This window comes from Neofelis nebulosa, chromosome 2 (assembly GCF_028018385.1).
Source record: "Neofelis nebulosa isolate mNeoNeb1 chromosome 2, mNeoNeb1.pri, whole genome shotgun sequence".
Taxonomy (NCBI): Eukaryota; Metazoa; Chordata; class Mammalia; order Carnivora; family Felidae; genus Neofelis; species Neofelis nebulosa.
This window is the reverse complement of record NC_080783.1, coordinates 126,420,829-126,706,415: the sequence shown is the minus strand read 5'-3', so window position 1 is coordinate 126,706,415 and position 285,587 is coordinate 126,420,829. Positions and strand designations below refer to the sequence as shown.

The following is a 285,587-nucleotide window of genomic DNA, read 5'->3' as shown; positions in this document are numbered from 1 at the left end:
GCAGCCCTTGGGTCAGCCCTGCGCTGATCTGCCACCTGCCCGCAGGTGGCATATCTAAGCTTGCTTCCTCATCGGGAAAAGGGGGCTAAACTGACTTACTTGCTTACTCAAAAGGAGATAACGGATATGGGATATGAAAAGGCTTTCAAACTTTAAAGTGCTATACAGATATCTTTCCTGTGCTTTTGAAAAGATATAGGGCTCCCTGGAGTACTCCTTATACATACACTCCTTATTAGGCCCATTTCCCACGATCCAGGTATGGGCTGAAATCTTGAAGGCCAACAGGGAGAGGTGGGAGTGGGAAGTTTCCTCTCTGCTGATCCCTATCCCAGGAGGGCTGGGGTTCATGCCTGTGCCTGGAGCAGTGCTTTGCCAAGGATGCCAGCGGTTATAAGGTTGGGGACACAGGAGCCAAGGTCTTTACTGGGGGCCTTTCTAGGGGAACATGAGGCTCCAGTGCCCTAATCCATACAGAATGTTTAGTTGGGGCAGTGAAGGAATGTAAGAATTTCCTGGTCTCCTGCCCCATGCCCCTCATCACCTGCAGCCCCAAGGTGAGCACCACTCTCTCAATCTCTCTTTCAGTCCGGGAACCCTCACCTCCCCACCAGCCAGCCCCCACCACAGCCTCTACCAACCACATGCCTGTTAGTCCTACTCCAGACACTCCCGCTTCTTTTCCCTCCTTCCTGGGAAAAAGGAACCCAGAGTTAGGCTTTTGAAAGCCATAGCACCCGCCCCCCTCCCCCCATCCTTCCCAGGGCCCAGCACTGGGGACCTGGACCTTTTGGGTTCAGTCAACGTTCTGTCTCTAGGATTCAGACCCAAACAGCTGTGTTAATATCAAAGCCAGAGGGCGAGGGTTCCAGGGCCTTGGGGCAGCTTGCGGAAGGACTTTCCCCCCTTCTGGGCTCGGCAGTGCTTGGGAAGGGGAAGTGTCCAGAGCCCTTGGAATGGCTCCGCTTCTTGACCTTGTGTGAGCGGGCGGCTCTGGGCTCCGAGGCCGTGGGTGTCACCCAGCCCGGTTTCTCCTTCAGCAGCCTGTCTCGGTCAGGCCGCACGCTGCGCAGGAACTTCCTAAAGATGTTTGCTGTGAGGGCAAACCTGCGGCCGAGCTCCCGGGGCTGGCCCTTCTCCCCCTTGGGCTCCCCCGCCTCCCCCTTCTCCCCACCCTTCTCCAGTTCCGGCAAATCCAGCCAGTTGCCCACCAGGTCCGCAAAAACATTGTCACCTAGGACCAGAGGCTGTCGATTCCGGCCCCGGGACATCAATGTGGAGGTCCAGTCTTCCGGTTCTGCCAGCTCTGGCCCCTGCTGGGCACAGCTTTGGTGCTCTGGGAGCTGTGCTCTGGTCAGGGGGACCAGATCCCTCCCACAGACACTCCTACAGGATGGAAACTTCGTGCCAAAAGGTTGGTTGGAGGAGGAGCAGGCCGTGGGCCTGGCAGGGGCCTGGGGCTGTGTCCGGGGGCTTTCAGGGCAGCCTGGGGCAGGACTCCCTCCAGAGATCTCCAGCTGTTCCAGTGCTGCCTGCACCTGAAGAAGCTTTAGTTCTTGCAGCGCACCCATCATGCAGTTCATCTGATCCTGCAAGCCATCACCCACTTCCTTCATAGACATCTGCAGGGGACAGAAATGCACAGGCCCATGAGCCATGGGGGGCTGGGGAAGCGCTGCCCCTTACTGGCCCTGAACCTAGACGCCCGCCCAAACATACACCTCTGGGGTCATTCCAGCCCTCCACTGACCCCACCTCCACGGGGCCCAGTGCAGTGCAGATGGGAGCTGGGAGAGGAGGAATCTTAACGTCCATATGGCTAGTTAAAGGAAATCATATTAATGGCAGCTAACGTGCTAAGGCAGGTGCTGTCCTCAGCGACATATATGTAAATACAGACACATATATAAATGGATCTGTGGTTAATCTCCCCAACTAGTCTATGAGGTAGTGACTAGTACTAGATGAAGGAACGGAGGCGTGTGAGTAGCTTGCTCGAGACGATGCAGATACAAGAGGGTGTGCGAAATGGTGGTGGCCGTCTTTGTCTTTCTACGAGGTGCCGCGCCCTCTTTGCGAGCCTCCCTGAGACAACAATGACGATGACGATGATGATGGCCACGCTAAGAGCAGTCTGTGCATGTTCGCTATGTAATAGGAACTGAGCTACCTGCTCTAGGCACATCACTTCTTAAGATCTTTATATAAACCCTGTGAGGTTGCCATTAGTGCTCTCATTTTAGTGAGTTAACCATGGCGGAGGTGAAGTAACTTGCCTAAGGTCATCTAGGTCAAATCGCTGGGCCTTGGACACAGGACACCTTGCTCCAAATGCTATATACTAAGCACTGCCTGCCTCAAGATGGCTGGACAGAAGAGCTGGGCCTTAAGGCTACTCTGCCCTCCCCAGGGCGCTGGAGGAGGCTGGAGGACATGAGGGCAAGGCAAGGAGCTCAGATTCCCGAAGGAAAAGGCTAGGCCGGGGGCTTCCTTTCACTGCTGTGCACATCTGGCCGCACAGGAGAGAGACAAGGAGGCCAGGATGCTCTTGTGTGCAGAAGCCCTTCCCGGCCCTTCTCTGCCTTCCTCCTCTCAGCTGCACTTACACTTGGCTCCGGTGCTCTTCCTGTCTTCTCAGCCCAAGTGGCTCCCCCGCTCTGGCCAAGAGTGGGGACCCTGGGGGCCAGCCCTCCAGCCCCTTTGCGGGTGTCAAAGGCACGAGTCCCAGGTGCCAGCTGGAAGGGGCCAAGAGGCTGACTAGGGTGAGGGCCGAGTTTGGAGGCGGGCAGGGGATGCGTGGTCTGATAACATTCACGGCCCAAGCTGCCCAAGCTGCCCTCGTCCCGCCGGCTCCCTCCCTGGATCTGCTCGTGTTACCAACAGCAAAAGCCCTCGCGTGAGGGGACCATCTGTTTCTTAAGCCCCCCAGAGACCCGTGGGGATCATCTTACCGCCCAGCCTGGTCGTAATGCACAGAACTAAGGTGCAGGGGTGGAGGGATTGGGAGGGCGGGCACAGAGGCACTGCACTGGCAGCTGACACTCTCAGGCTTTGCAGTCAAACCCTCACCTGGCAACCCCGACCCTGGCAGGGGCAGGGCAGGGGACCAGGCCAGGCTCTCCTGAGCCAGCAGCACTAAGCAGCTGGAGGACTGAGTGTCCCTGAAGGCAGGGAGGCCTCAGCTGAGTGTGGTGGGTGGGAGCCCTGGAGACCCTGGGATTTGCCAGACCCTTCCCGCCCCCCCCCCCCCCCACCGGGAAGCGGGCTCCGTTGGAGTGGCAGCTATGACAGCCTGTGAGGTGCCTGCGCTTGCCAATGGCCCCTTGCTCTGACCTCTTTGGCTTCCGGCCTCCTGAGACCTTCCTTTTGGAGGCATTTCAGCGCGGCTGGGAAGACCCAGGGCAGAGTCAGAGGAGACCCTAAGCCTCAAACCAACCTCCTTGAGGTCCCTTCCTGCAAACTGCTTCTCTGACTTCCCTTTTTCTGCCCCTTCTCTCGTACCCCTTTCCTCATCACCCCAACCTGGACCTCAGAGTCCCGTTTGGCTTTTGTTTCCACCTTCTGCCCCTCTTCCTGTCCCCAGAGGTCTCACATCTGCTTTTCCATCTCCTGGAATGCAGAACCCTCCTCGAAGGCCTTCCGGCCACCAGCTCAGTCTTCCCACACTCCTGTGATCCTGTCACTTGCCACTCAGAAGCATGTCACTGTTCCCATATGCATACCCCCTGCTGCTGTCAGAACGTCATTAGTGACACCCCAAGTGCCTTTGTCTATCGTGCTACTTCTGTACGTGGCCCAGAGCCTCCCCCCCCCTCCACGTTTCAATGCTCAGTTGCTCATGAAACATTCACTGAGCATTTACCATCAAGGGCAGGGTCTGAGATCTTCACGTTGTTATGCCTCCCCAGAACCCAGCTAGCACCTTGCCCCTGTGAAACACCCATAAAACATCTATTGAGTACCACTGAATACCCCAAGTCCTGTGTCTCCAGACCTGCTGCCCTCAGGCAGTAATGCACTCCTCAGAGAGGAAGAGTCAGGGACACCGCTCAAGGCTTCATTTCACCAACAGGCAAGAAGCCTGAACTTGCAGGCATCCTTCCAGAAGGCTGAACACAGTCCAGGTCAGAGGCAGTGAGAGGAATGAAATGACCCCATTCAGTCTCTTCCAGTATGGAAAAATCCTGAAGACATAATGCTGACATTTTGTACCATTTTCCAGTGAGAATGAATGTGTGGGTATGTATGAATTTGGGACTGCTCATAACACAGAGGCCCCAGTCAAGTCAACAGGAGGTGAAATTAGACCCCTATGGAAAATGGTATTCTGTATTGGTTAAGGTCTTGGTTTCTAGAGACATATGGAACAGGGTTCAAATCCCAGCTCTGCCACATAGCAGCAGCTGTGTGGCCAGGACAGTTATTTAAATCGTTTTTCAACTTCTCCATTCTTCAAAACGGGAATACGAGTGTCTGCCTCACGCAGCTCTGGACAGATTAGGTGACGTAATGAGTGTTTATACGTGGCTTGGAGGTGAGTTTTGGTGGTTATCTTAAGACTTCCTGAGAACTTCCAGAACACGTCTTCCTCAGTGGACCTTAACACACAGTCGTGACAGGACTCCATTCATCTACCTGGTGGGATCAAGGAGAAACACAGCTCTTGTCCTGTCCCTTCTGTCCTCCCCCCGGCCCCCTCCAAAGGAAGAGCAAGGAAGGAAAGGAAAGCTCCGCATCCTCTTGCCCACCAGCGAGGGTGCTGACACTGAGGGCATAAGGCAGCTGTGAGAAGGAGGACGAGAGAAGGAGGAAGTGTGGGAAGCGGGGAGGGCCGGGGGAAGTGGGGAGGCAGGAGCATCAGCTGGGTCTTGACTGAGAGGAGCTGCCTTTCCTGGCCCCAAGGGGGAATGATGTCACCCAGGGAGAAAGAGCCAGAGGGCAAGCTGCTGTCTTCGGGGCGTGGGACCTTCTCAGATCCCAGGGTTTCTCCTGCCTCGGGAACCCAAGATGGAGCAGCGTGGGGTGGGAGCAGAGGAGAGGAGCCAGAGAAAATCCCAACTAGAAATGGTCATCACTAATCCCAATCTCTAGGCTGTAGGGGACTGAGTTCCTCTCTGGCCTCCCAGTGCCAGGGCTTCCGGTGCTCCCTCAGGACAGGGACCCAGTCATACCCAGCTTGCCCTCAGGGGTCGGTTGGACAGGTCCTAAGAGGATCTAATTGGTTTGATTAGTCCGAGTGGCAGTGGGTCTAGCAGCCACCCCCCGTGCCCACCCCCAATCACATTCACTGCCGCGCACGCGCAGGAGCTGGCCTGTTCCACCATCGAACATACTGCCCCTGACAGCATATCCCAGAGACGGGTGTGGGGCTCCTTGCTGAGAAAGACCATGGAAGTTCTTTCCTCCTCGCAGGCCTCCTCACAAGCACAACCGCCACCACCCACCTCCTAGCCCCCCAGCACCTCCTGGGCCTCGAAATGTTTCATTCTAAATATGGTCTTCACGTCAAACTTTAGTCTCTCCTGCTGCAGTTGAATCCAGCTGGATGGGCACTGGGCACCTTCCTGGCGTTTGTGAGGAGCCCCAGGGGAGTCCCAGCTGCCTAACTGGGCCGCATGACCTCGGGCAGAGGACTGTGGCTGTGAAATGCTGATCCCCTGTGTGTATGCGGTGTGCATCCTTCCTTCGTGCTTTGCCGGACCCCACGGTGACTCTGGCAAGCTGGTGACCCTGCTTTATGGATGAAGAAACGGGATCCGAGATGCTTGTTTTCTTCCTCGACATTCTTCCCTGGACTTCCTGCGTGGTTTTCACCATATCTCCTCATCACCTAGTCTCCCATTTAATGCTTTACATAAATCTGTTTGTATACATAAATGCATTTCTGTAGGAACTTATAGGAAACGCATAGCACTTGCCATAAACAGAGAGTAAGGATCTAAAACGAAAAGGTTTTCATCTGAGTATCAGATCTTAATGTCATCCTGAGCGCCCCTGGTGGAAATGTGGATCTATTGCCTGGGGTTCCAAAACTGGGAAGGATTCCTGGGAGGACTGGGACCCCAAGCCTGGCCCTCTTGCTTCAGCCCAGTGGGCTTTCCGAGTCATCACGATCTGACTTCTCAGCCTCGTGGGGTTGTTGCGAGAAGAAACCAGGATAGCCAATCTGACATGCAAAGTGCAATTACCATCATATGGGGAGGAAGAGCACGAAGTCTTGGAGGGACTCCAAGACCTAATTCAGTTCCTTTCCACTGACAGCGCCTCTTCATTGAATCATCTGAAGAAGGAAAAAGCACTGTCTGTCTGGAGCTGAGGGGGAAGATGCCGCCAGGAAGCAGACCCCGCCATCCTGGCCCTGCAGCACTGAGCCTTCGAGGGGTAGGGGTAGTGTGGGGTCAGCTGCCCATGGACAGCACCATCCCCCTTGGCACTCGCTGGGCCTTTGTGGTATGGGAGGCATGGGGATGGGAAAGTGACACCAGCATCCTCGGCAACCTTCCCAAGCCCTCTCCTAGGCCCCTGACTGATCCCACAGCTGCGCCCTCCATCCGTCCATCTCACGCCCTCTCCCCGCTCAGCCAGAATCCTTTGACGCGGGCTCCAGCTTTGCCCGCGGACCTGGCAGTGGGCCCTGCCTCGCTGCCCCCACCCCCATTACTCACAAGATCCCCACACAGTTCCTTTCAGCCCCTCTGGAAGCTACAAGGAGGTTCAGGGCCGGAAACGGGAAAAGGCCCCGCTTTTGCCAAGTGGCCCATTCTGCAGTCCAGTGAATAGGGACCTTCACAGTCCCTTGCTCTTGGCGGGAACGCACGACAGGAAGGTAAAATAGAAACTGTGCCAAAGAGCTGGAGGAGGGAGGAGGGTAAAGAAAGAAGGAAGTGTGAAATGGTGAGCCCGCTCTCGACGGAACCATCTACAGGGACCCGTGTGCTTGGGCAAGAGGCAGACACGTGGAGAGAGGGGCCCAATCTCGCCCTGCGGGGAGCTTGCCTCTCAGCCTCACCACGCCCTTCGCCCTTGACAGCTTTAGCTCCTCTCCAAAGCAGTCAGTCCCAGTTCCTTGGGCATCCAGGGGGCCTCCAGAAGTAACCTTCTTCTTCGTTCTTGTTCAGGCCTTCATACTCTCCTTCATGGGCTCTTGTGATAACCACCTAACTCAGCCTCTGCCTCCATTTCCTCCCCCACCCACCACCCTCCGCCCCAGACCACCCACCTCCTGGATCCCAGGGCACTGTTCTCGGCCTGCTTCTTGCAGTGCATAGAGAGAAGAGCGGACTTTTTAGCATGGCATTCAAGGTGCTCCATAGACTGCTCTCAGCAACTCTTTCAGCCCCGTTGCTCACTCTTTCTCTGCCCATACCCTATGTTCTACCAGACGGAAGTAGTCTTCGAACATCCCCGCCGGAAGGCATCCGGACGTCCTTGCTACTTCCATCTCGGTGCCTTTCACTCCTGTTGTTTCATGATCTGCCTGGAATGCGGTTTTCCTCCCCTTCGCATCCCAGCTTATCCCTCAAGGTCAAGCTCAAATGCTACTTCTTCCACAAAGCTTTTCCCGATCCCCTGGCTGGAGGTCATTTCTCCCTTCTCAGAGCACTGAACTCGTGCTTCTCACGTAGCAAGCACCCTCTGTCTCTCTGCTGGACACATGCATGCATACCAGCTCGATGACCTTGGCCAAGTCACTTGACCTCCCCATGTCTCATTTATAAAATGAGAACAATGGAAGTACAACGTCTCCAGGTTGCTTTGGCAATTAAGTGACATGATACATTATATGTCTAGCATATCAATAAATGTTAACATCAACACTTATTATTATTATTATTATTATTATTATCACCATCATCTCCCCTATTGAACTGCGAGTTCCCTGAAAGCGGAATCTGTGTCTGTTTATACTTGTAACTACAGTACCAGTGTCTGGTAAAGTGCTTTAAACATAGGGCAAGTTCCATTAATGTGTTCTGTGAATGAATGACTCATGCACACCAGCCCGATCAATCCATCCAGAGTTTGCTGAGTGCCTACAACACAATGTGCGTGGTATTATGTGCTAAGGACAGACATCAATCATTTAATCTTCACAGCAGCTGTAGCAGGTAGGTATTTAAAAAAAAAAAACAACCCATTTTACAGATGAGAAAAACAAGGCACAGAGGGGTTAAGTTATCTGCCTGGGTCACATCCTGAGCCAGGATGTGAATTCAAGTTGGCTTGCCCCCGAATCCCATGCTCCACACTCCTCGCTTACGGACCCGACCCCAGCTCTAAACATCAAAGGAGGCCGAGAACTGAAAGCTATTCCTCCCATATCTCTTCATCACTTTCTTTGCTCCTTTTCTTGCCTTTAGGTCCTGGTCCTCCTCCACATGTCAGAACCTCCTGACCTTGTGGCCAGGTAACTGCCTTCTAGGAATACCAAGTTGTTCTAGAAGGACCTTCTCCAGCCCAAGAGAAGCCCCTCTGCTGCTTCATCATGCCTCAGCTAGGATGGATATTGCAGGAGGTGGCCTCCATCAACCTCCTCCTCCTCCAGGAAGACTTCCTGGCATGGCTGGACTTCATGAGCCCCTATCACTCAACCTTTACACACTCTATTCGCTTTCCACTGATACTGACTCATGAGGCAAACCCCGTGAGCATCTTATGTCTGCTTCTTCTGTGTTTCTGTGTCTACCCCATTTGTTGGAAGCCCTCAAGGGAGGAGTGTGTAGGAACAGCTGGTCCCAAGACCTTGTGTTCGTGCAGGGCCCCTCTGTGGTGGCTGGAGGGGAGAGAGATATGTTCCCTGCTGGGTTGTTGCAGCCCTGACCCCCTCATCCTAATGAAGAAGTGTGTCAGCTGCTGCTACTCTCCTGCCACATTTCATCCCTGAAACCTGATCTCTGTCCTCTTCGAGGCAGGGGGAAAAGGCCAGTTCTCTAGACATCAAGCTAATCAAGCCAGGATCCCCAAACCCTTAGCCTCCCGCCCCCCACAGTGCTCACTTGTTAGAGTGCAATTTTTTTTAAACTCTTTTAAATGTTTTATTTATTTTTGAGAGACAGAGAGAGACAGAGACAGAGTGTGAGCAGGGAAGGGGTAGAGAGAGGGAGACACAGAATCCGAAGCAGACTCCAGGCTTCGAGCTGTCAGCACAGAGCCCGACACTGTGAGATCATGACCTGAGCCCAAGTCAGACGCCCCTACAGTGTGAATTTTCTGCTCCACGAAATTAAGGAATTCTGTTTACTTTGGTCTTCAGGAACACACTTTTCTCATCTAGATTTTCTGAGCCAAGGACAGGGCCACAGAACACCCTTAACAAAAATTATTTTACAACCTGTTAATGTTTCCTTTTCCAGCAGGTTAACCCAGTGTCTGTAGGACGCAGGCTTCTTGAAGGGATTTAGTGGCACAAATGAATGTAGAACTCGACAAGTATTACATGAGTGCCCTTCCTGGGCATCTACTAACCTAAGGACAAAGCCAGGCAACACACAGTCCTCCTCTGCAGCGGTGGGGAAGATTCTGCCTAGAATAAACACACAAGCCCTACTGCCTGCCCCCACCCTCACCAGCTCATGACATAAAACGACTGTATGCCTGTTACAGACCTGGGGTATAAAAAGCAAGAACCTTCCATCCCAGTCACAACCAAGGTGCACTGAATTCAATCCCCACAGTCCTTAGAGGAGCCAAAGGACCCAGATGGGCTAACTCAGCTCTACTTTCTTCTTTACTCCCATTGGCAAACCTGAGGCACTGAGATGTGGTTCAGCTACCTAAGCACTGGGCTGAGGTGTCAGGGAGTGAGTGAGACTCTAATACCTCTGCCTGTCACTCTGCTCTGTCTCATTTCTGGGCAGACTGGCACCGGGGAGGAGGCGGGGCACCAAGGGGGGGGGGGAGGGTGCAGAACTCTCCCATCTGAGTGTCATTCTGGGCCCCAGGCCAGGCATTTGGCTTCCTCGCCAAGGGAGTCAAAGGCTGAAGCTGCTCAGACAAAGGGCCAAATGAAAGCTAATGGGGAGCTCAGTGACTTCAGCCTCTCCCCTTCCTCCTCCCAGGGACTGGGGGCTCAAGTCCTTGGCAGGAGAGGGTGCAAATCAAGACCTGGAGCTCAGTTCAGTGCAGATTCCTATTTGCCTTTTTTATTCTCCTGGCATCCACAGACTGTCTTCCTCCCCTCACCCCCCCTCCCACCTAGGGTGCTATAAAAAATGCAAATCAGTAGGATTTTAAAATTCAAGCCTATGCCAGGAACACCCACAAACCCTCTATTAAGGCATATCCTGAGGTGGGTGGTGTGGTCCCAGATTCCAAGCATAAAAAGAGGACTCTATTCGATTCTCTTTTTTTCAGCATGGGCCTTGGACTTCAGACATTATCTGTGATGACCTTGACCTTTCTTTCTGGTATTGGACAAATGAATGGGAAGAGTCAGAATTGTGTATGTGTGGACTGGGGCTGACCATCCGAAACTGACATGGGAAGCATGTGAAAATGAGGGTGGGAAGGAACATGGTGGAGACTCTTCTGTCCCTTCCAGAAGCAGCATTTCTCTGGGTAACTTTACCATCTGTGTGTCACCACAAAAAGGGCTTGAGGAGGAAGTCCCAGAGAAGTGACCATTGACCTGAGAAGGCAGACCCTGGAGTGGGACAGACAGGAAGAGTGCCTGGGAGCCTTGACCAGGAAGCATCAGTGAGAACACCTGCTCTGCAAGCTGCCCTCTCCCCCGCCCCCCCCAAAAAAACTGGCCCCAGATACAGCTGCCAAGTTTCCGGGGCAGGGTAGGGGGGGGGGGGGTAGCTGCTGGAAGGGAGTGTAGAGTTTACAGGCCTTAGTGGGAGAGTCTGTCAAGGAATCTGGAGAGTCATGGGTCCAGGTCTGCTGTTGAGAGCCTGGGCGTCCCTGGCTTTGGAAAGTGGGAAGAAAGAGGACGGGAGAAAAGTGAGGAGTGGAGAGGTCCACTCCAAGAGACACTAAAGGGGACAAAAAGAGGCAGGGGCAAAGACACAGGAAGGAGCTGGGTGGACAGAGAGGTGGGCCCAGGGGCCGGGGTGGGGGGTGTGCATATCTGTGTGAATTCGGGTGGTTGCAGGAACAGGAAAGGTGGCAGGTGTGTGTGTGTGGCGGGGAGGGGGGGGTTGGTGGTATATGAAATCGGCGAGAATCAGCCTCACAGAGCTTTGGAAGCACCCCGCCCCCGATTTGGGTGATGCCCGGGTCCCAGACTGAGATCCGTCTCCCGACCTCTGCACCCCTGGCCTCCGCACGCTCCCTCCGCACACCCCACGCCCAGCCCCGACATCTGGCCGGGCCCCCGCAGCTCCGCTCGCTATCTGCCAGGCGGCGCCCCTCCTCCGGCGCGGGGCCCTCCCCCGCCCTTCCAGCTGCCAGCCCCCTCCCTGCTGGCAGACAAGCCCGGGCAGACAGCCGGCCCAGCCTGCCCCCGCAGCCGCGCCAGCTCTGCCAAGCCCGGCGGGGCTGGGGGCCCCAGGCGGTGCCAGCTCCCCGCGAGCCAGCGGTCCCCGGCTGCCCTCCGGCCCGCGCGCCCGGCCCCTGCTCCCCGCCTGCCCCGCGCGCTCCGCGGCGCCCCGAGCGGCCCCAGAAGCCGGCCCGGGCGTCCCGCTCCCGCGCGTCTGTCCGTCTGGGAGTGTGCCCCCGTTTCTCCAGCGACTTTCCTGGGCGCATTTCAGTCTGGGTTTGGGGTCGCTAGGTCTCCGTCACTTGCTCGCGTCTGCCTCACTCACAAATCTTCGCTCCAAGTTTCCTCGCGGCCCTTTCCCTCGGGACAGGCCCTGCCCTCTGCCTGTCCGTCCCCTCCTCTCTGGCTTTCCCCCGCCCGAATACTCCCAGCTCCCCGGCCGGCCCGGGGCGGGGGCCAGGTGCCGTCGGGGCGGAGCAGTCCCCCCGGCCCCCGGCGCCTGCTGCGCTCTTACCAGCTCCTGCTTGAGGCGGCGCAAATAGCAGTCCATTTCCCTGCTCTCTTCCTCCTGCGCCCATTTGCCGGGCTCGGCTCCACAAGAGCGTCCCCGGGTGGGAACACCGGCCCCCGGCCCCCGCGCTCCGCGCCTCTCGCAGGGCCGAGCCGAGCCTCTGCTCCAAGGCCCGGACTTAGAGCAGCTTCCCTGGCTGGCGCGGCGCGCGGTCCGTGCGGGGGGCGGAGGAAAAGTGCGACAGCCTATGAGAATTCAGGGGGGATGCCTTCAGCCAATGAGAAGGGAGCACGGGGGGGCGCGGGCTGGGCTGCAGCGAGTGGATCCAGCAGCGGGTGGTCGCACAGGGCTAGGGCAGCCGCTGCTGGGGGCTGGCCGCGGGACACCTAGTCCTGGCCCACGCGGCTGGGGGTATCGTGCCGCCAGATTGTACCGACATCCCCCAACAAAGCACGTGACCCCCGTTTGGTGATAAAGAGAGAGCACCGTCTTATGAGTGGGCATTGGGAAGCGGCCTTAGTAAGAGTGCCTTAGTTTCAACCCTGTTTCCCATACTCCGATCAGAAAAGGAACATCCTCCACCAAAGCAGCCAATCAGCAGTTCTTTTGAACTCTGGAAGTGTGCTGGAAGTCTGGAAGTGTGGGTCCGTCTCACCTCCAAGTGTAGGCTCCTCCCAGCCCAGTCTTCATCCTGGAGCTGAGGAGCCGCTGCTCGGTCCACAGACTTATTTAACACAAGGCTGTTAGAGGCTCTGCTGACTCCCCGCCACGTGTAAGTCTGGGGTATGATACCGAATTAAGACAGGCAAGATCTCTGCTCTCAAGAACGTGCGTGGGGTAGGGGAAGGGGAGGGATGAGACAGGTTAAAATAAATAAACACGGTACTCTCCAGTAGTGATTCTTTGTGAAAACATGAAACAGGGTAGTAGAATGGGGGAGGGGGGGGGCTGCTTTCAGTAGGGTGGGCAGGGAGTGGAGAAATAGGCCTTTCTCTTCCCCAGTATTCCATATGCGTCAGTTATCCTTACTCTTGCTCAAGGGACGGGGAGGGGGGACGACTCCAAGCTGCTCGGGTTCTATTCAATGGACACAGTAGTTGCGGCAGGAGGACCCAAGAGGGGCCGCAGGCCGGCCTGGGTTCTCCTTCCAGCGGAGCTCTGGACCAGCCTCCGCGTGCGGCCAGGATTACTGGTCCCTCCCCGCGCCCAGGCGCCACGCCACCCTCCCTGGCCCGCGGGGGACGGTGTTGCAGGGCCGGAGAGTAATTAGGGTAATTAGCGACGTGTTATCTCAAGACAATTAACGGGAGAAAGTTTGCCCCAGGCAGAATTTGGGGTCTCCGAGACAGAACCTTGCAGACGCGTGAGAAGGTGCAGAGTGAATGCAGGCGCTGGGGTCATTCATTCCAATCCTGGTCAGGAAAGGGTGCCACTCCTGCTTACTATTGAAAGACAAGGGGCGGGTTGGGGGGGGGGGGTGCGTAAAAACGAACATCTTTAGAAATGAAGACTCTACAGAGTCCCTTCGGATGTCTCCACTTAACCCCAGCTCCTCAATTACAGGGGATCTCGCCCATGTCTTTTGTCCTAGACCTTAGTGCCCCTCTTTGGACAAAGCGGAGGCAGCGGTAGCGGATGGATGGAGAAAAGAAAGAAGAGGCGTAGATGGGTGAGAACTCCCTCGGAAGTCTGAGTCTTGGTGGCCGTTTGCTAAGCCCTAAGCCCGGGTGCCTGGGATCCCTTCGGGGTCCCTGCTCAGGATCCGGCGTGGATCAGAAAACCCGACTGTTGCAGGAAGGAGCTGAGAATCAATCTACGGAGGTGTTTCCAAGCTGCCGAGCTTGAATTACCATTTACTTCTGCTCTCCGGGTCTTTCCGTTACCTGAGTGAGTCTGGCCTCTCCAGTCCACGTGGCCCTGCGACCCACTCACAGGCTTCCTTGCAGTTGGGAGACAGAGATTCCCAAGGGGACCCTCCCATGGTACCCGAAGCATGTTCACAGTGGGAGCCACCCCCAAGGACGGAGCTGCGGTCCCCAGACCTGCTGAACCATTCTGGAGTTGAGTCTTTTTGGATGGGGATAGAAAGGGGGACCTGGCCGCTAACATAATCCACACATAGACTTACGTGGGAGAACTACCACACAAGAGTTCCCCAGCCCTGCGAGCCTTGCTCACTCTGAGATCTCCAGCACCCAGCACAGTGACTGCTGCAGGAGGCAATGAGTAAATGTTTGTGAGTCTGTGGTTCCCATAGTCTTTAGAGGCAAGTTTAAGCCTGGGTTTTGCCATCCCTGAGAGCACTTGGACCGGGGTCCTCTTGGAAGGTAAGAGGGTGGCTGTAGTTCAAACTCCAAGAGGTGCAGGCTGATCTGGTAACAAGTTTAGACTGGGTGGTTGGGTGTCCTAGGCCTCTGACAGCACAGTTGTCCTCACACAGATGCTTCCCTGTTCCTGGCCTCAGTTTCTCTTGCTTCTAGTTAAACCATTGTGAGTCTAATTAACACTTTTACACTCCTTACAAAACTCCATTTTGACAACAATCTGTGAAATAGTCAGGACAAGAGGAATCCATCTCAGAGATGAAGAATATATGGTTAGCAAAGCCAGCTGGCATTCCATCCACTTTTTAAAAAAAAAAATTTTTTAATTGAAAGATAGTTGACATGTTAGTTTCAGGTGGTTGACGTAGTGACACGACAGTTATATACATTACGAAATCCATCCCCTTTTAAGGTCAAGGAGATGGCAAGAAAAAGAAAATCGATGCCCCTAATCTCAGCGTGGTGCTCAAAAGAGAGGTCCCAGACAAGTCAGAGGTGCTATTACTGTGTGGTTCCCATAGGATTTTGGTAGAAAGTGACTGTTAAACTCGTAAGGCCTTTCATGAGGTTGGGCCACTGCAAACTTACCCTCGGAGAAGGCTGACATTATACCAGGACATGTGGGGCTCTGTCTCTTACCTTGCTTCTGCAGGAATAGCTCTGTCATCTGGGTAGACCAGGAGGCAGGAACAGGGAAATGGATTGCTTTCCATTTTTCTTTTCTTTCTTTCTTTCTTTCTTTTTTTTTTTTTTAAGGGTTTAAATGGCAGAGAATAAAGCCTGTTGCCATAGTTATATAAACATGGGTAAATATCCCTAGGCTGAGAATGGGGGATGTGGGACATGATTCATTTTTGCTGAAGAAGAATCAAATAGTTCGACCTCCTCTCTCCTGCCCCTCAAAACTCAGCCTGGAGGGAAGATGAAATTATCTCACTTGAAAATAAGGAACATATCAAAGGTCTGAGATTGGTTATGAACATACTTTCTCAAAGCCACCCAGAGGTGGGCGGGGGTGGGGACGGGGATGGGGGGAGGACCCCTAAATGGTAGCTCAGCATTTGCCCCCTGCTGGTGGGGTAAGTGTGGTGGGTACTTTTCCTGAGGGAGGGGGCGCAACTCCTGGAAATGGTGTCTAAGGGTGTCAGACTCATGGGGTTTGCCCACCTACTCAGGGAGGGTGGCCCCGTCTGTCCCACTGCCAAAGCCTGGAGGTCCTGGCACCAATGACTGAGCTCAAAGGGAGAGGCAGAACCAGTTGCGTCCCAACAGAGCTCGCATCCTACAGTAAACAATGGAAACACGGCCGTTCTCCTGGCTCCATATCCCATGGCCCCCACCTGGAGGTCCCCACCCAGTGCATCTTAGCCCGCCCTCTGGAAGATGCATCCCTGGGTGAGGCTGTGCCCGTCTCCACTGACAGCAGAAGAGCTGAAAAGTTCATACTCATGTGAGGAAAGACATGCATGGCCACACACAGTCTGGAAACCTCATCATAACATCACCCTCCTAAGAGGGGCGTCCATATCCCTACTGCCCCCAGGCCTCCACCCCCTGTGCTTGCCAGCAGCTCCCCCACACCTCCTGAGCATCAACAGGAAAGGCTGACCCTAGAGATAAACATGTGCTGTTGGAATGTGTTCAGATATCACTGCTGAACTGTCCCTCACCAGGCAGAGGACCTCGCCTGGCAGGCAGGCCTGGAGGTGCTGGGCAGAGACTGTGTGTCTGAGTGTGAACATATTGGGACTGCAAGGAGGGGACTGGAGTGAGGCCTAGTTATTCTTTTTTTAATTACTTAATTAATTCTTAAAATTTACACCCAAGTTAGTTAGCATATAGTGCACCAATGATTTCAGGAGTAGACTCCTTAATGCCCTTTGCCCATTTATCCCATCCCACCTACCACAACCCCTCCAGCAACACTGTTTGTTCTCTATATTTGAGTCTTTTATGTTTTGTCCCCCTCCTGTTTTTATATTATTTTTGTTTCCCTTCCCTTATGTTCATCTGTTTGGTATCTTGAATTCCTTGTATGAGTGAAGTTTGTCTCTCAAATATTTGTCTTTCTCTAACTTCTAGTTCCATCCACATAGCTGCAAATCACAAGATTTCATTCTTTTTGATTGCTGAGTAATACTCCATTGTATATATATATACCACATCTTCTTTATCCATTTATCCATCGATGGACATTTGGGCTCTTTCCATACTTTGGCTATTGTTGATAGCGCTGCTATAAACATGGGGGTGCACGTGCCCCTTCGAAATAGCACACCTGTATCCCGTGGATAAATGCCTAGTAGTGCAATTGCTGGGTCATAAGGTAGTTCTATTTTTAATTTTTTGAGGGACTTCCATACTATTTTCCAGAGTGGCTGAACCAGTTTGCATTCCCACCAGCAGTGAAAAGAGATCCTCTTTTTCCACATCCTCACCAACATCTGTTATCGCCTGAGTTGTTTATGTTAGCCATTCTGACATGCGTGAGGTGATATCTCATTGTGGTTTTGATTTGTATTTCCCTGATGATGAGTGATGTTGAGCATTTTTTCATGTGTCTGTCAGCCATCTGGATGTCTTCTTTTGAGAAGTGTCTATTCATGTTTTTTGCCCATTTCTTCACCGGATTATTTGTTTTTTTGGGTGTTGAGTTTGAGAAGTTCTTTATAGATTTTGGATACTAACTTTTTATCTGATATGTCGTTTGCAAATATCTTCTCTTATTCTGAAGGTTGCCTTTCAGTTTTGCTGATTATTTCCTTCGCTGTGCAGAAGCTTTTTATTTTGATTTATTTTGAAGCTAGGATTTTGATGGCTTCCTGTCTTAAGTTTAGGTCTTTCATTCATTTTGAGTTTATTTTTGTGTACGGTGTAAGAAAGTGGTCCGGGATTGTGATGCCTCCTGCTTTGGTTTTCTTTTTCAAGATTGCTTTGGCTATTCGGGGTCTTTTCTGGTTCTATACAAATTTTAGGATTGTTTGTTCTAGCTCTGTGAAGAATGCTGGTGTTATTTTGATAGGGATTGCAAGGCCTAGTTATTCTTAAAACAATCTAACTTCTAGCTTTATTCCTCTGTCCACCTTAGATGGGACTGGGCTCCTGTGCCTCATACAATCCTGGTATTAGGAGAGACAGCAGAGGGACCAAGTGGCCTATATGCTAGAGGTCCCTTGGTTCCAAAGGAAAGATTCACTTTGGATTTTATTTGAAAAATCTTTTGACTGGCTAGAGAAATCAAAGACTCTAGGCATGGGGGGAAAAAGCTCCTTAGCTTTCATGTCTTCAAACATGGAGCGTCATTCTCCCCACTTATAGAGCAACTGAGGCCAAAAGAGACTGGTCTTTATGTTGAAGGAACAAAGTTCTCCTGTTCCCTCTTTCTACTACCTACTCTGCAGAAAGCATGCAGGGTGTGACCTGAGGTGGGTTACCAAGATGACTAGAACCACTGAGGGTTCTAGTCCCCCATCCACAAACCCCGTGGTTGAATTTACACCTAGTGCCAAACTAGGCACCACTCTCAGCCTTAACTTTTGTACAAAGTCACCTGCCTTGCAAGGCCAGGCCATCAGTCATGCAGTGGCTACAACTTTTTCTACAACACAGAAGGAAGGTGTTGGGGGAGGGGGCAGGGGAAAGAAACAGCAGTATAGTATTTTGGAAAACTCCATGTATGAATGGGCTATCTCGCCTGAACAATTCAGAGGGAACTGACTAGTGCAAAATTAGACGAGTCCAAACAATGAACAGTTAGTTATTCAGATTAGTCCAAATATGGGCTGCTACTGAGCCTTATTTGGAATTATTTGCAGCTATGGGTCTTGTGCTTGTGGTGCCTAAGCAATGGTCTCATTGCTACTTGGGAAGCAAATATTTCCATTTTGCAAACATTACTGGAAAAGCAAATATTTTTCAACTGCAAAGAGCACCTGAAGAATGTCAGGGCACACACAGCACAGGGAAATACTTAATGCGATTTGTGCAAACCAATGCTGGTAGATGGGAACTGCATGGAAAGGGAGAGGGAGTCGTTCTCAGCACGCTCCCAGGGACATTCTGCCACAGCTGGCTCCCTGGCAGCCCTGTGCCCACTTCCCTGTAACCTCACCTACATGGCCTCCCACTCAGAGGGAAAGCTCATTTTGATACACACTACTTACCAGCCCCCCCCCCCCCCGCCCCCAGCTTCTGGTTGCTGTGAGCAAAAACCAGGAGTTGGCAGCCTGCCAGGGAGAGACTTGTCGGCGAGACAGAAAGAAGGCTACCTGCTTCTTTTCCTGAGGCCATGGGGTGAGGAGAAAAAGAGGTCACATCTCAGGTTTGGCTTACTGCATACCTGCTGCCACCAGGCTGGTTCCCAAGGGTCTCCCAGTCTTCTGCGGGGACTGCAGAACTGTCCAAGCCTGGAATAGATGCCAGCCCTGGGGTGTGGCCAGAGACCCCTAGGGCAGCCAGTGCCAGGGTGACAGCTGCTGCTGTGAAGGCTTCTGCTTGACCAGAGAGGCAGGACCCTCTCCCCAGGTCTGGGTGGGTGGGGGGGTGGGTGGAGGCAGGGTGGGCAGTGGCTCCCAATGGGAGCCATCTATACCAAGAGAAAGCCTCAAGTTCCAGAGTGGAATGGCAATGAGGCCAAGAGACACTGTCATCACTTCACAAATGAAGATACCTTTTAAAGAATAGGCACTCCACATGCAAAGGAGTTTTGGTTTCTACTGCCCTCCCTCTCCCTGCCTTTGGACAGGTTTTCTTTGCTGTGATTATTCCCCATGAATCATCATCCATAGAAAGTGACTGAGGCAATGGAGAGTGAATAATGAATCCCCTAAATGGTCTTTTGTGTCTCTGCCTGGAGGGTTTTGGAAGTAACTTGCATTTTAATCTATCTGACTTGGAATCATAGAATTTGGGAGCTGAGGAGGACCTTATAGATAATCAGGGGATTGTGACCTCATGGAGAGACCAGAAGTCAAGACATGTGGGTCTGAACCTCTGGTCTGTCACTAAAAATAGTGCTTGCTAACATTTATTGAAGGTTTTCCCTGTATCAGGCGCTCATCTATTCGTCCCAAACCCTCAGAGGCAGGGTCTCCTATCGCCTCCATTCTGCAGATGAGGAAGAAGGGAGCTAGGGAGCCAGAACTCCCGTCTGGTCACACAAAGCTCTGGCTTTCGCTCCAGGACCCACACCCTCTCAGTCACTCGGCTGCCTCACCGTGGAGCCTCAGACAAGTAATTCAACCTCTTTGGGTCTCAGTTTTCTCCTTGGTGATCTTTAAAATTTTAAAACTCTAACAAAAGTCTGCATTTCCTACCCAAGCATATGATTTACAGGTCAGGAAAGTGCAGCCCAGAAATGTGAAATGATTTGCCGTACATCACCCAGGTGGCCAGAGGCAGAGCCGGCATGGGAACCCAGGCCCGGTGGTCTTTCCTCCCCTCCTGCCAGGCAAGACGGCCTTTCCCTCCGCCTCACTTTGTCAGGTGTATCTAGAGGAGTCCAACTCCTTGCCTAAGAGGAGTTCAGGTAGATTGGAGATGTCGGGTTTGGGTGTGGCCAATGACAACACCAAAGAGGAATTTAAGAGGCTGGTGATATTTGTCTAAGTATCTTCGACCTATCTGCCTGTCTGCTGTTTCCTATCTTTCTCGGGTCAAGAGTGGTGATCAAAATCATGCGGTAACCACAGAGAAAGAGCACGGTGATACGATATCTGCTGCGGCACATACATACTCCCCCCTGGTGGGTGATGCTTACAGTGGTTTTGTCCCTCTCAAGCAAATGTTACCACCTTGTACGGGCTCTCATGGAGCCTGAATCCTTCATCGTGGTTCAAAGTCTGCCCCTCTCCCCGTTCTCCTGTCCCCGTCCCTCCCCCCCCGCCCCCCGTTGCGGGATTTGATCAGACACTGGGGTGTGATGAGCGTGCCTCTGGAGGAGGCAGGTCTGACAGTGCGCTCTGGCGATCAGTGTGCACCACCTTTAGTAGTATCCCCATCCTAGTGTCCTCGCTATGGAGACAGAGACTGGGGAGGGCTGGAGGTGTCAATGAACAAATCATTGGAGCGTGTCCGAAGTGAGAACAAGGGCATCCTGGGGGAGGCAGTACTCTGTTCACAATGGCACCGTGAACCCGTGTATGTATGTGAGGGTGCGTGTGGCTCAGCCGCTCCGAAATGAGCTCCCACCCACTGGTGAGTGGAAAATTAGCTTTGGCAGGTGAGGAACTGGGTGACAGGTGAGGAAGCCAGCAGGGGTATCGGTGTTATCCTTCTACTATTGCTGTTGCTGTTGTGGCTAACAATCTCTCTCTCGTACCCCCTCTCCCCTGACTTGTAATTAGGTGCAGTGGAAATGGCTCACAAGGCCTTGGGCACGGGGGCGCGTGACATGAGTGCGACAGAATGGCCTCATGGCCTTTGGAAGCTAGCTGTGTGCTCTGCAGGTGGGCTGCCCTAAGCCAGTCGGGAGTTGGCATTTTCCTGACAGCCCACAAAGCAAGCTGTGTGGCTTACGTTTCTTTGGTGGGTGGGAGAAGAGATGGCAGCCCAGGGACTAAGCCCTGGGAAATTCTGCCATATGGCAGGACGTCGGAGGCGATGTGGGCCAGAAGCGGCGGGCAGAAGACCTGGGGTCTTGGACTGGCTCTGCCGGCCTGTCTCTGCATGGCTCTGGTTGGCCCTGGAATCCCTCTGTGCCTTGGTTGCTCTAACTGTAAAGTGGGGCAAACAACTCCTCTGCTCCCTGCCTGCTGTAAAGGCAAGATATTTAGAGGCCCTTTGAAATGTCAAGAGCACGGCTGCAAATGTGAGGCCCGAATGCCAAGGGAATTTGCAGAGCCCACGGGGAGGCAGCCGTCTGCCTCGGCGTCGGTTTCACAGCCTGTGCTCAGACAGGTACTTAAGCATCTCACATCCATAAATCTCAGCTCGTATCTGTAGTCAGCAAATAAGGGAAAGGGCAGGCTGCCGCTCTGCTACCATCTGATCTTCTTACCAACCTCGGCTCTGGGCCTCCTCTGCCCCCACCCGAGGCGATGATCCCTCTGCCCTCCCGCGTCTGCTCTCGGCCTGTCAGTTTAATTTAACAAGGTTGTGGGAGAGGCTTGATTTAATCAAACCAGTTGCTGTATCCATTCTGCTCAGAGGTCCCTCAGTGTCACCACCGAGGCTCAGATTAGACAGTGACAATTACTTCTTCTTCCCTGGCTGTAGCTTCCCCCTCCCTTTCTCTCCCTGAAGGGAACAAGGAGGCAGACCGGTCTCCTGGGACCTAAGAATAGATGCATGAGGATCAAAGGAGGGAAGCAGACTGGCCTGAGAAAGCCCCTCTCATGCCTTACATGGCCTGGTTGAAGGCTGAGCAACAGCCCGAGGGATGGAGGGATAGAAAATTCGAGCAGAGCTGCCTTGGAAAGGCTCAGGACTGCCTGAGGACAGAGCTGTGCTAGTGCCAGCGCCATTATCGATGGCCCTCGGAGATACACCGGGTCTCGGAAACAGGGTGGAGGGGTGCGCCAATGCTCTGTACGCGCCAGCCCGCAAGCATTTATTTCCAGGTTCTCAGCCTGGATTCTGGGGTCTCCAGAGCTGGGAAACAGCAACAACAAACAAAGGTGAGACTCCATCAGAGTTTCTGTGGCTCTGTTCTTGGCACGAAAGCGGCTGTGACAGGAGGAGCTGCCCCCTGAACCAGGGGTTCGAGGGAGGCTGTGTGGAAACTGCCGTATGGGGGGCAGGTGGGTAATGAACTGTGGCTCTCGGCAGTGTGTGTGTTGTGTGTGTGAGCGTCTGGAGCTGGACAGCAAGGCAGGGGGTCTCTGGTGCAGAAGCCTCAGGGCTTAGGGAGATTCCGGAACAGATCTCTCATCTTGCCATTTAACTCTTTCATTTCCGTCCTTTTCCAGGAAGTGGGTGCTCGGGTGCCTCTTGCTCTCTCGAGCGGCTCACAGGAGAGAGACGAAGGCCTCTTGAAGAGTCCTCACTCAGGGTGATGGGAATCCTGTTTCCTTTTGCTCATTTGTGTCACATTCTTCCATCGGGCTGGGCAACTGACAGGTGCATCCCTCCCCGGGCCCCTCTCCGAGTCCCCTCCCTGCCATTTGTCTCTCACCCAGATATCCGGCAGACGCCACCATCCACGGAAGCTGAATATGATTAGCAGAAACCCTTCCTGACAGCTCCAAAGAGAATCCCTCAAATGCATATTCTATTGAGTGCATCTCATTGCTGCTGACAGTTGCTTTATCAATTAAATTCCACATTCCCAGTCTTTGGAGACGCCCTGAACCTCCCTACCTAATAAATCACAGGCCCCCAGTTATTGTTAAATGTCCCATCAGTCTCTAATAAACTCCCTGCCAACGGGGGCAGGTTATTTATTATGCTGCCTGGACAAGAATGAATTGGGCCCCGTTCTTACAAGGGGAAGAGCAAATGTGACGCCTTCCTCCCTAAAGACTGAGGCCGTGCTATTAAAAGGGGCAATTAATCAATGTGGGCCTTGGGCAGAGGAGAGCCTGGTCTGGAGACAGGGAGGAAGACCTGGGGTTCTTTTCTGAAAGCCTGCCAGGCCAATGCCCATGGCGGGAGGTGGCTGTGCAGAGTGCGTGGGCTGGGCCTTTGCGGCGGCTTCCCCACCTCCTAATTCCTGTCTGAAAAGGTACTGAAGATATAAGGTCACCCCGTGGGCCAAGGGGCGCATGTAAAAATAGTTATCCTCTGTGTTGGGAGGTAGCCACTTAGGAATGAGAAGGTCATGAAACAAATTCTGTCCAGGCAGCCACATATTGTTACTTGATAAACTTTATATAACCTAAGCGTATCGATGGCGCTAGTCCACTGAGCAGATGAACTGAAGAATGCCGGAGGGAAGGTCCCCCTTGTCTGGGAGCAAGAACTAGGAAACACTTGCTTCATCAGTTTGCGGGGTAAACACCACACAGGTAAGCCCTGGTACTCGGGAAGCAGTGTACCAACACCGAAAACACCCGGGAGCTAGCAGGTGTAAGACACAAGCGTGTGAAGGGCGTCCTGCAGTTCCCCGCCTCAGGTTAGATCCCAGATCTAGATGATGCTCCATGGTCTGCCAGTTAAAACCCAGACTCCTCGGCTTTGCCATTAATCGAGCCCCATCCACATTTCCAATTGTATCTCTCTTTATTTTATGTAACAGTACCCCGCATTGGGAGAGCACAGCACAGTCATTTTCTATTCCTTATGGTAGCAGACAAGGTCCTTCATAACATGGGACCAATATATCTCTGCAGCCTCATTTCCTGGTAATTGCTGCCATACTTGCCTCCGTTCACACTGAAGCTCGTGGCTTCCCTAAACTATTATGGTTTCTCATGCTTCCACGCCTTTGCACAAACTGTTCGCTTTGCCCAGAATATCTCTCTAACTTGCCTGCTTGGTGAGCTCTCTCCTTCCACCCCCACTGCCTGATGAAACTCCTTATCTATCCTTCAGGATCAGCTCAGAAAATGAGCCCCCAGTGCTTCACAGGACTTGGGCTTGGCCTCCTGGCGCTGCTGTTTTGGCAGATGTACTAGACTCCAGGGTAGGTAAGGAATGATCTGCACGTGGTGTTTTTCTCATTGTTCAAGGCATGCTTTAAACCATTTTGATTTTGGGTGGAGATGAGAAGGGCATAGAGAAGAAAGCTACTGCTCTCTGAATACCAAAAGCTGTTTTCCTTAATTTCTAAGTAGTTCCCACTCTCTCCCACATGACAGCCACATTTTAACTAAGGCCCTGAAAATGTCAGTATTGCATATGATTTTATACCAACTTGTGCTACTTGCGTATTTCCTCCTTGATTGGGGCCACCTGTTTGCAGGTATCCTTCTCCTTGAGGGCAACGGCTGTGTCCATATTGGGTTGTTCAGAAGATATCTGTTGAAAGAATAAAGAGAAGCTTCAGATTGAATGCAAATAACTTTGCCTACCCTTTGTTGCTTTGAGATCAAATGAGAAAAAGTAGCTGTAAAAATGGTAGTTCTGTTCCTTCTTTCCACATTCTCCTTATACCCACCATGGGCCACCTTAATGTCCATGCTTTTATTTACATTGTTTTCCTCTACACCGGTGCAAAAGCCTCCACTGTGGAATGATTGTATGGGACCACTTGAACCTCCACGTCCATCCTGAGTCTAAGTTTTGCTTGCTTTTCAGTGCACAGGAATCCTTTCCTTCTCTAGCTCCCAGGTACATTAGGTGAAGTAAGGCTTTCCAGGTAGACAGAATAGAATAAAAAAAGGCTGAGGTCCCATTGAGATTTTTCCTGAGGGGAGGCCGGGAAGCACACACAGTCTGACTCATTGCTGTGTATGTTACTCTCATACCTTACCTAGTTATTAAATGGTGCCTTACCTCTGGTTTTTTTTTTTTTTTTTATCTTTACAGCACTAAAAGTTACAGCCAACAACTTTATCTAACTTTTCCATTACTGAGGAAAATATTTTATATATTGATTTGTTTTTAGCTGTAGCAATACAATTTATTCCTAGTAACCTTACTGCAATATTTGTGTCCGTAAAACATCATAAACAAGAAACACGATCACAGAATGTCTATAAAACTGGACGTGTTCTTTTCTGGAAAAGCAGTCTTTTTGTTTCTTTTGGGATGAGAGCTGGCTTCTTCATCGATTGGTGTGAGTTCTATAGAATTACTGCTATGTGCAATGGAGATCCAGCAAAGACTTTTGAGCAAGATTCAGTGTTTATTAGGCCCACCAAGGGCCTGGTGCTGGGCTGGAGAGCCTGGAGTGAAAAAATTCCCATCCTTGAGAAGCTTATAGTTTTTTGTTTTTTGTTTTTTGTTTTTTTTTTTAGTGTAAGGGACAGACACCTAAACAAGTAAATAGAACCGGGTAAGAGGTAGACTGGAGTTATTATAGTGTGAAGTGGGAGTCTGGCATGGGAAATAAAAAAGTTTGTTAAAAGGATCTAGGGGCACCTGGGTGGCTCAGTCGGTTAAGCATCCGACTACGGCTCAGGTCATGATCTCAAGGTTCACAAGTTTGAGCCCCCAGTCAAGCTCTGTGCTGACAGCTCAGAGCCTGGAGACTGCCTCAGATTCTGTCTCCCTCGCTCTCTGCCCCTCCCCTGCTCATGTTCAAACGCTCTCTCTCTCTCTCTAAAAAAAAAAGTAAATAAAAATAATAATAATAATAACAATAAAAAAGGAACAGGATCTGAAGCTGGACCCAAACAACCTATGGTACACACTTAAGAATGATTACTCAGTACCTGTGGAGTGAGTGGCTGGGAGAGAGAAGAAAAGGGACAGGGGACTATTCAGAAGGTTGTTTCAATAGCTAGGCTGACAAAGGGGCTTAAAGTAGGACAGATGCTATGGAGACTGGACAGAGGAATAAATGAGGTACATAGAGGCAAAATTACCTGCCCTCAGGTAAATTGTAAGAAAAGGGAGAGTGATGGTAGATGGTAGAGTGCCCCAGTGGGGCACCTGGCTGGCTCAGTCGTTTAAGCGTCCGACTTCGGCTCAGGTCGTGATCTCGCGGTCCGTGAGTTTGAGCCCCGCGTTGGGCTCTGTGCTGACAGCTCAGAACCTGGAGCCTGCTTCTGATTCTGTGTCTCCCTCTCTCTCTGACCATTCATGCTCTGTCTCCCTCTGTCTCAAAAATAAATAAACGTTAAAAAAATTTTTTTTTTTAAAAAGAATAACTCCCAGGTTTGGGATTTGGGGCTAGATGGATGAAAAAGGTGGGGTTACTAAGAGGAAGCCTAGAAACTTCAGTGCCCACTCCCAACAGAACCCCTTCTTTCACATGGACAGTTGACATTTCTCAATGTTTTTTAAATTTCTAACCAAAACGCATCCTTGAGACCTCTTACAGATGGGATTACAGTGCCAAAGCCCCTCCTACATCATTTGGAATCTGGATCATCATTCTGTGTACACCTGCCTGTGTGTGAGCATGGGGTGAGAGATAATGATCAGAATGATGATATAAGGACAAAAGAAAAAGTTGGAGTTGGACGCAGAATATCTTTAGTTTTGGAATTATAAATAAGATTAGGTTCCAGAAATATTTAAACTTGGAGTTATGGCTAAGACTCGCAGGAACTCATTTACTCAATAAACCCTGAGCACTTACTATGGGTCAGATCTGTTTTTTTTTTTTTTTTTTCTCATTAGGAATACAGAAGAGAACTAGACAGAACAGGTCCCTGTCCTCATAGAGTGGGGGAGACAGACAATAAACACAATCTCAGGTAGTGGTGTCATGAAGAAAAATAGAGCAGAACAAGGGAACAGAGAGTGGTGGGAAAGTTGGGGGAACCCAGAGGATGATGGAAGTATCTTAGATAATAATAATAATAATAGATCAGGGTGAAAGAGGTGATGGGTATTAAAGAGTACACTTACCATGATGAGCACTGAGTAATGTATAGGATGGTAGAACGGCTTTATTGTACACCTGAAAACAATACAACACTGTATGTTAACTACACTGGAATTAAAATTAAAAAAAAAAAAAGTCAGGAACGGCCCCTTTGGAAAGGCGATATTTGAGCAGAGACCTAAAAGAAGGGAAGGTGGCAAAGTCGGTCCCTTGACCCCCCCGCGAGATGGTGGTGCATAAAGCCGGGGACAGGAGCAACACCCAGGTGACATGAAAGATGTGAGATGTCTACCGGACTTCTCAATGGAGATGCTGAGAAGGCCGATGGATGTACAAATCTAAGTTCAGAGAGCGGTCTGAGGCGGGGCTGTGGCTTTGAGAGGTGTCAGTCCAGGGCCTGGCGGCAACTCAACGGATGGGTACGGGAGCTGAGTGTGCCAGGGGCCGTGCTCGGGCTGGCGACAGAGAAGAGCGACGCGGTGCCGAGACAGACACGGACCGGACCACGAGGAAGCCGAGTCTGGTTGTGCCTCAGCCGCCTCGAGCTGGCGGGGATAGGCTCCGCTGGAGGCACCGGCCGCCAGTGACCGAGAGGCTGGGAGAGTGACGCCGCACGCGCCTCACAAAGCCGGCGTTCTGAGGGTGGCGCGGGGCGGAGCGCGGGACTGGGCGGACCGCCCACGGAGGGCCGGGAGGCGGGGCGGCGCCCCCACTGTGTGCGCGCGGCGCCCTCTGCAGGCTGCCCGCGGCCGCACACCGGTAGCCCCCGCCTCTCTCTCCTCCTTCTTTCAGCCTTCCTCGGGCCACATTGTTTTGTCGTTATCGCTGCTTGCGAGACTTCCTAAGCCTCCGACTTCCGTCCCTTCGCCCCTCGCCGAAGCGTGTCTTCCTGGGAGGACTGCCAATAAAGTTTTTCGTCTTCTCGCTCTTAGGCTCCCTCCCTCTCCTCAAGTACCGCGAGATCCGGCGGCGCGGCTACGATGGCGGCGGCGTTTGAAGCCTCAGCGGCCTTAGCGACGGTGGAGGCCGCTATGCCGGCGGAGCGTGTGGCCGCACAGCTCGCGGCCTCGGAGCCACCCCCCGGGCCGGTGCGGAGCCTGCGGACGGCTCACGACGTCAGCGGCCCACGGACCCGCACGGGGGACGTGCTGCTGGCCGAGCCGGCCGACTTCGAGTCGCTGCTGCTGTCGCGGCCGGTGCTGGAGGGGCTGCGGGCTGCCGGCTTCGAGCGACCCTCGCCGGTGCAGCTCAAGGCCATCCCGCTGGGGCGCTGCGGGCTCGGTGAGGGCGGGGGCCGTGCGCGGGCCGGGAGGGTCCCGGAGGAGTCCCGGAGCGGGTGCGGGGTCCGGCCTGCGTCCGGGCGCTGCACGCTTTCGAGCCTCAGTTTCCCCTGTAAGAGACGCGGCGTTGATGGTTACGGTCCTTTTCACGGTGACAGTTGACTCTCCGTTCGAGAAGATAAACGGTAGAGGTTCAGGGACGAGCCCTGTTTCTGGATATGGCCCGATGCTTTTTTGAGAGTTCACTAAAAACGAAGGTGCCAACCAGTGATCTTCTGGAGACCCTTGTAATCATGTGGTTTCGTGTCGGTATCTAAGCTTCTTTAGTCGGTACTGGTTAGCGATATACAGTATATATTTTTTCTCCTCAGATTTAATTGTTCAAGCTAAATCTGGCACCGGGAAAACGTGTGTGTTCTCTACCATTGCTTTGGACTCTCTGGTTCTTGAAAACCTAAGTACCCAGGTGAGTCTAACTCAGAAGACCCAAAGGAGGGTATGTTACGCGGATTTTATTATCGCGGGTTGGATGCAATACCATAGCTCCTGAGAGAAGAGGTGAATTTAACGAATGATTGAGATGAGCCATATGAAAAGCATAGAAGTAGACATTAAAGCCTTTGAGTGCTGGTGGTGTGGATGGTGACCAAGGATATGTTATTAGTGTTAGAACTTTGGAAATTTTTTGTCACCGCATCTTAAATAGAATAATGGCATGTGTGTCAGTTTTTTCATTACTTGGGAATACAGATAGGTTTTCTTTGTTCTTCTACTTGTTGATCCGGTTGTGATAAGATTTAGTATTTGGCCTGATTGATGATAATGTAGTGCTCTGGCTATTGCTGGTAACTGCAGGTGGTTCTTACAGCCTTGTGAGTATATCCTGTTGATCTCCCATCTTCTAGGTTCTCTTGGAGTAGGTCTAAGAGAACCCAAACTAATAAGAGATTTAGGTTTGGAAATAATTTCTTCAACAAAGATTTTTCAAGCCCATGTTATGTATAAACAGTATGCCAGGATATCCATATTCAAAGCTTCTTGACTCATATCTACCAAATCCTGGGTTATGTACGTAAATCCTTCAGCTTCCCAAAGACCTAGGCTATTCTACTTGTGAATTGAGATGTATTTGCGATTTTGGTTTCTGACAATTTGGGAGTAGACGAAATGCCAAAACCCTGAAAAGTGCCATAAACCAAATTTGTATATTTAAACTTAAGACCTTTGTGTTCTCAAATTTATTTTTGAAAATTGGGAAACTTCAGAAAAGTCAAGAAGTACCAGATAACTGCATCTGATAATCTCACCTACCCAGAGTGAAACTGCTGTTAACTGTTTTGGCATATTTTCTTCTCCTAGTTTTTTTTTTTTTTTTTTTAAAGCAGTTTTTTCCTTCTCCTAGCTCAGAACCTGTAGTTTCACCTTGTCCTCCAGTAGTTAGTTATTTTGCAAAGTTCTCACCTTGACTCCCTAAAGCTCCTTTTCATGGAGCTAGAAGTCTCACCCTGACTAGGTCCGGTTACAAGGGCCTCCCTGCTATTCCTCAGGTACACCAAGAATGTTACTGCCTTGAGGCCTTTACATTTGCCATTTCTCTTCCCAAATTCATTTCCCCAGGTGTCACATAGCTAAGCTCTACTCTGCCGCGTACATTTAGGTCTCTGCTCAAATGTTATTTCCTTAGTGGCCTTCCTTGATTGCTCCATTTAAAATAACTCCTTCCCTTCTTTTTTCACTTCTCTCCCCACCTCCCCCCCAACTCTTATTGTATGCCATTATTGATGTCCCTTTGTTTATTGTATGTCTTCTTACACAGAATGAAAGTGCCCTGAGGGCAAGAACTGTGTATTGTTAACTCTTGACTCCACAGCAACTTACATGTTGCCTAGTAGGTAGGCAATTCATTCAACTCAGTGTGTGTTGAATGAATATATATGTGAATGAATGGAATAGTTTCCCTTGTCAGTAAAAACTCATCATTTAAAATGATTGGCTAAATGAAAAATAGCTCATTATAATGCAAAATGTGCCAACCACATGTATCTGTTCCACTGACTCATTAAAAGTGTATATATTTTATGCTTTTTTAGATTTTGATCTTGGCTCCTACAAGAGAAATTGCTGTACAGATACATTCTGTTATTACAGCTATTGGCATAAAAATGGAAGGCTTAGAGTGTCATGTCTTTATTGGAGGGACTCCATTATCACAAGACAAAACCAGACTTAAAAAGTGTCATATTGCTGTTGGCTCTCCTGGTAAGATATCAATGACTGTTCATAACTGGGGCTTTTAAGGAACTGAACACTTTTAATATAGGTAATATAAAATAATTGATGTAAGAATATGGGAATCTTTGATAACTGATAATTATTTTGAGGATTATAAGCGAGGCTTTAGACATGTGACTGGAATTACCAGCAGAATGTAGGAAATCTCCATCCCTGAGGCTGTTTAAGTGCACCTATGGAATTGGCTTATGAAAAGAGGAGAAAGGAGATGATTTTCAAGAAGCCTTTCTAAGCCATGGATTGGGATTTATTCTTTGCTTCTCTATTAATCATTCAGTCAAAAATCACTCAGATCAGAATTTAGTATTCAGGGCCTTAGCATTCAAGTCTTTTGATGGGAATAGTGTTTATGATCTGTGCTTATTGGTGGTGAAATATGAGGAAGAAATAATGGATTTAGGCAAGATAGAATTCAACATTTCTAATTTGTGGTTCGGTGCGTAAATGTATAATAACGAAGGTCGGGTCAAGAAAATCAGCAGTATAACCTGTGAGTGAGTAGAGTAACAACACTGGCTGAGATTTGCACAAATTCAATGCATCTTAAATATTTCAATATGCTTTTTTTCTGGACTTTAGGCAGAATTAAACAACTAATAGAACTTGACTACTTGAACCCAGGCAGTATACGTCTCTTTATTCTTGATGAAGCAGATAAGCTTTTAGAAGAAGGCAGCTTCCAGGAGCAAATAAAGTAAGAAAAATAACTTGCTGGACTATTAAAATGGTGTCCTAAAGTGTCTAGCTTTAACAGGTGGTAGTTACTGTTTGATTAGTTTCCACAGTGTGTGTTTTTCTTGTATTTTGCAGCTGGATTTATTCTTCCTTGCCTGCAAGTAAACAGATGTTGGCCGTATCAGCCACCTACCCTGAATATTTGGCTAATGCTTTGACAAGGTACATGAGAGATCCCACTTTTGTAAGACTAAATTCCAGTGATCCGAGTCTCCTAGGTGAGTACAGATATTGGATACTTACATTACTGGTTTGTTTGTGATACTCTGGAGCTTTCCCTTTCCTAGTTGGCTGTTGCTTTCATATTTGCTATTAGGATATAGCAAATATGTTTTGTTTTAACAGAGGACTCTTCTTTGCAGGTTTGAAGCAGTATTACAGAGTTGTCAATTCATACCCTTTGGCCCATAAGATTTTTGAGGAAAAGGCTCAACATTTACAGGAACTGTTCAGCAGAATTCCGTTTAATCAAGCCTTAGTCTTTTCTAATTTGCACAGCAGGTAATGTACCTTAAAAGGTCATTTGGGGAACTTGTGAAATAAAAGGATAGGCATGGGGCCATATTTATAAAATTATAACCTCTGTGTTATTTTTCATAGAGCACAGCATTTGGCTGATATTCTTTCTTCTAAAGGCTTTCCTGCTGAGTGTATTTCGGGTAAGTTTATATCTTACTTTAATCTTTGTTTAGTATCTTGACTTGAAGCCTCTCCAAAGTCAGGAGGAAGAAATGCTACTTCCTGAGTTGTCTTATGAGTGTGAGGTTACACTGAGTCTTTAGAGTAAAGGAAATTTCAGGCTAATTTTTCATTGGAATTTGATATATCAATATTCTTATTTTTATTTATTTTTTTTAGTTTATTTTTTGAGAGAGAGAGAGGGAGAGCGAGCGAGCAGGGGAGGGGTGGAGAGAGGAGCAGAGAAAGAATCCCAAGCAGCCTCTGCACTGTCACCGCAGAACCTGATGTGGGACTGGAACTCAGGAACCACGAGTTTGTGCCCTGAGCTGAAGTCAAGAGTTAGATGCTTAAGACCAAGCCACCCAGTTGCCCCTCAATATTCTTATTTTTTAAGTTGTAACTTGGTACATCATATGAAATTAGAAAATTGGAATGAATTGTCCATGAAGAGCTCAATAATTTTATAAAGTTTGCCTTTGTTATCTTCAGTGCAACATATTTTGCTTCTTTACATAATCATTGTAAAAATGCTGTGAGCTGCTACTGAATTAACTGCTTTATGGTCTTGAGGAAGGTGAACATGATTTTTTTTTTTTTTTAAGATTTTATATTTTAGTAATATCTATACCCAGTGTGGGGCTCGAACTCACAACCTTGAGATTAAGAGTCACATGCTCTACCAACTGAGCCAGCCAGGTGCCCCAGGATGATTCATTTTTGACAGAAAACTAAATTATTACTGCTGGCCTAATAGAAATGAAAGATTTAAAGGAATTTTTGATCAGTAAGATCCTTTTTAGAGTTTTCATTGATAGCTTAGTTTGTAACCTGTTAGCATAAGCTTGTCTCATCATTGTATATTATGAGATACTGGGAGACTGTTTTCTAATGGACAATATTTTGACTGTAGATCACACTTCAAAACCAAATTTATAAACCGCTGATTAAAGCAATTTTTCTAAGAATTGTTCTACTTCATATGTAACCTTGCGGATATAATGGTATATCTGCAGGCATAACCTAGTCACCATTTAAAATTGATTTTTGGGGGGCTTAATCGGTTGGGTGTCTGGCTCTTGATTTTGGCTCAGGTCATGATCTCATGGTTCATGGGATCGAGACCCATGTTGGACTTTGCGCTGACAGAATGGAACTTGCTTGGGATTCTCTCTCTCCCTCTCTTTCTGTCCCTCCCCTGCTCGCTCACTCTCTCTCTCTCTCTCAAAATGGGTAGATAGACTTTTAAAAATCGAAATAAAATAAAATATATTTTTGAATTTCAAGTTGACTGCCTAACCGTATTTTTAAAAGATTCTGACTTTAGGTCTTAACCTATATTTGTATATAAGGATAGAGTTAACTTTGGTATATTTGTAAAGCGTTAAGACTGGTAGTTAGGAATTCTGCTTTTTGTGTATTTGATAAATATGTTAGCTTGTTTTTATATGACTTTCTTTTTGGGTCTTTTTAGGTAACATGAATCAGAATCAGCGTCTTGATGCTATGGCCAAGCTGAAACAGTTTCATTGCAGAGTCCTCATTTCCACAGATTTGGTATATTTCTCGTTCGGGTTGGGTGACTAATCCATCTTGACTTGGGCTCTCTTGTCAGATGCACAGGTTTCAACTATTACTTTACATGGGTGTGTCTGATAAGAATACCAGAAGGGAATTGTCTTTCCAGTGCTGGGGAACATGCTTTCTTAAAAGTCTTATATTTTCATCTTTATTCTTGAAGCTAGTCATTAGAAATGAATTTCCTTTTCCTTTGCTCCTGAATTCCTTCCTGTTCTTCACTTGGATTTTGGTCGTACTATAGTAGAATAATCTAGTGTGCGTTGGAGCCTGTGTGGCAGTTAATGCAAACACTTGTTCTCTTCAATTCAAGACTTCCCGTGGGATTGATGCTGAGAAGGTGAACCTGGTTGTAAATCTGGATGTACCATTGGATTGGGAGACATACATGCATCGGATTGGCAGAGCTGGCCGTTTTGGTAAAAAAAAAAAAAAAAAAAGAAAAGTTTGGCTGCTTTCTTTAGGAGGAAGATATGACAGGTAGAATGTCATTTATGTGGAAATGATTTACTAATTAAGAGTCCCTCTGCTTTAGGTACCTTGGGGTTGACAGTGACCTACTGTTGTCGGGGAGAAGAAGAAAATGTGATGATGAAAATTGCCCAGAAATGTAACATCAACCTTCTGCCTTTACCAGGTATATTTTGTCTGTGTCATTTTGCTGTCAAAAGAATAGTGATATTGATGATAGGCCTCATAAAATTAACAGCTGACACGGAACACTTAGGATGTGTTGGGTCCTATTCCATATGTTAGCTTGGTTAATTATCACCATGGTTCTATGAAGTGTGTGCCCTTATTGTCGATTTCTTGTGAATGAGGATATCGAGACATTGAAAAGTGAAGTAATTTGCCTAAGTTCTTACAGCTAATAAGCAGCAAGGAGAAGATTGCAAGCTAACTCCTGGCACATGAGAAATGAGAATTATTTTACTACTGTATTAGCTCTGTATTTTAGCTTTTAGCCTTGCAATTTGATTTCACTGTTTTATGTAAGGGGGCATATATTTCACTTCTTTTGTCTCTGTGGAGGTAATTCTTGCTGTATTCTCCTTTGTCACCATGGGGAAGGAAGGAATAATATCTTTAATTTAAATGCTATTTTGAAAAATTTTAAGTGTTTCCTTTTTAATATTTATTTATTTATTTATCATCTCTATACCCAGTGTGGGGCTTGAACCCACAACCCTGAGGTCAAGAGTCCTGTGCTCTTGTGACTGAGCCAGCCAGGTGCCCCTGAAGTGTTTTCTTTTGATTTAATGGGTCATTTGTCAAGCTGATTTTTTTTAGTGCCACCTTGGAAACTGCATGTCTGAAACTATTAATGATCTCTTGAAAACTTTAAAAACTGTTGTGTAGAAATGTGGCTCCTTTATTATATATGTTAATATATGCATGTTAGTGTGTATGTGTGTATATACATGTGTATAGGTACATATATGTGTGCATATATATGTATATACCAATATATATGTGTATATATACATAATTGTACACTTACATATACATGACCTTCTAGAATATGGGATAAGTAGTTATTGAATAAATATAGCAGTGAATATTTCAGTGATTTATATTTAACTCCGTTAGTGATTTTTATAAAGTTAGATTAAGCATAGGTCTGGGAATTTTGTGGATTCTAGTAGTTCTGGCTGTCATAGCTCATTTTGTGATCTTTTCACAAATTTCTTTAATTGCTCTAAGCTTGTGTCCTGATTTACAAAATACTTGTTTTTTGAAACAGTCTTTAGGTTCTCTGTCACTTTTAATAATATTTTTTTAATGTTTATTTTATTTTTGAGAGAGAGCAAGCGAGCGAGCATGGGTGGGGGGTGGGTAGAGAGAGAGGGAGATACAGAATCTGAAGCAGGCTCCAGGCTCTGAGCTGTCAGCACAGAGCCTGATGCAGGGCTCAAACCCACAAACTGTGAGATCATGACCTGAGCTGAAGTCAGATGCTTAACCAACTGAGCCACCCAGGTGCCCCATGTCACTTTTAAGACTCTGTAGTATGTTAACTCTATGTATGAGTCTATTGATAATCTGTCAGATGATTATAATGTGAAAATAGTAAATTGAAAATTGGTAAAAGAGGGTTAAGACCTTCAGTAGGATTCAGTATCATAGCATGTAGTGATAAATAAAATTTGCCTTTGGATACTGGAAAATGACATATTTCGATCTTCACATAATGTTCTCGGAGCCTTGAAATCAGAAAATTATATTTGTGGTGTTGGATTTATATTGGACCAGGAGCTTGTATGATAGCAGACTGCTCAGGTGAAGCACCTGGCACAGGAGTAGGAGGGCAGTCGGCCTATTTGAGAAGGGTGGTAGGCAAACAAGGGATACCACCTCAGTAGGAATCGAGTTTTTGTCAGAGGATCTGTTCAGCAAAAGATCAAGAGCCCCAGCTGAAGAGTCCAGAATGAGGGATTCAATAGTGGATACGTCTATGTGGAGCCCCAGTAGCACGAACAGACAGGCAGACCTGTGTCAATCAGGGGCTTTGTGTATTTTGTCTGTCTAAGGTGAAAACTGATCACACTTTGGGAAGGTCTGAGTGTGCAGGTGGGAGCAAACTATCCCTCCTGGATGGAATAGGAAATTTAGAGAGCTGGAGCCAGCAAATTTTTAAAAATTTGCAAGTGCTGTTGAGGCCACAGATCTTTTTACAGTCCTCTTAACTTGTTCCCAGATAGAGGTTTTTCTCCACTGTTGGGGGCATTGATTCCTCCCTGTTGGGAGTATAGGGTGGCAGATTTACTTGGGTGCAGAGTTGCAGTCGTAATATTCCCCAGCTGATAAGCTCTGGGGAGCACAATCCATTTTCTAATAATCTTGTTTTGCTGTCAGCAGTAGTGAGATAAAGGGGAAGAGTTGGGGAGAGTGGGAGGGGAAGAGATGGGGGAATTTCTGCAGACTTGTATGTCCTAGCAGAAGTTCTTTCTGAGTGGGAGGTATGGGGAGATCCTGCTTGTGAGTATGGGATGGATCTTGCATATTTTGGGGTGTATTTCTTTACTGCGAGGATTGCTTGGGTATTTTAAAATACTAAGTGCAATTCTTAAGCTTCTTAGTGTATTATTAGTATATATTATTTCTTACTTTACCATGGAAAGCTTTATGAAGTCATCAAAAATTACTGGTCTTGAGCAGCTGAAGAATTTTAATGTTCTTTTGTTCCTTTTATGTAGATCCCATTCCTCCTGGTCTGATGGAAGAATGTTCGGATTGGGATGTGGAGGTTCAAGCTGCTATGCATACATATGGCTTAGCAAGTGTACCTACCCAGCCCTTAAAAAAGCAGATTCAAAAAATAGAGAGAACCTTTCCAACTCCGAAAGCTCATGGTAACCATGTGGCTTCATCCAGAAATACTTCTGTATCTGCACTCTTAGTCAAATCAAAAAATAATACCAAACAAAAGCTTCCTGTGAAAAGCCACTCAGAGTGTGGAATCATCGAAAAAGCAGTGTCACCGAAAGAAGTGGGCTGTGGCATACAATTGGAAGAGCCGATGAAGAATTCTGTTCAGATCTCTGTTGAAAACTCGACTGGTCAGCACCAGGTCAAAGAAGCTATACCTGTGTCACTCCCTAAAATTCCTTGTCTGTCGTCCTTTAAAATCCATCTGCCATACTCTTTGACTTTTTCGGAATTGGTAGAGGATTATGAACACTATATTAAAGAGGGGCTAGAGAAACCTGTGGAAATCATCAGGCATTACACGGGTCCTGGGGATCAGACTGTCAATCCTCAAAATGGTTTTGTAAGAAACAGAATTCCTGAAGAGAGAGTGCAGGTATTGGCAAGTAGCAGTCAATCTGGAGACTCTGAGAGTGACAGTGATTCTCACAGCTCAAGGACTTCTACCCAGAGCAAAGGAAATAAGTCCTACTTGGAAGGCTCTTCTGATACTCAGCCGAAAGACGCAGAGTCTACTCGTGTGGATGGCCATATCTCTTTGGAGCAGCCTCTGAATGGAAACAACATCCCTAATCCAGTAGAGTATCAGGAATCACCTGAAATCCAGACAAAGGCAAGGCATAAAGAGGGGGCTACCCAGAGAGCTAAGCAGAGCCGGAGAAACCCTCCCAGGCGGTCTTCCTATCGAATGCAGACAGAACCCCAGGAGGACGGTTGGTACGACTGCCACAGGGAAACCCATCTGAATTTTTCCGAGACCTACCAGGACTATGAGGAGTACTGGAGAGCTTACTACAGGGCATGGCAGGAATACTACGCTGCTGCTTCTCAGTCATATTATTGGAATGCTCAGAGGCACCCAAGTTGGGTGGCAGCTTATCACATGAATACCATTTATCTACAAGAAATGATGCGTGGCAACCAGTGATGACAGGCAGTACCTCATACCATCCAGAAATATCAACGAGTGATACCTTCGGATAGCCATCCTCTGGGGCCTTTAGCACAGTGCCATTTTTGAGGAATTTGAAAAGTCTTGAGGCTTTCTGCTGGGACACATCTATTTTTCAGACTGTTTTGACCTGTCTTATTAGGTGAGGTATATTATCTTTTTTTTTTTTTTTCTTTTTTTGAGAAACTTCATGGATCAGATCCTTGAAAGAAAATTTTGGAGACATAGAGCTAAAGGTCCCAGGATGCCATTTTCTGTAAGCCATTCAAGAAAGAAACATTTAGAAAGACTTAATACCACTGCTTACTTGAAAAAAAAATAAAAACAGTTGAGGTTTGAAAAATAATGTTAGTTTATGCTGTGGAGTTCTTGACAAAAGGCTTGGGCTGTATTTCTATAGAGGTGTGTTCTTGTAGAAATTTGTAACACGATAGATCAGAAAATCCCCTCGCCTTTTATGTTTAGGTAGGAAGGAATAAATATTGCTTCACACTTTCCCAGAGGTAGCTTTGATGCCATTTGCTTCCAGGAAAAATATTTGTTACCAGTAAAAATGCGAACTCAGCCAAATGTTTATTGTCATGTTTATTGTTCATCTTTTTTTCGAATGTCTTGTTTTTAAGATTGTGAAAGCTGTGTGTGTGTTTACGCGCATTAAATAGCTCAGGATCATCAGTGGCTGTCTTATTTCCATTTCTCAAGAAAAGGAGTAACTCAATCTTTGTTGGTTCTTGGATCCTTTTATGAATCTGATGAAAGCTATAGATTTGTGCCAGAAAAATTTCCATTCTGTAAACAAGATTTGTATATAATTCCAAGAGGTTCATAGACCTTCTGAAGCCCAGGTAGAAGCCAGATTAAGAACTGCCCTACTCTGCTGGGAGGCTAAAGGAAAGTTCTAGCCCTTCATTTTAACTGTTTTTTTTGGAAGCTGGAACTCATTCTGTTTAAACTCTTCTCATAGTATGTCCTAATCTTATGCCTTCTAGAAATTTTCCCCCAGTTTTTACCTTTAGTGCTAGGATCTAAGGGGAGGGTCTCATTTTTCTGAGATGGTACATCTATAAATCATGACTCAGAAAAAAATTAATTGGAATCCCCTTTATCTGAGATTTTTCTTTTTTTTTTTTTTTCTTTTTTTTTTTAGTTTATTATTTTGAGAGAGAAAGCATGTGCAAGCAGGGGAGGAGCAGAGAGGAGGGAGAGAGTGAATCCCAAGCAGGCTCTGCGCTGTCAGTGGGGTTCGATCTCATGAATCGTGAGATCATGACCTTAGCTGGGATCAAGAGTCAGATACTTAACTGACTGAGCCACCCTGGTACCCCCTGATATTTTACTTTCTGCGCTTTGAATTACCCAAAGTCAACCATTGATTGGGTCCAGAAGCAGATGATCCTTTTGACATACTGTCCGGCCAGTCAGTAGTAACCTAATGCTGTGTCATAATACCTATAGTATTCACCATCAGGTAGGCATTTTATCATCTTACATCATCACCAGAAGGGTGAGTACAGTACAATAAGATACTTTGAGAGACCACATTCATGTAACTTTTATTATAGTATGTTGTGATTGTTCTATTATTGTTAATCTCTTACTGTGCCTAATTTATAAATTAAACTTTATTATGGGTATGTACGTATAGGAACAAACAGTACATCTAGGATTCGGAACTGCCCGCGGTTGGAGGCATCCACTGGGAATCTTGGAGCGTATCCTCTGTGGATAAGGGTGGTGTAAAGATACGTATTCTTTCATTTCTTCTCCTTGGCAATTTTTTTATGATTACGCGTTTGGTTCCCAAACCTTGTGAATTGGAATTGTGGTGAGAGAACCCCTCATGTCTAGAGAGATTTGTATTTAACTTTTTAAAAGGAAAGCTCTTCTTTTCTGTGTACATATTTCCCTAGGCACTACCAACACTTTCCTCCAGGCTTTCAGCAAACACCCACAGCCACTGTCATTTACTGTCCACAACCCTCAACATACCACTACCCTAAACTCCTGTTTAATTCGGATTCCTGTCATCTGGGTTGGGCAGTGGTAGGCTTTACTTACACGGATCTGTACTGTACATGTATTGCCAAGTTAGAATGAATTAATTAACACTGTAAATAGCAAATCCATAATTAGGTCCAGCATGTCATTAAGAGGTAGAGACTTTAATTACACACATTTCAGTAAGATCCCGTCATTGCTTTATAATTGAACTTACCTCTTTTTCTCTACCCTTTCCCCCCACAATACAGCCAAGTTCACAGTCTGTCATTGCTAGGGGATTTTAATTAGGATACTGCTGCATCTTAATTAGAGATGAGGTTACCCATTAGTCTTGAAATTAATTGGATTCTCTCAAGGTTTATCTTATTTTGTGTTTGCCTTTTTTTTTTTTTTTTTTTTTAGTAGGAAAATAAGCTGGAGGGGAGCATACACATAACATCTGAAAATACTGATGGTTTCATTTTCCATAAGCATTTGGGAAATTTCAGCAGTTACCTTCCCAAATAAGGGGACGTAGTATTGGTGGTGGCTGTGGAAGGAACCGGCTGCTATTTGTGCATGGTTAGACTTTTTTGTCTACAGTTGCAGTCAAGGTGGGGTGCCTGGGTGGCTTAGTCGGTTAAGCGTCCGACTTCAGCTCAGGTCATGATCTTGCGGTTTGTGAGTTCGAGCCTCGTGTCGGGCTCTGTGCTGACAGCTTGGAGCCTGGAGCCTGGAGCCTGCTTCGGATTCTGTGTCTCCCTCTCTGGCCTTTCCTCTCTCTCTCTCTCTCTCTCTCTCAAGAGTAAATAAACATTAAAAAAAAAAAAGAATTGCAGTCAAGGTGACTGTCTCCATAATCTGTTAGGAGCCATAGGTAGTTTTCAGGTGAATTCACGTGAGAGTGCTATTGTGTAGTGGAAAGAGCATTTGTCGGGGCAGAGATGGTTGCTCCCTCCTTTTTCACCTTGTACCTGTTAGATGACCTCTTAGGGTCCAGTTTTCTCATCAGTTAAAAGGGGGTTAGACTAGAAGATTTTTAGGTTCCCTTCCAGTTCCAAGATTTAATTAAAATATGACTAATAAGAGAAAATACTTTTTAGTTCTGGAAGAGAAAAATCAGTTTATGAATATAGAGAGCCTTGATAAATTCAGGTGATTTGGATGAAGGCTAGTGTGAATTGGCTTAATGTCTGAATTCTAGAATACTAAACAATATACTAAATACCACTATTCTAGTTAAGCTTTAATTTAAATTAGGTTAGTAGTATTAACATGTAGAGAAATCTCTAGGAAACCTGCAGCTGTAGATAATTCTGACTTAGAAGACAAACTATTTGGGTAATAAAAATAACATTTTCTAAAGTAGATTAAGTATTGTAGCATCACTTACCTTTTAATAATGTGATTTAGGGGTGCCTGGGTGGCTCAGTCGGTTGAGTATCCAACTCTGGCTCAGGTCATGATCTCGTGGTCTGTGAATTCGAGCCCCGCGTTGGGCTCTGTGCTGACAACTCAGAGCCTGGAGCCTGCTTCGGATTCTGTGTCTCCCTCCCTCTCTGCCCCTCCCCCGCTCAAGCTCTGTCTCTTTCATTCTCAAAAATAAATGTTAAAAAAATATTAAAAAAAAAATGTGGTTTAAAGGTAAACTTTAGCCCCTGAGTCTAAAAATAATTGGATAGGAATTATAGTACTTGCAGATCAAATCATATGAGACAAGGAGTAGTTTTGAAGTTTTCGGTTTTTTCCCCTTCCCCTAAATGTAAATGAACCTGTTAATCTTTAAGAAAACATAATTTTGATAGTCCTAGCTGACCTTGGAACTGGATCCTTCACAAGGGTATTCTATTGTTTTGGCAGAATATTGTTTTGTGCCTCTGTCAACAAACACCTATGTCCCAGTTAACACTGAGTGTTTTTTTAGCAAAAAGGAGCATGTATTGCTCCGTGCACATCTGGTTTCCAGTTTCTGGTCTCTGGATTATGTGAGCTGTGGATCCGTGGTGACACCTAGTGGGTGATAAGGATATGAGCATCTGAATTTCATGGCCAACTTCAAAGGCCTTTGGGCATCATGCATTTTTGCCTTGACGTTGTTCCATTTGTATCATGGTTTTCATTGATTGGGATGTAGTCATGGGGAAATTAAAAGGATTTCCATTGTTGCTAGGAATGTGTGTAACTGTTCACATTACGGTGGAATATGAAAATGCCCCTTCTCGTTAACCTAAATCAGAATTACTAAGGTGAGAGCAAATCTTCAAGATACCTAATCCAGTACCCCCACTTTTAAGATGAGGAAACACAGTGCCTGATGGGAAATCGTGCAAGTAAGCAATAGAACCTAAATGTAAGCCTCCATCACCTAATTCCCAAGCTTCCTGCCATACCCTACACATCATTTAATTTTGGGTTTTCCCTTTAGTTTTAAGACCCTGGTTTAGATGAAGGAGTAAATATATTCTCAGCAGAACCAGTACTGCTATGTAAAGGCAGATTTTCTTTTAGTAATACGGGGCTGGTCTCAAAATAGGGCTGTTGACAAATGCAATCCAGTGCTTGTGGACATCCATGACTAAAGCATGGGAGCAGGCAAGATCTGTGATCCAGGTTGTCAAGAGGTTGCTTGCGTTGAGGGAGGGTGGAGGAGGGAAGATGAGACGAGACCCTTACACACACTTCTGAGATTCTGTGGCTTTTCTTTGACAAGATAGAACGCCCCTCTGTTCAAATTACCCGTATTTTCTAGTGTATAGCAGGAAAATTGGTATTAAAACAAACATTCCTAATCACATTAGGGTTTGTGGCACATAGTCTGTTTAATCCAGATTGGATACATCAGGTACAGCAGTGGCACATGACTCAATACTGTAAATGATAATACGTTTTAACATATGCACTACAGTTTCAAAAGAAGACGACAGGAAACTCAAGAGTTGTTTTTTTTTTTTTCATACAAAGTTTTCACATGTTTTATCTTCCTGCAGTTTTGTACAGTATTCCTTTGCTATTGTCATGTTGGTAAGCAAAGCCCATTTATTATATGAAAATAGAAAAGAACACACTTGATGTTTTTCACGATAACATTAATGGGGAGGTGACCTCTAAGGAAAACATTACATTGGAATGTCTGATTATCAAAAATATACCATCCCTCCCACCTCCCAGGTTTGTAAAATAGTCTATTGGTCCAAGGAGCCCCCCAGGATTTGGGTCAGTGCCCTACACTGGTTTAGAGTGACATCATCCAGTGTAGTTAAGTAACCTGCTAAGATAAATGTCATTCCCACACTTGATGAGAAAAACATAGAACATTCTGAATAGAAAACAAGACTCAAAAGGAACCCCTTTAAAGCTATTTCTTTTTCCGATAGCCACTTTCTCTTCATGATCCTGTTTGGGCTCCAAGGGTCATGGATCATAACAATGGTTTTCCTTCATCCAATCAGTTTAAAGCTTTGCAAATGAGACTTCATAAGGAAATCAGAAAGGGAAAACAAAAGTCTTCCAGGTTCTTGTTATGGTTACCATGCCAACTAGTTTAGAAGGGAAACTACTATTGCCTTAGGTTAACAGCATTGGGATCTTTCTGCCTTGTAGCTACCTGATAATTGAAGTGAGGGAGCCTGGACCACTGGACTTCGTTGATAATCTTAGAATCTAGATTTAGCTCAATTACAACCACTACCTCTGCAAAGTTAAAAAGTCAAGGAAAAAAATCTACATACGCGTTTCAATGTACACTTCTGCCTATATTCTGGCCAATAAGTGACACGATCCTGAACTGCAGGAATGGTAATTTGAAAACTAGGTAAAAGTCCTTAGCACATTCACAAGGTGACTCTTGTTAACCATGGATCAGCATTAACTGTCCACTTTAATTTCTGTTCAAATTCTTTGTTCCCCTTAGTTTTACTTTTCTACTTGCTGGCCTTAAACTCCCATGTGATTGTAGACTATGTCCAACTGTCACTGAGAATATCTGGTCTTTCAGTCGGAAGTTAGTCCTGAATTTGACATGTTCTAAGAATGGGGGATGAAGGCGAAATCGTACAGAGTTTGCTTCTGGAGGTCCCGGTTCCCGGTGCTCCTGAATGGAATGCTTCCTCCCCCTAACCACCACCCTTAAAATCCAAGTATTAAAAATATAAGCAAGCCCCAGAGTAATGCAACATGATGTGGAAGAAAAATCTCAGGGCGAGAAGTCTAAGCCCTGGATCACAATCACGGTTCTGCCACTCACTTGCCATGCTGTGTCACTCAGTTTCTTTCCACCTGTTTTCCCTCTCTGTGAATCAAGGACTTAGTCACTTGACCCACTACCATCAGAGATAGTAGTAAGGATCAAAAGGACCCCGGAAGGGATGCTTTGAAATGTTTTAGCCCTCTCTTCATTGAGAAGAAGTAGCATTCGACGGAAGGAAAACTGTTCACTTGTTCACCTTTTGTTTGTTTGTTTGTGTTTGTTTTGGACAGAATTGATAGTCCATAGCTGGTTCCACCCAGAGAATGGTGGCTTCAAAAGATGGTTGGTATTAGCACAGTCAAATGGTTTCCAAGGGCTGTGTCCAAGTGGTATTGACACTTACATAAGACTATGTCTCTAATTACAGCATGTATTCTTTGATGGGTCTTCTCCAAAGCATCACTGCTCCTAGAGGCAGCGAATGTAGTGGAAAAAGCATTAGACTAATAGCCAAGGGCCTTGTGTTCTGGTCCCAGCTAGGACATTAAATGATTGCATGACCTTGAGCAAGTGACTTAATTTCTCTGGGCCTCAGCTTTCTATGCTGGAAAATCAATTAGATATTCTTAATGCCTTTTAGTTCTAATACATTCTTAATACGATGTTTTCTAAGTTTCCATTCATTTGAACATAGCCTATTACTATCATTATTTTTAACCCTCTCTGATGCTTAGTGGGACTGAATGGGGCAAGGTGTTTCGGGAATCTTCTATTATGCTGAACTGGTTCAAGAAACTCAGCAATCATTGCCCCAGAAAGCCATTGCCTCCAGAAAACCCTGATATCCCGGTTCTTCGGTCACTGGCCAATGAGTTAGTCATTGAACCGATCCAGCACACTTAGGCCTTTTTGTTTACTCACAAAAGTCTTCTAGCAGTGTAGTCTTGCTGTTCTCTCTTGTGTAGAGGAGTCCTTTTCCTGGGTTGACATCTCTTGGACCATTGGTGAGCTGGGTCTCTTATCCCTGGCTGCAGCTACGTTGGGGGATGGAGATGAAGGGGACAGTCTGAAGTCTCTTAGGAACTGGCTTAATGTGAGATTTATAAATGAAATTGAAGGAATACAAAATAGTTAATTAGGGTCAAAAAATGAGAAATGATGTGGGACATGATTTTAAAAATTTGTTCATTAACTTTTGTGGGAAGCACTAACACGCTCAGTCATAACGATCAGTCATTATTCTAACCCTGTGATGACCGGTTCTTAAACACAGGCAGTTTGTATGTGTATGCAACCATGTTCCTATTTACCTCTTTATTCCCTACTCCGCACTCAGTTTTTATTCTTTTTTAGTAGGCTCCACGCCCATCGTGGGGCTTGAACTCATGACCCTGAGATCAAAAGTCATGTGCTCTACTGACTGAGGCAGCCAGGCACCCTGTCACTCGGTTTTTATGATGTAAACTTAGATACTTAGATATGCTTAATTTTGTTCCATTACCATTCTTTCAAAGGAAATAATCCGTTTCTAGTCCTTTGCCTGCCCTCTGCATGGAGTCCAGCCCAGTCTTTCCCCTTCCCTGATGGGATATGTGTATGAAGTGAACGGATTTAAGTACTGATTCTCAGGTGTGTTTAGGTTGTTGTTATTGTGTGTGTGTGTGTGTGTGTGTATTCCTGTGTATATATTCCTGTGTATATATTCATCTGTAGTTGCAAAGCTTTTCTGTCTACTTAGACCACAGGCTCAGAAGGCCAAAACCACCCCATTCTCATGTTAGGGGGAAATCCTGGAGGCTGGACCGAGAGAAAGGACTCAGTCAGTGGTCAGTGAGGATAGTATAATGAGATAAAGGTCGAAGGCTCCCTCTCCTCTGCCCTTTTGCACACCTTCTGGTTAGGAGCCATCTCAGAACCCACTGGCCTTCCCCTTCCACAGGCTCAACAGAGCTGGGGACATAGGGAAGCCCACTGAAGGTGTTCTTAGGTTCCTGACTAGTGCAACTTGTCTAGATGGCTGTGGCGGGCAGAGAGGCTCTTGGCCTACAATTGAACTGCTAACCACTAAACTGTAGAATGGATGAGGAGCTCCTGAATCTCAGAGGCCAAGCCAGAGAGACTGCAACTGGGGAGGGCGGGAAGGGGCCTGTCTCTCATCCTGAGGCCCGCCCACCTGCTCTGCTCTAAGCAGTGAAAATGGTGGGAGGCTTCCAGAAATGCTTTTCCCAGTCCCACCAGGGTGCAAACCACTTGAACAGGTTCTCCAGAACTTAACAGTCACTCCCTCACTTGCACGGAGGTGATCAGGCTTCGCCCCCATTTCAGTTACCTTCAGGGACATCAGGCCTGAAGACTCTTCAGACCTCAAGTCATTTTTCAGACGATGTAAGACTCATCTAGAATCTCTCACTTGCTTTTGCACTTTGGAGCATCCTTCACTGAAACACACAGGCTCGATCTTCCGCAGCCTCCGGATGGGAGTTGCCTTAATTGTAAGGTAAGCCAGAACCTTTCCCTTTCTGCATGAAACTGCTAATGGGGCCTCTTGGCAGAGTTCCGATGGGCTTTATGGTGGGTCCTGTAAGAAGGGTACATAACAAGGTGCCCCCGGGGCCGACTACAGCTGTGAGCCCTGGGCTCTTCTCTCTTCACTGGCACACACCAGACTCGACCACGCCTCTCAGGTATTGGCTATTTCCTGTGTCAAGATCCCAGCGTGAAATTTCTGGTCAGTCCCTTTTTCCCCCAAACACCAGTGGTTCCAACCACAAGGGAAGCACTTTGTTCTATAAAGTGGACTTCCCTCATCCCTAAACTCTCCCTTTTTGGCTTTATTCTTTTTTCTTCCACAGCTGCATTCACACAGATATAACTTGCAGGCACGAGTCTGCAGGTGCTTGGCAGTAGGAGAAGGCTTTACTAACACGTCTCAGGATCACCGGGGTCCATGTAGAGACAGATGGCTGGACACAGAGAAGAACAGCCAGGGGGTGAAGCAGAGAGGGACAGAGACAGAGGACATACAGAGGGTAAGTGTTGCTGTGTGGTCAGTTGGCAGCTCTGTGCAGGTCAGCTGGGCAGTGGGGGCCCAGGCTCAGTTGACCTCACCCACCTGGGGGAATGGAGAGAGAACTCAGCAATAACGGACTTCTTAGCCTAAAAGCTTCTGCTATAAAAGAAGGAAAAAAAAACCCTCACAAAATGCATTGTTTTGGTTCAAAGGTATTGGGTCCATGGAGAAAAATATGTCACAAAAATCCGTTGGTGTTTTGTTTTCCACCTTTTCCCATGAATAAATATTATCCATTAAGAGCCTTGAAAAAGGTGCTTAAATACACAGTGTTATATTTTCTTCCTGTTTTGCATGTGACAACTCGGCCTCTGTGCTGCTCTTGGTCTTGTATTTTCCTCACTGGGGGCTCCAGAAACAACTGTTATTTGGTCTGAGGCTCCCCCCCTTCCAGGCCCCATCCTGGCACACAGCCTCTATACCACCCTCCCACCCCCGTCACCCCATCCCCCATCTCCCCCCACCCCACTTCCTCTGGCCCCAGATGCAGGGCCACAGGGCCACAGCCACGGCCACGTCCGTCCGTGCTAGCAGCAGTGAACCTCGGGTGCCCCTTTGCTGCCTCCTTTTCCTTCCAGGCACAAGTTTCAGTGCTAGGGGTGCAACAGGGCAGGCAGAGATAGCGAGGACGGGGAGGGAGTGGTCCCACTGGCCACTCACCAGCATGCCAGCCCCTTCCACTCCCACTCCCCGCGCCGGCCCTCTGTCCAGTGGGTTTACAAGGCGGAGACCTTGACGACATTGCTGGCTATGGAAGGAATGTTCGTGTTGGGGCCGGGGCTGGCAGGGGGCGGCCGGCTCTCCCCCTCTGGGGTTAGCGCTGGTGGGGTGGGGATGCTGATGATGGCTGTGGTGATCTGGGATGTTTTGCAGTTCGGTCTCAGTCCGTCGTCTGCTTTCAAGTTAAGGCTGGAGCGACTGGGGTAAAAAAAAAAAAAAAAAAAAAAAAAAAAAGAAGAAGAAGAAGAAAATAAAGAGTGATTTGGTGATGGTTCTTCTTGCTGGTGTCCCAAAGCGTCCTTGACTCCGACATGTCTAGCTCATGGTAACTAGGAGGAAGCTCCAGTGTCCCTCTGTCTCCGTTTTTGGTAGTTAGCCTGTCCCTACCCATTCTAATGATCATTTCTAACAATTGCAAAGTCACGTATGCTGGGCTTTGGAATTCAGGGGATATGTTAGACTGTACCCCCTCCCACGACTGTTTACCTATCATTTGTGGCATTTTTTGCTTTCCCTGAATTCCTTGCCACTCACTGGAGATAGTGGGAAGTGGCCTAAAGTGTAAGCAGAGAAAGGAGGAAAAAGGTCAGTCTGTGGTTCAACAGCAGCCTGAGATGAGCCATGTCTAACACAAGTGCGACACTTGTTTCCTTGAGAAAACAGTCCATTCTTTGCACTGGGGTACATCCCCCCCCCCCTCCCGCCCTCACCACCACCATGGCCAGTTACTGTTTCTGGTATCTTCCGGTATCTAACCCCACATTGGGCCTAAACCTGCTATGGTGTCCTCCCAAGCATCTGAAAAGCCTTTGGGTTAACCTGCAAGGATGATGCATTAGATAAGGGGGAGGGAGGGCTGGGGGTCTCCTAACGCGGAGACTGTTTCCTTCTGTGACTGGCGCGACTCAAGCCTTGGGGACTGGCAGGGATGGAAGCCACCTACCTGGTAGTGAGCGAGGGCTGCTCGCTGCCCTGGATGTGGATAGTGCTGAGCTCTTGCATGCTGCGCAGGCGAGTGGCCGGCAGGTTGGAATTGGGCAGGTGTGTGGTTTTCTTACTGCGGCGGGAGCAGCAGGTGGTGGTGAGGCCCGGGTGGCTGGACAGCGAGGGACTTCTTGTGGACGGGTAGTTCTGCATCGAGCTCTCCATGCAGTTCTGCTCAAACATCTGCTCATCTATAAACTCGTGGTTCTGCGGGAAGCAGGAGGAGAAGTAGGAAGAGGAGACGGGAAGGAGGGGGATGAGCCCCCCATGCCCCGTGGGGCCGCCTGTCTCTGTCTGGGCCTTGAGAGGAAGGCTCCCAGCTGCGCGGAGCACCGATAAGCATCCCAGAGGGGCGATGTCCCATAAGCACCAAATGAAGAAAGAAAAAGATTCCTATTGGGAGCCCTGGCCATGAAACCGAAGGGCGGGGCCTGCATGTTAAATCCTGCTGTGACAATAACTTCACCTGCAGCTCTGAGCTGAAGGGATACAGAGGGCCTGAAGGGGTGTAGTGGTGTCCTTAGAGCTAGAAGCAGACTTTCCTTGCTTGGCAAGGCTTGCACACGACCTCCTGGAAGTGGCAGACAAGGAGTCACTGGCCTTGGGTAGCCAGTATGCTAGGCAGTCTTTAACACTAGGTTGGATCTAATGGGTGACATCTGTACGGATCTTGGGTTAGTGTGAGACATCAGCTTTTAAAGGCCCTGGATTATTCACGGAATTGAGAGGGCTTTATTTACTCTTGGAGGCCCGTGGGGTCAAAATGTCAGGGTTATGATTTCTTTTAACTACGGTGCTTCCCCCTCCCCCCCACCATCTGATTACAGGATACGGACCCCTAATATATCCGGAGGCACAGGATTCCCTAAGTCGTTAATGTAAGCATGGGAAGGGATGCTAACAACAGCCTTCCGGTGCTGAACCCAGGATAACTTAAAAAACGGCTGTTTCGCCAAGGTGACTAAAACTCTATGGCATGAACGGTCTGGCCGAGGCCGCCAGTGTGAGGAGAAAGTCTGGGGAGAGGGAGCATGAGAACAGCGTACAGAGAGAGACCAGCCCCGGCAGCCAGTACCAGGAGTCCCTGCAGGGCCGGAAAGTGGCACACGGATGCCCAGGGGATAGCAACATGGGTGCCACGTTCCGCCACCCCCTCCGCACCCTCAGGGAGGTCAAAAGAGGGAATCAGAAAGGCAGTCGGGTTGTCGGGCACAAAAAAAGCCTGAGCTGGTACTGGGTATGGCAGTAGAGGTAGGAATAAGCCCCAGAAGAACCAACGGCACATGCAGAGAACCAGACCGGGGGGCGAAGGGAGGAAAATCCACAGACTCAGAAGAATCAGAGAGAAAAACACATCAATTGAATTTTTAAAAAGTTATACCTTGATGGTGGAGGTTCGTACAGATAACAGGGGATCATCCACAAGATAGGACAACCCCTACAGGACAACATGCCAACAGAAGATAAAAACACCATTGATTGTACATTCCAGCATTCCCAAGCTCAGTACCGACATTCAGTCCCTCCATCCCAACATTCCCCGCCCCCCCACCCCGAAATCCAGCATTCCGTCTCTTTCACCCCAGCCCCCAACCCCCACAGTCCGACATTCATTCCCTCAAATCCAGCATTCCACCCCTTCAATGCCAGCATTCCGTCCCTCTGGCCCCAAAGCCTCATTTCTTCAATGCCAACATTCCAGCCCTTCAAACCCAAATCTTTTTACCCACATCCTTTCAGTTGACACATTCCACCCAGCACATGCAACTCGGAAAGGGCAGTTGGATCCGGGCCTATCCCGTTGGCAAGCTCCGAGTCTTTGAGAGAAATTCTAGATGCACCTGTACAGTTCTTGGCTGTCAGACATAGTTGATAAATCCGGGAAACTAGGGTTTTCAGAGTACTTTCCCATTTTGGAAGCCCTCTTTGGGTTCAACTGCCATCCATAGTGTCCACATTTGGCTCATACTTAGAGGTATCTAACATCTATTCCCCCTGCATCTAGAGGCCAGGATATGGAGCATTCGGAAGTAGAAAGTTCCTTCCTTAGGGTGCTGAGCCCTGACCATGGGCTCTCTAGGGAGGGAGGGCCTAGAAAGGAACAGGGAAGGGTTTCACCGTGTCTCTCTTTGGTTGTCCACCCTGACTTCTCCTCTTCCTTGCTATTCCTAACACTTGTTGCCAAGGGTCCAGGCTTGGCCCCACTGCCCTTCCTTTCAGTCTGTGAGGCACAAACATCATGCCACATTCCAGCTACGGCATCCTAAACCATGGCTCTATTTTAACAATAAGCCCTGTAGAGTCTGAACTCCCTGGGAGCCACAGGGTGATGAAGAAGCGGTGGTACTGATAACATCCTTGGCCAGAGAAATGTAGGCACCGCCTCCTTCATTCACTGTCTTCTGTCCTAAGAGCTATGTAGGGAGCAAAGGAAGGACTCACAAATTGCAGCAACCTAGCCCGAGGGATAGGACAAAAACTGACGCCCTTCTCCACACTTCTGTAACAATCTAGGATAAATTCAGCCTTAGTTTTGAAGAGTGATGGCCTTCGGAACTGAGAAACGGAGAGGCGGAGCCCTTAGCTCTCAGTGATCACAAAGTGGGCTATGGGGACTATGTAGGGGTCTGCAGAAAGGCTGGGGGAGGGAGGACCGACCTCCTGCGCTGCTGCAGGACAGAGCTGGCCTCCTACCCGGGTGACTGTGCCCCACTCACTGGGGTTTTCCCCCTGAGGGTTAACAGAGAACCCATTGCTACTTTTTGGATCTAAAGGCGACTCCGACTTCTGAAGCCTGGGCCCAGAGCGAGGCCATGCGCACAGAGTTCTCTGTGAGTTCTGGCCCTCAGAAAAGAGTCGGGGGTCAGGGGTGAGAGGAAGCGCACTGGGCTGGGACTCACAGTGGTTTTCTCCAGGCAGTGCAGCAGGTGGTGGTGCTGGCTCTCGATGAGTGAAGTGGCCTTGCCCGTGTGCTCCTCCTCTGGGGTGCCCTAGGAAGAAAAACAAAAGGCTAAGGATGAAGCTGGTGACTCTTCCCGTCTCCATCTCTTCACTTCTCCACAGGAGGTGGGAGAGCACCAGAAAAATCGGGATGAACCAAATTTCAGGGTCACCATAGAACATGCTAGCTTTCGGGCTGGTGGCCCTTGGTCTACAGCTGGGTTAGGGGTAGTGGTGATAATCCTATGGGAGAGGTCTGTGGATGGGGCCGCTCCCTGGAGGGTCTGGAAACGTCTTCCTTAGGGTTCGTGTTGGGGCTTTGGGGTGGCGGTGCCCCTGGGAAAAGAAAGCAAGCCCACCTCCCCAGCCCGGGTCCCGCCGGCACCTACCATCAGCTCCAGTGCCTCATTGAGGAGTCCGTTGCGCTTGCTGTGCAGGTAGGCATTGGAGCTGCCCGTTTTGGCCACGCGGATCCTGGCCAGGCGAGCCTTCTGCAATCGGCAGAGAAAAAAGAGTGAGCGAGACTGAGAAATGAGACAACAAGCCTGGGAGGAAAAGCCAGAGGCGGCGGGCTGCCCCTGCACGGCTGCGATCCCAGATGAGGTCTGATGAAGGGGAGGAAGCGGCTTCTTCCCAGCCGCACGGATCTCTGTTTATAGATCCTGGGACCGGGTCTGAGACTCTGTGTACCCACTTAGTGCAGCTTGGTTCTGGTCAGAGTTCCTGGGGGTTTCCACTCGTCTCTCTGGTGGAGAGCCCTGATGGAATCTCGGCAGGAGAAATACCACTCATCAAAGTCCTCCCTCCTTCCAAAAGCTTTATGACCTTTATCTACTCAGTATCACATTAGAGTATGTCTCATCTCTAACTAGACTGCCAGCGGTATAAAGGAGCATACGTTACAGCTCTCCCGATTGTCCCCTAGGGTCCAGTGTGGTTCCCCGCATCCAGCAGGTGCCCAAGGATCAGTTAATTATGAGGAAAGCAAGGAGTGTGCATATGTGCCCTTCACCACTTCTTAACATCTTCCCTTCTTTCTATTTTTTGCCTTAGCACTTATTACTAAGGTAGTAATTGGTTTCTATGTTTATTTTGCAACTGTCCCCCAGAATGTAAACTCCTTGAGGACAGGAGTTTTTGTTTTGTTCACTGATATGTACCCAATGCCTAGGAATTTTTAAATTAATAAGCGTACTTAAAGTTGCATTTCGGTTTTGGGGAGTGGATTCATGCATGGATGTGCCAATACATGTATATTTTTGTCACGCGTGTCTGTGTGAATGAGAGCAGGTGCATGTGACATGGGGGCCGGTGTGTGTATGACGGGGGGGGGGGGGGTGGAGCACATTTTCATATGCCACTCTGGCTTTAACTAGGACAACTGAAAACCTCCCCAGCTCCAGCCTGGTGCCTTCAGCAGATGCCTTCAGGGCCGGTATCTCAATGCAAGTGCATCTGTCTTGCTTGCAGAGGCCCGGGAGGCTGGACACACTGAACATGCTGCTGCTCTTTTCCTTCTTAATGACCATAATCAGTGTCACCATGACTGCAGCACAACCACAGAGGGAGGCTGAAAGGGAAGAGTCTTTGGGAGAAGAGGGAGAAAGGAAGGGTAGAGGGCTTCCTGCTGGTTTAAGAAAATGCAGCGAGAGTCCGGGTTCCTGGAGATCCAGAGCCGGCTCCAGGTCCTTGCCGCTGGGAGCAGAGCCCACGGACTCACAGACCCATCCTGGGGCAGAGGGGTCCCTCCTCCTGCCTCTGCGGAAGTCCCCTGTAACTTCGGCATGGACACTGGGCAGGACCAGAGTCCTTGGAAAATCGTGGCAATTTCCATTTCTCGTCACTCTCTCCCCAGCACGGGGGAGTGTCCCGTCCAAGTGTCCTGCTTGGCTGGTTCACGTGCTCAAAAGATGCTAGGGAGTCAGATCCAGGCTGTCAATAGGAGCACAAAGGACACACTGTATCTCTTGTTTCCTGTGGCCTACGTGTCCCTGTGGGGACAGCTCAACTCCCTTTCCTGGCTTCTAAATATGGGCACGAGACCAGGACCTGGGCCTGGAAGATCTACCTGGGAATCTGAGGAAGAGGGCTTCTCTGGATGGAGAGAATGGAAAGGGGAGTCCAGCCAAGAAAGGATGGTGAGTAAGCCCTGTCAGTCCTCTTCTTCTGAGCAAAGAACTTTCATCCCAGCTCCAGGTCTCCTCCCTGGGGAGCCCGCGCCAGCCCTCCCCTCGGCTAAGATGTCTACGTTCAAGCATGTTGCCCACCATTTGAGGATGCGGCTGTTATTGCCTTGGGTGAGGACTGGGTATTGAGAGCTGCATATGGAAATCCGCTTGTGTCAAGCTCATTATTGCCTTCTATAATTTGATTGCACCACTTAGAGCCAGACCTTTCCCGTATCCGGGGTCTGTCTTCATTACTTTCTAGAGATGAAAGATTCTCCTGTTCTCCTTTGTGGCACTTCTTTTAATCTTATCTTACCCTGGGCTCTATTAGAGCAACAGATTGTCATATCAAATGCACAACGCTGTTTAATCATTTCCCACACAGGATAAAGAGGTTTGCAATGTATTTGCAGAACCATACCCAGCACATGAAATTTGGTGAGGATTTCTCATTTGACTTTGAGCTCCTGAGAGCCCGAGTCTGGCCTTTGGGTATTTTTATCTTCAGCGTCTAACACAGAGCTGTGAGCTGAGCAGGAGCTCAAGCAAGGCCGGTGAAGACCCAGGAAGGAAGAAGATCCCTCACAGCTGGTCAGAAATCCATCAGTAAGGCCCTTGTGGTGGGCTCATCCTTGTGCGGACTGGTCAGCTTCTCTCTCCTCCCCTGGTCATGAGCACAACGTGAGCGGTTAAAAGAGAATGTGGGCATCACCTAGGCTACGTTAAAGACAAGAAAATTGAGGGTACGAGGGGAAGTAACTTCTCCAGGGCCAGGCAGTGGGGCTGGAGGGTCTTCCAACCTTCAGGTCAAATGCTGCCTCCATAACATCCCCCTCCTCCTTCCCTCAATTTCAACTCCTGCCAGCAAGTTTCTAAACCAGATTAGCAAAGCCCAGGAAGTTGCAATTTCAACAGGGATGGAGATTCCAGGGTTGAAGGAGAGGTCTGGAAGGAAGATGCTGTCCCTCTGGGTATGGTTCCAGATGCATCTGTGCCCAAGGATCTGTCAGGCCCCAGGAAGCACTTCCTAGCTGGCTGGCAGATGCTACTGGGCCATGAGTATGGACATCTCTTGCCCTGGGAGAGGCAGAAGAAGGAAAAAGAGGGAGGCACGGAAAAGCCACGAAAACACGGCCAACTGTACTCCCAAGCACTCATCCCAGAGAAATTAAAGCTTACGTCCACACAAAAACCTGTTCATGAATGTTCGCAGTACTTTATAATAGCCAAAAACGTGGTTCTTATAATCCCGTGTCGTGGGATACATCCATGCCACGGGATACTGCCCAACAAGAAAAAGGAATGGACTATTGACACACACAACTTGGATGAGTCTCCAGGAATTACGTGAGGTGAAAAGAAAGCCGATCTCCCAACGGTTACCAATCTCCCAAATGGTTACCTCCATTTATGTAACGTTTTTGAAAGGAAAACATGTAGATGGAGGACAGATAAATGGTTGCCAGGGGTTAGGGACAGGGTAGAGGTAGGCTGGGAGGAGTCCTTATAGGTCGGAGCCATTCAGCACCTTGACCGAGGTGACGGGTGCATGAACCTGCATGGGTGATGAAACTGTATCAAACTTCACACACACACACACACACACACACACACATACACACATACACACACTTACATACTCACAATGAGTACAAGTAAAACTGGGGAAGTCTGAATAGGATTGGTGGATTGTATCAACATCCATACCCTGATTGTGATAATCTTATAACTACATGTGAATCTATAATTATCTCAATACAAATCTCCACTGAAAAAACCCTCCCACTCCACATGCTCCCCTCTCTCCGCTGCTAGACCTCCTTACTTGGTCTCCAATTCACGTGGCTTCGAGAACCTAGTCTCTGAAGCAAATGGTCACGGAGCCATTTTAGTAACAATCTCAAGCAAACCAATTGTGACAGGAAAAGATGATAACTTTTTAAGCATTTCCTTTACACCTGAGGCAGGTGGACTGGAGCTAACCCTCAGGGCTGTCTAGCTCCTGAGTATGTGGTCTGGGCTGAGAATTCTCAGCTTCCATGACCTCCTGCCTGTCCTATCTCTCCACTGTCACTACATCCTCTGTACCTGCCTTCCTTGTCTCATGGTGACAGACTTAGTGCTGGAAGCAGGCGGTATTCTTGTATTCTTTTTTTTTTTTTTTTTTGCCTCTCAGAAGAAGCCCAAGGTGAAAGAGACAGTTGAGCAACCTTGAGGAGAGACAGTATCCGGGCAAGGTGAAAACACTGTAAATATTTACTCTGATTTCAGAGGGAGAGAGAAGAGGGTGGGGAAGGAGGCAGAAGGGAGGGAGTATCATCTTTAGCAGCCAGAGGGAGGGATAGGCCAAGGCTGATTCCTTCTGTATGGGGTGGGCTTTTTAAAGTTCCACGGGAAAGGACCACTGTTCTGTTCTTGGCAGGGGCAAAATGGCAGGGGATGTGATGCTCTGAGGGACAGAGGGCACAGAGGGCACAGAGGGCAAGGGAGCCACAGGAGCGGCCTAAAGCCCAGTCTGAGTGGACACAGCAGGAGGCTAGTGTGTGAGCTGGGGATTTCTTGGACCCTCACCCACTAGACCAAACACCTCTTTCAGCCTAGCTCCTGGGTGGGTGGGGGGTTTGCTATAGGACCCCCGGCTCTTCAAGGCCTCAGGCTCCTTGGTTTGGAAGGCAGATCCTAGTTTTCCTGTAGCCCTTTCTTTAGGACAGCATAATGAATTTAGATATTGTTCACATTTGCCAGCTGACTTGAACAGGGAACAAGATAAGACTTCTATTTCTGGGACGGCTTGCAGGGGGTGAGGGTGGGAAAGCTTGGACCCTGGGCAAAAAGGTAGGAAATGGGTGTTGGAGAGGATGGAGGGGACAGCACGGAGCCAGAAGGTGAACCTAAGGCAGGCTGGCAACATTACAGACCCAGGTCAAGATAAGTCAAAAGGCACCTCAGCACAGGCGGAGGGAGTGACCACAAGGGCACACACAAGGGGATCTGTTAGAAGTGGGAGCCAACTGGATTCACGATATAGTTGCATAATATATATTATTAAGTATTTTTATACGTAAATTACCATACATTTCAGAACTTTCATGAACTCTGTGACTTCGTTTCAGTCAGCATACACAGATATGTTCTGAAATTCTGGATTTTTCTGATATGTCAAGGAAGCCCTGCTTGGTGGGAGGCCAGTAGCAGGGATCAGGGGGTGAGAAAACTACCCAGCTGCATGCAGCATAGGGCCTGACACACAGTAGGTGTGAAAATGTTTGTGGAAAGAGAGAAAGGAAGAAGGAAGGAAGGAAGGAAGGAAGGAAGGAAGGGAGGAAGGAAGGAGGAAGGGAGGGAGGGAGGGAGGAAGGAGCAAGAAGGGGGAAGGAAGGAAGGAAGGGAGGAAGGAAAAGGAAGGAAGGGAGGGAGGGAGGAAGGAAGGGGGAAGGAAGGAAGGAGAAAGGAGAAGGAAGAGTAAAATAAGGACACGAAATCTCAGGCCTCAGTAAATGACTCTTTCAACAAGGTCTCCCCTGTCCACTGTACCCAGAAAGGCTCTGACCGTACGCCCTGGAGGTTAAGGGGTACCCTATTTCAGCCCAGGACAGAAGACACCTGAACAACCCTCCCCTTGGTCCTCCCCTTTCCTGATAGGAATCTGGCAATTCACTAGCCGGATGCCCTAAAAGTGCACTAAAGCTGTCAGACCTTTCCCTTCGTCTGTGAGTGAAGGAGGGCACACACCTGCCCTGCCTTCTCACACGGTGTTCTGGACACTGCCAACACTTTTCTCAGGGCAGTGGTCCTCCCGGTCTTCAGCTGCACCTCTGCGCCTTGACCCTAAACACCCTGAGGTGACCCACGTCCATCATGCCGTTTGTTCTGGAGCTCAGTGGCTTCAGGATGTTCCCCTTCCTGAGTTCTCTTCAGCACATTCTCTTCTCAGCACATTTATGTTTTGTCCGGATGTTTTGTATAGGTTGTCATAGGGTATTGGAAAACAATGATGTTCCCCAGTAAGCTCCTGGCAGGGAGAGGGAGGGGCCCAGGCACTGCTGAGTGTTGGTGGCTGAGGTCTTGAGGGGAAACCCGGGCTCAAGGAAACTGCGTGGAGCATCCAGGAGGGAGATCATCAGCTTATGGATAAATGAGGGTCTGTTGCACTTGGCAGCTGGAACGCAGGACACTGGTAGGTAGGGAGGGACACAAAGCTGCCTTACCTTCCAAAGCCAGGGGCCGTCTGTGCTGGGATCTGCCTGGGCATTCCAGGCCTGGCGACCTGACTGTGATAGCGGCACAAAGCAGAGGGCCAGGCCCCTGTCTGGTGCTGTCTCCCAGCCTCCCAGGGCCGAGGCTTACCTTTTGTGCCCTGCGTTTATCGGCTCTCTGATTCTGGTGGTAAATCCGGCTGAAGTTGGAAACAATCACAGGAACCGGCAGGGCAATGACCAGAACACCACTCAGGGAGCAGATGGAGCCAAAAATCTTCCCTGCAATTGTCTTGGGCACCATATCTCCATATCTGAGAGAGAGACAGAGTCAGAGACAGAGAGAAACAGGTGTGAGGAAGAGGGATCACTTGGGAAATAAGCCAGACGTCCCTGCCCATCACTCACCTATCCATCCATCCATCCATCCACCCACCCACCCATCCATTCATTCAACAATTGTTTAAAGTGCCTACTATGTGCCTGCTATGACCTGGCACCGAACAAAAACAGACAAGATCCCTGTGTTCCCAGAGCCAACAACCTACAAGCAAAAGACCATGAACAAGTGAGTGAACACATAAAAACACTGACTTGTCTTTATTTCTAGGAGGAGAATAGAGACAGGTACTGTTCCAGGTGCGGGGAGCGTGGTCAGGAAAGGCCTCTCTGAGGAGCTGACATTTCAGCTGAGATCTGGAGGTAAAGGATCCCGGTCAGGGGACACACTTGGGGAAGAGTGTGCCAGGCAGAGGGAACAGAAAGTCAGAGGCCCTGAGGCAAGAGGGAGCGTGGCCTGCTGCGGGAATGATTACAGACCCGCGGGTGGTGGGGCGGACGCGGAGGGTGGTTGTACAAAAGGAGGTGGAGGCCACCACACGGAGTATGGATTTTGTCCCAAATGCAGCCAGCAGCCATGGGTGAGTATTAGGAAGGAAAGCAGCACCGTCTCACGTATGTCCATCAAAATAACACGTAAGAAAACCGCCCTCTCCTCGTGGAGATTCACCACGCACAAAGCACTCCTGCACACTTACCCCACATGAGCTCCGCGAACCCTGTGAGCTTGGAGTCCTTGGCCCCATTGTGCAGATACAGGAAGTCGGGCTCACCGGCAGATGGACTGCCCACGTTTGGGGACGGCTGGGATTAAAACCCACTCCTATGGCTTTCGTCTCTTTCCCACCAACCACACTGTCTTGGAGGGCAACCGTGAGCTCCAAAACCCAGCCCCGGAAGCCACGGAGCCACTTTGGGACAGTGCTGGTGCCTCTCAGAGCTCAGAGGAGCTCTCATAAGTACTTCACACCCTGGTGGCTGCCCCCGGGGACCGGCTTGGCCTGGCTCCCGCGCATCCCCGGGCAGGCAGGCCAGAGCCTCTCTCCTCCAATCAATAAGGTACTCTCCACAGTGGTAAGTGTGTAGCCTCTTCTTTATTGAGATAAATTAAAGGCCTTATTAAGCGAAGAGCTCTGATGTCTCCTTTGGCCAAAGCCAACGACACCATCTCCCCGCTCCCCTGCCCTCTCCGTGTTTGGAAGGTGACCAGGAATTGATGCCATCAAAATTGTGGGGCTCAAAGTCACCTGTCCTGAGGGGACCCAGGTGTCCGGAGGATGCAGAGAGGATGTGGAAGGGGATAGGGTGAACAGTTTCAGAAGTGTGAGGTCCTCATCTCCTAAGCACGCAGGGGCTTTTGGGAGGCGATGCCAGCCATTGACACACATTTGGTGAGTGAATACGTGACCTCACGGAAGCCCCTCAACCCTCTGAATTAGGTTCCTCTTTGGAGAAGGCACTTCCTTCTCCTTCCTTCCTTCTCCTTCAGTGTCTCGCCCTTTGCCCTGCCTCAAGCTGCCTCTATGGTCTCTGTTGCTGGGAAACTCTAAAAGCACAGCTGATTGTCCCACGTTCAAATAATGCCAACGATGAAGAAAAGGGGGTTGCCCGTAGAGGCCAATCATGTTACTGGGGCTTTCCGGCCTGTGACGGAGAGGTGCACATCGAGCTTATGACCGTGGGTGGAAATGAAGCATGGCAGGAGTATGGAAGCACAGCGTCAGAAAGGCTACATTTTCGGGTGACTGAGGTGGTGAAAAATGCTCAGGACACAGAAAGGTGGTTTTATCCACTGGAAGAGAGAACAAGGAGCAGAGCTTTCTGCCTGCTGCTGGTGCAGATGGTCCACTGGTAACAGATGACAGAACCAAGCTCCCATGCGCTCTCTGCCTTTCCCACCCAGGAGACCAGGCTTCCTCTTAGAAAGGCCGGGACAAATGTGGGGAAGAAGGATGAGGAGCTTGAGGCAGGGGAGGGGAGAGCAGGCGAGGGCCCAGCTGTCTTCAGTGGAGGCACATCACAGGCGCACCTGGATCGCACCCCAGGAGACAGGAGGGATGTTTAGATGGAGTTGCAGAACACGGCCCATGACGGTTGAGAAACCATGGCGCTGCACAGAAATACCAAGAGACTGGAGGCCAAAAACAGCTGTGTTGATATTTCTGAAGAGGAGGCAAAGAAGTCTGAGAAACCACAGACCAACAGGCTTGGCATCCATCAATTCTGCTGCGAAACTGCTGGCAGAATTTGAGAGCAGATATTAAGTGGACAGCTTGCAGACGCTTGGAAAATTAGCTGTATTGCTCACTAAGCACGTAACTTGCCAAATTAACCTTATTTCTTGTTTTGAGAGGGTTAACTGGCTGGCGAATCAGGAGGCCGCCAGGTCGTGATTTTAGCAACGTGTGCTCTCGTCCCAGTTCTTCGTACCCTTGACAAGCTGGAGGAACGGGTGTGGATAGCAGTGTGGTCGGGAGGGGTTGAACAAACACCTCCAGTCTTCTGACCCTTCCCAAAGATTGTCCTATGCCAGCAAGGGAAGTTCATGGCTTTCGTGTTACAAGGGTCTCCTTTAGTGAAAGGGTAAATAAGTCAATGAAATAAAGAATGAATCTAAAGCTAGGTCTCCAGTGGTGTGTTCCAGAATGTTTCAACAACTTATATAAAGCCAGAGGGAGGCAGCATGGCCTAATGATTGAGAGAGGAGACTGGAGACAGGTCCCAGGTTGATCCCCAGCCCCACATTACTTACTGGTTAAGTGACCTTGGGAAAGTTATTTAAGCGGAGCCTCTACCAATATAAAAGAGGTTTTATATATCTAACTTACAGGCTTGTTGTAATAATTAATCAGATGATTCAGAAGAAGCACTTAATGTTGTCTCTGGGTAAATGTAAATTCTCTATAAATAGCCAGTGCGGTGGGCACCTATTGTTTTGTCTGTTAATAGCCTACCCATTTAGGAACTGTGCCCCCCCCCGCCCCACCCCCCCCCCCCGCATTGTTATGACAGAACCTCCGTCCAGAGGAGCTGCCGTATTCTTACAAACCTTCCCCTACACTCCTGCTGCCACTAGGCGCAGTTAACAAGTTTGGAAGGAGGCATCTGACTCAAGCTGGGCCAATGAGCTCCTTTCCTGGATTCATTTTTTTTAATAGCCTTATTAACATATAACTTATATATCATATGATTCATCCATTTAAATCATACAATTCAGGGGCGCCTGGGTGGCTCAGTTGGTTGAGCGTCTGACTTCAGCCCAGGTCTTGATCTCATGGTTCATGGGTTTGAGCCCTGTGTCAGGGTCTGTGCTGACAGCTCAGAGCCTGGAGCCTGCTTCGGATTCTGTGTCTCCCTCTCTCTCTGCCCCTCCCCTGCTCATGCTCTCTCTCTCTCAAAGATAAATAAACATTAAAAAAAATTTTTTAAATCATATGATTCAATATGTTTTAGTGTATGTATGGAGTTGTGCTGTCATCCCAGAGTCTAATTTTAGAACATATTCATCACCCCCGCCCCAAACCTCACACCCATAGTAGTAGGTGACCATTCCACACCTCTCCCCCCTCAGCTCTAGGCAACCCCTAAACTACTTTAGACACTGTGTCTATGGGTTTCCTTATTTTGGACATTTCATAGAGATGGAATCATACAATACATGGCCTTTCTCTTCTGCCTTCCTTCACTTAGCGTGATGTGCTAAGGTTTCGCAGTTTATCCTTGCTGTAGCAGGTGTCACTTCTTTATCCCTTTTCATTGTAGAGAAACATCCTCTTGTACGGATGTCCCACATTTTGCTTTTTCGTTCATCAGTGGGTAGACCTTCGGATTGTTTCCACTTCTAGGCTACGATGAATAAATGAATAAATTCTGTTCTGCAGGTCCGCGCACAAGTTTTGAGGAGTCACGTGGTAACTCCACGTTTAACAGTGAGGGGGCCTGCCAACCTGTTTTCTGGAGTGGCCGCACCCTTGTATTCCCAGCAGCACTAAACTGGGGCTCCCCTTTCTCCACATGTTCACCACCACTTGTAACTATCTTTTGCGGCTCGCCGTCCCGGTGGGTGTGAAGTGCATTCTCCCGGCTGGCTAATGATACCGGCGACTTTCTCCCTTCCCCGGATATTTGCCTTTGAGATGAGGCCAATCTCTTCAAGGCTGACGCTGCAACAAGTGAAAGCCTGGAGCCGCTTTCTGCCACGGGAAGAAGCCAGGCTGTAGTCAGAGAGGGAGCAGGCTGACGCATAGGTAGAGGCGAGAGGAGGAAAGGGGAGTGTGATGGAGACTGAGTTCCTGCCCTAATTCTGGGGACTGGCTTCACTTTCACCATTCCTATGGCTTCACTGTTCAATCCTTTGGACTTTGCACCCCAACAAATCAGAGTTTTTGTTTTAACCTTCTTCCACTTGGATCCCATGATAATGATGATGATGATGGTGTTGATAAGGGTACTGCTGGTTATTCTTATTAAAAAAAAATTTTTTTTTTTACATTTATTTATTTTTGAGAAACAGAGTGAGACAAAGCGTGAGCAGGGGAGGGGCAGAGAGAGAAGGAGACACAGAATCTGAAGCAGGCTCCAGGCTCTGAGCGAGCGGTCAGCACAGAACCCGATGCGGGGCTCGAACCCACAAACTGTGAGATCATCACCTGAGCCGAAGTTGGACGCTCAACCAACTGAGCCACCCAGGTGCCCCTGGTTATTATTATTTTTAAATTAATTTTCTTTATTGAAGTAGGGCTGACGTACAATATCCTATTCGCTTCAGGCATGCATCATAGAGATTCGATATTTTTATACATCACGCAACGATGCCCATGATAAGTGTAGTTACCATCTGTCACCGTACAAAGTTATTACAACCTTATTGACTATTCTCTATGCTGTGCATTACATCCCGTGACTTATTTATTTCATAGATGGAAGTTTGTGCTTCTTTTTTTTTTTTTTAAGTTTATTTATTTTGAGAGAGAGAGAGAGGGAGCACAAATGGGATAAGAGCAGAGAGAGAGGGAAAGAGAATTCCAAGCAGGCTCCGTGCTGTCAGCACAGAGCCCCACACGGGGCTCGAACTCATGAACCGTGAGATCATGACCTCAGCTGAGATCAAGAGTCAGATGCTTAACTGACAGAGCCACCCACGCGCCCCAGAAGTTCGTACTTCTTAATCCCCTTCATCTACCCCTGTATTTCACCCATTAGATACTCTGGTAATCAACACTTTGTTTCCTTTATCTATGAGGCTGTTTCTATTGTGTTTTGGTTGTTCGTTTGTTTTCTTTTTTAGAATCGACACTTAAGCGAAATCACAGAGTATCTGCCTTTCTCTGTCTAGCGCTGGTTATTTTAAAGCAAGCTCTTCACATTTCTAAATGACAGCGCTACTATGAATTGAGGTCTTTTGGAGTCAAAAGGATTTTAACAGGTTGTAATCATGGGTGAAACCAGCCAGATTAATTCTAACAAAGATGAATGACAACACTGGCATTTTGATTCAAATAATCAATGACTTGTATAGCTGATGGGAAAAACCAGCTTGAAAGCCACCGGTGTTAAAAATCACCAGGGAAATTTAACTTTGACACAGCCACCAGCATAATGCAGCTGCTAAACAGCTATTGTCCAGAAAGAGGGAGTAGGTGTTCAGACTTGCCCCTTGGGGCCAACCACTTCTAGGCCGCTGTGTGGAGTTCTGGGCACTATGTATTCTACAGGACATTGATTAACTAGATCACATCCAGAGTTAGGATGGTCAATTGTCTGGAACTCTTCTCATAGGGAAAACGATCAAGGGGCCAGGAGCGTTTGGCCTGAAGAAGAAGGGATGGAGAACGGAAGGATGGATGGGAATCATGTACTGGAGCCTACCCTGGGAACTTTGCTTGCACCCGTGGGTCTCTCAGTAACCCCATCAGGTAGGGGTAACCCTCCAGAGGAATGTGGAGCCCATGTCCAGGGAGGACAGTGACGTGTGTAAGGTCCTCAAGTGGCTGAACCGTCTGGGTTTAACCCCAGGTGGGTCTGTTTCCATTGCCCTGCTCTGTTCTCCACTTCCTGCTCCTCCGGGGAGTAGGCAGGTGGACGAGGACGGTGGTGGGGAGGGTTCTGGGGAGTCAGCTGGAGCTCATCCCTTCCTTTGTCTCTACTGCCTCAGTGGTCCTGTGCAGCGGTTAAACGTGTGGACTCTGAGGCAAATCCTGGCTCTGCCACTTGCCAGCTGGGTGACTTTGAGCAAACCCCTTAGTGTCTTTGACCACAGCTCCTGGGACTGCTAACACAGTGGTACCTACACTTCACGGGGTTGTTGCGGGGGATTAGCGAGGTCCTATGTGGAAAATGCTCAATGGCACATAGTAAGAACTTTATTGATGTTTATTAAACAAATCCAGGGCCTAGACCGCCGCTGCTTCTAGACTGGACGTCAGCAAAAGCCTCCTAACCAGCCTTCTCACTTGCACTTTTGTTCCCTTTTAAATTCACAAAGAGCCACATTTTTAAAATGCAGATCCCAGCATGCTCCTTCCCCAGCTCACACTTTAATAAATGTTGGTGGAATGTGTGAGTTAATGAATAAAACATACCTGGCAATGTTGTTGCAACGACTACATGCTTGCTACACAGTAAACACTCGTTAAATAGCAGCTAATCATGACTGCAAGGATCGTCCTGGGCAGCGGCCTTTGTCCCGGCCTCCCGGGAGCCCACCTGGGCAGGAGCACTGAGGTGCAGGAGCGGACAGTGATTCTCTAAGTGCTACTGGCATCTATGGCCTATTTTCTTTGTGGAATTTTGAGGAAAGAAAGGGGTGAGGAAAGAAAAAGAGAAAATGTCATGGCCTAGAAAAAAAAATTTAAGGCCTTAGCCTTATTTCCTTTTGTCTTCCTTCTTCATGCAAATAAGGACTCCCTTCCCCCACTCCCCAGCCTGGCTCTGAGAGTGGAGGAGAGGAAGGGAAGAGAAAGTCCCTCCTGGAGTGACTCCCAGGTACGATGAACTATGGTGCTCACCCAGGACCTCACCTGTGGCACGTGAGGTGGCCGTCCGCCCCGGAGCAGGCGGGGCTCAGGTACTCAGCGCCTGTCTGTCCACCTCTCTTTCCTGTCACATCCTCGGTAATCCGCAGTGATGTCTGGGCTGTGGCAAGAGCAGGGACGCTTACCCTCCTAATATGGAAGGCTAATTAATTTGTATTAGGGTTTAGGGATAATTAAACTTTTTATCTGAACTTAAGCTGCACAAACCACCCGCCTTGTGCAATTAATTGCTGTCTTCACTTCCTCCTCCAGGTGCTGAGAGATAAGTGTGAGCTGAGCTCCCTGGTCTGATTCTGCCTGCGTCTCGGGCAGGGGCAAGGCTGTGCATCTGGCTGGGCGTCCGTTCTTTACTGGAGGCCAGACAGTGCCCATTCAGGACCCAGCTGCTGGGAGCTCCGTCAGGGAGACACGTCCTTGAGTTTCTGCAAGGGGGCTGTCTCCCCCTCACTGCCACACTTACTTCTGCACCCACCTTCTTCACCGGGAGTCCCCTGAACTTGGTTTCCTCCTCTGCTCCTGGACCCCTGGTATTGGGGATGCAGATGGGGGTTGGAGGTTGTCCCGGTGGGTGGGGTCAGGGTGGGGAGAGGCCTTCTCTGGGCAGGCTGGGCACCATGGCAAGTTCTAGGGACTCAGACCCCTGTGGTCACCTCCTTGTCCAGGGCAAAGGACAATCGTAGTCTATCCTGGAGGGTCCTAAAACACCAGCCTGGCTGATAAGTTCATTCCCTTGACAAACATCCGGTCAGCCTCTTTTCAGGGTCAAATCCCCTCCCATGAAGTAGGACTGCTGTAACTTTTTTTTTTTTAATTTTTTTTTAACGTTTATTTATTTTTGAGACAGAGAGAGAGCATGAACAGGGGAGGGTCAGAGAAAGAGGGAGACACACAATCTGAAACAGGCTCCAGGCTCTGAGCTGTCAGCCCAGAGCCCAACGCGGGGCTTGAACTCATGGACCACGAGATCATGACCTGAGCTGAAGTTGGACGCTTAACCGACTGAGCCACCCAGGCGCCCCATTTTTTCTAGCTCTTATATCATGTGAGGTACTACAAACACATGATCTCATTTGCTCCTTCCAGCAACCCTAAGAAATAGATGCAATTATTGTCCTCGTTTCACTGATAAGGAAACTGAAGCACAGATCAGGCATTACATATTACTGAAGTAATATGTCCAAGGTCACTTGGCTAGCCAGTGGCAGAACCAGCTCTCTGAAATTCCTAAGTCCCTATAGCCTAAAGCCATGGTCCCTGAGGAGCCAACATGGTGAGCAGAAGTCTGGTTAGAGAGCAAGAGGGAGCTTCAGAGGTGACTGCCTCCAGGGCAACAGCCTAGCCATACCCTTGCAAAGGACTTTAGCCCTGTGCTGTTGATTCTCAAGGAGTGGGACTTGGGAAATCAAATGAAAGCCTTATATCACTTTTCCTTCCTACAGCATGCCTCTCCCCCCACCCGCGATCCCCCCTAAACAACCAATCCACTTTAGTCGTGTCCCTGCAGGGAAGTACTCTCCTGGGTTCACCTGCAAAATGGCCCCCATGGTGAGCCAGGAGCCAGAAGGATGGGTTGGCATTTTGGAACCTTGAGGTTCCTCTGAAGACGCCATCTGAGGGGAGAGCTGAGGCTCAGGGCAGGAGGACCTAATAACAATCACTGTAAAATTCAGTAACGATCTATTTTTATTTAGCATCAATATGCACCATTTGATCTTCCTAACAGCCATATGAGGTATTATTAGCTCCGTTTTTGAGGAAACTAAAGCTGAGGGAGGCTGAGTACCACGTGCAGGGTCATCTGCATGGCCAAGCCAGTGTTCCAAGCCAGCCTCCCATGGCTTCAGAGCACCCCTCTTTCTCTGTGTCCTACTGCAGGAAAGGAGAGAAGTGCGAAGGGAGATGTTTCTGGGTTCGGCCAGCACAGAGTCCTGGGGAAAGGGGATGCCTGATCCTTCCAGGCCACTGGTGTGGTTGGCCTGCGGTGCAGGGTCGCAGCCAGTCACAGCAGCGGGTTCTTGGCCACTGGGAGTCTGTGGCAATAGTCTCCATGCTTCCCCCCCCCCCCCCCCCCATCCACGGCCATTGTGCCGGGTGACGGGAGCTGTTCTAAACCACTGTTTCTCAAACTTTCATGTGCATTAGAATGACCTGCAAGGCTTGTTAAAACAGATTGCCGGGCTCCGACCTCACTCAGATTTCTGATTCTGTAGGTCTGGAGTGTGCCCTGAGAATATGCACTCTAACCACGTTCCTAAGTGACACTGCTGTTGGTCATCTGGGGAACAGGCTTTGAGAACCACTGCTCCAAAGCATCCTCTCTCCACAGGTCACACATCTGCAGGCTCACAGAATGTCAGAGAGGCAGAGAGCTGCCGGCAACCAGCCTCAGGCCGGCCATAGCACCTATGAGGAAACCAAGACCCCACGATCAGAAATCAGGTGGCAAAGCCTTTCTGATAGCCCAGAGAAATGCCGTGCCTGTTTTGTTTACTCCACACACACCCAAAGCTGCATGAGCCCACACGTTTCCACCCCTGACCCTCCGGGTGGATCGATTCATCAAACACCTGCTGGGTGTTTACCCTCTGTCCCTCACTTTGCTAGGTGCCCAGGGGTGCAAAGCTAAATAGACAGCCTCTGCCCACATGTCCCCTGAGATTACGATCTCAGGGAGGGCAGACAAACAATCACGATGATGATTCAATGGCATGATGTTACAAGAAGAATGTGCACAGGGTCCTGTGTGAGCATGAAGGAGGGGGCTCTGAATCAGGCTGGGGGTGGGGGTGGTCAGAGGACCTCCCGGAGGTGGCGGCACGGGCTGGTTTCTTGAGCTGCGAAGCAGTAGGGCTGGCCCAAGGGATATAAGAAATTACTGGCTGGAGGAAGGGGCAGATGGGAGACGAGGCTGGAGAACTGGCCACATGAAGGCCCTTCTGGGTTAATCCAAGAACTCTGAACTTTCTCTGGCTCCAGCCGGCTAAGGATTGCATGTGTGTGTGTTTGTGGGGGTAATGTGACCAAATATTCCTCTTTGAAAGAAGACCCTGAAAGCAGAGTGGAAGACAGACTGGAAGGGGATGAAGGCAGAGGCAGGGCAACCAGTTAAGAGGCTGCTGTACCGGTCCAGGCAGGAAATGGCGAAGGCCTGAACGAAAGCAGTGGGCGGAGATGGGAAGGAGCGGGTAGAGACTTGCAAAGTCCAAGCAGAAGCTGCTGGACTTGGTCACTGACCCGGTGTGAGGCTGGAAGGAAGGGAACCCAGGGTGGCACCCGGGCTTGGGAGCCGGGCAAACTCTGTGCACATCTCCAGCCAAGCTCTCACATGTGTCAGGCTCCTCCATGACTGCAAGGCTTTAACCAGACCCTTCCCTCTGCTAGAAATGATCTTCTCTCTGTCTCTGTCTCTGTCTCTTTCTCTTTCTCCTTCCCAGGCAACAACTACTCATCTTTCCGGATGCTGTTCAAATGTCACCTCCTTCAGCAAATCTCCCCCCCACCCCCCGCCCTGCCAACCCCCAAGCAGAGTGTCACTCATTCGTCTGTCTTTCCATCTCCATCAGAACACATACTCCTCTATGTGGTGATATAACCCCCTGAAATGGCTCTTTTCCCTTTTTCCCCGTCCGAGTTTTGGTAAGTGCCGTCCGAGCACAGGGCTGTCTATCTCTGCACCGCGGGTGCCTGGCCTGTTGCATGATGCCCAGTAGGGACGAAATAGTTCAGAGTGAATGGGAGATAAAGTGGCTGCTCTGGTGTGTGTTCCATGGACTGGAGTGGACCCCTGAGGCTGGCTCCTTCTGGAATCAGACCGCAAGCTCCAGGAGGGGAGAGGCTGTATCCTTGGTACCTAGAACCATGCCTGGCACATGGTGTGTACTTGGGATATTTGTTGAGTGAACTATCAACTATTTGTTGATATTTGTGAGTGAACTATAAACAGATTAGCAATGGAACTGCTGACTCTAGCAGACCAGATTGTCAGGGAGCCCTTCTGCTGCAACACGTCTAAATCCTGAATCAAATACACTTTTGGATGCATTGTTGGGTTCACTTGAAGTAGGGGAAATCCACTTTACCCCCAGTAAAAAGAAACCAACCACAGCGGGGAAGCCCAGCTGGGAGGAGGGAGTAGTAAGCAGAGGGAGGAACACCATTACTCCGAGGGCATGGGCCAACATGACCTGTGACCTGTGACCTGTCACTGGAAACTGAACTTTGGGCCAACAGTAAAAAAGAACTCTCTCAGTCTTCAAGTAAAGCCAGGCCCCATAGGTGAGCAAAAGTGCTCCCAAGAATGGTCACATTACCTGGCTTCTGGGAAAATCAGATTTAAATCCTATCCAGTGGAAAAATCCTTAACCCAGGCCTTCAGGATTCCTACAGATTAAGATCATGTAAATATGGGTTTGCTTAAAAAAACCCCAAATCGTAAAGAAGCAAGCAACCATGAATGACGGTCAACAGAAGGAAACCAACAATAGATTTACGGGTCCCGCCCCCATGCACTTCAGATTCTGAAATCAATAGACACAAAGAGTTACGTATGGAATGTTTTTCCAAAATAAAGGATGGAATTGCAAAGATGAGCTAGCAACAGAACACCATCAGAAATCATGAGGCACATCTGAAAAAGAACCAAATGGAATTTCCAGACATGAAAAAATTAAATGTTAAAATTAATTAGGACTTAAATCAACAGGTTAACCTTCATGGGTTCAGCCTCCGGAGCAGACCTCTACTTCCCAGTCTAATCCTTGAGGACCCTCATGTGGTCACTTGGTCCCAAAGCCCTTGTACCTGAGTGTATTTGGGTCATGACAGGTAGGAAGGCAGTGAAGGCCATGTTGCTGTCTGCAAACAGCCATGTCACCAAAAGAGGCCATCACGTCACAGTGCTGAACGAAGCTGGCTTCCTACCCAGACACAATCTTTTTGCTCTCACAGCTCCCAGGAAAGACACACTGGCATGTGAGAGTATATAGAAGACAAGAAGACAGCAAAATCAAGACAGTGAACCGATGTTATAACTAGACAGGAACAGTGCCGCCTGGCTGGCCAGCCACCTTCATGTAAAAACCAGGAGAGGAGATGTAACCATATTCACTATTGGTCTCCCGTCAATGGCAAAATATTCACATGATTATTGGGATTTGGTTATTTCTGGTGACACTTCCCAAACACCCACTCAGTTGTTCTGAATGTGCTCTGAATGGGCCTTGCTCCAAGGGTGGTCTGCAAGGACATGTGGCCTTCAGAAGGCAGACGCCGAAGGGCTGGCGCCCCAGAGACTGCAAGACCATCGAGTCCTGACTAGACCCAGCCCTGGACCCGGAGACGGCAGTTGTGCCCTTGTCTGGGGCATCCACGGGCCGGGAGTCACACTGGCATGTCCCAAGTCCCCGCCCCAGTCTCCACAGGCACGCCCTTCTGGAAACTGGGCCTCGCTCAGTCGTTCTCCCCGACCTCAGCCCCCGGGAGACCTGTCCCCATTTGTCCCCTCCACACTCTCGGGAGTAGAGATTGACAAGAAAGAGCCATGAGGAACAGCACACGCGTCTGGTCAGACCCCGGTGGTCCCTCAGAGGCCTTGTCCCGCAGGCCTGCACCATCTGTTTCTCTTCCTCCATATGTTCATCACAACAGCCCTTCTCCCCAGGGCGGTCCTCGGCCTTCTGCCGCCCTGGGCTGGCACGCATTTCTCAGACAGGGATGAGCTGCCTCGACTATGAAGTGGAGCAAGACAAGCCATGACAAGCCTTTGGCCTGTGCCAGAGCGAGCACCTGTTGCAGAAGGCGTGGGCTGGATTTGGGGAGAAAGAGGGAAGGGCCCACAAAGCCTGTAGAGCAGAAGTAGGGGTGTGGCCAGAGTCAGACAGCAGACGGCACAACTAAAGGGGACAGAGCAGTGAGGGGACCATCCACGGAGGGACAGGCAGCTGGTGCAGAGGCTGGAGTGAGTAGGTGGAAAAGCACACAAATACTTGTGGACCAAGTACTTGTGGATGTGGACTTTCTCTGAAGGTCTGGTCTTGCCTCTGTTAACACATCACTTTCTTGCGTGGCTCCAGAGAGACGGTGGTGGAGGTGACAGGCAGGAGGGGAGTGGGCAGGACGCAAGGGTGCGGGGCTGAGAGGAGTCTTACTGTATTTCATTTATTTTTTAAAAGGTTTTTTTTAAGTTTATTTATTTTGACAGGGAGAGAGAGAGAGAGAGAGAGAGAGAGAGGAAGCACAAATGGGGGGGGCAGAGAAAGAGGAAGAGAGAGAATCCCAAGCAGGCTCCACACTGCCAGCTCAGAGACTGACACCGGGCTCGAACCCACGAGCTTAACTAACTGAGCCACCCAGGTGTCCCTATTTTATTTTATTTTATTTATTTTATTTTATTTTTTTGAGAGACAGCATGCGAACAGGGGAGGGGCGGGGGGGGGGGGCGGGGGGGACAGAGGATCAGAGAAGCAGGCTCTGTGCTGACAGCAGAGAGCCTGATATGGGGCTAGAACTGAACAACTGCAAGATCACGACCTGAGCCGAAGTTGGACGCTCAACCGACTGAGCCACCCAGGCGCCCCAAGACTGAGAAGAGTCTTAGCCCCAGGCCACAACAGCTAAAGGGGCTAAGCGATGTGGCCACTGGACCCTATATATGGCCACCAGTTGTCCCCACTCATTATATAACCCGGCTCTGCTGACCAGACAGAGGCCCCTTCCCTTCTACTCTGCACTAATACCTCCCTCCCTCATCGTGGGCGTTCTCCCTCCTCTTCCTCCCACCCCACACCCTAGGAACCAGGAGCTATTCTCCCTCTTCCTTTAGGCCTTATCAGAACTGCTCTTCGTCCCCATTGTCTCAGCGTCTCAAGGTGGCATGGGATCCTCTCCGGTGGCCTATCAACCTTTTTCCCACCCTCCAGGGACCTCTCTTGCACTGGCTTGGGAGTCAGACAGACCTTTGCTTAAGTCCTTGCTCTTCCTACTCAGCTAAGACCTCCGGCAATCAGGAGCTTCCTCAGTTTGCTCATCTGAAAAATGGCATCGCAGTGAGCTACCTCTCAGGGTTGTTATGAACCTCACGTCTGTAAAAGCTCTTTATAAACTGTGAGGTGACCTTAGTTATAACTAGTTCTATATATAGTTTATAGTTACCATCTATATGTAAACTCTAGTTATCCATATATATAACTAGTTACAATTATGTAACTATTATAACGAGTCATAACTCAGCTCTAACTGAGAGCTTAGTCATTCTTCTGCACGAAACAATCTGGGTCATGGATGGGAGCCTCACATTGTCAGTTTACCTGCAACTTACACCTGTAAGTCCTAGTCCTGCCGTGGGAGTCACAGAGTGTGTCTGTCCCTCTGCCAGCTGGACAGCCCTCCTCGGAGCTGCTCAGTCATGCCGTGGCTGCCCATTGCATTTGGCCTATGCCGGAGGCCACTGTTTCACACCTACCTGTGCTCCCTTCCCTGGCAGGCCCCAGGCGTGGGAGAACGCAGTGGCACGCCAAGAACATGGGCTTTGCGTTGGAAACTTGCTTCTCTCTCTGTGCAACTCTGGGCTGGTGACTTAGCCCTGTGAGCGATCCCTTGGTTGTAAAACCAGGAACAACATCTCCTTGCAGGGGATGGTCCCTACGCACTCACAGCGCTCGCAGCACGGCATTTACATGACTGTGGATTAATGCCATGCTCCCCGCTAGGTGAACAGTGGCATGAGAGCAGGCCTGGTGCAGCGCGAGGCACATAGTAGGTGCCTCATGACCCTGACGTCATGGTAGCAAAGACAGGGGCTCTCACTTGTGTGTTACTCCAGCACAGGCACTGTTGCGGTGCTAGATGAAATTCAGCCTTGAGCCCGTAGTGGAATTAAATTCCTGGGTCCCCCAAGACACTTAACTATTACCTCTAACCTCATCTCAGGCACTTAAAATCCTGCTCTGGGGCTTGTGGCCAAGTTAAGGTTTCTGCCGAGCTGTGGGAAAACCCAGAAGTATCCTTCGGCATCTTGCACGTGGCCAGCCCTGGGCTCAGCGCTTCCGGGTCTGGTCTGATTTAGCTCCCTATATTCGCTGAGCCTTTATCACTCCCCTGAAGTGTTTCTCTGGCTCTGGAAGGTGGACATGAGCTGTGGGCTGGACTCTGTCTTGCCTGACCCCACTGGAGGCGGCTGGAGGAGGAAAGGGTGAGGGGGCTGCTCCCAGGGCTCTCAGTAGATGTCCGGGCCCTCCCACACCTGCCTGGAAGGGCCAGCAGCCTGGTCTCTTCCCTCTATCATTAGTCTCTGGGTCCCAAAGCCACTGTCTCTCTCTCTCTCTCTCTCTCTCCCTCTCTCTCTCTCTCTCTCTGTCTTACCCTCTGCTTGTGGTGAGCTGCTTCTTGATGTGACACCCCAGACACTCCCTGTGCGTACCAGGCTGTCTGCTCTCTGCCCTCACCCCCTTCCCTGTCTCCCCATGTCACCGATGACAGCAGGGGCCCTCCCTGCCTGCTCCCTCTGCTCCCTCAGTGCCAACCACAATGCCTGTTAGGTAGTGGGGTCATCACATAGTTGCTGGAGAAATGGATGTTTAGCCACTTCTTTTAGACTTTCTTTTGGACCCTTATGTCCAAGCTGTTCCAGCCAGAATTCTCTGGGCTGAGGTCTGCTAGGAACAGTAAAGATGATCTTGGGCTGGTTAGAAGTGGTTCCTGGGGCTGTTGGTTGAATGTGCGTGTGTGCGTACCCATGTGTGCATAAAATAGCGTTCCCCACGTCCATCAAATCCCAGATGGACACGTCACTTCCTCCTCACCCCTCCAGAGAAACACTCTGCCATTCACCCCCGCACCTGCACTCACACCAGATCAGAGCTGGAAGAAACCTAAAATATCCTATGCTCCACGCATACTGGAGAATTATGGGGCAAATGATACATCTCTGGAATTTGCTTTAAAATACTCCAAGAACGAAAGGCACACGAGGAGAAACAAGATGCAGTCAGGTAGGTAGGTATGTGGGGCTTCACTGACCACTCTCCCTACTTTGTTATATGCTTGAGATCTTCCGTAATAAGAGGCTAAAAAATTAAACTTAGTTCAAAGAAGAACCACCTACTCCAACCCCCTCATTATCAGAGATGGCTGAAGCCACTGCTCATTTTTCATGTTTGACACACAGTCCTGCAAAATCCCTTGTTGCTTATTTAATGTTGGGGGAGAGGGGCTTGTGTTGCCAACCAGATTCTTGCTTCTTGAGGGCAGGGCTGTGTCCTTTGCTATTTTGTATTCTCCTATACAGCGAAAACACGGGGCTGGGCGAATTGGAAAGCACTCAATCAACAACCGAGGGCGGGAGCTGCCCAATTTTTGCCCCTTGGACCAAGACCTCCTTCATATCCCTCTGTCTTCGGCGTGTTACTCCTCCACATTCACCTCTTCCCAGCTCCTCTCTGGCTCTTGCCAAGGTGACCGGGGATGCTTCGGTCAAGGGCTCCCCTGTTTCCGTGCCTTCCATCATCCCTGGCAGTATGTTCTCCATGTTGTCAATATTTCATTTAATTAGATCTGAATGGAGGGAGGCTCATGGGCTTGGGCCCTGCATCTCTCAGACTCTCCAAACCTCAATGCGACTGCACACACACACACTGCATTGTCATGGAGCCTCTGCACTCTGGACCCTTCCTTTATAATATTTTGCCCCGCACCCTTCAAGTCACCTTCAGAGATGTGGGTTTCATGGGGCTGCAGCTGCAGGGAAGGGAACATGCTGGCCAGTCCCATGGCTCTGCATGGCTCTACATGGCGCCTCTGGTTGGTAACCTCTGTGGGAAACAGCCAGCCCCAAGTGAAGGCCAGGAGCACGTGAGCAAAGTACCAGGCCCTGGCCCAAGGACTCCATGCGCATTCACTTACTGAATCCCCCAACGCCCCAGGACACGGTCTGTGCCGATCCCCACTTTGCACATTAGGAAACTGAGGCTCAGCAAGGAGAAGTAACAGTCCCCAAATCCCACAGGTAATAGACAGCAGAACTTGAATTGGTGCCCATGCTCTTGACCACTGCCTTGCCGTGAGGGAAGGATGCTGGACCCAGAACACACGGCTCGGACAAGGCTGCACAGCTCCCCCCCCCCGCCTGCGTGGCACTTCTCCTGCGGCCCCTGGAGGGCCTGTGCACACAACTGTTGGGACGGGCGAGCTGCTGCAGGGTGATGGTATATCGAATAAAGGGCAGAGGGCTTCTGGGCTGCAAAGCAGAACCAGGTGGCATGAGGAAAGGGCGGCCTAAGTGACGGGCAGGGTTTATTAATGTGCTTCCTCTTCATCAAAGGGCCCCTTTACAAATGACTCAATCGACTATTAATCTTGATGAAACAGCAACCCCGATGGGGAAAAAGCGCGTTAGAAAATCTGCAAGAGGAAAACGCATGCATCTCAGCCTCAGTCCACTGGGGAGGGGACACGTGGGGACAGTGCAGGGAGGAAATCTTCCACGGCCTGGCAAAGAGCCATGGCCACAACTTGGGCACGTACCCAGAACCCCCTGGCCCCCTACCCCGCCTGGCTTCCCAGTCCACACCCCCTGTCTCCTGGCTGATAGGGCCCCCACTGAGCCCCACACAGTCAGACTGAGACACACACCCTCTGTGTGTTAATGAGCTCCTGTGTGGACGGGGTGAAAATTAATCTTAGAAATATTACCAAGTGCAAAAGGAAAGTCCTCTAGGGCCATAAATCCACTGCCTTTAAAGAGCTTGGCTCAGCAGAGGCCTTCAACTTTAGGGAGAAAGCAAACTTTTACTTGAGAGCAAGATTACTGCTGGGAGGGGAGGGACGCAGAGGGTCCAGTCTGCTGTTGGCTGTGGGCTTAGAGCAAGCGCTGAAGCGAATTCCCACTGCTGCTGCAGGACAAAAACGCAGCCTCTGGCTTGTGGCAAAGGGGAGAAGTAATTACTGAATGTGTTAACAGTTTCATAAACTCAGAGGCCTGGGACCGAAGTGTTCTGGAGGGGCTGTTGGGTGACTTCCAGGAAGCAGGGGGACGAGGAGGCAGGAAGAGGAGAGAGGAAGGTGGGGAGCAGGCTCTGTGTGGTTCCCATTAGGCCTCATTGGAACCCCGCTCTGGCCTCCCTCCCAGGCCCTGCTGCCATGTGAGCCCAGCGCCCCGCCCCCCATGGGGCACTCTCTCAGGGGGAGCACATCTGTCCTGACCTGGATGTTCACCTGCTTCCTGTACACTCAGCTCTGCAAGGAGCAGCTGTTTCCCCAGGAACAGGGTCACTCGAGGCGGCACTGGGATCCCCGCCCCAGTGGAGAGCACCTGCTCAGCTGGCCTGCCATTTCCACTCGGGGATTTTTCTTTTGACGAGGAAGCTCTGTTCTGTGGACGCAGCTGTGCATGGTGCTCCCTGCCCAGCTCCCCCAGCTCCCTCTGAGCCCTTCATGGACACTTTAAATACCTTTCCTGCTCCTCTTTTCTATTCCCAAGCATGGAAGAGTGGGAAAACTGCGGGCTTCGGGCTCAGAACAGTCTTGATTCAACTCTTGTATCCTCCACCGGGGGGACCGCTTGACTCGGTCAGTTTCTGCCCCTCATTTTCTCATCTGTAAAATGGGAATATTCTTATATGCGCACCTCACCCGATCACTGTAAGGGAAAATGAGAGACATGACATCTGCTTCCAGGAATGGAAAGTTAAGTGATTTGAATAAACCCTTCCTGCTGAGGACAAATAAAAAGCTGGATGAAATGCAACAAACATCTTAGATCATCAGTGGGGAATCATCGGATCATCTCTGAGGAGGTGAGAGCTCAGAGAGGTGAGCCCAGTACTTGACCCCACCCTTGCCTTTGAAAAATAAATTCAGAAGTCACAGTGACAAAAATGAGCTGTGGATTTTGCAGTATCTCCTCTCCCCTCCAGGTGGGAAGTCTGAATAAATAGTCTCCACTTCTTTCAAATTTAGGGTCCTGAAGGGCTTCACTTTCAGGGTAAAGATGAACTGAAAGAAAATACTCCCTTCCATGGACACAGCCTTGAATTTGGGTACAGATATTCAGATTTAAGGTAGTCCTGGACTGGTAGAATTCCCAAGTGCCTTACAGAAGCAAACTAGAATCCTCTCTGAAGAAAGGATACTCTCATCCTAAGCTACAGATTATTCCTCTAAGCAATGTTGAGGGGCACCTGAGTAGCTCAGTCAGATAAGTGTCCAACTTTGGCAAAGGTCATGATCTCACGGCTCATGGGTTGGAGCCCCTCGTTGGGCTCTGTGCTGACAGCTCAGAGCCTGGGGCCTGCTTCAGATTCTGGGTTTCTGTCTCTCTCTGCCCCTTCCCTGCTCATGCTCTCTCTCTCAAAAATAAGTAAATCTTAAAAAAAAAAAAAAAAAGAAATGTATTGTCCAGCACAGAGTCAAAAAACACAGGGAGAGAAGACACTATGAGAGAGAACCAGAAGAAATAACAGATAACAAAGAGAGGCACATACATTTGAAATGTTGGAATTATCACCCAGAGACAGCTATGTTTACAATTCAAAGGAATAAACAGCAAGCTTGAAAATTTTGTCAGGGCAGGGAAACTAAAAAGCAGATCTAGCGATTTTGAAGAAATCCAAACAGAGATTCTAGAACTAAAAGACCAACACAACCCAAACTAAGCACTTGACGGATGGAGTTGGGTGTAGATTAGGCACAGCTGAAGACAAAATCATTGCACTCAAAGTTGGAAGGAACTATCCAGAACATAGCACACAGGAACAAATGAGAAAGTACTTGTGCCTTGTTCAAAGCCAGACATGCAGATGTAGAAACTCAATACGCGTTAGTTTCATTCTGTTCCCTCTTTCGAGTACTAAAAAGTGTTTCTTATTTCAGGAAATCTTTCCTGATTCATCTGGCTTGACATCCATCACTCCATTATTCTGAATTTTCTCAGCATCTTTGTGCTTGTTTATTCATATTGCCAAGAACTCATTTACTTCTTGAGATCAATGAATTCAAGAACTAAAGTCACATCCAAAATTATGCCCCTGGGTCAAAAGTTTCCTGGTCCACAAGCTCATTCCTCCTCTTTGCCACGATGACATACGAATGCAAGGGCTTTCTTATTGGAGGCATTGCTCTGAGGAAAAGAGTCTGTTGAATTCCAGAATATGGTCTGCTTCTGGATCCTGTGCCCCTGTCGATGACTGGCAGTGGAAGCAACCAGTGACCAAGAGCTGTTGTAAATGCTTCTGGGTTCAGGGTCAATAGGGAACATACATGGGTTCTCCTAGGCCCTGCTGTCCTCTTCCTGCACAGCTTCTGGTCTAAGGTCATTCTGGAAATTCTGATGAGCCAAGCTGGTGAGTGGGAGTGGCTACAGATGGCCATTAGTGAGACCAATGAAATCACCAGCAGCAATGAGGACGCCGTCAACTCAGCAGGCAGTACTTCTGTTCCACAGCCCCCTTCCCACCGCAGTGCCCCGCCCTCCCCCCTGCATCTGGCTGTCCAGGGCCTTTGAAATTCACAAGTGGGCCCTGCCAGAGATGAGAGATCCAGAGATGCACTTGACTTCCTGTGTGCCCTTCGTTTCCAAGTGCTGGAGCAAGAGAGATAGGGATGCCCTGAACCCTACCCCTGATCTGGGTCATCTCAGACTCCTGGCCTCAAGGACACAACCAGAGAGAACTGAGGCAGAACCAGGGCCAATGGCTGTGTCCCCTGCCATAAGCCTGATGTAAGATCCCATAGGGCTGGGATTGGCTCTGGGAGAGAAAGAGAAGGATGCTGGGCTGAGCTGAGTTTGAGGAAGGCAGGGGTGGGGTGGTGGGGAGTTGTGAGGGGCTTTGGGGTGGGTGCTGGGCTGCCCCAGCAGGTCAGGGTGGGAGTCTAGGGAGGTGCTTTGTGTAGGCAACAGAGAAATGTTGCCTTTTGATGAGTAAGAGCCTGAGGGAACTATAGAATCCAATGCCCTGGCCTCATCTGTTCTGTTTTAATAGTTGAAAATTATTTTTCTGGCCTTAGAAAAAATTGCGTCCCATTTCCTCTGTGTGGTGTGTGCACACACGCATGTGCATTCACCGACTCATTTGATCAAGGGTTCTCCAAGAACAAGGGCAGGTGTCTCAGTTTAAACAATGCTGGTTAATGGCCTTTGTGTGTCAGGCACTAGGACGAGAGCTGGGGACTCCCAGACAATCAGGACAGGGCCCCCGCACTCACTGGAGATGCGGCAGTCCTGATGGCACCTTGTTGTGCCTGGCCTGCTCTAGGGCCCTCTTCATTCACTGACTGATATCTAGTCTGGCCAAAATGGTTTTTCACAGCCTCTCCTGGGCTCCAAAGGCAGCACCGGAAATTTCAAGTAAGAAGCCGCTTCCTGGTCCAGCATTGCCAGTGTGGACAGGAAATTACTGAGACCAAGGATGGATGAGCTGCCTGGACTCCTGTCTGCCCCTTCTGCCCCTGATCATGGAGCAGATAACCAAGGGGTCAGTGTGGGAGAGGCTTCCGAATCGATTTGTGGCTCTATCTCAAATAAACTGGGGGGGGGGGTGCTGTGTCTCTTGCTAAGCCCCCCTTTCCCCCAGCTTTTATTTCCTTCTTCTGATTTGGGACTGGATTAGTTCCTGGACCCAGTGACTATTTAATCTCTCCTTATAGAACGGGCCTTTACCTTGCTGGAGGAGGGCAGGTGCTTCATGCTGAGACTGACTACCTTGAGGAGTGGTTCCTGGTTGCCCTGGGACCCATGGCAGAGGAAGGAGCCTCGCTCTGGGCTCCATTCACCCACTTTTGCCCAAAGGCTATATAGCCAATGGTCCACGCTAGGCACAGGCTGTCAGGCCTTGAATTTCTCCCCAAGCATCCATCTCAGCTGGAGAGACAGCAGGTCTCTGAGAACCATCCCTCCTCTTCTCGGTGATGATCTACAGCCAATTAGCTGAGCCCAGGAAGGTGGCAAATGCCTTTCTCCAGCCCCGGAGCTAACAGCAAATGCAGTGTTTCTTACAGACATCTCTGCAAAGGGGGAGGACAGAGTAGCCTCCCAGGACCTCAGGAGTTGGTTTGCGGCTGTCAGCCCAAGGCTTTAATAACAGAAAAGGCAAAGGCACATTCCACTGAGTAGCTTAAAATAAGAGTAAAAGTTGGCTATATCTTTTCTAGACTGTGCCTGGGGTTTTGTGTGTGTGTGTGTGTGTGTGTGTGTGTCCGCACACACACACACAGAAAGCAGGGACTCTCCCTGGGGTCTAACAAATTGGGGTCTTCGCTGTGAAGGGTTGTGGCAGCTGTGAGAGGAGGCGAGCTAATAACTGGGGGCTGAAATAATTGGTCTCATATGTATGCTCCCTCCAGCCCTTGCCTATCACCCCCTCCAGCTGCTTAGGCCTCCGGCAGGCTGACTCACCCGCCCGGCTGGGCTGGGACGCCTTCCTCACACCACAATCAATAGTCAATTTAAGCAGATTTTATCTGTGTAAAACAGTTGGGTGAGGGAGCGGAGATCGAAGGAGTGCCGTTCGAGGGAGGCCCTGGTTCTGCCGCTATCCCGCGATGGCAATTCCTGCTTTACTTCCCTCATCGGCTCCAGAGGTGGGGTGACCCCTGTGTCACTTGTACACAGGAAGAAAAGAGGATTCATGCTTACCGAGTGGGGCAACAATATACCAGATCGAGGCCGGGTGTTTATCATATACATTGTTCCACTGACCGTATAATGGGACAAAAGACGTCAAGGAATGTGGACAAAACCAGAAAACGCTATATAAACCCAGAAGCTGGTACCTTTTCTATTTGCTGCTCAAACCCAGGCAACCCCGACAGTGGCTGGCTTATAGTAAGTGCTCAAGAAACACGCTGGATGAATGAACCCTGCGTTATCTGTGCCGGGTCACCCTCCCCTTACCTGGGTATTGGGCTCAGTGAGGGGTGGAGAATGAAAGGGTGACGGTGGGCCAGTCCACGGGGTTAGAGTATGTGTTTCCGGGTCCTGGGTGAATGCCGTCATGGAACCCCTGAGCCAAATGTGCTCTTCACCATCCTGCTGGGGATGGACAGTCTGTGCCTCTGCCCTCTCTGTCAGCGCCCAGCAGTCTCGGCTGCAGAGGACCAGGGCTTGGTTGTTTTTAGAAATCAATCAGCTTCATTAAGGTATGACTAAAGTTCTATTTTAAACTTCCCCTGGAGAGGTATTACTCACGGGGAATAGGTGAGCAACACTGGCATTTCTCTTGGAGAGTTTGGGGCCGAGAGAATTCAGACTCGAACATCTCCTTTCCTTCTCCCCACCCCTGTCTCCTGGCCCGGCACAGAGTGATTCCAGCAGACTGGGAGGCAGTGGGATGTGATGTGGGGCTTAAGAACCGGCAGGAGCGAGTCTGGCTACACTACCTGTAGTGAACCGTGGGACCAGTCTCTCGGAGTTTCTTTCCAGAAAACTGATGCTAATTCCTGGGCGGGGTGATGCTCCTATGGGGCTGGTGCCTAGTAAATCCCAGGGGAGCAGTGGTTGTGCTGGGCCAGGAAGGGCCTGCCCGCTGGCTTTCGGCAACAGCAGGGGTAAGGAGGCAAGGGGATGTCAGGACCGTCTCCCTGGATCCGCTGGGCACACTGGAGTAGCTGGCATTCACACCCCTAAGGTCAGCCACTCAGTTGGTTCTGCCCCTACGCTAAGTGGTCCCGTGTGTCACCCCTCACTAGCAAGGACCGTGGAGTCCCTGTGCACCCACCACCGCCCAAGATGGAGCTGTCGAAGGGCTTTGGTGCTGAGGGTCAGTGTTAAGGAGCAATCAGACTGCAATGTGGCTTTCCTCCAGGGCCGGCCAGGGCAGGATCCCTGCCCAACGTAGGCAATCAGTAAAAATAAGGGCACTGCACATGTACTGAGCGCTTGCTGTAAGCCATGCACTGTGCTAGCACTTTTCTTCATCTGGACCTTTTACATCTTAATCTCTACAAGGGCTCAACCAAGTAGGTTCTCTTACCACCCTCATTTCGTAGATGGTAACCATAGGGCTCATTTGTTTAATAACTTCACTGAGGTCACCGGCTTGTGAGCAGTAGAACCAGGCCTCAAACCCAGTCCTGCATCACCCAGCACCAAAGCCCCACCGCAACCGGCTGCTGGGCATAGGCTGACACACATAGGCTCGGATTTCTCTTGCTCGGCCCCCGGGAACACTCAGAAAGGTGTTCTTCCGGCATCCTGGGAGAACCTCACCCCCGCCAGGCCAGGGCCAGCCGCCTAGAACGTGGTGGCAGGCACAGCTAGTTCAGGGTCCTGGGTGAAGGAGCAGATGCCCGCCACAGGGCTGAAGTAACCCCAGGCTCTGGGAAGCCAGCTGGAGAAGAGCAGGGGGAGCTCAGCTGAAGGCCCCGCCGGGTGGGAACGGCCTGTGTGGGGTGGGGGTGGGGAAGAGTTCACCCAGGGGCTGCAGGAGGCCCCCAGATCACCCTCTGACCTCTAGCGAGGATTAGAAGCCAGCAGTTCTGGTGCCAGCCCTATCAGACCATCGTCCCTCAAATGAATGCACAATCCAATTTAATTTCCCTTTAGGAAATTACATATTTTTAAAAAATACATGAAGAGTCAGAAAGGAGCCATGGCAACGAGGAGGCTGAGCATCCGAGCCCAGGCCAAGCCTTCTCTCCCTCAGCTGGGGCATCTGGTTTTCCGGGTCAGACCTCCCGACCGTCTTCACATCGTCGCGCATGTGCAAAATGTCATCTGCGTCCAGGACACCGGGGTCAGCAGGGGCAGCCGTCTGTAGCTAGGGGCCAGCAGCCCGAGGCTCTAGTTGGCCTAGGCCTGCTCAGCCACAGAGGCCCATGCCTCTCACACCTGCTCCAGGTGAGGGGGCTCTGCTCTGGGTGCCCCCCGCCCTGCCCTGCCCCCAGCTCTCTCCTTGGGTCAAAGGCTGCTGGATGGGTTCAGCTGACACTAACTGGGCTGTGTCAGGAGCCAGGCAGGCTTCACCCCCAAGAATCCCGTGGCAGCTGGGATTCCTCTCCCATTTTATAGACGAGGAAACTGAGGCTCTGAGGCATTCAGTGGCTTGCTCAAGGTAACAATAATAGTACTCAGTGAGTGCTTATCCTTTGTCAGGCCGAATGCTTTGCACACAGTACCTCCCTCTGCTGCGGGGTCCTACCCCTCCCCCCCACGCTGGTGCTGTTTCTGAGCTTTCACAGATCTGCTGAATGCCCCAGTCACTCATCAGATGGACAGCGCTTATGATGCGCTGGGCCCTAGGGTAGGTCTCCAGTACAGGGATAAACAAAGGAAAGGGGCCTGCCCTCAGGGAGCCCACCATCGGAGCCAGATACGCAGGTGTCCACTCCCCTGCGCCGTGTGCCAGGAGTTGTCTGGACACGGGGCACGGGAAGGTGGGACAGGCCTAGGAAGGTGCGGACCAGTGGAGGAGCCCAACATATAAACAGATGAATACAGCCCAGGAAGCAACACACACAGCAGAGGCAGCAACACGCTCGAGTGGGGTCTCCAGGGGGCACCCCCAGGAGGCCTGGGAAAGCGCTGCAGATCCCGCACCGTGATGAGAGAAAACATTTGCCAGACGGACACCTCTGGGGATAAGGCCTGGGTGGGTGTCGAGAACCCGAGCCGTGTCTGACTTTCTCCGGCGGGAGTCCTTCATACAGTGGGTGCCGCGTGAGCGACTGGCTGAGTGACGAGTAACTGAGGTACCTCGGTCATCTTCTTATTCTCTTTTTTTTTTTATGTTTATTTATTTTTGAGACAGAGAGAGACAGAGCATGAACAGGGGAGGGGCAGAGAGAGAGGGAGACACAGAATCTGAAACAGGCTCCAGGCTCTGAGAGGTCAGCACAGAGCCCGATGCGGGGCTTGAACTCACAGACCGCGAGATCATGACCTGAGCCGAAGTCGGACGCTTAACCGACCGAGCCACCCAGGCACCCCTTCTTATTCTCTTATGTCTCAGATGAATCTGTCTCTAACAAGTACTTCAAGCAGAGGACTGATTACTTCAGAAACGCCTCCTGCTGGGCTAAAGAGCTGCTTTGGGGGCCTGGAGGTTATTGCCAGAGAACCCACGCTCACACACAGCCCCTACATAGGTCCTGCAGGCGTCCTGTGGTGTAGGGCATACGGGCCCAGGTGCCAAGATGGCGGCCGGCTTTCTCCTCAGGGTTATCTGTCTCTCCAGCCTGCAGCTTTGCTGGCTGAGGCACGTGCTGCTTTATCTTCTCCGCCTGCGTCCCTAGGATGTGTCTGCTCAGCTATATTAGGAAGGCCCAGTGCCCTAATATTTTTATCAAATAGTAGAATACCTGGCTATATTTACCCTGACTCATGTGGTGCCTTTAGACCAAAGAACACAACGCAGCGGGCAGGCTTTTGGTCAGCGTAGCTTCCTCCTGCCTCGGAGAGGAACACTTAATTGTCTGTCTTTGGCAGAAGGGATGGCTGAGGCCCAAGGATGTGTCTGAACCTCCTGCTCAGAGGGGTGGGCTAGGATGTGAACCAAGCAGCCTTGCCCCAGACTCCCCACGCCAGCAACCATGCTGCCTCCCTGGGAAGGGCATGAGCCCCGGCATCCCAGCCTCTATCCCTGAGGATGCCTGGTGGCAGCTCCCCACGCACCCTTCCATTGCCACTCAGCCTCCTCCTTCTTTCCTCTCAGGCCTTTGAGTCTTATTCATGAAAGGAGCTGAACATGTCAGGTCGAAAAAGGTCACCCCCAGACTGGCATGCCCTCAAGTACCCGAGGAAGAGAGAATGGTTGGAGTAGAATTAACTCAGACCTCTCGTTTCTTCTAGTAAAGCCCACATGCATCATACAGAGGTCCACTCATTCCACGGACATTTGCAGAACCCAAGACTGAGCCAGGCTCTCTACTGGTGACTGGAGGGCAGAGAAGGGGTTGGCATGGCTCCCAGGAGGTCACCACCTATGGATCTTCATCAGCGCCCAAACATGCCCACTGGTACACCCCAAACTGGGGGAAGCCAAGGGGAGACTCTTCTGGAGGGGGCTTCTGCTGCGTCTTTGTTGGTTCATGTAATGTTCTCCACAATTCTATGTCACAGATATTATCCCCATTTCACAGATGAGGAAACCAGGATTAAACAAGTCATACCATAACCTGACTCTGAGCCTGAAAGTTTCCAAAGCTTACTTTCTTCCTTCTTCACCTCCCTGTCTCCCACAAGAACGTGAAAATAACCACACGTCACCACCACACACACCCACACCTATAAAAGTACAAAATGGAAGCATTTGATCTCTTGTACAGGCTGCAAAGGCTCTCCTCTCTCTCTCTCAAAAATACATAAACTTAAAAAAAGGATAAAGAAAAAGAAGTAAACTTGATGAAAAAGGGAGGGCGCAGATCACTACATGAGTGATAGAAAGCCGAGTGTGTGGACACAGGGTTTTGTGTTGTCGTCAAGCGACACCTACGACAGAAATGATCTATCACGTCACCGACAAGCAAAAGAGCCACTGTGCACATGTGATTGGACATAAATAGTAAAGCGCGCTCACAAAGAGCTGTGATTAGTCTGGCTCTTACACCACAAAGCCAGTGTTTAGTTTTTGTCTTTGTAGTTCTTTCTTTAGCGCCTGTTAACTGCACGGGGGCTGGCCGTTTAGCGTAATACCAGGTGTGAGCTGTTCCTACAGGCGGTGCATATGTGTGTGTGTGTGTGTGTGTGTGTGTGCATGTGCACATGTGCACACACAGTATTATCAACTCTCTTGCCAGCCAGTGCCCAGGGCTGGGCTTTGTGAGCCTTTCTCCCAGGCTGGTGAGTCCCAGGCAGCGGAAGCTGCGGAAGAAGCAATTGAGGTGTGGAGATTTGGTGGAAGGCGGTCTCTGGATGGAGGCGGGAGAGGACCAGGGCTGGGAGGACCCGCCTGTGCCTAGACCTGAGGCCCTGGTCCTTCCTCTCCAGCAGGAGGAGAACAAATCCCCACTGGCTTCGGCCACACATACCCTGAAGTGCGACATGACTAATGTCAGATCCCAGGCTAAAAGCAGATGGGAGTCAGGCGGGGAGAGCTGGAGAGTCCACAGTAGTGGAAAGGCTGAGGGAAGGCCAGGGAAAAGCAACATGACATTTTACCGGGGTGGGATTTTCACCTTTCTGAGAGCCTCCTCTGCTTTTTCCTATCAATCTATCAATTATGCAATCACCAGGCCTTGTCATATCACTCAGAGATGGCCTGAGACACCAGAGGAACTGGTGTGAGTGAGGGACCACAATGTTGTCTGAGCTCCCTGGGTGCAGGTGAGAATGTATACTGCCCCCCACATTTGCCTTCCTGCTCCCCACCGTGGGCTGGCTGTTCCACGTTCCTCTCACCTTCTCTTCCAGGTCGGCAGGGCAGGTCTGGGCTCTGCTCTCTGCACAGCCTTCCCAGGCTCCCAAGGGCAGGGACGCAAGCCTCAGGCCCTGTCCCATTGTCAGGAGATCCTGAAGACGCCCTTGAGACCCAAGGCCCAAGGGGGCCCAGTCCCACCCCACAGTCCTGCCTTACTTTCTCTTTCATCCCTGAGAGGCCCAACTCAAGACAAGAAACAACTTCCAGTTCGCCTTGAACCCGGACAGGCCTTCTTTGCTTTCAGGACAGCTCACACATGTGTGCACACACAGCCTCTCACCCGCATGTGCTCACACGTGTGCACACGCAAGTACACACATGCCCCTCTCTACCTTTGTCTGTTTCCGTGCTGCCTCGCGGCTGCCGGTGTGAATAACATGTGTGAACAGGGTACAGAGGGTCTTCTCACCTCTGAGGAAGTAGGAGGGAAAAAGGTACAGCGTGCCTGGAATTCAGATCACAGACAGGAAACAAACAAAAAATCCCCAAGCTCAACGGGGGAAGAAAAGCTCATTAATGTCTCTGTTCCCCTCTTCATTAAGCAAGAGTTCGCTCATAAATATTCACAGGGTTTTAAAGTAAGGTCAGGTGACAGTTCAGTTAATGCACAACAATTAAGACAGCTATAGCTCTTGAGCAGCCCCTGGCCTTGCCTCCCAGAGGGGCAGCAGAGGGGAGCAGGGGTGAGGCAAAGCTGCAGGTAGAGACTCACCCGTCCACAACCCCAGGGGCCCTTGAGAAAGCAGCTCATAGGCCCTGCTGCTGTCTTGTGACACCGAGAATACCCTCCTCATGGGAAGGGCTTGAAGTTCCCCCACTGCCCATTACTGGCCCCTAGCTTTTAAAAAAATTTTTTTAATTTCAGCTTTATCGAGGTGTATGTGTGTGTGTGTGTGTGTGTGTGTGTACATACACACACATATACATATATATATACATACATATATACATATATAATATATATGTTATATATATATAATATATATATATATATAATGTTTATTTGTTCTTTTGAGAGAGAGAGAGAGAGAGAGAGGGTGATCAGGGAGGTGCAGAGAGAGGGAGTCACAATCCCAAGCAGGCTCCATGCTGCCAGTGCAGAGCCTGATGTGGGGCTCAAACTCACAGACTGTGAGATCATGACCTGAACGGAAATCAAGAGTCAGATGCTTAACCGACGGAACCACCCAGGCGCCCCTATCTAGGTAAACTGACAAATAAAATTGTTGATATATTTAAAGTGTATACCGTGGTGATTTGGTGTATGTGTCCATCCTTGTGAAAGGATTCCCTCATCTAGTTTATTAACACATCCATCATCTCATTCATTCATTCATTCATTCATTCATTTGTGAGAACACTTAAGTTCTCTCTTAGCAAATTTCAATCGTGCAATGCAGCGTTATTAACTACTTAAGGTCCCCGATTTATGATGGTTCAACTTTGTGATATTTTGACTTTGGGATAGTGCGAAAGCAATAACGATTCAGTAGAAACCATACTTCCAGCTTCGAATGTGGATCTTTTCCCCACCTAGTGATATGGGGTATGATCCTCTCTCTGGTGCTGGGCTTTGGCAGCTCCTAGGCAGTCTTACCATCACGAGGGTGAACAGCCGATAGACTGACAACCATTCTGTACCCGCACAGCCACTGTGTTTGTCACTTCCAGTACAGCATTCAACTAACTACGTGAGGTACGCACCCCTTCACGGTAAAAGAGGCTGTGTTAGATGCTTTTGCCCAAGTGGAGGCTAATGCAAGTGTTCAAACACGTTTAAGACGGGCCAGGCTAAGCTGTAACCTCCTGTAGCTTAGATGTATTAAGTGCATTTTCGACTTCTAATATTTTCAACTTAATAATGGGTTTATTGGGATGTAACCCCATCATAAGGCAAAGAAGATCTGTAATCATATTTGACATTAGATCCTCAGACCTTATTCACCTCATAACTGAAAGTTTATATCCTTTTGCCAACCACTCTCTATTACCTTCACCCACCCCAGCCCCTGGCAACCACTTTCCTATTGCCTGTTTCTAGAAGTTTGACTTAAAAAAAATAGATTCCATGTGTAAGTGATACCATGCAGTATTTGCCTTTCTCTCTCTGCCTCATTTCACTTGAGGTAACTGTAATGTAAAGGGGCATGATTTGTCCCCCATGGACACCCCAAGCCATGACTGGGGCTAGGGCACTTTCCATAACCCACCTCCAGCCGTTAGTAGGAACCAGGGAAGCTCTCACCTCCCACGGGGATCTCTGCTGGTTCCTCCCTGCTCCAGAGCTCTCTGATCCTGCACACTGCAGCCAGATTAATTTTCTTAAATGCCGGTTTAATGGCATCACTCCTTCCAAAAAACATTCATTGGCTCCCCATTGACTATGAATTAAGTGCAAACTCCTCATGTTCTGTGGTCCAAACGCTCCTTAACAACCTTAATGACCATTACTCTTTATTCACTTCCCAATGTTGCAGCCAAATGGAACTTGGAGCTCTTCTCCAAAATGCTTTATACTTTCCTGCCTCCACGGCTTATGTAGCTCACACTTTCTGGAATTCCCTCCCCTGCAGGTTCTGTCAAGATCCTATCCATCTTGCCCAGGCCCATTTCAAATGTCATCGCTTCCACGAAACTGACCCCATTTCCCACAATCTGATGTAATCTCCCTCCAGAGTATTTTGCTCGAACCTCTCCTATGCTACAGTTACCTACATCTGTGCAGCTCATCTAATGATAGTATAATAATAATACTAGTTTTAACAATATTAGTTGCTACTTCTGAGTGCCTACTATGTGTTAGTTGCCTTGCATATATCATTCCTTGCAAGTTAGATATTATCATCCCATTTTACAGTTGAGTAAATCGGGTCCTGAGAGGCCAAGACCAACTTGAACCGGTTCTAAAATTTTGCTACATCGTCTCACTCTCGCATTTGAAAGCTCCCTGGGTTGAATCGTATCCCCCCAAAGTCCCCCAAACCTGTGGATGTGACTTTATTTGGAATAGGGTCTTTGTGGATGTAATTAAGTTAAGACGGTGACACACTGCATTAGGGTGGCTTCTAATCCAAGACTGGCATCTTTATAAGAAGGGGGAAACGTGGACACAGACACACGGAGGAAAAGTGGTGGAGATTGGAATAACGTGTCTACGAGTCCAGGACTGATGGCAACCACCAGAAGCTGGGGGAGAGCCAGGGAATGGGTTCTCCCTCAGAACCTCTGAAAAAGGAACCCGTCTTGCAACACCTTGATTTCTAACTTCCAGCCTCCAGAACGGTGACAGGATGAATTCCTGTGGTTCTAAGCCACCCAGTTGGTGGTGCTTTATTCCAGCAGGCTTAGGAAACGAATACAGTCCTCAAGGGCAGCATCCGTTTTTATCCTTCTCGTTACGCTTCTCAGACTGGAGCAGTCTTCACCTGGCGGGTACCCAGGAAAGGCCTGCGGATGGAGTGGAGATCTTTGCTCCCTGCCTGTGGAGGTCCCAGGAGCCGGGAATGGATTTAGCATCTTACTGATGGGTGTTAGAGGCCCAGAGAGGTCGGTTACCTTACGGCTATAGCTGGCAGTGGAGTCGGTTCCGGGCCTGGGCAGCCAGGCAATGTGGCGCCTGGTGGAACCTGCCTCCGTGTGTGAGGTCAGCCCAACCCAGGTCCTTGAAAGTACACATGGGCTGCTTGGGTGCCCTCCACAAATGTCCTGGGGCTGTAGTGCTGGAGGGAGGACTCCGGAGATTTGCCTGGTTACCTCCCCGCTCAGGAAGCCCGGGGTGTGGCCAGCTCTGGTCCTGGGCCTCAGGGTTGCTCTGGGTTTCGGGTTTTCCAGAAGGCAGCTGGAAGGATGCGGGGCTCAGGGCACTTTCTGGAAGCACCCAGTGGTGGGTCTTCCCTGTCCCACTGATGAGTGGAGGTCAGGCCAGCATCCTCCACTGCAGCACCAGCAGCTGGGTACCCGCTCACACTGGGCTCCTGCTCTGTCTGCAGGCAGTGGGTTCCTGCTGCTCCTAGAGGAGGGGCTGGGGAGAGGTCCCTGGGGCCTGGGCTACCCTGAGCACCGCTGCTGTCTGGAAGGAGGATGGTGAGCCCGGCTAGCTCTCAGGGGCGGGTGTGTGTGCTGATGTTAGACAAGTCAGGAAGCGGGGCTCACTTCCTGTGCTGTTTATCCCGCCCCCCACCCCCCAGAACTGAGAGGTGGGACTTCTTTTCAGGAACTATAAGCAACCCTCTGTCTGAGACTTCCCCCTAAAGCCTGCTGGATCTCTCTCTGCCCTCGACATTGAGCTGTGATGGATTATATATAGACATATTTTGTTACGTAAGCAATTTTTCTTATTGTGGTAAAATATACGTAACATAGAAACGCACCAGTTCCGTCATTTTCAGGTATACAGTTCAATGGCACGAAGCACATTCACAATGTTGGGCAACCATCCACCTCCAGGACTGCTTCCTCTTCCCCGACTCAGACTCTACCTATAAAACAGCAGCTCCCCATTTCCCGCTCACCTGTGCTTAGCAACCACGATTGCACTTTGTGCCTCCAGGGCGACGACGCTAGGTGCCTCGTGTAAGTGGGATCATACATCATCTGTCCTTTGGTGTCTGACGAATTTCACTTCACACAATGTCTTCCCGATCCATCCAGGTTGGGCCATGTGCCAGAATTCCCTTCCCTTCTACGGTTGAGTAACATCCCACGGATATGAATAATATCCCAATATTGCATGTTACACCGTATTTTACCTGCATGTTCGTCTGTTGACGGACAGATGACGGACAGTGGGCTGCTTTCACCTTTTGGCTGCTGGACATAATGCCGCTATGAATGTTGGTATACGAGCATCTGTTTGAGTCCCTGCTTTCCATTCTTTTGAGTATCCACCCAGAGATGGTACTGTTGGACACGGGAATCTCTAATTTTCGTGGAAGCAATCCTCTTTTTAGAATCAGAAATAGGCACAGGGGAAGTGAAGAAGGAGATGCACTAGCGTCACTTGAACACACACTTTGTGCTCAGAATTGTATGTCATCTGATCTAAAGGGTACAGCAAGCCTGTGGGGGAACTATCATTTCCGTCGCAGAGCTGGGAAAACCAAGACCCAGCCTTGAACATGGTTTGTCAGCTGGGGCCGCACCTTGAACCCAGACAGACAGCGGTGGGGTCCAGGCAGGTGGCTGAGCTTCGGATGGAACCATAGAAGTGCGGGGAGGCGGGGTGCTCGCGGCTGCATTGTCCCTCCACTGGGGAGATGGTGAACTCCCCTCAAAGATCCCGAGGAGTGGGGCGCCTGGGTGGCTCAGTCGGTTAAGCGGCCAACTTCGGCTCCGGTCATGATCTCGCAGTCCGTGGGTTCGAGCCCCGCGTTGGGCTCTGTGCTGACAGCTCAGAGCCTGGAGCCTGTTTCAGATTCTGTGTCTCCCTCTCTCTGACCCTCCCCCATTCATGCTCTGTCTCTTTCTGTCTCAAAAATAAATAAACGTTAAAAAAATAAATAAATAAAAAATCCCTAGGAGTATCTTGCGGCAGCTGGGCAGGGTGGGGAGTGGGGTGGAGAGATGTGCTCTGCAGGCTGTGAGGCTTGGTGGGCAGGGGTCTGTATGCCATCTTCAAGGTCTTTTCCTATCTAAAGTTCCCAGGTTCCTTCAACAGTTTCTCAAGCGTGACAGCGGCCAGAGCCCCGCTGTGCCTCCTGCTCTCCCTCTGCCGGACCTGCTCTGGCCCCTAACACAGCAGAGCCTGACACATCGCATCACAGCCTGCGAATCAGGCCTGACGATTCCAAGGCACCAGGGGACTGAGCTCATCTAAAGAGAGTGAACTCCTCTCTCTCTTCTCCCCTATTTTGAGCTTCGGTTCCCTTTTTAATAGTGCCGGTTTTACGCTTTCCAATCTGAAGAACATTTGCCTTGATGGGAAAAGCAAAGGAAAAATAGGAGCCGAATAATGCATTTCATTGCGGGGCGTATTACTCCCTGCAAAGCCCTTTGTGACTACCAGCTCATTTGGTCCTCGTTGTGACCCGGGGGCTAAGTAGGGCAGTGTCATTACCCGTTGAGCAGGGTTGAACGACTTGCATAGGGTCCCTCAGCTAGTTAGCAGCCCCGGCAAGACTGTTAGAGGAAATTCTGACTACACAAGCACAAATCATCCCAATCAGGAGGCATCCACAGACACTAATGTGGCCACGCCGGGGACTCTCAGATAAACGCTCATTTGAAAACCAAAACTAAAGACAAAAGAAAAAGGCTGCTTTAGCTGTAAACAGGCAAAGCCCAGCGCCGGAGAGCAGCGTGGCCCCCAGAGAAGGATGGGGAAGAGGCCGGCTTTTTAGGAAAAGTGCGGACACCAACTAAAAACATTTTTAGGTGTGCCGATAGCACGATCCCATGCCCTCCCCAATGCAGCGAACAAGCAAGCAAGCAAATAAAAAAGTCCAACAACAAACACAACAAAACCATATGAAAAACAACACTCACAGCAAAGAACAAGACAGGGTAAGTCTGCTGCTTAGAGAAAAGTGGAAAAACACTGATGTAGAGGAGGCAGCTCCTCGGGTGGCAGGAGGGCATGGGGGACGGAGCCCAGGCGGATGGGGGGAGAGGCCAGGCTCGGACAGCCGGGTTCCTCATTGTGAGACACTCCCCGTCCTGCCCCTCTCATGTTCCAGATGCCCAGGGTCCTGGGCTCCGTGTTTATCACACTTTGTCAGAAAGGGAGATCAGCACGGCTCACCCCAGCGTTACAGAGACTCTAAGAGCCAAACTAAGACTTCCTCCTTAGTATAATTGGAAAGATCGAATAAACTGAAAAATAAGGAACTAAAAAAAGTTCTGGTTCCATACACTACCTCAGCTGCCTCAGGCTTCACTCAGCATTATTCTGAGGGTCACCAGTGATCCAGAGACCACAGTTGGGGGACCAGTGGGCCACACTGTGGGGCACTGATGTCTCAACCCTGTGGTCTGAGGTTTCTCCTCACTTTGCAGTGTACAATGTGGCCCACCGCACACAGGGGTTCCTGTCCACTCTGTGCATGCTTCTCAGGCAGCACACCTGTCCTGTGGATGTGAACACGAACCCCTGAACCTCCTGTTGAGCACAGCACTGCCCACAGCCAGACCCCCAGGAAGCTTTAAGGGTCCCTGACGTTGGGCCACATGATCGTACTTGTCTGTCAGATTTGTCTTCAATTATGGAAGCTTTCTTCCAGGTCTTTTCCTATCTCCAGTATTTTCACATCACATTTATTTTTTCCATAATAAAAGTAATGCCTGCTCATTGCAGAAAATCTGATCACTAAGCAGAAAAGCAGAAAGAAGTATAATTGTCCATCGTTCCATTACCCAAAGATACCACCATTTGTATTTTGTACTCTACCAGTTTTTATTATTAGTTTTAAAAAACATAGCTTTTGGGGGCGCCTGGGTGGCTCAGTTGGTTAAGCGTCTGACTTCGGCTCAGGTCATGATCTCACGGCTCCTGAGTTCGAGCCCCGCATCAGGCTCTGTGCTGACAGCTCGGAGCCTGGAGCCTGCTTCGGATTCTGTGTCTGCGTCTCTGTCTGTCCCTACCTGCACCCTCTCTTAAAAAAAATAAACATTAAAAATATTTTTTAAAAAAATCATAGTTGTTAACATCCTATCCATGTGATTTTTATCTCTTGTTTCTTCCTAAACTGTGATGAATTCATCACAAACATCATGCTGCATGTTGATTATTTCTTTTGCTTGTACAACGAACATTATTAATAACAGCTCTGTCTCCTGAGGATAGATCTAAGAAGTGCCTCTCCTGGGTACCATGTCCTACTTGCAAGGTTTGAATGGGACTATATGTTGCACCCTTACCAGATTTATTCAGATTCATTAAAAATCAAAATGGAAAGTAATTTTTATGAATTTGCTAATTGACAAGGCAAGAGTAGCTCTTTAGTTGTTTGAATTTTTGTTTTGATCACTAATAAAACTGAAAAATTTTCATCTTTTGGAAAACTGACTTTATTTTTTTTTTTAGTGAATTGTTTATCATCTCTTTGGCTCCCTTTCCCATTATGCCTCAGGGGCTTTATTATTGATTTATACCAGCTCTTTATATGTTAAAGATATTAACCATTTATCCAATATTTGCTGCAAATATATTTTTCCCAGTGTGACTTTTAAAATCTGGGTTCATTATACATTTCCCATATAGCCACATTGATTTCTTTAGCTGCTCCATTTTCTTCCTCATTGGAATTATATGTGATTTTTATTGCTATAATTTCATTTTTAAAGTCACCCACACCTTGTGAGCTATGTTTTCCTCTGGAGTTTGCAGCCATGGGGCCATAATAACTTCACTTCTAACTTTAAAGTCTAGGATATATATCTGCTGTCATGCATCATGGGTCTCCGTTGAGTGAACCTGAGTGCACTGCCCCCCTACCCCACCCCGTCCCTTATCATGAACACATAGAGATGTTCAGGCCTTACGCCCTCAGGTGTGGTTCAGGGCTTTTTACTCTCTCTCGTGAATGCTTATTCAGGGCAGAAGGTCACTCACAGGTGGTTTATTATGTTAATGAATTCATAATACCTGAAAGATTCCTAAGGATGAAGAATTCATTCAGGGTTTCAGAGGACAGTGGCACCCTAGAGCAAATCCCTACTCATAGGAGACATGGACCTTCTGTCACAATAACACCTAACACCAAAAAATCACTTAAAATATGCCAGTCATTGTTCTAAGTGCTGCACATGAATCACCTGGCTTAATCTCCAACAACCCTGTGAGGCTGGCGTGGTTATTACTGCCAGTTTTCGGATGAAAAAAATGAAGGCACAGGGTGGATAAGTAATTTGCCCAAGTGTGTCGCAGAGCTGGGAGACATAGGCTGTGCTACTAAGAGAACAGATGTGCATGCAGGTGAGCAGGAGTTTCCTGGAGTGAGGCCAGGAGGCGGCAAACAGGAAATGCCCAGGCGAGAGGGGGAGGCAACAGGTGCTGGCTGGAGGGGGAGACTGAGTGAGCGCCCACTGCATCCCGTGACCCCGCTTGGCTCCGTGACCCGCAGTGCGTTCGTACAACAGGAACCCATCTTGCACAGGAATCAGGGCTTTCCCCAGCGACCTCCCCCCGTCCCCCGCCCCAGACACTGAGCAGACGGCAGTTTGATATCTGCCTACATTGTAAGTTAGGTATAGGGATTCCCGGGCCTAAGGAGGGCAGGGACAGATAATCACAGTGGCAATAGCTAACCTGTGGCGAGCACTGAGTATATGCCGAGCACCAGGCTAAGAATTTCGTGTGCATTACCTTATGCACTCGTTGTAACGTTCCTATGAAGCCAGTACATTATCATACCCGTTTTGTCTATGAGGAAACTGAGGCTCAGAGAGATTTATAACTTTAATGAGCAGAGCCTACTTGACTCCCAAGTCTATATACATTGTCTCCACTTCCCTCTGCTGCCCCCTCCCTCAGGTGCGTGGTGTTGGTAATTATCTAGCTCCTCTCTCCCTTCTGCTCTGGGACATGGTGATGATGAGCCAGGGCTGAGCAGAGGAAGAAGAAATGGGGCTCCAAGGGACCCAGGAGGGGACCCGGCCGTTCTTTCTCTAGAGCCTTGGGACAGAGAAGAGTAAGAAGAAAGATGGACAGTTTCCGGGTTGTTCTATTCCATTTCCTTTTCACTATTGAGCACTGGTGTCTGGAGGTGGTGGGGAGCACCTGCCTTCTGCACAGGGGCTACTGGGAGCGACTCCTCCAAAGGAGCGATGTGGGGTCCCAAGCTCGCCCCTCCGCAGCGAGCAGCGTGTGCCAACCAGGCACATTTGGGCATGGGAAGCAACGCCCCCAGTGATCCCGGTTCCCGCCACGTTCGCTGGGCTCAGGGCTGTGTCTGGTGCATGCAGGAAGATCCGACAAAGGCTTTTTCCTTCCCTCACAGAGCTTGGCATTCATACAATGTCCTTGGGGCTTTGTGAACAAAGATGGGACCCAGCTTTCGCTTCCATCTACCTGTGGCTGTCTCATAGTAATTGTCTCGCTTTATGGGTTTCTGTCTCGGCTTTTAGCTTGTTACAGTTCTTGTTTGAATAGAAAAAGAGTGCATTTATACTACGGATCTTCATCTCCCGTTAGTGACAGCGCGAACCTGCTGCCCTGGCTGGGCCAGCTCCCTCACCGTCACCCCAAGCAGTGACGCCACAGATGCCATCTGTGTGCTTCAGATGCTGTAGGTGCTGCCTGGGCCACACTTCCGGTTGGAGGGCTCTGAGGTATCTGTTCTACGTCACCCAAGAAGATTTGGCAATCCCCAGTCGCTAGGTCCACCCTGAGAGGACAGGTCTTCACTGTGGCCTGAGGGGACCTCTGTGAGCCATCACATGCCACAGCCCGGTATGCTAGGGGATGGAGTGAGCCCTGAAGCTCTGCTCAGCTTTCTGTCCCCTCGTCTGGACACTTGACTTTCCTCATTGCTGTGGACACCCCCTTTTGCCACCCAGCTTAAGCTGTGGACTTTTTTTTTTTTTTTTTTTACTTTTTTCATGTTTATTTATTTATTTTGAGAGAGAGGGAGAGAGCACGTGTGAGAGCAGAGGGGAGGGGCAGAGAGAGAGAGAGAGGGGGAGAGAGAATCCCAAGCAGGCTCTACGCTGTTAGCACAGAGCCTGATTTGGGGCTCAGTCTCATGACTGTGAGATCATGACCTGAGCCAAAATCAAGAGTCAGATGCTCAAGTTAAGCAGGCCACCCAGACGCGGCAGCTAGGGACTGTCTTTGCACAAATGGGGCGCTTGGAACCAAGGCACTGCCTCCCCCTGTCTTTGAATTCTGCGATGCTTACAGCCTTGCTCACACCCCATCCTGGATCCCCTCTGGCCTTGAGGCAGCTAGAGCCACTTGAAGACAAATGAACATACCCCTTGCTGTTGCACGGCAAAGCCCCACAGCACCACGGGCGTTAGAATGCCGTCCTGGCGAGGCAGAACGGGAAGTGAGGGGGAAGATGACCAAATACGTCTGACGGCATGTAGTTGTGTGTGGCTGGAGGTGGAGGGGTGAAGACCTAAAATGAAAGGGGGCACTCGGGCAGGTCTTGAAGAATGAGTAGGGATTATCTAGGTAGACGAGCTTCTGGTGAGAATGTCAGGGGTAATGCAAGTGGGCTTTCTGGAACAGAATGCAAGAGTGCAGAACAGTCTAAGGCTACAGAGGGCAAGGCAGGGAGAGCTGGGTGGATCATGGAGCCATGCTGGTTGAGCCCTAGGAGAGCATCTCTAGGGGGTGGGGGCGGGGGGACGGTGACATGGTTATTGGCTTTGTTAGCTAAGAGGAAGGACAGTCTTCAGGGGTAGGTGGCGACAACACGGCTGACTTTAGACATGTTGCACTCAAGGCAGGTAGCAGGAACAGGTGGATAGGTAGCCGTGTCCCTTGGGGGTGCTCTCTCCTCACTTTGAGCACTGTTCTTCAGTGACGTTATCCGCTCAGCACCCGAATAAGTGATAACTCTTACATATCAGTCCTCAGCCCAGCCCTCCGCCCTGGGAGTTGGACCCACACAATCCAACAACTTACTGGACGTCTCCACCTGAATGGCCCCACTCTCCAGGCACCTCAAGCCCAACAGGTTGCTGACTCAGCGGACTGTCCTTCTCTGCCAAATGCTTCTCCCTGTGGGGGCACTGTATCAGAGGACAGGGCACCCAACTGCCTGTCTGAGGTGGCAAGCTGGGCACCAACCCAGACTCCCACATGGCAACATGGCTCACGGCACCTTTAACGCTGCTTCTGCCCTTCTCATGTGCCCTCCCAGGTAACTCCCCTGCCCCTCGCCTGGTCACCATCATCCCTTGGACATCGTTATGACAGTCTGCACCCTTCTTCCCTCAGTCTAAATCTCTGCCAGCCCATCCCCTACTGCCAGCAGGGTGGATCTATATGTCTATATATTTTTTAATTTTCTGATTCCCACTAAAATTGATGCTCCATGTGGGCTCCATTTCTACAAAGGCAGAAATCTCTGTTCATTATCATCACCAGTGCCTGGGACGCAGCAAGAGCTCAATAAATATCAGTTGAGCAAAGAATGAATCTAAAGATATAAATCTGGTCCCATCTCACCCTTGCTTAAGACTCTTGCACAGCTTCCTGTAGCTTTCCAGATCCAGGCCAGTTTCTTAGCGTAGCATATAAGGTCTGATCCCAGCTCAGTTCTCAAGCCTCCTGTATCTACTCATCACTTTCTGTGCCTCTGTCTCCGTTCCAGCCACGGGAACTTCCTTGCAGTTCCTAGAGCATCTCTTAACCCAGCAATTGTCCAAGTGATGGTCTGTGCAGTCCCAAGAGTCTTGAGACCCTTTCAAAGTGGTCAGTGAATATGCAAGAATGACTAATAGATTTTAAGGTCGACAGGACACAAAAAGTACATCGGTATGGTTCCACAATGCAACTACGTGCGCAATCCTTGCTGAGTTTTGGTGTGGCGTCAAAGAAGAATGCCCACCCTTACCTGACAAGGCCATTTCGGTACTAGTATCTGTGTGCCAGGCTCCCGGAGCACACAAGCTGAGAAGTCCCTCCATCACTCTCAGGGCCGACCCTGCATTGGGCCGACTCTCAGAGAGGTGCCTCCTTTGACTGTGTTTCCTAGGTGCTCTGCTGATCCCACCTTGGTCCTGGCCTTGCTGTGTGGGTCTGGGGTTTCTTCATCTGCCTCAGCTAAAACCACACATAACCACAGACTGAATGCAGATGTAGGTATGAGACTCCACCTGCCTCCTGTTAAGTCAGACCTCCCTCCCCCCCGCCCCCCCGAAGAGACTTGCAACAATGTAAAACAATGCCACTCTCCCCCCTGGTTCTATTTTGGAGAATATAGCTATTTTTCATAAAATTTATGTTAACACCCAATGGATTTATTATTTTCAAATGAATTAATGGACACACGCTATTAAATACTTTAAAAATTCCAGTTTTTTTTTAACATTTATTTATTTTTGAGAGAGACACAGAGCGCGAGTGGGGGAGGGGCAGAGAGAGGAGACACAGAATCCGAAGCAGGCTCCAGGCCCTGAGCTGTCAGTACAGAGCCGCATGTGGGGCTCAAACCCACGAACTATGAGATCATGACCTGAGCCGAAGTTGGATGCTTAACCGACTGAGCCCCCCAGGCGCCCCTAAAAATTCCAGTTTTGATTTCTAGTACTGCATATACCCCACATAAATAAAAGCTCTTTGGGGTCCTTGATGATTTTTCTGAGACCAGAAAGGTTGAAAACCACTCTGTTAAACTAGAAGATGTGGGAAAATGTTCTTTTTTATATTAAAATAAGCATGGTTTGCATGAATTTTATAATCAAATAGGACATCGGAGAAATTTGTGGTGGATGGATTCAGGCAGCATCCCTGCTGGCCTCAAAGGTTTGTGATACTCACTCTGCTTTAATGATGGCTGTGCTAACTCCCTCTTTCCTTCTCAGAGAAGAAGGAAAGTAACTGATGGACGGATGGATGTCGGTTTCTCTCTTTGGGCAGTCTCAAATCTCTTGCCCTGAGGCCCCACCTCACTCTTACTTCCTCCTTCTTGCTCCTCCTGAACTTTGCCGGCCCGCCCATTATATTTTTCTCTTCAAGGTACCACTTAGTCTCACCTCCTCCAGGAAGGCGCCAACTGTCCCAGTCCCCGTGCTCCCAAATGTAGATCCACGGATCTGTGCTGGGCAGGCTCTGTGAGCATTACCTGGGGGAACATTTAAAACACACAAGCTCTCTGGGTCCAGCCCACAGTCAGATTCTGATTCACAGGCTCCAGGCATATGCATTAAAAAAAAACCTCTCTCTAGGAGACCCCTTGCAGCCAGGGGTGGGAAGTGCTGGGTGTGTAAGTGGCACTACCTTGAAGTTTTTTCTTCAGCAAGGCTGTAATCTCCTGGAGCACAGGGGTTAGAATCTCTCTCCTTTATATTCCAGAACCAAGAGCATAGAGCTGTGCGCAGGGCTGGTGGTTCACTTCTAGAACCCCACTGAACCGGGCGACCGAAGTCACAGACTCAGGAAGCACCACCTTCATTTGCACTGGCCCTGGACCTCCCTGGCTGATGATCAGGAAGCCAACAACAGGCGTCTTTCAAAGGCGGGTGTACGCAGTCCCAAGCATGTGTATGTGCAAAGCACAGAGACATAAAGGGGCTTTTAACTCTGCCACTAGCTTGGGATGTTGAGTGACAACGTGGATCAGATCTGCTGATTCTTTTTTTTTTTTTTTTTTTGTTCTCTTTCTGGAGGCTTTCTAACTTCCAGAAGAATTTCCAGGATGATTTTGTCAATCCAAGTTAACTTTAATAAACACTAATGCAATTCTCCCATCATCTCTTCTATAATTTTATATTTCTGCAGTGTCCGAATCCTTCAACTCTTTTCTGAAGATGTGCCTAACCTTACCACCTTCCCCAAGTGTGGGACAGCTAAAACTACTTCTAGGACCGGCACAGAGAAAGGTGGCTACGGAGGGCGTCCCAGGTCCTGCTTTTTACTTAGACCTGTAACTGCTCCATCTAAAAACTCAAGCTTCAATTCAGATAGAGCCCCCACCCCCACCCCACCCGAATCCCCCTGGAATGCAGTGGCAGAATGACAAATGTGGTACTGGAGATAACTAGGCCGAAGGGAGGTGTACTTCTAATGGTATAAATACATCTTTGGTAAATCTCCCCACCAAGATGTCTTTATAACTAAAAACAGCCACTCTGTTCCCCATGGCTGCTGTGAAGGCTGACGGGCTTTTGTATGTCAAGGGGAGCCATCTCTCCTCCCTCTTCCAGCTCACCACCAGCAAGCAGACATCACACTGGGTCCAGGAGGTAATTAAAGTTTCAGGGGCAGGTGGGAGGCAAGAGGGGAGAGAGCCAGGAAAACAGTAGGACCACACATCGGCAGTGTTGCCAAACTGGCCTTGGTCCCTGGTTCTTGGTGACAGCCAAGCATCTACATTCACTCGTTTTTATGGAGATTGAGAAGAAATGGAGGCTTTGCTTTTTGCCAGTTTCGACACCTCTCTGCTTTGCACATTAACAGGCTCGCCGTTTGACACCACTTCTAATCCATCCACTACTCTGTGGAGGTGTCAGGAAAACTTGCTAGAGATACTAGGGCCCAATTATGGCGCCTAGTTTACACTTGAATCTTGACAGATGCTGGAAGCCTTTTAGACTCTGGGATGATTAGTGTAGACCTTTCCCTTTCTTGTGAGCAGCTCGAAGTCCTGCAACTGTTTTGTCGCCATCCAATGTATCCTTAATGAGTGGCCCTTCCTAATGTGGCCCACAGGGGCATCAATGGCTCAACGGCAAAGAGCCTGAGGCCAAGAAGGAGAGGCGTCTTGCCTGAAATTATGCTTCAAGCCTGTAACAAGTCCTCAGTTCCTTAGAAATCATGCTCAAAATAAGAAATTCAGACAGGTCAAGGTAAGAGCAGAAAGCCAGCCAGAATTTTTTTGGACGAAGAAAAGAGAACAAATTAAGGGGAACACTGTCCAAATGGTGGCGGTGCTGATTTCTGGCACAAGCACTGTGCCTTCTGCTGTCCATACACGAAGGCCAGGGAGTCTAAAATAGAGCCTCTCGATACCATTTTCTTTATCAATTTCTTTAAAAAATTTTTTTTTACGTTTTTATTTATTTTTGAGACAGAGAGAGACAGAGCATGAGCAGGGGAGGTACAGAGAGAGAGGAAGACACAGAATCGGAAGCAGGCTCCAGGCTCTGAACTGTCAGCACAGAGCCTGATGCGGGGCTCGAACTCCTGGACTGTGAGATCATGACCTGAGCTGAAGTCGGACACTTAACCGACTGAGCCACCCAGGAGCCCCTCTTTATCAATTTCTTAATTCAGAGGGGCATCTCTCTGGATGTACAGCTGATAATTGGTGTGTAGGTAGGCCTTCAGGGAAGACGGTGGTGGGCAGCGGTGACTGAAAACATTTACAAACGAACAAACTAATCTGATTTAAAAAGCTGAAAAAGACTGAAGAAAACCCAAGAAGACGTAGCCCTGAACAGAGCTTATTACAGGAGGGAAATGAACTGTCCAGGTTATGGGTCGAGGGCCCAGGGCTCACAGGCTAAGAGTAGGAGGAAGATTGGTTACCCACAGGCAAGGATGCCTCTTTGATAAAGGGGGAAGTAGGGCTCTAAGTCATTTGAGATGGCCCCTTGGATGGGCCTAATTCCATTTATCTATTCTGCCATTTCACACGGGGCAAGATCAAGGCTTTGACCCATGGAAGGGGTTAGGTATATTCATCCAGCTCTCTCCCTGTTCCTGTGACCACCTTAAAGTTGGATGCGAGGATAAGGCCCAGGGAATGAAAGTAGTCACTGATGTCCACTGGAATTTGGAGAGAGCTTTCCTATAAAGAGCAGGTGTCTTTAAACATTCAAATAGGAGCCAAATCTGGTCCTGTGGCTCAGACTCAGATTTACTGCTCCTTCTGTTAAAAAGAGCTTGGAAAACAAAACAAGAGCTTAAAACCAAAACTCAAGACTTACTAAACTTGAGGAATTTATCTCAGTTCTACATACTAATCTCAGTTCTTTCCAGCTAAACCATGATCCTCAGTTTCTGCTCTACTTACTGAGAACACACAAACACATCGTCTGAAGCTTGGAAAGGAATTTAGAGATCTTCTCAACCGATCTTTCATCCAAAGTGGAACCCCGCAACAGCAACCTTGACAGGTGATAATCTAGTCTTTGAACCCTTGCCATAACGAAGAATGAATTACTTCTCCATGTAATCAGATTATCAGAGGCACCAATGGGGAGAAAGTCTTCATCAGGATCCAGCCAAAATCTGCCTCTCCTCAGCTTGGGTTCTAACTCTGCCTTCTGAGGATACACAGAGGAAGTTTATCCCATCTTTTATATGACAACTGTGCAGGTATTTGAGACAAGGAGCAGGCTGCTTCCCCAGCAGGACATGATCCAGGTGCCCAACCTCAGACCTGCTTCGGTCTGTCAATATCCTTCCTGAAATGTGGGGCCCTGTTCTGGGTACAGATAAGCCAACTCATTTGCAACCAGTGGGGTCGCGTTGACCCAGAGGGACAGGCAGCAGCTTGGACCCTGGTGGCTGGGAGGGTGTTTGGTCCATCTAAGGGGGAAGCTAAGAGCTGTTTCTCAGATTCTAGGCTCATCCAAAGCAGCCTGCCGAGATGGAAACAGTGCTGGGCGGGGGCTGTGGGAGGGAGTCAGCCAAACCCAATGAGACTTTAACTCCTGAGCTTTGTGAACCAGGCACTCACAGAGCGCTGGCTCTCCTGTTTGGCAGCGGTTGGGTGGTGGTGGGGGTGATCCATTCTAGCTGTTGTTGATTTTAGCAAAAATATTCAGAAAATCAGCGTCTGTGTCATTTTATGTAAATCCAGATCCATCTGTCACCGTCTATTGTACCTCCAGGCTCTGTAAAAAATTGTTAATACAATTGTTGTTGTTTTTCTCCAAAGGCATGTGGTAACATCTTTAGAAATCTCTGGCGTAAGATGTGGGCAGAATGCGTGGCTTCATGCCCTGAATGATGCTGACATTTACATGGGCGGATGCTGGACGGGAGACTTTCGGGCGTCTGAGATAGGAGACAAGTGACCGTGAATCCCGAAGGACAAAGTCACGGTACTCCCTCTGCTGTGTCCCCGTCACAGCGCTGCCTCCGGGACTGGGCGCTGCCAGTTCGGGCCGCTTGCCTTCTCCCCGTGGTTCCTTCCATGCCACAATCACCACCGGGGCGTTTTGCAATGACCCCCTCACCTTTCTCACCAACCCAATTCCCCTCCTTCCCAGTAATCTGGTTCCCTCTGGGCTCTGATTTTTACTCAGAACCTCATTGACTGTTAACAGCTCCATAAAAGGTGGTTTTGAAATATCCAGGATGGATTCTTCTTCTTAATCTGCACCCCGTTGACACAGATCCTGTACCTTGTCCTCTGCGATGTTTCTCTGGGCCTTGTGGTTGGTCTCCGCGGGAGTGGGCTCTCCCGTACTGACCCCGGAGCCCCAGGGATGGCGACCCCTCCACCTGACAGGCCAGAGTGATGGGGGTCTCGGGACCCCACCAATGCCACAGACCTGCCGTGACGCCAAATTACAACAGCAACCACGACCTACTACGCGCCGACGGTGGGCTGGCCCACGCATGCGCGCCACCGCGCAGCAGCCACGTGACGTTGACACCATCCTCTCCGTCCCCCAGGGGAGGACACTGAGTTTCCCAGAAGTTGGATCAGCTCCCAAAGCCTATGCATTGTCTCCAGTGCAGCCCTCACTTCTGCGAGAGCTCGCAACGCGAGACTCCGTCCCTGAAGAGAAGCCTGTGTTCTTGACATGCCCCTGATGGCTTTGCAGTTAGGAAAGTAAGCGTTTCAAAAAGCATAGTCTTGGCCTCTTGCCCAACCTCTGTGAGCCGGCACCACAAGAAATATACATTTAAGGTAGTTTTCATAAAACATATACTTACTAACAACAGTTGCTTCTCATTCAGTGCTCTTCCATATTTATTAACGCATTTTATCCTCTCAGTTACCCTGCAAAATTGACCAAAATGTGTCCTTATCTGTACATGGAGGATAAAGAAGCACAGATCCAGAAAGGCTTAGGGAGGTACTTAGGGTTTCAGTAAATTAATCACGAAGACTGTCACTTCCCTTTGCTGGCTCTCACTTTGCATTGAAGCAATAGCTCCTCTGGTCTGGTGTTTCTCCAAGGTCAATATCACAAGTTCCCCATCACTCCCCTCATCTAATGCTATTCTCTGAGATACAGAACACCCTTCTGAAATAAGGTTTACCCTCAAAAAATAAGGCAGAGATCCTGCCCTGCCCCAGTCAGACCTCTGTTGCCCACAGAATTGCACCTCCTGAGCAGTTGGCATGGGCCAGGGACTTTGCTCCGCCAATGGCTCTATGAAGCATTCATCATTGTTTGCCTGCTTTGCAGATGAGGAAACCGAGTATCCGAGAGATTAAGTGAGTTGGCCAGGTTCCTACAGCTAGAATGGGGTAGAGCCTGGGCTTGAACCCAGGAAGTTTGGGCTGCAGAGTTGAGAGTCCTCCTGTGGTCTGAGTAGTAGAGAGCCGCCAAGCTGTCTGGAGGTAGTGCTGGAGGAGCACTGGGCTTCGCGGCCTCTTACAGCCGTGCTGCCCAGCGCCAGACACTGAGATGTGGTCGACAGAAAGCCTGGGATGCCTTTCTCATAAGCTGTATTTAATCTGGATGTCCCCCAAGATACACTTACATTATAAGTCATTTTTTATGTTAAAAGCAGGAGTTTACACTTACATCCATTGCATTTTTAAAATAAGCATTTTTGATTTCAGAATAGTTTTAGATTTACAGAAAAACTGTGAAGATAGTACAGAGAGTTCCACACCCCGTCTCCTCTGTTACTAACATCTTACATGTTAATGTGCTACATTTCCCCACAATGATTATTACGCACAGACCATACTGTATTCAGGTTTCCTGAGTTTTTACCTAAGGTTCCATCTAGGACGCTACTTTATACTTAGTTGTCATATCTCCTTAGGCTCCTCTAGAGGGTGAAAGTGTCCTAGCATTTCTTTTTGATGATCTTGACAGTTTTGAAGAGCGCTGGCCAGGCATTTTGTAGAACGTCCTCAATTAGAAATTGCCTAATATTTTTCTCTAATAAGATGGGGGTTATAGGTTTTGGGGAGGGGGACCACAGAGATAAAGCATCACTGTTATCACATCATACCGAGGTATGGAATCATGCCCTCAACATGACTTGTCCCTATTGGCGTCCACCTTGAGCACCTGGCTGAGGTGGTGTTTGTCAGGTTTCTCTGCCGTGAGGTTACAGTGATCGTCCCTGCCCCTCGCGACACTGTCCTTTTTGGAAGGAAGTCACAAGGTACAGTCTGCACTTTGGGAGTGGGGAGTTACGCTCTGTCTCCTCGAGGGTGGGTTATCTACAGAAATCACTTGCATGTCTGCCTTATATTTTGTTCAGAGTAAGCCCATCACTTCAGGTGCTGGGGACCTGTTTGCATCCTGACACTGTGACCATCTGGTAATTGAACTTTCCTGGCTGGGTGGTGTCTATGCATCTATGAGCATGAGTTCTGTGTCACTTACACAGCCATTGGACAGACCACCTTTAAAGAGATTCTCCTGAAATCTTGGGGGGCACTTGGGGGGCACAACTGGCATTCTAGGGGACATTTCTGAGGTCACATCATTGTACCAGTGCCCAGACCACAGTTCTCCATCTTATCCACAATGTGAGAAGGAATGACCTCATTAAATGTTTTACTGAAATCAATCATATGCCAATCATATTCCTCTAATATCCTCGAAAAATATACCTAGTAAAAAACCATGTTAATTTTGGATGATTTCTTTTTAGTGACCCTCTGCTAGCTCCTGGGTATCTATATATTTTCTAAGTGCACACAAACGAGCAATCTACCCCTCTATCTGTTTAGAGTTTCATCAGTTTGATCCTAGACTGCTCAATCCAGAGCTTCTGGATTCTTGGTTTTGGAAAAGCAAGCTCTTTCCAATCTTTGCCCATCTCCTCTGTTTTGTGTTGTTTCTCAACAATCACAAGCAATGCTTCCGCCATCGTATCTGCAAATTCCTTAAATCCTGGGACATCAAGCATCTGGGTTGAGAGTCCTGACCGCACTTAAGGATGATAGATATATTCTTCCTGACACGTCAGATAGAAAATTGTTCCCAAAACAAGAGGCGGGTGGCCCTACCTTTCTCTGTCTCCTCCAGGGGCACAGTTTTCCACACAGGCTCATGTGCTGTATTTCTCGCCTGCCCTTCAGTGCTACCCGGACTCCCTTTTGTTAGCTATTTCTTTTGAACAAAGTTAATATTACATCATCTTCCCCAAGGAGCAGTCCTTTATCATGTTCATTTTCCTGCTTCAGGCATTACTTAAAAATAACAAAAACCACTAAAAGCTAACCTTTATTGAAGGGTTTGATAGAACAGGAGACAAGGGCATTACAAGCAGAGAATAATGGTAATAATAATGATGATGAATATGTATTAGACCAAATGTGCCAAGCACTAAGCCAAACACTTGACAGGCATTATCAAGCATATTATTTACAATAACCCTTCCAGATTAGATATCACTCCCGTTTTACAGGTAAGGAAACCGAGGCTTGGTGAGGTTAAAGAGCTTGTCTGCTATCACAAAGCTGAGATTCAAACCAGGTGGGTCTGATTCCTGAATCCTTGCTTTTAGCAGCAATAACTACAGAAATACCCCAAGTGCCTTTTTGCTGTCTGGATTTTTAAAAACATGTTTATTCCGGGCTTAGACTTTCAGACATAGTTCTTGCAGGGTGTGGTGACCCCTGGAACCCCTCCTTGTTATAATGCCTTCCGTCCTCTGATGTGTCCCCGATCCCTTCCGAGCAGGAAGCCCTCAGAAGCATTCTCTGGACCTTCATTGGTCCCTTTATGTTAGGTCTCCGTAACATGAAGTCTCCAACCCCTCCCCAAATTATGCACAAAATTTTGTATTGACGTGCATTTTTTTTTTTCTGGGAGAAATGGGCTATAGTTTCATCACGTCCTCAAAGTGATTTGTTATCCACCCTTCATTCAAACCCGTATGAGTCATTGTTTGTGATGCCTCCCTTTTTCTCTCAGAGATGGTTTGTGACTGTAACACAGACATTTCATCTTTATAATTCCCCGACCCTCTAAGTTGTGTTTCCCTTTGGCCCTGGAACAAAACTTACTGTTCCACTGAGGTTTTTAGATTCTCTGTTTATAAAACCTCAAATTTCTGTCTGCAAATGCCAGCGTTCCCTTCCCTGGCTATGAGTCGCGCTAAGATGATGTGGCTCTCTCTTCCAGGTTCCCATCCCTGTTCTTTTTGATTCACCGAATAAATATTTGCACGATTCCAATGTGCAAGGCACTGTCCTAGGCAGAGGGGGAACCACAGTGAACAAAATGCAGTCTTTGCCCCTGGGGGAAGCAACATTCGCCAGATAACAAATAATTCTTTTCTGTGGATCACGGTTCAATCTAGACTCCGTTCCCCTATTTTCCCATTCTATCTTTTTAAATTTTTTAAATTTTTTATTAATTTCTGAAAGAGAGAGAGAGACAGCACGAATGGGGGAGGGGCAGAGAGAAGGGGAGACACAGAATCCAAAGCAGGCTCCGGGCTCCGAGCTGTCAGCACAGAGCCCCATGTGGGGCTCAAACTCACAAACTGTGAAGTCACGAACTGTGAGATCGTGACCTGAGCCGAAGTTGGACGCCTAACTGACTGAGCCACCCAGGTATCCCACCCATTCTACCTTTTAAGGAATAAAATATTAGCGGGTCAAAAAAAAAAAAAAAAGACGTCAGCTCTCCTGCTTTTAGCAGAGCGATACTGCAGGTGTTTAATTAGGGAGCGATCCTATCACAATTTCCTTCTGTCCTGTGCTGCTGGGGCAATACTCCTGGGCTCGTCTGGCAGGCAGCTCGTCGTGGCACATCCCCACTCAGATCTCTCACCTGGGCTACCCCCTCTGGCTCACAGATCTCAGACACGCAGGCACCTCCCTGGCATGTGGCATTCCCCTCTCCCTATGCAGCTAGAACCTTCCTTGCTGTACCCTCTGGGCATGAGCGCCATCAGGCAGGCAGGAGGGCCCAGGAGATGACAAGTGATACTGTCTATCGTCTACTCTCTGTGCTAGTGGGGAGACAGCGGAGAACCTAACTGCTCCTCTGGAACTGCTGCTTCTCAGCTTTCTCTAGAATCAGTGTGCTTAACCGACTCTCCACGTGACTGTGCGCAAGTTAAGTTCCCTGAGGTTGCTTCCTTTCTCTAACAAGGATAATGATACTCAATTTGTGGGGCCGATGGGAGGAGTAAATGAGACAATGGTGTGTCGCTAAAGTGCCACTTGCCAAATAAGGCCCCCCAAAAAGGGCAGAACCCAGGTCGGCTCACTTGCCTTTCCCGCGCTGTCACATGGGTCTTCCTCCAGCCTCCCTGGCCTTTCCACTTGAGTGTCTTATTTTAGTCTCTGCCTATTTGGGGCTGTTGAGGAGAGAAGAAAGAACGGAGAAGTATGTCCTCACATGCTGAGGGTTGCAGGGGGCTAGGCCCAATGTGCCCTGGGGCCGGGGGGATAACTCTTCACCCAGATAATGCCATTTCCAACAATTCCTGATTCTCTGTGGATTCTCTGTGCCGGAGCACACCGGGGCTTTGCCGCACAGAAATACACTCTGGAGAGAAGAAGGGCATCTGGGAAGCAGAGCGCCTGAAGAGGCCATCCAGGCATCAATCTGGGTCCCAAATGCCAGCCAGCAAGGGGCCCAGGTGTCCTGGATTCAGGACTGCTCTTGCTAAGCTGGGCATTCACAGGGGATGTGGGGCTCAACGGAACTCCTGGCAGAAGTGCCATGGTGATGGGGAGTCAGTGTGGACCTCCAAGTCGGCATCAGCGGTCCAGACTCTCCACCCACCCTAAGTGGCTCCCCTGGCCAGACCACTGTCCTTTAGTTCAATTGCTCCATTTGAATGTCCCTCTGAGGATCAGCCTTGGGGGCAGCAAGAACCTCCTACAGGTACCAGAGCCCAAGAGTGAGAAAGGGGATACCACTATCCATGGGGAGACCTACCAAGGCTCTGACTGGGGAGCAAATGCCATTGAGAGATATCTGGGCTGCCAAAGACCCAGCTGGGTCTGGAAGGACTTGGAAAAATATTTCAGCCTAGGCACGGGTAACTGGAGATCAGGGCAGAGAATGATTCCAAGGAGGGTCCTCACCCTGGTGGACAGAGACCATCAGGGGCTCCATGGAGCAGCCGGTTAATGCCAAGAAACTCTGCCAAGGTGAGTGACACCCACCGTCAGCCATCTGTACGACTGTCTGTATGACAGGTGCTCTCCCAGTTCCGCTGTGCATACGGGCCGAGAACGCGTGGCAGAGAGGATGAACCAAGGGGGCATTGCCAGAGAATAGAAGTAGGAAGTAGAAACACCAGCTCTCGCAGCTCCCCCCCCCCCCCCCCCGCTCTGCTCCTTGGATCCCAGGAGTCCTGGTTGGGGGACAGAGAACAACAGCAGTGCATCTTGAGGGCAAAGATTATGTTTTAAGTTCATTTCTGGCATCTTTAGCATGTTTCTAGGCCTGAGTTCCACCCTTTGCTGAATGAATGAATAAATGATGCTGTTTATTACCTTGTCTGGGATGAGCTCAATTGGGATCCTCTTTGATTACTTTCACTGTCCTTTGCTCTCTGAGTCATTGATTTGTTTCCAGTCCTACGGGAAGCTCCAGCTAAACTCAGAAAAATGGTAGTTGGGGTTTGGGGAGGAGACTGCATAGTCAGAACAGTCGCTGGAGCTTGGGGTTCCCATAGCAAGGCCCTTGAAGGTCCTGCCAGAGGCAGAGCCCCAGGCATGGGACTGATCCTGTGGTTCCAGTAGACTCCAGTCCCACTGGAGGCTCCAATACGTAGATTTCCTGGGCTGGACAATGTGGACGTGGAGAGGGCTGCGTTCCCCTGGTGTTTCACTGTGAGCAGCAGGAGAAGATAAGGTTCGCCCAGTCTCTCCATTATGGCCAGATGGTGAGGGCCCCAAGCTCTCTGTTCCCAGAAATTGGGGCAGGGCTCAGGGGCTCACAGGGGAGCTAAAAATAAAGCCAGTCTGTTTCCGCTCTCTTGGTGGGAGTCTGGGTGGTCTCTGGGGATAGGAGGGCTGTGGTCTTCCCTGCCTGGGTGGACATCTTGCTTCACTTTGCCCCATTGGGAGCCAGCGAGGCGCCTTCTTCCCTGTAGCTCAGGGTTCTCTGATCAAGGCATCAGTGCCAGGCTAGGGAGTAAGGTAGAAGGTAGTGACAGGAACAAAATAAATCCAGTTGAGAAACTAGATCTACGGTTGCAAAAAGCCTACACCCCTCCAATTGACCCTGTGTTTCCCCTTATGCTACATTACCTCTGCTCCTTTGGCTATGCACTGAAATGTTACTCAGAGTTACTAAACACCCAAGTGCTGGTGGACCGTGGTGTGGTCATTCTATGTTGGCGTTAAAATGGGGTATAGGAGTGGAGCTGGGTGGGCGGGCAGGTCTCCCGATCCCTGGGACTTTGGTCCTCTCCAAGAGTGACAGCAAACACCCCTTCTGCCCCTTTCTTCCAGCTCCCCATATGGCCCCAGAGAAGAGAGGCGGCCCCCATGCTGAGGCTCAGCTGGCATTTCTCAGGGACAGGAAAGAGGCAAGGTCCACAGCAAGAAACACGGGTACAGGTGGAAGTGTCTCTCTGAATGGGAGCAAGGCATTCATTCGTTCGCTGGTTCGCTCGCTCACTCACTCTCAACCAGCCGACATTTTAAAACAGCTTATCAAATATGCCAGATGGGCAGGAAAACGAGGCAAAGGCAAACTGGGCCCAGATTCCACCTTCGAGTTCACCGTGTCCCTGCAGACCTCTCTGGGAGGAAAAGCTCATTTTTCTAGGAGGCAGGGAGGCCCCTCCTTGATAACCAATGCCGCTTCAAAATGATTCCTCTGTTGTCAAATTTTACAAAAGCCTCCTGCTTCTCTGATGCTTAGATATACACTTCTTCTATCCTTTGTTGGTCCGTCATTTATCAACTTTCTGCTCACTGAGAACCATGGCATTTCATCTCATGCCAACCCCAGCAAGGCTGTCATCCGAGGTGACCGCAGGGTCCATGTGGACCACCCTGGCAACAGCAATCCTCCCGGCCCCCCAGGAAACACTGTTTTCATTCCCCACATGGGTCTTTCCCAGATGCACCCTTCCCTCAAGCCCCCTTACCCCCCAGCCCTTCCCTTCGTTGGAAGTCTTGCCTCCAAGGTTCCGGGAAAAAGGGTGCCAGCTGCGTGCTCGGCACGCCCCCCCCCCACAAAGTTACCTGCATCCCCGCTTGTCCTTATCTCTCCCCCTCCATCTCACTACAGAAGGCTGCCTTCCTCCCGTCAGCTAATCCTGCCAGCACGCCAGCACCTCATCAGCTCCTGCCTCCTCCAGGACTGTGTGCCATCAATTATGCCTTTATCTGGCATCTTCAACCTCTCCGGCTCCACTCCTCTCTCCCCAGCTCAAGGCTCTGCTCGTTAAAGACGAACACACCTCTCCTGACCCTGCACGCTATTGTGGCCACTGTCCCTTTCCTTTCTAGCTGAGCTTCTGAAAAGGGGTCCATGCTCATTCCCTCTCCTTCCTTGTCTTCCATTCCTACTGTAATCCCTGCCATCTACAGTGCAACGTGCCCACCAAGGCCATGATGGTCTCCATGGATTAACCGGAAGGTGGCTCTTCGTCTCTGAACTGGCTGGCCTTGCTGCGGGATATGCCTCTGTTGAAAACGCCCTCCTTGCTGAAATTCAACCCTCCCTTGGCTTCTGGGAAATAATTCTCTCCTGGTTTCTCTCCTGCCTTTCTGATCATGCCTCAGATCCCTTGGTGGGCACCTCCCTTCCATAGGCAACTTAAAGTCTAGTGCTCCCAGGGGTTTCCAGGTACTTCTCCCCTACTCCATCAAGTAGGGGATGGGGCCAAGGTCAGAGTCTTCAGCCTGGACTTTCCCTGCATGCCAGACTCGGCACATCCAGCTACCCATCTGGTATTTCCTCTTACCTCTGACACCTCAAATCCAGCATATCCTGAAAGGATCTTCCCATCCCCATGTCCTTCCTCCTCATGTCTCCTCTTGTTCTTAAGGACTGCTTCCATTCCAGTGACCTAAGCCAGAGACCGGGACATCCCTGACCCGTCACTGCTTACAACTGCCTTATAGGTTAACTCAGTCACGCGGTGAGCTGCTGCTATTATTATACCTTATTCAGAGACAAAGAAAGTGAGATACAGAGACATGAAATAATTTACCCAACGCAAGGTCATCTAGCTAACAAGTGGCCACCTGGGATCTGACCCCAGAGAGCCTGGCACCAGAGTCCATGCCCTTAGCCATGAACCCCATGATCTCTCTGTAGCCAAAGCCTGTGGATTGTGCTTCCTTAATAATTCATCATCACTCTCCCCCTGGACCACTGCCTCCTAAAGGTCTGGTTGGCCTTAGCCTTGCTCCCTATAATTCATCCCTCGGTGGGTCTCCATGTCCTTCAGAGTAAAATCAGAGTCTCTGGGTGGGTTAGCAAAGCTCTGTTTCTACGTCTCCAGCCCAACACACTGGAAGTATGGCAACCATACAATTTATTGTCCTAACCGGGATTGTCTGAGAGTGAACACGATACTATTTATAATTAAGCTGGGCCAATAGTATAAACCAGGACAGTCCCAGGCAAACTGGGATATATGGTCACCCTAACTCTCATCCACTTAGATTGAAATATTTGCTGTTCTCCGAATACACTGTGTTCTTTTACCTCTGGGCCTCTGAACACACAGTTCCCTCTACCGGAAAAAGGCCATTTATCCTCTTTCCGGAACTCTTCCCTGATGTCATCCCCCCCTCCCCCCGACAGGTTATGTAAGGCACCCTTCCTCTGTGCACCCATGACACTCTGCTGCTGATAAAAGAATGGGAGCCAGTGTTACCTGGGGGTGAGGGCCGGGGGATGGGGGTATAGTAGCAGAGCAAGAAAGCACGCAAGAGAGCCAGAACGCCTGGAGTGGAATCTCAGCTTACTGTGGGACCCGGATTATGTTCTTTAGCCTTCCCACACCTCCATCTCCTCCTAAATGTCTCATGAGGATTATTATACGGGGTAGTCCCCAGGAAATGTGCCTGTGGTATAGTAGACATTCATTAAGCATAGCTACTATTATTTACTGAGCATGTGCCACAGGCCGAGTGGCTGAGTATACCCCATGCACCACCTCGGGTGCCGTCTGTCACCACAGCTCTGTGAAGTGGGTCTTATTTTCATCTTAGTTTTACAACTGGGGAAACTGAGTCTTAACGAAGTTCCTTGCCCCGGGTAATGAAGCAGCTCTGGTAAGTGCTGGACCCACAGCATGTGAGGAACCTGTGATTTTTTTCTATCTGGTCTCCCTCCCTAGACTGTGAGCCACCTGAGAGCAGAGATGCACCCCCTGCCTCTGTACCCTCGGCCTGAGCCCCATGTCTGGCCCAGTCTGGTAAATGTTTACCAAAGGAAGAAAGGTGCTCATGACCCAGCAACAGCGAGGAGGTGTGTTTGCACTTGGGCCAAATAAGACACCAAAAGTGAGTGAGCAGTGTTACCTGGGAGGCAGGGCAGGGGGGCCAGAGGAAGTGAGGAGGTAATATGTCTTCCCCCATGTGACAAAGGGGGCACAGAGCTATCTCTTCACAGGATTTGGGTTCTAATATTGCAGAGAGAGAGAGAGAGAGAGAGAGAGAGAAGAGACACCTCTGTATCTCCTTTCCTTCTAGAATATAGGATTTAAAAATACGTGCATTGGGGAGGAGGGAGGAAAATAGTGCATGAGTGTGTTTGTGTGTGTGTGTGTGTGTGTGTGTGTGTGTGTGTTTTGCTGCAATTTGGGCTCCTCGATGCCTCTCACCCAAGACAAAAATAGCCAAAAGAAAATAAACCTCCTTCCACCATTTCCACGTTCTTTTCTGGAATAAAAGCTTCAGGAAGGACAGCTCGGAATGCCGTGGAACTTGGATGAGCATTTACAGCAACTCAGCAACAATGAAGACATGCGTGTGCGTGCGTGTGTGTATGTGTATGCGCATGCACGTATGTATGTGTGTGTGGATGTGTGTGCGTGGGTGTCTGCGTGTGGATGTGCATGCGTGTGCGTGTGTGTAGGGGAGATCTAGGTGGGGGCATATCAGTCTCTATTCCTGAGGCTAAGCAGCAGCAAATTAACAAAAAATATTCCTACCAGGCCTCAAAGTGCTGAAGAGTAAATATAATTATCCTTAATCAATACAGGCCCTTCAGTGCTAGCTAATGGCTGTCCTGGGCTTAATTGTTCTCAGCAGTGGGGAAGGGAGGACAGAGGAACAGAGTCCTCCAGCTCCTAACCAGGCAGGATCCCCGGGACGAGGGGAGGGGAAAGTTGGAGGTGAAGATAGTCAAGGAGAAGCTCGCAGGATGTGCCCAGGCTGACTGAGCCGCTGCCCTGGCATGGCCTCCACAAGCCCTCACTGTGTCTCTGAGAAAGCCCTTGTGGGGCCCTCCTCCCACCACGAACCCCTCCCCGGGCCCGTGGAGTGGAGGCCACAGCTCCCTCTGCTGTCTGACACCCTTCAAACGCAGCATGTGATCCCCTACTGGCTCTCAGAGGACGGAACAAGGCACACCTGGCTTCAAGCAGCTGGTATGTGGCTCACTCCTCTGTGACTCGATCTCCTGGCCAGGGGGACACTGCCAGGTGCATGGCAGGGCGCCGTGCCCTGCACGTCCTGAGCAGACAGAGACTGAGTCTCAGACAGAGCTCTGTAGATTTCTGTGGTTCCTGACCCAAGGTCCCTAGGTGTCCTTGGAGGGGTATAGCTGTGGGTGGGAGTGGTGGTGGCGGTGGTGGTGACACCTTCTATATTCCAGGAAGTTCAGTGGAAACTTCCCATAGTAAGAGCTGGGAGCCTTGTTTCTTGCCACCTGCCTGAATCCCTTCCTTCCCCCCTCTCCCTGGACGTGGCTTTGCCCTGAGGTGACTCTCAGGTGTCTCTTGGTACAGCTGCAGAAGATAGGCTCTCATACATGCTCTTACCAAACCCAGAGGCCTCAGAAACCCTGGATTCCACACCCTGGAGCTTGGCATGAGCCCAGGAGGGCTGCACCCAAACTGCTGTACGAGCCAGGCCAGCAGGTGTGGCCTCTGGGGCCGGCCTGCCCCCCACAAATTCTGGCTCCTTTTAGTGCTGAGCACTTGGGATAATCCCCGTGCCTCTCCGTGCCTCAGTTCCTGGCTATAAGCCATGGCTAAGGAGAGTCCCTCCTAGTGGAGATGGGTGAGGAGGGGTGGGGATGGGTGAGGTGAGCACAGGTAAGTGCGGAAGGATGCCGGTAACACCAGAAGGACTTCCCACAGGAAGTGCTGGCTACTCCCAACTGCAGAGGCTGCCAGCGGGTTTTCTGTTCTCCTGTTCCTTTCCTCTGGGTCTCAGCCTCCAGTTCCGGTCTCCACCCCACCCTGCCCTCCTCTCCACCTCCTCCCTCCTCCCCACTTCCGCTCCTTTCTCTAAGCCTCTCCTCAAGACAGGGGCCATCAGAAGGATGGCAGGCACACCTGTGGTGGACCACGTGTCTATTCCTGGCCAGGTGCAGGCGACCCTCGGAGCCCAGTGTCCTGTCGATTGGGCCTCAACACTGTCTAGACGGGGCTAACCTCCTGAAGTGGGCGCTTGCTGTAGAATCACCAAAAACACCTTCGATGACTCTCAGCACTTATTTCCCCTCCCCCTGGCAGGCTGAGCCTCCCGACCTCCTTCTGAGGCTGCGATCTGGCAAGTCGCCAGCTGTGCTGCTGTCCCCAGAAACAGTGCCCAGCCTCCAGCAACGGGTGGGGAAGAGCTGGCCCCCAGGACCTGGCTCTCCTCCTCCCCTCCCATCGGACGTGGGTCTCCTGCCCCCTGAGGACTCATGGAGCCCCACTCATGGCAGCAGCACGTGTGGCTTCAGTCCTGGCCCAGTGCCCCGAGAGCCTCTCCTCCTGTGGGTGGTGGCATTAGGAGTGGCCTGGGGCCAGGCTCTGGGAGTGACCCTGTTTCTAGGCAGGGGGCGTGGGGGAGTACAAGGTCAACCATGTACGAGTTCGGCCTCAAGACCGTACACTCCACTTGCAGTCCTGGCTGAGGGGCTGTAATCTGTGTGCTGCGTCTGTGGGGAGGGGTGCCTTCTCTGATGCACATGAAGATGCCATTTAGCCTGACTGGGCCCTGCTCACCTACAGTCTCTCTCTGGGCTCTCCTTAGAACGTGGTGGCCCGGTTCCCTCCTTGGACTCATTTCCTCTGTGACTAGGCTCTTCCCTTGGTCCCTCTGGGCTTTCTTTCAGGGGCCAGATTTCCTATCTGCTGCTCCAGGATCCCTAATTCGAGCCCCAGTCTCCTTACCCTGAACCCTCCATGCCTTCCATCAGACCTGCCTCTCAGTAGCCACGGGACCATGCAGCCCGACTCACCTCTTGCCTTTCTGAAGGCAAAGGAGAGTCCACCTTCTCTTCTAGGGAACCATCCAGGGAACTCATTGACCATGTTGCCATGTTCTTCCCTGCTCAACCTTAGCAACTTTTCCTCTTGTTCCTTCGTCTGTGGGGCTGGAAAATATCTGATTCTCCTCCAACTAACCCTGCCCGAGAATGTCATCTTTCCTGGTCCAGTCCTAACAGGCTCTGCATAGAATTTCAAATCTCCTGGCACCCTCAGTTGGCCTGTTCCCTGCTCCCTGATTAGAGGAGCCCAAATTGCCTGAGTGCTAAGAATAGTATCTTCATCAGTGCCTAAACAACCTGACAAACAGCAACCCCCACTCCCCTTGCCCAGTGTGCCTGGAGACATGTCTCCCGGGCCTCTGCTTCCTCAGGAATCCCTGGAGGCTGAAGCACTATCTGGGGACCCCTTACAGCCAACCCACAGGCCTCACTTCCCCTTGGAACATACCCCTCTTTGTGAAAGGAAGAATAACCAAGGGAGGGACACATGATCAATGGGCCTTATCATAATCCCTCTGGGGAACTTAGAGTGCACAGACCCTGGCCAATAGCCTGAGCACACTAAGTGGGAATGTCCAGGAGAACAGCAAGGAACCGTGTGCTATCAAGGCCCTCAGGGGACTCTGGGGTGACTGGTTCAGTCCCTGACCCCTGGGTGCTACTATACCAGGTGACTTTCCCATGTTTGCCTTCAACTAATAGGAAGCCCAGGGACTGGGAAAGTGACCAGGGTTCAAATGCCAGCTCCGTGTTCAAATGCCCCCATGATATATCCCCAGAGGGCTTGAGCCACGTCACTAAGACTGAACCAAGTACGTTTCTCACATGCAGAGAAACCTGAATAGGTTTGCTTTCGGTGATAGTCATTTGGCACTTAGGAGGTTAGTCCAGTGTTGGAATGCATTACATATTTCTCATTTGTATTCCTGATGAGCTCCCATATTAGCTGTTTATGTCCTTATAATCATCTGCGCTGACCTTATAGCCAGCCACTTTTGACCTGGAAACTCCTTTTTAAAGAAATTTCTTTAATGTTTATTTATTTTTGAGACAGAGCACACGAGCTGGGGAGGGACAGAGAGAAAGGGAGACAGAATCCGAAGCAGGCTCCAGGCTCTGAGCTGTTGGTACAGAGCCTGACAAGGGGCTTGAACTCACAAACCATGAGATCATGACCTGAGCCAAAGTCGCACTCTTAACCGACTGAGTCACCCAGGTGCCCCTGACCTGGAAACTCCTAATCATCCTTCAAAACCCAACATGGACATAATTGTCCCTAGGAAGTCTTCCCTGAGCTGCTATTGTCTCTGGTCAAATAACTGTTTCTTCTCCTCATATCCTAAAAGGGCTCTTCTTGTGATGGATATATTCCCTTGACTTGTAATGTATTTTGTTCATCTCTCTGTCTCCCCTCTAGATCAGGGCAGTGATCCTGTCTAATCATCTTTGTATCTCCTGAGTCTAGCACAGCCTCTGGTATATAGTAGGTGCTCAGAAAATGCTTGTTGAATAAATGAGTGCAGTATGAGTCTTCCCGCCTAGAGAGCAGACTCCTTGAGTCTAGAAACCATACATCTTCTACAAGCCAGCAGAATGCTTAGCACAGAAATGTGTCCATACCTCTGTGGAATAAAGGAAATGTTGCTGCTCTAGTTCTGCCCCCAAATTCATCTGTACTCAGTGAAAATCTCAACAATCTCACTACCAACTCGTGGCAAATTTAGTCACTCTCTTCTCTGTGTTCGAACCTCTGTAAACATGCCTGTATTACAGTATTTATCCCACTGGATTGCAACCATTTGTTTACATATCTGTCTTTCCCACTCATTGTGAGTTCCTTGGGGACTGAGTGTGTTTCTCATCTTCTTTGTATTCCCCATCCCAGCACCTAGCAGGGTGTCTGTATGATGTGTGTGCTCAGACCGTGCATATGGAGTGAATCACCACCATGAGGGAGGCTGTGGCTATGGGACAAAGAGTGGCTTACAGCTCAATGGAAACCCTGGCATGAGACTGATATAGCTCTGGATCCTCATAGAACAGCCTTGCTAGGAGCCACTGGCCACTTGCAGAGGGCAGTAAAGTGCTAGGGCAGTTTAGACAGATGGCCAGTCCTTGATTTGGCTCCCCATAGCTTCCTCCTGTCCCTGTCCCTAAGCTCCCAAGAGTACCTGACCTATCAATCTTTATAGCGGCCACCACCTGGACAGGTGACCATTTGTGGAAGTCATGGAACATGTGGGTCACAGGCTCAGGTTTCTATCCCAGACGAGTAATGGAGCATCCCTTTGTCCTCCTTCCATCTGAACCATGTCTTGCTCAGTGTTAATCAGGTGCCCACTATGTCTAAGTCCCTGTCCCAGGTGCTGAAAGCACTTTTCTGGAAAGAGAGCTAGTGTGGTCCATGGCTATTATAGTTGCAGGAAACTTGGCAGGGAGAAGACAGGGTCAGGGCTGGACCTGCACAGCAAGTCCAGGAACAAGAAACTGTAGAGGCCAGGAAAACAGCTTCAGCACCTCAAGGCAGCCCAAAGCTCTTTGTGGACCTGCTCCCCAACACGTGGGTGCGCAAGGAGCCCTTTCTGGGAGCTGGCAAGGATGGAGCCCCATGCTCTGTACTGGACATCGCCAGCGTGAGCTGGCCCAGACGGCTTCTGGCCTGGCACTGGGCTCTGTCCTCGGCACCTTGCTTTAGGGTAATCATTTGAATAAATATGAATTGCGGGACTGTTGCCTGCGAATGAAACCGAAGCTGAATCCCTAATCCAGCCAGAGGGAGTGCAGCTGAACTGGGTTAATTACGCGCACGCCAAGCATATGGCGGCGCACCTCCAGACCAGCAGGCGGAGAGCGCTCTCTGGGACGCAATTAGCTCCTGTGCATGCATAAAAAATGAGCCAGTGCCTCCAAAAGAAAAACAAAATAGCTGAAGTCATAACCTCAAACCAGCGTAATTACAATCACAGAGATGCGCCACTTAGGTTCACACAACGTTTACTCATCTGCTCACATGCAGGTGGGCTTGCCTGTGGTGGTCCCCTTCCCATCTTTGCCCCGATAGCGTTTGCTCCAGTTCCATCTTTTCCTCCCCCAAGGACTGGGCAGCACACTGCTTAACCCACGTCGTCCAGCGGGGCTCGACGGGTAGAACGCTATTCTTAGAATAATAGTAATGGTGTGAATGTGCTGAGTCTGGGACTTGACATGTATTATTGGCTCATCTGGCAGGAATGCTATGAGGTGAGTAATAACATTAATCCTGCCTTCCAGGTGGGGAAATTGAGGCTTAAGAAGTGAAATAGGTTGTGCCAGACCAGCCAGCTAGGCTGACCCGAGTGCTTCCCATTATGTGTGGTGAACTTGGAAATGGAAGAACCAGGGCTTGAAGCCCAGGATTGGCATCTTACACTCAACATGTCATCTTTTTGAGTCATTTTATCTTTCTTCTCTGGAAAAGTGCAATAATAAAACTTACCTTTAGCATTGTTCTGATGTGGAGATTAAAAGAAATCTTATGTGTGTGAAAGGGTCAGGCAGGGAGCAGATCCTCAATCAAACGTCTGGTGGGCAGAAATGCAGAGGGATCAGGAATCTGACTGCTAAAATCGGAACCATTCAAAGTCGAAGCTCCTTTCCACTTCTCGCCATCCTACCCTTGCTTCCTCCACATCTTTGCTCAAATGTCACCTTGTCAGGGGCTCTCCCTGGACCACCCTCTTTTGAATTACACCTTCTGCCACTGGCACTCCACAGCCTGATTCTCTGTCCTCTTTTTCTCAGAATAACACTTATCTCCTTTTCATACACTATACCTTATACTTTGTCTATGCCCGCCCCCCCCCAACCCTTGCTCCCCATTAGAGTGGAAGCTCCATGAGGGCAGGGATGCTTATCTGTCTTGTTCACTGTTGCATTCCCAGCATCAAGAACAGTGCCTGGCACCTATCAGGTGCTCAATAAACACTTGGTAAATGAATGAACAAATGGTTAGCCTCAGTAAACCTCAGTGTCCTCATCTGTAAACTACCACCCTCTTGGGGTTTTGTATGGATCACATGACACAGCTTCCAGGATGCTTACCACTGACATTTGACACTTGTTCCAAACATGATGGTTATGAGAGATGAGCCTTGGCCTCTTTGCCTTTACCATGTAACTCCACTTCTCGGGAGAGTGACTGGCAAAAGGTAGATGTTTGCTAAATATTCTCTGAGTGGATTAGCGTTTGAAGGTTCTTTGAATCTGAAAAGGTATAGGAGGAGGTCTGGAGACATGAGGCCTTCAGATGTTCTCTACAGTAAAGGACAGCTTATCGCTCTCAGTGGGTCATAGCTGAGCATTTGGTATCGCTCAGAGCATGGCACTTGCCAGAGCAGGCACCAGGCAGCTGACTCTATTTAAGAACCTTCTTGTCGGGGAGCAGGCTTGCCAGATAACATACAGGATGCCCAGTTAAATTTCAATTTTAGATAAACATGATTAATTTTTTAGTATAGGTATGTCCCATGCAACTTTGGGACACACTTATGCTGAAAAAAAAAAACCCCATTATCCATCGTCCTGTATTTTTATTTGCCAAATCTGGCATGTCCTAGCTAGAGGATGTTTTTTCAAGGCACTCTGAGATGATGGAGACATCAAGAAGATGTCTTTGGTTGTAAGCATATCTCCTCCTTGGCTGTGGTGCTTAGGTCGGGGCTTTGGTGAGCTCAGAGGCAGGGAGGCTGGAGGAGGGAGCAGAGAGGTATGGAAAGGATGAGACTCCTGCTACTGGCAGAGGCTGGCTCTCTGGGGAGTGGGTATAACAGGGTGTGAATATGGGTATCCCCCTTGTGATACAGCCATCTCTGCTCTTAGTTGCCAATGGCTGCTAAAATGACTTCTCCATTTGCAATTGACTTCATCCAGTAATGTCACAGTGGGTGTTACCCTCACTGCAGAGATTCAGGAACTAAGGCCTAGAGTCACGGAAAGCACAGCCTGTGTTACCTGGCTTGTTAGCTGCTAAGCTGGGACCGGGACCCTGGCTCGGTGTTGGGCTCCTGTTTGGAAAGTCATGAAGGTAGGGCCATGGTGCTGAATCTGTGCATGAATGAACTCTGAAGAGCCTGAAGATTCCCACTAACGTTTCCTGGGGGCCTATTACATTCCCAGTACCGTGTCATAGGCAGAGTTGGGTACTTGCAGCTCTGGGACACAGTCAGCCCTGCAGCCTTGGTTCCCACCCCCCGTGCCCAGTCTCCATGCTGGCCTAGTGGGCTGCTCTCATCACAACTGGGGGCCACTGTGTGAAGCTGAGGTCCTTAGGCCCATGGGAGACGTCAAGCTGAGGTCAAACCCAGACCAAGACCTCCGAAGCAGAGATGTGGCCCACCCCCAAGTGAAGGAGTGAGACCAGCGAACCCCCGCCATGTCCCCTGCCACTGGATTCTGGGCCTCCAAGGCTTGGACTGCTCCTTCATGTTGCAGTGCCCCGGGACGTCCAGGAGGGCAGCCTCTGGGCCTCTCCAGTCAATTCCATCCATCTCCTCGGGACTAGCCCGTCTGTCTCTCTCCTGAGTAGGAGAGTCCTTGGTGCCCATTTTCCAAGCCACTTCATCTCATCCACCCTCTGAGGGTCAGAGAGGCGTGTCCCAGCAAGTGAGACCCAGGGGGGACTCTAATCACCAGCTCATAATTACTTTTCACACCTCAGCTGCATCTCGATGGTCCTCTCTGAGCAAAAAGTCTGTGTCTCATGCTAATGACCACATGCCAGGCAGGCGTGGGAGGGCCAGAGAGGGATCACACAACAGCAAGGAGGCTTCTGGGACCTCCTTCCAGACTGCTGGAACTTGAGGAAGCTCCAAGGTACGCATCCTTGTGCAATGAGTCCAGGTCAGCATCCTTCTTCCCACCTGGGTCTGAGAGGGCCATGCAGCTTACTTCAGACCTTTTCCATAACCTCCTTGCACACCCCCTACTGTTGACAGATGGCATGCTCAAACGAAGGTAACTGAGAAGGTTGATAAAGAGTCTCTACAGAGGCACCTGGGCAGGGTCCACCTAAACCATGAGGGACAGCACAGTATACCAGGGCTGGGCACAGCTGGGCTGTCACATCCTAGGATAGAGGGATGAGGGGAGGGCATGGCACCAAATCCAGGGAAAGAGGATCATATAGAAAGGACTCCCTTGAGAGAAGCCTGGGCCTTCAGGTGTGGGACAGAGCCAGCCCGAGGTGACTCACAGGGAGTAGCCAAGGGGACACTTCCGCTTTACTGTCCTTCCTCTCTGTGAGCTCTTGCCAAGCTTCCTCATCAGCAAACCTGGCCAGAAGCAGAGGAGAGCGGGTGGGGAGGGGACGGTCAGGGGAGCCCTCCCTCAGGGCCGGGACGTGGGGGTGGGGGTGGGGAGGTGTTTCTGTCCTCCACATTGTTTTCTGTGAGAACACTGATGTGGTGTGTGTCGATATTTTCAGAAGTTTCAGAAAAAAGAACACACAATTTGGTCCCAGAAGTCTTGGGACCTTGAAATGTGTGTGTGACCTTGATAAAGTCCCTTATCTCTTGGAGATGGTGTTCTTAACTATGAAGGGTAGTGCTGATCACCCGGGCCCACTGTGAGGATTACCTAGGATAATGTGAGTGCAAGCACTCAGCACGGTGCGGGCACACAGTAGGTGTGCAGTAAGCATGCCCTGGATCTAAATGTCAGAAGAAGGTTGCCTGGTGACCTGTGCTTCCTTCCAATCCCAGGCTTCCTGCCTGCTGTCTGTCTTTTCCCAGCTTCCCTCCAGCCAGGCCTCCCTCGCATGTGCGGATCAAGGCTCTGCCCAGCTTGGGGTCAGCTCCAGGAAGCCGGCCGCCAGCCCTGCCGCCAATTTCCATAACTACTGGCCAGCACCAAGCGCATCCCAGCTCCCGCCCTGGTTTGCTTCTGAGTATTGGCTCTGTGCCCCAAGTGGCCGCACTGTTCTGCTGGGCACCAAGGTGAGGGAAGTGGCTGGGGCCTGACTGGCTGGGGCAGAGGAGGGAGGGGCGACCCATCTGCAGGGACCTGTCCCCAGCACCCTGGGCAAGCAGCTAAGCAGGGCAGGAAGCCGGGGAGGGCCTTCCTGCCCTAAGAGAAACCAGCAGCTGCCTGTCTACCTCGTTAACTGGAGCACAATTAAGACACTTAGGAGTCGGAGGATGGCTCATGTTTATTCATGACCTTTCACACACTGTCTTCCTGTGTGGGTCACAGTCCCCCGGGCACTCTGTGGCCACTCCCTGTTCGTTAACTTGCTCTGCCTTCCCCCAGTTCCTGGGCACGCACCATGCGCCCTCTCCCATCGAGCTCATTTACAAATCGCAAATGAACATCTGTATAATGTCTTACAGTTTACAAAGCGCTCTGCACACCCATTCCTCCGTGTAAGTCTCACAGCAGCCCTGCACAGCTTCTATTATTACCGTCCTCCCATTTTACAGATGCTGCAATCAGTGGGGGGCGAAGCGTGCAGCACCCCAAATGCGGGGTGGCAGAGGGGGCAGGCTGCTGCCTTTCACTGGGTGCATGGGGCAGGTTCTGCTGACCCAGGCAGCGGGGACAGAGACGAAGTGTCCCTGTGAATTCGTGAGCTGTTGTCCTCCTCCTCTCCTGGCTGAGCTCCTTCTGCCAGCAGTACAGTAGGGAGAAGTAAGTTCCCATCATTTACGGGGGGTGGGGGGACGGTTGCTGGCAACCCTGGGATGGAGGAATAGTGCGGTAATTGTCGCTGCCTCAGCAAACCTATGCCTCTGACAACTGCGATGCTTGGGATGCTAGGGCTGGGGCTCGGCCGCATTCCAGCTGCCTTCTCTGCTCTGCCCCATTGCCGGTGCCCACAGCACTCCCAGGCATGCCCCTGTTCTCAGTGGAAGGGCCCCCCAACTATAACTATAGGGGAGCTCACCTGTCCATACCTGCCTCTCTGGGAGGCTTTCTGTGGCCACCTGTCCAAAAACCCCCTCTGCGACTATCTTCTTACACGATTTTCTTTCTTTCTTTCTTCTCTCTCCTTCCTTCCTTCCTTCCTTCCTTCCTTCCTTCCTTCCTTCCTTCCTTCCTTCCTTCCTAATATTTATTTGTTTTTGAGTTCCTGATGCAGGGCTCAAACTCACAAACTGTGAGATCATGACCTGAGCCAAAGTTGGTCACTCTACTACTCAATGGACTGAGCCACCCAGGCACCCCACACGATTTTTCTTAATAGCACATATTCATCCCCACAATGTATGATTTTCATTTCGTTGCTGTCTGTGTCTCCCATTAGAAGACAAGTATCACAAAGGAAGGGTACTAAACTGTTTGCTCACTGGATGTATAATGAGTGAATGAAGCATACAGGAACTTTGGAAGGTTCAATTCATATTTATGAGCACCTACTATGCACCACACACTTTTGTTTGGGTTATTAAAAAAATCTTTTGCTTCTTACAATAATGGTAGCTTTTGGTACCCCCTTTTGGAGATAAGAAACTGATGGATGCTCAGAAGTTACATGACTTGCTCAAGGTCACACACTGGCTGCCATATTCCTCATGTGAGCCCTTCTTCCTCCATGAAAAATAATACTTTACAACTGCATTGGTATAAGGACAAATGTAATCCAGGCTGAATTTATTATTGTAGATTCGTTATTGTCATATTCATTTCTTTATTCTGATAAAAAAAAAAGTTAGAATTAGAACACATTCCTAAGCTCTGAAAAGTATTGTAGGTCCTAGGCACTGTGTTTACTGTGCCTGATGGATGGGATGGTTGTGTTGGTTTTAGCACCTAGAGTCCCACATTCGAGGATACCCCTCAGTCCTCTGCAGATGGTGATGGTTGGTCACTCTATTACAAGGCCCCCTTTAATCCTGTTCCCCATTGCCTCTCTAACCTCAATGTCTGCTCCCTTCTCTTGGCTAGTTTCTGCTCCAGACACACAGACTCCCTGGCTGGTCTTTCATCAAACTGGGCACACTCCTGCCTCAGGGACTTTGCACTCCCACCCCTCCCTCTGCATGGCCCAAACACTTAGCTAACTTCATTCAGATCTTTGCCCAAATGTGACCACCAACACAACAGCCCTCTCACTGGCCTCCCTTCCTCCTTCCTGCCCAGGTCTAGTGCCTTCTCCACAGCAGCCAGAGTGACCTTCCAAAAAAACAAACCGATCAGGTCTGCCCCCTGTTTAAAAATGCTTCTTGGCTTTAGGCTTCTGCTGAGAGATATTAGGGTGGCAGCTGCAGTGCTCATCTTTTGAAGCCCCTCTCCCCCCAAGGCCCTCCCGTGCACGGCCTGCCCCCACCACCTTGTGAGAAGCTCTCTGGGGGCTCCCGAGCCTCAGCGTCACCTCATCTAAGATGAGCAAAGACCTCGGGGTGCCAGGGGAAGACTTGGGACTGGTGCTGACAGGAAAGAAGTGGACAGATGGGAGGACCCCATGAGGCCCTGCAAGTTTGGAGTTTATTCTCTCCCTGAGCCTAGCTGGAACCTCTGTGGAGACCCAGAAGGACGTTGGGTCCCACCCGGCAAGGGAAGCTGTGCCAGGATTTTGCTTGGAAATATTTGCCTTCCTTTACCTCCGGGTATTGTTTGAGGCTAGACGGTGCTTTCCAGAAGCCAGAGAATAGAGAATTCACAGGGTCCAGTTGGGAAGTTCTTTACACCGACCCCACCTGCATGCTATGGCGTTACTCCTGAGTGGAAATGGAGAGCCACGGGGTTCCCCCACCTCAGAGCCCTTTGTTTCTAAAGCTGGACCCTCCTGAAACAGTAAAAATGAATAGGCATCCAGTCTTTATCATGTGCCAACCGTCCTTAGCACTTTACATGCATAAAGGCATTTATTCCTCACGACAGCAGGTACCGTTTAATGAAATGAGAGTTTGGAGCTCCCAACTCCCTCGCCCTATGACACCAGGGTGGCAGGAAGTGTGGGAGAGCCTTTCCCCACCCCCAGCCCCTGCTTTGGGGAGGAAATCTCTGCTCCTCCCCACCAGGACAATCAGGACAGTCCTGAGGAGGCGTCACTGGTGCTGTCCTGCTGTAGCTGCGGCAGGAGTTGACCCTGGTTTCACATCTTGGGTACTACCAACAGTAGTTATCTGGACGGTGCCAGGAATATGGTGAGCACTGAAAAATATTTTGTGAATAAATACATGTATTGAGCGGGTCCTTAGTGTCCATGCTCTGAAAGATAATTTGCAAACATTGCCTCATTTAAGCCACACAAAGCCTTCAGAAGTAGCTATTGTGAATTCTATGTAATAGATGAAGAAATGGCAGCTCTGAGGAAAGAAGCAGCTTAAGCAAGGCCACACAACTAATAAATGTTGGAGCTGGGATTTGTCTCCCAGTCCGTTTGACTTGCTTCTAAAGGCTTAGGTGCTTGATTAACACTGGTTAGTGCCTAATGAAGATGATGGACAGCTCTAGCTGGGATATAAACAGCAACATGGTGCACCCAGCCCCTTGCGGGAGAGGCATTCGGGGAGTGGGGGGAGGAATCTGGAACCTAGCTATGGCTTTTTGGCCTTCCCGCCCCCACCTCCCTGCTCAGGATTTAGCCCTATCCGCGCTGCTAATGGATGACCCACGCTCCCAAGCTCCCTCCAGCCATACCCATCCTTGAGTGCAGCTGTGAAATCGTAGTGACAGATCCAGTTTAGTTCCCAGGATGAGCCTGTGATTACGTCTGCCTCAGCAGGGAGGTGACCCCTTCTCTGTCCTTGCCCTACAACAAACGAGCTGTCCTTCCTCATTCAGGTAGCTCTAAAACACTACTTCCTCCATCAGGCCTTCCTGGATTGACTGGATGTCGGCTGCCAGCTGACACAGGCCCTTCCATCCATCCGGAGAAAGCTTTGGGCCCAGATCTCAGCCAGTGTCTGTCCCCGTCTTGATTATTTAAAAAAAAATTTTTTTAATGTTTATTTTTTTTTTTTGAGAGAGACAGAGACAGAATGCGGATGGGTTAGGGGCAGAGAGAGAGGAAGACACAGAATCCGAAGCAGGCTCCAGGCTCTGAGCTGTCAACACAGAGCCCGACACGGAGCTCGAACTCACAAGCTGTGAGGTCATGACCTGAGCCGAAGTCGGACGCTTAACCGACTGAGCCACCCAGGGGCCCCCCGTCTTGATTATTGATAGGTCATCTCTGTGACAGTTTAGGTCCCAGTAAGGGAATTTCTCTTTTGTTCCCAAAGGGAATCCTCTCTCAAGCGGGAGCCGTCCGGCAAAGCCTGTCTCACCATGTCCCATTTCCAAAGGGCTGCACATGATAAACCCACCAGCTCTTAGATGGTGGCTAGTTGAGGGTGTCTTTTGGAAAGCTGAGGGGCAAAAGTGGGGGAAGAAGGGGAGAGAGAGAATGAGAGGGGGCAGGGGAGAAAGATAGATGACACAGAGGCACAGATAATAATTTTGGGGGGAAAACTTTCTTTATTTTTTTAAAGTTTATTTTTGAGAGAGACAGAGAAAGAGTGACAGAGAGCATGTACATGAATGGGAGAGGGGCAGAGAGACAGGGAGAGAGAGAATTCTAAGCAGTCTTTGCACTGTCAACACAGAGTCCAACGCAGGGCTAGAACCCATGAACCACAAGATCATGACCTGAGCTGAAACCAAGAGTCAGACACTTAACTGACTGAGCCACCCAGGCACCCCAGAAAAACTTCCTTTAAAAAGAGAAAGCAGCATTTCCTAGGGGAGGCTCTGCTGAGAGGCTTTGGACAAACCCCAACCAACCTGAGTCTACACCAGAGTTCCAATGAAGATGTGATCTAAATCTAGGCTCAGAGATTTCCGTACATGGAGGCCCTTGATGATCAGATTTGGGGATCCTTCCAGACTCTGGTTTTCCCTCCCTCAGCAGTCTCAGGAACGTGGGATAAAAAAGGTCCTGAGATCACTTTGAAAGCTTTCTCATTTTACAGATAAGAAAACTAAGGCCCTAAGGCTTGCAGCAGGCCCAGAGCAGGACAGCTCTTGTAGGCAGCAGGCGGCTCACTGCTCCCCAGGGCTACTGGGGATGGGACAAAACATGTCGTTCCTCCTGTTCCTCCCCTGTCCTCTCCTTCCCCACCTCCTGAGGCAGCATTTCCAGGCTGGCAGAGGAAGGGTGGGGTGCAGGGAGGCCTCTGCAGGGAAGAGGGACCTGCAGGGCTGGGGCAGACACCAGTGACAAGAGCAATTTATTTCCCGGGCACAGATTAGATGGCAACTGAGAATTTCTCCCTCTGCCATCCATCAGCTGCCTGCCTCCGGCAGCCTCCACAGGGTCAGGAGATTTGTCTTGACTGCACTGTGCCGCCACTTTATTCGGGCTCCTGTGGCTCAAGTCATGCCAGCGACCCCCAAGCCAGCAAAGGAAGCAAACCCGAAGATCATCCACGGAGCTAGCACCTTAGGAACCGCACCGCCTGTCCCACCCTGGGCTGCACAGAATCCCCAAAGGAGATGATGCATTTCCTTGTCGCCTGCACAGAGCCCTGCACTGGCTGGGAAAGGGAGCAGTCCCTGGAGGCTTTGCCCAGGTGTCTGGCACCCGTGGGATTGTCCCAGCCTGCTTTGACAAGTGGGTGGTGGTTGAAAGTACTATTAACAAACTTTTTCTATAAAGGGCCAGATAGTAAATATTTTGGTCTTGCAGGCAATGAGGCCTCTGTCACAACCACTCAGCTCTGCCACTGTGGTGCAGAGGTAGCCACATACAATGCATACATGAATGAGAGTAGACACGTTCCAATAAAACTTTATTTAGAAAAAACAGGTGACTGGCCCATGAACTGAATGCTGAAGGCTAGCGCCCCTAACCTTTGAGAATTTGGAGAGCCTCCATGTTCTTAACAAGATTTACCAATTAATAACGATAAATGACAATTTCTACAATAAGAAACTGTAAACACAGAAATGGGGCCATTGGAGCTTACCCTAAATTCTCATATGGTGAACCTGCAAGTTGTATCCAAGTCTCAGAAACCAAGGGAGCTGCTCTTTCATGGATCTGGGGCTATTATCTCTCAGAACATCCTTAATCAGTGTTGGACAGGACTGTGCTGGAGTTCAGAAAACACTCTCTGAAGTCCAAATACTTGGGTTCAGTCCTTGCTTTACTATAGTTTACTAGCTGGATGACCTCCATCTCACTGTCTCACCTTCTTCATCTATAAAATGGGGACAATAACAGTGCATCCTCACAGAGCCACTGTGAAGCTGAATGAGTCATTACAGGTAAAGCACTTGGAAGAATGCCTGAGTCACGGTAAGTCCTCACATGTAACAGTTGCCAGACCTTAGTTAACCCTCACTAAACACTGACCAGCATCTACCTGGGCTTGTGAAGTGAAGGTATGAGGACACTGTTCCTGTCAGATGGGGCAGGAGATGATTATCCCCATCCAAGCACATCGGCATTGGGCCTTTGAGATTTCTCTTTTGCTTTTACCTTTTTTTTTTTAAGAAAGAGAGAGAGAGCACAAGTGGGGTAGAGGGGCAGAGGGAGAGGGAGAGAATCTTAAGCAGGCTCTACACTTAGCACAGAGCCTGACATGAGGCTGGATCCCACGACCCTGGGATCATGACCTAAGCTGAAACCAAGAGTCGGATGCTCAACTACCCGAGCCACCCAGGTGTCCTGACTTTGACTATTTTGGTTAGAATTATAGCAAAGGGAAAAAGAAGAGAAAGGATATGGAAATTACATTTATTGAGGTGCTATAATGGGCTGGGAAGGGCTAGGTGTCTTGCATATTTTATTCCATAAAATGCACAAAACTTTGTAGGGTAGGCATCACTATCCTCATTTTATAGACAAAATTAAGTCCCAGAAAGGTTATGTGACATGTTCAAGGTCTGCTTAATTACAAGTTCATTCTTTCATCAAATCTCTCTCTCTCTCTCTCTCTCTCTCTCTCTCTCTCTCTCTCTCTTTTACCAATTATGGGTCGGACACTGACTATCTTGTATTTGGAAAACAGAGATAGATAAAACCAGCTCCTGGTCTAGAGGGAGGAGGTGAGAATTTAAATCAGTCATTAAGGTGGGACTACAAAGGCAAATTTGGGGAAGCAGGAAGTCTTCACCAAGGAAGAGGCACTCAAGCTGAGTCTTGAAGGATGAACAGGAGCATGCTGGGAAGAAAAGGGGGAAGGGCATTCCAAGGAGAAGTAACATCATATGCAAACTGATGGAGGCATTAAATGCCATTGTGCTTTGAGAACAGCCATTCATTTGTTCTGGAGGGCTGTGAGGGCAAGTAGTGGGCAGTGAGGTTGGAGAGGCAGGTCACAGGGGGCTCAGGGAGGCCTTAGTGGGGCATGACGAAGAGCTTGAACTTGATTCTACATGCAATGGGGAAACATTTAAAGGGTTTTAAGCAGGGCAGCAACAGAATCAAACTGTGTATTAGAAATAAAAAAATGGAAATTGGACTGGAAGGTGAATGAGGTAGGAAGCAGAAAGACAGCCATCTGAAAGACAACTGAAATAATCCAGGAGAGAAATGATGAGGAGTTTAACTAAAAAGTGACAGTGGGGATGGGGAGGAGGACACTTATTTGAGAACTATTGGGGAGGTAGGCTTGATTGGACTTGATGACTGGAATTAGGGGTGGGAGGGGAGAAAAGAGAGGAGTCTAGGGTGACTTGGGGCCTTGGGTGATGAGATGAAACCTTGACTGATGGGGATGGAAGAGGAGGAGCAGGATTTTCTGGAACAAGTTCCAGTTTGGATATGCTGAGAATGGCTGGTGTGGGGTCAGATATGGTGGGGCATATGGGTATCTGGATGGTGAGGACTGGAGAGAAGAGGAGGATACATATCCTCTTGTCAATCCCACATGGCACTCAGTGATCAGAGCTGAGAAACAGTACACCCATCAGACCTAGATAACCAACTTTGGGGGAAGAGTGCAGTGTACCCCTAAGGCTTCTGTCTTGGGGTAGCTCTGCCTTCTGCCCTGGGGAAGGATCTTGGAGTAAGGGAAACCACGGGTAGGAATCCTCCTTTCTTAAGAACACAAGTTGGGAGTGAACCACCTTCCTTCCTTCCTTTTTTTTTTTCATTTCTTTTTCACTTATTTCGTGTTTCAGTAAAGTCTAAATTCTGATGGTCACTCTAGGACACAGTTATCTGGCCTTTTAAGGGCTAAATAAAGATGAACAATGGAGGGTTTCCTTATACACAGTCTTCCTTTCAAGTTGCCTGAAAATAATTGTCTAACTCTCCCTGTTCCCTTCAGACCCCAATCATCCCCTGGTGGCTGCTGCATTTGCCTCCACACCACGGGGTGGAGATAGCCCGAGGGTGCCACCGAGGGTGTCTCAGATGGAACTCCTGACTCAGCAAGGTCCCCAGACTGTGCCCTCCAAATGACTCACTGCAGTCCTCAGCTCTGGCCTCAAAGAAGGGAGGAAGGGCAAGGATTTTCCAAGGAGTAATAGGATAGTGTGCACATTTGCCTGTGTGTTTGTCGGTGTATATGGGGAGGAAGCGGGAAAGGGAAGGGAAGGAAAGGCAGAGAAAGACATAGGAGACAAATATGGTCAGCGAGAATGCTCACATACAAAAGAAGCGCAATGTGAAATTGCAGACAGATAAGGGGTGGTGGAAACAGAAGATAGGAGACAAGAAATAGGAGAAATAGAAGACAGATACAGGGTGCTGGTTGTGGCATATCAGGGACAGCCTAAATGCAACAATTCCTCCTCGGCTTAAAGTGTCCCTGGCCATGGTGCTGAACTGCGAGGCCCTATGGAGTGAAACTTGCTATGCCTTTAAGTTGTTCTAGTCACCAGGTTCCTTATCACAGTTGCTGAGTTCCCACTGTATGTCAGATCCTCTGTCACTTGCTTTCACACATATTATCTCATTTAAGCATATAATAAATTCCTAACACAATAATTAAAAGAACTACCAATGTCTTGCCTTCAGTTACTCAAACCAAACCAGCGGATACTGACTGGAACTATCTTACTTTGTTACAAGAACCTTTAAAAAAAAAAAGCACAAGAAAGGAGGGGAGAGAACTTGTCTCTGGTTACATTTAAATGATGACCAAAGGAGTCAGGGCTACACAGAGAGTGAGCCAGCATGGATTTCGTTAGGGATGTGTCTACTAGGATACTGCATGTCTGTGCTAACAGGGACAGGGTCCGGAGGAATTTAGGTGTTTCTGTAAATTAGTATCTTTAAAATATCATAGAAAAGAGATCTAAAAAAGAATCTTTCATAAGAGAGATTCTAGCAGTTTCTAAGCCAATCCAGTTATGTTGCTGTTATGTTGCTTATTCAAAGCAGTTTTGGACTCTTTTTTTTTTAAGTGTCTTTAAAACACTTATTTATATGTTTTTGATTGCAAAAATTCTTCCTTTTGAGGGTACAAGCTATTTTTGAAGTAAGATATTTTTAACCATTTTATTTTTATTTTTAAAACTCTAATAGACATTTTTAAGAGCAGTTCTAACTTCACAGCAAAATTGAGACAATACCATTTTATTCTTCTGTGCTGTTTCTCTGATTTTGTTTGTTTCCTAACACACACACACACACACACACACACACACAGTGTAGCTGGGAAGCTGAGCAGTGCTATTTTGGGTCAAAATCAAGGTGTGACTCTAATATATTAAGGCTGACTTTCCTATTTAATTCTTAAATCGGCTCTAATGGTCATTTCCAGAAAGGCATTCTGCAACCAATCAACAACGCCAGCACCATTGAATTAAGTATGCAGCCTCCCAAGGAAGCCCTTTGAAGGGCACTGTGATCTTTCAAATGCACGTCATGGAAAGATTCCTATGTGTACTTATTTTAAAAAATAAAATTTTATTGCTTTAAAGTCCTAGCTTTGCCACTTACTCACCTGTATGGCCTTGGGTAAGTTACCTAACTTCTCTGTGCTCTGGGCCCCTGTTCCTTCCTCTGGAGAAAGGGGATAGTCACAGTTGCTAATGTTGATACAAGTAAATGTGCCCAGTACAATGCTGAGCCCAGCTGATGGCTACTTTCAGCCATCCCATCATGCAACCTCTTGCCCTTCATCCTCTAGGCACACCTCCAACTAGAAAATCTAGTGAGTTAAGGCATGTTAGATAGCTTGGTCCAGAGTCTGGCATCAGGTAGGTGTTCAGTACGTCTGTTGCTCCGACTAGAACTAAATATAGCCCTTTTAGGAGCTAGAGGGCTTACATTAGGATTTACTAAAAACGGAAAACTCTCTTGGATAGATTTCGAAGATCAACATGGTTTGGATATTATCTGAATATGCAGAACATCCCGATCCTGCGCCATAACTGGGCGAGACTGCAAAATTGGAAGGGAAGTCTGCCTCGGGGTCCTCTGTGAACACTGCTTTTCCCCCATGGGAACACGTTTCCCACCGTTTCCATGCAGTGGTACAGGAGGGATGGGGTCCGTGCTCTCAAAAGCATTGTATTAGAAAGTGGATCTTGCTAGTGTGTTAGTGTTTTGAGATTAATTCCCCCTCTCCTGGGGTAACATACAGTTCTGTGAGTGAAAAGCTTTAAAAACTCAAAGAATAAAAGCACATCGGAGAACTTTGGATATTTTGTAGGGAACTCTGAAGAAAACCCTTCTGAACACAGTGAAAATCCTAGCATCGTGTACGACACTGTTTTGGTGGGGAAGAGCACAGGCCGTGGTGTCGGACCTTGGTTCCAATTCCAGCACCCACATACACAAGCTGTGTGACCTTGAGGAAGCTGCTCATTGCTGTAAGCCAGGGCATCTCATCAGTCAAAACAGGGATAATTCTAGCATCTAGCTCACTGGGCTGTTACAAGATATCAATGAAATAAGGCCTGCAAAGCACTTAGCAGAGTGCCTGCCACATGAAACTCTCTCTAAGTGGTCACTATTATTATTCTAAGTGGCTGACTATAACAATAGCTACCATTTACTGAGTACTCACTATATGCCAGTCTGCTAAAGTACATTATGTACGTTATTTTATTCAAACTCTGCAATACCCCTTTGAGGTATCATTTCCATTTTATAGTTGAGAAGACTGAGGCCAGGGAATTTAGATGGTTTTATCCTAGAGTCATACAAATATTAAGTAGGGAGTCAGGATTTGAACCTGAGATGCCTTGCCTCCAAAGCTCCAGGCTGGCCCCCTTCCATAAGGTACCCATTCTATCCATGGGCCCTCTCACAGCAGACATCAGCAGTGCCAGGCTAATATCAGAACATATCTTTCCCTCTTTTCTTTTCCTTGTTATAATATTTCCTCTTGAAAAGCCTGCTTAACATTCATAGACTGCAGACTCTTTAAAGTGAGCTCCTCAGACACAGAAATACAAGCTGTTAGAATTATCCAACAGAAACACAGCTCTTAGAGCCCCCAGCCCGTCCTCCAGGCCCCTAGGAGTTCTAGGTGAGGGCTTCCTCCCTAGAGGGAGAGCCTGGGCTCTCTCCTTTTGTCGTTGTATCACCTCACCCAGTTCTACTCCCAGTGTCACTACAGGATGAGTGGGTTGTGGCTGTGGCCACATTACACACACCAGCCCACGTATTCCTTCAGGGATATTGTAGTCCCTGTTTACAGACTGAAAACAGAAATAGAAGCTAATGCTGAAAATGAACAAAGATCACTGAGTGGTCAAAAGGCACAGATGGGACCGGAGCTTAAATCTTGTCCTGGACTGCTCCTAGATCTCTCTCACCCCTGTCCACAATGTGCACCATGATCCCGGGAGTGCCCATTTGCATGTGGCATTGGGTGACATGGACAGCAAGTAGGGAGCTTGGAGCTCAAGGCTCCAAGCCAAGCATGGTCCAATGTACTCGGTCAGGGAGGGAGGAATGAAACCAAGCCGGTGAGCACCCACTGGGTCCCAGACGGTGTGGCAGGCAGTTTCATGTGAATCATCTCATTTAATGATACTGCAAGGAGGCAGTGCTAGCTTGTTTTTTGCAGATGAGGACATTGGAACTCACAGGGATTAACATGTAGCCAGGAAGTGGTAGCTCTAGGTTTGGAATTCCCATCTGATAAAGTCTAGATTTTGTGTATGTGGGTGAAACTGCATCCCCAAAGAATGAGACACACACACACGTGCGCGCACACACATACACACACACACGTGCGCGCACACACACACACACACACACACAGAGTCAGGCACCGAAATAAAGTGCATATATAAAATCAATATCGAGGAAAGCTGCATTATACATATCACTGGATGGAAAGCAAAGAAATTAACTGAGACACATGTAGGCAGAATCATAATAGGTAAAATTTGTCGAGCGCTTGCTATGTCCCAAGCACTGCTCTAAGAGTTTTCTGAGTGTTAGCTCAGTTAAATGTCACAAAGACCTTATGAAGCAGGTATGATGGTTACCACCATTTTAAAGATGAGAGGACTAAAGCACAGAGAAGACAAGCCACTTGCCCAAGGTTACAGAGCTTGCCAATAGTTGTGCCAGTGACTTATCCGCCACAGTTGCACCATCCATTTCCTGTTCTCTACTCTAAGCTGGATCCATGGCTTCCCTTTGATAATTGGCTCTCTTCAGGCTTTGCTGATAACAGGCATTAAAAGGAGACTGGAAAGCAGGAGGAAGGGAGGAGGAAGCTTCTTTCCCCAACTTTCCTATTTCTGCCAGTACCTCTAACAGTGGTTCTTGGCTCCAGCTACTAACTCCTCTGGGCATCTCAGAACTAGCCTCTCTGTACCCTGGAGGACCAGGGGCAGGCAGGTGGCCCCCTCTCCTCAGAGGTCTAGTACCAGCTCCTTGGAGCTCCAGGTTCTGGAACTCTTCCTTCCAAGTCCCAGGGGCTATAGCTATCCTGCATTTATGATCTCTGGGTTACTCCAATGTTTCTCTTGCTCCTCTGGCTCTTGAACAGGTGTGCAACCAACCCCCTCTATTGAATGTCCTCTGGGTGGCCTCTTTTTTCCTGATGGGACCCTGCACACTATCATACGTGGGTCCTGCAGCTTGCTTCCAGAAAATGTTCTCTTAACTACTAGTGTCTTGTTATCTTTTACGAGGATTTCAAACTCCAACAGGCAAGATCACAGAAGTCACTTTTATTATTTAATTTTTGCCTCCAGACACTAAATTCACATCTCACAAATAAACACAATTTTCTAGCAGACCGTGGGCACAGGCTTCACTGTGAAGATTTTCAGCTACGGGAATCCTGGTTGAGGGGCCCTGGGCATGGTGGACACTGAGAGCCACCAGTCTGATTTTGACTCCCCTTGTTCCGATGCTGGGCCCGAAGTCACTCTGCCGCAGAGTCAGGCTGAACCCAAATTAAGAGGACAGATGGTCACTTTGACACTAAAGGAAATTACTAGGGATAATAAAGGCTCATGGCTTTAATTAGAGGGCTGGCTGGTGTCAGTACCATTTTGAAGACAAGAGCATCAGGCATTTGAGGGCGTCAGGTGGGGGGGCACAGCTTGGAGAGTTTTCAGCTGGTTGCCTTGTTAAGAGAGCTTTGATCAGGGGAGAAGGAGCTCCAACTCCAAGATCAGGGATGACAGCCGCGTAAGCCAATGAGTATGGTGCTACAGGGTCTCTTGTCTAAGATGGCCCCCCGGGATTGCACTTAGTAAAAGGAAAAAAAAACACAAAAAGAGGAAAGAAGGGGCCTCCACCCAACCACTTATCCATTCATCCATGCAATCATCCGTCCATCAAGTTATGCATTCATTTAACAAATATCTATTGAGCTACTATCCTGTGCAAACTATGGGGGATGGGACACAGAGATGAATCAGGCATGGATCCTGTCCTGAAGAAATACAACCTCCAGTAGGGGGAGAGCAGAAGAGAACAAAGTAACCTGTAGCAAGAGCCACTGTGACTTCATGAAGGAAGTAGAAACTGCGATGCGGGGAGGGGGAAGTGAAGGGGCATATGTGAGGCACATTGAGAAGTTCAGTGGGATGCAGTGGAGGCTTTGTGAAGAGCAATCATGGTGGTAAGATCAGAAAGACAGCCGAAACGATATTGTAAATGGACTTGAGTCTCAACTTTGCTCTGTAGGTAGCAGCAATCAGCATGAAAGAAAGAGCAAAGTGAAAGGGGTCCGGCTGTGAGTTCGGCTCTGGACACACCGAGTTGGAGCGGCTGGCAGGAATTAAGGCTGGAAAGAAGGACAACATGGGGCTCAGGAGAGAAGCTGGGGTTGGGCAACCCATTTGGGTACCATCTGCCTTCACCAAGGTTAACAGATGAAGCTCTGAAATGGGATGGGATTTCCTAAAGAGTATAGAGGAACAGCAAGGAAAAGCCAAAGAGCGATTCTTGAGTAAAACCTCAGTTTATAAAGTGGAGGAAAGGAGGAAGCAAAGGACCAATGGCCTTTGGGAGCGACAAGAGCTGGAGGACAAGAGCAGGGAGGAGTTGGAGAAACCCAGGAAGGGAGGGTGAAGTGTGAGGGACTAGGAGACTGGGTATCAAATGCTGCCCCCAGAGGCCAAGGGGAGAGAAGCAAGAGAAGGCGGCCAGATCTGGGGGCTGGGAAGTGGCCCGTGACTGTCAAGAGGGCATGGTCGGGGGAGTGATGAAGGCAGAGCCGGAAAAAAGAGCCAGAAATAATAATAACAAAGATAACCATAAAAATAATAAAACCGTGTCTTTGATGCTTACTATTAGGCCAGGCACTTTCCAGACACTTTCCGTGTACTAGTTCAGTCAATCTCCACAATGACTCCATGAGGAGGGTACCAGTATTATTGCCATCTTACAGATAAGGGACGCAGGGCAATGAGGAGAATAAGAAGAAAGGGAAAGTCTGGATTTCCAAAGCGTGTTCAGCAGAACCCTAGTCCCGCGAGAAGGGCACAGAAAAGGGCTCTGAGGTTAAGTAAATTTGGCATTTCCCCTTTTAGGAATGCAGATGAGTATATTAAGGACTCAGGAGCCCTGCACTGAAGAAACTTGTTTAATTTTGTTAAATCAATGTTTTCTAAATTTATTGGACCTGCAAACCTTCCTACCATTACCGTCCTATGGAACAGCGTTCTACAAGGCACAGTCTGGGAAATGCTGGTGTGCAGACTCTTTCATAAAGTCACGGATAGAAAGACGGGGCTGTGGGAGTGCTGTTCTTTTCTTTCTTTTCTTTCTTTCTTTCTTTCTTTCTTTCTTTCTTTCTTTCTTTCTTTCTTTCTTCTTTTCCTTCCTTCCTTCCTTCCTTCCTTCCTTCCTTCCTTCCTTCCCTTGAAATGTCTGTGCCCTCTTCTGGGATGTGTGTGTGTGTCGGGGCAGGGGGTGGTGGGAGTGCAAAGGATGAGGGCACATCGGCAAGAATAGACGCTGCCTCAAGGAGACACATCTGGCCGGGGCAGAGGTGACACACGCTCTCCTTAGGGCCGCGTGCCTAGCCGCATATAAAGCGGGCATATAACAGTGTGGCATGCGGCACAAGACGCGTGTGGTGTGACAGGTGGCAGGAATTACTGTGTGAAGACTTCCAAAGGAAAGAGTCTTAAACGAGTAGCCCCACTTGGGGGCAGGGGACTGTGGGCAGAATTAAGTCTGGCTTGGAAATTTTACTTTATGAATAGGAGCCTGCTTGTTTGGGTCAGATCCATTCCACTGGGAAAGAAATGCTGCTCGCTCCACCTGGGAAGACAGACTAAGTGTATTTCAATGTGCAGATGTAGCCCCAGCCTGGAGCCCCGATCAGGCTCAGGGCATCTGGCTGGAGAGGGTCTCTTTTAAGCAGATGCTTATTATAGACTTGTTTTGAGCACTTAACATGCCTCCTCTTTCCCAGCTGCTAAATGCCCATTTCCACGTTATTGAAATTCACTGGGAAGTATGGTTAATATGCGAATATAGATTAGCCCCCTTGCCCACGGAGGCAAAGCTGCCTGCTTGGCAGCCTCTGGTCCTCAAGATTCGTGAACTATCCGGCACAGGCAGGGAAGAATGGAGGACTGGACGGGGGTGGGGATGAGGGGGTAGGTTTAATTCTTGGGCTGCTAATGAATCTGATTGCAGCCAGCACTCGATTATACCCAGGTGGATTACACACTGGGTGAGCTGTCTGTAGAAAACGTTAAATCCTGTGAGAGTTCCCTCATTGCTCTACATACCTACAAACCTTCCAAGCAGCCTGACCCAGCCATTAATTGGTGTGCACTCGTAGCCGGCCAGCTCATTTCCATACTGGTTGAAGCAAAACATAATTAGGAAGGCAAGCATGCTATAAGATATGTATAATATATACGTTTCCTACCGTACATTTGCAGTCAAACAACAGTGAGCTTTTTGGTCACCCACCGCTTTGAATTAATCACCCCACTGCTCGCCCTGTCAGAGTGAAGGAGCTTTCAGCCAGGAGGGTGTTTTAACAAACACCTGAGAACACGCACATATTCAAGGGTGTTGTTCTTTCAAAATATTCACCTTGGGCCTAAGCTGCTGCTGCTTTGCTTAAAGACATTTCTGGAAGTTCTTTTTGTGGGGGGCGGGTGGGGGGATTGCCTTTGGAGCTTCTCGGTCTTTTTTCCAAGTACCTGTCTTCTGGCACGGGGGCAGATATCCACCTTGGGAAGGCAGGATTGATTTTAAGTGAGAGCAGAAAGCATTTCAGAGCCAAGTGTAGAGAGTCAAGTGAGACCTTGTAGTTCTTACTCATAAAGAATTGTTTTCCCACTTCTTTCTTTTCATTTTTTTCCAGGAAAGTAGTTTAAGATGAACTTTGCATTTATGGGCATTTGCCTAAGCAAAGGGTGAGCTCATCCGTGCTCCCCCGAACGAAATGAGCAAGAGAAAACCAATCCCTCCCCCCCCCCCCGACAATGACACATGTACCTTTTCTTCTTCTGAGCACACAGCTCTCTGCCTGGCATCCACTGACAGCCACATGGGCAGGATGACATCTAACTAGCCCCCAGGGCCTCTCCTTTGTGAGCTGCTGAAACATTGCTTCAAACACCTTGCTCCAAGCCAGCTTCCCTTGCCACCCAAACAACTCCCACCTCCCAGGGCCACTCATCAGCCTGTGCCAGGAAGGGCAACTCCATGTGAATGTGAACATCCAAGAGAATCAGGAGGATGGTACCATGACAACAGCCTTCGGAGAAGGAATCAAGGGTCCTGAGAAGATGGGCCGGTTCTGGTGGGGGTTGGGGGTGGGGGTGGGGGCAATGAGGGCTGCCGTGACCTGGGACAGGCTTCCAAAGGAAGGGCCTGGAAGCGGGTTCTAGGAGACGGTAATGGCTACCATGTGTGGATTCCCCAAGAGGACTTCTCAGGGGAGCTCAATCCAAATCCTAAATCCTCATTGGATTTGGGAGTTCTGATGTACTGGTTAAAAAAGAAATCAAATGTTTTGTCTGTAGTCTGAGGGAGCTCTGTGCCAGGCAAGAGGAGGCAGGCGGTGTTGGGTGGCTGTGTGCTTGGGAAGTCTGGTATTCATTTATCAAGTGAGAGCTACCTTAGGCCCATTACCAGGTCTCCAGGAAGGCAGGTAAGCTGTTGCTAGGATCCTGCTCGATTTCCCTAAATCAATCTCTACACTGTAGGTGCCACTTTGGGGGCTGGCCGTTGTGCACAAATAAGAGTGATATTTCCAAGCAGGAAAATTCAGAAAGCCAGAGTCCAGGAGGAGGGGATATGCAGCTCAGGGAGAATTCTCCATGGAAGCTACAGCCCCTCCTGTATTCCTTTCAGGGATCCACAACCTCTGTGAGCACAGGTCCCCGGAGATCTTCCCTGGTGCTCAGGAGAAGCGAGTCCTGGGCCTGTCCCTAGAGTCCCCTCCCCCAGGGATACTCTACAACCAGCTCCAACAATTTCCATGTCTGCATTTCCCTGGACATGGAGCCTCCAGATTCACAGAAACTAGAATCCCATTCTTCCCTCTAAGGAAAACCATTAGACCTGCACTTAGCAACCACCAGGAGGGTATTTTTAGCTCTCTGGCAGAAGTGTAATGTACAAAATGTAATAATCTCAGCCTTGAAGTTCCTCGCAGCCCCATTCAACATGAAACTGTGGCTGATGGATGTTCGTGGAGAGAGCGGAAAAACAGGGCCAGTGAGCTTGCCTGCCGTTTGCCTTCTCTGTTCAAAGGTAGGCATCAGACACGGCAGTAAAGATCGAAAACACACACACACACCAAGGAAGTTCACTACTTAGCTGGTGGGGAAACGGGCCCCCAAATGTATGTCTTCCTTAGGCCAAGTCGCTAGCCCACGGGATAGACCACGAAGCTGACGTTTCTGAGTGACTCATTGCCTGGACCCCAACTACTGACTTGTGCTATGCCCTGGGACAAGTCCTTTCATCTGTCTGGGCCTCAGTTTCCACACCTGTGAAGTGATCCTTTTCAGTTGGGACATTCTATAATCCCAGGGGCCACTACCTGGAATTGATTCAGGACAAACCCCATGAGTGGGCAGAGGCCCGGAGCAATCAAACTGTGTATTTCATACAGTGCTTGTGAGTTTTCCTGTGCTGCTAGGTGGCTGCTATGGACTTGGCCCAGTGCATAGCTAATCCACCTCCTAAGCCCTCTCTAGGCCATTTTAATTGCTATGATGCAACCCCACGCTATCTGTCACCTCTACGTTCAGGCCGCCTGGCTTCAGTTGGGGGTTACCCCAGGAGCTGTGAGTGGATCTTAACTCCAGCCCACGTTAAACAAAACCAGGCAGGTTCACTCTGCTCTCAAACACTCACGGGACTTACTCTGAGGCCAAGGAAAAGTGATTTGGGGATTAGTTACTATTTTCAGACAACTTCAGAGTCGGGAAAGAGACAGATTTTTGTTCTTCCTCTTTTGACCATGCTCTTCCCAAAGCAGACAGGGCAAGAAAGGGGGAGGAAGAAGAGCGGAGGGAAATTTATAGAAAGAGGAAGGAAGGTGTGGACCTGAGTTTCTTGCCCAGAATCGAGGGAAGAGATAAAGTTGGTGAAACTCACTCCCTGGTCCTGACCCAGCACGTGGAGCCAGGTCCCTCGGGGATCCTTGCCATCTTATGTCTCTGGTAAGAAGGCCCCACGTCTACATGAACTGATGGGGATCCTGTCTCAGAGAGCCATCATTCGTTCATTCCCTCACCCATTCGAATGCATTAAAAAACTGCTGGGCACTGTGCCAGGCTTACAAGTTGTCTTTGTTTAATAAAGTTTAACTTACGAGTGAGGCATAGTAAGAGATTAACAACAATAACTGGAAATAGAACAATTATAACAATATACTATAAATTATAAGAATGTGGTCTCTCTCCCAAAGTATCTTTTTGTCCCGTACTCCCCCTTCTTCTTGTGATGACGTGAGATGGTAAAATGCCTACGTGAGGAGAGGTGAGGGAATCATGTAGGCCTTGTGATGCAGGATTAGGCTACTGTCGACCTTCTGATGATATGTCAGAAGGAGGCTCATGTGCTTCTGGACCGCTGTTGACCGCAGGTAACAGAAACTGTGGATGTCTTAAATTTGCCTGTATTCCCAAATACTTGAAGCTCCATCAAACCAGTGTCCCCAACACCTTTGTTTCTTGTGTGCCCCTCTGTGCACACACACCTGAGACCTGGGGTTGGGGAGGGAGGGAGAACACACTTTGAGTTGCCTGCAGGAAAGGAGTAGATCCTTCACTTTTGAGGTGATCAGAGGGAGTGAGGAAGGCCCAAGGAAGACTGTGCAGTGGAGGGAGTGGGGGATAAGGGGCTAACAGATATGGTTCTATCCTATATCGAGGATCCACAGCCATTGGTCAATTGCCCATGCCAGAGCGGTGTAATAATGGAGGATGTTACCTATTCTTCCCAGGCCCACCAAGCCCTTCGGCTGTTGACCTTCGGCCTCATGACACATAGTGAGGGCAGAGGGGAAGAGTCATTGACCTTCCTCTTGAGTAAGTTATTTCCCCAGAGCACATATCATTCAGCTGGGGGTGGGGCCACCTAGGACTTTAAATTTGCTGTGTATATTCCACTAGCAGAAAACCCAATTTCCAAACCCGAGGAAGCAAAAGGAGGCCGATAGATATTAATAACTGCTAACATTTTGGGGAGGACTTACTACATGCTGGGCATTTTTTCATGTGTGTTAGGCATTTTTAACAGCCATTTAAATGTATACAAATTCCTCTCTCTCTCTCTCTCTCTCTCTCTCTGCCCCTCCCCCACTCACGCTCTCATTCTCTTTCAAAATAAATATATAAACCTTAAAAAAAGGGGGGGGGGTCCCTGGGTAACATTGTTGGTTAAGTGTCTGACTCTTAGTTTTGGCTCAGGTCATGGTCCCACAGTTCGTGGGATTGAGCCCCATGTCGGGCTCTGTGTCAGCAGTGCAGAGCCTACTTGGGATTCTCTCTCTCCCTCTCTTTCTCTCTCAGTCTCTCTCTGCCCCTCCTCCTCCCCCACTCTTGCTCTTGCTCTCTCTCAAAATAAATAAATAAAACTAAAAACTAAAAGTATACAAATTCATCTAGTCCTCACAAAAACAATGCTATGGAGTAAGTGGTATTGTTATTCTCATTTTTTTTTCCCCGAATGAGGAAACAAAGGCACAGCAAGGTTAAACGACTTGCCCAAGGTCACACAGCTGGTAGATGCAGGAGGAGGCGTGCCTGCAACAGAAGCACCCAGATGAACCTCACTGCTATCCACTGGTTACTGGAAAGAGAAGTTTGTCCTTATCTGCTCTGGCTTGTTGCCACCGCCAACTTTCAGACTAGCAGGCAGAGAAGCATGTACGTGAAACCTCTTTCTGTCTCTTTGCTGAGTCCCGTTTCCCAGAGTGTGAAATGAGCTTCCCTCCTGCCAGCCACAATATGTCCTTATTATGCCTAATAAGACACGGGGCTTCTAGTCAGCACAAGCTCAGATGTTGAACGAAGGGGAGACTTGGGGACTCTGCTTCCACTCCAGCATCCTCCTGTCCGGGGTGTGCAAGGCTGAGGCCCAAGGCTCTGACAAGGCAGGACCCACGTGTGTACCCTTCTCCCCATCCTTGGTGACTTTGCCCCATTGTTCCTAGTAGTGTGGGGTCTGGGGAGAAAAAGGAGGGGATAAGAAGCAGAGAGAGGCACTCCCACAGTCATAGGCTTGTGTTTTAAGCTGCACAGCTGGCTGCCGAAGACAACAGAGGTAGGAAGCCAGCAGAAAGGACAGCCTCGTTAGAGGAGCCAATGGGATGCCCACATTCCTGCCTCCCAGAGCATCAGTTGGAGGGCAAGGCGTGGAGAATGAGGGCCTGGCTGCAACCGGGCAGGGTCACTGTGATGGCTAATTCTACACGTCAACTTGACTGGGACATGAGGTGACCAGACATTTGGTCCAACAGTATTCTGGGTATTATTTTGGGATGAGAGTAACATCTGAGTGGTAGACTGAGTAAAGCAGTTTGCCCCCGCCTCACCCACCAATGTGACTGGCTCTTATCCAATCAGTTGAAGACCTGAATAGAAAAAAAAAGGGCTGACCCTCCTACAAATTATAGGAAAACTTCTTCTGCCTGATGGTTTGAACTGGGACCAGGGTCTTTTCGGGCCTTCAGACTTGAGCTGAATCATCGGCTTTTCTGGACTCACACGGTCAACTCACCTGGTCCTCAGGCCTTCAGACTCATACTGGAACTACACATCAGATCTTCTGGCCTCCAGCGTGATGACTGCAGATCTTGGGACTTCTCAGCCTCTATAACTGTATGAGCCAACTCTTTATAAGAGAACCCTCTTATACTGGTTCTGTTTCTTCTGGAGTAATCCAAGAACCATAAATATTCATTGATGGGGACCTGGCTTGGAGCTTGGTGGGTTGGGTTTCTGAGTGCAGGGGAAGGTTCCGAGTCAATGCATTTACATTCTTGCCTCTCGGCTTCCAGGGATTATTCCAGCAGCCCCTGAAATGAAGCCCGGAGCAGAAAACTCAGCATGAAGGCACTTTTCTGGCCAAATATTCCTAGATATGGCCTGGTTTTCAAAGCTTGAAATTAAAGCCCATGCTCAGAGGTCTTCCTTCTTTTCCAGCTCTGTATGTGCTGCAAGGGCTGAAAAGAACCATATGGTGTGAAAGTCTGAACATGCTTCAGCCTTGCAGGGAGAAGCTTGCTTGCATGTCCAGAAGCAATGTCTGGAGAAGACAATGGCTGCATTCAAGGGGGCTGTCTTTTCCAGTTTCGTGCCTCCAAGAGGAGGGGACTTCATCCAGATACGTGGTCTCTGTAGCCCCTCAGAGTCTCAGAGGAAGGTATCACAAGACTGCCCACTCATTTCTTCCAGAGTTGGCTCATCCAGAAGATTTCAAACACTTTCATTCTAAGGCAAGTCAATGTTTCTGCCATGCACACTGGAGTAGGTGAATCCAGGGGTGGGCTGGAGAGGCAGTGTGGCAGTGCGGGTCAGCACTGTGCCAGAGCTCAACTGTCTGGGTCAATCCCAGGGCAGAGTCTGACCGCCTAGGAGAACTTGGGCAAGTTACTTAAGCTCCTTGTACCTCAGCTTCCTCATCTGAAAAATGGGATGATTATAGTGGTAACCACTCTTAAGGTTGTCATGAGGATTAAATGAAGTAATAAATATGTAAATAAAGTTATATACACATATATATGCTCTCTTATATATATGTATATATATACTCTCTTATATATATGTGTATATATATATATATATATATATATGCTCATATATATATATGTGTATATATATATAAAACTTAGCAAAATGGCTGTCCTATAGTAGCACAACACAAATTTCGCCATTGTTACGTATTTATAGGTTGGTGGAACAGTTTGCCCTTCTTCGTATCCCCCCTCTAAGCCTAGAACTTGCCTGGTATTCAAGGAATTTACATATGTCGAAAATACAGGGTGATGGCAAACATTCTGATTTCAGGCGTCACCCATCGCTAGGATCTCAGCCCAACGCACACTCAGCAGCGGGATACTTGAGACATGGCCTTGATCATCAAGAACTTATAAATTGAGTTATGGAAGGTTCTTTACTCTCACTGGGTTATATACTGGCAACTTCTACAACGGGAGGTACAACTGAGAACGGGAGCTCTGAGCAGAGTTCAGCCAGCCCGGGCGGAATCTACCTAGGGCATCTCGGGGCTCTAAGGTGACACCCCATGCCTTCAGGCTCATCCAGCTGATGTCTCTACTGGACGGAAGGTGCCCATCTCCTCTGGATTAAGAGCATGGATTAGGAGAGAGGCACTCAGGATGGTAACTTAACGTGTTGAAGTTTCCTGCTGGGATGTCTTTGTTAGTGCCATATAAATACGGAGTAGGAGCACAATGTCTTAAGTAATAAAGGAGGAGAAGGAAAAAAATAATCCAGAGAGAAATCAACTTATGGCTCATTTAAACCTTATTGAAATTTCTACTGTGGAAACATTTAAATATCATAGTTACTGCCGTGTGTCTTCGCTCCTGCTATCCTCGGGTGGATGTTCCGTTGCACATTTATTGGGGAGCAGAACAATAAAGCTGCTCAGAAATTGCTTTCCCACTGCTAGGTAATTACAACGGGTTTTTATTCCAAATGTAAAGAATGAACCATTACTTTTTTTTAATAAAGGGAGCTCTTGGTTGGCCCCGGCCCTCTGCGCCCCCAGCCTCCAGCTGCACTTGCCGTTTGCTCCTGGGTCCTCGGCTGCATTTCCCAATGGGGCCCTTCTTCCCTGCCTTTCCCCTAAGAGGCAGCTCGAAGCAGCTGTGTCTCCCAGCCCAGGAGCCTTGTGTGTCACTGTTTAGAGAGAGGGATGGCCCCCTCCAGGTCTCTGTCAAGAACATTAAATATTTAGCCCGACTCCATCCAGGCCATCAAACATGCTCCTGTCTCCCTTTCCTACCCAAAGTGACACATTTCCCCACCCCATCTCTCCAATCTTTTTTTTTTTTTAATCCCAAGCAAGCGATCTGGGATTAACTCGGCATTTGTCAGCTCTGTCTGAGCACAGGCATGAGCTCCTCAGCTCTCTCTCACCAGACGGAGCAGAGAATGCGCCTTTTATGCTCTCAGATGCCCAGTTCAGCCTGGCATTCAAGTGAGCACCTGCCCAAGGCTGGGCCGGCTCAAGTCCCCACCAGCTGCCCCCATGCAGCTTCTCCTGTCCCATTTCTCAGGTTGAACTCTGGGAGGGCTTCCCCCATCACCTGACATGTTGCTTTCTTTCCTAACTCCCTCTGACTCTGGCTACGGTGTGCTGGCCATGGGGGCAGAGGGAGGGGGTGGGCGACAAATTCTCTTTATGCTACGTCACCTCCAAGGTCACCAGGAGGGAGAAACCGAGGCGGCAGCATCTACATGGCACATGACATAGGGGCAGTCCAGGGCAGCCTCTGAGGCACGCAGGGCAGAGAGCCCATCATCCCGCAGCTGTGTGGCTCTGAGTGCCCCTTCCCTGCTCTGGGCCTCAGTTTCCCTCTTTGTCAAAAGCAGAAGGTACACTGCATATCTTTGCAATCTTCTGAACTATAATACCCCATGACTTCATATGTCAGTAACATCCATTTTGACCCACTCTTGGTTGTTTTGCCCTATGCATGTGCACATGTCCTTCCCTGGACCTAAACATACATGGCTGGAGCCAGACAAAAGCATCATGTTAGTCTGAGTCACATGGCTCTGAAGGGGCTAGTCTGCTAATTTTCAGACGATACACACTTTACTCCAGGGAGAGGAGGAGAGTAAGGGAGGTGCCTGGTGCCCTGGTGTACTGAAGAAATATGAATGGAGACCCAGAAGCTTTGAACAGAGGCAGGTGGGTGGCGCCTCCAGGGTAGAGAGCTCCTGCTGCTTTGGGGGGCTGTCCCCTACGCTCTGTTCCTGGCTCTTACCTTTGGGGAAGCCATGTACCCTCTCTGAGCTTTGATTTTCCTCCTTGGTTTAATGGGATGACATTATCCAGGCCCTCCACTTACGAGCACCAGTGAAGAAATGAAAAAATGTCCTTTGGGAAGGAAAAAAGTCAGAGGACCAACAGGGAAACTGAGGCCTGGGGGCCCCCCCCCTTACGTGTGGGAGAACTGACTAGCACTCCATATTGGAGTGAAGCAGGGCCTACTGCACACAGTTCGTATGCTCAGTAGGCGCTGTCCCTGTGCTTCTGGAGGTCAGCGTTAACAAGGAGAGATCATCTCCTGTCAGGATCTCCCTGCCCCGGGGCCCAGAACCCTCGCAGAACAGACCACTATGTGTCCAGGGCCAAGAAGGGGCCTGGAAGTGAAGGTCTGGTGTCTGCTCGGGGTCTGGAGAGTGTTTGGGGTGGCGGGGAAGAGCCTCAGTGTGTGAGCCAGGTCTGGCCCCCAAGTCCCAGCTGCCCTGAGGTGTGGCCAACGAGGGGGTAGGGGGATGGGGGGAGAGCAGCGGCTGTGCTGGGGGCGGACAAAGGGAGAAGACAAAGATTATTTTAAACCTGTATTAATCACTGCTCCAAACAGGGACTGGGGGTGGGAGCCACAGCTGTCATAGGGAGCTGGTGAGGGTGGTGGAAGAGAGTCCACAGGGAGGGGCCGGAACTCCTAACTCCCCACCAGGACCTCGGCCCAGCCCAGCTGTGAGCCTGGGGTCTTGCTGAGTCTCTGCAGCTTGCCCCAGACTCCAGAGTAAAGAAATCAACTGCATTCCAGTTTTCCAGGCCAACTGGTCTCACGCCTCACCAGCCTCCCCTCCACACTCACCACGAGTTAACCTAAAACAGTTTGGATCATGTCACTTTTCTCAAAGGCTAGTAATGGCTTCCTGTGCCCAAACGGGGGCCTCCTCCTTGGTCTGAGGACAGCTAGCCCACCTGGACCTTCCAGTGCCAAGAGCAAGCCCCCAGCCACAGGTTTGACAGTGATGACGAGTGAGCACTTCCCATAGGCCTGGCACCGAGCTAAGGGCTCTCGTAAATTTCTTCACTGAATACTCAACATCGTCCATTTGCAGACAAAGAAACTGAGGCTTGGAGGCACCACATGACCAACATGTGTGAGATACCCAAAGCTTATGTTCCTAAATCGTGTAGAGCTCCACAGACATTCATGATTCCCTGCTTCGCTCAGCTCTCATTCTGAGAGGTTTTCTTGGTCCCTTTTTGCCCTTGAAGACATCCTCCCCGCTCCTCAGGGCTTCGCTCAAAGGCCACCTACTTCAAGAAGTCTCCCTGGCTGAAGCTCAACCAGGGACTCAAAATAACTGCGAACTTATTTACTATTTACTGCTATGTAGGTGGGACCATCTATCTCGGTTTCATAGGCAGAAAAACAGCAGCTTAGAGAAACGAAACAAAGTTATCCCTTGTCTCTCAGCTACTGAGTGATGGAGGAGGGTTTGATCCAAAGCCAGGTCTCCCAACAATTCCAAGTTCAATGTTCTTCACACTTTGACTGCTTCAGTGACTCTTCCTTTATGCGTCCGTGGTCCTTTGTGTGTGCCTTTATTTAGAGCTTATCAGATTCTGTGTCAAAAATCTGCACTAGGATATTAGAGTGCTGGATAATAACTACAATATTGATGGCTCGCTCTGTGCACGAGGCATTTCGCAGGCCTGTTCGCATTTCATTCTCCCAACCATGATCTAGCTATTGCTATATCTCCGTTCTTACAGGGGAGAGACTGATATTTCGGGCATTGGGTCCTGTATCCAGTGAACAACACGGTCTCACTATCTTTGTGGCGTTAGGATGAAGATCTGTCCCAAGTTCATGCCTTCCCACTATACAGGCTGCTTCTTTTCAAGCTCCTCAAGAGCTGGGTCCGCACTTCATCTATCCCTGAATGAATAGGACCCTAACACCATTTTGGACACAATGGGACTGAGCGAATAGAGAGATGGACCATTCCGAGCTGGGAGCACTGGTCACTACGATCTTCTTGGGGAACCGGGGCTCTGGGCTCTGCTGACACCAATAGTCCCTTCTTTAAAGCTTCAACTCCATTCTCTTTAGACAGACTTCTAAAGAGGTACGGGGAGTGCCCCCCCCCCACATTTGTCAAGGCTTTGAAGAGGTTTGTCTGAGGACACTGATGCCTCCCAAAGTGAGGGAAAGAGAACTATTCTCCCGTGCTTTTCCCCTTGTTACTGACATTTCTGTACAACTTCCTGACTTCCCAGAGGTTCTGTGCCATTCCTGCCTGGGGCAGGGGGCACCGGAGGCTGAGAAGCCAGAGCCAAAGTCATCACCAGGAATGTGAGCAGTCCCGGAAGGAGGAGAGAAAACTCTGGAGAGAAAATTCCCATGTTGTGGTATCTCCATGGAGCAGGGCATCCCTGGAGGAGATTAGTCCCCAAATCTGGGGACTGACTATACGAGACTAGAGAGTCTAGGTGAGTCAATCAGAGGATTCTCTCTTGCCAAAAATGAATTGCATGTTCATGTGACTTTTGAAAAATGGTGGTGGTTAAGAACCAACCAGATTAATTAAGACCAGGTAGCACCAAATTCATGTTTAAAAATGTTTGTATTTTGGTAAGGTTCTAGATCAAGGTTTCTCAACCTTGGTACTATTGACATTTAGACTCATTGATTCTTTGTGCAGGTGGGGGCTGGAGGGGTGCTTTCCTAGGCATTCTGGGCTGTTTAGGTACACACCCTGCCCCCTCTACCCACAATGCCAGTAGCAGCAGCCCCACCCCCAACACACACACTTGGTTGTGACAACCAAGGATGTCCCCAGACATTGCCAAATGTCCCCTAGAGGAAAATCTTCCCTGGCTCAGAACCACTGTTGCACCTGCTTCTCTGGTGAGGTATTTGATACCCTTGCACACTGTCCCTGAGAAGAAAAGGAAAAGGGGCTGGGAATCAGCCCGGTTAGTTGTACAGAAACTGGTAGAACACTGTGCACAGCGGTGTTGATCGCTGAATGGGCATCAGCCCGGGGCATGTCCATAGTGACAGGCCTCCAGGCTCTATACGTGTCTATCGGCCACAGCGATAAGGACATTGATGACATACTTACGTTGTGTACAAATGTCACCAGCCCGGTGGATATGGAGCTCTGTCAGATAAAAGACAGAAGATTCAAAAGGGTCTCTAACATCGTTAGGTGAAAAAGGCAAAGCTTCGGGGCACTGTGTCCCCGGATGCTGTCTGTGTAAGAAGCAGGTGAAACACGGGGACCAATATTGGTACTGGCTTGTACCTGTGTAAAAAAACCCCAGGAGGGTACCTGGGAAGCCAGGCACATGGTCACTACAGATCTTGGCGGAGAGGGGGTTGGGCGGATGGGGTGGCAGGGGGACTCTTCACAGTTTACTTTGTTATATTATTTGATTTCTAAACATGGATGTGATAATGAAATTATATGAGACAGAGTTTCAACCTACACTAGGGGCCAAAATAAATACAATGCAGTTGAACAGACACAACATCCATCCTGCATTAGTTCAAAAAATTCACTCGGCAAGTATGATGAGAATAGACTTGAGAGGTTCGTGTAAAAGTCAGGAGTTTTTAGTTGGCCCCAGGTCGCCAAGTCAACCAATCAACAGACACCCGACATCCACTACTAATGAAGGCTTTGACTGTTTATGGCATCCAGGTCAAGGGCAAAACAGTCCCCTTCGTACCCTGGGCAGCTCAGACCAAATTCGTAGCCCTACCTTTACTTTCGTAGGCTGTGTTTTTTGGAAGCGCATTGACAAGTGTGTACAAGGGACGGTGACCTAGATGGCGAGGGGCCTGGAGATTGTGAAAAGTATGAGGTGTAGGTGATGGAATCAGGGAGACTTAAATGAGAGAAGAGCTGATTTAGAAGGGACACGAAAGCTGTCCTCAAACATTTGAAGGGTTGTCCTATGTGGGAGAGATCAGGGACCCTTTGCATATATAGCTCCGGCAGAGGCAAGCCCTCTTCAGTTTATCGGGAGGCCCATTTCCTCTCAGAACCATGCCAAGGCTGCCTTGTGAGAGAATAATAAAAGAGCTAACACTCACCGAGCACTTACAAAGCATCAGGCACTATGATAGACACTTTCCCTGCATTATCTCCCCGGCTTTTCATAACATCCCGAGAAGGTTTTTTTTTTTTCATTGTCTTTTTAAGAAAAGGGAGAATGGAGACTGTGAGAGGTTATGTAAATGTGTCTGAGGTGACGCAGCCCAGCCTGTATACTTGACCAGTGTGCCTGCTGCCAAGAGGTAGTGAGCTGTCCGTCGCAGCCAGCATTCAAGAGAGATGTAAGCTCTACCTGCCCACAATGTTCTGAGGAAGCTCATGCCTAACACACCGCAGTCCTCTAAGAAGAGAAGCCCTGGGCCTGTGAGAAGGCCAGGGGATGGAGTAAGGCATATGGAGAGAGAGGCAGGCAGGTTCCTACTAGTATTTATCAAGGCTAAAAATTGGAGGTTTTGGGTGGGGGTGGTGCCAGTTAGGAGTCAGAGAGGGGTGAGCCAGTAAGAAACACTGCTTGGCAGTGGAGAGCCGCCCCATCTGTCCACGTAGGCTGTGAGGGTACTTACAAACCCTGAGATATTTCACCTACCAACGCACGAAGCTCCTTCATGGGCATGATCCCACTCTAGTATGCGACCACTTTTCAGCAAATGCCCTTCTGGAAGGTGGGGGTGAGGAGGGACGGAAAAGATGTCTCCAGAGATAGAGGGGAGAATGACAAAAATAGACAATCATTTAGCAGTGGTCAGACTAGAGAAGAAAGAGGAGGGGGAGGGGAGAGAGGAAAGAAGAAACAAAAACCCCCAAAACCTCCTAATTCTTCTCAGCCTCATTTGGGAGCCAGGACAGACGTGTTTCGCTGCCTTCAAGTCCTTAACGATATTCCTAAGCGAAACAGACCTCCAAAAGGAAAGGACCCCTCAAGTGCCCCACGACTCCTCTGTCATGGAGTAGCAGGGGTGAACATTCCCTGGTGGGGAAAAAGGAAGAGACAGCAAGTACGCCAGATTTAAAACTGGCTGAATCGAAGCACATAAAGCACAGGCTGGTGCTCACTTTTAAAAAGTTACCTTGGGGCGCCTGGGTGGCGCAGTCGGTTAAGCGTCGCGGTCCGTGAGTTCGAGCCCCGCGTCAGGCTCTGGGCTGATGGCTCGGAGGCTGGAGCCTGTTTCCGATTCTGTGTCTCCCTCTCTCTCTGCCCCTCCCCCGTTCATGCTCTGTCTCTCTCTGTCCCAAAAATAAATAAAAAACGTTGAAAAAAAAATTAAAAAAAAAAAAAAAGTTACCTGACACGCTGACTGGAAAAGAGAAAGGTAGGCTGGGCTTAACATGAGAAGGACTCACTTTGGAGCATCCAGGAATGGGAAGTCCTGGCCCGGTGGGAAGGAGCCACAGAGAAGGATTTACCATTCAGAGAACTTTCCCAGGGAGCCTGTTTACACACGAGCCTCAGAAAATTAGCACAGGGTGGGCCCTGGGGAAAGTGGAAAAGTCCCAGGTCCTGGCCGAGGCCGTGGGGCATCAGACAGGCCAACACTGTGGGGCTGGGACAAGGTCACCCCGGGTGGGTGGACCGGAGTGTCAGTAGAGTGAGCTGTAGAGAGGACAGAGGCACTAAGAGGGTTGGGACTGACCGCTGGCTATGCTCAACCAGAACCGTCGTGGATGGAAACCTTTGCCGGGGGATGAGAAGGAAGAGATACAGGAGTTTCCGCTGGACAGAGCCTTGCCACCCCCCCACCCCCCCACCCCCCCCCCCCCCCCCCCGCAAAGGCCAGAGGCCAGGAGGAGAAGCCAGAGTGGGAGGAAGGTGCTAATTACAGGAAAGGAAGGGGAGGACTCGGAGGGAGAGGTGGAATGGAGGAGAAAACGCAGACTGGGACACGGAGACCCAGATAGAGAGAAACCCAAAGACAGAGAGAGACAGAAGCCTCTGCTGGGGTGGGGGGTGGGGGGGAGACAGGACCAGGGAGAAGGGACAACAGAGAAGTAGCAGCAGAAAGAGACAAACATACATTTGGAGAAAAAAGAGAAGGAAGTGGCAGCAGGCAGACAGCCCTGGGGTCGGGGAGGGGGGACAGCAGGTCACAGGGTGGAAGGCTGCCTCATGGCCCAGCGCAATGCATCTGACTCTCACTCACTGCTGACGCACAGGTGTTCTCTGGCCGTGTCTCCCAAGGAAGCAGAGGCACACAGAAGGTGGTGTATCACTCTTCAGAGCAGGGCAGCGTGTCTACCTCAAAGTAAGGAGTCCGTCCCGGGGTTCGCTCAGCACCCTGCCACTCATCCTGGGCGAGGCCGCCAATGTCACCCCATACGTGAACAGAGGTGCGCCCAAAGTGTGTGTGTGTGGGGTAGATGCCACAGCCTTGCCAGTAGGTCTGCTCCATGGACAGAATGATGGACCTGACCCTGCTCAGGCAGGCAGGGAGGACACGGTCAACCCAAGCATCCACTGGTCCCCCTGCCTGGAATGTCTTCACTCAGATAGGCACTCAGAGGCGTTTGCAGAGCACTGGTCTGTTGGGGTGTCTCTCAGATGCTTAGAATATCATTGCACACAACAAAGACTGTTGTTCCCAGCGGGGTTCACATGCTATGAGGGGAAGTTGACTCAACTAAGTCAACCACACCATATGTTAGGAGGTGGAAAGTACTACGGAGGACAAAACAGAAGAGTGAGGGGGAGCAGGAAGCCTGGAAGCTCAGGGCAGCCTCTCTCCCAAAGGTGACATCCGGGAAGTTGGCCATGAGGCATCTGGGGTGAGCATTTCAGGCCATGGGAACAGTCAAGGGCAAAGTCCTGAGATGGGAGCTTTCCTGGAATGTTGAAGCACCAAGAGGGAGAGGTCCACGAATTCAAAGGGGCTCTGGGGGCCGGAATGGAGGGCACCATAAAGACTTTGCCTTTGGATGAAAGGACAGCCATCAGCGGGGTTCTCAGGGGAGGAAACCATGCTGTGATTCAAGTTGCAACAGGGGTGCGTTGGCTGCCCTGATGAGAGTCGATAAGGGGTCAAGGATGCAAGTAGGGGCCCCACCAGGAGGACGTTGCAGGAACGCAGGAGGGAGGGTGGCTCACACCAACGGTAGGAGTAGAGACGGTGAGGGTGATCAGGTGCCGTGTGCTCTGGAGGAAGAGTCAGCAGGAGTCTCTGACAGATGGAATGTGGGGCAGGAGACAAGCAGGGGGGTTCAACATAACTCTAAGGCTTTGGGCTTGAGTACCTGAAAAGCAGGTGCTTTCACTCAACAAGGAATATGGGCAGACCGGGTTTGGGCCATGCAAGATGGGGCAGGGAAACCAGTTCCATTTGGACACGTTAGCTCTGAGATGTCTGTGAGATATCGCAGCGGCAAAGGGAAGAGCTCAGATGGACGGAGGAGTCTGCGGTCGGGGAGAGCTCGGTGCGGTAATTATAAACACAGGAGTAGGCATGCAGGGCACTGAGAGCCAGGAGAACAGACAGAAGGAGCAGGGAGTGGATGCAGGTGGAGAAAACGATGAAGGACCCAGCTCCAGGTTCTACCCCATCCCAGGGTCGGGGGAGAGAAGCCAGCAAAGGATCAAGACAGGGAGTGAAAGTGAGGGGGCAAGATCAGGCAGGTGTGGTGGCTCAGAAGCCGGGGGAAGAAAGCAAGTAGAGGAAGAGGGAGTGACCAAACGTGGTAAGTGCTGCCCTGAGGGCAGGGAGAGGATGAGTGAGAGGCCATCTTGGGATCTGGCAACACAGAGCCACAGGTGATCTCGATCCGATCCGAGTTTCAGGAGAGTGGTGGCGTTAGAGGGTGTGGCACCAAGTGGCCACGTAGCACAGTGACTGAGAGCACAGGTCTGGGCCCCAACCGGCCAGGGTTCAAGTCCTGCTCTGCCTCTTACCAGCTATGTGACTTCAGGCAAGTTCTTTAACCTCTCAACGCTTCTGTTTCTGAATCTGAGGCCACCGTTAGGAGGATTATATCAGTGAGCACTCGTAAGGTGCCGGGCACATGGGCCACACAGTAAATGGCCATCAAGTTAGAAAGAAAAGAGGACAAGAAGGAAGAGAATGGGAGGAGGAGAAGCAGAACATTCCTTCACGGAGTTTTACTGCAAAGAGAAGCACAGAGGGAAGTGGTGGGGGAAGGAAAGGGAGAAAGTGTTTCAAGAATGAAGAAATAACAGGATGTCTGGTCCCCTCGCCTCCCCCAGGGTATCACCAAGCCCTTCTCGGGGACCACCCGTGACCACCCTCGTAAGCATGGCACTCCTGACGCTGCCTGGCTGCCTCTCGGCTTTGTTGCTCCCCATCACATTGGTCACCATCTAACGTGGCACTCTAACTTACTTCTCTTGCTGTCCCCCGACTAGTATGTCAGCCTCTGGAATGTAGGGAGTGCTGTCTGTCTGGTTGACAGTTGTAACTCCAGAGCCTAGAACAGGGCCTGGCACAGGGCAAGCGCTCCATGAATATGTGCTGGATACACAAACATGTTGGTACCTGTACTTAGGGAGGTCCCTGCCCACCAGGGAAGGGAAGAAACCCCCTTCTTCATGTATTGTTCTAGGAACAGTGTCAGGTTCCGGGGAACTGAAGACGAATCACATGCCACCTTTGTCCCCATTTACCTTTGTCCCCATTTAGCCAACTTTCTGGGTGTGTGTGTGTGTGTGTGTGTGTGTGAAGACATGCAAGGCCATTCCCAAGCTGTGACATGGAAGTCCAGGGTCTTCCGGGCAGGGGAACAACACAGGCAGAAGCCTGGCAGTGAGAGCGAGTGTCCAGACCTTGCCCCTGTCCTCATGCCCTCCATCAAGACTGCCCTGTTGCCCTGGTGCCCAGACTCTCCTCCACTTTGATGCTAACAGCACCTGGGTATCATTTATTGGGCATTGCCCCAATCCATCAGCCAGTTAGCCAAGCCAGTGAGCCTTGAGACCTCAGGCAGATGGCATGCTTTCCGAGGGAAAGGGCCATGGTGCCTGTAGCAACACTTTATATATAGGGAGAGCTCAAGAATCGTTTGTTCACAGAATGTTCCTGAGGGCTGAACACCTGGCAGGAACTGTTCTGGACACTCGGGAGGCAGCCATGAGTGAGACAGACCAGGCCCTGCTTCCTAGAACGTGCATCATATTGGAGGAGATTATACAATAAATAAATCAACAAGCATGTAAGTCAAAGCTACCATAGTACCACGCAGAGAATGACAATGGGGAGGTGGCCGGGGCTCTCCGGACTGGCATTCAGGGACGGAGTCTCTGACATTTCAGCTGAGTCTGAACAATAACTATCTACTGAATCCATTAATGAACAGAAGGGAAGCAGGCAGGGAGACCTCCTGGAAGCCACATTCTAGGGAGGCATGGAACTGAAGCAGGGAGCCCAAGCTCTGGGAGGATACAGCAAAGCATCCTTCCAAATCAAAGACTTCCTGGAAGGGGTGGGTTTTGCTCAGGGTTGATCCCACATGGTGAGCAGCCTTAGATTTGCAAATGTGATCAGACAGCTTGGCTTTTAGCTGAAATGGTGACCAAGAGGGAAGGTTCTGGGTCCACAGAGGCTTGTTGAGTAGCTGTTCCAGGCCGAGCACAGGAAGATGGTGGAAGACGGTCCCTGGTCTCTGGGGGCTCACAGTTCCGCAAGGGAGACAGGCAGGCAGATCAATCATCACCACGTATTGAGATGAGGCTGTGGCATCTACATGAGTACAGGGTAGCTCTGAGCAGGAAGCTCTGGACTCCCCTTAGGCAGGAGGCTGGGGCAGGGGAGGTGGCGCCTGGGGACACTTCGCAGAGAAGGTGACACATTGGTGCCTGGAGGAGGACTAGGAGTTTGCCAGGGACTGTGGGGAGAAGGCCGTCAGGAGGTGTTCAGAGAGATGGGGGACATGTAGGAAGGCTTGCGGGTGTGACAAAGCCTCCCACCCACCGGTTTATAAGGCGGTGAGGCTGGAGAATAAGGTGTATGTGTGGGGCGGGGGATGGGGGGATAGTTTTAAAATCCCTAAGTCCTTACGGAGTTCCCATGCACACGAAATCCTTCCTGGGATACCGGCTGAACACTCAGCAAGTGCTCCTCTGACCTACTCTGTGCCCCACCCTGGGTTAGCCTCTTCACAGGGTCTGTCCCTTGTGCTGGGAAGACTAGACTAGAGCTGGCAAAGAGCCAAGCCAGCCCTCGTGCCTCCCCCATCCCCCGCCTGGGAGATCAACACAAGTCCCGGGGGCCGTGGTGAGAAGTGGTCAGAGTCGGGTGCATTGGGAGGTGCAGCCAGCTCTGGAGCTGAGAAGCAGACAGCAGTCTCCAGTGATGCCTCAATCTTTGGTCTGGACAGCGGGATGTACGGTGGGGCCGCTGACTCCGGGTTCCGTGGCATTCAGGGAAATGGGAACCGACAGCTCTGCTTTGGACATGTAGGTATGGGTACTCTGCAGCTGGGGGGCAGCACAGAAGAGCTAGATCTAAGACCCCCTTGCTCCTTCTGCAATCAGCCTCCTCACTGGGCTCTCTGGCCCCTCTTGTTCCGTACAACCTGTCCTTCATCCATGAGCCAGTTAGCGATTAAACCACAAGCCAGATCAAATCACCCGCTGCTTCAAACCCTCCAGTGGCTTTCCACTGTACCTAAAATCTTCCAGATCTTCCCCTGGCCTGTGAGGGAGTGAGGGCCTGGTGGTCTGCTGCTGGCTGCCCCCTCACTGCCCAGTAATTCAGGGGCCCCAGCCTCATGGCCTCCCTCCTGTCTCTCAGACGAGTCAAGTCATTTGCACGCTCTTTCCGTGTGTTCTCTTTCTGCCTGGAACGCTCTCCCCCTGCATCTTTGCAGAGTGAACTCCTTCCATCAGGGTCACCTAGGCCCTTTGTCAGCACCCTGCCTAAAGCTGTCTTTCTCTCCTACCCTCCCTTCTTGCATCTCCTTCATAGCACTTGGCTGAAGTTATCTTAGTCACTTGTGTGCTTGTCTGTTTACATGTTTGTTTGTGTCCCCCCATCCCCCAAATGCAGAAGCAGGAACACTCCATCTTATTTGTGCCCCCCCACCCCCATCCCCAGTACCTGCATGTAATAAACACTGACTGACTTTGTCCCCAGGAGCTAACGGTGGCAGAGTGACCACTATCAAACGGGGCTGCGTGGCTGGCAATGCAGGAAGCATCTAGTTGGGGTCCGTGGAGGCTGCCCGAGCCTCTCCAGGCCTGGAGGCACCCGGGTACCTCAAGGCTGGAGAAGGAGGCTCTCCCACTGTGCTATGGGACCTGTAGGCGGGGGTCTGGACCTGTGTGTGTCCCGCCTGTCTGAGGATTTCTTCCTCCCAAGCAACTACCCAAAGCGACTCTGCCTCAGCAGTGGGGCCTGCACAGGCCAGGGTGGGTCTTAGAGACCTCAGTTCATGGTATGCTCCAGCCACCCCCTGGGGCAGGGGCCAGAGTTAGAGCAGCAGCAGGAGGAGGGACAGAGTGGTTATGGGGGGCGGGGGAGATGGAGAGAAGGAGGAAGAGGAGGAAAGAGATGGGAGGCGGCCAAGCAGAAGGTCCGGAAGAAGGGGAGGGAGAGGAAGAGGGAAGGAGGGGGAGGGAGGGGGAAGGAGGGGGAGGTGGAAGAAGGGGAAGGGGAAGGAGAGGAAGAAGGGGGAGGAGGAAGGAGGGGAAGGGGAAGGCGAGGAGGGAGGGAGAGGGAGGATTCTGCCTTGGCTGTGGGACCTGGCTGTATAGACCAGCCTGGCAGGGCGGGTGGGGTTTGGGGGGGGGGCTTATCTGCCTTTCGTTTCAGGGCCAGGGCAGGGAGGACACGCATTCACCTCTCCTTGGCCTCCCAGAGCAAAGTGCACACCAAACGGGGAGGTGGAGGAAGGGGTAATAAAAATTAAATTAAAAAAATTTTTTTTAAGTTGGAAGAACAAATTATTTGGAGACGAAGCAAAAATATCTGTGACATACCGAGCACTGTTTTAATGACAGCCCGTGTGGGAGGATAGTTTAGTCATATTTTTTCATTTTCTCTTCCCCAGGGAGCTGTGTTCCAGTGATCAGGCCCTGATATCAGATTGGCATGTTCCCTAAATCAGTCACCTTCTCGGATTATTCAGCGGAGGGATGAGTCAGGGGGCTGCGGAGTAACCCCTTCTCCACAGGGCCCAGCGAGGGGGGTGGGGGGCAGGAAGCTTAGGAAGAAAGGCTGCCAGCCTCCCCCAGCAGGACCGTCTGAGGGGAGGGGAGGCTCGAACCCCCAGGGGCAAGGATATGACTAGTCCCCCATCTGGGACCACAGCAAGTGTGGCAAAGCATTTCTTCGAAGAAAGCCTGGTTCAATGCCAGGAGGAAGAAGTTCAGGAAGCTGTGGCGACATCCCCTCAGAAACGGGCACTTCCAGGACTAAAGATAAAAATAATGAGGATAATTTTCGGTGACTCCCAGCCAGAGTGTGGGTGCTTACACTCCCTGCGGAATGGCCAGACGCTTCTCACACATCCCTTCCTTTCTCCTCACAACGGCCCTGGTGGCAGGTGCACCAGCCCGTGAAGGCGGGGCAAACAGAGGCTCAGAGAGGTCAAGGGACTTCCTCAGAGCAGAATTTGAACCCAACTCTGTCAGATTTCGGATGATGCAGTCCATCACCTCTCTGCATAGCATGATGGTCAAGAGCTCACTTGCTTTCCAAGTTACTTGTGGTGAAAACAAAAGACAGAGGCACTAGGAGGGGACCTTTCCCTGGCTCTTTACCCAGAAGACATCAAACTGCTTTACCTCCTATTTTACACTTACATGTTCCTAGAAACCAGGAGGGAGCAGGCATGGTTCTTCCTTGTGGTACAGATGGGGAAACTGAGGCCCAGAACGAGGAGGTGACTGGGCGTGGCATCACAGAAGCTGTGCAATGCTGTCCGGACCCAACAAAGCTGGGCGTGAGGTGTATTCTGTTACCAGCTGTCTGGTATACAGTATATTTAAACTTTTGATCTCCATCTCTCTACCTGTGAAACGGGAGGAATGAGAACCACCTCCGGGGCCACCGGGTTTTAGCCCATTTGACCTCCATAAAGTGTGTTTAAAATGCTTTGCAAACTCTAAAGCGTCATGCCAAAATGGGAGATAGCTCACCCTTTGTGAGCAGTATCATCAAATGCTGAACGGCATGGGTTCTCAGACGGCTTAGGTTCAAATACCGGCTCCTTCATTGATTAGCAGTTAAACCTCAGACAAGCTACTTAATTAATCTCTCTGTGCCTCAGTTTTACCTTCTTTAAAGTGGGACTACCATCAGTACCTTCCTCATGGGTCGTTATAGGGATTAAATGCATTTACACAAGCTTAAGTGGACAGAGGGTTCTGGCACGCAGCCAAGGTTAGCAAGGCCTCTCATGACCATCATCACCATACTGGATCTACGTAACTCTGGGGCTTTCTTAAATCCTTGCTGGCACTCGGGGTTTGTGGGGTTCCTTGGGGTTGCCAGCTTCTCAACTGTGACAATCAAACAATTCCACTGCACCAAAGCCCCCAGCCTCGGGGCTGCTGCCCCCTGGTGGTCCTCAGAGCCTAGAGGTTGGGGAGGGGGTCTTCTCTGCCGTCCTGGGTTTGTTCTCTCCTTAGTCTCCTCACCCCAGAAAACTGCCTGGACCTCAGTCCACATGTCCTTTCAGACTTTGCCTCTGGTTTTGTGTGCGGTGGGGGCTTGTGTGTATCCCCGTGAATGTGGGGGGAATCTGGGAGCACAGGAGTGGGAGAATGTGTAGCCGCGTGTGTGTGTGCCTGCACAGGTGGGACCATGTGGGGCTGTGCACAAGGGTCTAAAGGGTGTGCACTGAGATGAAGCGAACACAGATGGGCCCATGTGTGGGTGCCTGGGGTGCAGGAAGAGGCTAGATCATCCGGATGTGGGCAAGGGAGGTAGGGTGAGGGTGTAGGTGCAGCCTGTGGGCTTAGGTGTTTAGATGGATGGGAAGGGAACAGCGGTGGGAACAGCAGTGTAAAGGGTATTCGGTCCTGGTCTCTAGAACCAGGTCTCAGACAGATGACTGCACCTTGTACTTTATTTCCATAAGGAATCTGAAGGATGGATAGGCACAGGTCAGTTGTAAAGGAGAAAACACTTTTTATTTCCAAACTTGCCTTAGACCGCCAAAGGCTTTGGGGCCTTGGAGGTCTCCCCATCTTCGAACACAGCCCTTCTTCCACAAAACATACCCTCTCTCCCTACTCAGCCTCGTCAGCCCTTGGGCATCCTTGGGAGATGAGCTCAGGAAGCCGGCTGGCTGCTGGCTTTGGATCCCAGCCCCATGCTGTAAGCTGTGGCCCTGGCCATGTCATTTCTCTGCTATGGCTCCGTTTTCTCAGCTGTAAGATAGGGGCCACAGGGACTGTGAGGAGAAATAAATTAATCCGTGTGGAGCACTTAGAGAGTGAAGGACTCCAGTCATTTTCATTTTTATCTCCATCTTTACCTTGATTATGCCCCTGCAGCGGGAAATTAAAATTAATCCCAAAAAGCCCAGCTGCTGGCTCTGAGAAGGGGTGCTGGAAACTGCCCCTTCATCTGCCGTCCTGCCACTCACGGCTAGCACCTCCAGAGCCCGGCACATCAGAAATGCTTGAAAAGTGCAGCTATCATCCTGATCCTGGCCTGACATTGACTGGAAGGGATTATGGCTGGGGGTGTGTGACCATCCACCCTGCGAGACTGTGGGCCTCCTAAGGGCCAGGACTGTTTATTCAACACTGGGTCTCTGGGGTCTAGCACAAGGTGACTTTCAGTTAATGCTCAGTGAAATGAAATCGCTTGAGTAGAGTGGCACTAAGTGTGTGTTTTGCACTTGGTTATTTACTGAGTGTGAGCCTTTACCTATAAACAAAGCCTGGGTCTTGCCCTCCAGGAGTTCAGAGTCCTAGGTGAAGGGGTCTGGGGGATAGAAAGAGCAGAAACCATAGTGTGGGGGTGGGGACAGCTCCCCAGAGGAAGTGAGGTCTAAGCTGAGGTCATAGCCAGAAGCAGAGGTGGGAGTAGGGGACATACTCCAAGGCCTCCCCACGCGGGAGCTGTGGGGCCAGCACCCAGCCCGACATGGTGATCCCCTGACTCCTCTACTTAAGGACCAGATTTGCCAGGGGTTCAGCACCATCTCAACTGTTCCTTCCCCTGTGATCAGTGATACTGGCTATCACCCTAGATCCAGGGGGGTGGCACGATCCTGTCCCTTCCCCCTAGTGGCTGTGGTAGGCGTGCTATCTCCCTCGCTCCAGCCTCCCAGCATTAGGGGCTCAGGGCTCCACACTTCTCCCAAGGGGCATCTAGCCGCTAATCTGCCTGTGCCGGGGTCACTCTCAAACCTTTGCTCAGCATCTTCCCTGCTTTTGGCCCAATCTCTAATGTGTCACTATTCCAGCGAGAATGCCATGAGCCCTGACTGCCTCATCTATAGAACAGGGATGCTCACACTGGCCCTTCAGCTGGCTCTTGTGAGGACTAAGTAAGGCACAGCACAAAGGCACAGGAGCAGAGGAGGCCCTGTGCATATGTTAGCCCCTCTCCTCTTCTAGCCTCTGCTTCCCTCCTGGGGCGGTGGGGGTCGGGGGGCATGTGTAGGAAGGACAGGAGGCCCTGGGCCCTCTGCTTCTGGCTCCAGGTGAGAGGAACAATGTGTCTGCAGAAATGTCTACCCAGTTCCTCACCAACCACACACCCTGACCCAATCCCTGTAGCATCCTGCTTCCTCGCCCAACCTCAGTGAGTCCGTCAAAGCAGGAGATCAAATCCCATTCGCTGTATAGAGCTGGGAAGGTTGTTTTTAATTTCCTCTTAGGATGTGTGTGAGCACACACGTGTGCATGTGAGTGTAGGGTGTGAACACATACGCATGTGTGAGAGTAGGGTGCTGGCAAAGGAGGGCAGAGGGGACTGGAATTGCTGGACACCCCCATGCCAGCCACCTGACCGCATGGGGGGTATGGGACGTGCTCAGAAGGGTGGTCTGAGACTCCATCACAGGCTCCGCGGGAGTCCCTGGGGGACCACCACATCCATGCACAGTCTCCCAGAGACTCTGTTCAACATGGCCCAGAGCAGGGGACAATCAGGGCCATCGGCAGGGCTGCTGGTCACCTCACTCATGCCTCCTCCAGTCTCTCCCCAGGACCCTCACTCAAGCCTCTCCTTTCATCCCCTGCACCACTGCCTTGTGTCACCTCTGGCAGGAAAGAGGTCTTTATTTCCCCCTTGAAGCCTGGGCGATGCTGAGTCTGAGAGACAGGTGCGGGTGCTTTTCCCCAATACCTTCATCCCCCCTCCCCCGAGAGAGGACTTTAGGGGCTGCTGGCCAGCTATGTTTACCTGCCAAACATCCCTGCGCATGAGGAACTGTGGTTTCTACAGGAACCCAGCAGGAACCCCCACTCTGCAAACTAGCTACAAACGTGAGCTGGGAGAGCGGATGCCATTTCCCTGACCCGGTGAAGAGAAAAAAGAAGACCCCGTCTTGCCACCTAGGAGCTTTGTGACCGCAGGCAAGTTACTGAGAGTCGGAGTCCCCGAGTCCATTTCCTCCTCTGTAAAATGGGGAAAATCAGACGGTGTCTACCAGCGCCTCCCTAGCGGTGAGTGCTGGAAACTGCAGGCTGGACGAGTGCATAAATGAATACAAGATTGTTACCGGGGTTAAATGAGATGAGGGTAGTAAAGCATTTATCACAGCGATGTCATACATGCAGCATTCAATATAAGGCAGTTATTACTGTTAGTTATTATGTGGAAGCAATCTCTTCTCCTCCAGTCAGACTGGTTCCCAGAGCTGATATAAAGTCAGGTAATTAAGGCTACAGAGTGACACGCCCAGAGAATCTAAGCAGTCCAAAGGGTGACATGTTGTATTCCATTCCATTTATTTTAACAAGTTTACACTGAGTACATCTTTATGCACAGAATGGGGGAGGTCCTTTGCAAGATACAGAAGAATTAAGTCAAGCTACCCTCCTAAAGGATTTACCTTCTCCTTGGGAAGGCGGAATCCACACTCATTAGCATAAATGTCTTCCAGCCTGGGCCAAACACTCAGATTGTATTCTAAAGGCTAGTGGAAAACTTTCATGTAGGTCTTCAGCAAATAATCACAGCTCACTTGCTGTGCAACGGCAGGCCCCTAGCTAGGCACTAGGGATATGGAGATAAGCACTGTGAATTAGAGGAGCCGCTCTCAGGCTGGAGAATAAGATCTCATAAAAATGGGCCAGGACAATAAATGCTAAAACAGAGCACTGAACGCCCTACCTGTGTGTGGGGCAGGGAGGCTCATCACCAATACTTCCTGGGGACGGGGCAAGGAAGAATACCTTCTCTTCCCTGGGAGATGTGCTTATAAAGACCCAGCAACACCTCTTGACCAGGGTCCCAAAGCCTCAGCCTGACCTCACCCTGCAGGAAGCGAGAGAACCAGACTGTCCTTGAGAGAAGCTGGTCCCACCATGGTCTTATCCCCAGGTCCCCAGGAGCCCTGTGCCCCATGAGAACACATTAGCATCAGTGCTAGAAGGGAACAGAGAGACCATGGAGTGAAGGCAGAGCCCCATAGAAACGGAGGACCCCAGGCCACTCCATTTACCGTGCCTACAGCTCCTGGGCAGGACCTTGGACCTAGCATGGCATTCTTGCTCAGAGACAAGCGGACTCTACTCCCACGCCTGCCTCCTCACCACTTTGCAATTATCGCAGTGTGTAAACATGGCTGTCTCTGCTCACTGAGCATCAAAGTCCCTGAGAAAAGGGCCACGTGTGATTCATGGCTAGTGGTTCAGAGCACTGGGGTCAGGAGATCCTTTGGATTCAAGTCGGAGCTTTGCCAGCCACTTTCCAGTGTGACGCCCCTGGGCAAGTGTAACCTCTCCAGTCTTTAGTGTTCTCATCTGCAAAATGGGGTTAACGTCTCAAGGTTGTTGTGAGGCACAAGTTAAATACACTGCTGCCAAGCACCTAAAACAAAGCCTGGAATCTACTAGTGCTCCACAAATAATGTGATCATCTTCACTTACTCGCCTGCGCATTTCCAACACACTTTAAAGAGTAGCGTAGTGCTTTGCTATAAATATATATTTTTTAAACTTTTTAAATGTTTATTATTTACTTTTGAGAGCGAGACAGAGACAGAGAGAAAGAGGGAGGGGCGGAGAGAGAGGGAGACACAGAATCTGAAGCAGGCTCCAGCCTCTGAGCTGTCAGCAGAGCCCGATGCAGGGCTCGAATTCACAAACCATGAGATGGTGACCTGAGCTGAAGTCGGATGCTTAACTGACTGCGCCACCCAGGCGTCCCGTATAAATATATATTTTTAAAGATGCATAGTTACATATGTAGATAGATAAACACATTACATATATACGAATCCTTGTGCACAGACATAAGCATAGGCTGCAGGCTTCCAGAAACAGACCCCTGATGGCCAGAATGAATTCTTTTTTTTTTTAAATTATTTTTTAATGTTCACAGAGTGTGAACAGGGGAGGGGCAGAGAGAAAGGGAGACACAGAATCTGAAACAGGCTCCAGGCTCTGAGCTGTCAGCACAGAGCCTGACTCAGGGCTTGAACCCACGAACTGTGAGATTGTGACCTGAGCCGAAGTCAGATGCTTAACCAACTGAGCCACCCAGGCACCCCCAGAATGAATTCTTGACCCAATATGTTTTGGAGCAGGACTATCCAGAGAGCGAGGTCGGACCCTTTCACTTTGGCACTGGTCTGTGACATACACTTGGCCCAGCTCACCGTCTCTGAGAGCCTGGTGACCATCAGACTAGGGGGGAACACAAGAGAAATGCCAGTTCCAATACCTGGCTGTTTTCTATGGTCTCCCTTGGGCCTACTTATTACCAGCAGGTGAGAGGGCAGAAAAGGCTGAACAGGTGGCTGGAGGGATCATGCAACATGAATGTAGCAGGGGAGGGAAGATGCTCCAAACGTCCCAGCTCACATAAAGCCAAGAACCCAGGAGATAGCACCCATTCAGTGCCCCCCACCCCCGCCCCGGCCGGCTGCGGTTCAGGCCTCTGAAGGCCACTACTTTCCAAGGCTCAGAGTGACGCCACAGAGCAAAGCCTCCAGCAGAAAAACCATTGATTTCTGATCTGACTTTTAACTTGCTCATTAAGCAGCAGGGTCATTTGCATCCACTGCCATATTTGAGCAAAATTTGAGCAATGATAATGAACATGGCACTGAATGCCTTACCCCGCACCACTGACATCGCTGAAGAATAATAGGCCGGCTAGATACTCCCCACGCAGATTGGCCAGCGAGGGGTGCAAGGCCTGAGCCAAGCGGGCCCCCACCCTTAGTCATGGTCCCCCAGACCCACTGACTGCTCCTCCCACGGCCCCTCTGCCAGTTCACATCACGCTTATTTGCATGAACGTCCCTGTGTCTGTCCTCTATCTCCCGTTCATGCCTGTGTTCCTGGGATCTCAGGAACCCTGGAGAGGCCAGAGCTTCAGTCTCTCCTGTGCTGACCTCGCTACCACACCTGGGGCTGAAGGAGCTCAGTCAGGGCCACTGGAAAGGCCATGGCCTGGGCAGCAGAGGCAAAGCAAGGGATATGCAATTACCTGGTGAATTCAAGCACATAAACAATTTGTCAGCCCTCTGGCCCCCTGTTGTGCTGCTTCTCTCTCTTGTTTCTTTGAAGGGCTTTGCATGGGGGAGGCTGGAGACTCAGAACAAATCTCCAGGCCATCAGGCCATTGACCCGGATTTCCAGTGACCCAAGTCCCTCTTGCGCCGCCTTCCAAATGTGGGGCCCCTCAGAAGGGTCCCTATCTAGGACCCTGGGGAAAATACTCTATTCCCCCTGGGCTCTGCTTCTGCTCTGGGTGGGGTCTCTAGGATCGAACTGCTCAACAATCCAGAGAATCCTGTTCTCTGATGCTCCTGTTGCCCTTTCCAGTGCCTGCCGGGGTGGCCCCCCTCCACTGTCCAGTAGGTCCAGGGACAGGGGTGGGGGTGGGTGGGTAGAGGGGCTGTGTAGGGGCAGTTTCCCCTTATTGCTATAGATCAGCTTGACGTCGTTGTTCTCTTCTCTCCTACTTTCCTTTTTACCTATTTTTTCAAAACCTTCTCAATGGGCAAAGCACGGCCCATGTACGGTGTGCCTAACTGAGGCATGTTAAACCTTCCCGTGCTGGGCTGGAAGTCAGCCTCTTTCGAAGCTGTCCACTAGGATGTACCAGTGCAGGAGCTAAATATAGAAAGGGCTCCCTCCTCCCCCAGCCTCCCTCGTCCTCTGGGCACGGGCACAGGCGAGATCAATGCTGTGCTTGGTGGCGGCAGCCGGCGTGCCAGCCGCCCCTGCTTAGAGACCCTTATCTGCACCTGCCACCGATCGGCTCTGATAGAGCCCTGACGTACTGGGGATAGGAAGTCACCATGGTGACCTCGCACAATCTAGTCGGGGAGAGGACAGGGGCCTGGCTGTGGGGAGACACACTCGGGATGCACACTCAGCCCACCCTCGTGGGCTTGTCCCAGCCCTGGCCAGCCCTGGCTGCTCCGGGCTGGCGGCTTTGTGTCCAGGCCACCTGCAGAGCGTGCAGCCCTGTGGGCGATGAAGGGGGAGGCAGGCGGCGTTATTCATGCCGGAAGTCCACGGCATTCTCAGGGACCTCTTCCATGTGCCCTCCCCAGAACACCGAGAATGGATGAATCAGTCCCGGCTCATCAGAGCCTTTCATGCTAAACCAGCCCAAATGACTGATTTAGAAACTGCGTGGTCTTGTTCTTTCAGTGGATTTCTGAGGCACACTCCAGAGCAGGCCCCGGTCTTCATTATCTCCATCCACACCCCTTGATTAAGCCTCTGTGACCACACAGCATCAGATGCTGGGCGCTGTACCCCCAGAGGCACAAAGCAGGATGTACCAATGTAGAAACGTATACCCAGAACACTCTGGCAGCAGGAAAATAATAAAAACAGAAATACCATTTGTACCAGCCTCTACGCTGATTGTCACAAACCTGGGAGGAGTGGTTAGAACTCCAATTGAATGTGAGAAGGGAGAGGCTCAGTGCCTTTCATAAGAACCCCCAGTAAGTGACAGAATGGGCACACACAAGTTTTCTAGCCACGGTGGTGGATGAGGGCACCTGATGGATCCCCAGCTCTGGACTGTGAACCTGTGACGTCCGAGACTCCTGGGGAGATTCTTCAGTGAAGACTCCTGGGTCTCACTCTGACCTGCAGATTCCGTGTCAGGAGCCAGAGGCAGTGTTTATTGGTCCCCAGGTGACCGTGGTGTGCAGTCCTCTGGGAGTCACGCATGAAACTGGCGATGCTTCGGGAACCTCAGCGAGGCGGCGGTTCCTGTGGTTCTCAGCCCGGCAGCATGTCAGAACCCCCTGGTCGGTCAGTATCAAGGAACAGCGATGCCTAGGCCCCACCCCATCTCTCATCTCCTCTCTCAAGGGGCGTCACCCACTTCCAAAAGCCCCTCGCACCATTCTAATGGGTATCCAGCATGGGGAACCACTTTTCTGGTCCCCTTCATTTTACAGGGGAGGACCCCGTGGCTCTGGGAGGGGCAGTGAGTTGTCAGCAGACACACAGCCAGCTGACTAGAGAGCCAGAGGGAATCCAAGTGTCCTGACCCACTTTCGGAGCTCTCTTACTTCCAAGCTCTGTGTTCACAGGGGCTGTGAGCCCAGAAGTAGCCATGGGAGTCCCACACTTGAATGGACGGTGCACAGGGAGGAAGCTACTTTTCCTTTCCTAGACTCCTAAATTTGAAGAAAGGGCTCCCAGGCTAGGAAAGCAGGTAGAACTCTTTGCTCTGAAGGGCATGTCGGGGTCCAGAGCCCCCACCCTATCAGTTCCCCTGACCCCTGGCCTCTGGGGTGACTATGAACACACTTGAACATTTGGGCTGCTTCCCCTGCCTGGGATGCAGCACATCCTGCCTAGCGAATATTCTGCCTGGGGTTGGAAGGCCCATCTAAGCTACCACCTTGTCCAGACCACTCTGGAGAGAGAAGCTTCATCCTCTCTGAGTTTGTGTGACCCTGTGTCACTATCAGTTATCTGGCCGTTGGTCATTTCCTCGTGGCTTGTGACACACCCATATCACCACATTACTTAAATAATGTGTCTCACCAAACCAAACTAGCGCCTTGAATGTTGAATGTTGCCCTGGCCTTGACCTGGTTCTGTCTCGGGACACCGCTCCCTGCACCTTGCTTCTCTGTCCCACCCTAGGCTCAGAAACAGCCCCTCAATCCTCACTGTTGGAAGTGGGGGATGAGGTCGTGACCCTTAACGCCTTCCTTATTCCAGCTCAACCTGTGCAAAGAGCGTCCACCCCCGAGTCCAGTCTGACCGAGGCCACTGAGGTGGATCCAAACTAGAGAATCTGCTGCTCCCTTAAGTGAGGTGTGACCGCGCCCCCCAGAGCTTTTCATGCTCCCGACTCTCCCACACTCTTACAGCCCCAACGCCTCTGTGGTCCCCACACAGGATGCTACTTTCACTGTCCCTGCCGATTACAACAGCCACTCCCCACTGCTGGCTAACATCGGGTCCTCTGGCATCGGTTCAGAGTTCCTTCTATGGGATGACGTCTCTGCCCTCATTCCCTCTCTGCTCTGCACCTGCCCACACTGGATTCCTGTTCCCCTGTGTTCATCCAGCCCTCGTGATCCGCTACACTTCGAAGGCCACAAGTGCTCCATAAGGTTGAGGAACTGAACTGATCTCCACAAGGGAGCAGACACGTCACTGGGGCACACTCAGAAAGTCCCAGATGTCATCCTCAGGGGACCTGGAAGGCGATGTCTGCTTTATGCATGTGTGAAATAACTCGGGGGAAAGGACGCTTAGTCCAGTGCACTGTGGCTTTCCTTTCTGATTGGGGGACTTGGAAGAAAAACCATCCTGTGTCTTCCGGTAGGCAGCCTTTCAAATGGCCCCTAACGAGCCCTGCCTCCTGGCATTCACACTTGTGTGTGGCTCAACTTAATGACTTGCTGCTAACTAATAGGATGAGGCAGAAGTGACAGGAGTCTCACTTCCAAGATACCAAAAGACTGTGGTGCCCGCCTTGGGCTCCCCCTCTCTCTTAGATCGATTGCCTGGGGGAAACCAGCTGCCATGTCAAGAGGCAGGCCACGTGGTGAGGGACTGAGATGGGCCAGTGACCTTGACAGTCAAGCCTTTAGATAACTGAGCTCCACTGATAGCTTGACTGCAACCACATGAGAATCCTTGAGCCAGAGGCACCCAACTAACGCATACGCGGATTCTTGACCCACCCAATCTGTGAGATAGTAGAGGTTTCTTGTTTTAAGTCGCTAAGTATTGGGGTACTTTGTTACACAGCAATAGATAACTAATACGTGTCCTTTGTATTCCTCCTACAGGCATGTATACTGTAGATAAGCAAGACTAAATGGCACCTAACAGAGCTTAGGGCAGGCCAGTGGACTGGGAGGGACAGCTCTGAGTTCCTGCCCTCTGAGGACTCAGTGCTCGGAAACAAGAGTCCTGATGAAGACAAACAAGTACAGGTGTTTTTTCTACACTTCAAAGTCCTGCTCACATGCCAGCTGCCTTCCTACCTTTGTAACCATCCTAGCGCTCAATGGATTCAGCCCCTCTAAAATGTCCCCAGCGTGTCTTAGTGCTTCCTCGTCTTTCTATTTGACATTCATTCATTCATTTATTCAACATATATTTGTAGAACAACACCTACTACGGACCTCGCACAGTTGGGGTGCAGGAGATGTGTAGTTGACAGTGCAGATGTCATTGTTATTTTTTTTTAAATTTTTTTTATATTGATTCATTTTTGAGAGACAGGGCACAAGTCGGGGAGGGGCAGAGAGAGAGGGAGACACAGAATCCGAAACAGGTTCCAGGCTCTGAGCTGTCAGCAAAGAGCCCGATGTGGGGCTGGAACTCACAAACCTTGAGATCATGACTTCAGTCGGAGGCCCAACCGACTGAGCCATCCAGGCGCCCCCAGACATCACTGTTTTATCTGCACTGGTATTTTCCCCTTGGCCACCTGAAAAGCACTGGGAAGCAGGAAATTCTGCATTTTTGGGCTCTCCACAGCACCCACCCAAGTTCAGCGCTCTGCAAATAACTGACGGTTGAGGAAGAGAAAATGAAGAGTTGTCTGTCAGAGGCATTTTAAAGGTATATTTTGTGTGAGAAGGCACAGAATGGGTGGCTGAGAGTCGTGATCCTAGCCCTTCTCCCCTTAGAATAATAGATTAACATTTGAATGACATTTATTTAGCATCTATTGTATGTCTGGAAAGTAGCCCCTAGGCACTCTCCTAAATGGTCGCTCCTTTTAGCCTCACAAATATTTGTTTGTGAGGCCCAGATAATTCCTATTTTACTAGTGAGTAAACCAAGGCTCAAGGAGGTCAAATAACTCGTTCAAGTTGCCCAGTAAAAATTACAGTTAATGCTTAGAGAATATTCCGAGTTAGCACATGTAATCCTCCATCAGCCCAGACTGAGGCAAATAAATATTAGGTAGCTTGCCCAAATGTATTAAAAAAATTTTTTAATGTTTTTATTTTTGAGACAGAGAGAGACAGAACATGAGCAGGGGAGGGGCAGCGAGAGAGGGAAACACAGAATCTGAAACAGGCTCCAGGCTCTGAGCTGTCAGCACAGAGCCCGACACAGTGCTGGAACTCATGGAGCCTGAGATCATGACCTGAGCTGAAGTTGGACACTTAACGAACTGAGCAACCCAGGCACCCCAGCTTGCCCAAATTTAAACTTGTAAGCTAGTAAGTGCCAGGGCCAGGAACAGAACCTGGGGTCTGACTGGAAGGCTTACTCTTACCCTGGTGGTCACAGCAGAGCTGAAACTCAGGTCTTCTGGCTCAAGGTGGGTCAGCCTTGACCCACTCAGCGTGGCTCTTCCCCGCCCCTCCACAACCTTCCCAACATCCAGCCAATTTCACCAGGTTCCCCTGGTCCAGCGATTTCCTAATCTGACCATTGATTTGGTTGAGTCTTTCTTTGACTTAATTCAACACTTTTTTTTTGGCCTCAAAAATAAACCAGAGTTCTCCTAGGTTATCCTAGGGAAATGACACCCACTGCCTTCCCCAACTTTTTAGAGGCTGTGCTGTTGTGTACAAATGAAGAAAAGGAGAGGAAGGAGGGAAGACGGGAGAGAAAAAAAAAAAAACCAAAACTAGGATAACAAGGAATTTCTCATCTCTGAGGTGAAGTTTTGGTTCAAAATGAGTCAAAAGCCCTGATCCTGTGCCCTCTTATTTCTTTCTTTCCTTATTTCGGTAAGACTGTGTCGGGAGGAGAACAATGTGACCTGCTGAGTATAAATAAAGTTTCCATAGGCACCAGGTGGGGACTTAAAATTCAGAAGGGAGGCTCCCCAGTTCTGAATTCATTTCCTTTCTTCTTGGGCACAAGAAGGTCTATGCTTCTCTCATCTTCTCTCCAGCCCCACACATGCTCTTTCCTGCAAGTCAACATCCCTGCCCCACAATAGGTGTGATTGCTTCCGATTATGTTGTCATGGCAACATCCATTGCCATCTAGGGGGTGGGGAGGTGGCAGCGGAAACAAATGAGTGGCCAGTCAGGCTTTCCAGGAAAGTCTCACAATGACACACTTGCTCATTGCAAAGTGCCAGAGCCACGCGAAATAAAGGTTAGTGTGCGAGGACCCGATTAATGGGGCACAGTGGTGGCTCCCCCTCCCTATCCGACGAAGGCACACTGAGTCCACATTAAGGTGTATTTGCTGATTGATGGACTACTGAGCAGCATGAGAAGGGAGGGGAATGCAACTAGCGAATAGTAACGACAAAAGCAAGAGGCCTTTCAATGTTGTAACCGCCACATGGTTTGTATGAAAGATACAGGGAAACTAACGTGGAAGATTATAAAACCTCAGTGTCACCATAGTCACTGCCAACTTTCCCCGCCCTTCCCCCCCCACCCCGGCCCAAACCCAGGAAGAAAATGGAAAAGTCCTATTGTCGAGACCTCCCAAGACAAGAGTGCATGAAGCCATGGGTCTGGTAACAGACGCGCCATGCTTTGAAGGCTCTGCCAGTTAGCCTCTGTTTGCCCTTCACTGTTAATATGTCTCAGCCCCAGTTTTCTCCTTTATGAGATGGGGATCACAATGCCACATCCTTCAGGGCTGCTGTGTGGATTAAATGAGGTAAGGCACAGGCAAGGTGCCTGCGTCATGGTAAGTACTCAGTAGATATTAGCAATTATTATCATAGGTCATCATGGATGCTCCGTGCAGCACCACTGTAGTGTCGCCCTGTCTCTCCACCTTAGGTGCTATGTTCTGGTGAACAACACAGCAGGGATGACTTTGCAGTGGCCCATGAGCCCCAGCCCTAGCCTTTCACTATAGCAGACTCCCAAACCCTCTTTATCCCCCGATGTGACAAGAGAGCTGTTGCCATTCCCTCCTGGGAAGAGAGGAGGTTGACAGCGTGGCATTCCTCTTTTGAATGGTGGTTCACCTCAGATCACCATTCAACTAAAGAGTTCATTTAACCCCTGAGAAAGGTCTATGGCATAAACGGGCCTTGTCTCAAAAGCGAAGCATGACATGACCCATGGGCACCTCTGCAAGCATTCATGGGAACTCTCTCGAGGCTCGGATCAAGAAGTCTCCAGTTCACACTCCTGTCCCAATGCCCACCATCCAACACTGAACCCCTGGGGCTTTCTGATCAAGACTGGGGAAGACAGCCAGCCAGAGGAGGCAGCTGAGGTTGGTTAGAGCAATTAATCCTAAAGGTTACCAGAGTCTGTCCTGCTGGGGAGCAGGAATTCAATTACCCACAGTGACAGCAGCTTAATCCCTGGGGAGACACTTGTCTGCAGGGCGGCCTGACAACCGGTCTGCTTGAAACCTTCCTGACAAGCAGTCTCCTACCCCTCCACTTCCTCCACATACCCCAGCTGGGCACAGACCTCAGCTGACTAGGACATCATCCAGGCCATGGTGCCGGAGGCGTGGAGCAAAGGACTGAATTCTGGAAGGCTGGACCAGGAGGCGCCCAGAAGTCTCCTGAAAAGAACTCAATTTGCCCTGTAGAAAACAAGACCAGAAGAACTGGTCATTTTTCCAGGCTGAGCCAGACCTTTATGACCCATCAAAAGCAGGAAGGAAGAGGGAGTGAGAGAATCCAAATGGGTTGATTTGGCCATAAAGTAAATATGCAAAATTATGCAGATGTGGAAATGGGCATATAATATTCGATCAATTGCTCTGCAATCATCTGAAACAGAACTATGGTTCTGGAGAAGGGGGCCACCAGGAGAGAATTCTGGTCCCGTTTCTTCCACCCAAAAGGCAGGGGAGGAAACAGGGAGGTTGGAGGGAGGTGTGCTACGCCAGATGACTTCTTCTCCCCTCTTTCTGTGTGGCCCCGACTCAGATTAAGATGGGCTCCTGCTTGTCTAGGACTTCCACACTAGACAAAAGTGAAAAAGAAGCCAAGTCTTTTGCATGGCTGCCACTGGGGAAACAATTTGACTTTTGTAATGCAAATTGGCTTCCTGGCTTGAAAGTGCATGATTAAAATGATATGTTTCAATGTGGGAGCCAGACAGCAGATTTGGTACTAGAAAGTACCAGCTGCTACTTGCACACAGAAATATCTTCGAGGTGCGTGCAGGGGTAGGTGAAGAAGCATGCCGGGGCCTGGAGATCCCAGGACTTGTTAATCATCATGGACCATTGAGGCAGGTTGCATAAAACAACCAGGGGGCATTATAAGAAAGGCTGAGCACCCTCTCTCTCCTTCCCCGAAAGAGCTCTGTTTAGTTCCAGATTGGTCAGTCAATTACTTATTCAACAGCATTTACTGAGTACCAGCTCCATGTGCCAGGTGCTGTCCTCGGTGCCTAGGACAGAGCAATGAACTTGACCGGCAAGACCTCAAGGAGCTGATGGTTTAGTGGAGCATGCTGACCAGGACTCAAACCTGGACTCTGCCACCTAAATAATGTTATCTTGGGCAAGCTGCTGAATCTCTGTGCCTCAGTTTCCTTATCTCTAAAATAAGCATACTGAAAGCAAATACTCCCACTTCTGCTTCCAGCCATGACCGAGTGACAGGGACTGGATTCAGCCTTTTGTCTTAAACAACTATAAAATCACATAAAATATAGGAAACAAATAACAAGAGACAGTGGACAACAAGAGTACAGGATTATATTCCTGAGAGAAAGGAATCAAACAAGGTATAGGGGCGCCTACAAGCTTCCCACCTTACTGCATGGACCCAGTTTCCAGGCTGCAGCACAGGGAAGGGGAACCCAAACAGAGGCTGGTCTCTTGGGTTTAAAGGAGACAGAGGCAGCAAGAATGTTAAGAACAGAATATCAGAAAGAGCTCTGGATATCTGAAAAGGATATCCTTAAATCTTTGCCTGAATACAGATATGCACATACAAGAAAGGGGACTCCATGAGGCTGGGGAAAGAACCATCACAAAGCAACAGGCCAAACAATTTCCAGAGCTTAAATGGTGCTGGGAAGAGTTGATGTTCCCACGAGCCAAGGCGAACAGATCTTATAATAGATGCATAAAGCATCAGGAAGTGTCCTCAGAAAGGAAGTGTCTTAGTAGTGGTGCTGAAAGGCAGCTTCAGATTCACCCTAAGAGAGCACAGAAGCAAGCCTTAAAAGTTATACTGACCCCGAGTAACTATACACCAGGATGAAGTCTAACACCCTTTAAGAAAAAAAAAATCACCCAACAAAGTAAAATTCATGATGTCTGACATCTAACGGGAAAAAAAATAAGGCAAGCAAAAAAGCAGAAAAAAGTGACCAGTGACCTAGAGAAAACTAATCTATAGGAAATGACTCAGATTGACAGAGATGATGCAATTAGCATTCAAGAATATTGAAACTACTATAATAAATATACTATATGTGCTCAGGAATGTGAAAGAAAATGTGAACATGATGAGGCTAGAAATAGAAGATACAAACATGACCCAAATGAAACTTCTAAGAATGAAAAAAATACAATAACTAAAGTGAAAAATATAATGAAGGAGATTAGGGGGGGACCAGACACAACAGAAGAAAATGTCAGTGAATTTAGAGATGTAGCAATAGAAAATATCCAAAAAAAGAAGAAAGGACTGAAAAAAAATGAACATATCAGTGACCTACAGGACAATATCAAGTGATCTAACATATGTATAATTGGAGACACCCCCCCCTTCCCCTGCAAAAAAGGGAATGTAGAAAAAATATCTGAAGAAACGATCAAATTTTTTTTCCAAAAACTGTCAAAACCTATAAATCCACTGATGCAAGAGACTCACTGAACTCCCAATAGAGTAAACATTAAAAAAAATTACACCAAGGCACATCATAACTAAGTTGTTGAAAACCAATGATAAAGAGAAAAATCTTAAAAACAACCAGTGAAGGGGCGCCTGGGTGGCGCAGTCGGTTAAGCGTCCGACTTCAGCCAGGTCACGATCTCGCGGTCCGTGAGTTCGAGCCCCACGTCAGGCTCTGGGCTGATGGCTCGGAGCCTGGAGCCTGTTTCCGATTCTGTGTCTCCCTCTCTCTCTGCCCCTCCCCCGTTCATGCTCTGTCTCTCTCTGTCCCAAAAATAAATTAAAAACGTTGAAAAAAAAAATTAAAAAAAAAAAAAAAACAACCAGTGAAGACAAGACATTACATACAGAGGAACAACGGCAAAGCGGCAGTCCTCTTGTCATAAAGTATGCAAACCAGATCACACTGACAACTGTGTTAACAACTGAGAGGAAAAACTGTCAACCTAGAATTCCTTTTTTTAAGTTTATTTATTTATTTTGAGAGAGAGAGAGTGCATATGCATGCAAGTGTGCAAGCAGAGGAGGAGAGAGAGAGAGGGGGAGAGAGAGAACCCCAAGCAAGCTCCACACCATCAGCACAGAGACCCATGAACTGTGAGATCATGACCTGAGTCGAAATCAAGAGTTGAACACTTAACCGACCAAGCCACCTAAGTGTCCCTCAACCTAGAATTCTATACCCAGCAACAGTATCTTTCAAATATGAAAGCAGAATAAATCCTTTCTCAAATTAAAGCTGAGATAATTCATCACCAGCAGCCCTATCTAAGATATGTTACAGGAAGTTCTCCAGGATAAAAGAAAATGATACTAGATGAAAATCTGGATTTGCACAAAGGAATAAAAATCACTGGAAGTAATAGATATGTGGGATTAATAGAAACATATTTTTACTCATTTTTGAAATCTCTAAAAATGTGGACTGTTTAGAACAAAAAAATTTCACTTCTAGTGAGGGGTTCATAAAATGTATGACAACTATATCACAAAGAACAAGAGTCAATAAATAGAATACATAGCTATAAGATTCTTTATACTACACATGAAGCTATGTATTATTTTAAGATAAATTCTGATAGATTAAAATCAATAAAATATATATATATTATAATATATAATATATAAAAATAATATATAATAATATATATTTAAATATTATTTATTATATTATTTATATATAATATAATATATATTATTTATATTAATATTATTTATAATATATTTAAATAATATTAAATAATATATATTTAATAATATATATAAATAATATATAATAATAAAAAATATATATAATATAATAAGTATAGTATAAACTATAGATTAATCAGTAAAAAAATAAGGAAATATGGCTAATAAGTCAGCAATAGTGTTGAAATGGAATCATAAAATACTCAATTAATACATAATAAGGCAGAGGAAGAAAAAACAGGAATAAAGTACAAATGGGACAATTAGCAAATCAACAGCAAGACAGTAGACTTAAACTCAACCATACTGATGAATACGTTAAATATAAATGGTCTAAAAACTTCAACTAAAAAGCATGGTCATATTAGATTAAAAAAAAGATCTAGATTAAAATCAAGATTAGTGTATGGTTAGATTAGATTAAAAATCAAGATCTATATGCTGCCTCTACAAAACGCACTTTAAGTATGAAGACACAGATAGATTAAAAGTAAAGGACTGGAAAAAAGACAGACCAAGCAAACACTGATCAAAACAAAACTGGGGTGACTATATCAAAGTAGACCTGAGAATAAGGCCTATTCCCAGGGATAAAGAGAGAGAGTTTTATAATGTAAAGTAATAAATTCATCAAAGGATATACCAACCCTAAGTGTACATGCACCTTGTAACAGAGCTTCAAAATATATGATATGATATAAACAAAAACTAATATAAGTGAAATGAGAGACAAATCCACAACCGTAGTTGGAAATTTGAACATTCTTCTCTCAGTAATTCATAGAAAAGGTAGACTGAAAATCAGCAGGAATACAAAAAACTCAAACCATCCCATCAACCTTTTTGACATAATTGACATAATTAGAAAACTCCACCCAACACATTGTCTTCAGGTGCATGTACATCACTTACCAAGACAGACCCTATTCTGGGCCACAAAACAAGTCTCAATATGTTGCAGTGGGTTGAAATAATAGAAAGTCTTCTCTTTGACAATAATAGAATTAAACTAGACATTTTTAAAAACGATACCTGAAATATCCTCCAATATTAGGAGATTAAACAGTGCACTTCTAAATAACCCATGGGTCAAATGAAAAGTCACAAAGAAAATAGGAAAATACTTTAACTGAATACAATGAACAGAACACATCAAACTTAGCACTATATAGTAGTAAATCAGTACTTAGAAATTTATAGCATTAAATGTTTATACTAAAAGAAAAAGTATCAAATCAATGATCTAAGCTTCAATTGTAAGAGACTAGGGGAAAAAAAACAGAATTAAAACCAAATTAAGCAGAAAGAAAGAAAAGAGCATAAATCAATGAAATAGAAAACAGAAAACAAGAAAGATAGATTCAATGAAACCAAAATCTCTTTCTTTAAAAAAAAAACTGAGTATAATTGGAAAACTCCCAATCTGGAAAAAAAAAAAAAGACAAAATCACCAATAAGAAGCATGAAAGACTAGGGGTGCTAGGGTGGCTCAGCCAGTTAAGTGTCCGACTTCAGCTCAGGTCATGATCTCACGGTTCATGAGTTTGAGCTCTGCATCAGGCTCTGTGCTGACAGCCCGGAGCCTGGAACCTGCTTTAGATTCTGTGTCTCCCACTCTCTCTGCCCTTCTCCCGCTCACCCTCTGTCTCTCTCAAAAATAAACAAATATTAAAAATTTTTTTTTTAAAAAGAGGCGTGAAAGACTAAACTTCACTCTAGCTTCTACACACCTCAAAAAGATAAAAGAATGTTACAAACAAGGCATGGAGGGCTTCATTGATAAATTCTACCAAACATTTAGGGAAGAAATAATATCAATTCTACACAAAATCTTCAGTGTAATTCATCACATTAATAGGCTAAAAGAGAAAGTCCATATAATCATATCCATTGATGTATAAAGAGCTTTTAATGAAATATAATCCCCGTTTATGAATTAAAAAAAAAAAAAACCGTCTCAGCAAACCTCCTCCACTGGAAAAAGGCATCTGTAAAACACCTACAGCTAACATCGTGCTCATTGGTGAAAGACTAGATGCTCTCAGACTGGTAACAAGGCAAGGATGACAGCTTTCACCATTTCCATTCACGCTTTCATTCACCGTTGTATGGAAAGCCCTACCTAGTAGAGTAGGGCCAGAAAAGGAAGACCGGGAACATACAGACTGGGAATGAGGAAGTGACACTGTGTTTATTCTCCAGCTCCATGATCATCTATGTAGCAGCATCCGCTCCCTATGGAAGTTGTAATGATTGCGTTAATCCTTGCAGAGTGCTTGGAACAGTTCTTGGCACATAATAAATGCTCAGTAAATGCTCACTACAATCGTTTACGCAAATGATCACAGAACAGAACTGAGACCACATAATGGGGGACTGGCCTCGTGGGAGGAAGGGCTATGGGAACATGCCCGGTGGCCTCGGAGGGAGCAGATGTTCATGTAGGCAGGGGGTGGGGAGGGTCACTGTCAGGGAAAGAATGAGCACCATATTTCTTGTTTCTCCTCACGAAACTTTTTTGGGACACAAAATCGTTTATAAGCCTTTAATGACCTTAGGACAAGACAGGGCAGATGAATTCTCCTCATCCTAGGATGGGGGAACTGAGGTGGAGAAAAATAGCACAGAGCTAGTCTTGAGGTCTCCACCCTGGGCCACTGCACTTACCACTACCCCATCCTTCCTTTCCACCTGATAAGTCACAATAAGGGGTATCCTGCTGCTGCAGAAGGTATTGGAATTTTGACAAATCTGAGTGGGCACATTCATGAGAAGGTTGGTCCAGAACACAAGTGGGCCTCACTGTGGTATAGTGGGCTGGGGGCCCTGGGGTTTTGCCCCCTCGCTTTCACAAGTTGTCCCGCCCAGAAGACTAAAGCATGAAATACCCAAATCCGATCATGGCACATAAACGCTCAGTAAATGTTTACCTAAGAGACTCCAGCCTGACTGCAGCCCAGAGGAGACATGAGCAACTTAGATGTGAAGAAATGATCACGCACGAGAAAACGACGTTGCAAACTGTAAAGTGCAGTGCAAATGTGATGTCGATGCAAGCAACTGTCTGAGAAGGCAAGGAGACCAAAAAAGAAGGCTGGAGCAAAGTGTCATTTGCGTGAGTGTGGAAAGGGTTGGGGAGAGAGTCGGAGGGTGGAAAAGAAGGTTGAAAAAGCATGTTGCAAACAGAATGACGGGAATGGGATTTGGGAGAGAAGTTTCTCTAGCGTCTCTTGGGGACTTACGGGCCCTATGTTGCAGGCTGAGATAAAGAGACAGAACCGCCACTAACAAACTCATAGCCTTGTAGGGCGACGGGCATATAGACACTTTCCATACATTTCAGTAAGTGCTGATGGTGGGTGCGTGGCGGGGGATGGCAACTTTAGATACGATGCTCAGGGAAAGCTTCTCTGAAGGCGTGACATTTGCCAGTGACCTAACTGATGAGAAGAGACTGCCCTGTGAAGATCTGGAGGAAGTGGAAGCAATAGCCAGTGCAAAGGCCCTGAGGCAGGCATGAAATTGGCAGGAGCAAGGACCGGAAAGGAGGCCAGACAGGCTAAAGCCTGGAGGCCAAGGGGGCATGGTATAGGATGAGTTTGGGGAGGAAGTGGGATCTCATCAGATAAGAGCTGGATGATCAGGGTAGAGGGTTTGGATTTTGTTCTAAGTGCCTTCATTTTGCCCCTTACCAAAGTCATCATAATCCTGACTTGACCCTGTCCCTGAAGCAGGCTGGGCAGATTTACATGTTAACAAGTACAAATCTCACAATTGAAGGTTCTTCTGGCAAATCCATGGCAAAGTTCCATCAACCACAGTCTTACCAAAGGATTAACCCAGCTAAGGCTGGCACCCCCTGCCTCCCGAGATGGCATCTCTGGCCCATTAGGACTCGGTTTGAGACAAGTGCCACTCTTCCCTGGGTTCCAGACAGTGTCGGAATGAATGACGCTGCCCTTGAAGGGGTCAGACTGGATGGAAGGAGATGGAGAATATTCCAAAGTTGCTGTTTGGAGCCCAAATTGTTGCTTTACCATCCCTGTCCTCTCTGCTTCCTACTCCTCCCTGGGACCCCAGGCCACTGGGCAAAGGCTGCCCATCTGATACCTTGGGGAGCGTTAGTTGGGGGAGTGGGACGGGGGTAAGGACCCCAATGGCCTCTCCAGCTGGGAGCTAAAATGGAGGCCTCCACTCCCTGCCGGTATTCCATCTGGGAAAGGTTACCAGGACGCTGGCCTCACAACCAACATGGTGGAGGCGAACCCTGTGGAGGGCAGGGTGTGCAGCTGCGTGGGCACCGCCTGCACGTGAGCCCTGACCCAGGGGGGAGAGGTTGCCTTCCCACCACCCGACCTCACACATTCCTTTAGCATCTCTGGGAAATAATCACACTCCCCACGCTGAAGAAACACAGTCAACAGATTCTGGTTTCCTAGATACGCCAGTGGCTTCTAAAAATAGCCAGGCAATGACAAAGCAAATTGGCATATGGACTGCACATAATTCCAGTACCAGCTTGCTTGGCAGCGTTCGAGCCTCCCCGTGCTGGGCGCTTCCTCCTCTTCCCTCTCCTGTTTCTGAAACAGTCCCTTGTTGCTGAACACCCCAGGCCAAGTGTGAGCTGGAGGGGCAGCTGGAGCCCCCACCGTGGGTCCCGCCCTGGGCTGGTGCGTTCTGCTGGGGTGTCCCCTCCACTCGGTCTGTCCCACACTCACACTGGAGGTCTACCCCGTGACACCACCAGCAGCTGTGTGTGTGTGTGTGTGTGTGTGCACGCCCCAACACCCTCCAGAGCCGCCAACCTTTTTGTGACCATGCGGGGGCCGCCCTGCCACTCCCACCCCAGGACTCCTGACCTTGGGGCTAGGTCACTGCCCACGAGCCCTCTTACTGTGACCTAGTCCCTCTTCTGATCACAGCAGGGAGACTTTGCAAAGTATGCCCCTCTCTCGGCTCCTGCATTCCTAAACCCCATATATTGGGGTGCTGAATCCATACCCAGCATACCCAGCAGAGGGGGATTCTAGGGGGGGAAAGATAGGATCCACGCCTTGAAAGACCAAGGAAAACTCACACATTTAAGCTCCTGCTACAAGCCGCTCTGCTAAGTGCTCTTCTCCAGTTGTCTCATTTATTCTGGTTGAGCCTCTATAATGACCCCACTGTGCGGGGATCCTTGTCTCTTGCTGCCTTTTTTCCTCTATTCTTATTCTGACCTCTGTAAACCAATTGAAGAAAGAAACTCAGAAAGGTTGAGTAACTTGCCTGAGGCTACAGTTGAAAAAGTTTCGCTGGAATATGGTTTCACAGCCCTTTGGCGTAAAGGCCCTCCTACCCGCCACTAAACCACAGCACCTCCTCAAGCAGCTTATTCTTCAAAGGAGCTTGGGTCAGGGTCAGGCAGTTAACAAACTCAGGAGGTCCAGAGGCTCTGACGGAAGGATCGTTGGTAGAGGTGGGGCAGGACTGAGTGGGCCAACAACGGATGCCCGGGTACCCAGGTACTAGCAGTGGCCGGAGGCTGTCACTAGCCCCTTGCCGATGGAGCAGGGGCAGAGGCATCAAGGGCTTGAGCGAGGGAGCAGGGGCTGCCTGGCTGGAGTGCTAATCATGGACCAGCGTCCACAGCAGTGGCGAAGTGGGGAGTAAATACCCCAGCCTCTCTTTTCCCACCCGCAGGTCCCCTGCTGGTGACTCAACTAGATACCTGATGGCAAGACAGGATTGGGGATGAAGTCCGGGGCACCCAGAAGGGTGGAAAATGGATCTCGAGGGACAAACAGAATGACCTGTACGTGAAAGAAGTAAGATACTTGAATAGCTCAGGCCCAAATCACCCTTGATACTCAGAGCTCACTAAGCCGGAGTCTAGATAAGACAGAGAAATTAAGGACTGTGTGGCCTTTAGGAGAGGAATGAAGAGAAGGATAAGCAGGGGAGGTGGGAAAATAGGAGCTCGGTCTGGGTCTCTTTAGAGAAAACCCTTAATTGTGCAAATAATTTTAAACATCATTTAAAAAGTTATTTGACTGTAAAAACTACCATTTAATCTGCAGCCTGTGCCTGGATCACATACCCTGCATCTCTGAGCCCTTTGGAACTAGCACAGTATCTGTTATATGGTAGCATTCCTTGTTTGTTGAATGAATGACAGATTCCTTCTCCCTTGGTCCAGAGAACACAATCTCTGCCTGTACACTTCCCAGTGCAGCTCTCCCCACATTCAGACCCACCTGGTCAGTTACAAAGGAAAGAATCAGAAGATGCTAAGAATTAAGAGTTCTCATCAATCGGTAATGTTAGCACGCACCAGGCCAGGACTTCGCATGTGTTATCTCACACAATCCTCCCAACAACACGATGGGACGGGCAACGTCATCGTCCCATTTTACAGATGGAGACACTCAGGCAAAGAGAGCGCACTGGTCCTGCACGTCTTGGCCCTCGGACCCATGCCTTCCACAGGCTACATTTCCTGGGTTCCTGCGCCAAATGGCTTCCAGCTGGATTCAGCCAATGGGAGGCACCGGCAGAAGACTGAAGGGTGGGAGGAAGTGAGAAGCCAGGGTATTTCTCCCTTCTCTGCTGTGTGGTGTTTCCCTCCAGCCGTCACAACTGCACCTTCTGCAAAGCCATGCCAGTGGGCGGGCTCCCGTAATACAGCCTCCCTCCAGGGGCAGTAGCCTCCTGCTAATGCCTGCTTACCTCTTCATCCCCAGTCTGGCTTCTCATTCTTCATCACCTGGTCACTAATTTCCCGCATGAAATTCCTTCTCTGTTTCACTGCTTTGAACTCGGACGTTGGTAAGCGAGGTATATACAGAACACTGTCTGAGGCCACACAGGTAGGAGACAGAACAGTTAGAATTCAAGCCCTGGCTTCTGAGCACACCCATCTGCCACATCTTAATTCAGAAATCATCTTCGTCCTAACCTCCCACTTTCCCGAGGCTCAGAGAGGGTGAGTGGCTTGCCCAAGGTAACACAGCTAGTTAATAACGGCAGAGCAAAGGTTCAGAGTACAGGTCTCCCAACTGTTCCCAGTGATGTTTTCCCCCATGGCGCCATCAACCCCCTGATCTGTCCCAGGCTTTGGATAGGAGCAGTCACTGCTTATTTTCAGAACTGACTTTTCCTTCTTGCATTAGAGCTGAAAAGGCAACCTGGCGTCGCCTCTCCCAGAGCTGTTAGGAAGATCATCAGGATAAACTAGGGCTCGGAGCTCCTGGGGAGATAACGTGGGTACCTAAATATAAGGCATTATGGTGGAGATGATAGCGGGAAGGCGCTTGTGGGTAAGCAATTATTTAAAAAAATTCTTTAAGTTACTGCAGCAGCCACGGGTGTTCTTTTCTCAAGGCAGCTGAAAAACTCGCTCTGTAGACATGTCTGCCTCCAACTATTTGTTGCCTTGAAGCCCAAGAGTGCTTCCAGGCAGCCCTAATTTGTCCAAGATGAACACAAAGGAGGCAAAACCATTACGAACCCATGGCCACAGGAAGCATCTTTAATTCATGAGCGGGGTGGCAGTGGCAGGAGGAAAGGGAGGGAGACAGCCACAGGAACTGCCTAGAACTCAAGGTAAAATCGCGGTTCCAGCCAGTTCCAACGCAGCTAAGTGGTTTTCACTTTGTGTTTTGAGGAGAGGTGATGCGGTCATGGTTGGCAGGGGAGGGATTCTTGTGACATACCAGCAGTCAGTCCTGTTCTATTCGCTCATTCAACAAATGGTTACTGAGTGCACCTGGTACAGTATTAAGAGTCTTCTGAGTCAGCAAGTCGAGGGTTCAAATCCAGGCTCTGCTCCTTACTGGCTGTGTGACTTTGGGAAAGATACTTAGGCTCTCTGTGCCTTTAAAAGGGATAATAATAGCCTTTATCTCGTAGGTTGTGGGCAGAATTAATTTAGTGCACGGAAGGGCTTGGATCAGTACCCAAACATACAGGAAGCATGCTGAAACTGTGCTACATAGATACCTTTGGCTGTGAAGCCAGATCTGTCCGTAAGTTCCATTTCCAGCAGTTAGTAACTGTGTGACTTGAGGCAAGTAACTTGACCTCTCTGAGGCATAATTGCCCATCAACAGAGGAGCAGTCCCTATTTTATATGCTAGTTGTGAGTATTCAATGAAATAGCAATGGAAGGTGTCAGTCAATGTCTACTGAGTGTCTCCTCTGTAAGTGAAACAGAGATAAGACCTTACCTTTAAGGCTTATGTCTGGGGATGAGCCAGGTGCATGCGTGTCCTCAGGTGTGATCATCCCCGAGGGTTCTGGACAGATATTGGACATGAGTCTACAGGCGTGGTTCTATGTTGAATCTGCCTTCATTGATGAGTGGCCATGCATAGATTGCCTGACCTCTCAACCTCAGTTTCCCCACCACTAGAATGGAATCCATGGCCACAAAAGCCCCACAGCTCCACCTTTCCAAGGCACATTCCCCAGGACTCTTCGGACCCCTGGCTCAGACGCATTTTTGAGAACCAATATGCTGGAACAGAGTGGGTGGGTTCACTGGGGCAGACATAAATGCACGAAGCTAGACAGCACTGAACACACCCTCAAAGGTGGCTTCCCGCCTGCTTCCCTTGTCTAGCCGGTCATCACCATCTGATTCCGCAGTACAGGGCTGAGTCTGAGAAGCTGAGACTTGCCCCTAACCCATCCCAGGTTCTTCCTTCTTCCTGGGCTCCACATTCCCTCAAATCACCTTCCCAGTTGCTCCAGAGAGCTTCAGCTGGCCCTTCCACTGACACATGCAGTCGTGTGTGTGTGTGTGTGTGTGTGTGTGTGTGTGTGACCTTTTCACTTTCGTCTCCAGGACTCTAATCTCCCGCATTCTAACACCTGGGTCAACATCTTGGAAATGCATTTCTGTGCCTTCAGCTAAGGAGGCAGCACACGTTTCTGTGTCAATGAAAAACCAGCAGGGGCCTTATTACCTCCTTGGAAGCTCTAAGCTCCTCAGCAGAGGGGCAGGGGCTTGTGCCCCAGGAAGGTGAATGGCCCCCTCCTCACCCCTCTCCCCTGCGTGAAGGCAGTGGGGTGGGCAGAGGGCCACCATAAGCACCACTGGCTAGAGAGGGGGCTGGACAGAGGGCGTGGCAGCGCTGGGCTGCCGGGCAGGTTTGCAGGGCTTGGGATTTCAAATCACGAAGGAATTCGTGAGCTGTCCCTCAGGCAAGGGACATGCCTTGAGGCAAGGATCCTCGGCAGAGCCCTGTCCAGGCTTCCCCTTGCCCACGAGCAGTCACCAGAGATGGCTCCCATGGGCACTACCAGGAAGGGCTGTGATTTGCTCCCTCCCTTCATTCACATCCCATCCACAGCATTCGCCAAGCACCTGTGTGCCGGGCACTGAGCGTGGGACTGAAGACACAAAGGTGAGCAACGTGAGCACCCTCCCTCTGGAGAGCCGACAGCCCAGAAGAGAGCATTATGGACATATAAACAAATAATTACGATGGCGTGCTGCTAAGTGCTATAATAAAGCAATAAACGCTATGTTCAGGGAGCGTGGAAGATTCTGGAGAACATCAGGCCCTGCAGAACATTCAGTTAAGAGAGGTGGAGACTGGGGTTCAATCAGCCTGCCCAGATCATCCAGAAGCATTTCCAGCTCCCACTTCAGGCGCGGGAGTTTTTCTCCTCTGGCTGTTAACGGGGCACAGGAGACCCAGCCGCAAGCTGGAGGCTCGGCTCCGGGGCTGCCCAGCGGCACAGCCGTCCCAGCAGAGTGGCCAAGGGCCTCTTGTGCTTAGAAAGTGCCTCCCTCCCCAGGAGGATTTTGCTGATGTGCAGGACGAGGACAAGAGTGCCCTCGGACCAACTTACTTTAGGCAGAGAGAGATGTCAAGGCTGCTGCAGCTCTGGGCTATTTCAGGACATGATGCACTTGAGAAATAACAGCCCGACCTGTCTTCCCTCCAGACACGGGCTCCCTTGCACCTGACTCTTTAAATTTTTTTTTTTTCAACGTTTTTTATTTATTTTTGGGACAGAGAGAGACAGAGCATGAACGGGGGAGGGGCAGAGAGAGAGGGAGACACAGAATCGGAAACAGGCTCCAGGCTCCGAGCCATCAGCCCAGAGCCTGACGCGGGGCTCGAACTCACGGACCGCGAGATCGTGACCTGGCTGAAGTCGGACGCTTAACCGACTGCGCCACCCAGGCGCCCCGCACCTGACTCTTTAATTTCCCTGGAGGGGAAAACATATTGCTTCTGGCTATGACCCTGAGAGGGACACAGGCATCCTCCTTCCTGACCACTGTCTCCTACCTGGGACAGGAGCCAGACTCTGCAAGTAGATGCACTCAGTAAGTGAGCGCTTCTGAGGCAGGGATCCGTGGAGCCAGGTCAGGTTTCTGCAAACCAAGGCCTTCACTGCTTGTCTTAACGTTTGGGGCATCCTGTGTGTCCAGGGGCCAGCATGAGGCTGGGTGTCAGCTGATGCTTTGGACCTTCAGACATCAAATGTCCCATTGACCTCTGCAGTCAGCTGACTGGTGGGGAACCAGGCAGAGCGAGGAAGGGGCCAGCCGGCCTCACTCCCTGCTCTCAAGGAGAGGCTGTGGGAGTCCTCTCCTCCGGCACTGGCATTCAGCAACCCCACAGTGTGTGCCCACATCATGCCAGATACTGAGATGTGCTGAGCTAGACCAACTGCAAACAGGTCTCTGCCCTGTTTCTTTGGGGGATAAGGTCATGCCTGCCTTCACAGTGTCATACTCCAAGCCAGGGGTCTGAGTCACATTATCGTGAGTAGAGGGAGAGGCAAGAGAGCCCCCCTGATCCAGAATGGGGTGCTGCCAGTCACAGTCCAGGGGCCAGAGCCCAGCTCTGGGTCCTGCCTAGGTAAGGGGTTCCCCCTTAGAGAAAACCCCAGCCAGGCCACATGTGCCTTGCCTGGGCTCACTCTGGCACTCCCCTGGCTGGTTAAATGGCTATGCCACTGGAAGGAGGGTCTGGGAACCAACAAGTCATGACTGCATTTCTTGATAATAATAGCAATAATTGTAATAATATTTGTTATAATAATAATTTTTATTTAATTTTAATTAAATAAAATAATTCTAATAATTAAATATTAATAAAATATTAAATAAATTTAATTTATTAAATATTAAATATTAAATCATTAATAATAATAATTATTATAATATATAATAATATAATTATTATTAATATTAAATATTTAAATATTAAATATTAAATAAATTTAAAAATATTTAAAAATTAATAAAATAAAATTAATAATTTTAATTTAATGATAATAAAATTTGTAATAATAATAATTGTAATAATTGATAATAATTGTAATAATAACAATTACATACAGTAAATGTCTGTGTCAGGCCAGGTGCTAATGGTTTACATGGGTTAACTCACTTAGTGCCCATAAGGACGCTATGAGAGGTTACTGTTAACTATCCCCACTGTATCGACCAGGCACTGAGAGGTCATGAGGCTTGCTCAAGGTCACTTAGCTAGTAAGTGGCCAGGCCAGGATTTAAACCCTAGGAATATGAATTTAGAGCCTGCACTGTTATCCACTTACATTACTCTCTCAAATTCCTCATTTAGCTTTGGAAACACCACAGTGGCTTCTTCTCACTTAGGGACTCTATCGGTTAACAGGACAGGCTCTAGAGTCAGACACAAGCAGACCTGGGTTCTAACTACGTAACCTTGGGAAGGTCACTTAATCTCTCTGGGCCTCAGTTTCCTCATCTACAAACTGGGATAAGAACACCTGCCTTGCAAGAAGTAAAAATAGGACCGTGTATTAGTACAGTGTCCTTCACTGGTAAACAATGCCCCAAGGGGAGCAATCAGCATTTACAAATATATTTTCTTGGCTTTACACGGGTGATCTGCCCAATAATTAATTGATTGTTAGCTGTGTGACCTTGGGTAGGTCGTTTCACTATGTTCTTTCTGTAAAACACTGGATAGCATAATGCATTCCCCAAGCAAACCCCGGCTAGGCAGCAGTGGGGAGAGAGAGGCTTCCAGCTGACTTCATCCCAGAAAAGCCACAGAGTAAGCACCCCCCCTCCCCCCCCCACACACACATTTAGATGCAAAGAGTCTGTGACCTTCCGACTGTCTCTGGGCCAATGTGGTTCCCCCACCCCACACCCCCTCGGGCTTTCTTTATTGAGCCTCTCCACTGGTCTCCACTGCACTTAGCACTAACTGAACCACTTAATGTTTTATTTACGTTTATTAACCATCTCCCCCACCCCCACTATATTGTAAGCTCCAGGTGGGCAGGGACCTTGCCTGTCCTGTTCCCTGAGCCCCTGGGAGACTGACCTACCTCCTCACCAGGGCTCCTCAAGTCAGGACTGCTTCTCACAGCTCCCGCTCCTGTGTCCCCCTCTCCGCTGCTACGCTATGGAGAAGTACGCAAGCTAGGTTCCACAAGGCACAGATACTTAACAGAAAGGGCCATAAAAATGGCTAATAAGTGGCTTTATTTTGCATGACAGTGCACCCTGCACTGGGCTAAGCACTCCCCACTATTAACTATATTAACTCACTAATCCTTGTCACAGCCTGTCTCCAATTCACAGGGCACAAAACTGAGGCACGGGACAGCTAATTGCACAGGAAATTGAGCGCAAGGGGCCCGGGCTTCAAAACAGACAGCCCTGACTGCTTTGCTTAGGGCCTGTCAAGGGGTTGCCGTGCTTCCCGCCAGCTTCCTGTGTTCTCCCATCACCCCGAATTCTCCTATCTTCCCACTGCTCCTCAGTTACAAACATCTCATTCAGAGGCATTTCTATGCATGCACGCATTCATTTACCAGACAGACCTTCAGGACTTCCATGTCCCAGTCACTGTTTCAGGCACTGACTCTCTGAGTAGAGGAGGGGGTCCCTTCCCACCTGGGCCCGCTGAGACTCCCAGGGGCAGTCAGCTGTGTTCTTTCTTCTCTAGTCTTAAGTCCAGTGTTTGAAGAATGCCCCGCTAAGTGGTTTGTCCAGCCCCAGCACTGGAACCTGGGACACGATAGCCGATGGGGTCTGGCCCTGATGTGACCCGAAAAAGGGGCCAGCCCTCTCTTGTGGGATAGAAGGATGGGGCCCGGGCATCCTTCCCCCTCCGCCGATCCTCTTACGCAGCCCTCTATCCCCTCCTCCTCCCAGCTGATCACAAAAATGCCTTCTTTGCCTAATTATTACATATACTAATTATTTTCATTTACATGCCTAGCTTACCATTTATGTCTAATTATTGTGCAGCTCAGAAACAATTATGCATACCATTAAGAATGTATCAGGGCAACTCTGCAGTGAATTTTACTTAACTTCAATACCAAATGGTTTGTGTGTGAGGAATCTCCATGCTTTGTGGTTCCCATAGCATAAAAGTTCCCTAAGCTGAGTTGGGGGCAGGAGCAGGGACATTAGGGTGGGTCAATCTGTTCTGTGATGGTGGGTGAGAGTAGCAGTAGGAGGAGACATAATGGCTACAATTTATTGAGCAATTATGGACGGACAACAGATACCATTAAGCACTGCGTATACATTATATCCTTTAAACGTCAAGGCCTCTCTATTATTACAGTGGAGGCAGGTAAGACATCCAAGCTCACAGAGCTGGGAACGGCAGTTCTGGGGTTCAGGTGCAGATGTGTGCGGTCAGAGTCTGACCTCTTCACTGCCTCAGAGGGGCCTGCCCACGGAGAGGGCTGGGTCGTCACCTGGGTCGAGAACACCATTTACTCCTGTTCTTGAAAGCTGGCCAGCTCTAAGAAGCGCTCCCTCTGGAAGATGCCTGGTCTCTTTCTTCCTCTCTGGTCCTCTCTTTTCTAAACACACATCCCCCTTCACTCCATCGATCTTCCCTCGCAAGGTGTCAGACAGTACTTAGTGAGTACTTACTATGGGCGATTTACATCTACTTTGCTAGTCAATCCTCACAGTACTCATGTGGGGTGGAAACTATCACCATCTCCCCATTTTCCAGCCAGGGACTGTGCGGCCCAGAGAGGGTAAGTGATGTGCCCAAAGTCACACAGCTGGTGATGTCAGTGCACAGATCCGCGGCCAGGTGTCTCTGATTCCAGAGCCTGCCCTCTTAGGTCAAGGCACGACATAAAGTTTCTTAACTTAAAAAAAAAATTTTTTTAAACGTTTATTTATTATTGAGAGACAATGAGAGAGCATGAGCATGGGAGGGGCAGAGAGAGGAGGAGACACAGAATCTGAAGCAGGCTCCAGGCTCTGAGCTGTCAGCACAGAGCCCGACGGGGGGCTTGAACCCACAAACTGCGAGACCGTGACCTGAGCCGAAGTCAGATGCTTAACCGACTGAGCCACTCAGGCGCCCCAAGTTTCTTAGCTTTAATCTGATGGCTGCCAGACTAGCCTCACATTTCTTTCTCTTTGCTAGGCAGCCAAAACCAAACACCCCATGTTTTGAGCCCAAAGATACAACGTGGCTCTAAAGTTGCCTTCTGTCCTATTCCAGAGCTTTGGGCACTGCCAACAGTTATGGGCACTTGAGGGGCCAGGCTAGATTCTAAGCAGTGTTTCTGGAAGGCTCTCTGCTTCTGTGTCCCGGGATACGAAACTCCACAGACCAGGAAGACTCTTCTTGCCTAATGTCAGAATTATCAACAGGCAGGGAAGAGGAGCAAGAAAACAGCATTGTGGAAGCTTAGAACGTTCCCTGTTCCAAAACAATACTCCTCACCTCTTGGGCCTTCTGATCTCTGAGCTTGGCCAGCATGACCCTCCCATTTCCTACAGTCAGTTACCAACACTTTCCAGGACTTTCCACCCCTCAGGAATCAGGGCAGACCAGAAAGCTGGGGCCACTCTCCAGGGGAGATTTTGAGGGAGCCCCAGGCTGAGGAGGCTGGGAAGGCTGGGGCAGAGAACCTCCCCCCCTCCACCACGGAAGCCTGCCCAACTCCTCTCACCATGGGTCTTGCCTCCAGACCTGGGCATTCCCACCCACGGGTAAAGAAGGGCACATCACTTTGCCATCCACTTTGGAACCCCATCCCTGACTGGCTTGCCTCCCTCTTTTGGCTATAAACCATTGAAATACCAAGCACAGGGAACATGGGGGGATAGCCAATGTCGTTCTGTGTGGCAGGCTTGACAAGAGGTGAAAGGGTAGTCACCACTTCCCAGGCACGCAGAGGGAGAGAGCACTCACCAAAGAGGTGCTGGGCTTTCTAGGATGAAATGTGAACGGCAGTGCCTATATTCATCTCTCTCTTTTTTCTCCCTGCCCTCTCCCCCACTTCCCTCCATCCATCCGTCCATCCACACATCCATTCAACATTCGCTGGGCCCTTACTCTATGCCAGGCAGTGAGCTAGGCACCAGAGGTGCAGATATAAATGATATACCCCCGCCATAGGGCAACAAAAGTTCACCAGAAAAGAGACGCTGTGAACCAGAAATTACAACCGTGTTACAAATGCTAGAGCAGAAAGGCGGAGATCAGAGCACGGGGGTCTCCCAGACACCTGCATGGCTCACTCCCTTGCTTCCTGTGACTGCCACACGTGTCTCAAGGGGACTTCCCTGCCTGCTGCCTGAGCAAAACTGCCAGGCCTCTGTTCACCCTCTTGCTCCACTTTGGTCTCCTAACCCAGCAGTCCCCACCACCTGACAGGGTTCCTTTTTTTATTTTTATTTTTATTTTTTGCTTATGTATCTCTACATTATCAACCCCCACTAGAACATCAGCTCCATGAGGGTAGGAACCGCATTCTACTTTATTCACTGCCATATCCCCAGATGACTAGAACAGCACCCGTCACATGGTGACAAATTACCTGTTAAATGAATGGCCCAGAGGGGGTGGGGTCACCATACACAGGAAGGAGAATGGGTCCTGGGGTGGGGATCCCCTGCTCCCCCAGAGCCTTAGCTGGCTGGGACCGATGTGGACACATGGAACAGGGAGCCCCAAGGCAGAGCAGGCAGAGGGCAGGGGCCAGCTGGGAACGACGGTGCCACCAGAACAGGACCTGAGTCTAGTTTACAGGTGCCCCTGGGTGTCCTGGCCCCAGGGCTTCAGGGCAGCTCCAAGTGGACCTCACAGTGCTCCCTGTGACAGCTCTTCCTGGCAGCAGTGTCACTGCGGGAGGTGGGATACGGGATGTGAGAGCCCTTCCTACCTCCACCTACTGCCCCTGTCTTCCAATGTGCAGGACGGGGGAAGGCAGCATCACCTGGGACCAGAGGAGGGAATCTCTGCTCGGCGGACATAACTGTTTCCAAGGAGAGATAACAAGCCTGTGAAGGCATCGGGGTTAACAGAGCCTCCTGTAAACTTGGATTCTGAATGGTTCCAGCAGCTGCGTTAAAATCTAAACAGTCTTTCCTGTGGATTTTTCCAGATTCATGCAAATTTGTTTTGCTTTGCAAATTGAAAATCAGTTGCAATCACCTGCTGTAAGAATTCCAGCAGGGAGTGGAGAACCCCGAGGGCATGCTCACGCCAGCCTGCCAGGCCCCCCTGCCCTTCTGGGACCTTGCCCACTTCTGGTCTCTGAGCAGTCAGGCCTCCTGGGTTCTAGGCTGGTAACGCCTCCACGCCGTGTCGGTAACCAGCTCTCCACTGAGCAAAACCAAATGCATCCAGTGGTTTCCAGGTGCTGAGACACCCAGGCCTCTTTCTTCCCTGGTGATGAAGGGGGATAGGTACAATCAGGGAAGTCATTCAAGCCGTTTGTAAGAAGCCCACCTTGTACCTCCCGGGGGCAGCTGGGGGGGGGGCGGGGAATATCATTATAATTACGAGAGTAGCACTGTTTCATCTTTCAGCACTGGGACTGACCTAGTGCCTTGGAGATGCCCCTGGTTGAAATCCTTCCTTCCCAACTGTCCCAGGCCTGTCCAGAACTGCAGGGCTATTTCTCAGCTTTGAGCGAGCACCTCCTCCCATAAGCTCCAGAAAGCAGAGGGAACTACGGGGACTCCCTGGGACAGGTGGGTGATAGGAAGGTGCTGCTGGTATCCCATAGCTGCTTCCCTCCCACAGGGCCGGGCCACCCTGCTGGTGCTGCTACCCATCAAAGCTGTGTTCCCAGCCCAGCAGAGCCAGAGTGGATGAGCTGATGGATGGGAACACCCTTTCCCGCCTGTCCCCTCCTCCACCAGCCTCGCATTGTTCATTCAGCTCTGAGATAAGTCGGGAGGGAGGGCAGTTATGAACGGGCCCCATTATGCTCCCCCTTCCTCTGCTACGCAATTTAAAGGCAGGAGACAGAGAGAAACGCTCTGGAAATCCAAATTAAAATGTATTCCTGCAGCAATCCCGCACCCAATTAAAGTAACCCAGAGCCTATTGTCCTTTGCTAAATTTAGGAAATGCTCAGGTGTGTCTGATCCTACTCTGCATAGATATTTTTAATACAGATTTAATCATATTTTGGGTTAGGAGAAGAAGCTAATTAGGTAGGCAGATTTAGAAAGGCTGCCGGAATGCGGGACAAAGCGAGGTGATTTGATGCAATTCACTGTTTTTTTGGGGGGGGGTTGTTTTTTTAAACAGCAAGTTGTGTTGGGCCTGGGTTTGGGATTCACAGCAAACTGGCTTGAAAACCGAGGTGACAACAAAGAGGAAAGCTCTCCATGTTCGTAGTCAGTGAACCCTGGGGCTGAAGGGGACCCGAAAGGGCGCTCACATCACTCTCTGTCTCCATTAACTGCTGAACCCAAAAACAACCCAGGGGCCCGGGTGTGTTTAACACTGTTTAACATGACGCATAAACCAGCCCTCTTTATCCACAGGACGGGCAAGTTCTTTGTCTGCAGCGAGGGAAGGTCCTGCTCGGTGAATTCCTGGCCGGATGGGTAACTGAATCAGTGGCTGAGCAAATAAGCCAAGAAACCAGCCAGCACCTAGACTGGGGCGAGGGGCTTCTGGCTTCTGCCCACCTTGTCCCCGGTGGTCGGCACCTGTCTGCCTCTGGTCCTCAGTTCTCCATAAAGCACCTGACTACACCCGAGTGTTACACAGAAAAATAGGGTCTTGGCTTGACTCTGTGCTGAATCATCATGTGATTGAGCAAATGGCTTAAAAACCCTTTTAAGCCTCAGTTTCTCCCCCCCCCCCCCCGCCCCCAGCAACACAGGGATTCTGGTCTCTTCCTTATACGGATGGCCAAGGTAGAGAGAGGCTCAGCTGTGGCAATCTGGACACGTCAGGAAGGAGGCCTCTGAGGGCACACACCCAGGCAGCTCAGCTCTTTGGCTGAGCAATGTCGTGCCACTCCCAGGTCATTTTGTCTTAAACCGAAGTGTGAGTGTATTATGGTGAGTGGGGCTCTTTCTCCGGGACCCACCCCAGCTCCCGTCTTTGTGGTGAAGGAAGCTGGGCCCGGCACATCGTCACCGAGCTTTCTGCCCAAGTTCCTCCCGAACATCCTGCTAAGTAGTTAAGATACTGCATCTTAAAATGCCAAGTGCAGAAGAGTGCCCACAGTGATGCCACCCATCACTTAAGAAAGAAAGGAACAGAAGAAAGGACACAGATACCTTGCTCATTTGTGCAAAAGGAATACAGGAGGGATAAGCCAGACACTTAAGAGACTGGTTACCTACAAGAGGTAAGTGGGAAAGGGGTGGAAAGAAGGGGGGATGACAACAGGGGGCAGAGATGAGGAGGGAGGGACGTTTCTCTGAGGATACCTTTTCTTAGAGCTTTGACTCTTAGAGCCTTGGCAATGTCTCATGGGGCCTTCACACATTCCAAAAGAAACAAGTGAAACCAGCAGGATGTGGAGGGAACAACCGACCCCCCCCCCCCCCCCGCCCTGCCAAAACTTCACAGAATTCCTCCTGAAGGCAGACTCTTTCCTCCTCAAGGAATGGGTCCCACAGAAAGGGCAGCCTATTTTTTTCATAGTGTAGCAGCTGAAAGCAAAGATTCTGGAGGCTGGGTTCAAATTCCAGCTATACCACTTATAGGCTGTGTGACTTTGAACAAGTCACTTACCCTCTCTGGGCTTCAGTTTTCTCATCTGTAAAGTGGAGTGAAGCAGAAACTACCTCACATAATGATTAGGAGGAGTTTATGAGTTAGTACAGAGCAAGGGCTTAGGACAGCCCTTGGCACATAGTATTATGTCAGGGCTTGCTCTTGCGGTTACCATTATTTTAGGGCTCGCTGGTTAGGGGCGGTTGCAGTGACTCATCTCCTGTCCCACGGTGTGAGGGCTCCCTTCATCCTTCCTAGATGTCCCCCTAAGACACCTCTCGAGGATAGGTAAGAGGCCAGCCTGACACGAGAGCTTCCGGTGGGAGGCTCACTGTGGCAGCAGGAACCGCAGAGTTCCGAACGTCCCTGCTCAGCCACTGTATCGGTTTCCTATTGCCGCTGTAATGAGTTACCACCCAGTGGCTTAAACAACACAACCATATCGTCTCACAGTTCTGGAGGTGAGAGGTCTGAAATGGGTCTCAGTGGGCTCAAAGTGTTGGCTTGCAGTCCCTTCCTCCACCTTCAAGGGCAGCAAGAGCACAGCAAATTCTCCCATGGCATCCCTCTGCCCTCTCTTGCCTCCCTCTTCCACGTGTAAGGACACTTATGACACTACTGGGCCACCTGGATAAGCCAGGATACTCTCCCTTTCTTAAGGGCGGCTGATTAGCAACTGTGATTCCCATCTGCTACCTTAATCCCCCTCGGCAACACATCCAGGGTCTCTGGGGAGTGGGGTGTGGCCATCACTGGGGCCATTCTTGTGCCTTCTACGTGGACCAGCTTCCGACCGGTTCCATCTTTTTGCTTGGGCTTAGGCCTCCGTCTCTCAGATTGGTTGGTTGGTTTTTAGCAGCTTAGCCATTTTAAAGTGTCCAGATCTATGGCATTAAGTCCATCGACACTGTCGTGCAGCCGGGACCACTGTCCATCTCCAGTGATGGCAAGACTGAAACTCTGCCCGTTAAACACTAAGTCGCCCCCATCCTGTTTTCTGTCTCTGTGAATTTGAGAACCCTAAGTATCTCGTGCAAGAGGAATTAAACATACTTGGCTTCCTGTGACTGGCTCCTTTCGCCCGGCCATGATGCCCTCCAAGGGCACCCATGTCGTCACATGTCGCTCTCCTGGTTTCGCAGTGACTCTTACTGCCCATACCACTCACCCATCCAGAAGCTGGCCCTGGAGGAGGGCCCCACCGGGAATGGCAAGTCAGGCTAAAAGTTTGCGCATGGATGGGCTGGAGACTTAAAAAGGAGCGGTGCCATGTGGCATGATGGTGCGGCAGGCGTGTGGGAGCAAAGGGCTCCCGTCCGGGCCAGCCACCTCTGGCCGGGGGGCTTTTGTCATTAGCACTCGCGGAGTACCCACAATGTACCAGTCTCCCCATGAGGCACACGAGGCACAGGGGCCCCTCAGCACGGGGCCAGCCACTTACTGAACGCTAGTTCGTAAAGGGGGACGAGGTAGGGGCTGAGCTGAGAAGACAGCTTCTTCCTAGGGTTCCATGTGAACTTCCTGTGAGAGCTGCAGGGAACAGTGGTCAGGAGCTCTGAATCCTGGCAGAAGAGCGTACATAAAATCACAGCTGCCTCTCATAAGTGTCGGGGGGCTGCTCTGAGGAGTCTCTGAAGGCGGGGGCTGGAGAGGCCCCTAGGAGGCAGCACCAAATCAAGAGTGGCATGCATATGGGGAAGGAGGCAGGGAGGCCAAGGTTCACCTTTCAAAGACGATGGGTGTTCCCGATCCTGTTTTTTTTTTTTCAACTCCTCCTCCAGGAAGCATTCCATGATTATACCCACAGAACTTTAGTGACTTTTACTAGACGTTTCCTCTATATTCTCCTCTGGAGCCTGTGCCGCATTAATCTGCACTTATAAGTCGTGACATAAAAGCACTTACCTAATTTGCATCAAAGCGTTTGATCCACCGGTACTGCCAGGCACTTTCAAAACTCTCCCTGGGGCAGGTGGCTCAGTGGGTTAAGCGTCTGACCTCAGCTCAGGTCATGAGCTCACCATTCCCAAGTTCAAGGTCTGTGTTGGGCTCTATGCTGACAGCTCGGAGCCTGAAGCCTTTTTCAGATTCTGTCTCTCTCTCTCTCTCTCTCTCTCTCTCTCTGCCCCTCCCCTGCTTGTGCTCTGTCTCTCTCTCTGTCAAAAATAAATAAACATTAAAAAAAAAAAAACAACCAAAACTCTTCCCAACCTTCCCTCACCCAGGGCTTGTGCTGTAGGTGTGGGGCACTGAACAACATGCACTGATGGGAATAGATGGGGAAGAGGAAGACTCCTCCTGTATCCATCCCACTAGGGTAGCACTTGACCTTTACCCTCCCAAAGACCCTGGGAAAGGGGGCACAGTGGCAGCCAGGCTCCTCATTGTGTGGTTCCAGGTAAATCACTTCAAGTTTCCTGGCTGCCATCCCCTCACCTGTGCAACTGGGAGGTGGGTGGCAGGGACTGGGAGGTGTGGCCACTGAGCCAACTCGAGCAGTCTTCATTTTAGTGCCTGCGTTTCACATGGACAAGCAGGTCCGGAAGGCAGAGGCACTGCTCAGTGACACAGCTGGGTTGGGGTTTGGATTCTGGGGTTAGGGGTCTTCTCCCTAGAAGCCACGGCTTACCCTAATTGCTAGCCCAGGACGCCAGGGAGACCCCAGGTTCTACTTGGTTACACGCGCTCGGTCAACATGCTAGCCGCGTGACCTCAGTGAGACACTTAACCCCTGCAAGGCCCAGTTTTCTCCTCTACAGATAGGGGTGGGACTGCAGGGGAGGTGATAGCAGGATCGGTCGGAAGGTGAAGGAAACTTCGGAGTCCCTGTCTCATAGCAATATGCTGACCATGGCCAGCTGTGTTCTCAGTATTGTCAGAGTGCACAGTAGGCCTTCAAGTTCACAGGGTCATGGTGTGGAGAAGGTCCTCAGAGCCTGGAGCAGACTTCAGCTCCACCCAGGGGTCCATTTGGAGCCGAACCCACCTGTGCTGCCACTGGGACATTTCCAACCAGAGCCAGGCTGGCACAGCCCCTCAACCCCTGCTTCCAACCTGGGGGCCCTCAAGGAAGAGGCAGCAATGGCACTGTGGTAGAAACAGGCCTTTGCTGCCACAGCAAGGACCTAGGGCCCCCTGGTTGGCCCGGGGCATTTGGGCACCCCCTCCCATTCTCTCTCCCTCCCTCCTGCCTTTCTTCTTTTCTTCTCCCACCTGCTTTTTAAAAGTGAAGGTCCAGAGGTGAATGTTCTTGGAAAGTCCAGGCCAGTCTAGCTATCACCTCTCCTTGGCTTAGCCCCATGCCAGGAATGTGTTTCCAATGTAGGCCTCCATCTACCCTCTGTAGAATGGGGATTAGGCTGGTGCACTCTCTAATTTTTTCTCTTTTCTTTTCTTTCTTTTTTTTTTTTTTTTAACATTTATTGACTTTTTGGAGAGAGACAGACAGACAGAGTGTGACCTGGGGAGGGGCAGAGAGAGAGGGAGACGTGGAATCTGAAGCAGGCTCCAGGCTCTGAGCTGTCAGCACAGAGCCCGATGTGGGGCTCGAACCCATGAGACTGGTACACTCTCTAATAAGGACACAGAGACAAGGCAGTACGATGACGGACAATTCTTACTTCTGAATCCACTCAGGATACCTGCTGCCAAGCCCCCTACCCCCTCCTGTGTTCAAGCCCATGCTTGTCTAAGATGCTGCTCTTAGAAAAGGGAACAAAGTTAAAATCTGGTGAGTTCTGATCGTGTGCAAGACACTTCACCACCAACACTTGGTTAATTTCATCCAACTTCATGACAATCCTATAGGGTCATTCTTATGTTACAGATGAGGAAACCAAGTCACAGAAGTGCAAACGACTTGTCCAGTGTTGTTCACCATTCAGTGGGGAGAGAGGGAGAACAGAAAGATTGGCAATAATGGGGTTTAGGCTTTCCTTACTGCCCTCCCCTCCGTAGGACAGGAGGCAGCAGCCCTGACCCCCCGGAAGCTAAGGGGCCCCTGTCCTAAGAAACGTAGACAGCTCTCGTTCATCATGTCACTGGAGGAATGCATATTACTCAAATCCCTTTCTGTTTGGCTCTGATGTTGATGACGTGTGTTCTGATTTTTTTAGAGGCAGATTTACCCTTGATTATATGCATCTGAAGGCAGCTATGAAGATGAATTTTTATTCTGAGTCACGTGCCCCTGGGTGTGTGGGGAGCTGGCTGGGACCAGACAGGCTGTGGAATATCCTCCCATGGCAGCAGAAAGTTGGCAACATCACCACCAAAGGGCTAAGTGAGGAGGGGGAGGGGGTTCCAAGGTCAAGGCTCCCCTGGCTTGTCCTGAGAGCTGGTGGCAGGGACCAGCCAGATAGGCCTGGGTGTGATGAGAGGAGGCTGGGAGTTCCTTAGTCTCCTCTCGCACCCATGCCCCTCCTGCCATGCAGAGAACAACAGGTGGGTGTCGAGGGCCCTGGTGGCCCCTCTTTCCTCTGGTGAACATCATCTTTTGTCCTGGTAAGAGCATGCCATAATCGTAGCTATCTTTCCAAGTAACCAGTGCTTTCTTGCCCTGTAAATGGGCCACTGCTGGACAGAGAGGACAATTTGGAAGTGATGTGCAAGGCACGGAAGGGAGGGCTATTTTCCTGGTGCTGTACAGCTGCCCAAATGCACCAGCTCCCACCCAGCCCCCGTGCCTGCTCCATCTCTGGCCTGGTGAGGGGCAACTCAGTCAAAGGCACAGCCTGATCAGCCCAAGCACATGTTCCTTAAAAACAATGGACAGGACCAGGGAGGCCAGGGCTAGCAGATACTGGCCACAGCAAGGAGCCCCATCCTAGGCATGGGAGGCCCAGATGAATGCAATTGTTCAACCCAAAGGGAATCAGAATTCATCCCAGACCACCACCACCCCGCCAGACTTGTGTGTGTTCTAGAAGTGCCAATATCATTCTTGGACAGTAAGAGGGCTCTAACTCTGCCAAAGAGCATGCACACGAGTATTGTAGGTGTGGTGCATGAGCGTGAGCATGTGAGTGTGTGTCGTATGTGATGTGTGTGTGCCCGCCTCTGTGCCTGTGTGGACACTGCAGGCAGGGACACAGCAGAATGCCCAGGCTCTGGACTCTGGGTCTACGTCCTTGGTATGGTCACTTCCAGTTGGTGGATGTGGGCGATCGCTCCGACCTGCTACACCTTGGCTTCCTCATTCATAAAATACAGATAGCCTAATTCATGGGACAGTGTGATCATCCAGTGAGTTAATGTGTACAGAGCACTTAATGCTTGGTAGATGATCCATGCTCAAGAACAGCCAGCTAACGATTCTTCTTAGCTTTGTTTGTTCTCCAGGGCAATTGGCTGGTCAGGGTCACCTCTTCTTGACTTCAAAGTAAGGCACAAAGGAGTCCCTGGAGGTCAGCAGACTCAAAGCCAAATCATCTGTGCCTTCAGAGCAGGCACATAAACACAAGACTCGGGCTTTCAAGTAGATTCTCAAATTCACAAGAACCTTCGTGGAACTACCCTGCCTAGAGTCTACGTCGACAGGAGTCTTTGATATATTCAACCACCTTATTACAAGGACCTTTGGATGCTTCATCAGCCTGGTCCAACCTGCCCCACCTCATGGCTTGACCGCAGAGAGATTTCTGAGTTGATTGTAGAGCCCCACCCTTGGCTTTTGGATTATTGGTGCAACCACCTACTCGCCTGATTCGCAGATAATTGAACTGCCTGTTTTTATCATTTATGTAGGGAGATATCTACATAAGTGAAATCATTTTAATATCCTGTCTTTATTTGGTGGTAATTGCTCACAGAGAAGAAAAACATGTCTTTTCCCCCTGGGAGATGCAAATCTTTAGCGTAATGGGTACAATGAGCTGAGGATTCTAAGTGATACGATCGGTGATAATAATAATGAATACTAAATAATAGTTAAAATGGCAACGATGCTAATGATGATAATGACGAAGCTGGTGATAGCCTATCTCTTGCTGACACTCCCGTGTGCCAGGCACTGTGCAGGCATTAGCACACCTCATTTTGGCAGAGGAGAAGCGTTGCCTCTTTGCTGCAAACCGACCGGCAAACTTTGCCTGTCCGGGTGTGTGGAAGAGAGGCCGAGGGGCCAAACCCGGCTGCAGATCCGGGGAGTGAGCGCGTCCTCCTGGAATCCCGGACCTCATTCTAGTCTGCAGGGAGAACAGGGCTCCTGCCCTTGGCATGGAACACCCCCCAAACCACTTTCCAATTATCCACACACACACACGTGCCCCCTCTGTAATTATCCTGACAAATGCGCTAAAGGAAAATAAACTCTGCAAAACTGCGTTATAAAAATAGCAAAATGCACAGTGCAGGCTTGCTCTGTATAATTCATAGAGAAAAGCATGGAAACATCTTATCCTGATAAACTGTGCTTTCTGTGAATTTGCTGATTATACACACACACACACACACACACATGCACGCACACTCGCACGCATGCACGGACTGCCTCTGGCTGGCTGGTATTTTGATAAAGAGATGGGGAGAACCCCAGTCTGAATAATGGCTGTGCCCTGGTGGAGCTGTCAGCTTAGGGACGGGAACCTGAGAGGCTGGGCTGGTGACCACTTTCTGGCAGCCTGGGCAGGTCTTTCGGTTCAGGCTATTCAGCTTGATCACATTTAGCAAGTCCCTGTTGCACGCTAGCACTGGGTATGCAGAGGGGTCACGGGAAGGAGGGAGGGTCCTGGGGAGGAAGCAGATCCCTGAACGGATAACATGACAAGGTAGGTATGATTGTGATGCTCAACGGGAAGATCAGGTGGGCTTCCTGGAGGAGGGGTCTGAGTCTTGAAGAATGAATATGGTGGCCAGGGGAAGATGGTAGAGAAGGCATTCTAGGTAGAGACTGGATAGTGGGTTTAGTATCTCCAGGCAGGGAGAAGGACAGGCAAGGGCTGAGGCTGGTGAGCGAGGGGCAGCCACACACACAGGACAACGGGCACTCGCCAAGGAACCTCCCCATTCGGCCGCTGCCTAAGGCCCGTCTACCCTTTAGGGACTGCTTAAGTGTCACTTACCCAATAAGCCCTTCCCTGCTCCCTGCCTCGATAGATTACAGCCCTTGCCAGACCCTCTCAGATCTCCTTCCCCTTCCATGCAGGGCTTCTAACTCCAACCATTATTATAGAATTATCCACATGATCTTGGGTCACTGTGTCCCCCACTAGACACCGTGGGCCTTCTCATTCACCCAGTTCCTGCTACATAGGGGTCCCTTGATAAATGCTTGTTGAATGAATGAGGAAATGGCTAATGAATGGTTTTTGCAACTAATCATGGGATGGTGGGGTGGGGGTGAGCCTGGAGACAGGAGACCCGTGGGAAGGCTAGTTGAGTCACTTTGCCTGAAGCATGATAAGGGTCTGATGTAAAGGGCAGGGAGTGAACGTGTCGACCTCATCTGAAGGCACAACAGCAGACAGACGCTGATGGATGGAGGTGTGGGGAGAGGGAGAGGTTGCCTGGGTATCCCAGGTCGGGCTAACTCCTGGACAGCTGGTGAGCCACCTGCCAAGATGAGGAACAAGGGAGAAGGAGGAGGTTTGGGGGTGGGGGGATGAGATGACTACATTGTGGACATGATGAGTTTGAATTCCCAGAAACTCAGGACGTTCCCCTCCTGGGCACGGACACCGTGACCACGGTGGCCGCTCCCGACACCCCCTCCACAGGCACCATAGGCCGACGAGGCCCCAGCCCTTGGCCATCCCACCAGCCCTGGCCAGGTCACCGGACTCCCTGGGGGCAGGCAGGTACATGCCTGGCCCACAAAAACTGCTGGTCTTACTGGCAGGAGAAACAGGATGCCTGCCCTATAAATGGAATTTCAGCAGTCTCTCCAGACAGGCCACTGGCTGTCACAACCTTTCTCTCTCAGGGTAACAAATCTGTTCCTAGAGGCATAAGAAGGGACTGGCAGTGTAACCACCTGAGGGTCCCAGCAGGAGGAAACACTAGGACAGGGCAACCTCTCCATCTGGGTTCCCAGGAACCTTCGAGGAGAAGGGAAGAGGCTTCTACCTGGGGTTCAGCCCCCAGCCTGGAAGTGGATTGGCCAGCCTTTCCCTCCATGCCCTGGACCCCACCCAGCCTGCTCCCCTGCCCACTTAGTCTTCCTAAAGTGGTCAGGCCACTCTCCTACTCAACTAATCTTCAGTGGCTCCTCAGTGTCTCTGGGGTGAAGTTGAAGTCCAAAGCCCAGCGTTCCACAGCCCTCTTTAGTCTGACCACAGGCTATGTTCCCAACGTTTCAGCTCACATACCCCCACGTCCCGCCCCCACAAGCTCAGTTCACTCCAGTCTGACTGGTCTCCTTGCTGACGTGAGCCCCCTGAAAAAGGCAGAATCATGGTAAGTATACCTGTGAATATAGCATAATATACAGAGATGCAGAATCAGGGGCGCCTGGGTGGCTCAGTTGGTTAAGTGTCCGACTTTGGCTCAGGTCATGATCTCATGGTTCATGGGCTCAAGCCTCGTGTCAGGCTCTGTGCTGACAGCTCGGAGCCTGGAGCCTGCTTCGGTTTCCGTGTCTCCCTCTCTCTCTGCCCCTCCCCTGCTAGTGCTCTGTCTCTCAAAAATGAATAAACATTAAAAATAATTTTAGAGGTGCGGAATCACTGTGTTGTACACCTAAAACTAATGTAACGTGTGGACTACAACTAAAAAACAAAGAATCATAGACTGTGGGGACAGAAGGAACCCTTCCTTCCACAGACAAGGAGATCCAGAGCGAGAGAAGGTAAGCGACTTGCCTCCAGCCAGGGTCTGAGCTGAGTCTGAGGCTCCACAGGAATTCAATGCCAATTTCCTGCCAGATGCTATCCTAGTTCACATAAAAACATGGAACCTCCCTTAATCATTTATTTAACAAATTATTTATTAAGCACCTTCTATGTGCCAGGCTGGGAGCCAAGTTGCAACAGTAAACAAAAGAGAAGTCCCTGCATCCTTGGGGAGTCGGAGAGAGACAAAATCAATAAAGACACGTGTCAGGTGGAGACGAGGACAGTGAAGAAGAACAACACTGGGGAAGGGGACTGAGAACATGGCAGACAGGCAACTTTCATGGAGGGTGCTAACCGAGGACCTCTCTGACAAGTGGGCGTTAGGGCAGGAACCGGGAAGAAGTGAGGTCTCCTGGGGGCAGGGGGGCCCAGGGAGAGAAAGCAGCCTTCACAGACGCCCTGAAGCAGGAGCACCTTAGTGAGTTAGGAGGCTGGGGGGCAGAGAAGGCCAAGGACACCAGAGAAGTGGAGGACCGGCCAGCTGGGTGAGGACTATGGTTTTACTCTGAGTGAGATGAGGTCCTGAGCAGTGGAGGGATGTGAGCTGACACTATGCAGTGTGACAAAATCACAGTGAGCCACAGTGGCGCTGGGATGGGGGCAGGGAAGTCTCCCCACCTAGCTTCCCAAATCAGAATGGGCAGGAGCTCTGTGTGTGTGTGTGTGTGTGTGTGTGTGTGTGTGTGTGTGTTTGCTAGGGGAGAAGGAAAGGAGAAAACAGTAATAGCTAAAAATAAAGCCCAACACTCTGTCCCTCCCCCGTTCATGCTCTGTCTCTCTCTATCCCAAAAAATAAAATAAACGTTGAAAAAAAAAAAATTAAAAAAAAAAAAAATGGGGCGCCTGGGTGGCGCAGTCGGTTAAGCGTCCGACTTCAGCCAGGTCACGATCTCACGGTCTGTGAGTTCGAGCCCCGCGTCAGGCTCTGGGCTGATGGCTCAGAGCCTGGAGCCTGTTTCCGATTCTGTGTCTCCCTCTCTCTCTGTCCCTCCCCCGTTCATGCTCTGTCTCTCTCTGTCCCAAAAAATAAAATAAACGTTGAAAAAAAAAAATTAAAAAAAAATAAAGCCCAACATTTATGAAGGACTCACTATATGCCCAGAACTGTGCCAAGTAGTAACTCATTTAATACTTCACTTCCACCCATTTTATAGACGAAGAAACTGAGGCACAGAGAGGCTCACTTGTTCCAGACCATGCTACTGGTAATGACAGAGTGGCACAAAAACCCAGCCAGTCTGGCTCTGTAGCCTGCATTTCTAGCCACCACATGGTGTCACAGAGACAAACTATTCCAGGCAGAAAGGTGAGTGGGGGCCTGGTCAGGCATTTGGAGTAAGAAGGGTTCTGGCATTTTCCCTTCCTTTGAACAGTGTCCCAGAGTTAAGGAAGTCCAGGCCAGGGCAAGGTCAGATGAGCTGTGTGTGGGAGGAAGAGGGTCACATCTCAGCCCTGGGGACCCAGAGCCTGAGCGGGGAGGGGGCTAGCCCCCACAGGTCCCGGAGCTGCACCTGCACCCCTACTGTCCAGGTGATGCCTAACCATTCCTTAAATCCTGGCTACTCAAAATGTGATCTCCAGACCAACAGAATTGGCATCACCAGGGGGCTTATTAGAAAGCCAGAACCTCCGCCCCCAACCCCAGACCTTCTGAATCATAATTTGCATTTAAGCAAGACCCGCAGGAGATTTATAGCAGACCCATTAAAATCTGCGAAGTCCTACTTCGGACCTCAGGACAAACAAGACGTGTTCAAGGAATCCTCTTCTGACCCACCACCCCCCACGAGATCCCAACCCATGACTTCATTCTCTAAAAGCAGCTTCGAATCCTCCTTCACAGCACTTACGGCATGGTCACTCGGTCGTTCTCAAACTCGCTGCACGTGCAGCCACCTGGGGACACTGAAAACTGACGGGGCTCAGCTGCGCGCCTCACAGTGCGATCAGCACCCAGGTATCGGTGTCTGGCTTCAGTTTCTGTTTTTATTTTCATCTCCCCCCATCCACACACACCCTGAGGTTTCCCAATGTACAGTTAAGTCTTTGAACGCTTGCCGTGACTAAATGCTTTACACCATTCCTTTGAGTAACCTCATGATAGCGGCTGCTGCTATTCCAGGGATAACAAGAAGGGCAGGGTCATTGCCGAGCGGCTGACCAACTTTGCTCCTAAACCCTGACGCATTTGCCACCTCTACTCGCTAACTACAGGCGCCAGGAAGGCCAACAGCCTGGCTGGTGCGGGCTTGGCCTCTCACCAGAGGGAGCCGTTAAGAATCCAGAGTCTCGGGGAGCCTGGGCGGCTCAGGTCGTGATCTCACGGTTCGTGAGTTCGAGCCCCGCATCGGGCTCTCTGCGGTCAGCGCCTGCTTCAGATCCTCAGTCCCCCTCTCGCCAGCCCTCCCTGACTTGTGCTCTCTCAGAAATAAATAAACATTAAAAAAAAAAAAAGAACCAAGGGTCTCAGTGTGGGGAGGAGGAGAGGGGGCCTGGTGCCTGCTGTCTGTGGGGCCCGCTTCTAGGGTCCTCTTGCATTAGCTGCCCCTGCACACAACAGAGCTGCTCAGCGCCTCCGTGCAAGATGACCTGGGAGTACCCGGGCCGAAACCCTCGGCTGTGGGGCCTGGCTCCAGATCCACTCTGGTTTCTATCACAGAAATAAATTGGGGCCTTCTTTGACCCCAGAGTATGCGCTACGTTTCCTCTCCCGCCAAAACAAACTTCTCTCCCATCACTTCTGGAGAGGTTCGTTTAATAGCGTGTGAAATGAAATGTCAACAAGAATTAGAACAAATGGCATCGTGAGCCCCAACAGATGACAGGCAGCCAGGGGCCAGCGGGCTCCGACAGCCCCGAGCCACGGGGAGCAGGCCCAGGAGACCCTCAGCCCTGGCCCCGGGGAAGAGGGACCTCCAGGCACATGGTCTCCCTGCTTGGAACTGGAATATAGTCTTTGAGCTTCTGACAGCAGAAAGGAAACTGCCTTTGACATGGGAAATAACTTTCCTCTGACACACAATTAACAAGGACAAGTATTCCCTGGGGCAGGACCCAAGAGCCCCATCAGTCAGCCCGTCAGGGGTCATGTGCATGGAGGCGGGGCATCTAGGGCTCAGTCTTGACCTACTGCCAATAGCCACGAGCTCACGTTGCCTCACTTACATTGACCTCATGCTTTTCACAGGCTCCTGCGTCTGTCGGCTCATCTGCCTCTGGGTCTCGGAGGTGTGGGAGAAAAATGCCTCTGCCTTTTGCCCACCTGGGCTGCGGAGGGCACAGCCATGTTCACTTAATTTGATAATGGGAACAGGGAACGTTATTGGATGCTTACTATGACGGGATCCTGTGCTGAGAATTTTATGTGCATTATTCTTCTTAATCTGCTCATTCATTCAAACACATGTTTATTGAGTATCTACTATGTACCAGACACAGTTTTGGACAAAGAAGTGAACATCAGCTACAAATCCCTGCACTTGAGGAGCTTATGTTTGTGTGAGGTTGGGAGCGGGGGCGGGGGTGGGGGGAGGAAAGCAGATGGTAAGATAAATAACAAAAGCATCTAGTAGTGAATCAAACGGTGGGGCAGCGGGTGGGGTGCCACACCACACCCCCTCCCGTCTCACTAGGGGCACAGTGGTGTGATGCCAGAGTCCACACTGGGCGGGGAGCCTTGGGGTTGCTCTGCTTTGCTCTCTCAGGTTTCCTCTGAAGCCTGGGGGAGCCCTCTGCACCCACAGAGGCACGACCAGTGGGAGACAGGTGTCAGGAGTGCTCCAGGCTCTGCGTGTGCTTGGGGTGACAACTCTGAGGTCCCCGTGGGGCTGAGCTCGTCAGCCCCTCTTGCTGGTCTTTCCCCAGTCCTGTCTCACTCACCCTGCCACCTGGATCACCACCCACAGGTCGTGGTACCCGACTCTTGGTCCTGGGATCTGTCTTCAGGGGAGCCCAAACTCAGGCATGAGAGTGATGCATATCAGGGAGAAAGTAAAGTAAGATGGAAAGAACATGGAAAGTTCTTTCCATTTTAAGTCAGGAAATAATGGCACCATTTCTCTAGATGAGGAAATTAGGTTCTGCCTCCAACTTTCTTAAGTCTATCTGCTAAGTGGCAGAATGGGACTGGCCACCTTCTTTGTCGCGTGAAGGTGTCTCAGAAGCACTCCACTCCTCACCCTTTATCTGGTTGAAGAGTTAGGGTTGAAACCATGAAGGCACAGGGCCGGAGTCTGCCACGCCAGAAATGAAGGGAGGAGGCACCCGTGGGAAGGCTGGATGAGGAGGGCTCTGAGCAGGGAAGGGGCACAGGCTGTTGAAAAGAAGGGAGACCTACGAGAGGCAGGGACAGGAATGAGAGTCAAGCAAAGGGAAGCCAGAAGTCACATTTTAGGCTGGCTGGAGGGGAGGCCGTCCTATTGGAGAAGGGAGGGGTAAGATAGTGGGGAGACCCAAAGTGAGCTCAGCTGCGGCAGGGGACCCTGGCTACATCCCAGTGAGAGTAGGCTGCGAACAGAGAAGTACCCTGGCCTCCATCTGTTTCCACTTGGCTCTTTCTCCAGGGATAGCACTGGGCCCAGCCTTCCTAACCCACAGGTACTGTCCCAACACCCCCAGCCGTGGGCACGTGGCACCACTTTACTCTCTGCCCGCTGGACTGGAGGCGGGAACGGTGCAGACAATCCGGATGCTGGCTCATGGAGTATCTTCATTGCTCAAGGGCAGAGGCTGAGGCCCAGAGAGGGGGCATCACTTGTCTAAAGCCACACAGCAAGACAGGAGCAGAGCTAGAGCTAGAATGCAGGTGTCCTGACATTAACTCTGGGGCTGGTGATGCTTTTTCCTTGCCTCCCAGGACAGGGGTTCTTTCGCACAGGGTGTTGCCTGCCCGTGCCTCCTGTGGGCCACTGGATAGGCCAGAGCCCCGAGGAAGGAGGTTGGGGGGTGAGAGCAAGGGGCCATCCAGATGCCTTCATGACAGCCAGGGATGCAGCAGGACTCACCAAGCAGTGTCATCCGGTCCTGTGACTCAGACAGGACAGGCATCACTCAGCCCGCCCGCCGTACAGGGGAGGCGACTAGGCCAGGAGTAGCACGGCCAGGCTCCAAATCCAGAAACTCTCAATTCTGAGTTTCACGTTCTTTCCAATCACGTCCAGCTAAGCCCATCCAGGGCCTTGCGGTGATTACCTTTCATTAGCTTCAGAAAAGCCTCTGCTTTGGCGAGTTTCATAAAGAACTAAATCTGTCAGGAAAACATAAAGCCAGGCCCCTCATCCATCTTCTCGACAACTATTTATTAGACTTATTATTATGTAAATACAGAAGAGGAGGGGGGGACTACACTAAAATCCAATTGGGGCCGCCTCTGCCAGCAAGGGGTAGATGGCAGGGGGGATGGAGGGAGGCCTGGGTCCTTCTGTCCCTCCAGGAGGCCCAGTAGGAGACTCGGCTTCAGGGGAGGCTGGGGAGGTGGGGAGGGGGACGCAAGCTGATGCCCACTCGGAGTCGGCAATCGCCGCCCTGCTGGCCTATGCCATTGTCATTCTATTTCCAATTAATGAGAGGTTAGGACACAATCAAAAAGCCAAATGGTGCCCTTAATTGCTGCAGTGGGAGAGAAAGCAGCTTCGCAGGGCCCTGAGAAGGTCCTTCCCAAGGGGCCCCACACTCTCTCCATCCCTCTGTTCCCACAATAGACCATCTGGGGGGTGAGGCCAGCCTGCCCTGGTCCTGACACAGGGTGGGCCCCAGATGCCCCTCCTTGGTACCCCTTGTCCAGCCCCTCGGGGGTCCCGCCAACCTCTGTGAGGGCGTGTGTGTGCCTGCCCTGTCATGGCTCTGCCCATGTGCCTCCCGGATGCCCCTACCGCAGCGATGCCGGCTCATTGGTCTTTGCGTGTCCCCTGCGGTGCCTGGCACATACAACGAACTCAGTAAATGTTCCTTCTCGAACGCGTGAATACATTCCCTGGAGGTGATTACACTCCAAGGGGAGGGAAGTGAAAACAAATATGGGCATTTCAGCCATTACCAGTACAAGAGGCCCAGGGTGAACCCCACAATTCAGGTAGCATGGGGCTTCGTACCGCAGCGCCCTGCCAGGCCCGCCTCAGCGTGGGCACACAGCATGCCAGGCTATCAACTGTCTGCAGGCCTGCTTGCACCGCTCGACCCTGAGAACCACGATGGCAGGGCTGGGCCTCACGTCCCCACAGCCAGCACAGTGCCTGACACACAGGAGGTCCTCAGTAGGTATTTGTGGAAGGAGGGGGAAGGAGGGAGGGGCGGTGGTGAGCTGAGTCCCGGACTACAGCAGCCCCTCCCATGACACAGGCTGGCACCCCGTGGGGGACAGAAGTCTTGGCTCAGGACGAGTGAACAGCAGTACCACGGGCAAGCTGGCAGCACACTCTACCCGGCAGGGCTGCTGCTGGCCTCTCCGTGCCAATCAGAACAAGGGGGCACACCGGTCCCCATCCTGGTGCCCTCGCACAAGGCACAGTGGCTCAACTGTATACGGCAGCCTGTGTGGTTCATGTGGCACAGGAGGAATTGGTGGGGGGATTCAAAGAAGACAGATTTGCTCTGGATTGTGGAGCTGCCCAGACACACGGTTCAGCCTTCAAGGTCAACGGCATATCCCACAGGTCCTTCTACAGTTACCTTCCACCAATGGAGCACTGCCAGCTCTAGATGCAGTGAAGACCAGACTGACGTAGATGATCTCCACCCCCCGCCCCCGTTCAATCTTTACAACAATCTCAGGAAGTGGGCTCTATTATTACCCATTTCACAGATGAGCTCACAGATGCTCAGAGAAGGTCAGAAGTATGCCAAGGTCATGGCTGGTGATCCCTAAAGGTGGAGGCAGAGCCCAGGTGCAATGAGGAGCTTGGCAGCTGCTTGGCTGAACCGGGGAGGCTGTTTGTACAGAAATAACTGAAGCGTCAGCCAGCGTTCAACCTTGTCCCTTCCTTACTTTCTCAGAACGCTGAGGTTCCAGGGGTCCTGCCTCAGTGGGTTTCTGCGGTCAAGTAGCCCAGCAGCTGACTGTTTTGCCAGGTGAGACCCTGGAATGAGGTCCTTGGCGATGAGCAGTGATGGGGAATTAGAAGAGCCTTGGCTGAGAGATTGCCTTCCTGCGCTGCCCGATGCCTGACCCATCGGGGAGCTCCACGGCCGTGGGGTGCGGTCTCTCTCCACACGCACGAGTGCCACCAAGAACATGAATTTGGGTGTCAGATAGACTGGGCACGAGTTCTGGCCTCACCACCTCACTTACTGGCCCTGTGACTTTGGACAAGCCTATTCCCTCATCTGAGAAGAGGGGAGAGTACCACCCAGCTCACCGAGTGTTGTGAGGATGAAACGTGCTAAGAGGCGGACTGCCCCCCACCCCGGGCCCAGTGCTCGGCACATAGTAGATACTCCATACCTACTCTTATTCTTAATAAATTACCAGCCCATCTGCCTCATGGAGTCACGTTAAGTGCGAGAAAGTGTTATAGAAACTAAAGTGGGGCCCGTGGTCAGAATGCGGGGGACACACAAGCAGGAAGGGACTGGTAACATCCTGTGTGTGTGTGTGTGTGTGTGTGTGTGTGTGTGAGAGAGAGAGAGAGAGAGAGAGAGAGAGAGAGAGAGAGAGAAAGAGAGAGGGAAAGCACGCGAGGGGCCACATGTGGGGAGCATGGGGATGGCTGGGAAGGCCTCCACAACTCCTGATCGAGTGGGGGACAAGGGGAGGTGTTCCGGACAGAAACTGAACGGAGCAGGAGCCACCATTCCACATACCCCACGGCGCTGAGCACAAGGCTGGGCGTGGAGTTGGTGCTCCTGTGGTACCTGTTGAGTAAACAAGACGGGACAGATGTTGCCTGAGCCCTTCTCGCCTTCTTTGGAGGAAGGCAGCCAGACGTGTCTTGACAGGCCTCCAGCAGGGGCCTGCCAGAGCTCACTCCCAGGCGTCTCCAGGGCCCTCTGGCTTAGTGCATCCTGCCTGCTCCTTATCTAACCTCACTGGACAGAGAACAACACATCCTCCTTGTAATACTCCCCCGCAGACTGGCAGATTATTATTAAATACTGAGAGTGTGAATGCGGAAGGTTATGTTGCTCTTGGTGTTTGCGAAGGGCTTATCCACATCCTTGTCAGAGCCGTTCTGTGTCTCCGCACCCCACCCTGCACGGGAAGCCAGCCGAGGGGGCCCCGCCGGACAGGCGAGGCCAAGGAGACAGCTCTTTCAGCCAATCGATAACCAACACGTAAGCCAGGATGTAGGAGTCAGGAACCGTTAGGCTGTGCAGATACGATGGCAGATTGCTGATGAGTCCTTCTCCCCCAGAGGGCGAGGAGGCTGTGCTGTAGATAAGTGAGGTGAGGTGCCCAATTTCTGTTGTCTGGATAACCAGTCAGTCATTTGTTAATTTATTCAGCATGTGAGTAATTACCGTGTGTCATGAGCTGTTCTAGGTGCTGAGGACACAGCGGTGGGAAGCCAAGGATCCTGCCCTCATGTAGCATACGTGTTAACAGGAGAGACAATAAACACGTACAACAAATGCAACGAAGACAATAAACACATTTGTCCGGCACTGTAAAGTTTACAATATGCTTTCTCAGACATCATCTCAATTCTCGCTTTAGTCCTGTGATCATCGTACTTCCGTTATTGTCAGCGAGTAGATAGAGGGAAGACGGGGTAAGTGGCTTGCTCTCAACCACACAGCTGGTCGCCAGTGAGACCAGGACTCAAACTCCAGCTTGAGCACAAGGTCATGTGTTCTTGGGACAATGCTCTGTCAGAACAAGGTGTTGTTATCAGAGGAGCTAAGGCGGGCAGGGGTATTCATCATGGAGGCTCTCCTTCAAGTGTGTGGGACTTGCAAGGGGACCTTGCTGAGGTCGGAGGGATGCCGGTTTTGTCAGAATGGCTGACGAATGCCCTATGGTAAACCGCTAAGAACTGTCACGGGAATCTGCGAAATCCTGGGCTGCGATAATAATTGGAATTTGATTCGTGTTGGCTTATTTGCTTGTATTAGTTTGTTTTGTTGTGTAGCTCTTGTCCTGGGTATGAAGACGTTTCTCCAATGGGGACTGTGTGTATATGCATGGGAGGGGAGCCTGGAAAGCAGGGAGAGATAAACGAAGACAGCAGGTAACGTCCTGACCTCCAAGGAACCTCGTTTGGCCACCACTCGTTCCTCCCCTAAATATCTAGTGAGTTCCTAGTGTGCCCTGGGGTACAAAGATGACCGAGGCAAGCCCTGTCTGCCTGTTTTGGGGAGGTCACCCCGCCATGCCCACTGGCCAAATGGGTTTGCGCGTGCCCCTTCCTGTGCCCTCACCTTGCCCGGCTCTACAGAACGATCTATTTCAAGGCACCTGGGCTGGCACTGGGCATGGGACTCCCCTGCCAGAGATGAGTGTTGTTCCCATCTGTAAATGGCTCCAGCTCCTGGAAAAGCAGCCACAGACAAGTGCTTAGTAGCAAATAGATCGCTCCCCACCGAGCCCGTGATTCACCAGGGCAGAGAGCCAGCCTCCCGAGGCGCGGGGAGGCAGCGGCCCTGGCGGGTTCCAGGGAGGGGCACGGGACTCTGGCCCACATTTAAGGGTAGGATTTATTTCTTCCCCTCCCCACAGCCTGTCAGGCTATTCTGCTAGTTCTTCCACTTATTTTATTTTTTCCCCAGAGTTGGAGAGAGTTTCCATCCTAGCTGTGCAGGGCATTTCCCCAGGGAGGCTTAAAAACCCTCAGACAAATTAGCTGAAGTCTGTGGCCAGGGTCCCTTTTGTTCTCCCTTCTCAGCAAGCAGACATCTCTCCTCTGGGACCTGGCCTCCGTCCTGCTGATGCAGGGCTGCCTGTGCACTGCAGGACGGGGAGGGGAGGGGAAGAGATGAGGGAGGAATGGTGCATGGCGAAGGGGCTTCTGGAAGCCCACAGTGGGAGGGGCAAGCAGAGAAAAGAGGAGGGTACAAAGGGAGAAGAAGGTAAAAGAGCAGAGGGTTTGATAGCACAGCAGTCCCTTCCTAGGTGCCTAACGTCATGTTCCAATGTGGGCCGAAAGCCTCAGTGAGCATCTCTGGGTCTCCCTCTGCATGTCTAGCATTGGGGGTGATGCACCAGGTGTAAAAGGTGGCTTTTGTCCCAGAGGGGCCTGATCCTGGAGGGGATTGGGTGAAGGGCCGGTATGAGCATCAAATGTTCAAGGTCCAACATAATACAAATACAAAAGCTTTTGTCCGGGTGAACAGAAAATCTGGTGAAGGTTCTGGCTCCGTCACTCACTTCTGTGTGAGCCTGGGTCTGTACTGGACCTCCCTGTGCCTTGGTTTCCGTTCTGTAAAATGGACACAGCACAACACCTCTTGCATGCCCACAGGGACCCTCAAAGGAGACACCGTGGGTCAGAATGAACTGTAAATTCTAAAACAGGACAGAAATGCAGGAAACAGCAAAAGGCACTGGATACCTAGGCACTGAGGCCACTTGGGGGCGGTCAGAGTCTTGGAGGCCAAGGCATCAGGCTGGGCTGGGCAAGATAAACAACCTGCTTTAGAAGAGATTGGAAGGCTGGGGAAGGTACAGGACACCCAAAGGAAGCCATGGAGGTGGGAATATACTTGTTTTATTTGTGAGACAATCAGAGAGTTGTTCTGTTTTTGTTCCTTTGCCCGCTCTCTCCTCCCTCCTCTCTCACTCCTGGGCATTTTTAGGTGATTTCTTCAGCCTAGAATAGGCTCCTATCCTCCTGTTTGTGAACTTGTGTTAATATTTCAGGCCTTTTTTTAGATGTCATTGCCTCCAAGAAGCTCTTCCCGATTCCCAAGAATGGATGCTCCAATATACCTTACGTTAGTGTTTTCTAAACATTTCTACTGGGACCCCAAATAAGAAAACATTTTATGTTGCACACACAGACACACACAGATCCCAATATATAAAATGGAAATGGAAGTTTTAAAGCAACAACATTTCCCCCTTATTATGAATGTGATCCCGTAATATCATTCTGTGACATTTCTATTCTGCTCTATTTAATTTTTTTTAAATGCTGTTCGTGACCCACTAAGTTAATTTCATGACCCACTAATGGGCTGGTAACCTGCTGTTTGACAACACCACCTTCTGTTCACCCCTGCTGTCGCACTTACTCCCTGCACTGGGTCACCGAGCGTGGCTGCACCCCTGCCGCTGGCCGCAAACCCCCTCAGGATAGACATTTCATCAGGCTCGCCCCGGGACCCAGCCTCCAGCACTGTTTCTGGTGCCCAGCAGGTGCTTTAAAAGTGCTGAATGGATGAGTTATTGAATGGAGGGATGTCTGGCTGGTGCAGAGAAGTGCAAGACAACAGGAGGATGAAATGAGGAGGGCCTTGAAAATCAGGTGGGGTACAGCGAATCTTAAGGAAGCATGCAAAGGCAGCAGGGCAAAACTCAGGCAGGAGAAGAGGAGGGCCTGGTCCGAGTCACTGGCTGCAGCAGCCATGAAAGCTCTGCCTTGTGGCCGTTTGGAAGGATAGGTGACAAGGCTTGATGGCAGAGAGCTCGAGAGGTAGCACAGAATAAGTGGCAAAGAGGACCCCAAGTCTCTGGCCTGAAGGCAAGACCCACAGTCATGATGGCTTGCGTTTACTGACCACCTACTATGTGCAGGCACTACCCCAGATCTTGTGCACACATCTGCCGTTTACAACCACAGGCTCAAGGTCACACAGCTGGTGAGTGGCACAGGTGGGACTCAAGTTGGGTCAGTCTGAGTCCACGGTCCACACTGCTTTCCCCTCCACATCACAGCCTTCCCCCCACTTCCTGTCCATCAGTTTCTGCGATGACACAGTGTATGAGCTCCCCATTCCTTTAGAATTGGGGCTTGCTTATAATCAGGAGGGGAGTAGGTATGTGCATGGCCGAGGGTTGGACAGTGAGGGTGGGGTGAAGATGGCAGGTATTGCCCACCATTAAGTGTGGGTACATCCAAGGTGTGGAGTAGGGCACTCATTCATTCATGCATTCACTTAGCAAGCGTTTTTTGAGTGCCTCCCATGTGCCAGACACTGGCTAAGATGCTAAAGACACAACGGGAGACAAAACAAAGTTCCCTGCCCTTGCGGAATCCACATTCCAAGAAAGAAGGGAGCCGGATGATAATCAAATAGATATGTAAAGTCATGCTGCAAGACAGTGAATCCTAGGAAGAAAAAAAAAAAAAAAGCAGGGCTGGAGTTAGGTTGTGTACATAGAATGTTTCAGGGCCCAGGAACAGCATGAAAGCCAGGAGGCATGAATGTCCCCAGTGAAACACTGAGACTATTGACAAAACACTGCCAAGCAAGCAGATGCTGCCATCAGCCAGGGCGCACCTCGGGAATCATGGCATCTTCTGAGAGCGTGCTGTGGACTGCTAACAGGGCACAGCCCCCGGTCTCAGACTCCAGCTTCTAGGAGTCAGGATGGGGAAATGCCGCCCTCCTACAGCCTCTTGGGAGGTGGCTGCTTGCAGTGTGGCTGGGAGGCTTTGCTTTCAAAAGGGTCCTGCTCCCCCACCCCCCACTCCTTATGGGACAGGGCTGACTTGGAAGCCTCTTCTGCAAACACGCGTGCCCTCTGCTTTCCCCTCTCCAGCACAGGGTCTGAGAAGAGAAGGAAACCCTGGGGCAGGCTCAGGGGCATTTGGGGGCCTAGGACAGCCCCCAACAGGGTGATTCACCTTACCCCCACTCACGCTTCACCATCTTGCCTCAGAGTTTGTAGCTCCTGGTGTCATGATAAGGGTAAGAAGTTTCTAGACTCAGCTGCCATTCCCCTGTTAGCCACCCATTCACATGTCCGGGCCAGGGAGGAAGCTCACTCCTTCCCAGACGAGATGCAGAATGCTGGCCACAAGCCTGCTTGATGTCATACCTAACACTAACTATGAGAAAACCCAGAGACCTCAGTCCTTGCCTCCTCTTCTTGGCAAGGGGCCTAGAGCCTCCCAAGCTCTTTCACTAGGCTTCGAAGGCCAGCAAGAGAGAGGGGAAGGAGGGGGCTCTCTGATTTCCTCTCCTCAGTTCTTCTTGCAAGAGACCCTCCCCCAAATCATTTCCCAATCACACGAAAAAGAAAATAACATCCCTCAAGCACATTTTGTTGAGCACTTACTAGATTTCAGGCATTATCTAAATGCTGCGTAGGAATAAATTCACTAAATCCTCATGAAACCTGATGAGGCACCGTTTCCCCACTGTCTAGAGGAGGGAACTGAGGCACAGAGAAGCTAATTAACTTACTTAATGTCACACAGCTGGTGCCACTGGATAGCGGACGTCTTGAATCTCAGTTTCAGACGAGGCTCCGCATCCATGGTTACCACATTTGTCCAGCAAGGTGCAAAGCCCCCGACCAGGACCTGAGCTGTCCACTCACCACATGCATCAGTGAGGTTGAAGAGAATGAGAAAAAGATGGTTGGAGATTGGGAGAGAGTCACTGAAGAGTCACTGGTGTAAGGGGAAGCTGTGGAACGTTCCTCCTTCAGGTCAAGCCAAGAGTGAGGGGCTTTAGGGAGACCTCTCAGAGAGATTGAGCCAGGTCCTCTGCACTTGGAGACATGGAAAACTGGTGTCTGATTCTTGCCCAAACAATCTAAAGGGAAGGTCAGGTGCTCACAGGCAGCTTGGAGGTGGAGCGAAATGAAAGTGGCCTCGCATTCCCAGGTTTTCAGGCACGTGGACTGGGGTGGACTGATGTGAAGACAGCCAGGCTGCCTGGAGGGTGGGGGCCCCACAGGGAAGAGGGGGCCCTGCCCAACGCTCAGAGCTGAGGAAGGGGTTGAGTGCTCACTCAGGGCACGGGCATCACACGCGTCAGGAAAACTTCCCAGCAACTGGGTGGGCCAAGTGTCTCCAAATGCCCCCCCCCCCCACCCCCGAGGGGAGAAACGGTCAGCTTTCCATATCTGCCAGGCCCAGAGAGCTCCGGTGAAGACATCCACACTCTGACCTCCTGTCCTCCCTTTCACCATCCAAGCTGGGAGCAGAGGAAGAGAGAGGCCCCATGAGGTGCCCCCAGATGCTCTGCCCACCCCTTCTGGGCTCCCATGCCCTTAGACAGGAGGCACTGTGGGCTACCGAGGGTGGGAGGATGGCCTTCCCTCTTCTTCCCCTGCTTGGGGTCCCAGTGGGCTTCTGTCCCGCCTCTCCCAAAGGCTTCAGCCCCCTCAGTGGCCCCGTGCATATAGCTCCCTTCTCTTGCTTCTGGTAGCTTCTCCTTCTCTAGTACCTGCAGGGCTCCCTGCCACCACCTTTGTAAATAGACCTTTTGTAAAACTCCCCTTAACTCTCCAGCTTCTGAGAGCCATTTCCCTCCTGTCAGGACCCTGATAGATATGGAAGGGGAAGAGGAAAGAAGCCAACTGGTGCCCACCACCCGGTTTCCACCTGCAGCACACAGGGCCGGGAGACAGGAGACGTCTTAGCTTGAAATGGAGTTTAAGGCTGCAATTATCAAGCTGGCCTGGACACAGCAATTCTGAGGAGCTGAGGCTTTTGTGATACCTAAAACTGACCTGAGAAGTCATGAGACTTGGCCCTGTTTCTACCCAGGGCTGTAAAAGAGCTGGTGCCGCTGAATAAATTCACAGGGACAGCAGGAAAGACAGTGAGGCTGCCTTCTCGTCATAGGAGAAAATGCCTCATTCGCCATCCAGCTGTTCTCAGAGGTGCCAGAGCTGGGGTCCAGCCCAGGTGCCTGGCTCCAGAGCCCATGTCCTTCCAGCCAATCTCCTCCACAGTTTCCCGCAGGGCCGGTATCATCATGAGGGGAATCTCTGTGATTTTCAGCATTTGTCCCAAGCGGGAGACTCCTGCCTTCTCCCTCAGCAGCTTCCTTCAGAATTCTACCCATCACTTCTGGGCTTCTATTCTAAACCTCCATTTGAGGCATTTCCTTTGTTTTTCTGGGGAGGAAAGGAAACTGATCTTTGAACCAAAGACTGAGCCAAAGCATCTGCAGAGCGGGTTTCTGAGGCGCACCTTCCTCCTTTCTCACTGCTTGATCCCTGCCGCTCTGCTGTTCACGTCAACCTGGATTGAAATGTCCTGTCCAGGGACACCTGGGTGGCTCAGTCGGTTAAGGGTCCGGCTTCGGCCCAGGTCACGATCTCACGGTTCGTGAGTCTGAGCCCCACATCAGGCTCCATGCTGACAGTGAGGAATCTGCATGGGATTCTCTCTCTCCCTCTCTCTGCCCCTCCCCGACATGTGCTTTCTCTGTCTCTCAAAATAGATAAACAAACTTGAAAAAGAAACGAAATGTTCTGTCCAGATTCTCCTGAAGGACTGGTATACTAACTTCCAGGCCTTTCTCTGCACACATTCTTCCCTCTACCTAGAACCTGCGCACTCCCTCCGTGTCCTGCTATGATCCTTCAGTCGTACCCTAAATATCAGCTGCTCCAAGAAGCCTCGGAGGCCTTGCGGGAAGGCTAAGTGTCCCCTCCCGTGTGCCCCTGCAGGATCTGGGCCACACTCCTTTTGCTGCTCTCACACCTCACTGCAATGACCCATCTACACGCGTGTCACCTGCACGCATGTCACCAGGCAGCGAGTGGCTCCACAGAAAGTCCGTGTGTGTTTAATGGTTTTTCTGTCTTCGATGTCTGGTACAGGCCTGAAACATGAGTGCTCGATGAAGGTTTTGAGAATAAATTAGTGACTGAATCAATGAGTGAATGAATTCCTTTAGCTTTAGCTTCAGCATCAGGTGGACGACAGAGCCGACATTTATCAATCTCCCTGCCCTCTCCATGGCCAGCACGGCGCTGAGCACGGGGAGGGGTCACCTCAGGGGTAAAGGCAGCCTTTCTGCCCTCCTGACACACAGTCTGGCCAGGAAGACCAAGGCAGAGTGGCGGTCTTTTAGTGCCACTAAAAGCAACTAGCACTTACTAGGTACTAGCCCCATGCCAGCCTCTGCTCCTGGTGAGTCAGCAGGTGGTAACCCATTCGAATCTTCACAGGCACCTCTGAAAAAGGTGCTACTACCATTTCGAATTTACAGATGAGGAAACCAGCACTCAGAGCCACCCAGCTAGGAGGTGGCATATGAGTCCCAACCAGACTATAAAATATGCAGGAGCACGGAGAAGAGGGCGTACTCGTGCGCTGCAGTGGTGGGAGGATGCTTTCAGGAAGAGCCAGAACCTGAGTCATGAAACCTCTTCACCCTAACCTTTCCTCGTGCCCTGCTGGCATCCAGGACCCTCACCCCCGTGCCTCTGGCGCCCTGGGGGAGACGGCTGCACGTCGGCTGATTGAGTGAGGGCGCCGATGTCATCAGCACTCTTGGGGCGGCCGGTGCCCGGCTCCCGCCAGACGCCTCCCCAGTTCTGGAGCCCGAGGGGGCAGGAGCCCACGGCAGCCGCTGATTAATTTCCACTGACAAGAGGTTGCGTCTTCGGCAAGCACGGTATTAAATAGCTCCTTTTGATCATAATTAAGTTTCTCTCGGGCTGATGCTATAAATAGCCGTGCCCTATTGATTGGAGGGTCTGGGCTCTGAGCTCAGCATCCTCCGGGAGCCTTTCCAGGCCTGGCTTGGGCTCTCGAGTCCCACTTTTCTCTTCCTGACACACAGCATTCCTAATTTCAAGGGCAGGTGCAGCCAAACAACAGGCTTGGGTTCAGCTCATTTTCCCAACCCTCCCCCCCACTCCCCTGCCATGCCAGCGGAAGCCGTGGTTGACTCACGGGGTTATTTGGCTTCCCGAGGGAGGGCTGGGAAGAGACCTCAGGAGGCAGGACACCTGGGCGCCCCGGAACCCGAGCTTTCCCCTCTCTTTGCAATGAGGACACTCTGCCTCCTTCTCCCTACTCTGCTGGACACCTTGCTGTTATACCAACAGGGAGACTGAGACCCAGACAAGTGAAGATCCTGTTAAAAGTCTCCAGAGAAGAAATAAACTCACAACTAGAGTTTTCCCTTCTTCCTTCTCTTCCTCACGAAAGCATGGCCAATCTCATTTTGCTGTACTCAATGCTATGTCTGAGAGAGGCTGAGAGGAGGGGCCTGGGGCTCAGATTGCAGGGTCACGATAAGGAGAGGAGAGGGAGGGTATCCAGAACAAAGCACAATGATTGCAAAGCTCCATCTGCTCAATACATTTTTATACTGTGGAAGAGAGCACCAGGTAGGAGTCCCTGCTTCTCCCCGGCTGATGCCAATCAGAGTTGCTTCCCAGAAAGTAGTAAGTCTCTTTCTCTAGGACTTCCCCCCAACTCTTTAGAGGCCCTCAGAATCAAACACACACACAGTGCCACAGCACAGCCCAGGTTATGATTTCTCGGTGCCCAGTTCTGTTTTGTTCTGCCCCCTTCTAGGGACATGACGGGCTGGAAACAAGGCAGTATGGTAGAGAGGAGAGATCTGCCCTCAGGTTTCCAGGATTTGCATGATCCCTCCCCTGCCACCAACTAGTGACATGGCCCTGGGCAAGTAGCCTAACTTCTCCATGCCTTAGTTTTCCTCATCTTAAAAATAAGTGGGTGGAATGAAACGACCTTTTCAGCTCCAAGTTCTACAAAGATATGATTCTAAGTAAAAAAAAAAAAAAAAGTATGTAGTATGTGCACGCATGTACCAAAAAGGGAATATAGATGAGCTAACGCTAAGTTTTCATTTTATTTTATTTTTAAAGTTTATTTTGAGAGACACAGAGAGAGAGAGAGAGGGAGGGAGAGAGAGATGCAGGGCTTGATCTCATGAAGACATGTGAGATCTGAGCTGAAATCGAGAGTGGGATGTGTAACTGACTGAGCCACCCAGGCACCCCTAAGTTTTCATTTTAAAGCAAGATGCTGACTGGGCTCCCAAAGAAAGAGGAAGTCTGCAGAGGGCAAGTCCTGGTGTCAGGCTTCTGCCCTCTGCTCCTTATGAAACCACCATCTTGGAGCAAATCTGTCCCTTCTTCTGTTTTCATAAATAAAATTAGAAACAGTCATGCTTATTCATTTACCTATCGTCTATGACTGCTTTTGCACCACAACAGCACAAGTGAGTTGTTGCAACAGAAAAGGTATGACCCACAAAGCCTAAAATATCTATTCTGACCCTTTACAAAAGACGTTTGCCATTCTTTGCTAGTGCATGTCAGTGGGTGGACAGAAGAAAGTCAAGGACTCTCTCAGTTGAGATCAGGAATACATGCCTGGGGAGATCCTGGGCAAAACAGACTATTTCCCACTGCAGATCAGGGAATAGTAGGGGTCACTGGTACTTTTCCAGGGGACCTGGATAAGCACCTTGGAGTCCCTGGGAGCTCTGCCCAGTGATCTGGCAGCCTACAGACAGGCTGTCCCCAAACCATCTGACATACACACACAGAGACACACACGTGTGCAGGTGTGGATGTATACACACACACACACACACACACACACACACACACACACACACACAGTTGGGCTGGGCCAGGGAGATATTTGCATCCTACGTATGTGGCAGAGAGAGGGTCGTAATACAGCTTCTACAAAGGCATCGAACCTAACCTGACCAGGCTGTGCTCTTCCCTGCCAGAGCCCCGTGGTTAATCCACTCTAGAACACCTACCCAATGCCCTGCAGATCTCTGAGCTGAGACTAGAGTAGGAGAGAGCCTCAGGCCCAATTAGCAGTGCCCAGAAGCACAGGCATTTCCTGGGAAGAGTGGGAAAAGTTGGTCACTGACAAACAGAGCAGCCTGGAGGCCCTGCGAGCCTCACTTAGCAATCTGATGTATGAACAGAGCTGCGAGCTGCCAGGGAGCTGCCCGGGGAGCAGGAAGTGGCTGGGGCTGGAGTGAGGGAACAAAGACAGCCAGAAGACTCAGCATGGGTAAAATAAGAACACCACTTAGCCTCTACTCTTTGTGCCCCACCAAAGTCCCCTAACGCTCTCCAGGCTTGGGCTGCTCAGCTTGCGATTTGAGGGTGCTCCTGTGGCTCCCCATTCTTCTGCACCCTCTGGAGCTGGCAGGCTCCCTCTGTCTGGCCGCCCTTGATCTCCACCCCCAGGGCCTTCAGCCTCCGCCTGGTGGGCTGTGGGGGGCTTCCATGGCCTTTTCTTCCTCACCATGAAGCCCAATCTGGTTTTTCAGGGCGGTGGGGGGTGGGGACAAAATCTCCCGAAGCAGAAGCATCGCACACGGCGGCTGCCCGAGGCCATATGCCGTGTTCCCCAGCTCTGCCATTATGCATCTTGCTTGTAATTGCTTTAGAATGACACTCATCATGTTCTATTTTATCACCCAATGACATATCCACATCGGGGAAGGGAAACACACTCACAGAGGCAGCCAGGCTGCGTAACAGTTAAGTAGAGCGGTCGTGCTGAAGTCCCCAGAGCTGGACTCTGCCCACTTGCCCAGACACAGCATGTTTCTACTCACTGTTCCTGGTTCTGCGAATCAAAGGGAGGCAGTCAGTGCTGGACTGCCTGCCCCGTGTTCCAGAGGCACCTTTACATGCTCCCCAGCTCCCTGTAAACCCTCCGTAAAACCTCAGCCTTCTTTGCTGTAATTACTCAAGGGATGGAAGCTGCTTTTCAGGAGCAAAAGCAACTATAAACAAAGAGGCAGAGATTGAGTTTCTCCTCTGTATTTAAATGCTCCACCGTGAGCACCCTGGGGTGCACAGCCCTCCCTCTCTCACCCTGGGCCTGCCTCTTACTCCCTTTCTCCAGGTGGCTCCCCCACCCTCTACTTTCCACCCTCAACAAGCAAGCAACTCTCTCATTCCTAAAGGTCCAGCAGGCACTGGAAGCTTCCAGGCCCCCCCCCCCCCCACATCCATCCGGCCATGAACTCAGTTGCAGACACTTTAACTTCACTCACTGTCTCCTGCTCGGGGGCCCAGCAGGGTGGGAACATCTATATTCTCTCACTGCCCACTTCTGGGAAGAGGGGCGGCTGTGATGAATGAATGGAAGCATCTTCTGTGCCATTGCTGTCCCTGCCAGGTGCTCTGTGGCATGTAGTCAGTATGAAGTAAGACGCCACGAGAGAGCTCCTTCCTCAGAGCCCTGAGGTACAGAACTGGTTGGACGTGTGAGAGTCCCATGGTCAAAGGGTCCCTCAGTCCTAGCCACTCCTCCCCTACCCACCCTGGACCAAACTCCTCCACACCCCCCTGCTGGGACCTTATCTCCTCTACTGGAGCTGGCTTCACAAAAGACCCCAGATGAATCTTCCATGGCCCCACCAGTCCGTAGATATTTAGGGCTTAAAATCTGGGCCCAGAGAAAATACCCCAAAGCCCAAGATCCTTTTTAGCTAAGGATGCTGATCCTCAGAACACTTAAAAAAGCCCCACTTAGCAACATCAAGAGGGAACGCTCATGGCCCGCAGTCACCCTCCAAATGGAGAAACCGGGTCTGCCATGGAGTGGTGCCACCACACGACTGGGTAGCCCTTCCTCTCTTCCCCATAGGACTGGTCAGGCCCAGAAGGGCCCCCAAGAGCATGAGCCTCTTCAGCCCCCACCCCCTCACCCAGAAAGTGGTCAGGGACAAAATGCTGGAAGGTCCTCAGGGAAACCTGGGGCTGGAGGTGGGGTGGGGGAGACACCCATGTCAACCCCCAACCAGGCTGAGACAGGGGGACAGAGTGACTGAAGCAGACACAGTTATGTATGTAAAGTGCCTAATTCCAGGGGAGACGCTTTCTCTCAAACCCCCTCTCGCATTAAGAATGAGCGTAGGTCCCCAGGGACAAGGGAGAGAACAGAACAGACTGTTTCCAGAGAGCCTTCCCTAGGGCTCTTATCTCTCTCTTTCTTCAGGAGGCCCGGAGGGGAGCCTGGGGCCTCCACAGTGGGGGAGGGCGGCGAGTGACTGGGGAAACCCCGTCCAAATGCCTGCTTCCACTCTAGGGAAGGCCCCCAGGTCATGCCCTGCCTCCTCCCACCTCTGCCAGAGTAGTGGGGCATTTGCCCAGGAGCCCGGACTCGCTCTTGTCCTGGGGAGGAGGGAGGTGCTGCAGAGGGTGAAGCTCTCTCTGCCCAGGGACCTGGGCTACAGCCTGGCCTACTTTGCTGCTCCCTGGCTGTCCCGCCAGGAGCTGGCAGCCAGCTTTCGGGCTGGCCACAGAGGGCCTGCCCTCCTGCATTCATCTTACACGCGGTGGGCATCCTTAGCTGTCCCCAGAAAGCAAACACTGACGTCAGCGAGGCCATTGTGCTCCAAGCAGCCCAGTCACCCCCATCAGACCCAGTTGGCACGACGTTTCCCGGTCTTTGCTGAAGGTGTCCAATTTCCTGACCAACACCCTGATAAATAATCGCTTTCCTCGTTCACTCCAGGCAGCTCCAAGAGAGAGGAGGGCAGAGGCCGGTTTGATGGGGATGGCTCTCTCTTTGTCTCCTCGGCGTCCATGTCTGAAAGCCAGGACTGACCTCTGCTCGGAGCTTCTGCAAAGGCCTGTCTCCTCCTTGGCAGCTGCCAGCAGATACCATGCTCCCTCATTGCTGCCACCCTCTGCACCTATGATACTTACCACCCCCCCCCCCCACTTCCCCATGCTGAGGCTCTGCATAGAAGCATGGGAACCGGACAAGGACCCAACAGCACAATGACCCGGGGAACTGGGTATCTTAAGGGAGGCCAGAGGGAGACATTAGCTCTCACGGCGTGGAGGGAAGAGCAGTGGCCAGGAAATAAAGTGATCTGGGTTCCAGTGTGGCTGTGGCTGCTCCCTGGCTGACACGGAGGCTGTCATCCTAGCTTTCCCGTGTCTAAGACTCAGGGGCTCAAGCAACGTCCTGCTCACCTGTGTGAGCAGTGCCCACGGAGCTGAGCCCTTGGGCAGCTATAGTCCCACTTCTGTTCTCCCTGTAGTTTCTGCCCTGCGTCTCCCTGGCCCGAGCTGCTGGCACACCATCTGGTATTCCTGGGTGAGCCAAGAGTTATTTACCAACGACGGCTCTGTTCCTCTGGCCATTCCCGCCCATGCACAAGGGTAGAGGAGCCCTCCCAGCCCTCACACCGGGGCACGTGCATGGCCAGGCACTGGTCTAGGCACTTCACGAGCGGCATTATTTCTAAACCCGAGAGCAATCTTCATTTGCCAAAAGAAGAAACTGTGGTCGGCAGGGAGCCTGCTGCTTGGTCCTGCTGTGAGAGAGTGGCAGAGCTGAGGACAGAACTCAGGTCTGTCTGCTTTTGGAGTCCACTCTCTCTAGCAGGGGCCTCCTTGGAGAAGCCAGGCCAGCAATCACAGTCCTCAGGAGTGAACAAGCCTATGGCTTCCTTCCTTTGGCCTCGGGACAGGAAGACTGGTGTCACCAGAGAGGAAAACCCATTCTCTTCACTGCCTTCCCTGACCCTGACCAAAACAGTCACACCACTATATTACAGCTTGAAGCCACTGCCCCTGTGTTAGCATCATGAAAACAACTTGGACTTTTGACGAGGCTGAGGTCCCCGTGGACAGCCCCCTGCCCAGACTGTCCATACATCCCCACTGATCACCCACTGTAAAATCAAGTCCCCGTAGCTCACAGTAATGATGCTGTGGTGGGTTGCAAAAATGTCCATCAATTCTTCCCATCCTCTGGTATTCACTTCCCTGTGCAGTGTGGCATTGTAATTCCTCCCATCAAAAGGCAGAATTGATCTCTCTACCCTTTGGATCTTGGCTTGCACGTGTGATTTGCTTTGGCTATTGGGACATTAGCAAATGTGACACGGCAGGGGGTTGGAAAAGGCTTGTGCATTAGGGTTAACCACTCTTTTAGCCCTTGGTACCTCAGTGACTTGTCACCAGTTGGAGGGTCCTGGGGAGCCCACTGGATGGTGGGACAAGAGACACAGAATCCATCCCTGTTGCTCCAGCCAGCCGCCAGATGGGGGGGGTGGGCATCCTACCTACACCAGCCATCCCCAGTCGAGCCACAACTAAGCAGAGATCAACTGAGCCAACCCAGACCCAGAGAACCGCCCCACCAACCCACAGAGTCATGAGAAATAATAAATGTTTGTGGCACAAGCTGCTAGATTTCTGGGGTGATGTGTCATGCGATACAAGTGAACTGACACGGAGTCCCACAAAGGAAGTGGTGAAGAAAACGGTCAACACACGAGTGACAATCTAGTGCAGCAGTTGGGGGCGGGGGGACGGGAGCCAGAATGCCTGGGTTTGAAACCCTGCTTTGCCACTGAGTGAGGAACTTTGACAAGTTACTTCGTCTCTCAGTGCCTCATCTGCAAGGGGAGGACACTGTTGGGAAAACCCAGTTAACAAATGCGGAGCACTTAGGGTATTGCCTGGCCCGCTCTGTGAAGGGCTTCCTATCATTACTACTAGAATAGACAGCCCTGCCGTGGTCTCAAAAGCCAGAGCTGTTCCACGGAGCAAGGAGGTTGACCTGCAGACACCCAGCTTCCGGGATGGCTGAGCTGAAGCACTGAATGGACCCTATCATGAGGAACAGAGGCTGGACCTCAGGAAAGCTTGCCTGACAGGGAGCCTTGATGGATGCAAAGGTTACAGGGGAGCTTACAGTCAAATAGCCTTCTGGGACCAAGCGGAACCCAGGCAGGTGGCACCATCTCCCCTCCTGCTGCACAGTGACATACACACACACACACGTGCGCGCGCACACACACACACACACACACACACACACAGGATTTCTTCGTTTTTGAAAGGTGTCCTGCCTAAGCAAATCTTCAGCTTCTCGAGGGGTCGGGGGGAATCAGTCCTCCACAAAAAGGGAGAAGAGAACTCATCCCTTACCTCACTCCTTAATCCCACACCCCAGTCAGCGCCTCTGAATTGCCTTCTGGTTATAACTCTATTGCAATTCAGCGGAAGGAGGGAAACAGGCACTTATGTACCATTATGGCTGCCTGGGCTCTTGGCCAGGGCCAGGCAGGCAGGGCAGAGGGGCCAAGACTCCGCCTGGACCACAGTCCTGGACTCTAGGATTTCACTGTCTTTCCCTGGCTTGGCAGACAGTGCTGGACCAAAGCAGACTGCCACTGAGGATGGCCCAGCTGGGACCTTGAGAGAGCCAGGTGGGTAGAGGTGAAACCAAGGATTCTAGAATTTCCAACCTGTGGGCTGTGTTGCACGAGTGGCTAAGAATGGGCTCCATGCACGCAGGGAGGCACAGATCTCCTCAGCCCCCAGGGCATCTGGGTGGTGGGGGCAGCAGAGTCCCTGATCAGGATCTTCCTACCTCAAGAAGCCTGGCCAGCTCCAAGGGAGCAAGGTCAAAGGCATGGCCAAGGGAGCACAGAGCTAAAGGAAATGGCCATCAAACTTGGAGCCAGGAAGGAAGCACAAACTCAGGGTGGAGGGGGCCCTCTTGGTCAGAAGCAAAGTTTATATTGTTGAAATTCTAGCTGTCATGAGGAGGTAGACACAACAAATGGAAGAAGGAGAGAATCGGCTCCTGCTCTTACACAGTCGGGAAGTGAAGGGGCTATGGTCCCTGCCATGCCCCTGCCAGGGTGGGGCCAGCACTGCTTGGAGGGGAATCCCTCAGGGCTGGATCATCAGAGACGGCTTCTGCCTTCACCTTGCCCCCATCGCCCAAAGTGCATAGTCCTTAACTCTGCCAACGAGCAAGATGACAGGTGTCACTGCAGTTCATCTGATTCATTTTCTGGACCTGATGACCTCACCTGGCGAGCTTCCCATCACCTTTAGAGCACAAATGGTCAACACAACAGGAATGTTTGTTGAATGAATAAAGGATACTGACACTGACAGATTCAAATCGCGTCTGCAGTCAGAGGCTTGTGGTTTCCACTCCCACCCCCAACACATTTTTGTGGAAACAGGACTACAAATCCAAGGACTACAGAATCTCTCAGGTTCAGGTTTAATGGTAAACAAGCTGGTCTCTAGTCTCTGGTTTAGTTTTAAACAATTAACATGAAGAAAAAAGGTTTTAACTTTTTTTTTTTTTTACAATAGAACATACATACCCCCCCTTAAAATAAAGTTGCCCTTATTCTATAACATGAGTTTTATTAAATAATCCTGCCACTCCCATAAAAGGCACTCACGTCTGTGGGCAGAAGGGAGTTTTACAGATGCTGCCTGAGAGATGGTAAGATTTTTTTTCCCTTGTATGTTTGATATATTTCATAATTTTTTAAAGTAAAAGACCTAACATCTTCATTCACATGAGTTCCCTAGAGTAGTCAAATTCATAAAGACAAGATCCCCATCAATTCTCTCTGAATTCCCCAGGTACAGAATCACTCTCTGGGAAGGAGGGGTGAGTGGGTGAGGGGCTCGTGTGAGTGCCAGAAGCCCTAGGCCTGACTCAGGATGATGCTTCTGCTAGGGACAAAGGTCACCTCTCAGTAGGCCAACCTTCCAAGAATTGGAGGTACTCGAGATGGCAAAAAGAGGTTCCCCAGTGCCACCAAGAGCCTAGGGTTACACTGAAAACCTCCTTCCTATGCACCCCTCTTTGCTGCCAGGTCGCCAGACATGTGTGTGCACACACGCACACGCGCACGCACGCACACACACACACACACACACCTCATGAGCATAGTGCCTGTTTCTGAGTCTCTCCTACAACTTTCACCTTTTATCCGGAACAACTTGCCCTTTCTAGCTCTCCAAGCCAACTTCTTCACACATCATACACACTCCTACATGTCCTGTTTCTTCCGTGGCATCTCCAGGTCGAATAGATCTGACGATCTCTGTGGCCCTGCCCCATCTGGATAGGAAAGGTTCCAGAGCTACACTCCCCACCCTAAATTTGGGCACATCCTCCTTCACCTTGTGCCCTGAAATGCACAAACCTTGCACCTGACTCACGGGCCAGTCCTACTTGGTTTCAAGTTTCGGCTGTCATTTTTTCTTGACACCCACATGTGTAGGTTCCTCTCACTGTCTGAAGTAAACTGGCAGGACGTGAAGAGAAAGGGATGGGCCAGGACCTGACAACGGAGCCCCTTCTGTGTGCCAGGCCCTCTGCTGGGAGCCGGGGTCTGGGACCACAGTGCCTGCCTGGGAGGAGCAGGGGCTCCCTGTGCAGATGGGGCTGTTTACCCAGGCTTTCAGATGGTGCTGACAGAAGGCAGAGAGCCTCCCTAGGAGAAGACTCACGAAGCTGGCCCATGTCCACCAAGCTTCCCCTTCACCGCCACCACCTGCTGCCCGCTCCTTAGTCCCTGTCCTCTGTGCACACTGGAAAGAAAGCCCGTGACATGCTCACAGCCAGAGAGAGCCCACTCACTGCTCACCCTCTCCCCAGCCCTCTGTGAGCATTAAACGGTTAGTTTCATTCAAATACCTCAAGGTAATGTAAGCCACGCTGCCCACACGAATGCTTCTAGCAATATACAGATTCTCTTGCGTTCCTGTGGGGAGCTTATGTAATAAAATAATGAGATTGGAGAACAGAGGGTCATTTCCAGACCAATGGGATAATAGGGATGGGGTGGGACAAGCAAGAAACCAGCCCCTGGTGGAGGTGTCAGTAGAGATGGGGTGATGGGAGACTGTAGAAGGATGGGGGCTCCACCGGCCTCAGAATCCACCCATCAGCACTGTGTAGGCCCTTGACTATTCACCCCAAAGGGCCTGGTTTGGAGTTCATTTGCTTATCAAGCTTCCATTCCCTGAAGGGCTAGGAGATGCCAGGGCTGGACCTGGGTCACCTTAAGGCTGTGCCAGGACTAATGTCCCAGGGTCTTCTTGCCACCGAGTCCCCTAGTAACTTCCTTGACCGTAAGTACACTTGCCTGGCCGAATGGTTTCCTTAACAGAACCTTCTGGGCTCTTTTAAAAAAAAGTTTTTTTAATATTTATTTATTTTTGAGAGAAAGAGACAGAGCTTGAGCAGGGGAGGGGCACAGAGAGAGGGAGACACAGAACCCTAAGCCGACTCCAGGCTCTGAGCTGTCAGCACACAGCCTGACGCGGGGATCGAACCTACAAACCGTGAGATCATGACCTGAGCCGAAGTTGGACACTTAACCGACAGAGCCACCCAGGTGCCCCAAAACCTTCTGGGTTCTTAAATCTCTCACCCTTTTGGGGTGTAGAGGAAGCAGGCTTGGGCTCAATACACAGAAGAGGGACTGGCCCTCTCCTACATGGAATGCGCTGTGGCCAAAAGGGTTAGCATCCATCCCTGAATGTTCAGGCAGACCTGTTACCATCTGCTGGGAGTTGTTGCGGGGAGTCCAGCTGTGAAGCGGGATAGCAAACTGGACTCTTTCTAAACCCAAGACTTGTGTGCCTCAGATGGCTGTCTGACGGTCCCAGGGTTAACATCTTATGCCTTCCCCTCATCCAGCCCGTGCAGAGGAGCCCTGGGGCTGAATCCACAATTCCCTGCTGTCTCCAAACACAGTATTATGTGGCTGCAGGCTGCTGACCTTGACCCTGTCGTCCTGGCTCACCATCAGGCATCCTGGAGCTTTCTGGGGGAGTCTCCAAGCAGGACCTCCCAGGCCCTCCTGCAGACTTGCCTTTCTGTGGCCACTTTGGCCAGGGACTCTTTTAACTTTTTCTTCTTTGGAGGTGAAGAGAGGGAAATGGGAAGGTCCCCAGTGCCTTGCCATCCACAGGCTATGGATCCTCTAGGCTGCTGGACTAAAGATCAGTTTTTCTTTGAAGAGTGAGAGACTTACAGCTTGTGGAACTGGCTAGGAGGTGAAAACTACTAAGTTGAATCCATCATTCAGTAGAGAATGCTGAGCACCAGAGAGAGACAGTAGCTTGCCCAAGGTCACACAGCCTGCCAAAACTGGCCCCTCAACCCACATCTCCTGGCTCCTAATTGTCCTAGGGAGCCCTCCCCAGCCAAAGGATTCAGGCAACCCACGTGGGCCAGCCCAGGCGTAAAACACCTGACTCAGAGCATGAACGCAGCGGCTTTCTGCTCTTCAGATGAGAAGCTGACCTTACATGGAAATATCAAGAAAGTCAAACACAATGTGTGGGGTGGGGGTGGGCATAATGCTTCATCATCTCTAAGCCCTGCCCAAACTCTGAGCATGGCAATCGGACTGCAGAAAAATGTTTTATTAATCGACACAATGCCCTTTTCCTAGCCCGGAGAGAGAAGCTTCTGCTGGAGAGGGGAGGGAGGAGAGGGAGACGAGGGGGCTTTGGCTCCAAAGACACATGCCCTCAAGATACAAAACTCTGGGGAGAACTTCTAGCAGCTTCTGGACGCAGAAGAGAAATAGGTTGAGGAAGAAGGGACAGAAGAAAAACGAATGTAGGGTCACACATGGCAAATTACTCTAGTTCCTCTCTCGTGTGGCATGAAAAAGCTGAAAATGTCCAACACCAGCCGTCAGGAGAGACAGCTGGGGGAGGAGCGAGGGTCACCGCTCATGAAGAAAGAGTCACACCTGTACTGTGATTCCTCACCGAGGGTGGGTACGAGGTAACACCTGTGACCCATGCGTGCATGGGGTGACATTCCCTAGGTCCCCAGGAGACTTCTCACCCTACCCCTTACCTGCCCCATCAGCAGTGGGCAGGACCTAGAGTGGGGGGCGGACGCGATGGACAGGGCCAGCCTGCCCTCTGTCACCGGGCTCTGACAGGGCCTCTGAGAGGCCCTGTCAGAGCTGCTTCCCATCACTCCCACACGTGAGGCTGGCCTCCAGCTCTCTGCTGCCCGACCTGGGCCTGCCGTCTCTCCAGGGTGCTGGGAGGGACCCCTGAAAAGCTGTTATGCCCGGAGGCCTGCTGAGGGGAGGGTGGGGATGTTGCCAACACCCAGATGGAGGACAAGGCAACAAAGCCACCTGGGACCAGAATCTCTCCAGAGAGGAAGATGGCACGAGATTTGAAAGTTATTCTAAAAGAAATTTACATAGGATATTTACATAGTATGCATATTTACAACTTTCCCTCTTCCTTAATTTTTTTTTTTTTTTTGCACAGACTCTACTACCACACTAAAATTTCCTATCTCCTTTTTTGTTCCCCTTCACCAGGATGCACTGTGCCTGTTGGTGACCTCGTCCCCTGCCTGTCCCCTGCGGTCACGTCTCTGGGGGCCCAGAGGAGCTTAATCCCCACTGGCCTTGTCTCCAGTGACTCTGATCTGTCCTTCTTCACCATCCTGTGTCCACTCCTAATGCTCATGACCTTTGCCAACAGGCCTAAGAGTTGGTACAGGCACATTAGCACACTGGGGACATGGTGTCCTCCCCTCCCTCTGCCCAAGACAGAGGCTGCGGAAGGAGATTTCCCCCAAAGGCCTCTCCAAGGATGGAAATCTGGGTCCCTAGGGATAGGGTAGGTGCCCGTGCAGGTCAGACCAGTGCACCTTGTAACCCCAGCCTCTCCATTTACCAGCAGTAGGCTCTGAGCAAGCCTCTGTTTCCTCAGCTTTAAAACAGAAAACAGGGGTGCCTTGGGTGGCTCAGCCAGTTAAGCCTCCGACTTCACCTCAGGTCAGGATCTCACGGTCTATGAGTTTGAACCCCGCATTGGGCTCTGTGCTGACAGCTCAGAGCCTGGAGCCTGCTTTGGATTCTGTCTCTCTCTCTCTCTCTCTCTCTCTCTTTCTGCCCCTCCCCCACTCATGCTCTGTCTCTCAAAAATAAATAAACATTAAAATAAAAATTTTTTTAAATAATAAAAAACACAGAAAACAGTGATCTCTCCCTCTCATATGACTAATGGGGGAGGTAAATGAGGAAATGCATATAAATAATTTATATTTAGCACAGTACCTGGAACACCGTAGAAGCTATTATTGTTGTTGTTGCTGTGGTTGTTGATAATGAGGGACAGTAGCCCTTTACATGTCAGGGCGAGCCTATCTCTACTCACTCAGTCTTCAGCGAGGATGGCAAACAGCTGCTTCTCCACTTTCTGGACAGCAACCCTAACGAGGTTCCAACATAGCTGTTAAATTGTCATGTCTGTCCTGGGGTCAGCCTCTCTCCGACGCCTGACCAACCGTGGATGGCACTTCCACCTGGAGGGAGGCTAGAGGGGCTGTTCCTCTGAACCCTCACCCCAGTCCAGCCGATGCCCTCCCTCTCTCTCCCCTTACCAGCTTTCTCTCTTTTTTCCTGGCTTTTATGTCAACCTTACATTCTCATTTTATACATTCACTTGTTTATTGTCTGCTGCTCCGGCGAGAATTTGGCCGTTCGGTTCATGAGTACCTCCTCAGCCCCCAGCTGGCACATGTAGACCCACAATATTTGCTGAATAAATAAGGAACGAGCACATTTAACTTTTCCACTACAGCTGAAATGCCACCTCCTCCGAGAAGGCGTTTTGATTCCTGCCTCCTCCACCTTCCCCTCACACTTTACTACCCTTCACTCATACCTCTTACCTTGCTGAACCCAGAAACACAGCTCTGTGCCCACAGGGCATCTCCGTTACGGGACTGAAGCTCTTTAAGAAACAGTGGACTCTAAAGGAGTCAGAAGACCTCAGTGGGGCAAGTTCCCTACACCCTCGGAGCCTCGGTCTTCTCATATACAGAATGGGAGCCCAGCACCCACCCCACAGGATGTAGTCCTCGCCCTGGTTTCTCTTCACAGCCTCCCCAGTCAACCTCGACTGAGTCTTGCTCACAGCCAGGGCTCGGTGAATGTTTGCTAAATCACTGAGCCATGACTTGGCCAGTTGCTGACCACGGGCCCCAGACAGGTGTCTCCGGGAGGGGCCAGGCCAGAGGAGGTTCCCAGGGAGGCCAGGAGTGTGTCTGACATTTCTCTCAGAGGAGAAGAGGGGGGAGGAGGAGTACTGGCAGTGTCTTTAGTCCCCAGAGGCTCTGCTCAGGGGTCTGGCACTTCAGGGACCAGGACAGAGCCGTCCGCAGAGGCTGTGGCACTCCCAGTTAGCACCGCCCTGGGCCAGGCACAGACGGCCATTGCTCTGTGACCATTCAGACCCCACCTATCCTATCCACATGCCAATGTGAGGATCCTTTTATTTATTTATTTATTTTTAGCAAAGCCCATAAGCCAATTCTGCCTTCCTGGGTCAGCACTGTTTATTTAATTATCATTGTAGGAGATTCAAAGAAAACCTTATTTGACTCAGAAAACCAATATGACCTTTTGGCCCCAGCAGAAACACAGTATGACAGGGAACAGCTACAGGCCAAGGACAGAGGCTGAATGGAGGCATCCTGGAAGCCATTCACGGGTGGCTTCCACATTTCTGAAGGGGGCAGGGTGCCAGAGAAGTGGGGCCTCTCCTCCTCCTTCCCTTCGGTTTTCTTTGGTAATCTCATCGATTCCCTGCCTCACCCCATTCCAAAACTGCCTTGCTGGCCTGGCCCCCTTCTCTGTGTTAAGCTCTAGACCCACCTTCCCACCACCCTGCCGGCGGCCTCAAGGCTGCCCAGAGTCAATGCAAGTACAGAAGGTCCAAAGCCAAGTTTAGTGTCTCTACCCTCCCTTGCCCTCCTGCCAAACCGTTCCTCCTGTGACGTGTGCTGCCTCCCCATCTCTGATCACCCGGCGTCATAATTCCAGAGTTACTTTTGACTTCTCTTCTCCTGGATGTCTTTCCACTCTACCTCTTTCTGTCCCTTTCCACCGCAACCATCCCACGTCAGGCCTTCCTCACCTCTTTCCTGGATCAGACTGCTGGCTGGCCGCACAGTGGGCAAGGGCCCCCTCTAACATTCAACCAGAAGATGGCTTCAGATCTTCCTAATCACCGCGACACCGGAACGCCGTTAGTGGCTCCCTAATGCCTCCCAGATAAATGCCTTAGCCTAATATTTGAGGTCCTCTGTGTCTCCAGCAAGCCTTTTATTCCTGCTTATCTCTAGCCATTTCCCTCATATACCCTAAACACTAGCAAACCAGCGCACTGGGTAAGCTCCCGAGCACCGTGCCCTTTTGCAATTTACTTGGATTTCCCATTTCCGCATCTCAAAATCCTACCCACTGTTGTTGGTCTAGCTGAAATGTCACCTTTTCCGTGAAGCCAGTCACTCATTCATCAGCAAATATTTATTAAGCATTCCGTGCCAAATACTTCCCCATCACTCCAGAACATGCCCCATCCTTGCCTGTCTGCTCATAAACACACTCAAATCCCCCACTGTATCATCAACTTCTTAGGACAGGAGCGAGGTCTTAGTTATTTCTAGTTCCCCAACACTGCCTAACAGGGTGTGCCACAAATACTAGGTGCTCAAGGATATCTGCTGGGTTGAATCAAGATGCGTGCTGTCTGTGGTTTTAGTGTCATTTCGTTTAAATTCTACTTATTTTTTCTGCTTAAGTAGGCGCGGCCAGGAAGAAGTAAAAATAAACTAATGATACTTCTCAGCAGCTATAAGCCTGTAATTATGGTGAACCCTAAGTTACCCATGACACTGGAGACAGTGCTGGAGAGAATCTCCCACCAGAAGCATAAAAACATTATCGCCATCAGTCTTTGATATGTATTGTGTAGCCGTCAAGGAGCTGATTTGCCTTTTCAACCCTGCGTGGCCAGTCAGGTTGATATCTGCCTCCACAGTCCGGATGGCCGGCTGGGTAAGAGGGACAGAAGGAAAGACGGAAGACATGCTGGGGGCCGGGTCCAGCCTGGGATGGAACGTCTGCTCCGCACAACCCCAAGGCAAGGCCGGACGGTCCCAGCGTCACAGGCACACGGCGTGTGTCAGCACGGTGAGGGCTTTGGCCAATTTCTCTCAGATGACTGCAAGGGTGGAGACATCCCAGCCCCCCGGCAGCCCAGTCTGGTGTCCCGAATCCGGTGTCCAGATTTTTGTTTAAGGATGACGACAAAGTGTCACTGGGACTGAGTAAGGTCCTGGGACGGAGGGGGGCTGTGCTTCCAGTCTGGCTGGCATCGGGATGGTGCCTTCGCTGTGCCACCGGGAACCACTGGACGCAAATCAAAGAAAATGAGATTTGCAATTTTGCATCGATAGCCAGATAATGTAGGGGGGGAGAATTCCCCGCTTCCACTTTGGAAACAAACAAATATCACATGTGGTGATTCGGCAGCTGCATGAGTTGGGGAAAATTGATGCACATTTCATGTGTCAGGGAGCTGAGTCCCAGAGAATGGAGCCAGCCTCCCAGAAAATGGTTTCTTTATATAGTTCCATCCATTTATTGTTTGATTGGACTTTCTGTATATTAAATTCAAGCTGTTCTGCCGCTCATGGGTATTATGATGCGTTGGCTCCGTGGGAAATAATGAAGGTGATGGGATTTTACAGCATCACATTACAAAGGAGGCGTCCCCAGCCTCATCCATCTCTCCATCAACTAGCTTGTGTGTGAGGTGGCACTTATATTAAAACGATTTTTCTGATTCAGTTTAATGACACTCATTCCAGTCCTGACACCCGGAATATGATTACATGAGCGAGATGCAATCTTCCTCCATCCAGTTGTGGTCAGCAAAGGCTGAGCTGTCTTCCCTCCCTGTCCCCCACCTTCCCACTCACCCATCATTTGCATTGTGCCGGGTGGAGGGAGGGGGAGGCTGGGCCTCTGTTCTGGCCTGGATGCAAGCTGGACAGAGGCACCAGCACTGGACTCAACCTGGAGGGCACGGTGTCTGAGCCTTCTGGCCGAGAACTCTGCGTGCTCCGAGGCATTGCAGTAACTCCTTCCTCCTCGTCACAAACAGGTCCTCATTGGAAGTTGGTCCGAGGTCACTATAGAACACCTCTTCCAAAAGAGATTGCTGGGGGATTGGCCCCTACTTCCAATAAATAAATAAATAAAAAGAAAGAAATAAACAAAGAAAGAAAGAAAGAAAGAAAGAAAGAAAGAAAGAAAGAAAGAAAGAAAAACTGCTTGGATAGCACCAGAGGATGAACACTGACGACTGGAGTACAGGTGTCAGCTTCTTGGAAGGGGTTGGTTGTGTCCAGGGGCCAGGAGACTCACAGTCAAGTCTCTGCTCCTCTCCCTGCCTGGGGAAGGGGAAGGGGGGCCTTCCAGTCATGACAGCATGTGCACAAGAGCCCTGTTGGGCCCCAGAACAGGAGCTCCCCCACTGGATGAGAGAGACAAAAATGCTCTAGTAGTTACTGAGGGCTTCTGCCCCTCCCCTGAGGGGAGGGAGGGCCAGCCTGCCTTTTATTTACACTATTTTCCGGCAGAATAATTGCTATTCCTCAGGAAGAATCAAGTTTGTGTTTACGGGTGTGTTTAAAGAGGGAAACCCAAACAAAACCAAACAGAGAAAGGGAGACAGAGAGATTGAGATTGATTTTGAGAGACTGAGGAGGAGAGCTGTGAAATGGGCACCAGCCCGAAAATCCCTTTCCAAAAACTGCAGCAGTTTGAATTGCTGGACTGGAAAACCAACCTAACGTAGCGGTTCCAGTGTGAAGCACCCAAAGTCTCCTATATCCTACCCGTGTGAATCCACCTGTCCCCCATCTGCAGCCCTGATCGCCTGCCCGCCTCTCTGTTTCAGCCTCTCTCACAACCACTGACTTTCTGAGTCACCTGTTTCTGTTTCTGAGCCAAGACTGTCCACCACCATGGTGGTGAGAGGGTGTCCAGTCCTTGGCAGGTGCTTGGTTCATGCCTTCTTGTGAAATGCTTTTCCCAGGGGTGAGGAAAGTCTTGAGGAGCATATCTTCCTGGGCCAGTGCTTGCTATGGGAGCTTTTGGCTTTTTACTATGGGAGGTTTTGGCGCTGGTGCGGTAGAAGCAGGACCAGCATGGCTTCCTGTTGCCCCTGCCTTCATGTACATGCAGAATGTCTCAGCTCTCCCCTCCCCGCCGCCAGCACCCTTGGCCCAGCTGCCATCATCTGCTGCCTGGACTATGATGGTAGCTTCTCCCCCTACAAAGCATTCACTCCCCAGCAGCCACAGTGATCCTTTTCATTTATTTTTTTAAGTTTACTTATTTATTTTGAAGAGAGAGAGCACATCCATGCAAGCGGAAGTGTGTGTGTGTGGGGAGAGAGAGAGAGAGAGAGAGAGAGAGAGAGAGAGAGAGAGAGAATCCCAAGCAGGCTCTGCACTGCCAGTGCAGAGCCCGATGCGGGCTCAAACTCATAAACCGTGAGATCATGACCTGAGCTGAAGTCAGACGCTTAACCAACTAAGCCACCCAGCTGCCCCCCGAATAATCCTTTTCAAACTTAAGTGAGACCTACTCAGCACCCTCCAGTGGCTTCCCATTCCAGGCAGAGTAAAGGGCAAAGGGCCAAGTCTTTGGTCGCGAGGGGCCCTGCATGAGCTGTTTCCCCAGTGACCTCCTATACCCGGGCTCTGCTCTTGCAGCTTGACCATCAAGACCGTCTAGCTCTTCCAAGAATAGCACCAAGGCCTCTCCTGCCTGATGGCCTTTGCATTCATTTGTTGTTCTCTTGGCCTGGAATGCTCTTCCCTAAGCTGCCCACATTCCTTCAGGTCTCTGCTCAAGTATCACCTGCGCTCCTCATGTAAAATGGCAACTCTCCCTGGCTCTACCACCTTCCCACATTCATTACTCCCTGTTGATCGCACCATGATTTATTTGTCTCTGTAGCATGAACTGCTGCCTGATAGAATGGATTTGTTTATGTATCTACCATCTGGGCTCCTCCACTAGAACGTAAGCTCCATGACATCACAGACTATTGTCTTGGCTTCTGTATTCCTATTGCCTAGTGACTGCTCAATAAATATGTGCTGCAGAAATAACTGGATGGAAGAAAATTTCATGGATGGGGGTGCTTATCTATGGCTCCCTTTCTGCTCCTCCCTGACCCCAGAGTCTGCAGTGGGAGGCATGGCCACGCAGCCCAAAAACGGTGAAGGAGAAGGGTTTCAGCTTCCTGTGCAAGAAAGGCCCAACTGTGCTAAGGTTGACGTCAGAACCAGAGAACGCCCTGCTTGGCCTCCCCATCTCCAACCTGCCCACAAATGGAGATTTGTCTGAGATGACAATATGGCTAACATTCGGACAGCACTTCCAACCGGTTCTTAAAACGGCCAGGGGATGGTTAGCAGATGAGAAAACGAAGAGAGGTAAGCTGGGCTACTAACCTGTTTGGTTGAACAGATATCTAGTGAGACCCTGAGCTAGGCACGGGCCATTCAATGATCTCTGGAATACAGAGATCCGCCCTTGAAGAGCTCACATCCTGCGAGAGAGACACATACGCAGATAAAGTTAATAAAATATGGCAGCCGACAAGACAGAGGTACATAAGGCCACAATGGGAAGGAAGAGGACGGGTACCTAGGACACCCTGGTAGCAGGGGTGGCAAGAAGGCCTCCTGGAGGAGATGGTGTGGGCCTGAGTTTTGAAGGATGATGGGAGTTGGCCAGACACAGAGCAGATGGGGGGCAATCTCTGGAGTGGCAGGAAGCGTATGCATAAAGTCCTCTTTTTCTGACCTTTGGTCCACTGTTCTACCTACCATCTCCTGGTTTGGCTCAAAGGAAAAGCAGTGAGTCTCATTCAATTCATTCTGTCTGGACCTGATGCTAGGCTGGGGTGCAATCATAGTGCTTTGTATTCTCAGACAGTAGGGACACAGTAGGCACTCAATAAACATGGAACGAATACAAGATTTCTTGTCAAGATGTGGGTCTGTATCTTCTCTTGGGAACTGCAGCACCAGAGAACTGTTGGGTAAGAAGTGTCAAACCAAGAAAAGAGCATGGGGTCATTCCTTCCCAGTAAGCATGCTATGACCAGATCCCCCCTGGGCAGGGTCACACCACCACCCAGGTAGATATGGCTGGCCAGGGTCCCAGGCCAAGGTAATTGGGAGTTGGGAAGAGGGTTGGTGGGCCTCGAGGCAGTGAAAGAAGGTGCAGCCAGAATCTTGGGAACTGAAGGGTTAACCAGATCCCAGATTGTCCCCACTTCTGGCACTGGGTCAGGGGGTCAGCCTGACCAAGTACCCCATTCTGTGGTGTGCCTGTATTGATTGTCCAGGGCCAGCCCCCCGTCTCACAAAACCTCAGTCAGGCCCCTTCCAGGATTAGGTTTTAAAGGGAAATGCAAATCACCTGGAGGCTGCTTCATGCTTGGAAGAGGTAAAAATCGATTCTGTTTTCGTTAAAGGGATTTTTGGACCCTGTCAAAAGCTCTCTCATCTCGGGGCATGGGGTGACAGATAGGCTGGCAGTCTCAATTACATAAGCAAGCCAAGCAGGCAGCAGCAGGCCATCGTACCAGGAGCGATGCTGCTCTGTGCCCTTCCCAAGCCCGTCCCCCCCTCCCCAAGACAGCCAAGAGAGCCTCATCCCATCCAGTCTCGGAGCTGGCCCTCGACGGCCCTGATGGATGCTCTCTTGCGACGCTTTCCTTGTGCACGATCCTCTCTTCCCCACGCTGAACTGGAGCTTCACCCACGGACTGACTCAGACAGTCTGGGCCAATCGTGATGCTGAGCAAAGTCAAACACAATTAAGAAGGAAAATCTGCTTAAAAAAAAAAATCTACAACATAGAATACATTCACAAACTGGGTGTGTTGGTCTTATTTAATATTGGGAGTTCTGTGTTATCCCTTCTCTCGGTTAACTGAAATAATTGAGGATTTTATTTATAGCATCAATTATGAGCACCGAAATTAATCCTTTCATGGTGCATCTGGGAGCTCAACTGTCAAGGGGGCATAAGGGAAACCTGGACTGGCCATGGGGGTCTTCCCCACCAGCAGAGGAAGGTGCAAAGGAAAGCCATCCTCAGGCCTTGGTGGTAGATGGGCTGTTATTGTTCTATGTGCTTAAGGTATTTTGAGATATTAAATAAACAGAAATAATTGGTTCCAGGAGATCCCTCCCTGGAGGACACCTGAGTAACTCATCAGTGAGTCCTAGGAAAGCAGGCAGAGATGGGAACTGGAGCAAGGAAGAGTGAACTCCACTTGGTGCATCGGCCCTAGGCCCAGCCCTGCAGCCTGTCGGTCAGCCCTGCTCTGCAAAGAAGCTAAAGAAAGTTTCTCCCAGACGGAAACGGGAACTTGGGGCAGAATCAGGGCAGGGAGAGTGTGGAGATGGGAAAAACTAAGTGTCTGTTGGGAGTTGTTGGAAGCAGCCGTACAGAACGTGGACTATGGCAGAATGTTGGCCTTTGGTATTCCACAGCCACTTGGGGGCTCAAATCCCAGCAGACAGTAAGAAAAAGAAGGGTTTTCTGGAGCAGTTTAAGCCTACGACTAGCCAGTGAATCTGTTCAGGACAGGAACCATCCAGGGTCGAGTTGGGAAGGCCTTTGAGAAGGACAAGAAGACGCCCACAATGCAGAGTGTCTCAGGAGATGGACCAGACACCAAGCGAAGGCTGCCCTCCTCTGCCCCCAGGACCCAGGGCTGGGACAGAGCCCAAATCTTAGGTCCACCCTAGAAAGAGGAAAGGCAGGTCTGGAAAGGACTGAGAACAGTATCAGGTCAGGCAAATGGTATAGGCGCCCCATTCACATCAACCAATCCATTAAAAAGCGTTTTGCCAAGCACCTGCTATGTATAGCCAAGCAGTGAGCCTGGTGATGGTTCCAACTGCCAATTCAGGTCAAAGTCAAAGTAGTCCAATCGAGCATTAGACTACACCAGCCAGGGCGGAGGGGAAGAAAAAGCCTGCTGTCCCATTACTTATCTGAGGTTAGGGGAGACACTCCTGAAGGCTTCTTTTCTTGCTCATTCGTTTCCCCTCCCAGAGGCTAGACGTTTCGACGCATGCAGAAGAGCAGGGAGAGGAGCCCACAGGGCCAGCAGTCAGGGGAAGCATGCTACTTCCCATGCAGGTGCCCTTTCCTCCCTCTTTGCTTTCACTCTCTGGCAGAGGCCTCTTGCTCCCTGCCATCCTCTCTCCTCCCTCAGAAAGTAAATATGAGGCCAAGATTGTCCGTCCTCTGACACTGAACTCACCCCTTGATCTAAAGGCAATCAGTGGTCTCCCCAGCGACAGTAAAACAGCGCCTTTTGCTAAGAAAGCAGCCATTAATTTCAAAGGCAGTCTTTAAACTGGCCAGAGGCAGAGGTTTTATTTACAAATTCCCTGTGTGCCTAGTAGAGTGGCTGTAGTACTCACCGCACTGATGTTTTCTTGCAGAGTGATGTGACTAGAAGAAACTAACACTCCGTGGCCATAATATAAAAGAAGTAACGCTGGGGGGCTCTGCCTTCCACCTATGTCCCCGACAGTCTGGGTGTAAGCGGAGTGGTGAGTGGACAGAGAAAGGGCACTGGAGGCAGTCAGGCTGGTTTTGGAGAACCAGCGCTGCCCCTTCTCAGCTGTATGACTACAGAAATCTACTTGACCTCTCCGAGCCTCACCTTCTTTCTGTGTCTTTAAAGTTGTATGGCATTTTTCCTACCTTGCAGGACTGCTGTGAAGACTTCAAGGGATAATGTATGCAAAGTGCTTAGCGCACTGCTGACACATGGTAGACACACACACATGCTGTTATACTAATAATAAAAAGTAATAGGCAGGTGGCCACTGAAGTTTCCATCGATCTCTTCTGAAACGATCCCATTTTAACTCTGACATCCATCTGTCTGCCCTGTTTTCTCCCCATGGCAGTCCTGAGGCATCACTCTGGTGTCATGAGTCCCCATCAGAGGGCACTTAAGGACACTGGATAGTGAGAGCCACATCGGGAGCATGGCCAGGGAGGTCTTGGCCATGGGTGAGGTCGCCTTCAGGACAGTGAAGGGATGGGCAGGGTCAGCCTAGAAGGGGTAAATGTGTCTCTTTCTCTTGATACGGTGGCCAGCCCCCAAGCCACTTTATCCCTAAATATCCTGCTGTGCCAAGAAGCCCACATCTGCCACCTAAACCAAGAGACAAGGTCAGATGACCAGACATTCTTACCCACTCCGGGCATGAGCAGCTGTTCAAAGAACTGTGTGTGTGCTGGAGGGAGAGGAAGGGGCAGGATGGCCTGTGTCAGACCGACAAGAGACAAAGGGAATGCCCCCATCAAATATGGCCTCCACAAATGGACAATGACACCCCTTGCTCTCCCCCTCCCGTGTGGCACAATGACAAATGTAATCATTTTAAAAGGTCCCGTCACCTGCTCAGTCATTCCCAATAAGCACACACAGCACTATGGAAAAACCGACACCAGCGCCGCAGGGTTTCAGGCCAGGAAAAAAAAAAAATCGAATCACCAGGACGCCACCAACCGAATTGTCAAAGACCAAATAAAAAGCTTCATGAATTCTCCATCAGCAATATAACGCTTCCTGGCCTAAGCAAATACAGACCCAGCACATGAATTGTAAAGGGATTTTTGCATTAGCCTCAGTGACTCGCAACGCCCAAAGCAGAAACCCCTAAGAAATACATGTCTCCATAAAGCTGCCTTCGTTGGCTCTAATCCTGTTAGGGTGAAGATTGCAATCTCCTTCCTGAGCCCCTTCCTCTGATGGAAAGCTTGCATGCCAGCACCATAAATACATTTCTGTGACCTCAGCTGGAGAAGGGACCTCAGGGAGATGGAAGAGACAGAGTCACCCGTAGCCTTGCTGAGTGCCTCTCCCTCCCTCTGATGATATTGCTGCTTCTGTGTCTGACCACGTGATTCGTGCAGACCACCTCAGAGTCGCCCAGGTAGGCCGGGGCATTCAATCACAGAGTCGGGCTGAGGAAGCAAGGCTGCAACTCCTTCCATGAGAAGAAAACAAATCGGATGCCCCGCTTTGCAGAAAACCCAAGTTCAGAGTTACTTAGAGAAAGTCTGCTCAGATCCACTGAACCCTTGAGCATCTGTGGCAGCAGAGAAGAGAAGGCAACAGAGAAATAGCCTGCAGATATATTACAGAAAGAAATGCAGGAAGGATCCAGAAGAAGTGCTCTCAGTGTCTTCTGGTTAACGGAAATGTGTACCCTCCTTACGACACTCACGGAACTCCTCAGGGCCTTCTTCCTTCCTACCTGCTGCCCCGTTTCTCTCTCAGTGACAGCCCTTACAAGCACGGAAGCTTGTAAGAATACAGACACTCACCCCACCCCCCACAACACACTGCACACATGGCTGAGAAGACAAATGACGGCTTGATTTTCCATGTGGTATAAAATGCATGCCCCCCCCAAAAGAAAACTCAATTCAGAGCAAGCTACCACCCCCAAACAAATCACTTGTGTACCTTCCTCTTCTGATGAGGCAACTCCCCTTGCTCCTACAACTTGGCCAAGCGACTCCCCACTCCTCTGCCCAGTCCTGATGCCATCCACGGTTTCCCACCCATCCAACCTTCACCCTCTTCCGGTCTACCGGCACAGACTTACCCCAGTGTGGTCATGGTGACAATGGTGTACCAAAAAGAGGCAGGAATGCTCGTGAACTTGCTGGCAGAGGAGCCCTTCTCCGCATAAAACATCACAGTGGCAAAGATGATGATGGCCATGGTGAGGGAGAAGAGGAGAAAGCCGAGTTCGGAGGCACAGCTCTTGAGCGTGTAGCCCAGGATCCGCAAGCCCTGGGAGTGGCGCGAGAACTTGAAGATCCTGAAGACGCGGAAGACCCGGAGCGTGACGAAGGCACCGGACACGTCCTCATTGTTGGTCATGACCAGGCCGATGTAGTACGGCATGATGGCCACCACGTCGATGATGCTCATGACGCTGCGGATGAAGCGGTAGCGGCTGGGCGCCGCGAAGAGCCGGAGGAGGTACTCCACGGTGAAGATCATGACGCAGGCAGTGTCCAGGCAGAAGAAGGCCACCGAGTAGCGCTCTCCACAGGGCAGCTCCTTGCTCCCGGGCACCGTGCCGCACGGCACCGTCTCCACCACGTTGGTGATGACCGACACGGCAATGAAGAAGCCAGTCACGTAGTAGAAGACCAAGGCCAGCGTGCTGGTGTGCGGGTTCTCGAAGGCCCGCCACATGGTCTGGCGGAAGCTGAGCGAAGGCATGGACTCCTGGTTGTTCTCCGAGTCGTTGTCGTCCATGAGCCGCTCGGCGTTCTCCCTCTTGCGGTCCTTGTACTCCTCGTAACAGCAGTCTCCGATGATCTCCGGGAGGATGCCATAGAAAGCCAGCTCGTCGTCGTAGGCCGAGATGCACTCGTAGCGCGGGTAGTGCAGCTTCCCCGTGCGGTAGAAGTTGAGGACGCACCGGAACACCTCTGGGTCCCGGTCAAAGAAGTACTCCTTGGTGTCCTCGTTGAAGAAGAACTCCTTCTCTGTGCTGCCCAGCAGCGTGTCCGGGTAGCGCTCCAGCGTGGTCCGCCAGGTCTGGAACCTCCGGCCGCTCACGTTGAGGACGATCAGTTCATCCTGCCGCTTGTTCTTGTCGGCAGGGGCGAGGGGCATGGGGCAGTTGGCCACTGGCATCCACCCGATGGCCGCCGCCCGCGCAAAAGGCAGCCAGGCTGCCACTCCCGCCGCCATGGTGACTCCAGCTCTTGGGCCGGCCACTGCTCAGAGGCTTTGCACACCAGCTTGGAGTTAGTTCCGGGACCCCTGGGAGATGGGAGGAGAGAGCAGAGAACCAGGTGAGTCCGTGATTGCCTCTCAGGTAAGAAATGGGACACAGGGAAGGGTCCGTGCTGAGTGGAACAGCGAGCAAAAGTCTTGAAGGCAAATTAACGAAACTGAAGCCGCCACCGAAGAGAGGAGACTGGATTCCTTTCCCTCCCCTCCTAGGGAGAGCACCTAGCACAGGGCAGTGCCGCAGTGTGGGATCACCAGATGTTGTTGACTGCCCGACAAATTGTCGAGTTCCGAGAAGGCTCAGGAGCATTTGGAGGGAAAGCCTCTTTACTAGGAAGATCTGGGAAGACGCAGGTAATAATCAGCTCTGAAAGGTTATGGCGTTATTACGAATTTAAATTGGGAGAGGGTAAATGAGTTCTCATTAAAAGAATTTAAAAGTGGGATAAACATGCTAATTTTTATTTCACTCTTCACCCACCAGGGTAATCAGGAATGGGGTGTGGGTGAGAGAGATCAGGTAAACACATGCTTTCTACTCCCCCCTGGTGAGATGGAGGCCGGGGCTGCTCGTGTCTGGAAAGTTCTCCGAGATGGCAGGTGAAGACAGTAGGCCTACAGCTTGGTACAGTTCTGTTCCCCAAGTCCCATGGAGAAGGCTGTCCCTGGTGCTACCTTCTGGGACACCTGGCAACCTAGCCTCCAATCGTATCTCTCAGAGCCATGACAGAAAGATGTGGGAGAGGCCGTGAGGCGTGGTGGGGTTCCCTCCCCATCCTGTACAGGGGGTCCTGGGCTCTTGGCTCACCTGCCTTCCATGCATTGTCCTTCTCCCTCCAAGAGGAAGCTGAACCACACTCACTGCCGTCTCCAGATTCCTCGCCTCCCGTCTCCATCTGCCCACCATCCAGAGCTCCCTCGGGTTATATAACAACACTCTTTCCCATGCCAGTGCCTTTCACCTGGCCCCGCTCCACCCCTGGAGGCTCTTCCAGAGCTGGGCCACCTCGTCCCCTCACCCACCAGTCTCTCAACCACACCGTGGACACACCTCCCTGTCACCTGCATGGCTGGGGGGAAACAATGGCTTGAAGAATTATTTTTGGCCTTGAGAAACAGATTTACCTTCCCAAATCTGGTTTTTTAAAGATGATACTGAAATGACTCTGAATCCCCAAATGTGTTGCCATCTGTGGGAAGACATGTGGTGACACAGAAACAACGTAACAGCACCAGGAAATTGTTTGGGGTTGACACACTCATTTTCACTAATCCTAAACTGGCACCCGGACCCAGCCCTAACTCAGAATTATTTGGACACTCTGGAGTTCAGTTGGCTTGACTCCATGTTTAAATCAGTGAGGCAGACGATCTTCGTCTTTCCCTGTAAACCTGCTTCCTTCTCCTGACTATCAACTCCTCTAGGCTGTCAGATGTCTACCGCCGCTCACTCCTGAGCTGCCACTAGACTTTCCCGTCTGGACAAGGTCAACCCGAACTTCCCTCCTTGCCAAAACCTGCTCATCAGTCAACCTTTTGTTCACGGCTTCCCTAACCCCAGGCCTGTCCCTTTGGCCATCTTTCTCATTGCTTCACCCACACGGTTTGCCAAATAATGGGACAATAGCTCTTACTGCCCTCGTTAAGGCCCCAGTTTGCTCCCTTCCCACTGGCCTGCTCATCTCTCGTCCCACCCAACCCCTACCGTTTCTCCCGGTCCCTGGGGAACCCATTCTGCTCAGAGTAACCTCCCTAAAGCAAGGTTCCGGTGGTGCCTTATCCCACAACCCACAAAATCAAGTCCAAACTCTGGCCCAGCATTCCAGGACTGCCACAGACGGATCCTGGCTTACCTTTCCAGCCCAAGCCCCATGCACCCGTGCAGACCTCCAGCAACAAGGCCAGAGTGGCTCGTGCACAGACTGTGTGGGGCGCTGTTTCTGGACACTCTTCCTTCCCTGGGGAATATCCTTTCCCTTCGGCCCTCCTATTCGCCTCCCTGTTCCTCACCCTCTCTGTGACGCCCCCTTGAAATCCTCTCCTTCTCTGGGCTCACAGCACCTTGTTTGCTCCTCTCTTCTGGCACCTATTGCCCTCTGGGTTGGATTACAAGGCACTTTCAACATGTCTTATTAACACTCGCGGCTCACTATCGTCCTGCACGTACTCTATGCCAGGCTCTGCGCGAACGGGCTCCTGTCATCATCTCACATTATCCTCCCAGCAACCCTGGAAGCTGCCTGAGAGTTGGCGGCATGCCAGCCGGAAATGGACAGATCGGGGATCCCACCTCGGGCAGGGTGACCCCCACCCCCCCGCCCCTGTCACCCCATGCCCCCCAGCCTATGCTACGTGACTTCTCAAGGTCTTCCGTCCATAGAAGAATGGCAGCAGATGTCTACACAGGGCTGACTGTGTGCCAGGCACTGTACCACATGCTTACGTGGCCCACGTCAGCTGAGCCCACCGATGGCCCTAGGGGGTAGACACCACTGTGGTCCCCATTTTGCAGGTGAAGAAGATAAATCATGAGGAGCTTTAGTAACTGGCCTAAGGATGCGATAAGAAAGCAGAGAGATTTAAACCCAGGCAATGCGGAGTTCAAGGGTACAGCCCTGTTGCCCCCCCACCGCCCCGTCCCATAGTAAGCTCCTGAAGGGTAAAGGCCACGACGCCTCAATTTTTACATGAAAGCCCGGGAGGTAGTTCAGTGTGCTGCTGTCAGTAGGTTCTCAGACTGGGAACCCTGATTTTACAGCCGCCATTTGCATTCTGTCAATTTTACTCCACGCCATGCAAAGGTGGGGGGGGGGGGTGGGTTCCAGGGTAGACTTTTCTTTCTCCTAACAGACAATACACTCTGCAGACAGATCGGAATCAAAAGAAGCCAACTGAAGTGGCTCTGACTCACTGTGCTCTCAGTCGGGTTTTCTCAAGGAGCCAATCTCTGCCTCAGTTTCCTCATCTGCATGCTAAAGAGAATATTCACAGGCCCCTCTGCTCCCTCAAAAAGGGAGGTTGATTCAGATGCCACAGAAGACAACAGGAATGACAATGACATTCCCCATAAATGTCATCCCTCAGAGAACAGAAAACCAGCATAAGCCTGATGAGCTCCTGATTATGGGGAAAGAACAGGGGGGTTGTTCACCCTCTGCAGTGGGTGGTCCACATGCTACGGATGGATGTGGGAACACATCCTGTGCATTTTATATCTTTTGCAAGAAATTTACCCTGTTAGTTCCCATACTTCCTCCAGGCTATCGGGAGGATTTGTAGTCCCTCCACACACTCTTACCTGGGTTTTCTAAGGAGCAAGGGAAGTTTGGCAAGCAAGCCCACGACGTAAGCGTTGGTCACAGATAATTCCAATTCGCGTTTGGTTAACACTCATGGAGTGCTGACAATGCTCTGGGCACTGTTTTAGGCACTCTTACAGCAACAATTTAATTTGTCCCCACAAAAAAATCCTATGACGTGGCCATCTCTGCCCATAAGTTTCAGGGAAGGAGCAGAGACTCAGAAAGATTCCTTCAAAGTGGCTAAATTCCATGTATATAGGAGTTGATGATTTTTCAAACAGACCATTGACTGAGTCACTGCCAAGTGGCTCTCCCGACCCAAGTACAGGTAGGTATTGATGCTCCCCACAGAAGACAGCAGGATGCAGAGACTCCCCTCCCCCCAGTCCCAGGCAGCAAAGAGCACGCAGTGGGGAAGTCCTACATTCCAGCTTCAATTCTCCCCTGAATGCGTGAAGGCAAGCCACCATCGTACTCTGGGCCTCAGAATCCTCATCTGTACAAGGAGACAAATGGGCAAGAAAGTGACAAGGAGCCCTTGGTTCAAGGAATCTGTGATTCCACTAGGATCCAGGACATCAAGGTCTCACTGAGACCTCTTCCTAACGGTTGCCCATGCAAAGCAGGAAGCAGAGCATCTGGGTTTGTTGCTGTGGGGACAGACTGAGCCCGAGCCTCATCTCAGCAGAGGCAGCTCTGAGAATTCCTGATGAGGCTGGTGCCCAGAACAGGGTGCACAATCTGCATCACTCAGAACTCAAGGCTGTCTAAGGCCGGGTCTAACAGCAGAAGGCCCGGCCTCCTCCCTGGAGGAGAAAGGGGGCCAGGCTCCCAGACACCAGGCCCTGGACCTCTGACCCTTAACATTTTTGCCTTATCCTAGAATGGAGCTCAGAGAGGTAGGACCTTGAGGGGTTCAAGTGGCAAAGAGTAAGGTAAGAGACTGCTGAGCCAAGAGCATCTGAACCAAGAGACCCTGGAGCATCCAGCTTGCAGACATGCAGTTCTGTACCCTGAAAAGGCAATGCCCTTCCCCTTCCATTCTCCCAGGGCTGCTCCACCCTGACTCCCAAACCTCAGTGCCTGGTGCCTGCCCCTGCCAACCTGAGCTCCACCACCTTACCCTTTCCACCTCAGGCCAAATCCCTCTTCCTAAGGGCAATGAGTACTCTGCATACTGCTTTCAGATGAATAATTGAGAGGTAAGGAAGGAAAATCAACCCCTCTGTATCTATCATAAAAGCCTCTAGTCCCAAGGCCAAACCAATCCAGGACGATCTTCCCAAAGAAGGCCAGGCAAAAGCCAGGTTGTCTCCAGAGGCTCAAGCTCTGTTCCCCCCGGTAAAAGGTACCCCAAAAGGAACAATTACCCCACTGCTACTTTCTCTGTGTGTGTGTGTGTGTGTGTGTGTGTGTGTGTGTGTGTAGGGGGCGGGGTGGGGCTTGGAAGGGGAGGAAAAGTTTCCCACCAGATACCATGCCCAAGGCCATACTAGCTCTGCACAACCCCGCAGACATGACCTGGCTTAAGCAGGGCTTCTCCGTGGCTCTCACTGCAGCGCTCGCCCCCTGACAGGGACCAACACCTCCTGGAGCAGATCTGGGTATGAATTCCTGCAACAGGCACAAGAGTGCGGCCCCATTTCCAGCCAATGGCACTGCACATGCCTCAAATGCCAAGGTTTTACTAGGACGTGGACGCCTTACAAATGAAAAATCTGAAGCTATTTTTGCTTTTGGCAGAAGAGTTTGACAGTGGGAAAGATGGGGGTGGGGGGAGGCTGGGGAAGAGCCGTTTAAAACAGGTAAGTGCTCTAACGACAAAGGCAAAAAATCCTGGAAGAGGGGAATACATTTCCCCCTGCTGTAAAAAGTCAGCCCTATTAAACAGCTTCTGTTTTGGAGGTAGAGGGCCAAAAGTGGGCAAAGCGACCAGACAGCCTGTCCTGGGGATTGACACCTGACCTGAGCCCAGGCAGGCACAGGGCAGCAAAAGCATCGCGTCACCAAGGTCTGCCCTTCAATGACCTCAGCAGAGTGCGGGGTATGGAGAGTCTCTGGAAACTTTTACCTTCCACAATTTCATATCATGTCGCTTAGCTCACAGGGGGCCAGTCCAGGGGAGGGGAGGGTCCTGGTGATCCAGGGGGCCTTCTCCCATGCCCACAGGGTTTGGGTAAGCAGTCATGAAATGACAGGGTGCTAGGCTGGGGATCCTTAGGGTACAGGCCTGGGACACCCATACAGATCCTCTTTTCCCACAGTGCCACTCCTAGGCTGGCCAGGACACTTTCCTGAACTCTCTTTTTCTTCAGCCTCCTCAGCTGCAAAAGGGAACAAGCTACTAATCTTTCTTCCTCTGGGGGTCCCTTGTGTACTTGCATTTTGTTGCATTCAAGTAGCGACACGGAAAAATAAACACATCAATTGCCGTTTGTGTGCCAACATGTCCACACGGGGAAATGTACACACACTTTGCGTTGAATTCGTGCACGCCCTTTCTACAGACATTAAATATCCAGGGTCCCTTGAAGTAGCGGTAAATAAGGCACAAATTTAACCATCACATAAGTTCATGCAACATGCCAACGTGCACCATATAGGAACCTCTGCCCAGTCTTACAAACGGAACCCATTGTGCCAAGGATCACAAGAAAGTTCAGACACCCTCTCTTCAGAAACAACCACGGAGCCTTCTCTTTGCTCTAAGATTCCAGGTCCGGAACCTCAGCCTGTTGCTGACATATCAGGCTGCCCGGGATGAAAGCAGAACCTCTTGGACTTGATTCAAATGTCAACGCTAAGCAAGTGCAGGAATTTAGTTGATTCCAGGTAACTTCTCTGCCCTGTCCCTTCCGTGCCCCATCCCCAATGTAAACACCTCCAAAAAGTGAGTCTTCCGAAACCCCTCCCCCGGGCCGCACTGGCCCCGGGTGTCACTTTAGAGACCTTTCCCGGAGCTCCAGGGGTGGAAGCGGCAACGGGGTAGGACCAGATGTGCGGCCCCGAGCCTCTGGTAGGCACACCGCCGGCTCGGTGGGCTGGAGAACTTTGCGAAGCGCCCCAAACTGCTCCTTGCTTCCACTCTCAGCCATTTCTCTCGTTCTCCCCTCACAACGAGCCAGGGGACCGAGCAAGCCGTCGCCACCTGCCGCCGGATCCCGGGGCGCTGCCTGTGGCACCCCCGAGGGAAGGCAGGCCAATGGAAAGAGGGCAGAGGTTCACACCCCCACCCCCAAGCCTCACGTCTCCGAGCTGCCCGGAGGTGGCTGCACAGCCGGAGGGAACCGACGCCCCCGGGCCGGCTGCCTGCTCCCCCGCGGCGCCGGCCCCACCCCCAATCCTTCCGGCGCCCCAGCGCCCACCCACCCGGGCGCAGGAGTGGGAGGGTGCCGCGTGGGCAGCGGGAGCAACAGGCGTGGGAGCAGCGCTCCTCACACTTCCTGGCTCCAGAAGGCTCGGTCGCGTCCCTCTTACCTTCGGCGAAGCGATCCCCGGGCCCCGCGCCCCGCGCCCGCGCGCGCGAGGAAGCTGCGGCCGGGAGCCGGGGGCCGCGGAGGCGCGGAGCGCCCAGCAGCGCGGCGAAGCGCCCAGCAGCCGCCGCTCGCCGGCGAAGTCTCGCTCGCTCTCTCCCTGGCTCGGTCCGTTCGTGCGTCCCTCGGTCCTTGGGGCCCTCCCTCCCCCGCCGCCGCCGCCGCCGCCGCCGCCGCTGCCGCTCCAGCCCCGGCTCGGCGGCGCGTCCCCTCCCCGCTTCGCCGCCCCGCTCGCGGGCTCGCGGGCTCGCGGGCTCCCTCGCTCGCGCCCTGCCCCCGCCGCTGCCGGCGCCGCGCGGAGCGGAGCCCGGCGGGCCACGGGCTGCCTGGCGAGGTCCCTCTCCCGAAGGGGGAGGCGTTGGGGGCGCGGCGCGGGCGGGGCGGAGAGGAGAGTCCGGGGGCGGCGGCGAGGCTGCGCCCTCCGCTCCCTGCCGATCCCCGCCGGCCGAGGGGCTCCAGGCCCGGCCGGAGAGCGCGGGCCGCCAGGCAGCGGAGGAAGAGAGGAGGAGGACCTGGAGGCTCGCCGAGGGAGGGTGCCCGGGGCGAGGGCGTGTGACTCCCCGCGCGAGGGTGTGTGTGTGTGTGTGTGTGTGTGTGTGTGTGTGTGTGTGTGTGTAGAGAGGGGCGCGCGCGCGAGCGGGGGGCGGGGAGACGAGGCAGAGCCTGGTGCGTCTCCCCGGGCGAGTGGAGGAATCCTAGGGTGTGCCTGGAGGTGGCGGAGTGTACCAGCGCGGGTGGAAGCGCGTGTGCCGGCGAGGGTGGGCACGGGGGTGAGCGTGGCAAGGTGAGCTCGGCTTGGGGTGGGGGCGGAGCACGGAGTGGGCACGAGTGTGAGCTCGGGGGCGTGTATGCTGGGGACCCGGGGAGAGGCGGCACGGAGCCCCGATGTGTGCGCGCGCGTGGGGGGGGGGGTGTGGAGCTAGCCGGGTGTCTCTTTCTCACCGACTGTCCACGCGACACCAGCACTTGCTCACGGCCGAGCCCCGCCACCTGGCGAGGTGGAGCCGCCACCGCGCAAGCTTCCCGGCTCGCCGCGACTCTCAGCTCCGAGTGCCGTGTGCCTGGGCTGGAGATCCCAAGGGGGACTCATACTGCCCTTAACCCACGTAAGAGCCGCTCTCCTCCCAGGGCGCGAGGGGCACGACCCGAAGGTAGGATTTCGCCTTCTTGTCCTGCCACGTGTTCCTAGCACCCAGATCCGAGAGTCTGGACTTGGGAGGATGAACTCTGCCTGCGCCCGCCGGATCCCTGGGTCCCTCCCCAAAGCCCACGGATCCCCATTGCCCTGTGCCTCGACCCAGGATGGGGAGCAGGAGGTCCGCACGTGCCCACAGGGCCTGGCGGATGGAGCCTGGAGCATCCCGGAGTGTGGTATCCGGCCCAGCCTCCCCCACACTCCCGGCCGCGGCGCGCGGAACGTTCAGTCCCCGCAGACCCAAGACCGTGCCGACCCGCGGCTCCAGCTTTCCCTTGGTCTGCGGCCCCGGTGCCCGGAATCCCGGGATCTCAGCCCGCCACTCGAGAAGCCAGGCGACTCCGTGCCTCAGCAGGACCGGAACACAGGGCTTGAGAGATCACAGTTCTGAGTGTGGAGAGGTGGAGTGTGGAGAGCCTGAGACAGACACAGAAAAGCAAAGTGTGCGGTGAAGGCGAGGGTGTGCTAGAAAGAACCTCGCTGAGTCGGGAACGGGGTTTCTGGCTTGTGAGAAGCCCAGCCCTGTTCCAGGTGACAGTTTGGGGGTCGGTCGTTGTGGTCTAGGCCGCTGTGGGTTCCTGGCAGCTGGTGCCCTTCTTTCCCTTATTGCTGCCACTCTCCCCCAAACCCCCTTCAGTGTGTCGGTTTGAAAGGTGTACAATTGGTCCTTCAAGAGGTGGGCGTGGGATCCATTAGCATTTGCCAGGAGTACCAGAGCGGTGTGAGATTTGCATACTGATTTACATACAGTAATAATGATTAACAACACTGCCACTCCCTGGCAGACAGAGGAAGAATTCAGGGAAGGCCCTGGCATTGCTCCCACCTCCCTCCTCCCTTCCCTCTGGGGAAGAGCTAATTTTCTCACAACTATCCACTTCAGCTGCTTTGACCCCTGGGACTGCCCCAGACTCTGGGTGGGCAGGTCCAGGGAGGGGCACTTGCCTTCAGTCCTCCACTGCCACCTCCAACTGGGGAGAGTTAAAACCCAGTACTGTATTCCTGCCCGCATTTGAACTCCTGTACATCCCACCTTTGTGTTGCTCAGGGGGTGGGTCTGCCCCAAAGCATACAGGCTTTCTGGAACAGTTAGCTGGGGGCATCCTTCCTCTTCCAGAGCGGTCAACTGATGGGACCACTGTGCTCTCCTGCACCTTGTAAGTTGTATTTAAAGACAGGACACTGATTCTGACACCTCCCTGCCCCTCCCCCCTTACACACACCTGGCCCTGTTCCACCCAGGCTTACATCTCATCATTCAAGAGAAGCAGCTGTCCAGAGGATCTAGACAGAAATTGGAAAAGATTTGAATTTCTAGTCTAGGCCAGTATGTTTTTTATTTACTGGCCTTTCTCACAACCAGGTGATCTGGAAAATAAGAGCAAGAGATGGGCAGGAAGGAGGCTTCTTGACTCTGGCAGCTGGAGGAGCCACTGCCCAGGAGATGCTGTCCCTCCCACTGACTGTCACCCTCCATTGCATCTTTCCAGAACTGCATGGCCTCACCTTCCCCCTCTCTGCCTCTGGCCTGGCCTGGCCGGGATTTTCACTTGCTTTTCCCCCATGACACGGCCGCTTTTCCTTTAACTCTCAGCTTCTATTTAAAAAGCTAATTTGGGAGCTTGTCCATGCTCCCAATTCAGACATTTTAAATAGGAACTGAAAGTCAGGAGCTGCTGGGGCACTAGATTTCCTCCCCCTTGCCACCAGCACAGCTCAGGCATTTGTTCAGTCACTCCGTTGGCCGTGGCCCTATGTGTCTGTCTGTGTGCGTGCATCTGTGTGTATGTGTGTATGTGAGAGAGAGAGAGAGAGAGCCAGCTAGCAAGAGTGCACTGAGTGTATTTCAAGCTATCTTTTCTATTTAAAGATGGTGCTCCTATGGATGACTGTTCTCTGTGTCTGTGTGTCCTTCCTAAGCTGTGCACACATGAGGATTCTTCTTGAGTCCCGTGGTTCCGGCCACTATTTGCAGAGCTTGTCACTGTGAGGACTGTGACGTTAAACGGCAACCCGGCTCCAAGTCAGCAGCCTCTGTGCTGACACGCCAGGCTGGTGTATCTGCACAGCTATTTCCCAGGGCCGCCCTGCTCAGGCTTGCTCTTTGAAGCTGTGCCTCAGAGTGATCTTAAGGTCACCCCCTCCCTCCCCCCGCTGCATGTGGTTGTCTTACTTCAGTAGTTTGCCCCATATTGGCCCAGGAGTTGAGAGAGAGAGAGAGAGAGACTGCGCCTCCAATGGTTGCAGTCTTTCCACATTCAATGCGCTGTGTACCTTGGAGGTAAAAAGCACAGGCTTTGAGGTCGCACTTCCTGGGTTTGAAACTGCCTCTGTCATTTCCTAGCTGTGTGACCTTGGGGAAGCTACTTAATTTCTCTGTGCCTTCATTTCCTCATCTGCCATAAAATGACAATAAATACTACTGTTTTACCTTAAAGGGTCCTTGGGAGGATTTAATGAACTCTCAGATAAAGCACTCAAGAACAGTGCCAGGAACGTAAGAAGCACAGTGTAACTGTTGGCTGCTATTGTTGTCCAAGGCAGAAGTGGTGCAAACAGGAGGTTTTCCTGGAAAGAAGTCAGAACTGCTGGATTATATACACAGACATAAGCAAACACATACCTCCACACGTGTCACAAGAACAATCCCAGGCCACAGCCCACAACGGGTCAAGTTCACCTTATTGAGATAGTTGACTCCTTACGCCCCAGAAGCAGGGAACTTCTGATGAAGACAGAGAGGAAGAGCCACAGGGATGGGATAAAGAAGGGGCTGGACCAGGTGGAAAGCCCATGGGACATTCCGTGGGGGCCAATTTTATGCTAGCCATATGGAACCAGCCTCCCCTGTTTACCCAACCACGTTAAGCAAGGCTTTATAGAAGTAGAGATTTGGTGAAGGACTCAGTGGGGGGTGGCCCCTCATTCTCCTTTAGTCTCCCCTTGCGCTTGGGGACCTCTCGCTTTGGTCTGGCCATTGCCTCCCATCCCTTATCCCTGTAGCTGGGCATATCAGCATTCATTCATTGGCCATCTGAGTTCATTTCCCTCAGTCCTTGAGCATCTAACCAAGGCACAGAGAGGTTAAGTGGCTTCCTCAAGGTCACAGGTAGGAACTCATGAGACCACAAATAAGAGGAGAACAGTAAAAGACCAAGAATAGGAAGGCTGTCCAAGGGATCCAAAGCAACATTGCAAGTCATTGAATTGTATCAGACTTAATATTGGCCTTAAGTAGCAGAGCCACCATATGCTGGACTCCTTGCCATGTCTCCTATAAATCCTGCACCATAAGTATTATTACCATTTTATAGATGGGAAAACTGAAGGTGGTTGATGCTAAGGGATGCATCCCAGGCTATACACCTAGAGTGAAGCTCTGAATCCTCCCTCTTTCCACTCCCCAAGGCTGCTGGTCATTTGCTCTTCTGAGAATACAGAGACCCCCTCAGTCAGATAAGATTTGCCCTGAGAGGACATTCTTGACCTGGCTCTGTTGGCCTCTCAAGTATCTGGCCTGTGTAAGTTGGGTGTGGGACAGGGTTCAGTGTGTTAAGACTGAGATTGTAGCCTCAAAATCAGCCCACCTTGTTCAGGCCCTGATGGCTGAACTCAAAACCATCAGACACTTCTGGTACCTTCCTGAGGGAGTGGGGGAGACCCACACTTTCTCCATCCCTAACCCCACCAGGGAGGCCAGTAGTTGCCTGAGTGGTCATCTTATTAGTCGAAATGCCTAGACCAGTTAGGGCAAATGAGAAGTCATCAAAATTCATGGGCTCCAGTGGATCTTCCAAAAGTCAGTCTGTCCAAGAGACCTTTGCCAGCCCGATGCCTGCTCGAACCCAGGCAGATCCCGGGGAGGCATATCCGTGATGGGGGACTTTCTGCTCATCAAGACCTCCCTGAAGGCAAGAGGCTAAGTGAAGGAAGAAAAGGATGGGAAGAAGGAAAGCAAGTCTGAGAAGGGGACATCGGCACCGGAAAGAAGAGAGATACCCTAATCATTTGCTCATTTTCTTGCTAGAGACAATTTGGAGGAGAGCTGGGGGAGGCTGAAGGTACAGCTCATAGATGTGGTAACTGTTTGAGTCTCCTCTGGTGGCTCCATTTGCTGGGAAACTGACGTTTCCCAGGGCTCTATCCTTGTTCTTGCCTACTCTGTCTGCCCTTTTCCCTGGAAAGTTGATGGGAGCCCCTGGTTTCAAGTTCATTCAGGTGTTGATGATCTTTTCCTGAACTTTCTCCTCCCCCTAAGTATCTATCTACTGGGCATCTCCATCTGTGTACACAGATACTTCTCTGCTTCACCTTACCAGCTTCCTTCAATCTTCTGCGATAGATCATTTCCTCGAAAACACCCTCTTCTGATCATGACACCCCCTTCACTTCCTTTCTGGCCTTCCCTCCTTCCACTCACACACCTTTCTTTCCAGCACATAGACCTTTTCTCTGTTACCTGACCCAAGCACGTCCTTTCACTTTTTCGTGCCTTTGTACACGCTGTTCTGTCCTCTGGAAATGCCTTCCACCACTTCCTATTTCCATCTGTCTTCCTAGCAAGCATCCACTCAGCCTGAAACCTTCAACACGCAGCCCAAAGGTCACGTAAGACGTACTGGTAAAGTCCACCCTGACCCCCCAGGAGGAACTAGCCATTCTCTTGGGCTACCATAGTTGTTCCTCAAATTAAGTCCTTATTACCTTGGTTGTTTGCATGGTGGTCTCATGCTCTGGCTTTAAGCTGTTTAAAGGCAAAGACGATGTCTTACTCATCTCTGAGTATGTTACCTCAGTGCCTGGCAACTGCAGAGGCTCAATAAATTCACATTAGGATTATTTTAACTTTCGTTCACCTGGCTCCCTTGATTGTGTGTAACCGAGAATATGTGATAAATTTGTCAACTGGTCAGCCTCCGGGTCCCGACTGATCTTTAGCACTGGCATGAGGACAGAGAGAAAGGTTCAGGGTGTTCAATTTTTGGCTGATCTTAGATGAAAAGAGCCTCAAAGCCCCCCTCCTCCAGCCTTTTACGAATCTACAAAGTGAGCCTCAGTCAATGCTACCTGCAGAGACTTGGCCAGTGTTCTGCTCTTGAACCAGATTGGTATTTAGAGAACTCTTTTCTTTCCTTTCTGGCAGAAGGTCAACGCCATCCCCAGAATATCACCTCCTTGGGAATAGCCAGGATTCTGTCAGTTGGAAATGGTACCTAGTTGCAGCTGTGACTATGCTTACCCTAAAAACCGGCACGGGGGCTTGTTAAAATCCCATTAGCCAAAACCCTGGCTTGGCTCAAGGAGATGCCAAGACCGAAGTTTGCTGGTGTTTAATTAGAAAATTGTATGGACACCACATCAGGAAACCTGGGACAGTGGAGACTTAATGGTGACGACATGGGCTTGGGACAGACCTGGCTTCACATCTTGACTCTAACAAACTGTGTGACTCTGAGCAAGCCACTTTACTTCTCTGATCCTCTGTTCCCTCACCTATAACACGGATCATAATGATGGTATCAGCTCATAGGGTTCATGAGGATTGAATTACATAATGTGTGTAACATATCTCATGCAATTGTAAACAAGGATGTGGTCTGTTACTATAAAACTGTAACTGAATTTGCAGGCGTTTGAAACGTGCTCTTTTAAATCTTGGACACAGCTCGCTTCAGTGCTTGTTTGTGAAGAAGATTAGGTTGGCCACTCAAGTTCTTTCCATGCGGTTCTGGTTCATGCTGAGGCCCTGGGAAATGTGTGAAATCAGAAAACTTTGTCTCCAGATACCCTTTTCTATTAGCTCTTCTCCATTGCGTGGCACCCCGTTTCTGCAGCCTTGAGCTTCAAGTGCCTGTCTCTCCCCATTCCCTCCTCATCAGCAAAAACTGATAAGATCATTTAAACTAAGGTGTAAGTGACTGTCCTGCCCAGGGCTACAGTAGTCACTTTTTAACAGGATATGAAGGCAATGAAACAGAGTAGGTGGGGTTTCAGGCATCCATCAGAGTAATACGGGGGTGGGGGGGAAGTTTTAGGGGACAGGAGGCTCTTCCCAATGCCACAGAGTCACTGTCCACTCATAATACTGGCCCCATTAGTGCAGCCATAAACAAAAAAGAATTTCTGTATTCTATTTCTGCATCCTGAAGCTAGAAAATTAAGTCTGCAGCCTTTGCAAAAGTGTCGTAATAAAGGAATTTGTGCACCAAGTTTTTATACTAACCTCCTCTTGGTAAACCGACACAGCTCCTGCATGCCAAGGTCCCTTCCAGTTCAGCACATCTATGATACTCCCCCTCAAATGCATTTTTTCTTCAGAGCTCAAGGGTGGGGTTGGCGTTTTTGCCTCACTGGGTTTGTGGGAGACCCAGCTGCAAAATCATTAATTGCTTTGGTGAGTCAACAAATAAACAATGACAGTCAGCTACTGTTCCCATACTGCAAGGTCATAAGAAGTTTCTGGACTTCTCTGCAAAATCTTGTTAAAAAAAAGGATCCTCACGGCCCTTAAAACTTCTTTAGTACGGAAAATTACAAACATATGCACAAGAAGAGAGAATTGTGTAATATATCCCCCCATGAACCTATCACTTCACTTTGATAATTACCAACTTAAGGTTTATAATGTTTTATCCATACCCCTGCTTACCATCGTCCCCGGATAATTTTGAAGAAAATTTCACTTACGGATGAAAGATAATCTCATCTGTAAATATTTCAGTAATTGCACCTTCTTTATGACCAACATAGTACATCTCTCCAGGGGAAAAGAACTTCCTACCTCCCCCCATGATGCCAAGAACATTTGACCAGTCTGCATCTGTGTCCCAAGGCTGGTCTCTAAGTTAGGCAAGCTCAAGGGTTTGGTGAATTCTGCCCAAAGTCTGTCCTGCTCCCTGGAGACAAAGGGACATACATAAAATGTCACGCAGAGGCACTGCCCTGTGCAAGATTTTGAGTATTAGCTGAGCTGCTGCCCAATAACTGAAATGAGACCCAAACTAAGAGGCAGAAATCATCGTCGTGAGTCCCAACTGGCCTCAGCATTTTTCACGGTGTTATTTCATGCAGCTTTCACCAATTCTGATTTTACTTCTATCTTATAGATAAGAAAACTGAGCCCAAGGTCACACAGCTAGTCGATACCCAAGGCAGAAACTGACTAGATGCTAATCGAACTCCGTTCTTTTTCATGGGCATAGCTGGATTACATTTCCCAGGTTCCCTTGCAGTCAGGTTTGGCCGTGTGACTGAGTTCTGGCCAAGGCAATATAAGCCAGTCCCATAAAAAAATAAAACATCCAGGGCAATCCTACATGTTCTCTTTCTTTCTCCGTCCACTGGCTGAATGGAGAGAATTTCTAGGCCCAAGGGAGGATGGAGCCACAGGAAGGAGGGAGCCTGGAGGACTGTGTGGAGCAGATACCTCTCTGAACCCTCACTGGATTGTGAAGTGAGTAAAATAAATAAATAAATAAATAAATGAACTTTTATTATGTTAAGCCACTGAAATATGGGTGGTGTGTGTTAGAGCAGTAAGCCTACCTTGACCAATACAGTGGCACAAATAGGATTAAACCCTAAGCTGACTATGCCAATGTTCAAAGCCTTGCCCTACACCACACTGCCTCCAGGCACAAAAAATCAGAATTGCTTATAATAATCTCCTACATGTTCAGCATTTGATCGAACTGCCTGTGAGGATCTCACATCTTAGGTTTGTGCTAATAGAGTAGCTGCTGATCACGTAGGGCTATAAAAAGTAAAATTTTTAAATCTGTTTCTCAATCGCACTGGCCACATTTCAAGTACTCAGTAGCCCCCATGTGACTAATGGCTACCACATTGGACAGTACAGGGAGAGGACATTTTCGTCATCACAGAAAGTTCCATCAGACAACGTCGTATGTAGACCCAACATTTGCAATGTACCTTTCCCTGAAAATCCCCACAGAAGGGCCGGGGATGCAGAGGACAGAGGATGATCCACAGGCATAAGGGGCCTTTCCCCTGTAGGGGCCAAGAGCAGGCCGCCTAAAATGTACCACAATGTCATATTGATTATTTTGTATTGATCTACTTGGGGAACAGCCAGTGCAAGGACACTCAGACCCTTCTCTGTCTCCCTAAAAGCAGGAAATAAATCTCACATATCAAAGGCAGCTTCCCTGCACTAAGAAGTAAAGAGACATTTTCATCATCAGAGATAGGAGCTTTAAAGGCAAGAAAACTATAGAAACAAAACTATTACTTTTTTACTAATCTGCTACCTCAGCCCAAATTCCTCATATATTTATTGTCTCTTTGTCTGAAAAAAAATAGAAAAAAACTGCCCACCTTGGTCATTTCTTTAGGCCTCAGTTTCATTATCGAGGCTCCCTAGGCACTTAATAAAGCTTTGGGTTTTTCCTCCTATTAATCTGCCTCATGTAAATTTAATTCTGAGTCCAGCTCAAAGAACTTAAGGGTAGAGAAGAAATTTTTCCTTCCTTCAGCCCTCACCCAGACTTTGGGTCTTTGTCCCTGCCTTCCCCAGTTAATTTCCCAGCTATAAACTCGTGGCTCTCCTGTACTCAGGGTCACAGGCTTCGGTATGATGTCTTCTGACAGAATGAGCCCTACCTGTTTCACTGGACTGTGTCTCCTGAGGGCAGGGCAGTATCTCATTCTTACCTCAACCCCTGCGCACAAGGACCCAGGGCTGTGCTTCCTGGCCAAGGCTGGGGATTGACAGGGAATTTTCCAGAAGGAGAAGCCCAACCAAGGATGCCAAGTACATGCGTCCATTTCCCACAGGGTAGCCACAGCCATCTTTCTGAAACGCAAATCCAACCATATTGCCCTTCGGTTGAAATCCTTCTATAAATCCTCATTGCCCTCCCAAGTAAGCACACATAGCTTCCGTGTCTCATTTGTTATCCAATCCTTACTTCTTCTGCTTTCCCACCTTCAACTCCTGGAGCTCTTGATAGAAGCCCATGTTCCTACCGTATTACAAGTGATGCAGTTCTCTAAGTGCCCAGCTTTCTCTTGCCCCTGAGTGTTTGCTCAAGCTGTTCTTTCCTCAAGAACTCTATGTATCTTTCCCACCTCTGCTTAGCTAGGCCTACATGTCCCCCTAAGCTTGGAAACACTTCTTCCAGGAGGCCTTACTTGCCCCTCAGCCTGGGACAGACCCCTCCAGTCCATCTCCCTTGACTCTCAGCCCTGACCAGCTATAGAACTTTCCACACTTCCAAGTCTTCCTTGAGAACAGGAAGGAGGCACTTGCAGTTAGGAATCAGTAGAGACTATCTTGTACAAGTTCTTGCCAAGAGATTGACCCTTCTGAGTCCCTCTAAATTATGAGCCTCCCTCCCCTCAACACACACACCCACACTCACACCCACATGTTCCATCCATTTGATTCCTCTGCAGAGTCACCAAGGAGGCAAGTGGAGCCCTGTAAATCTCTCACAAACAGCGATGCCCAGAGACCTCTGCTTTTTGACCCCAGCCAGCTGCTCAGAACAAATGCCACTAAACCCATGGAACATGCCCTGCTCCCACCTGCCATGCTCTCATCATCTGAAAGGGGGGCCTGATATGCAGATGAGGGTGTGGCAGTCACAATCCAGGCTGGTGCCAAGGTAAACCATGGGTCTTCCCTTCACTGGATTATTTTTATGGGGATCAGAGCAGAGACAGGCAGTGGACTCCAACTCCTGAGACAACATCACAATAAATTGCCATGGTGGCTCTTCTATGGTTCATGACTAGTAAATCAAATCTATTGAACAATACATTTACTGCAAATTTAAGAAGTCGTTCTTCCATTTTTTAAGTGTACACATTAAATCATGTCCAGAGTCATAAAGAACGGAGACAGCTGGGCTCAGCATGAAAAAAAAAAAAAAAAAAAAAGCAACTGCATACTTAAAGAAGTTAGTAAATTTCTTGTCCTTTGATGATGACAGAGTGAATACCCTTCCCATGGCTCTTTAGGGGTGCTTCTCCCACCCAGGCAGACTGGCATCTTTAAAGTGGTAAGTGTGCACCATCGTAGCTAATGCCTGAGTCAATTTTGCAAATACAGGCTCAATGTTAGCAGGTTCCCTCTTTGCTGCAGATTCCTGGAGTGGACAAAAAAGGAAACACACCATAGCCATCTTAGTGAATTACACAGTGCTGCTTGCCCTGGTGAGGCCGTGATGAGGGATATGGGGAGGGGGCCAGGTATGAACTGTTTTTCCCCAGGAAGATTCTTTTCACTTCCTTTTCGGCCTACTCAAATGTTCCTTTGACTTGAACTGAAGTCACAGCTCAAGATGCACTTTTGACTAGGACACGTGAGTATGCTTTGTCTTATCTGCGTCTCTAGTCCCACCTGAATATTAACAGGGGAGCCCCAGCCCTGAGCCCGGCACTCAGGAAACATTTTATTTTTTTTTATTTTTTTAACGTTTATTTATTTTTGAGATAGAGAGAGACAGAGCATGAACGAGGGAGGGTTACAGAGAGAGGGAGACACAGAATCTGAAACAGGCTCCAGGCTCTGAGCTGTCAGCACAGAGCCCGACGCGGGGCTCGAACCCACGGACCGTGAGATCATGACCTGAGCCGAAGTCGGACACCCAACCGACCGAGCCACCCAGGCGCCCCAGGAAACATTTTAATTGAACCCATAGGTCTTCATCCACTAACACTAGTTCAACAAACATGTATCAAACCATTCATTCCTTTAACACGTAGTTATTGAACATCCACTAGTTGCTGTGCTGGGCATATGGTGATGAGCAAGATGGAGGCAGGCCCTGACTTCTTGGAGCTCATGGTTTAAACAGGAAGACAGACCGTGGATGTGTGCTCTGCACTGAGGTTTAGGCTCACCAACCTCTTCTGGGGGTCAGAGAAGCCCGAGGGGTGAAGGGAAGCTAGATTCACAAATTCTCAAAACAATCTCATGAGGTTGATTTATTTTTATTCCCATTGCCGACAAAGAATCGGAGGCGAGCATCACATAGCTACCTAGTGACAGAGCCAGGGCTATGCATGGAGAGGTAGGAAAGCACAGGGAGGAGGCACTTGGCCCAGCCTGTGGGGTCAGGGAAGATGCTCTGGACGAGATGACATCTGAGCTGGGAGCAGAAAGAGGACAAGGAATTAGCTAAATGATGACGGCTGAGGGGATGAAGCGAACACCAGGCAGCAAACACACCAAGACAGGAATGAGTCCAGTGTGTGCCCGGGGTGTGGGGCCAGAGTCAGGGCGCAGCAGGGGCTAAGGCTGGGAAGCCCAGGCAAGGAACTGGAGTCTGTCCTGCAGGCCACGGGGAGCCACCAGAAGGCTCCGGGCAGTTGCGTAGTGCAGGCAGATCTATGTTAGAAAAACCCACTCTGGCCTGGCAGTGTGGAGGATGGATTTGAGGAGGACCAGATGGGAAGCAGGGGGACCAATTAGCAGGCTATTGCAGTATTCTAGGAGAGAGATGATGAGGGCCTCTGCTAGGGCAGTGGTGGGTGGATGGACAAAAGGGAGCATGAGAGAAAGAAGTTGGAGGTAAAATTATCAGGACTTGGGACTGCTTGGGCATGGAGCACAAGAGGCCCCCAGGTCAGGCTGTGCCACCTGGCCACACGACCCTACCGATGTAGGGCTGGGGGATGCCATGTGGAACCAGCTGGGGTGCAGAGGCAGCCCTTCTGGGAGGGAGGGCTAGTCACAGTCCTCTCCAGGGGCCCTTTCCAGGCAGGGCTGTTTATACCGGGCTGGAGGAAGCTGTCAGCCGGGGACATTCAAGACCTGTGAGCAATGCAGACCTTCAGAAACAGGCTGGCATTTCCTCAAAACAAGCTCACAATTCCTCTGGTTGTAGGGGAATGAATTTTCAAAATAGGGCTGAACACATCTCAGCACAGCAGGCCACAGTAGCTAGAGGCCTATAGAATTGCTGACCTCTTGTGAGATAAGAGGAGAAATTAACCCTTGGGTCTCATCCCCTGCCATTCTTCCCTCCACCCCCTTATTGTCCCCAACATGCATGCCCGCGCAGGCGCACACACACACAGGCGTGCGTGCGCTTTAGCTTCCCTAAACTTCTCACCTCCCCCAGACACACCAGGCCCTTTCACACTCCCTCTTTGCACCTGCTGTTCTCTCTGCCTGCAGAGTCCTTCCTCCTTCCCCACTGGGCAAACTGTGTTCCTCCTTCCAGCCCAATCCAGATGCGGGTCCTCTCTGACTGCCCCAGGCATCCTCACCCCACTTCCCGCTGTCAAATAGCACCTTGTGATTAAGTTGCTCTGAGCTCTTTCTCCACCTCCAAGCTCAACTCCTGAGTCGTATTCATCTTGGCTTCCCCGGCAGCTGCACAAGTTCTGACCATCTCGCCAGTGTTCAAAAACCGCTTGTGAAATGAATAACCACAGCCCTGGAGGTAGACGAGACATCTTCCCCAGCCCAGGTCCCAAGTTCCTCATGTTCCTCTCACATCAATGAAGAGGCTCCTCTCTGCCCTCCAGGTACTCGCACGTTCCGTGGGAAATCACACCAGTGCACACATGCACACACATGAGAGGAGAGTAGCAGAGACAGTGCCTCCATTTGCCCTCAGTTCTACGTGAGCTGGTCTATTATTAGAGCAGGTCTCATAAATCAGCCTTTATTTTTATCCCCATTTTACAGATGAGGGTTCCACCCTTAGGGAGACCATCAGCTTTGGGAGGCGCTAAAGATCAGACCTGTCGAACATCAGTGGGGCAAACGAGCTTGCCCAGGCTGACTGTAGCTCGTGGGTCCAGATGAAGTCTCCAGAAAGCAAGGCCTTCGGTCATTTGTCAGGTGGCCTGTGCAATCTCTTGGGGTTTCTGACGGGCTTCTGGAGCAGGAGGAAACTGACTACCATGACCCAGCTTGTCAGCCTCTGGAAATCTTCTCTGCCTACCTTAGGCTGGGTACCTCCACCTGTCAAAGGTGGTACTCATGGCAGGGAAATAGACAAGGGTCAGGAGGGACTGGATTTGCCATCATCATCATCACATCATCATCACCACCATGGAATTAGTAACAACTGTTACTGTGCAGAGGCCTTATATGCATTCTTATTTTTTGTTTTCTTATTTTTTAGTCCTTACAGCACTCCTATGAAACAGATACCATCACCCCCCACTTATCAGATGAAAAAAACCAAGGCTCAGAAAAGTTCAACAACTTGCTCAAGATCATTAGCAGAGCTGGGATTTGGAAACAAACAGTAGACCCCAGAGCCCCTACTTTTAAATGCAGCTCTGCCGAGAGATGCAGAAGGCAGGCCAGTGCCCTGTTATCCATGGAGGGACACGGTAGAAAGTGAGAGGCCACAGGAAGGCCAGCAGCACCTGCTCATTGCTCTGACTCCCACGGCCCTTCCAGGCCTCTCCAGCTCCAGGCAGGGATGGAAATCTGCTCCTCGACAGGTTAGAGCTCTGAGGAGTCCCAGAAAGCACAGGTGAGTGGGGGAGGGAGTGCAGGTAGATGAGCAGAGGTGTCCCTGCCCCCACCCCCCGGCCAGCCCCCCAGTCTCACAGTGATGGCCTCTGGATCGCTGCCTCTCTTAGATGCCTGGATCACTGCTGTCGGGAGCCTAATCTCCATTCTGGTGGTTTTGGTTGCTATGGTAATTGAATTCACTTAAAGTTGTCTCCACGCTAGTCTGTCTACCTCTTCCTGCCCGTAGCCTAGAAGGGCACAAGCCCAGGGCTGAGGGCAAGAAAGAGGAGGGCTTGGTGGCCCTGGAAACCAGTGTGCTTTTCCTGATCCAGAGGTCCTCCTCAGAGGTAGAAGAGAGAATCCTGGAGAAATGTTCCTTCCAAGACTCTCTCCATCTTTCTCTTTGCTTCCTGGCTCCGCTCTGCAGAAAGACGCTGCAGTTGGGCTGTAAAGGCAGGAACTGGCAACACCAGGCGAGCAGGGACACTCTGAGAGCATCTTCTGTTCCTCAGCATTTTGTTACTCCTTCTACAAACGCCTACTGAGAGCCAGCTGTATCCTAAGCCCTGCTGCTTGTCTCTGGACACAGGGATCTCTCTGGGGGCAGCTCAGGATCCAGCGCCACTGGAAAGACCCCTACAGCACATCTCCGTGTCCGAGATAACAGGAGACTTGCCAGCCAGGGTCGGGATTGTGGAAACTCTCCTTTTCCTCCTTTCTCTGCCAGAGGGAGTGTCATCAGACTGGGCTGAAAGCAGAATGGGACCACCCTAGGCAAGGCCTGAGGGATAACCCATGCTCATTTTCTCCACGATGCTAATGTGCGAGAGATTTTGACATATAAGATAAATGACAAGGATGAAAGCCAATGTCAAAGAGCTGCCTGAGGCGTGTGTGGGAGTGACGGACCCTCCCCTGGACAGCCAGCACTTTGCTTGGGTGATAGGGAGTGACACAAAGAAGGTCACCGAAGATTATGGGTGATTGTATGTGCATAGGGCTTGGTGTTTTGAGTAACAGCTGGGGGAAGCAAGCAAAAGGAGGAGTCATGTAGCTTCAGCTGTGTCCCGGGAATCATGCTCTGTGCTCTGCACTGGGACAACACCGACGACTGAGGCACCGCAGAGACTTTTGAGGAGCTCCCAACCTGGGAAGCATGACAAATGAACACTACAAAGGGTGCATCGTATAAAAGGACAAGAGCAGTGCACACTGGGAGCCCAGAGCTGGGAGGAGAGAGAGGGAGAAGGGCTGTCTGGGAAGACTGCATGCAAGGCAGGCAGGGTACACTGAATTGCATTTTCGAGGCTGAGAAGGAATTCTTGAGACAGAAAGCCCTTCTGTGCAAAGACAAGAGCATGCATGAGCAAATGCACAGAGGTACGAAAATGAGCAGCATGTCTCGTGACGGGAGCACAGGCCAAGCAAGGACAGTGGTAAGAACTCTAGCAGGAAAGGCCTGAGGACAGCAAGCCCAGCTGGGGTTCCATCCTGTAGGCCATGGGGGGCCATCGTGGTAAGAACTGTGGTTTAGCAAAACAACTCTGGAGCAGTGAGAAGGGAGGGTAGAAGTGAGAGGTCGTGGAGGGTTGTGAGGGGCCAAACTAAGGCTGTTGAATTAGCAATGGTGACAGAAACAGCCAAGAAGGGGAGCCCCAGAATCTATGGGCCCCATGCTTGGCTGGTTGTGCAGGGGGGTGGGAGAGGTGTGCAGGAGGGAGGGCTGACAGCTGAAGAAAATGAAAGAGCCAGAGAAGTCTCTATGCTTTAGAATAGAGCCCGGGCTGGGAATTCAGTGAAATAAGGAACCCAAGTGCAGCCATGTTTCGGATAGGTGGGTAAGGAGTCTGAGAAAGTCAAGGTCAAACGCCTGATAGACAGAAGGAAGCGTATTTCTAGCACCTAGGAGGGAGCTGCCTATTAGAAATGAGCATGTGGGAGTTACCGGCACAGAGGTAACAGCTGACTCTGTGAGCAAAGATGACATTGTCCAGGGAGAAGGCACAGAGCAGGGACACAGGAGGAGGCAAACATAGCTCCTTGGTGAATGGTCTGAGGCAGGGTGGTCAGTTTCCTTTGGGAAGGTGGGGAGTGACTGGAGGCCATGGATGGTAGGAGAAGGCAGGTACACAGCCTATGTGAGCTTCAGGGAAGATGCTACCAAGAGAAAGTTGTGAGAAACTGGTCTAGAACAGTGGCTTTCAATCCTGGGTGTGCAAGACGCCTTGTCAAAACACGGATGGTGGGGCCTGACCCCCAGAGTTCCTGATCCACTAGGTCTCTAACAAGAGACCTCTAACGAGCCCCACAATGCAAACTGATGCTGCTGGTCTGGGGACCGCCTGAATCTAGGCTGGTCTAGGTTGAAAAGCCCTCACTTGGGAAGCTTCAGATATAAATTCCTCCACTCTTTCTCGTGGCCCAAGTTAGACATGAAGACAGAAAGCCAGGCTTCAGTGAAAGAGCAGAGGGGGAGGAAAAAGCGGAGAAGGTAAGGCACCTCCTTGGAAGTAGAGAAGATTCTACTTGGGACACAGGGATGGGGGGTGGGGAGGAGGGAAGCCACGGGGCTGGCAAGAGAAAGGCAGGCCAAAGAAGGTTCAGGATTTGATGACATAAGAGGAGTGTGGCCTGAGGGCCATGACTAGGGGTCACACGAAGGGGACGAAGATGAGTTAGGCAGAGAGAAAGCATAGGATTAGAACCAGCCTCAGGTCCTATTTGGAGTCCCGGCCAAAAGTCCAGTCTCCTTCCCTGAGAGCCTCATACCTCTGCCCATCTGTCCCTTCTAACTGGGAGTCATTGCCAGTCTGGGCCTTCCCCAGCACAACAGAGGCAGCTGCCTTATACCACGGGTCACCTCTCATGGGGGCTGCTCTGAGGACAAGAAGACCTGGTGCTTTTTTCATTTTTTTCCCAAGATCTCAGATCACAGAGTCCAAGACTCTATGCAGAAGATCCTGACCTCAATACTAGACACCCTCCTGGGGCTGACCCACCCTGCCAGGGGAGGCTCAGAACTTGAGTCTTATTTTCTATCAGTGGAGCGAGTCCATAAAGAAAATCCAATTCATCGGTGTCCAAGAGAACATTACCAAGATAGACGAGACACCATGGGCAGTATTTAATTATGAGCAGGCAGAGCAAATAGGAGGGACGCAATAAAAATGCTAATCAGGGAGGAAAAAAAAAAAAAAAAACAACCCAGGCTTCATTTTCTTCTAGAACAGACTAAAGCTCATCCTCCCCACTCCACACCCAGACCCCAAATGAGTGCTGCAGACCTGGTTCTGATTGTGGCTTGGTAACAGGGGTGTCTGTTTTAGCTCCAATCCCCAGCCTCTTCCAGCCTCTATCTTTCCAGACTCCCAGTTCCTAGAAGGTCCAGCCCAGAGGGAGGGAGGGAGGCTGGCTTTCACTTCAGCCAGGGAGAACTGGCAAGGAACTTGAAAAGTGAAGGAATTTATTACTCAGGGCTCAATTCCATGTTGCAGGGGCACTTTCAGAAGGGACCATCTCTCTTTCAGTAGCACATCCAGAATGGGCATGAGGAGGGAGCAAAGCAGGACAAGGGCCCCCTCAACCAGCCTGAATTCAGTGCACTGGGCTGTGCCTCTGGCCTGGAAGTCAGGTCAACTCAGGGCCACTTTGGGAGACACCGGGGACACTCAGCCAGGCCTAAAGCCTCGTGTTCCCAATTCTATTCAACTTGGCTGAACTTGACCTTGGAGTGTAGTTCAGGATTTTGCAGACCATTCTGTCTCACTCCCCAGTTGGCTGACTCCTTAGGTGGCTGGATCCTTGGTCCTTCCTGGCCAGCTCGCTCAACGTCCACAGTGCTGCCAAAGGCAGATGTATTTCTCTCGTTTCCCTTGGTGTCTCAGTTGGGGGGGTGGGTACAGACTTCATGCTGGTGTCAGGTAAAGCTTGCTTTCTTCGCATCTGTGAGGGTATAGACACAGCCCAGGCCTTTTCCTTATTCTGGCCTCTTCTGTTTACTGGGCTCACCAGCCACCCTGGCTGGTGTCCTTTCAATTTATCGCTCTCTTGTCTCCTTAAGTCTCTTGCAGCCTTGAGCTCTTCCCAGCATTGCCAGGGCAGGAATTGCCCGAGGATTGTCTGGGATGCCATCCTGGATCATCACCCTTCCCCGCAAACCACAGGCCCTCAACTCCTGGCTGCTGCCTCTTCCAGAAAACATACCTGTTAGATAAAAGGTGTGTGTGCCAGCTCACTTACCTGCTGTGGGATCTTGCACAAGTTGCTTGATATCTCTGTGCCTCAGTTTCCTCACCTGACAAATGGAGACAACCGCATCGCCTTCCCAGGATGCGTTACAAGAATCCAGTGCAAATGCTTACAAACGGATGAGAAGCATCCCTGCCGTATGAGAAGCTCTCAGGAAGTGTTAGCCATCAGCAGCAGCAGCATTGCTGTGATATTTATTATTGAGGTTGATGATGGTCTTATGTGCCTATATATCCAGGTACTTGGTAGAGTGTCTGGCATGAATAAGCACTCAATAATCATCGACTCGATGAGGGAATGTACTTCGAAGCTAAATTTTTTTCCCAAGGTATTACCCTTCCCAGGAAAATTTAAATTTAAACGGAAGATCCGCACGTTGATGACAATGCTTAATGCGTAAGTGGCTAATGGTGTGGTTCCAGATGTCTCTGGGGAAGGGATTTAAAGTCAGTGGTTGTTTTCATATCTAGTCAGTCAGTTAACTCGTAATACAGCTATCCCTCGTCGGTAGCTCATAGTTATCTTCCCTAAGGTGGAATCTCCCTCCTGATGCCAAAGCAATAAAGCCTTAGAAGCTAGTGTGGGCATAAAGGAGACAAAGAAACCCTTCCAGCTGCAGGAACAATATTTCCTGTATCCCCTGGGCTCCACGTCACCACAACTGGCATATGTGCTGAAGCTGTAAAGCCCACATGGGCTTGTTCACTACGAGAAGGAGCATGAGTCCTGCCCGCCAGCTGACCACAGACCCTGGCATGACGGGGCTCTCAGACTCCAGTCCTAGACTCTCCTGGGAGAGGCTTACCCCTTCTCCACCTCGCCAGAGAACTCTGGTAATGAAGAGTAGAAGTATTTTATCTAAATGTTCCTGGACAGCTATGCTGTGAATCTGCTCCAGGATCTTGGTTGGAAAACGGCTAGCCATTTCAAGTTCAGAGGCGAGGGGTGGCCACGGGCCTGGGGGCTGCAAGAGTCCCCCCATGGTATCTCATCCTACAGCTGAAACTACCTTTATAGACATTCTCACATATGCTTCCCTCAACAGAAGAGTGAGTGGGTTGGTACCTTCATTCCTTTTTCTTTCTTTTAGAGTTCTTTTAAAAGATTTATTTTTACATTGTTCAAAATTCCAATGGTCCTAAAGTCTATACAGCGGGAGACCCCTCTTCTCCGTCCATAGCCATCCCCATCTTCTTTGGTGCAGACAAAAATCACTGGTTCCCTGAGAAATGTTCTAGGGATATTTTATGCATATACAAGCAAGTATATATAGTCTTTCCCCCCTTTTCACAAATGGAAAGCTTGCTTTACACACTGTTATGCACCTTGCATTTTCTCACTCCAGAATATATTTTGGAGATTATTCGATATCAGTATGTACAGACCTACATCATTCTTTTTGTGGCTACATGGTATCTTGTTATATAAATTAGCTTATTTAACAAGCCCATTTAAGTCTTTCCACTCTTTAACTTTTATGAATAATGCTGTAGTGAATAACCTGTAAGTATATCTGCAGGATGTATGCAAGAATATCTGAACATTGGAGCACCTGGGTGGCTCAGTCAGTTAAGTGTCCAACTTTGGCTCAGGCCATAATCCTGTGGTCTGTGAGCTCAAGCCCCGTGTCAGGCTCTGTGCTGACAGCTCAGAGCCCGGAGCCTGCTTCATATTCTGTGTCTCCCTCTTTCTCTGCCCCTCCCCTGCTCATGCTCTCTCTCTCTCTCTCTCTCTCTCTCTCTCAAAAAATAAACATTGAAATAAAATAAAATAAAAAGAGTATCTGAAAATAAATTTCTAAAAGTGAAATTGTTTGGTCAAAGGCTTTATCCATTGGTAAATTTGATAGTTATTGATGAGTTGCCTTCCATAGATACCCCATTTTTTTAGAGATGACAAAAGTGAGGCTTAAAGGCAGTAAGTGACTTGACTAAAATAGTATAGATTGTAAATAATGGAACTGGATGAAAACTAAGGTTTGTTTTTTTTTTTTGTTCTCAGTCCAAGACCTTCTGGGCCCATGGGCCCAAAGAAATCAGGAACATCTAAGAAACATCACTGACTCCTAAACTATAATAAAATCTTCAGCTTCACATATTAAACATGAAATACTATGGATTCAACTTTGAAAAAGTAGGAGCACGTATCCTCAGGGAACCTAGCCTAGAAGGAGAGAGACAAGTGAGGAAGTATTTTGGTGTGGCATACAGGAGAAGGACGAGATACAAGGAGATAAAATGAGAACATGGGAAGGGCCTTTGATCAGTTTGGGCTTCCTGGAAGAGGAGGCATTGAAGGTGACATTAGCTAATCTAAAAATTTCTTCTGTAACGTCAGTTATGACTTCCTTCTTCTTCAACCCTCATTCTTTCCCATCCCAAACCTCTTATCAAAGTCAGTGGTAAGTAGCAAAATGGATTGCTTTGTGAAAGCGTGGTATAGTTGGGATAATAGTAAAGACTACCTACATATACTGAATTCCCACCGTATGCCAGACTGTGCTTTCTGGCTTAGCGTTAACTAGCCATGTGACCTAGAGTAGGTAACATTCCCCATGTGTGCATTGGTGCCCACATCGCTAAACTAAAACAGGCCATCAGATGACCCATAGCTCCCTACCATTTTCACATGCTATGGCTCTATCTCAGAAATTATCAAGATCACTGCAGCCCCTGCTGGGAGGTGATGGACAAGGAAGTGTCAAGGACTAGGGAATTAGGGAAAGGGGAAGAAGGACTGGATAGTCCTCAAACTGGCAAATCAGTCCCAGAAAATTCCACTGGAAGGGACGATGCTTCCCATGTCAGGGCAAACTAATACTGACAACACCCTGGTCTTAGATTTTTCCAAGATGATTTCATACACTATGTCATGTGCCCTTCATAACAATGACAGGAGGGAGGGAGTTAGGGAGGTACTGGTCTCTTCTATGGGTGAGGAAACTGAGGCTGGGACAAGGCAGGCTACTCAGCTCAAGTCCCACGACAGGCCAGGGACACCAGCCTGGGCTAGCACCCCATCTTCTGCCCTGGTGCCCAACTTTTTCTATTCTGAGATTCCACACAGGAGGTAAAATTCCAGCTGGGAACAATTCAAAGTCCCCATGAGCCCCAGAAATCTGAAATTAAATGCCCTTTGGGTGTTGTCCCACCTCCCTCACCGACCTCCCAGAGCACATTAACTCTTTGGTTGCTGGAACCTGACCTGTATTTCCATAGAATGAGCCTAACAAGTGGTTTGGGTGACTCGGTACCAATTGATCTGGCGGATCGGCCTTTGTCTCAGCCGTAGAGGACTTCGGCATGGTTCCAGTGCCAGCCTCCACTCCGTTGATAACCTGTCCCACCCCTAGCTCCTCTGAGCCCAGGCCCTGCCTTGCCCTGCTGGGTCCTTCCTCTCTGGGAGTCCAAATCCCAAGCCCAGTCTGAGTGATCTGGTGATGTGTTGTCTATTGTCTGCAGGCTCTAAACTGTTTTGACAGCAACCTCCCCTCCCTCATCCACAATCAAAGTTGGAAACTGATGAGCCAGGTAACCTGGGGTAATTTGCTATCTGACCCTTTCCCGGGGCCTACTGGCCCATCTATGAGAGTACCCTTACGTTCCCTTTCCTTGCAGATATGAATAAGAACACAGACATTTGGGGCCCCATGAGGGAAGGCTCTGTCTGAAAACAGACGTGATTACTATTTCCATCACCTTTATAATCCTTTAATCACACATTTGCAGCAGGGAGTCTGGGCAGGGTGAGTCCATTTATATAAACAGCAGGAAAAATGAGGCTCTGTTCTATATGCCAACCATGCTTAGTCGAAACGTAAGATCGCTGGCCTTTCATGAACAGAAGAATGAATAATCCAAGTATTTATCCCCAAACGGCTCACATCTAAGCTGCTGGGACCAGTGCTCACATTATAAAAAGCTTTGAGAGACATATCACCCCTCCAGGGCCAGTGGGGATGCTGGTCTGGGCTCTCAGCTCCGGCAGCAGGCTGGATGGCATGAAAACATAGGATGTCCAGGCAGCTGACTGCCCTCAACAAGGAATCTCCCATGTCTCTGGCCCTTGGCTTCTGGAAGTATTAATATGGAAACCTGCCCCTATCATGAATAGAATAAGGAGTCTAATACAGGTTCAAAAACCGTTGTTTGGAAAGAGTCCCTAACAGATGGAAGGTTGTAGTTTTTGTTTTTGTTTTTGTTTTCTTTTTTTAAGATGCCGGGAGAATGGGGAAGGGGATGGGGAATGCCCCACCAGGGCTTCTCCGTGTGAAACTGAGGCTTTTAACGAGTGGCCCTGGTGGCAGAGGCAGAGAGAGGCAGGTTTTGTCCTGAGAAAGGCACCCACCTGGGAAACATACTCTGAATCTTAATTTTAGATGATTCCTCAAGTAGAAGTCAGTCTTTCCCTCCAAAGGATTGGTCTCCTTGCACATAAGGATCTCCTTCCTGGTTTTAATGGGCCATTATTGTTTTCTACTGCTATATAACAGGTCACTCCGATTTTGTATTCAGTGGTACACAATAGTAAGCTCTTATATAGCTCATTGGTCTGTAGGTCACCTGCAATTAGCTGATCTTGGCCATCTCCATCTTGGAGAGGTTAGAGGCACCTGATGGTGAGAAGAAACACCCCATGTCTCTTACAACCTAGGCGCAGAGCGGTCACATCCCCACACGGCCAAAGGCAAAGTGAAGGAGTGGGGAAATATACTGTACTTCTTTATGCAAAGTCACAAAGCAAAGGGCATGAATAGCGAGGGGTGACAAGTCTGGGCTAATGACACAAGCCTGCCTAACCCAGCCAGATGTCCAAATCATGTTCTGTCCCGTGAAGTTCTTGCAGAAGTGCCCTTCTACTCGCCCCTTATAGTCTCAAGCTGGGTTCAAAGTCTTCTGCCTGGAAGACGAGCAGGGTGGGGGAGGGAGTGGATGAGATGATGGGGGTCCTATGAAGAAAGACCCAATCAGCCCACAGTAACTTGGCTTCGTATCCGCCTGTTCATCTTCCCCTGGGTGGAATGTGGGTACGTAAAGAATGGAAAGACAAAATTTGCAAGGAGTGGAAAACAGAAGCCACTACATTTTCAGGTCACACACCCCATGTGACTATTAAATGGGACATGTGAGGCACAGACATGGGCGATGCTCTGCCCAGTCTCAACTGGAGGCCGGTGGATGGAGCTGAGACCCTGTAAATGATCCCAACAGTGACTTCACAGAATCTTGATAAAAGAGCATGCCTTCACCAGGACCCGGGATTCCTCAAGCCAAGGGGGTCCAAGATATAGACTGTTCAGTTTCCATCAGTGCAGTGTGGCTGTGGACTCCGCTGCGGAGACAGCAGCTCTTGCGGTTTTTCAAAAATCCGTGCATGCAACTTTCCCTTCGCAGCCCTGCAGCCGTCCCCATCCCCCAAGTTAAATAAACCCCTTTGTTTTCTTCGCTGCCATAAAGCATATTATTTCACAATGTCTCATTTACAAGAGGTTACCAGAAGAAAGCTAAATTGGGATTTTGTTCAGCTGCTGATGACTCTTCCCTTATTACCCTAGCTCATTTTCAGTGGCATTTCAACACTTTGGTAATGAATTACCTCCACCATTTCTGGCACAAAGAAAAAAAGGGCTTAAATTAATTTTCAGCAAGGGATACTATTGGTCCAGGCAACTTCCCTCCCACTGTGTTAACATCAATGTCTTGTCTCGTTAAATGCCGATAAACAAGTGTAACACTCTAACAAGCCACAAATTGGCTTATTGACACCTCTGTCAGCTGTTCTCTGCTTCCAAAATCCCTGTTTTATAGACATACGGTGCTTATGCGAAATGGGGGCTCTAATGGAACATCAGAAGGAGGCGACGTTGTTAGCATCTGGGTTCCCTCGCTGCTCATTTTTGCTGTGTCTGACTTTCATCTAATAATAGATGGCATCAATTTGGTTTCTCCAGTCTCTGGGGTTCATTTGGAGCACATGCATTTGTGGCTTCTCCATGGAGCGGGTGGGCCCCCTCCTCTCCCCAGGCCTCCCCAACTTTCTCAAGGAATGGCCCCATTGGCTGTTACGCGGGGCAGTCCTTGCTGTTCAACCAGTCGGACCACCACCATTCAGCAAATCAGACCACTGGGGACAAAGCTGCCAGGAGCCCTTTAACCCATCCACTTTGCATGCTGCTAGGACCTGAGGACACTGGGAACAGAAGAGCATGCAATGTCTGAGATGATTCTCCACCGTGGACACGGCGTCTCCCTGGTGGCCACACCAGGAGGATGACTGAGTGGCCAGTTGCCATTCAACAGGCTATTTGTATTTAACGACAAGACAAGAGAAATTGGCCTTAACCCACAGCAAGAGCTGCACAAAAGTGAAGATGGCCGTGGCTATGGCCAATGACTGGCACGTGGCACATGGTCAAAGCCAATGAGGCTGTCCTGCCTGACCCCTCCTTGACATCCCAGGAGCAGAGTAGATGGCAACCTAGCCACCTGGGACAGGTGCAGTGAGGCAGGGGCATGGATGAGACGACTTGTTCTTTTGGTATGGGGCTTCTACGGTTTTGCTGGCATTCAAATTCAAACACTACGTTTCAAGTTCATGTGGCTATGAACTTACATAGGAAATCTCTTATTTGTTCTCCCGTGGACACGGCAACATCATCAGTAGGACCAACAATAAGGAATTCTGAAATAACAGTATGGGGTGCTCACCTCCTGGGACATAGCGTTCCCACCCATGTCCAAACCTGTCCCTCCCCCAGGGAGGCTGGGAAAGGTGGGCCACACTCTCGCCGCCCCTGTCAAAGGTGTGAACCCAAGAGATAGGTGATTGTGTTCAGTGTATGTGAATGGGTGGGTGCACGTGTGTGGGTACACATGGCAGGCATTGGGTGTGGAGGAGGCGAGGGGCCAGGGGGTACTGGGGAATACCCCTGGGAAGGGGTATCAGGGAGAACAAAGGTCGACTCTCTCAAGGCGACTTCGAGCATGGCTTCTTTGGCGGTTTTCTTTTACAGGTTCATCCTCAGCATTGGGGGCCCCTAGGGACCCTCTCTTTTCCAATCTACCCTCACTCCATAGGTGGCCTTATCTATTCTCCTGGCTCTAAATAACTGACAACTCTTACAGTGGCTTTCCCCCTGGTTTTATTCAGAAATAATTGACGTACATCACTGTGTAACTGATGGTTACAGAATGATGGTTTGATTCATAGGTGGTAAAATGATGACCACAATAGATTCAGCTACCATCCACTTTCTCCTATACCATAAAAAGGAAAAAAAGAAAAAAAGGAAAACAAATGTCTTCCTTGTGAGGAGAACTCTTAGGATTCAGTCTCTTAACTTTCCTTCCCACATTATTTGTGCCTCCTGCCAGCTCTCTTCCTGAACCTCACCCCTTAGCCCCACTGGATGTCCAAGGGAGGTCTCACCTGCAGCCTGTCCCCAAACAAACTCCGGATTTCTCTGGCTAAGCCTGCTCCTCCTACCGTCCATCCCATCTTGGTAAGGGACAACTCAGTTTTGCCAGATTCTCAGGTCAGAAACCTTGGTGTCCTCTTTGCTGTCTCTTTCTTCGATGCCCCACATCCAATCCATCAGCAAATCATACTGGCTCTACCTCTAAAATATATCCAGAATCCAGCACTTTTCAGGACCTCAGTCCGTCTCCCCATCCCTGCCACCCTCTCTTTTGTGGTCTTCCTGGGTCCTGCCCTGCACCAGACCCCTCAGTCTATTCTCAACAGGGAACAACACGGTCTTTTTATAACGTTTCAGATCATGTCACTCCCCTGCCTAAAGCCTCACTCAGGGAAAAGCCTAGGTCCTTGCAATGACCTCCAATGACACAATGACCTCAAAATGATGAAGATGGCCTCATGGCTCCGTGGCCTCATCCCCTTCCTTGCTCACCTCATTCTGGCCGTTCTGGCCTCCTTGCTTCTCCTCAAGTGTGTTAAGCACACTCCTAGCTGAAGGCCTTTGCCATTACTGTTCCCACTGCAAGGAATGCTTTTCCCCGGAGGATGAAAAGGTTCACCTCCTCCACTCTTCCAGGCCTAGGCCTTCCCTGACCTCCTCCTACGTAACACTGCGCTCTCGACCCCCAGAACAGATACTCCTTACGGTTTCTTCTGCATACGTGTCACCATCAGGTTTTACTTACACATTTGTCTGTCTTCTCCACTAGAATATAAATTCCATTAGAGAGGATTCTTTTTTTTCTTTTTGGAGAGGGTCCATTGCTGTTCTTCAGCACATAACAGGAACATAACAGCTATGAATGAATGAATGAACGAACGAACACATGAATGAATGCCCTTATCCCTCTAAATCCCAGTTGGAACCTCAGATAAACACAGTGGCATGATGGCTTAGAAGTCCAAAAAAGGGGTCCTATTCCCTTCTCGCAGCTGTTCCCACCCTCCAGAATATTCTTTTCTCTCTTCACTTAACTCCAACTCATCTTTGCGGGGTCATCTTAAATATCACTTCTTCAGCCTAGGGGACTAAATTAGGCTCCTCAGTAAATGCTTCTGTAGCTCTGGAATTTCTTTTTGCAGCACTCTGCATGCTCAGAGTCTTGTAATAAATTATTCATGGCTGCTGTTTAATGTCTGTTTTCCCCATCAGACTGTGAGTGTCACCAGGCAGGGACTGCATTAGTCTTTGCTCACAGCTGCGTCCTGGCATACAACACATGGCTTGGCACATGTGTGTGCTCAATTAGTGACAGCTGACAGTTGACAGAATATGGCATTTAAAATGTGCCATTAAAAGGGCGCCTGGGTGGCTCTGTCGGTTAAGCCTCTGACTCTTGAGTTCGGCTCCGGTCATGATCTCACAGTTGTGAGATCGAGCCCGGCATCGGGTTCCACAATGAGTGGGGAACCTGCTTAGAATTCTCTCTCTCTCTGTGTCTTCCTCTGCCCCTCCCCTGCTCTCTCTCTTTCAAAAAACAAAAGAAAAAGAAAAAGAAAATTGTGACATGAAAGCTTGAAAACTTGGCGAGACACCTCCCCCCTCCCCCAACCCATGGTGCCAGAGGGTAGGCCCTCACAGTTGTTAAATATTTAAATTGAGAGACATAATACTTTCCAGGGAGGGGCCAAGGCCAGGTTGGCTGAGCTGTGAGGTAGCCAGGGTCTGTGTTTGATTCCTTACCCCCTCTGGTTGGGCCACTCATCGTCATGTTGTGGGTTCAGTTTGCAAAGTCAGCTCTCAGGAAATGCCCTGTGTGCCCTTAGTCAGGATCTATGACCTATAGATAAGGAATGTCTTGCTTAAGACCTTGACTTCAACTCTCACACTGTCAGGGAGCCCATTAGAGGTGTTAATCAAGAAAGAAATAAATGCATTTTCCACTCAATTAAAAATACACAAAATTTTAGAGCCGGAGGAGACCACTTAATCCTGTGCTCTCATTTCACAGAAGATAAAACTGAGGCTCATGAAAGTGAAATGACTTGCCCGAGGTCGCACAGACCAGAGCTAAAAATCCAGACATGTAATGTCAACACATGTTCTTTTCACCATGCTACAATTATACTTTTTTTCTCCTCCTCTGAAATAAAACTCCTTAAAAAAAAAAAAAACTTAACAATGACATTAAGAAATGATAGAGTGCCTTAAAAAGTAAACTTTATTACTTTGAAAAAGTGCTAGTAAGCTAAGTACAATGTGTTACCTTTATTAATGCCTTAACTATAAATTTTAATTGAA

At 50.2% G+C, this 285,587-nt stretch overlaps 3 protein-coding genes, 2 long non-coding RNA genes and 1 other non-coding gene across 8 annotated transcripts in view; 3 read left to right on the top strand and 3 right to left on the bottom strand.

Annotated features, from left to right (window-relative positions):
* The window catches only part of INKA2 (inka box actin regulator 2), a 25,878-nt gene extending 1,745 nt beyond the window's left edge, over positions 1–24,133 (bottom strand). Inside the window, exons 1-2 of one of the 2 annotated variants that reach the window (XM_058716210.1) lie at positions 24,051–24,133; positions 1–1,622 (exon numbers count right to left, since the gene is read on the bottom strand). The exon at positions 1–1,622 is cut by the window's left edge and continues 1,745 nt beyond it. In XM_058716210.1, coding sequence (XP_058572193.1) covers positions 822–1,622 — 801 coding nt within the window. In that variant the 5' untranslated portion in view covers positions 24,051–24,133 and the 3' untranslated portion in view covers positions 1–821. Of the gene's footprint in view, positions 1,623–11,936; positions 12,157–24,050 lie in introns of those variants that run through there. The other variant, XM_058716209.1, reaches the window with a different exon arrangement.
* Positions 24,134–27,312: 3,179 nt separating this feature from the next.
* On the top strand, positions 27,313–38,252 carry DDX20 (DEAD-box helicase 20). The gene is made up of 12 exons (XM_058716208.1): positions 27,313–27,392; positions 27,566–27,914; positions 28,285–28,379; positions 30,004–30,172; positions 30,785–30,899; positions 31,016–31,158; positions 31,303–31,441; positions 31,541–31,599; positions 33,093–33,175; positions 33,510–33,615; positions 33,732–33,833; positions 36,394–38,252. Exons 2-12 carry the CDS (start codon positions 27,614–27,616, stop codon positions 37,551–37,553), a joined length of 2,472 nt encoding a protein of 823 aa, XP_058572191.1. The 5' UTR covers positions 27,313–27,392; positions 27,566–27,613; the 3' UTR covers positions 37,554–38,252.
* Positions 32,247–32,319, bottom strand: TRNAK-CUU (transfer RNA lysine (anticodon CUU)). The gene has a single exon. It is a non-coding gene; the product is annotated as a tRNA-Lys (tRNA).
* Positions 38,253–47,281: 9,029 nt separating the features above from the next.
* Positions 47,282–257,098, bottom strand: KCND3 (potassium voltage-gated channel subfamily D member 3). 2 transcript variants are annotated; one of them, XM_058716206.1, is made up of 8 exons: positions 256,924–257,098; positions 248,997–250,174; positions 57,973–58,135; positions 51,847–51,948; positions 51,418–51,507; positions 49,899–49,955; positions 48,477–48,724; positions 47,282–47,731 (listed from the first exon to the last, which is right to left on the bottom strand). In XM_058716206.1, the coding sequence occupies exons 2-8, from the start codon at positions 250,100–250,102 to the stop codon at positions 47,530–47,532; spliced, it is 1,968 nt and encodes a 655-aa protein (XP_058572189.1). In that variant the 5' UTR covers positions 250,103–250,174; positions 256,924–257,098; the 3' UTR covers positions 47,282–47,529. The 2 variants fall into 2 exon arrangements, with proteins under 2 accessions (XP_058572189.1, XP_058572190.1); XM_058716207.1 differs by lacking the exon at positions 49,899–49,955.
* A 7,110-nt stretch (positions 257,099–264,208) lies between these two features.
* Positions 264,209–267,969, top strand: LOC131493279 (uncharacterized). Its single transcript, XR_009252552.1, has 2 exons — positions 264,209–265,627; positions 267,592–267,969. It is a non-coding gene; the product is annotated as an uncharacterized LOC131493279 (long non-coding RNA).
* Positions 267,970–268,105: 136 nt separating this feature from the next.
* On the top strand, positions 268,106–277,319 carry LOC131504184 (uncharacterized). The gene is made up of 4 exons (XR_009257848.1): positions 268,106–268,502; positions 270,521–270,675; positions 271,281–271,640; positions 275,682–277,319. It is a non-coding gene; the product is annotated as an uncharacterized LOC131504184 (long non-coding RNA).
* Positions 277,320–285,587: the final 8,268 nt, after the last annotated feature.

Excerpts from the sequence above, each read along its gene's own strand:
- DDX20 (XM_058716208.1), top strand. The coding sequence starts at position 27,614 with ATGGCGGCGGCGTTTGAAGCCTCAGCGGCCTTAGCGACGGTGGAGGCC. Across the intron at positions 27,915-28,284 it reads GCTGGGGCGCTGCGGGCTCG|ATTTAATTGTTCAAGCTAAA; the intron begins GTGAGGGCGGGG and ends TTTTCTCCTCAG. Across the intron at positions 31,159-31,302 it reads CAGTGATCCGAGTCTCCTAG|GTTTGAAGCAGTATTACAGA; the intron begins GTGAGTACAGAT and ends TCTTCTTTGCAG.
- KCND3 (XM_058716206.1), bottom strand. The coding sequence starts at position 250,102 with ATGGCGGCGGGAGTGGCAGCCTGGCTGCCTTTTGCGCGGGCGGCGGCC. Across the intron at positions 58,136-248,996 it reads GTCACCATGACCACACTGGG|ATATGGAGATATGGTGCCCA; the intron begins GTAAGTCTGTGC and ends TCTCTCTCTCAG. Across the intron at positions 51,508-51,846 it reads ATGAGGCACTGGAGCTGATG|GGCACCCCAGAGGAGGAGCA; the intron begins GTAGGTGCCGGC and ends TTTTCTTCCTAG.